We start from the raw sequence: 224,755 nt of genomic DNA, 5'->3' as shown, positions 1-224,755 counted from the left end.
TCTAAGTCCCCTTTTCCAACACCCTTGGCTTGGCTTCTGGAAATGATAAATCAGCTTTGTCTGTGGGAATCAAAATAGCTTTTGAGCTGTCCAACACCCAGAGAAAGGTCTTGTCCACAGGAGGGCTGAATGAAAGCTAGAGCCCCAGCCCTTGGATACAGCTACTTTTGCATGCACGGTCTCTGGAAATTATGCTAATATGACAAGCCCCTCCAGGTCTTGCTTACTCAGCTTGAAAATGGGCCAAACCTCATACAAAATATACTATGAGTCTGTTCACTTTGCAGGAGAGAGTATGTGGGTATTTTGTTTTGTTTTTTGTCTTTTTCCACCCATTTGGAGACCCTGTCTGTAGTACTCTCAAGGCATGAATTTCACTCACTCATTCTACACCAGCTTGCTGATACTGGCCAGGTGGCTTCTCTGAATCCAGTCCCTGCCCTCCTTACCCATGCTGACTGAGAGGAAAGATAAGACAATCTTAGGTCCTTAGAAGAAGGGAGATCTGGAGCAGAAATCGCACACTTTAGGAGAAAGGGTCAACGAATAGGAGGGAACAATTGGACTTGCATTTTAGATGTTTGGAGCTTGAAGACCCTCAGAAAAGAAAGGAAGGGCTGGTGCTGCATTTGAAAACGCTAATGGCAAGGCAGCTCTCAGGGCTGGTGCAAGAAGCTCTCAAAGGAAAAATTCTGTGAAGATAAAGTGAGATCAGCGAAAGGACCGGCCACAAAGTCAGGTGGATAGTACACAGTACCATCCATCAACTACTGCCCACCCTACCCTGCCAGATTCTGCCAATGGGCACCCACCAAGTCTCCTATCCTTCAGCCCACGAATCCTAATCTCGCCCGAATCCTGGGTGCCCGGCACGGTCCTGCTTCTTTCTGGGGGGCTCCTCAGGGTCTATGTGCTCCTGACTGTTGCCTGGGGGTCTCCGAACCCTCAAGCTCACTCGTGCATCCCTCTCCTCCCGCTTACTCAGGCCCTAACTGGCACGAGGTCCGGTTAGCCCAGGCTGGCTCTGCCCTTGCTCTCGGCCACCGACATCCTACTAAGGGAAGCTGGAGAGCCCGCTGCTGCTCACACCCGCCCGCTGCCCGCTCTCACAGCCGGCAACCCCAGGAGGGCCCCGGAGCCGGGAGGAAGATCCGCGCCGCTGGGTGTCTTCCGACCCCCGAGGCGCGAGGGGCGGAGTTTGCGGACCCGGGAGGGGGCGTGCCGAAGGGGCCGGGGCGGGGCGCGGGACTTGGTCCTGCAGGCGCGCTGCGGCTTACCCGGGCATGAGGCTGGGGGGCACGAAGGCGGCATTGAACTCGGTCAGTAAGGTGCCGGCGCTGCGGGAAGCCATGGTCGGTGCGGCGAGCGCGCGGCTAGCCCCGGCGCTTCGGCTCGTGCCCGGCGGTAAACAGCCCGCGGGTCACCCGGCAACTGAGCGCCTGGCAACGCGAGTCTGGCCCCAGCGACCCTCGCATTCCGGGACACTGAGCAGCCCCCACGGGGCGCTCCCCAAAGGTGCCGCCCCGGAGCGCCCCGTCTCTATCGTGCTTTGCTCTGACCACCCCCCACCGCCCCCAAAACCGAGCTTGCCCTCAAGCCTCAGTTTTCACACCCACGAATGGGCTCAGCTGCCAAATGGAGGTGGAAACGCAGTGGAGATGTCCCAAGTGCCCTGTCACGGCGGGTCTAGCGGTGACCGGCTTGGAACGCTATGGTGGGAAAGGACAGGCGGCTCACCTGGCTTTAAAGGAGGATCAGGCCCAGGAGTCATCCCTCCCACAGTGCCCCAGTTCTGTGGGGGTTCCAGGAAGAGGCTCTGCAGTAGGCCCCGCTTGGTGTGTTTGCCTAGGACTCTAAGAGTGTGGAGGGGGCGTGTGCATGCCCTTTGGGCAGGGGGGCATTTTTCTCATTAATCTCTCCTTTCTCCCTGGAAACTTCCTCTCCCCCTCCTTTTGTTCCTCCAGCTGCTCCACAAAAGTGGTTTTATAAGTAAGGGTCAAAAATCAAATTACAAAAATGTCTGGGTCGGTGATTTCCATTAGTCTCCAATCCACAGTTCACTGGGGCACAGGAGTCTGAAGTGTTGGTGTTTGCCCCACAGAGCAAATCATCTGAGGATCCCTGTGAGCTTTGCTTTATCTTAAGCCTCCCTGGACCTCCACATCTGGACTTCTCCAGGCCACCTTCTTATCAGCCCTAGGCAGTGTGCTGGGCAGGGCCAGGATCTTATGTATTGCATGAGGGTTAAGCGTATGGAGACAGCTTCCAAAGTGCCATGCTGTCTGTGATTTAGACCCAGACCCTCCCTCCCTGGCAGCAATTCTGGAAATCAATTAAGAATGCCTGCAGTTTGCCTTCATTGCTCACAGTCCATCTCTTCCCCTCAGAGGTCAGATGAGAAGCATCACCTGCAGAGTTGGACTCTGTAAATGGCAGCTGGTGAAGACCACAGACACTAATGAGCTCACAGGATGCCATTGCAACCAGAATTCTCCAGAGATGCTCTCTGACAGGTGACAAGGAAACTGGAAGAAGCCACAGGCTTGCAAGAGGCACAGAAAGCAGAACTGAGGCCTGGTGGGAGAAGGAGCCACAGGGATATGAGTGGAAGGAATGGCCACCCGTCCTTCAGAATCCAATCATATCTATTTTTTCCTGAAATCTCCTTGGGGAACATGCACCACAATAAGAAAAATGTTAGGAAAGAAATGTTGAAAGAGCAATCCCGGACTCAGAAGACATACCACTACTTCAGGAAGGCTTTCCAATGACCCCGATGGGGCTGCTCACAGCTCCCTTACCCTGTGCCCACTTGTGAATATTTTAGTCCATTCAGCTCTTCCACTTGAGGTTCAGCCCAGGATCTGGCTTGTCTCAGAAGGATCAGCTAACTAAGCTGAGATGCTATGTGCCATTTTACAGATGCAGAAAGTGAAGTTCAGCAAGGCTCAATCAATGCCTTGCCCAGGGCAGGTTTGTGCGCTTTTCCTAAAGAAGCACAGGGCTAAACGAAGTCTTCTGAAATTCACCCCTTTCAGGAGAAACCTCCAAGGACCTCAGGAAGAGATGGATTCTTTTTCTATCAAGTACTGCTAAGCCTTATAAACACAGATCACCTGGCCTCATGGGTGGGAAATGCTAAAGAGAAATTGGTTTTCTTTAAAAAAAGACACTGAACTTACCAGGATGTTAAAATTTTAGACATTCATTTCTATTCAATAAATGCAATTTTCCAAAACAATTCCTAATTCCATATGGTTAAAAATGCGTGGAAAAGATGAATATATGGGAGGAGCAGGAATTGAAGGAAAAAAGAAGAATTAGGAAAAAGAACAAATAGAAAGAAATAAGGAATAAGAATAGTATTAAGGAAACATCCAGAAGGAGGAGAGAAGGCTCTTGGGACAGGGCACAGAGGGCCTTAGGTATTGAATGGGGATTAAGAGTATCGAGGAAACATCCTGCAAGTTACTCAGGCTACAGAATCCAAGGGAGTACACTGTGAAAGTTTAATATTTCTCTTTTTAAACATTTAGACTTTGTTAGTAGGTCATCAAACTCACCCTTTTATCCTATCGATATTTATTGGGTATCCTACTATGTACAGAATACCCTGTGAAGCTCTCGGGTGCAAAGATGCTAGGCACCAGGGCCTCCCCCAGGTTAGCCGGGGGGGGGGGGGGGGGGGGCGGTGTTGGAGGGGGAAGAGGCACATGGAGCAGCCTCATATGCTGTGAGACGAGACAGGCAGGAGCCACACAGAGGAGGACCATAAGTTTGCCTGGGTGCACATGCAGAGGCACCCCCAGGAATGGGCACCTGAGGAACTGAGGCCAGGAGATTGGGTGGGGTGGGGTGGGGTGGAAGACATACCACCAAGACAGAATGACAAGAGTGCCAGGCTTGGTGGCGCACACCTGTAATCCCAGCAGCTTGGGAGGCTGAGGCAGGAGGATCATGAGTTCAAACCCAGCCTCAGCAAAAGCAAGGTGCTAAGCAACTCAGTGAGACCCTGTCTCTAATTAAAATACAAAATAGGGCTGGGGATGTGGCTTAGTGGTCCAGTGCCCCTGAGTTCAATTCCCAATAACCCCCGAAAAAAAAGAGAGAGAAAATGGCAAAGCCAGGATGCAGAGACCCTGCACAGTTTCCAGGAACTGGAATCGCGGCCTCCAGGGTCCCTTTCCCTACAAGCCCCTCCTGAAGGAAAGGAGGGACCATTCTCCTTTGTTCCTTTTAAATTCTGCCACAGACCTCCCTTCTCTGGCATCTAGCAGCTGATTAGAGCAGGAAGCAGGACAGTCCTCCTCCTGTGACACCTGTCAGCTGTCTGCCCTGCCCTAGCCTTCTTCATCCCCAGCCCTGGGTTGGATGCCTGGTCTTTAAGCACCACCCTTGCAGAACAGAAGCCTCTACAGCTGTTACTGCAAGCATCTCCAGTCCCTCGCCGCCAGTCTGGTCTGCAGCCCCAGCCTCTCTGCCTCCCAGGATTCAGCTCCCATGATAAGAAATCAGAACCCAGCTTCTCAGGGACATGATCTTAGGGCAGGGGACAGGTGGTCTCTTCTTCTCATAAAGCTTGTATTTCTGAGGGACCCCACTAGGTATTGCCCTAATGCTATCTGATTAATGATAGTTTTCTATCCAGGAGGCTTTGGACTAGGATTTCTACGGCACAGTGCCATCCATCTACAGCAGTCAAGCCTGGCTTGTCCAGGTTCCCTGAGCCTTGCAGGCATGAGTGACACAGGTGGTCAACTTGGTGCAGGAGGCAGAGTGGACCAACCCCCAAACTTCAGTGCTACAGTCCAGCTTCTGTGCACACAAATCACGAAGTTCCTGATCCCCATGGAAGAGGGTGCTCCCACTCCACTGCCATCTACCTGCTCTTGATAGAGCTTGCTCAGCCCTGCCAAGGAGCTAGTAGGAGCCTCCACTCCAGTTGCTGGGAGGAGACACCTGAAGCCGGACAGGGCTTTATCTGGGAGCCAGCCACTGCTGAATAATGAATTCCAACTCTGTGTGCACTCCCTGGCTGCTCACTGGGGGCACAACAGACACACACACACACACACACACACACACACACAGTAACACATGCTGGGCTGACAGCTCAGAGGGGCGGGGGCTGGCGAGGCTGGGAGGCTCTGGGAGTCGCTGGAAGGAGCAGCTCAGCTCGGTTGCCTTGGTCTCTGTGGGCAGCATCAGCAGGAGGAGGCAGCGGCAGCAGCAGTGGGGAGAAGAGGGAGGTGTGCAAGCCACGCTCCGCCAGCTACTCCCTCCACGCTGCTTTGCCTGCCAGTGCCCAGGCTGTCCTCGCCAGCATGGCCCTGCTCGTCCACCTCAAGACCGTCTCGGAGCTGCGGGGCAGGGGCGACCGGATTGCCAAAGTGACTTTCCGAGGTAGGGAAGCCCCTATCCCAGCTCTGCAAGCTGGCCCAGCCTGTACTCTGGTGGCTGATTGGGTAGGGCAGGGCTGGAAGGATGGATGGCAAAGTTTTCGCAGGGACTGGCACCATGAGGCTTTTCCTTGGTAGCCATCTGTCCCTGGCCTGACCGGCCCTTGAGATTGCCTGAAAATCAGGGTGCCCTGTATTTCCACATGTGTCTTTTTTTGTACCTGCCAACATGCCAGCACCCTGAGAGGGTGCAGAACCCTCTGCTCAGGGAAGCAGAAGCAAGGAACCTCCCACTGGGCTCAGGGACCCAGAACTGAAAGGCCCAGCCCTGCAGAGCCTTCCTGGTCCCTTCACCCCGTGTCTCAGGTTGATTTCTTTGGGTTCAATAAAGAGGTGTGGACTTGGAAGAGCAGGGTAGCTGGTAGAAACTGAGGCAGCTAGGGACTCTCCAGGCCCCAGGACAATGGAGATGGCAGGGATACTGTGGCTTCTCTCAGATCTACTGTTTTCCTGGGATCCTGCAACCCCTCGGCCCCTCCTCTGTCAATTCTCTTCATATCCTCTTTCAACTAATGTGTTAGGTGACCACTTATTACAATCTACCAAGGGTCGGGGCTGGAAACAGCTGAGCATGACCCAGGCCCTGGCCTCAAGGAGCTCGATCTGGTGGGGCAGGAGCACCAGTGGAAAGACAATCAGGACAGCTGCGTGATAGAGAGGTTGGGGACAAGAGCAGCATATGAACTGCAGAAGCAACACACTAATCCCAGTGGGGTGGCAGTCAGGAAAGGCTTCCAGGAGGAGTCAGCACTCGGCTGGCCAGAGCCTAAGGGATCAGCAGGAGGCAGCAAGGATAGGAGATGATGATGGGAGGCAGAGGGAACAGCATGCTCAAGGCTGGGGAAGAGCTGGAATGCAGGAACAGACAGAGGCTTCACAAGGCTGGAGAAGCTGTAGAAGCTGAGACCCCAGAGCCAGGCAGAGCCACGGAAGCAGGATGGAACTTCTGCAGTACACAGAGGGCCCCAGGATGTCAAGTAGGGACAGGCAGGCCAGGCTGCCCTCTGCCTTTTGCCACCCACCTTGGCTTCTCTGCCTGGCCACAGCCCAACTCTCTGGTCCAGGGGATCTCAAAGTACTCCTCACCAGATCCGGTCCCTCCTACCCAGAGAGGGTTCTGACAGTGGGGCAGAGATGGGGGAGGCTAAGAGCGCCACCACATTGAAGACCAAGTGAGCCTTGGGTCCAGGCTGCACGCAGTATCTGCAACTGTACCAGGAGGGACGGGGAGATGTGGCAGCCCCCACATAATGCTCCAACAGAAGTCCTGGCCACCCCCAGCACCCCCTCACAGGCCTTGGGTTGCCCGGCTGCAGCCTGCTGTGCATAGAGTAGGGTGGGGGTGGAGGTGACAGCAGCAACTCTGTTGGCGGGAGGAGGGACAGGCAAGGCTGGCAGCCTGTTGCTTCCCAGACCAACCCATGCCCACCTTCTCTGCAGCACCCTGCATCTCCAGGGCCACCTGCCAGCTCACACTGGCTTTAGGAGAAGCAAGTCTGCTGTTTGATCCGTGAAACATGGCCCTGTGTTCCACACACGGCCCGGTGCCTGGCTGCTCAGCCCACACGTTGCTGTCATAAGACAGTCCAGGCTGAGCAGGGTTAGTCCCATTTCAGGCAGAGAAACAAAGTATAGAGAGACCTGCTTGGGTGGGGAGGCTGAAGTGTAGGACCTCACCCAGGTTGCTCAATCCTATAAGCTCTGTTTTTTCCCCCAGGGTCAACTGGGGTAAGCACCTGTCCATCTGAGACCCAAATTTTCCTTTGAGCAGTGAGGCTGACCACCCAGGAATTAGCCTATCTGCAGCCTTGTCCCTGTAGGCGGAGTGGAGAAATCCATTTCTAGGCTCTACGTTTGCAGATAGCTATAGGCAGAGCTTCTGGGGAAGGGGGCTGGGCAAGTAGCAATATAGGCAGAAGACAAGCAGATTTTCAGAAATAATCCTTTGTTACAGAAAGGCCTCAGCCATTCACCCTCTGCATCCAGCAGCTGACAATGATAAGCTCCCCAAAAGGCCAACCCCAACAACAGTTCAGAGGGAGCAAACCGCTTTGAATGAGGCACAGTGCTTCATGATACGCACAACCACTGTGGTGATTTAGCAGGAAGAATCCAGAAATTTGTGATCAGTCAGAGGAGATACTGGTTCCAAATTCCCCAGACCCCCTGAGGGAGAGGGGAAGTGTTCACTTCAGTCTTATCCTTTCTCAGCTATAAATTAATTTGCTGCATCAATCAGAGGGCCATGGGAGGCAGGGTGGGCAGGGCCTCTGAGTTCTAGCCCACCCTTGTGCTCAGTGCTCAGCCACTTGAGCCCCCGGACATGGGGACTTGGGCTGCTGGAGAACAAGAATGAGTGACAGACTGTCTGGGGCCAGCCAGCCCTGTCATCTCCTGTCACCCTCCGTTCCTTGAGCACAAGAAACATAACATCCTCAAAACATAAGAGTGAGGATGTTTTGGGTGAGACGGTGACAACTGAAGGCTGAACCTTAGTGCCACACAATACACATGGACTGACCACTGTCATAGATGACTGCCTGGGCAAGGCTTCTCTGGGGGTTCATCCCTGCTCCTTCTCTCCCATCCCCATCCCAAACCCCACCCCACTGCATTCCCACTACACGGCCAGTCCCCAGAGAGGCCGACCTTTTAATATTGCCACACCTTAAGACCATTTCTTCTGCCCAGAATGATCCCCACCCTCCACTTTGAGAATTTCCATTAACTCTGGGCATGCTTCAAGGCCTGGCTCACATGCCACCTCCTCCAGGAAGGCTTCTGTCCCCTTGCAGCACTCTGTGCAGCCTCCTACAGCTGTATTTTAGGGACAGGCCACGCTTCTGTGTGCACTACTTCTGTGCACCTTTGAGACAGATCAGATATCTACTGAGTTCTGTGCTAAGCACCAGCTGCTCCTCAAGATGAGTAAGAAATGGCTTCTGTCCCTGAGGCCTTCTCTGTTGAATGGGTTTAAATTCTTCTACTGTGGCACAGCCACTCTCTGGCTCAGCTCCACAACTGTAAACTCCAGCTAGAACTTTCTATCCAAGGGAGATCAAGGAACTAAAAGAGATCCCAGGAGCTAGAAACCACAAATTTTGTCTCATCCTCCCTCTGTTGACCTCACCAGCTCAGAGAATCTTCCAGGGCCCCAGAGGGAGGCTGACCTCATCCTCTGGCAAATTTTGGGGGATCCAGTTCTGGATCACAGGTGGGAAGCAAGAGGGGATGTTGTGGCCCTCCCTCTGAGCATGCTCTTCCTGAAGCTTGCTGTGTTGGCACGGGGAACAGGGTGGGGACTGCACAGTCCCGCCACAGGAAACCATGCAGGGCACACAGGCTGAGGGGGACCCAGGGGAGGGGTAAGGTGCAAGATGGGCTGGAACAAGGAGCTCTTGAACTGGGTCTTGGAAGACATGCCTGCCTGTCCATGTGGAGATGCAGAAAGAGAGGCAAGGAGGGGTTGACAGGAAGGCCAAGCCATCTGGGTGGGGACACCAGGACCTGCCAAGGGGGGATCCCAGCTGAGAACAATGGCTGGGAAGCCACAGCAAAACTACTGGAAGGGGCAGCATAGGGCCAGTGGTGACTGCTGGGAAGAGACTGGGCCCTGCCCTGTACTGCTGTTGCAGGGAACATCTCAGACTCCAAATTAGATTTATTTCCCCCTGTGAAATGGGGGAGTTGTCCCTCTTGATGATAAATACAACTTCTATCTGGAAATTTCTCTGCCATCCCTGGTAATGGAGGCAGAGTATCCCAGTGCCCCACCCCTGAGATGATCCTGGCTATCTGGGCCTGCATGTGGAGTGGACTCCACTCCAGCCTGGTACCACCACCCTTGGAGAACAGGGTGAGCATTGCCCCCGCTGAGGGCAGGAGATAGGGGGTCCCCCAGGACAGCCTCTGCAGGTGGTGTACACAGCTCTGTGCTTTTGCCATTAACACATAGGACCCAGCCCTGGGCCCTCCACACTTCCCAGAGCACACAGGGCCCTTTCCCACCCCCAGAGAAGCCTTCTCTGCCTCAAGCCCCAGGTGGTGATGTTCCCTCCTCCTCCTACCCAGAGCAAGCCCAAGCCAATGCAGACTCAGCTAAGACTAGGCAGTGCACCCAGAAAATTCCCCAGGCTCTTCCTGCTTTGATAAGAGGAATATATTTTCATGCTATAAAAATGATTGTAAAAAATCGTCTTCTGCTGTACAGCAAGAAAGCTGCTGGAAACATCCAGAGAGAGCAGACTCGCAGATGATCTCCAGAACAGCTGAGGCTGGGTTCTCCCGTATGCCTTTACTACTAATAGGAAAGCTTCCTCTCTCCCACCTGCACCCATCCTTGAGTTTGAAACTTCTTTCCTTTTGATTTTTTTTTTAATAATAAAAAGCCTTGAATATACACAAGAGTAGGGGGAATAACCCCATCCATTTTCAAAGACTATCAACTATGCCAAGCTTGTTTCCTTTATCTCCCTTTCCATTCTCCACCCCAAATTATTTCAAAGAAAAAAATACCATATTTACATCTGTAAATACTCAGAGCATAGCTATGAATGATAAGGATTTTAAAAACCTACCTACTTTATCATTCAAAAAAAAAATACCAATTCCCTAATACTGTCAAATAACCAGTGATAATTTTCCTAATTATCTCATCAATGTCATGGATTGCCAGTTTATTAAAAGTTTTGTTTTAATGTGTTTTGTAAATCAGGGCTCTGATCATTTATTCACCTGGACTTTCATTCATCTCCAGTAACAAATATTTACTGAAGTCCACTATTTGCCAGGCATCCTTCTTGACCCTGGGAGGACTGTGAGAAGTGAGCCAGACTCGGTTCTTGCCCTCAAGGGCAAGGCAACTGTTGCACAGGCGTTGTGAGTGGATGCCAGGAACTATGGAGAGAGAGGCAGGGGCCAAGTCGGAACACGGCAAGGGAACCCTGCTGAGATGGGGAGACCAGAAGGTGGCCTGCAGAGTGATCCAGAAGGAGTTCAGGAAAGGTGGGGAGGCCCTGGTGTATCTCAGCCACCCTGGACCAACAAGCAGCCAGTAGTAGGCAGGCCCAGGAGGGAGTCCTCCCTGAGCACAGGGTGGTTGCTATTTAAGCTGGCCCTGGAGGGACCATAGCATTTTGGCAATTCAAAGCCAAGGAAAGGCCCCATTCCAGGCAGAGGGGAACACAGAGGGTCTTCAATGCTTCAGTGTCACACTAAGGCCTTTGAACCTGGCTTTGTAAGGAGACAGGAGACACCAAACCTCTTAGAAGGAGAGTGGATGCTAAGATCTGGATTTGGAAAGAACTCTTGGGGGTCAGGACTGCAGGCAGGGAGTGCAGCCAGGGCTGTGGGGATGGAGGAAAGGGATGACCTGGTATTGAGAGGAAGGGCAGCGCTGGGACTGGGGAGTGGGCAAGAGGGCAGGACAGGTGACTCTGTGCAGGAGCAGAGCAGATTGTGGTCCTGGGGACCAATGTAGATGCAGGGATTTAGGAGATGACCTTAGCTTGTTCTCTTCCTGACTCCTACCCATTAATAAACCCTGAACTCTGGTAGACATGGAGATGCCGGGCTGAAAGCACCTGGAGCCATGACCATCCAGGTGGGCACCGTCAGGGCTGGCACCTTGGCTGCTTCTCCAGGGCCAGCACTTTGCCTGGCACCAAGCAGACCTGAATCAGAAGTGTGAGAAGGTGCGCTGCCTGCAGACGGGGCTCCTCTGCAGCCTGAGGCTCAAGGAGCACCAGGCAGTGATCCATTTCTCTCAGTGACAGTTCCAGAAAGGTCTCCTGAGACAGAGAATACCACGTGATACCCTGACTGCTTCCTTCAGGGACAGACCCACTCCCTACATACTGGTTTAAAAGTCTTTGTTCCTATTTTCTTTTTCTCAACTGCAAAAATGGAGGTTGGTTTTCACTCATTGATTTTTTTTAATGAAGTTGAAATTTAGGATAAAATCAGCATTGCAGCTTTGACAATATTTGTATCCCATTTGAGGGTGTAAAAACAGTTATCCTCCCATCATACTTCATATGTTCCCAGCGCCTGGCAGAAAATGGGTACTCTGCACAGTTTGTGGATCATTAGGACCACAAGTTCCTCCATCTGTCACACTATTGGGAGAACCTAGAACCCAGCAGTTGCTAAATGTGTGCTGGTACTGTCCTAGGCTCCAAGAGAAACTCCAGATTCCCTCTCTTTCTCAATGCTAAGATCTAAAATATGGGCGCCAGTGACTCTGGTTACTTGGCAAAGTTAGAGTAAGCACCAGGAGGAAGTAAGGGTCTAAGTCAAGCCAGAGAGGGTTGAGGCTTAGGAGCTCCGTCCTGTCCCTGCCTCTCCGGAGAGCCCATGACCTGAGCTTGAGTCTATGCTGTGCACACCTGGTATTAGCAGGATAGGAGAAGGGAGGCAAGTGGAGGTTGAAATGATATTTGAATAAGATTTATGTAAAACAAAGGGTTAGAGAGAAGGGGCCTCCATTTGGCTGAGAGATGGGGCAATGGAAAAGCAGCCTTCCCCTGTAGGAGGCCCAGGGAGTCTAGTCTCCAAGTATGGCTCCGTGAGCTGCTGATGATTTTCAGAGAATACACTACTCAAGGAACTTACACATAGCTACTTTTTTGGACAATTCATTTTGAATTAAATTCCTTCATTCAACTGTTATTAAGAAACGGAACTCCTCATAGGGAAGAAAAGTTTGTTACAAGAGATAATCACAACCAGGCAAAAAAATCAGGGAGATGGAAGATTTGCCAACCCTGTCAACCAGCTTCACCTAATTGATATTTCTAGGACATTACTCCTCAAAACTAAAGAATACGCATTTTTCTTAATCGCACATGGTATACTCACCTTGACAGACCACAGGCTGGGTAACTACCACTCTATCTCAAAAGATTGACATCCTACAGAGTTGTCCTCTGACCACAGCGGAATTCAATTAGAAATCAATAGCGATAAGATATCTTAAAAAGCCCTAAATATTTAAAAATTTTAAAATGATCTATTAATAACCTATGATCAATGAAGAAAACAAAAGAGAAATTATTGAATGTTTCTAACTTAATGATAACAAAAATACAACATATCCACATTTATAATTTTAAAACATATACCAGAAAAAGAAAAGGGTAAAATCCATGATCTAGGCTTTGGCTTTAAGAAGCTACCAAGGGAAAAGCAAATTAAACCTAAGTCTTGAAACCATTATGCTAAGTGAAAGAAGTCAGACCACATATCATATGATTCCATTAATATGAAATGTTCAGAAGAGGCAAGTCTATAGGGACAGAAAGGTTAGTGGATCAGCGGCTGCCAGGGGCTGCGGTAGGGAGGGTGGGGATGACTGCCTCTGGAATGGAGCTTCCTCCTGTGGTGATGAAAATATTCTGTGTTGATGAAATTACACAGTGACCATGGTTGCACACCCCTGTGAATATACTTTAAAAACCACTGAATTGTACAGTTTAGAAGAGAGAGTTTAATTTCAATAAATAAATATGCCCCCAATTTCCCCAAATTAGACTCAAATATAGTAAAAGGAAGGAAATAGTGACAGGCAACAGAGAAAATTGACAAAGTCAAAAGATATATAAACCCTAGCAAGAGTGGTCAAGAAAAAAGCAAGAAAACACAATTACCAATGTCAAGAATGGAAGAGGGACTAACATTACATTAAAAAGAAAATAAGAGAATATTATAAATAACTTTATCTCAATAAATTCCACATCTCAGATGAAATGGACAAATTCTTTGAAAAACAACTTACCAAAGCTGACACAAAAAGAAATGGAAACTATAAAGAGCCCAATATCTATTAAAGAAATTGAATTTGTAATAATAAGGATAAAGAATGACAATAAACTTCCTTCCAAAAAAAAATCAGATAATAGCAATCAGATAATACCAATCTTACACAAAAACTCTTTTAGAAAATAAAGTTGGAAGAAACTTCCCAAATCACTTTATGATATTCAAACCTGACAAAGATCTTCCACACATGAAAAAATCAGAGCTAAACATCTCTTATAAACACAGATGTAAAAATCTTTAACAGAATATTAGTCAACTGAATAGCAATTTATGAAAAAGACAACACATCATGACAAGTGAATTTTATCTTACAAATGCAAGGTCAGTTTAAAAATTAGAAAATTAATCAAAGTGTGTCACTATAGTAACACAATAAAGGAGAAAACCCACATGGTTATATCTATAGATACAGAGAAAGCATTTGAAAAATCCAACACCCATTCTTGAAAAGAAATCTTAGCAAACTAGAAATAGAAGGGACTTCTTTGATTGGATGAAGGATGAATTAAAAAAAAAAAAAAGAATCCAACATCATACTAACTCCTGAAATTAAGATCACAGGCAAGGCAAAGTTTCCTCTCTCACCACTTCTGTTCATCAGATTGTGCTGGAATTCTTGCAATAAGACAAAAAATACAGGGGAAAAAAGAAGTAAAACTTTCTTTTTTCACACACACACAAAAACCTGATCAGTTATATTAAAAAATATATCCAAAAACTACTACAACTAACGAGTAAATGTAGTAAGCTTTTAAGAGACATGATTAACAATACAAAAGTTAATTTTTATGAAAAAATCATCAGTTGGAATATAGAATTTAGAAAAACTAAAAAAATTACATTTATAACAGCATAAAAATTATAAAATAGGGCTGAGAGCGTAGCTCAGTGGCAGAGCACTTGCCTTGCACGTGGGAAGCACTGGGTTCGATCCTCAGCACCACATAAAAAAATACACAAATAAAATAAAGGCATGCTATCCATCTATAACTACAAAAAATATTTTTTTTAAAATTATAAAGTATCCAGAAATAAGTTTTGTCAAAGACATGAAAGACCGCCACACTAGAAACAAAATACTGAGAAAAATATAAGAAAATACATTCTTCTTGTTGATTGATAGATTCAGGATTGTAAAGATGGAAATTCTCCATAAACTGCTATACATATTGAATACAATCCCAGGAAAAATCACAACAGGTGCCGAGTACAATGGTGCCTGCCTGTAATTACAACGACTTAGAAGACTGAAGCAGAAGGATTGCAAGTTCAATGCCAGCTTCATAAAAAAAGAAAAAAGGGCTGGGGATATATCTCAGTGGTAAGGCACCCCCTTAGTACCAAAAAAAAATTATAACAGGCTACTTCATAGAAATTGAAAACTATTTTAAAACTTTATATGGACATGTAAAGGATATAGGATAGCCAAAGCAACCTTGAAAATGGAAGAAAGAGTTGGAGATTCAAAGCACATAATGATAAGGATCAGTGTGGCATTAGCCTAAGAATAGATACTTAGACCAATGGAACAGAATAGAATGTCCAGAAATTGATCTCATATATATCCAATAATTGATTTTCATGTAAGGTGTTAAATATCTAGAAGAACTCTGTGTGTGTGTATGTGTGTGTGTGTGTGTGTGGTGTGTGTGTATACATATACACACACATATATATACACGTATATATGAGTTAGGAGTTTAAAATTCATATACTACCTCATATTACTATTAATAATAATTCAGAATAAATTATAGAACTAAGCATAAAAAACTATAAGCTTCTAGAAGAAAACATACAATACCTTTGTTATATTCTTGAGTTAGACAAAGAATTCTTAAAGAAAATATAAAAAATATCAAACACAAGAAATAAACTTCACCAAAAATTGATAAATTGGATGTCATAATAATTAAAACCTCCTATCCATCAAAAATCCATCACCGATATAATGAATTGCAAAATCATTACCTGGACCACAAGAGCTAGACATGGGAAGGTAAGCCACACACAGTATGAAAATATTCACATTTATGTGACAAAGAACTTGTAGCCAGAATATATAAAGAACCCCCATAAATTGATAAAGACAAATGAACAAATTTTTTAAATAGGCAAAAGATTTGGATAGATACTTCATAGAATAAGATATACAAATGACAAAAAAAAAAGCCACATTAAGATGTGGTCAAATATCATTTATCAGTAGAGATATGAAAATAAAAATTACATTGAGATACTATTCTACACGTATTAAGATGGCTAAAAATTTAAAAACATAACAATAACCAAATGTTGATGAGACCATTGAACAGTTGAAACTTGTTTTGCATTGCTGATAGGATTGTAAAATTGTATAAGCACTTAAAAATGCAATTTCTTGTAAAATCGTGTAAGCACTTAAAAATGCAATTTCTTGTAAAATTCAACAGATACCTGCCCTATGATCCAGTCATTTGCTCTTAGGTATTTCTTTATGAGAAAGAAAATCACAAGTCCACAAAAAGATGTTTACAAGAATATTCACAGCATCTCCACTCCTATTAGCCTGACATGGAAAGTAATCCAAAAGTCTATCAACAAAAGAATGGATCAACAAGTTGTGGAATATCACTCAACAATAAAAAACAACGATTTCCAGTTGTCCCTCCATATCCATGTATTCCACACCCACTAATTGAACTGAGAATTAAAAATGTTTGGGGGGAAAATTGCCTCTGTATGAAACACATACAATTTTTTTGTCATTATTCTAAACAATGCAGTACAACTATTTACACAGCATTTACATTGCATTGGGTATCACAAGTCATCTGGAGATGACATAATAAAATGCATGGGAGGATGTGCATAAGTTAAATGCAGATACTAGGAGATTTTGCATAAGGTACTACAGTATCCCTAGATTTGAGTATCCATGGGGAATTGGTTTAAGGAACAATCATCAGATATTGAGGGACAACTCAATATGTATGCACTGATATAATGAATTGCAAAATCATTACCTGGACCACAAGAGCTAGACATAAAAATGTACATTCTGTAGGGTATCATTTGTATGAAGTTTAAGATGGGTGAAACTAATCCTTGGTGACAGAAATCAGATCAGTGGTCACCTGTGGAGAGTGTCAGAAATTAAATGCAAAGGGGCCCAAGGGCATATCTGAGGGAAATGGAAATGTTCTATATCTTGATGGTGTGGTAATTACATAATATATGATTTATTGAAACTCGTTAAAATATACACTTAAGATCTGTGAATTTAAATTTTACCCCCTAAGAAGAGATAACTATACCTAAAATACCTTAAAACTTGAACTGTTACAGAACATGAAGAAAACATTGTTTCTGGTTATATGATACTAAAAATGCATTACAGATGTGATTCATACTAGGGGAGACCATTTTTATATTTAGCACATAACTTAAAGGTCTAAGGGAAAGACAGGAGTCTTTAGGAGAATAACAGCTATTTCCTGAGTAATCAACTCTGCTCAGGCACTATTTTAAGCTCTATCATTTTCTCCAATTTATGGATGAGGAGACGAAGGTAAAGAAAGTTAAATAACTTCTCCAAGGGCTAGCAGGTGGTGGGGCTGGGATTTGAAACCAGGCCCTGCGGCCTGCAAGCCACACCCTCTGTCCTGTGCCCCCTCTGCTCATAAGGGACTTGAAGTTTCACTCAGACTTTCTCAAAAACAGTCTCTTGCTGATCATCACAATGGTCCCAGACCAGAAAGCTGGTCTAAGATGGTTACCCCCAATTTTAAATGATGACTCTGAGATCCCAAGGGTTGGACAGTCAGCTCCAGGACTCCCAGCCCATGAACCACAGCACCAGGCACTTGGCCTGGCTCTTCTCCCTGAACCTGCACCCTGCTTCCTGGCGCTCCGTGGGAGTGACTGGCCTTCAAAAGAAACAGGTTCCCAGCATCTCAGGAGGCTGAGGCAGGAGGATTGGGAGTTCAAAGCTAGCACTGAGTAACTCAGAGAGACCCTGTCTCTGGAGAAAATATTTTAAAAGGGCTGGAAATGTGGATCAGTGATTAAGCGTCCCTGGGTTCAATCCCCAGAACCAAAAAAAGAAAAAGGGAAGGGGAAGGGAGGAGAGGGGAGGGAGAAAGAGAAACAGACTGATCAGTGGGCCCTTTCTCAGAGAACTGCTGTGCCTGAACACAGGGAGGGGAGGCGCTGGGGGGTGCACAGCCTCACAAGAGGGAAGCATCCCCTTGTGCAGTTCACACTGAGGCTTTGCTATTTTAAATAAGGCAGGGAAGTACCAGTGACAGGTCTGAGTTTCAAGGAGTGTCATATGCTATTTCTCAGCTCACACAGGGTAACAGCAATAACAGGCGATGCTGGGAAGATGGCCAGATGGCTGGGTGCTGGGATTTGTCCTCAGACCTTCTCCTTCCTTCCACGGGCCACTCCCTGCGGACAGACCCTTCCATTGCTCCCTTCCCAGCAGGACTCACTGTCCAGGGCCCACTGTGTCAGGCTCCGTCCCCTGCCCCACACTTAAACACTGACACACACTCTTCTCTCCACCCAGAGTCCCTCCTGCTGTCTGCTCCCCAGTCCCTCTGCACGTTGACAGCCTGTCTACTCTTCAGTGCCCACGTCCAGTGTCTCAACAATGCCTTCCTTGGCCCACCAGATGGAAAGTCATTTCTTCTTTTCACACGTCTCTCTTCATACTTCTTACATGTCAACCACCAAACTCTGCCCTGTATATAAGCCTCTTCTATGTCTGGCATACCACTCCCCACTTTCTGGATTGTAATAAGCTCTTAAAGACAGCAGTTGATCCCCTGTACTGGGGCAATTGGCAGGGCTGATATAGACTCAGAAAAGACCCACGGCTAGCTGTGGAAAGGCACAGGGGCCAGCGTCCCTCCATGCCTGTCTTTACTCAAAGGTCTGGCCCCAGCAGGGCAGGCTGCCTGGAAGAAGGAGCTCTTTTTGGGCAGGTGGGACATTTTGTACATAGCATCTAAGAAGCTAGCATGCTATTCAGCCCATGAAACCAATATTGGGCTCGCCTGCACTTAGGGGCCCAGCTACAGTGGACATTTTTAAACAATGAATGACACAAAAGTTACTTCTATTAAACTTTGGAGTCCTAAGCCTCTCCAATAGGGAATGGGTATAATCCATATCATGGCACTTATTACACTAGGAGCACAGATCTGCAATGTATACCCCATTTATTGGCTCAGGGAAGAGTTTGTTCCAAACCAAGCAGCTCATCTACCCTGGGAGCAGCGGCCTCTCAGGGAAGGATGCTGTTCAATTTCCCATCTAACTTTCTCCCTGGATCCACAAGAGCCTCTCCATGCAAGGAAGAGACTATTTTCTTCAAGCTTTATTCTCAATCTTCCTGTAGCAAGAAAGCTGATTGGATATTGGGATTTTTAATGGTTTTGTCTGAAAGCCATTCAAAATGAAACTGAAATGCCAATAAGACTGGTGTCAAATGGAGTAGATGTTAAGGGGAAATGAACTTGAAACAAGATGGGGTTACTGATAACTGAAAGGCGATGATGAGGTCCCTTGGCTCTGTGCCAGTGAAGACAAAAGGGCCACCCAAGTGATGCTGCCACTGTGTGTCCATACCCTCCTACACAGTGGCTCTTCAAAAAGGTTTAACAATGTTTTGCTTTTTTAAGTTGATCTTTCCACTCTTTCTGTATAATTGATTTGTTTCAGCAAATCTTTACATGTATGTATGTATGTATATGTGTGTTTGTGTATGTGTGTGTGTGTAGAGAGAGACAGACAGAGAGACAGAGACAGAGAGATTTCAGCTCATCCCGTTTGCTGAATACTCACATCTGTATCCCTAGTGCCTAAGCCAGTGAGGGTAGCGCATTTTCAAACAGAGTCCACATGTGAATTCTGCAATGGCTAATTTCACAGTGTTTGACTTCCTTTCTAATAGGCTATGCAAATACTCAAGCAGTGGAGGGTTTGAGCCTCATGCTTAGATTGGAGCCCATTAGAACCAGTCTCCTCCTTGGAGGTCCCCACCATATCTCCCCCTGGCTGTTTTTTGCATCCTTGAGCACAGCCATATCAGAGCCTCATTAAGACCTTTCTAGGATGCACAGCTCTTTGATTATTCAGAGCGGCAGGTTCTTGGGGAAGCCTGATGCACCACTAGGTTCACCTGATTCTCGATTTGTATCGTGTATATCACCTGCGGGGAAAATTAGCAGTTGAAGCTCAGGCTCCATCTCTCCTGTTTCCTTCTCCTCTGACCGCTGCCTTGCAGGGGACTTGTTAAGATTTTTCTATTTGATTTTTTTTCTTTGTTTTGTCCCTGGCTAGTACTAAAGATTATTTCTTTTCCATCTTTTCTACTTCGTATCTATTTTCTGTATAAATGACTCTGCTTTATAGCTTCTAATTATCTCAGATGCAATCCTTCCCCACCTGCCCCCACCCCAGGCCCCCCCCCACACACACACACACACTCAGATTCGCCACATCGCTATTTCAGTGAATCCAACATCAACCCTGCCTTCCTCATGAGACTGGGGAGCAAAGTCAGTTCCTAGAGGGAACAGCCTAGCTGAGTCTCCTTCCACACCCAGCCAAGGCGCCATCTCAGGGGAGGGTCAGAGGGGCTCCTTAGTTAAATGAGGTCTCCCAGGTCTTCTGTGGAGAGGGAGCATGCATACCAAGAACCGTCCTATATTCCCAGCCCTGCCCGTCAATGGCAACCCATCCTAACCCCCATCTGGAGACAGCTCTTTCACAAAACAGACCATTTATTGGTCTAGATTAGTGGGAACTTAAAAGTGTTTTTCTTTCAATTTTAAGAGTAAAGCATGATCTTTTTTTAAAAATCCATGTATAATATCCAGTAAATAAAAAACAAAAGGTCAAAGTACGCTGCTTACAATATCTGTTCACTCCCCCTCTCCAGGGAGGACCAACTTTAATAGTTGGAAATTTTTTTCTAAGCACATACAAAATAGATACATAGAATCGGTTGTTTTTTAAAAAATAGGATTAAAAAAACATCTAGGATCCAACCATACATGCTATTATTTATTTATTCATTTGTGGGTCATTTCAAAGAATAATAGATTAATTTTAAGTAATAACTTTTTAACCTATCCCACCTCTGGTTTTCTCCTTATAAAAAATTATAGCCCCTTCTCATGTTATTCCAAATCACCCCCCAAAAAGGTATTAATCCTCCCTCTCTGCACCATTTCTGCATTTTGTGAAAATTTTTTATCTTGGGATATATATTGTATAGTATTGAACTAGGGACTCTTCGAGGTCCCTGGCTTCCCCTTCTTGGCCCCCTGAGGAAAGGGTCCCATGCATTTGTCCATCCCTCTATCCTGAGTCCCAGGATGTGGCCCGGTACATCAGGGACTCCTCGGGTGAATGCTTTGCAAAGTGAACTGGAGGAGATGGTCTCCACACATGGCTGCCTCGTGCCCCTTAGTTCACACTCGACTATCCCCTGATTTAGTTTTCCCAGCAGCTTGGGTCAGTTCAGATTGGATGGGCCAAAAAGACGACAGCCTCTAACACCCAACATGCCCTATTTGGTGGCATATGGATGTGGGGGCAGCCAGGGGTCTGGGACAGTATATCCATCCTGCACTATTACTTGTGCCAGCAGGGAAAGAAGGGACCAGGTACCGAACACAGAAAAGAGAGAGGTCACATGAGACTCTCCTCTCGTAAAGGCTCACAGAAAAGGAAGGGAGATGAGGCTCTGGAAGGGGTGGAGGAGGCCCTTGGAACAGGGGTCTGGGACTTGACTAGTTGTCCCAGACTTTGTTTGGGTGGGAATTCCTGCCTGTGGACCAGGTCACAGAAGGTGGCTGGGCTCCACAGACCCCCATCAGCAGGAAGGGAGCTTGCCACTCCCTGGAACAGGCTTCTGCTAGGGCAGCAGGGCCTGGGGACCAGTAGAGCTGGGGGGCGTGGCTGCAGAAGAAGGTCAAGAGAATCCCTGGGGAAGTGGCCAGGGGAGAAGAGAGCCCTGGGGTCCACTCCCATGTCTATTCTGACCAGCTTGGCCTTCCTGGATTTTAGTATCCCATTTGTAAAATGGAGCGAATGGCCTTTGACCTGCCTGCCTTAAGGACTGCTGAGGGTCAGAGAAGAGGTGACATGGGGACTCACCTCATCCTGGAGAGCTGCATAGCCCTGAGATCCAGCAGTTCATGACCATGGTTTTTTTTCATCAAATGCTGTTACAATGACTCTGGGGCTGAGGTCTGACCCAGCTCGTTGTTAGACAGTCCTGACTAGAGTCCCCTCTCTCCCCCACGCAGGGCAGTCCTTCTACTCCCGGGTCCTGGAGAACTGCGAGGATGTGGCTGACTTCGATGAGGTAGGCACCGTGTGGGACCTCTCCTCGGGCTTCTCCAGAAGCACTGAGCCCAGAGGGGAGCAGTTGCCCTCTCTGTCCTCAGGGGACACATCTGGCCCCAATCCTGGGTGGGTGGCTTGCACAGAGCTCCTCAGCTCTCCTCACTGCTACCTGGCAGGAAATGGTGTGGGAGGGTGTGGAGGAGCCTCTTGTCCTCAGTGAGAATCCTCCCCTGTGTGTGAATGATTCTGCAGAGAATGGCAGACCAGGCCCAGATCAATGGTCCACTGTGTGACTGGGGCGTTTTTTCTACATTCCACAGGGATGTCGGCCTGAACCTGAGCTGAGGGCTTAACGGGGTAGAGCAAAGGGTCCCTCGTCAGTGTATCCCTGTTTCCCTGGAGCCCTTGGAGGACCCAGGCTAACCCCACCAGGGCTTCCACAAGGCCAGTCTCATGCAGACTATACCCCTTTCTAAGAGCCTAGATGCTGTTCCCACCTAGGTCACCACAAGCTTCCTGTGATGGAGACACGGGGGGACACACCAACACAGTGTTTTCCCCCAGAGAGCTTGCTTTTCTTTTGAACTGCAGGATTCAGGGTTGAACATAAAAACCTTTGCCTCAGTTTATGGGACACTGTCTCGTTGGTCCCACAAGGCCCCACTTCTGCGTGTACATATGTATGTCTTCTCTTTTAGCCCCATCTTTCCCTCCATATGCAACTGCTCAAATGTATGAATGCATATCTTTGGGTTTCTTATGATTTTTGCAAGATCTGTACTGTTGTCTTATAGAGCATGTGTTTGTTTACTTAAATGGCGATGTGTTCAATATTTAATTTTCTTTCCTGCCTTTTCCACCGTGTACTATTTTTAAGTTCCATCTGTGTAGTAGAGCGTTCCATGGAACACAGCCAACACAGGATGGTGACAAACCATCCTGGTTTGCCTGAGACTGAGAGGGTTCCTGAGACACAGACTTTTACTGCTAAAACTGGGAAAGTTTTGGGAAAACCAGAATGAGTTGGCCACCCTACACATATCTCACCTGCCCACTTCATCAGGGAGGGACCCCAGTTGGCCTCCAACTCTCCCCCACCAAAAATGAATTTTCTCACGTACATGTCTTTTGCACCTTGGTGAGCATCTCTCTGGGATGTACACCAGGATCTGCAATCGCTGGCTCTTAGAGTTTGCATGCACTTAATTTGACCCAGCACATCCACTGCCTGTGCTTCTACCAATGGAGCATACAGAGTCCTGGGTCTGGCTTCCTGATTTTCACCAGGCCAACAGTGATATCTCATTGTTCTCTGCCCTTTTCCTGATTGGGGTGGTTGTCTTTTTCTTGTTGGATAGCAAGTCTGCTTTGTATATTCCAGACAGCAACCCCTGTTGGTTTAAATACTGAAAATACTTTCTCCCAGTCTGTCATCTGTCTATGGACTAGGTCTATGGGGCTCTTCATTGACCAAAAGTCTTTAACCCTTAATGTTTTCCAGTTTTTATGAAGTCTTTCCCCCTCCTACACGTCTTAATGTTTAACCCTTAATGTTTTCCAGTTTTTATGAAGTCTTTCCCCCTCCTACTAATTCTACAACGTTTTCTGATTGTATACTTACATCTCTTCCATTACATTTGGTGTTAGATAGAGGTCCAGTTTTATTTTTCTCCATTTAAGAAATTGCTTTTCCTAACATCAGCTTACTAAACCATCACCTTCTCTCCACTTACTGTCTCTGGAGGCCTGGGTCTGAGCCTCCTGTCCTATCCCATTAGTCTACAATCTACTCTGGATCTTTGCCACAATGCCCGCATGAATATGGCTCTTCTGTGTGTAGGTTAATATCTAGTGAAGCAAGTTGTGTTTTCTTACTTTTCTATTTTTTTTAAAGTAGTCCTATATGTGAACCTTTATTCTTCTGGATAAATTTTAAAGTAAGTTTATCAAGTTCTTCCAAAAGTCAGCTGGGATTTTGATTGAGATTGCATTGAACTGAAAAATTAACTTAGGATGCTGTTGGGTGTTTGTAATATTAAATCTTCTATTCAAATGACCTATCAGGCTTTATTATTATTTTGAGTTTTCTATATAGAAATCTTAGATCATCTTGATTATTTCCTAGATACTTTATGTTTTTGATGATATTGTGAATGGTCATCTTTACTTTTATTACTTTTTTTTTTAAAGTTGATTATTGCTGGCATAGAGAAATGCTTTCAACTTTTTTCTAAATCCTGCTCTTTTTTTTCTGGCAACCTTGATGAAATCCTACTGATTCTAATAATTTGTTTATTGATTCTGCTTTTCTTAAGCACATGATGTATCATATGATCTACAAAAGAAGTGTTTTGTTTCCTCCCGTCTGATCTTTACCATCCCCGCCCGGAGCTTTCTTATCTTTCTGTAGAACCTTGGACATGATCTCTAGTGCTATATTAAACAGCAATGTGTTCTTGAAATAAAAGAATATAAATGCATCTAAAGTTTGATCATTAAATGCAATTATTGTAGTAGAGTTTTAATATCTAACCTTGTCTTACTAGTTATCTAAGAGTTTTCATCATAAAACATCATTAAACCTTATCAAAGTATTTTCTTAAACGATTGAGACGATCACAATTTCACTCCTTTAGTACATTTTGTAATGTATTCGTTTCTAACACACTGTTAAATCCAGTTAACAAATATTTTTACTTAGAATTTTTGTAGAAAAGTTTCACAGTGTTCCAGAATTTCTGGAACAACTCATAAGAGGAATTCTTCTTCTTGACATTTTGGAAGATTCAAATGTAAAAACATCTAAGGCTGGAGTTTTTTGAGAGAAAAGCTCTTTGTCTCCTTTTTCGATGTATCTATTTCTTCTTGCATCAACTTGTCATTTTTATATTTTTCTGGGCATTTTAAATTTCATTTGGGTTTTCAAATTAATTAATATGTATAAGATCATAATATTTTGAAATTATTTTTAAAATCTTTATTGTTTCTATTAGTTATTGGCCATTTTCTTCCATAGTTCATTCATTTCCTTGATTTCCCCACTTCAGGCCACCTCTCATGCTGATATTGTCTAGGTTAGAATTTTGATTCTAAGTTCTTATGATGTGTGGCCTCCTTTTCTTTTATTCATCCCAGTTTTCTTTTTTCTTCCTTAAGACAACAGTCTTCACCAAGATCTGATCCCTTTACTGCTCTGATCTCTGGAAGCTTCTCTTGGATTTGATTCTCATTTGAGTATTTCTCCCAGAAGTGTTTGTGATTTGGGTCATTTTGTAGCATGCCTTCTAAAGTGCTCATACCCACTCTTCTCTTCAACCCAAAGGACTCACAGAGACCCATGCCCAAAAGATCTGTAAATTTTTTCTTATTTTCTCAAGCTTTAGAGTTTCACAAGATGTAAAATTCTAGGTTCAAAGTTTTGTTCTTCACAATTTCCAAAGTATGATTCCATGTGGCTGAGAAGTCTGATGGCTTCCTGATGCTTATAACTTTGTTATGATATAATTATACATAAAATTTATTTAATATAATAAATAAGTATATAATTTTTTAATCTTTGGTATCATTAAACTGTTCTATATCTTCAGGTTTTCCTCATTGTTCCTGTCTTGCCTTATTAGTGAGCCCTTCCAAATGTCTGGCCTTTTATCTTTCATTTATTATAGAAAATTCTATCTCCATTTTTTTTCAATATTCTTTTCATTCTTTTATTCAATTTTTTCCTCTCCTCTGCCACCTGCATTGTCAGATGTCAGTTCTTCTAACTTCCAGCGGCCACATCTCTGAGCTCCTCTATTATTGTTTCTTAATTCTTTCCTGATGTCTTCTGAGGAAGCCCTTCAAGTTGATCTTCCAGTTTACAAACTTGCTCTTTCACATAAGCACGTTAATATTATATTCCTGGTCCTCATTTTATATCGCCAACGTATTTCTTGGTGGCCCGCTTCCTCCCGCAGGCTGCTGTTGGTAAGGACTCTGTGCCGTCTTTCTTCTATAGGAGAAGAGCTCACCAAGTCTCTCTACTTTGCTCTAACAGTTCACCATGTCAGGTCTGGTGACAAGTTTTGGACACAGGTCTCTGTGAGTCCTTTGGGTTGAAGAGAAAGAGGGTGTGAACACCAGGATGGGAGCCCCAGTCACCCCAGAACCATGAGTCCCTCTACCAAAGTCGGAGTCTCCTCTCTGAACTTTCTAAGGGAGTCTTGGTTGGCAGAAGACAGTCTAGATTGTTAACCACCTGCCCTGGGAGTTCCATAAGAGCAGGTGAGAGCTGCTGGTCAGTCAGTACCTATCTTTGTTCTCACCCCAGCAAGGCTGTTGCCACCATTTTATCAATGAAGGGAGGGGCAGCAGTGATCCAAGGGAATGCCAGGGAGCAGGGAGAGGGAACTCTCCTCCTACAGAGCTTTCCTCCACCTAGTCCCACCCTGACCTTCCCTGCACCTCTGCCCCTCACCAGATAGCCCCCAGTCAACCTCAGATACAGCTTAGCCTGGGTCTTCTGGGTTTCCACACTCTCTCATCTGTTTATTACTTCCTAGAATCCATATCTCCTTCTGCTACAGTGATTTCTGCAGAGTAACTATGGGGCAAAAGCCAACAAACAGTCCTAAGTCACCATGTTGTAGTAATCCAGAAGCTTCACACGACCCCCAAATAACTGACCCCTTCTTCCTGGCATTGCCTCACACACCTGGCTCTGTTAGGGCAGAGAAGGACCTCATGGCAGACTTGAGGCTCCAGGCTGAGGGGCCATGCAGAACTAGCTGTCTCTCCTGCCCCTGGGCCTAAGCCACACGTTGTGCCCACAGGCCCAGAGCTGGTTGAAGGGAAAGCAAGGCCTGACCTTCTCACTTGGGCTCAGGAGCAGCCAGGGGCACAGATACCACTGTTTTCCAGGTGGGTACAGCCCCAGGGACAGTTGGATTCCTTGTTGAAAGTGAATCACCAGAGCTAAGGGAGGCTTCTGTCCTTGCCTCTCCCCATCCTGACTTTCATCATGGCTTTTAGCCTCAGGTACATTGTCAAAAGCTGCTAAGGATGGGTCTGAAGTCTCTCTGAGATGACAAACGGAAGGAGGGATCTTGTGATGAAGGACCCATCACTGCCTACTAAGCCAGCCTGCAGGAGGCCTCAGGCTTGCCCCATTACACAACTTGCCCACTCCCTTCCCCTCCTGTTTTCCTCAGCGAGGGCCCCAGAGAGGGGAACAGTGTGTTGGTGAAGATGCACCAGCTTGGCCCAGCTCCCCATGGGCCTGCCTCTCCCGGCCTCATCAGCCAGGTGTAGCATCCAACTTCCTCCTTCTGAGACTCCCAGGGGACAGGTCAGCCCCAGCTCCAGCCAGCAAGCAACCTGATGCCCCTTCCAAGGGCACCGCCACCCCTTTCCATGCACTGCACCCGGGATACCTGAGCCACAGATAAACATGACATTCAGAGTTAATCACCGTGTCCTTCTTGCCCAGCCCAGATCAGGTGGAGACTGTCTCTGCTGTCCCTGAGTCTCTGCATGGGACCATGTCTGAGCAACTAAGGGCTGCCAGCCCCAGGGTAGAGACACTCTGGATTCAGAAGTGGGTTCTCTATAGGAGCTTAGGAATGGGGCCGCCTCCAGGGCAGTGTGTAGAGACCACCAGGAGGAGCAGGGGCCAGGGAGCTGGGACAGATGCACTGAGGAAGCCTTCCCACCCTTCCCTCCTGGGGGGTCCCCACAGGAAGACTGAGACAGCCCCACCTGCAGCAGCCCCCTGCTGCTTCCTGAGCCATTCTTCTATCCAGTACCCACAAGAATTCACAGGTGATGACATTCAGGCTCAGAGAGAAGGTCCTTTACAAGGTGACAGAGTGGAAATGGCCAAGCTGGGATTCTAAGTCCACACTGAGATTAGATTCAAAGCCTTCTCAGGATACCGCAGGTGGGCAAGTCCTATCCTCCCTGGCTGCCCCCTGAATTGGCCTGTCAGGGGTTCCAGAAAAAGTCTGGAAAAGGTCCCCTCCTCTGTTCAGACGAGGGTGAGAGTTGTTATGGGGCTAAGCAACCTGAGTGGGCAGGAGGTGGCTGGAAGAAAGACAATGCTCCTGCAATAGTGGGTGGAAAGAGAGCCTGGGTGGTGTCCCCTTTCCCAGAGGCTGGAAACCTGAGATCCTCCATTTAACCTACAACTCTGGAGAAACCAAGAGGGAGGGAGGCCCAGCCTTTGTAGCCCAGGAGAGCAGGTGCAGCCATGCTGAGTTCACCTCAAGCTGCTCTGGTTTGGCACTAACACAGACCGTGTGTGGACCAGACCCCACAGGAGAGGCCAAATTAACAATAGTACTTGAGCAAGGATAATAAGAACCCCTGCTGTTTACTGAGCATCTAGTATGTGCCAAGTAGGGCTGAGAGTTTTGCCAGAGCATTACACTCACTATAATTCACCAAGTGGCCATCATCCAGGTCATAAGGAACCACACCAGATTTCAGTTTATCTGATTTATCTGATTCCAGAGCCTAGGGACATTTGCAAAATGGACAAGACTCAGTCCTACCCCAAGGAGCACATCCTAGTGGGAAGATGGGCCTAGCACAGATAGAGATGAACCATGGGCCTTCTGAGTCCAGGAGAAGGAGATAACCTCAGCCTTGGGGTGGCAGAGGAGAGGACCTGGCCCCATCCGCCCACTTCTGCTCATGGAAATTGTGGGCTGTAAGCTCTCTAGGAGCAGCAATATGCCAGCCTTTTCATCATTAGCTGGCATCCAGCGTGGGTCTGGGAGAATATTGCCAAATAAAAGCATGAAGGAAAGCCTGGCCGTCCACTAGACTGGCACCTGTCACCCCAGGCCTCTGCTCAGGTCTGCAGGGCTCAGCAGAGCTGGTAGAATGTAGAAGCTCTTAGCTTTGGCCTGGGTGAGATAAGACATAGGCAAGGCACAGACATGATGGCTTAAAAGGGCCTTAGAGGCCACCTAGTTTAACCCCCTTGTCTCACAGTGGAAGAAACAGGTCTAGAGGGACGAAATAAGCTGCCCATGACAGCTGAATGACAAGCAGACTGGAACTTGAACCCAGGCCTTTCAGCTCCCAGGGCTGTCTGTTTCTATCACACCCTGTGTCTTTGCAGCACATATTCATACCACCCGCAAACAGAAGACAATCCCTTAAGGATGCTATCTTGCTGGCTGAGGACAACTCCAGGACTAGTCAGTGATCGAGCTGGGCACAAGCCAGGTCATTCTCCACGCACATCAGGGACATCTCTCTGCAAAGCCTCAGATCCCTGGGGCTGATAGGAAGTGGAACCCTGCACCCTGGCCAGCACCAGTCAGGTCAGGGCTAAGCCTGGAGCTGGTGAACTGGGTCATGACTGGACACTTGAAGGGCTCCTGAGACCTCTCCTGGCAGAGATCCTCTTTCCCTCCCACTACCCTAATACCCACCTCCCTACTCCTGTCAAAGGTACTATTGCAGGCTACTATTTCAGGTTAGTGTCTGTCTCCAGAACTATCCAGAAGCATTCCCAAGACTAAGAAACACCCCTGCATCCCTACATCCCACAAGGTATCATGCTCAGGACCTGGTATGCAAAAGGTGCTCAGTAAACATGTGGCCCAGTAAACCTGTGGCTCACCGGCTTGCAACATCTTGAGCCCCAGTGTTTAGCTTAGCTGCTACCTGGTCCTCTGGCAATACCAGGCACATGTCCTGGGTCTGAGATGGAGAGGGGTCTTAGATGACATGCTGGGTTTCTTTGGCCCAGTCTCAAGGCCATCCGTTTTCAGGGAATCCTCCAAAATAGAATATACCATCCTCAGCTCTGGCCACAGAATCACGCTGGTGCTGCCCAGGCTGGAGAAGTGGCCCCTGGACCCACAAACCTGCAACCGGGCCATGTCTGTCACCAAGAAGCCAGGCCTAGCTCCAGTTTCTGGAATGACCATCATGATCACAGCCATTATAATAAGCTACTCTGTTAACTGGGAACTCACCATGTGCCAGGTCTGTGCTGAGCGCCTGGCGAGCCTCATGGTTACCCCAAGAAGTGCATTCTGTTGCCATCACACTTTAGAGAGGAGCACTAATCTGCCGAAGTGCACTCCACAAGTAAGGAGCAGCACTGCAGTTGGGTCTGTCATTTGAGACCTGTTTGCAGAGCACCTACTGTGGGCTGGATCCTGCAATGAGTGTGGGGAGTCCCCAGTGAACCCGACTAAAACCTGGGTTTTAGCTCTGCTTCTGCTCTGACTGCCCTGAGAGTGACAGTCAAGGCTGTCCCTGGAGTTCTCAAAGCCAGTGGAAAGAGAGGAGCAAGAGAACTGGTGCATGGGGAAGCCAGGCCTGGAGCATGGAGCCAAGCTCTGCCTCTGGTGACAAGTGTCCTTGACATAGTCTGATACTTAGAGCCACAAGAGAGCATAGGGGGGTGTCATCATTACCTAGTGCTGTGAATGAACCACCCTAAACCATGACTGACACAATCTGTGTGTGAGTGTTGCTTATGGTCCTGTGTTGATTGGTTTGAACTGGATGGTTGTTCAGCTGGAGTTCCATGGGTGCTGCTGTCATCTAGGGATGACACTTTGGGTCTCCACCTCATGGCCTCATCCTCTAGGGACTCTATCTCCACATGGCCTCCCTCCAACAGGACAGCCTAGACTTCTTTACATGCCACTGTCTTCTAAGAGGGTGAAAATGGAAATTCTAAGAGCCACACAATATCACCTCTGCCATGTTCTGTTGGCGAAAGTCAGCCATGGGGCCAACCTAGGATGCAGGGAGACACCCTAGAGTACCACAGACATGGGTCCTTCAGGGTTTCCCCTGTGCCCAGGGTTAGGTGACACTCTCACCTGTTTTACAAATGAGGACACTGGGTGGCAAGGAAAGCTGCTCAAGATCACGGAGCTGCTAAGTGGCAGAGCTAGGACTTGAACCCGGGTAGCCTGGATCTTGTCTTAACAACTAAGCTGTATGGCCTCTTACTTTAGGCAAATCCTCACTGGACCCTGGTTTCCTTATCTGTAAAGTGGGGGTTTGATTATATAACATGTGTAAAGTGCATAGCCAGTGCCTGGTCAGCACTCAATAAGCAAATGTTGTGTTACGGCTGACAACCTAGAAGGATGGCCAGAACCGCAGGCCTCTGAGTCAGCCTCAGGAGAAGGCCCAGCAGAGTGGAATAAGCCGGGGCCAAGCTCTAGAGACTTGGGTTCCAGTCCCACCCTCTGCACCAACCAGCATTGCGCCTTTGGGCTCCTCCCTTTCCTGCATCTTCGCTGTGTGGCTATGAGCCGTGTCACCAGTGCATGGTGTTCTGGGTAGACCTTCTGGAGACCTTCCTTCAGAAGCCCTTTCCCTTCAATCAAGTGGTTCAGGGGTTAAATAGCATTGTCAGAGGAGGGGTGCAGTGAACCAGGCTCCCCCCTGAGGTCCCAAAGCCCCAAACTTCCCACCTCATCCTGTTCATTCTCTGCCATGTATGGACACACCACCCCAGTGGGTAGCAAAACAAGACAATGAGAAATGAAATCAGGATGAGAAGAGCAAAAAAAGAGAGAGACAGGAAAAACTGACAGGCCATGGCAGATGAAGAGTCAGAGAGTGAGGGAGAGGAAGGACCAGGGAGATGGGCTGGACATGTATAGAGGTCCCACGGGAAAAAAACAAAACCAAACAAATAATGCCTCCATCTCCACAGTGCCATGTTATTTACCAAGTCCTGTCACCTGTGGTTGCATTTGGTTCTTTCAACAGAGGTGAGGTAGATATTTATCTTAGTCCAAAAATACAGTTAGGAGTGGGAACCACCAAGAGGGAGAGAAAGAGAGAAGCGGATGTAAGGCAAAATGGATGTACTAAGTAGAAAAAGCAGAAGAAGAAAAAAGAGAGAAAGGGAAAATAGAGAAATGAGCAGAAAGAACAGTGTAGGTAAGAAAATAGGGAGATGGCTACTGACCCCATGTCCACTTGGCCAGCTGGCCTATGGTTGGGCCCTTGGGTCCCCACCAGCTGACCTGCGCCCAGCAGTGGGCCAGCAGAGACCCCAGGAGCTCCCTTTACCAACCCCTTGGCCCAGTCCATCGAGTTTCCTGGGAATGACTCTCCTGCCGCCCTGGCATTAACCTAGTTAAGCCGCTCTCCCTCCATGGTGCCATTTCCTCCCACATCTCGGCTCCCTCCTGTTCCTTCCTTCCTTCAACACCGAATCCCACCAGCAGCCCCTGGGGTGGATCAATAGGCCTGCCCGCTTCGTTCCAAGAGCCCAATCTCGGTGGCTCCCCAGCACTCTCCCCTCACCTAGAGCTAATGAGCTGGGCTTTCCAGAGCCGCCTTATTTCCCAGCAGCCCCATCCAAGCCGCCTCATTACGCCAACCCGCCTGCCAGAGGCACCAGACAGCGGGAGCCCGAGCTTCTTAATGAGGCCCCGGAGGCCTCCCAGCTCTCCCGCTCCCCTCCACCACCTCCCACCACACCCCAGGACCCTCCCTCCTCTGCCTCTTCCTCCCTCTCATGCCCACACCAGCACCCCCAGGACTAGACCAGTCCTGAAGGGAGGTGACAGGAAGACCATCTTCCTGAGACAGGCCTGCACACACCTGCCAGACCAGCCCAGTGTGCCCCCAACCCTCCAAGTCCCCTCCAGTCTGCAAGAGGAAAGCCCAACTTTGGAAATGGCGAGCCTGCAGCCTGGGCCTGAAGAAGCCAGCTCCCCAGCGCCCTCAGCCATTAGCCATCTCCACATCATACCATTTCCCTGAGCCCCAGCTTGCCTGTCCATAAAACAGAGAAGGCACTATTGGCCTCTTGGGCTGTTGTAAACGAATTAGTGCACGCAGACTTCAGACCCCCACACAATGAAAAGCTCTCTATAAATGGCAACAATTACTACTATCACTGTTATTATGTACTACTGGCTTATGGAGCAGTCTGAATTGGAAAGGGTATAAAAAGGAAACTTAAACAGTCATTGCCTCCCACCTGTCAAATCCCCCTGATGCCATCCTCCAACAGCATTGAGCAGCTCTCCAAGCCCTGGGGCCATTTTGGTTATCCAAAGTCCAGCTAGGAAGAGTGTATACCCTCACCCAGCACCTGTTTCTACCTGGCCTTCTCCCCATCTCTTGTGAGTGGGGTTCCAGATGTGGAATGGATGGGGACCCCTGCTCAGACCCTCCGAATCTCCCATTCCAGCAGAGGGAGGGAGTGAGATCATTCTGGATCCAGAGCTTCTGGCTCTGTGGCTATAGCCCCACAGCCTCCTCTGAGCTGAGGACCCCTGTGTATTAGGAAGCCCTTGAGAGAGGGTTTCTGGGCACTTCCTGCCTGCAGAGCCTAAACCACACACTTGCCACACCCAACGAAGTGCCCTGGGCTCCTGCCCTCTGTGCTCTGTGGGTCGCCTAAGAGGCAATGGGAAAGGCCCGCTGGGTCACTGCCCGGGCAGATGCTACTAGGAACCTGCATGTCAGGCTGTCTTGCAGGTGCCCGATCTCTATGAACTGCTTCTCCAGGGGATACCACAAGAACACTAGCCCTCAGGATGTGATTCTTTCTTCTTTTCCCTTCCCGGTCTTCTTTGCTGTCCCGTGCAGGAGGAGGACTGGGTGAGGCTGGGGTAGCAGGTCCTTTGAGGAAGCCTTGCTGACCACTGGTTTCTAGCCTCTATGTTGGGCCCTTGCTGCCTCTTCTAGGGTAGTGAGAAAAATCCCAGCCAAGTTCCGATTTATCATTATTATTGATTTAGGGAGGACTCCAAAGGACAAGGGTGACTCTAGAAATAGCACATTGGGGACAGGCTGTGAGTCTGACCCTCCTAACACTCAATAGCTAAAGCTTGTCCCCAATGTTAACACTGCCACACGGGGGGTGGTTTGACCTGCCAGGGCAGGGTCTATGCTGGTCAGAGTGAGTCCACTGGGAGAGATCTGGAGGCCCACGACCAGTCAGCACACACCAGCGCCAGGTCACACCCACAGTCATTGCTGTTGCCCTGGAGACCGAGTCACAAGTCCTGGTAAGGTCTAGGTTCTTCCACTGCCCACGTGACCTCTGAGCACCATCTGTGGAAGGGAGTGGTCAGCCACCCCCGTGATGTGACTGTGGGGATTAGAGTCCAGCTGAGTATTTGTCCCTAGGGAGCCCTGGACCCTTGTGAGGGGCAGGCTGGCTATGGCAGCCCCTCCCACCCTCCACACCCCACCCACTATTTCTACCCAAGGCCACAGCTTTCCCTCTCTCCCCAGACATTCCGGTGGCCAGTGGCCAGCAACATTGACAGAACCGAGATGCTCGAGATTCAGATTTTCAACTACAGCAAAGTCTTCAGCAACAAGTAAGTGTGGGGTGGGGTTGGGGGCCTGCCCTGCTCCTCCGATGACCCTCTCTTTGGGCTCAAATTGGGACCTGCACCCCTGGCCTGCCCTGGACAGATCTTCAAAGACCAGAGAGGTCTTGGGCTGGTCTCTGCCTGCCATTCTGCTCCTTCATGATGTCCTCAGAGGACCCCGTTTCAGAGTAACCATTGTCAGCCAAGAGCACCTCACTTCCTGTCCACCCTTCCGTCCCCAGCCCTGCCCAGGCTTCCTGTCCTTTTCTTTAAGCTCCCTCTCTACCCTATGCTGGGGGGACAGCAACCCATGAGAGAAGCTAGAGACAGAATGGCTGATACTGTCCTACTGGCCATCTGTGGCCTTGGGAATGAACTTGTCTCACAGAAGCTGGGAAGCAGTTGGCTGATGGTTTAGAAGACAAGCTTGATCTCAGATCCCAGGTCAGTCATCTACTGTGTGCCCTGGGCGGCTTCCATAACCCCCCTGAGTTCAGTGTCTTCGTGTGTCATTTACCACAAAAGGCAGCTGTGAGATGAATGAGAGAGAGTCGTTCATTCATTCAACAAGTGTTTACTGAGCACCTCTGTGTGTCAGCACAAAACTGGGCACTGGCCTCAGGGAGCTTTCATTCTGGAAAGTAAGTACGCCCTCCACATAAGCATTGTCACTATGAGGTGTCCCATAAGGGTGTCCCCTTTTTTTCCATGTGGCCTAGAGAATTCAGAAGACCTTGAACAATTTAGAATTGTGGTTAAATGTAAGAAATATAAAGTTTGGATTCAAAGCTTAAGTAATCTTGGCTTCAAAAATTAGTTGCTCCTATGTAAGCTGGAGGAGGTCATGTCTTAACTGCAGTGTGCCCAAAAAGGTGTGGAGATATTCACTCAGTGATGGCTCACTGTGACTCAACAGTGGGAGGAAAGTACAAATCAAAAATAGCTAACTGAATCCTAGATCATATCAGTAGAAGTAGTTCAGTCTGAGCCAGGGAGGATGAGGGGTCCACTCTTCTTATATCGGTTGCAGAAAACTTCAATAGGCAACACCTGGGGTTGCCTGGGAGAAAGGACTTTAAACCTTGCTTTATGACAAGAGAATGCAAGCCTAAAGGAGAAGGTCATAGAGGACATATTCATCTGTTCACCTGTCCATCTACTCATCCATCCATCCATCCATTCACCTATCCATCCATCCACCCAGCCAGTCATCACCAAACATCTACTGAAGGAACACCCTGTATCAGACAGACACCAAGCCAGTCATTAGAGGGGCTAAAATGAAGGATCAAGGCACAGGCCATTCGTGTGAGGTTTGTTGCCATGGGAAGAGGAAAAGAAAACATGTGCTCAAGCAAAACGAGGACCAGGCTGCCTTGCTGGAGGAAGCAGATGGCAGAGAGTCAGGGCGCTCCAACCAACGCACCGCCATGGGAGCCCCCAGCACGGGGAGAGAGTGAACCCAGAATAGACCACGTGGGGATGTCTGAGTCAGGAAGGGCTGGGCTTCATGGGCTGCAAGGAGTATTTGAGTCAGTGGGATTTATTAGGAGCCCTTGAGACCTCTGAGTGTGGAGCACAGGCACTTCTGGGCTTCTGGCAGAGCTGCAGGGAAGATACTTAGGGCCTGGAGGCCTCCTCTTTGCCTTGAAGGGGGTCACAGCATTCAGGCAGCTGCCTCTGGTAGCTACAAGAGAGGCTGGTAAGAGACACCTACCTCTCCAGGGATCCCCAAGATGAAGCATGGCCTTCTTCCCTGGGGTGAGATACCCAAGTGACCTATGAAGACAGGAGTCACAGGAACAAGAGAAGGGTCCAATGCAGACCACGTGGATGTGGGGGAGGAGGCAGAATCAGAAGCTGAGTGCCAGGAAGGGTACCCAGGAACCCCAACAGGGACCAGTCCACAGATGTCAGATCATCCATGAGCCTTAGAGCTCAGAGAGCAAGCCCCGTGCCACACAGGGATATGCTGGGAGTTAAGGCTGCACACAGGTGTCCTTAGTGCCGAGAGAGGGAAGCCCCAAGGGGCTCTGCTTCCTATCCTTCCCTCCCTACCCTTCCTGTTCCCATCCAAGAGAAGACAGGGAAACCCTCAAGAGGGGGCCAGGCCTGATGAGAGAGGGTCTTCAATTTCTCAGAAACCCAGAGAATGTCCAGGACACTGTGGGCTGAGAGATGGGATGGGGGTAAGGAAAGACGGCTCGTGGAGACACAGGCCTGTCCTGACCTGGGCCAGCTTGTGGGGAGGGGTGCTTGGAGTCAGGTGGGGCTCAGGGGTCCCCATCCTGGAGTCGGGGCTTTATTTCCCAGAGCCAAAGAAAAGGCCCACCTGCCCCCCACCTGGTGGTCTAGGGGTTTCTGGGAGATGGAGACAAGGTGGGAAAGAGGGAAGCATCCTAGTCCAGAGCAAAGAGTCTTCCATGTCTGCTTGGCGCTGCCTGGAACAAGGGCCTCCTTCCAGGAAACTTGAGCTTCCCAGGAGGACGAGATGCTGGATTCAGAGTTCTTGGGCATCCTGCTCTGCCTGTCCAGGATCTTGAGGGGCAATGGCCTGGCCCAATTGTCAGGCTCCTGGCTGCTGAGGATGCCAGGGTCCCTGAATAATTCAGAAGCCAGGAGCGCAGTGGAGGCCTGAGGCATTTGACACCGGCTCCCAGGGGGACACAATGAATTATTGATAGGATTCTGGTGCCCAGTTGCCACTCTATTGTGGTCAGTCTATAGACCCATCTACACTGGGGCCTCCTTCCCTACTGGCTAATTACCTGGGACCCCTGGCCCTGTCCTGCAAACCAGGCCCATCCACAGGTTCTTCCAGTAGGGTTCTTCCTGATGATGGGTGGTGTAGCTAAATGGCCCACATAAGGGAAGTTGCAGAGGGTGTGGGGTTAACTCCCAGATCCTTCACCCAACAGCCTGGAGGGAACATTCCCAGAGAAGGCCCTTGCCCATGATCACACGGCAAGTTCAGGGCAGAGCTGGGTCTTCAACCCCGACCTCCTGAGCCCTAGGCCAGTGCTCCTTCTCACAGACCACATGGCCTCTTACCTCCATTTGCCAGAAATCAACCCTGCTATCCAAGGGGTAGATAAGCCCACCCTTCCTCCATCACCTTGGGTGCTGCTGTCCTGAGCTGAACCACCCAGAGGAGAGAGACCTGCTGTATTTAAGGCCAGGCTGCACAAAAGGCAGCTGGGTGGGCAGGGTGGCTCTGAGGTTGCCACAAGGGCAAGAGCCAAGGGCTTCCCTGCCCCATCTTTCCTGGCTCCTTCCCCAGGGAATGCCTGCGAGAAGGGCTGATGGCGGCATTCCCATTGTTTTGAAGCTGTTTCCACGGCAAGCACCCTGTTTTTTGCTTATAGACCTGTAAAGGGTGCAAGGTTTTGTAAACTTCTTTTCTTAATATTTTATGTAAGACTTAGATACAATCAATTGTCCATTTCAAAGAATATTATTTTTATTTGGAAGGGGCTCTTAGGAGTCACTCCCTGGAGGTGTGGCAAGTTGATCCCTTTGAGGATGCCCAGCTTCCAGGCTGGAGCCAGGCTATTCAGGCTCATGAGGCTGCAGCAGAGGTGGGAGGGTCAGTGGCAGCCTGGATCTGCTTCCAGAGTCCAGCCTGCGAAGGAACAGCCTTGCCTGGGCCCTCCACCCTGCCCCAACTCAAAGGAGTGTCTCTGTACATCCTCAAGGGAAGCAGGTGGCATGGCCTGAGAGAGGCTGGAGCACAAACCAGAAAGCATACAACTGCCAGGTGGTGGAATCTCCCTTAGACTCTGCTGGCTGAACTCATATCTGTCTGACTCCAGACTCTGGCTCATTCCACTGTCCACACTGGCCATTTAGGGTGTAGGCAGGGTTGGGATTCTCCGGAGATTAAACTCAGTCCTCCTGAGGTGCGATGAAGGCCATGGAGAGGGGCCTAACAGTGGGAGCCTCATGGAGTAGTGGGGTCCTGGTGCCCATCACTGGTGTGTCCAGCAGAGGTTCCAAAGCCTGGTCAGGGAGGTTGCTTCAGACATCAGCGCTGGACAAGCTGTCCTCTCAGGACCCTCCCAAGTCTAAGGTCTGAGACTCAGGCAAGGGAAGCCCCAAAGGCACCAGAGGCTTCTCTGAGCACTTGCAGGTGAACAGCTCCTTCCTGCCCCCTGGGGGTGTCTTGTCACACTGCAGTACCTCTGCTGATCCTGGGGAACTTTCTTGGCTGTTCCTGGGCCTATAAAGATGGGGACAGATGTGCCTGAGTTCTAGCTTGCAGCATGTCCTGGTGGAGTGACAGTGTCCTAAAGAGCCAGTCAGCAAAGTGTGAGAGTAGGCAGGTTCTCAAGTGTGCACTGCAAGCGGCAGCATCAGCGTCACCTGGATACTCCTCAGAAATACACACACGGCGTTTCTCCAGCTGAGGAGACACCAGGATGGGATTGGGCCTTCCCTGGGGCTGGTCTAAGAAGAGGCTAGAAGCCCAGTTAGGTTTTAAACTGGAGGGGTGACGGACAATTTCACCTTCAGGGAGATGGGGTCAGCTGGCAGATGGGGCTCTAAGCTCTGGAGGGAAACATTTCCTATGTCTCCAACATGGCTGCTCCCAGCACTTCTTCTTCACACAGATGGATTTCCCACCCACTCTTTTTTAAATCAGTGTTCATCCTCCATAGCCCTCAGGATGGTATAGACATCGAACACGTCTCAGAGTTCATATGATAGCTCACCTCACACCTCACCTCACATCTTTAGGGCCACGTACCCTCATAGACATGCTGCCCTGGCCAGATGTGACATTAATTATGTTCCTGTCTCCTTTCTCAGCCCCGCCCTCCTCCTCTATAAACCAAGGGCAGCACAGTTGACCCCCAGGAGCCTTCCAGCTCTCACACATGGTACATATCCCCAGGGTCTTTGTTTCTTCTACAGAAATGGGGTATGTGTTCTAACGGACCCGGATGGAAGCACCATGTGAGTTCACCTCTCTGAGGACCCTGCTCTGCCCCAGAGCAACAGGGCAAAGGGGACACCCACTGTTGCTCACTAATTCAGCCAACAGATATTGAGGTCTCTGAGCATGCAGGAAATATCAAATACAGGCAGGACATAGAAACCACCACCAGTGTGGGCGTGAGGACCTCATGGTCAGTAGAGTAGAGGAAAGGGACCAGGGTGAGGAGGAGGGGAGGGAATTGCTGGGGAATTATATTGGCCAAATTATATTGTTATATTTTGTGTATGTACAAATGTGTACCAACAAATCCCACCATTTTGTAGGACTGTAATGTAGCAATTAAAAAATATGTGGAAAAGAGAAAATACCACTCACCCTGGTTCACAGCCTAGAGGCACTGCACAAACAAGGACTAGTGCTTTGGGAGCGGTGACCCTGTGCTAGGGACCTGATGAGAACTTCAACAGAGCATCTCACCCACTTGGTGAGGTAGGGGTTGTTAGCTTAGAAGCAAACAGACTCAGAGAGTGTAGGGGAGTTCCAGGGACAGAAGCCTCGCTGATGTGAGAGCTGGGTCTCAAACCCCAGTCTCTCTGACCACCAGACTGTGCTTCTAACCCCAATGCTGCATGCCTGTCCCCTGCTGTGTGGTTGGAACATGGGATTCTGCAAGGCGTGGTATTGGTGATATGCAGCCTTACCCATGGTTTCAGAGGTAGAAGGGAGGAGCTTTGTGTATCCAGCAGCCTCAGTCCTTCCCAGAAGCCTCCACACGGACCCCTGGAAGCTGCTCTGGAGGGCCTCAGTGGAAACCCACTCCCACGGGCCCTGGCCCCAGGCCGTGAACTTTATCCCAGGGTTCTGCTCCCCAGACTCTCCTGAGAAAACAGGCCTCACACATACAACCACACATACCACTCCGGGGCCATTATCTCTAGCACCAGCCAAGGAGTCCTGTCTCTTTCCCAGCTTTTCATGGCCCTTGGGATGCCAGCCTTGCTCCTCACTGTGGCTTCTTGTGTGAAGCCACCATGCCTCCTTGCCATTCACAGGCTGATCGGGACTTTCCGCATGGTGCTGCAGAAGGTGGTGGAGGAGAACCACGTGGAGGTGACCGATACTCTGATCGATGACAACAATGCTATCATCAAGGTGGGTGTGACCAGAGTCCCTGGACTTTCCCATCATAGGGGGCGGGGATCTGCTTCACTCCCTCTCCCCGATACACAGGGTGGTCTGGAGAGGGCCTGCATGGCAAGGCACGGTGGGCAGAAGAGACTGAGGACACTGGTAGAGACACTCAGTCTGGTGACCGGTGCTGAATCCTCTGTGGCATGGACACCCCAGACCTTCCTACAATGACAGTGATGGGGAAGGGCGATGGCAGGTGCCATTCCTTCTCCTCCATTGAGACCTTCCACTTGGGAATCACTAAGGAGGCTTCTCTCGTCATCATCTGAAGCCAGACTGAGCCCTGCTGGGCCCGGTACCTGCACTCTGTGCATCTGACTTGGTTCCTCTCAAAGGCCAGTCATTTTGGGAGGGCAGGGGCCTCATTTTTCACTCCACTTGTCATACTCCAGCCCTTCATCCTGAGCATAAGCACCCTAGTGACCCCATCTAGCACTTAACACATGTCCTAAGAAAGGAGGGGTAAAGCCCTGGCCACCCAGCTCCCAGGCTCTGTTCTCACCTGTCCCTTCCAGCTCTTCCCTGGACGCTCATGGGCAGTTGGTATGGTGGTGAGGAGCCCAGCCCCGGGTATGAATCTTGGTTAGGCCACCTGCTAATGGTGACTTAGGCAGGGAACGTGTCATCTGCAAAGTGAACAGAAGTATGGTATCTACCTCTCAGGATTGTTCTGAGGATTAAATGAGAACACACAGGAAGTGTTTAGAATGGGAGAGCACATAGTAAGGGCTCAATAAATAAATAAAGTAATACTGTTAACTGTCATTTCCTGACCTCATGTGTGCAATAGAGGCTGTACCATGGTCCCCACACCACCACCTCCAAGGGTCTGCATAAAGTATGTAAATATTAGAAAGAGCCTCAGAAGGCAGCCTCTGAACCCAGAAGGGAAGGAGCCCCCTCTGAGGAGTGCTCAGAGTGGGGCAGAAATTCCCACTGTGGCTTGGCATCTCAGAACATGGCGTCGTGAGAACAAGGAGAACATCTGGGACTTCTGAGCCAGGCCTACTCTCCCTCAGGCCAGGGTGGGCTTTTTGAAGTTAGAGGGTGGAGTCTCAGCCACCACAGCAAGGGGAGAGGGGATGCAGAACAAGCTGTGGACACCAATGGGAATGGAAGGCTTGGAGAAAATGGCAGCCTGCGTGAAGAGAATATAGTGTGGGAGGGAAGATGGGAAAGAACCAGGAAATGGGCAGGAGCACAGCCACACCTGGATTTCTAGAACACCATCTAGGATTTCAGCTGAGATTCTCTAGCAGATTCTCTAGCCCATACATCATTCACCTTTTCTGCCATTTTATGGATGGGAAAGCCGAAGTTCAGGACGGGGATGGATTCCAAAGTTAGAGAGCTGATCTACATCAGTGGCAGCTCTGAGACCCAGGGCTTCCAAATCCAGGTACCATTTCCCACTGCAACATCCTCAATCACACCAGAGAGGTCCCATTGGCTCAGGGAAAAGGACATGGGGCTTATAATCAGGAGCCTGAACTCAAATCCCAGCTCCAGCATTTCTGAACTGGCCATAAGCATGTTGCTTACCTCCTGATTTGTTAGGCAGGGTAGGTTGAAGTGTTAGGATCGAATGAGTTCACATGGAAGCCTCTTAGCAAGACACCTAGCACCAGGAGGGATCAGAAAACATGTGCACCTTTCCCTTCCCTTGGGAAATGCAGGCTTGGCCATTAGGGGATCCAAGTGCTGAGGGAAGGCTGCCTGTCATGATGCATGAGCAGGTCACCCCCAGAACTGTGTGGAAGGGCAACCATGTCCGGGAGGCCTCTGTTCACCCATGTAGGTTGAGGAGGGAACTTGCAGGAGTCTTCCCTATGCAGTGGGGGCAGCTGGAGCTAGTGCCCAGGTAAGTGGCCAAAGGACACAGAGTAAGAATCCCATCAGGATTCTCAACTGTTAAGTCTGGGCCCAAGTTTGGTGCTCTATTTTCTCCAGAGGAAAAGCCCAGGATGACCCCAAGATCCCTTCCTCTCCAGGTAGGATGGTGGGTGTCAGAAGAGTAATAAGAAAGACATGCTGATTCCATGTAAGGTGTCCAGGGCCTGGGTCCTCACCTGGAGGGCAAACTTAGCTCATTCTGTCACATTGCCAGGCAGACCCCTCTCAAGCCTACAGGCAGCCACAGTCCTGGGGATGAGGAAGTGACCTCATCTTTGGGGACACTGAATGACACTTTTGATTATGTACACCATGGACTCAGAGCCCACTGCCAGGCTCACCTGTCCAGGGTGGGGCCCTGATCTTGGGCACCAGAGAGGAGCAGAGTCAATGCAGTGGAATTGGGGGCCAGTTCCCATAGAGCTGGCCAAGTCTGCAGTGTCAATCTTCCTGAGCCTCCTTTTTCTCATCTGCAAAATAGTCAGGGGGATACTTCCCCCTCACCTTCCTCCAGTAAGTCGGGGTGAAGGCATTTCATGAACACCACAAAGGAGCAGAGTTCCCCGGGGCCCGCGATGGTTGGCAGCCCAGCTGCTCACACCCCTCTCTCCCGCCAGACCAGCCTGTGTGTGGAGATTCGATATCAGGCGACAGACGGCAAGGTGGGCTCCTGGGATGACGGAGACTTCCTGGGGGATGAGTCTCTTCAAGAGGAAGAGAAGGACAGCCAGGAGACGGATGGGCTGCTCCCTGGATCCCGCCCCAGCTCCCGGCCACCAGGCGAGAAGAGCTTCCGGAGGTAACAGGTTGGGCCCCTCCAGCTCCCCACTGTTCCCCAAAGACAGGGGGAGGAAGCCTGATCCCACTGGAAGGCCCCCCCAGGCCTGTCCGGGCTCAGAGTGCAGGGCTGAGTTGCTGCAGAAACATACGAAGCAGGCAGAGGTGTTGGCAAGGTGCCTCACCCACACCCCCAAGAGCCCATGGAGGAGGCAGTGGGGACTCAGATAGGGATCCCACACGGATCAGAGGCCTCTCTCAGGGTTAAGCTCTAACATGAGGGGAAGGGGCTGGACCTCCTACTCCTCGGGGAATGTGAGAAGGAACAAGGAGGCCTTGGCCTTTCTAGTCCAAGACCCAGCAGGGCCAACCAAGCCCAGACAGCCTGGCCTGCACCCTGGCCCAGTGAAGACATCCTAAAAAGGGAGGCCTCTTCCTGCCAACAGTCCTGCTTGGGACCCAGCCTCTCTGCTAAGAATGTGTCTAAGTGGGCTGGGACTGTAGCTCAGTGGTAGAGCACTTGTCTCTCATGTGTGAGGCCCTCGGTTCCATCCTCATCACCACATAAAAATAAATTAATAAAAATGAAGATATTGTGTCCATAAACAACTAAAAAAAAAAAAAAAAAGAAAGAAAGAATGAGTCCAAGCAGGCGTGGTAGCACACATCTGTAATCCCAGCAGCTCTAGAGGCTGAGGGAGTAGGATCAGAAGTTTGAGGCCAGCCTGGGCAACTTAGCAAGACCCTGTCTCAAAAAAAAAATAATAATAATAAAGGGCTGAAGATGGAACTCTGTGGAAAAGCCCCCATAGGTCCAGCACTCCCCCAACCCAAGAAAAAGAGTCCTGGCACTTCTGTGGCCAGAATACATCCCTGTAAATGTCCTGCCGCCCACAGACAACAGGGAGCTGTGTCATTCCACAGGCGTCCCATGAGCCTGCTCACATGCACTATTTTTTTCGATAAAGGAAATGCAATTGCATTACTCCCCGAGCCCAGAGAGGCCAGATCGAGGCTAGGGTAGCAAGATGGCCACGGGTTCCCGGATGGCTGGAAACGGTGTGAGAAATGCCCATAAGCCTAAAGGATCAGGCTGTGTGAGAGCAGAGATCCTCCAGATCCCTGGAAGCATCTCCTTCTCATCTCCTTCTACCCTTTCCTTCCCAAATAAAGTTCACTCAGTCCCTGTGCTGGAAACACACATACACACACACACACACACACACACACGTCCCCAACTAGTGCAATGGAATTGATTCGCTTCTACCTTCTTCACACTTGAACTTTTTCATGCTTCTTTACCCCTCCATCCCCATCACACACACAAGCTTAAGAAACCTTGAGTCTGTCTTCATTGGGCCAGCCATGGTCCCCCTCAGACTCTAAGCCTAAGTGCCAATTCTGCCTCTTACTAGCTATGTGGCCCTGGGCCAGTCACATAACCTTTTTGACCCTGTCCTTTCAACTTTAAAATAGGAAGAGCCATGAAAACCCCAGCCCTGTTGTCAGGAGAGCCAAGGGGACCCTCAAGAATGAGTTGTAATCAAGGAGCCAAGTACTGCCAGGGAGGGATTGGTGACAATTGGTTCTTTGTCCTGGACCATGCAAAGGATCAGGAATGGAGTTAGAATGCTGAGGGGAGGAGCAGAGACCCAGTAGGGCCGAGGAGCTGCTGACACTTGACTACCACTTGGTCCCCATCCACCGACTGACTCCACTCAAGAAAGAGCTGAGCAGGGCTGGTTCAGAGACTGCAGGAGGCCTCTAAGAAAGGGCTTTATCAGGACATGATTAGAAGCATAGGAGGGCCATCAGTTGTAGGGACAGGAGTGCTGACCTGAATCACGAGAGCTACATTCCATCATGACTCTGCCACCCCCCAGCTAAGTGACTCTGGGTATGTCACCAACCCCTCAGGACAGTAGTAAGCATGAGTTCAGCAGATTGGCATGCTGGGCCCTCAACTCTGACATCCTGAGGGACCCAGGATGCTCTGGATCCTGTAGGTAGCATCCATAGGAAGCAGCTCTCCTGGGAGCTCCTGGTAGCCAAGGGCTGGCTCTGTAGGGTGTCTATAGCACAGGTAATGCCCAGCCAGTCCTACAGAAGGGGGCCTAGAAAAAACAAGATGTAACTTAGTTCTGAGACCTCCAGAGAGTTCTGGGCACCAAGGACATAGAGCTAGAGGCTCCTCCCACCCTTCCCCTCAGCACAGCCCGCCATTCCCTCCCCGCCCCCACCTTCACATGGCTACTCCCAGGAAGCAGCAGCAGGATGAGGGGTTTCATCCAAGCCACTGGGAACTGAGCAAGGGTGACAGCATCTGCCAGAGCTTCTTGTCTTCCAGGTGCCACCACCCTGATTGGAGGGCAGGTGAGAGCACACACTTCCCCGGCCTGCCATGGGGGCTGCCAGTCCAGGCCTAAGAGCACCGTGGGGTTGGCTATTGTCACCACACCCTGTCTCCAGGCCTTGCAGTCAACCCCCAACCCAGCCACTGCCTGTGAACCCTCTGCTCCCACAGTTCCACCTCTCCTAGGCCCAGCTCAGTGGCATGACCTCTGATCTATTCTGCCTACATCTCTAGTCCCTGCCTCCAATCAGGGGCCTCTAATTCCTGTCGGCTCTCATAAAACTCTCCCAGGAGGCAGAATCCTGCCAGGATACAGTGCAGTACAACGAGAGCCTCCCAGCTCTGCTGTTGGAGCCCACCTTCCCATATGTAAGATGGGCTCCCCGACGCCCACAGGAGTGTTGGGAGAAGTAGAGGTAATCGTGTGGTAACCATAGTGCCTGGCAGGTGACAGGTGATCAGGCAGCACTCATTTTCTTCCTCTTCAGGCTCCACATTACCCTGACCCCAAATGAGCAAGCAGCACCTTTTGGTCCAAGTCCCTTCTCAGTGCTGACACACTATAGCAAGGGCTCTTTGAATGTTGTCCACACAGGAGATTCGGCCCCCTGGGCAGAGACAGGAGTCTCATTTACCCCACTTCCACAGCTCTCAGTGTTGCAGGGAAGGAACAAAGTACTAACCTCACAAGCCCTCTGCTTTCAGGAGCACAAAATCAGGGTTCAGACCCTGTATGTTGGCACACATTGCCTCAGTCTCTGGAAAGACAGGCGACTTTGGCCCCAAAGACACAAAAATGCCCATGTGTTTACACACATTCACATGCATACACTTTACGTGACACCAGGGAGTGGCACACGGCGCTGGATGCTGACCTCTGTTGTGACTCTGCTCTTAGAACAAAGAAAGGAGCCTCAGCTTTAATCTTGCCTGGACATTTTCTCCAGATTCCCTGTACTCTGAAACATTTGCCCCTTCTCGTATTCTACCTGCTCTAGTCCTCCAACCCTCCATTACCTGGGACCTCCTTCTAGGCTGCTCTCTGCCGAGTCTCATTTGGGAGGAGGAATGACAGGAGGTGTTCTTTTTATCCACCTATGGACATTCTTCCACTCCAGTGGAGATCTGCAGAAGCCAAGGACCTACCCATCATGTCTGGGACAGAATGACACGTCATTCTTTAAAATACAAAAATGAGACAGGCACTGGCAGCCAGGCATGTGTAGAAGGCCAGGGTCTGTGAGAGAGGTACACAGCTGTGTGCTAGGGTTGAGTATGGCAGGTGTGTAGAGGTGCAGTACACCCTGCCTCGCCCTCAGTGTTCCTTTATCAGTGCCCTCCACTCCCAGAGAGCTAGAAGAGCCTTCCCTGCATCCCTTCACCAGGCTGGCTCCAGACCTACAGCAGCTTCAGAGGAGCCAGGATCAGCCAGTCATGCCCGGATCACAGGTGAATGGGGCTCAGGAGATTCCTCTCCAACCCCATTGCTCCACCTGATGTTTGGGCCACCCCCAGCCCAAGACCTAGTGAGGCCTAGCACTGTGAAGTACCTGGGCCCTAGTAAGCACTAGAATCCCCACAGGGTCTCCATGTTGATCCTGCTGTTCTGTGGCTGCTTTTAACAATGAAAAGAGGGATGGGGCTTAAAGAAGAGGTAGAGCTGAGCTAAGGCTGAGTGCCAGACTCACACAGAGAATGCTAGAATGCTGGCTGAGGAACAAAACTTACCCAATCAGGAAGGGACACCAAAACCACCATGTAGACTCTAGGAGGGAGTTCAAGTTCACCCAGGGCTTCCCGGCACAAATGGAACATGAAGTCATGGTTTGCTGGCAGACTGAATAATGGAGCCTGAGCCTCTGCAAGCTCACTTGGAAACAGACAAGAAGAATGTCCACTTCACAAGGCAGATTAACTATGGCAGAGCCTGCTGCTAATGTTGACAGCAGCAGTAACAGTGGTTGTAGTAAAATCACAAAAGTATTCTTTCTTCAAAGAAAGACATAGCCCTTTCCCTTCTCCATTTCCTCACTCAGGGAGTATGGGCCTGTGTGTGTTCCCTTTGTTGGGTCTGAGGCCTGGAATAGGTAAGGAGGAGAGAGGAACAGAAATCCCCCACTGAGTGAACCTAACATCTCTGTAGTTTTAGAGCAAAGACCAAAATAAAAGAGAAAAGCCTCAGTGCCTGTTGTTCAGCACACTGAGTCCACCCTCCTCTTGCCCACTCCCCAGTGTTGGACCTCCCCTCCTGGTTCCCCTGTTGCAAGGGGTTGACAGATTCTCCAGGGTCACAGCATTCTTTAAAATACAAAAATGAGACAGGCACAATGGCATACTACTATGATCCCAGCTACTGGGGGGGATGAGGCAAGAGAATCCCAAGTTTGATGCCAGCCTGTACAACTCATTTTGAGGCCCTGTCTCAAAATAAAATAAGGACTGGGGTGTAACTCGGTGTTAGAGGGCCCCAGGGTTCAATCACCAGTCTGGGGTGGGGGTGGGGGAATGCACCTCTTCCTCAGAAGCTCAAATGGCAACTCAGAGAAAAGCTACTCTCCTTGGATTAATGTGAAGATGGAGATCAGCAAATTTCCCATTGAGCAATGGCTCACTGGAGCCCCTGCTCCCTTGAGCAAGCCCTAGCAGCCTTCAGAGGCCCTTGTGGGTGCCCATAATAACCAGACCCCAGACCAGTCAGGCTGGGCCAGCACAGGGCTTCTGAGACAGTGTCCCCACTCCCAGTGAGCTCTTCTGTACTCAGTAGTCTCAGCTGACTGTGGCAGCCAGAGACCTGGATAATATTGACCTCTCTGAATTACAAACTGATCTGCTTGCGTGGTTAGCCAGCTAGTGCAGGACATTGACCGAGTGTCTGGAGGTCTCCTGAGACTGAGGTGTCAGGGTGTGTGATCAGGTCTACCAGGGCAAGGTCTGTGTCAGGACAGTATGTGAGAAGGGGGAAAATCTGCTAATGGTTATTTGCTTTCTTTCCTTCATCCTCACTGAGGAAGCATTGAGAGGAATATTCCAGAAGCATTGCTAGAAGCCTCCCTAAAGGAACACCATTCTTCCACTGCTCTGAGCCCTGGAGTAGTAGCCTACCAATTGCCCCCATCCCACCTTTCTTCTCAAAGGCCAGATGTCCTCCTAACACACCCCAGTACCCTTAACCCTCCTGAAGAAAGTTCAGCCCACTATTTCCCTGAAGGACCCCATCGCCTGGGAGCTCAGGATGAAGGAAGGAGGTGGGAAAAGAAAAGGCCCTGGAGAACCTGCAACCCACTTTCCATAATCACCAGCCTGTAGCCTGGGGTAGAAGGGATCGGCTGGTACCCAGGCCCTTCCCCTCTCTGCAAGGCAAAGCTGAGGGCCATGTGATCCCTGCCCAGCACACTTTGGTTTGTTATAGCAAAAGCTGTGGGTGAGGGTCTGTGGGACAAGGAGGACCCTAGGAAGTATGAAGGTCCACAGGGCCAGGGGCTAAAACTGCAAGTGTCTCTGGTCCACATCCTCTCACTTGCATCCCCTTGTCTCCTTATTTCTTCTCCCTACTCAGCAAAGGCAGAGAGAAGACCAAGGGAGGCAGAGATGGCGAGCACAAGTAGGTGTCCCAGGCCAGGGCAGAGCTGGTGGGTGCCAGCTCCTAACCACAGGGCTGCCGAGGGCGGGATGGGCCCATCTGAGGGTGCTTAGGCGTGGGCTGTCCTGGTGCAGCCAGCATGGGAGCATGCAGGGTGAGGGAGGTCAGTCCATGGACCATGGAGGGGGGTGAGGAGAAGGGAGGGGGAGGGGGGGCGGGCAGGTGGCCAGGCTTTCCAGTTTCCACTCTTGGTTCTTGGGAGTGACCCCATCACCTTTCAAAAGTGTCCTGTTCTTTGCCCATATCTCGCTCACTTGCCACTTCTGTGAGTCAGGCCTTTAAGCTTCCCTGCGAGGGAGGGTAAGGCTCGAGGCAAAGGATGGGATGCAAAAGAAGCCACTAGACATCCCCACACACACTGCCACCAGTCTAGCCAGGCTGGACAGTTGGACATACAGCAGTGGAGGCCCAAGGAGGACAGGCTCTGGACACTAGGTGGCTGTAGGGTGTGCCAGAGCATGATACCCAGAAAGCTAAGGAGAAATGGCCACTCTCTGGTGGCCTCACAATCTCCACTCCCCAAAGGGGAAGGAGACATGAGGACTGTCTGGGAGATGACAGGAGAAGGGCAGGGCCAGCCATCCGGGTCTGTCAAGGCAGGAGGCCTCATGGGCTCCCCCAGAGACACACTGTCACTTGGAGACAAGTATCACAAGGCAAATTCACTAGGGCAGTAATAGTCAGGCACTGGAGGGGACCTCTGGCCAACTCCCTTTTTTACAGATAACAAATCTGAGTTTCAGGAGATAGGGACAGAGATGGAACTCACATACAAGGAGTCCCACCCCCTCCCCCACCCCCAGAGCTCACCATGGACCCAAGAAGTTTAGAGCACTTGACTATAGTTAATTAAATCTCCAGATATACCAATGAGGTTGAAAAGCCAGGACCATGATCATTATCTTCTAGATAGGGAAACTGAGCCCCAGAAATTTTCCCAGAACTGTCATTCCAATAAGTTAAAAATTAGTTCATGTGAGGATACCATAGAAATGCCACCATTGTGTGTCTACAGTTCTGCACTGATGGGCACTGTGCCTGGGGCGCCTATTGACATTGAGATCCCAAGGAACTCATAGCCTCTCCCATGCTTTACCATAAGTACCCTGAGTTCCCATCACACCTGTAACCCACAAGCAACAGCTATGATAACACAGCATTAAGGCTACAGTGATGGAGGCAACCACACCACGCGGGGATGGCTCCACTGGCTCCACCCAGGGACGTGAGGGTTGTAAGAGTTTGCTGAAGCCTCAGGCAGAGCGCATGGCAAGGCTTGGAGAGGAAACCAGGGAGCTGAACTCCAAGGCAAATGGGAGATGACAGGGATGCTGAAGGGGGAGTTCCTCCTAGAGAAAGGCCTCAGAGATTCTTAGATTTCAAAGGTTTATATATGGGACACAAATCACCCATCTACCCAGGGCTTGTGTGAGATCGCAATGCCCTTCTTGATGTCCAGTTCCCCAGTCTGTCCTGGTAGTAGGCCCATAATATGCTCTGGTTCCCTAGCCAGCTCTTTGCCATCTCCCATTATCATATGAGATAAAGCAAACCAGCATGTATTATTATTTTAATGTGGAGCATAATAAGACTAAGGAAGAGTAGGGAAATGGGATTTCTAAGAGAGTAAACAAATCAAGGCTCTGGCCTGGGAAGAGAAGAGCCTGCAGTCTCTGAAAGGAGATGGTGCAGCAAAGCTGGTTAGCTTTTATCTACGCTGAGGGGAAATAAATGGTAATAGATGTAAGCTGCAGTAGGGGAAATTCAAGATTCAATCCACAAAAGAAGGTCTGCTCACTGGGATAAGTCACTTTGGGAAGATGGAAAATGTATTTCCATGATGCTGTTTGCTTAAGTTTTGTATAATAGTAGACACATGAGAAGCACTGAGGACCCCTAGCACTCCTGGGGTCAGGATAAGTTCCTGTGGATCTCTCAAGAACTGGTGCAACTGGTGCAACAGGCCAGTTTAGAGACGAGTGGTTCTTGGTGAAGGATCCTCCTATCCTCCTGCATAGGAAGCTATTTGCAAAACTAACTGAAATTCAACACACTTTCAAAGACATCTTCAATGATTGCAGAACCCAATTTCATGAAATGTAGAATTATGAAATTTACTGTACTTGGGGCATGGAAAATTATGGAAATAAAGCCATCAAGGGCACTTAGAAACATGTCTCCAAGTTTTAAGATCTGGTTGCTTACACAGTGCAAAGAAGCATCACAGACCCTGCTTCTCTTACATAGGAGTTTGTTTTTATCCCAGTTACCTAAGGCCTGGCAATTTCCTAGCAATTCCAGTTGAAGCCAATCATGGGGCATAAGCCCTGGGCCATGAGAAATCACCAGATCCATAAATGAAGAGTTTACAGTGAGTGCACTAATTTTAAAATATTTCCTCTAGAGAGAATTCTAGATATATCATTCTAACTTTGGCGAACCCAGCCCTGGGGAACAAATGTGAGTAGAAATCTTCAGAGCATCCTAAGATGCATCTCTCCCTCTGCTCCTATTTCTCAAGTTTAATGTGCCCATGAATAAGGAGCCACTTGATTACAAAGTAGTTTTTCACTGAGTTGATTATTGGCTTCTTTGTCTGTTTCTTACCACATTCTATCTTCAAAGATTGCAGAACCCAAATAGATGTAATGTAGAATTTTAATTTTAAAATTTTTTATAAGTTTCAGGACAACAGAAACAAAAAATACATATTTTAAAAGAGTCTTTAAGAAGGTGGACTCTTCAAAAAATCCCTGATTAAGTTAACATTTATTTTTTAAAAAATCTCCTTTACCTTTGCCAAGAGAGCCCAGCACACTGCTTGCTAGGAACTGGTGCTGGTATAAGGCAGGAAGGGCTTTTCCTGTAGTGACCTTCTGATATGTCAGCATTCAGAAAACTACAAAGGCAGTGGCAATGACATCATACTCTATTGCCCATGGTGCAGGTTACTGGTGACCAAGTCTAGAAGAAACCAGCAGAGGCACAGATCCTCTGGAAATTACATCTATCGTCACACATTTCCACATTTTTCATCAAGAGACAAGCATGTCATTTTGAGACATTCCCAGAATACTATCAGTGAACTTCAGATGGTTAAATAATATAGAACTGGGAAGGAGGGGTTTCTCTCTTGAATTGCTTCAGGGTGTGGTAGAGATTTTTGGATAACTATAGTTTTTAAAAAGTCTCAATCTTACTTCCAATGATGTTTGTTTTAAAGAATAAAGTGACTTTCTAATTCAAAGGCCTATTGGGGTGGGGGACAGTGGGTGGGCACATGGGATCAGCATCAGAAAGCTACCATGGTGGCTGCAGTAGTAGTGAGCCTGGCCATTCCTCTGGGCCTCAGGCAGAAGAGCCAGATCTGTCCCAGGATGCTTCTCCAGGTGGGGCTTCTTCTGACCCAACTTGGATCACTTGGATCTGCTATCCCAGAACACTTGCCCCTGGGAGTGGAGGGCCCCTTGACTGGAGCAGACTATGATGATGATGATGATGACACTGTGCAGCTCACACATGGAGTGAGGATTCTAAGAATGGCCCAGTCTAGGAATGGCTAAGACAAGATTGTACAAGGGCAAAGACTGAACCTCCAGGAGACTCCTGGGTGATACAAGAGAGAAGTTGATGAATAGTGAAACTGGGCAGAAAGGAGTCCCAAACACAGAGACAGGAAGGGACAGGTGGGGAGACATGGAGTAGAGTGAGGGTCCACACTACAAGATTCCTATAGCCAGGCCTGTTGCAGAGGTCAGCATACAGCTGGCACCCTGCCCCCAAAGGGGTGAGATACCACAGGATGCTTGTGGGTAGGTCAAACGCATGGCCCCTTTGCCTGCTACCATGCCATTGTTTCTGATGGGTTTATTGATCTGCCCAATGCTATGTTACCAGCAACTTAACAAATGCAGCTTTCTCTTTCCAAATGTGTTGATACTTGGGTTGTTTTTGAATGATCCCCTTCTATGTGGGACTCTTCACAGATGACAACCCAATCTGCAAATTGTGCTGGCACAATTGCCATGGCAACAGGCCCTAGAATCTTTTTGCCAAAGTCCCCATGGTCAGGATGGGATTCACACTCAGAATAGCCCCAAGCATTGAAGCCAGCACAAAGTGAATATACTGCCACTAGGAGACAGGAGCTTTGTGTTTCAATCCCAAGTCTGCCACTTACGTGGGACAGTGAAGTCATTTTCATCTCTCTGAGCCTCAGCTTTTCCTTGGATAAATGAGAAGTATATGTCTTTCACAGGATTCTTAGGAATATGAAATGAGCAAACATCTGGAAGAGCCTTTGGCCCACAGTACTTGCTCAAGAAAAGTTTTATACTTTTGTTTATAAGTTATATACTATGGTTTGGCCACTTTGTATGTTTTACAGGTATGCGTGTGTAACTTACTCTCTTAATGTTACAGTTAAGATAATTCCAAAGATATCAGCTTCCTTTCATAGAGCCCCTTTCTTCACATTGTTATTGCCTAAACAATAGGACACTGTCAAGGGGAGACATACCACTGTCACTTCAGCCTTCTTCTATCCTTCTTTATGAACATGTTAGTAAGCTGATGTCATGTGAAAGGGGTGGTTTTGATTGCCTCTCAGGGGATACATACATGCCTTGCCTAGTATCTGAATAGTAAAGAAAATCCTGGGTTTAAGATAGAGCCAGGTTTGGGAAATAAGATTGGCTTATCTGGGGTTGAGGAACTTGAGATTTCTAGGACATTTCCAAAAGAACAGAAAAGTTCTCTCCAACCTCACATTATACAGCATAAAGAGCAGGGATCTGGGGGCTTAAAAACTGTCAAGCCTCCACAGGGAGATGCAGACACAAAGATGGTGGGCTCTGTAATAAGCCAGTCCAGGGGTGTGCCTGCTCCTTTCCCCAGTGAGACCTAAAGGATGACAGCCACACCCAGGAGGAGGAGAAGGGGAAGTACAGGGAGTCAGATGTCCCGCTCATGTAATATGGATGGGGTAATGGAATACTACACCTTACCCCCTGCCGATCCTACTGCTGGTCCCTCCTGGCTCCAAGGACCTCAGGCTCAGCTACAGGGACATCACTGAAGGGCAGTGAGGACTCCTGTCCTCTTCCCTCAGCCACCCCCCCTGACTACAAAGCCTTTCACCTCTGGGGCACAAGGCCACACCAAGCCAGAAAAAAGAGGTAGGAACCATGGATGCCATAAGTTCCTGGGGGTGGGGAAAGGGTTTCTGAAAGAGAAGAGACAGGCAGAAGAGGCAAAAGCCCTAAAGAGAGATGGGAAAGGGCAGTCTCCTCTTCGCTGGGACCAGGGAGAATCCCAGGCCACAGAGAGGCAGGGGGAATGCAAAGCAGGCATGGGGCACCTGGGCCATCTGAGAACTGAACAGCTGGTTTCTCCCAGCCCCCTGAGCCCTGCCATTCTGTTCTGATACTTTGTCTCTGATCATCTGGCTTGCTTTCCAACCAGCTAGGGTGGGATGCAGGGGCAGGGAGGATGAGCTTGGGGACCTTGTAGAGCTCGGGAGCTCTGAGAAGACTGGATTGAGGGAGCTGAAGAGGCGCTCTAGGTAACACCTCCTTCCAGCTCCAGGCCACCTTAGCTGGGCCCGCCCCCCTCCCTGGCCCCAAGGACAGGCGGTGGGGTCTCCCTCTGCCCCACTTCCCCTGTGGCTCCCTATATATTTTGGGGCCAGTAGCCGAGGGGCCGGGGTACCCATCACCCTTTCTCTCCGTGTCCCGACCCCGGCTGGCTCTTGGGTGTTGGTGTATTTTCCTCTGTGCATCCATCTCCCTCCACCTCATTCTGGCGGCCCCCTCACAGAGCCGGGAGGAGCGTGTTCTCCGCCATGAAGCTCGGCAAGAACCGGCCCCACAAGGAGGACCCCCAAACACAAGGTAGGACACCTGGCCCCGACGGTGGCTCGTCCTGACCTCTCGCAACCACTTTTTCCGCACGTGATCACATCAAACCCCGCCCCCTGGGCAGGTCCCAAACAGGACTTTCTGGGATTGGTTCAACCAGAGCCCCTGGGCGGGATCTGGCCTCCCATTGGCTGTCTGGATCCAGGCCCCGCCCTGAGAGCCCAGGTCCTCTAGGGATGGTGCTCCAGGGGGCGGGGTGGGCACTGCCCTTTGGCACCACCACTAGTCTGGAATTGGGCAGATAGCCCTCTTCTGGATGGAGGTTTCCTGTCCTCCCTTCTCCCTATCCTTTGTTCTTTACACCACCCAGGGATTTTTAATCGGAGGGAATAAATAGCAGGAAACAGTTTTTAGCCAATTCTTTTGTGGGGTGAGCGGAATCAGAGTCCCAGGAGTGCTTATTCAATGGAAGAAGTCACCGTCCTCTCACCAGGCTGCAGCCTGGCCTCAGCCAACTGGCAGGTCCTGGCAGGCCGGAGTGACCTGTGGCACTAGTCCCTCAGGGAGAATGCTGCTGGGGAAGGGGAGGACAGATGTCCAACACGAGGAAAGGAGGACAGACAGAAGAGGAGAAATGTAGTGAACAGGGGAGCTGGGTGGGAGCCACCTGCCCTTCACGTGCCCACTCTCAGTCTCCTGGCCACCATCTCCAGCATTTTCTCTGTGGCCCACTGGTCCCCCAAATCTCTGTCCTTACCTCTTGCTACATGCCAGTTACTGCTGTGCCTTCTCCTTAGTCTGAGAGTGCTACTGCTGGCTGAGGCCCACACTCACCACCTTTGGGTAGCTTTTCGGGGTTGTCATTTCTTCAAGTCAGTGGATTAATACACACCAGTACAGGGCTAGGTCCTGAATTTCATCAAATATTTTGCATGAATAAGATATCTCGCAAACCTCAGTTTTCCCATCTATGACATGAATATAATGACTACCTTGACAGATGTTCCCTATAAAGATTAGAGATCCATGTGTAAAGTGCCTGGCATGTGCCTGGCATTTAGTAACCACTCAATTAAAGGTAGCAGTTGTTATCCATGGATTCTTTATTCCCTAACTTCTTCCATTTAGTAAATAGTGTTTAATGGAAGAGTTACGTTCAACTAAAATAAAAAGAAAATAAGACCAAATATAGTTTCAAAAATAAAAGACCAATATTGGGTAGAAAATACTGCAAGTATACACTGTCCCATTCAAAGCAGATGCTACCAAGTAAACCTTAAATTTGATTCTTAGCTTTGCCACCCACCTAACCAGCCCTTCTTCTTCCCCAGATGAACCAGCAGTGCTGGAGATGGAGGACCTTGACCACTTGGCCATTCGACTGGGGGATGGGCTGGATCCTGACTCGGTGTCTCTAGCCTCAGTCACTGCTCTCACCACCAATGTCTCCAACAAGCGGTGAGTTGGCATGAGCCCAGCATCTCCAACTGCCTCCACTGTACCAGGAAGGATCTCAGTTGCCAGGTTAGAACTTTGGTGGAGAAGAATCAGGTCCCATGGACTGTTCTTTCCTGGCCCCTCCCCTTCTTCTTTTCCCTAGGTGTCCCTCTCACCCCTTCCCTGCATAGGCAGAATGCAGCTGCTGCATCCTGTTCCCAAGCCATTGAACACCTCCAGGCCAGGGAAGGCACGGAGCTGCCAGCCCTCATTTCAGCCTGGTGGCCTCATGTCTGGCCCCCTGTTACTTCTGTCTTTGGTTAGTCCTCTCCTATGGGGACCTCTGAGGACAACTAATCCCCATTCTATTTGACATTCCTCTTAGAGGTTTACAGACCATGATTCTGTCCCTCCACCCTACTGCAAGCTCTAACCCTGCCACACCCTCCTCCCCACAAGCACACCCCTTCCACCAGGCCTGATGATACCTTATCCTCCTCAGATCTAAGCCAGACATCAAAATGGAGCCAAGTGCCGGGAAGCCCATGGATTACCAGGTAGGTGGCAGCTGAGGCCTCCTGCCTTATAGATTCTGCGGTGGTGGGCAGTTCTAGCCAGATGTGCCTTATAGACTCTGTCTCATGAATCTGGGAGTCATAGCAAACCACAAATCGCATATAAATTCTCAAAGTCGACTTGTTTCTGGGAGGCATTCCTAGAAAGGATAGAAGTATTGAGGTACAAACCCAGAGAGGAGCTGGAGAGCTCTGCTTGTGCTGGTCAAAACCCTTCCAGGCTTTTGTGTTCAGCACAGGACATCATAAAGTAAGAGGGGCCTGGAAAAACCATAGAGACCAAGGAGAAATGCATGCAGGCAAAGGTACACATGCACACCCACACAAAGTATTCAAATAGTTGAATCCTAGCTTTTGGAGAAGGATTTTTGGGGTGATTTTTTAAATTGTTGTTCTGTATTATTTTATTGCTGGAAGTGATGTCAGTCTTGTTATATAGTGGGAATGTGGATTTTTTTTTTTTTTTTTTTTTTTTTTGCTTCTCTGCATTTTCTGATATTAAAACAACTTCTTTGTATGTTTTTAAAACTGGAGACAAACAGGCTGAGACAGGGAGGGGTGTGCAGCTGTGAGGTTATGAATGTGGCTCAATGCCGGCAGGACAGGTGATGAGCATGGCTGCTGGGACAGGCCACACTGGCCCTAGCTCTGCAGGGGCCAGGCCTTCAATCTTGGCTGTTCTCCCAGAGTTGACCAGAGCCTGAGAGGCGGAGTTACACTCACAATAGGCTGGTGGACAAGCCAGAAGCACCTTCTACTTGCATATAAATTGGAAGCAGGGGAGAAGGAGGAGGAATCTCTGAGGCAGGTGCCAGGACCCTGCCTTGCTCCAGACCCTCCCCCCGAAGGTAGTGAGACCCAACTATAGGTTCTTAGCATTGAGTGGGTATGCTGAGTGGTCAAGGGGGACAGAGCTTTAAGGACACCCCGCTTGGCTGGCACTGCATTCCCTATTTGTGGATGGTCTGTCTGGGTATCAGCACCAGGCCCCAGAATCAGACTGAGCCCCTCTCCCAGGGTAGAGCTTTATTTTGATGCTCATGCACAACCCCCACTCTCCTCACCTCCCTCAGGAGATGACATGAGTGACGAGAGCCACCTTTCTGTGGGAAAGGCACATCTCAACATGTTTCCCCAGGGATTTGCCTCCTTTCCCTTAATCCATGCTTCAGTTTATCTTCTCTTCTCAGCAACTGTCTTCCCAAGGGCTTGAAAAATGGCCTCAGGCAGTGGCCAACAGACTCACACTGGTGGTTTTAAGTAATGTTGCCAAAACCCAAACACAAAGAGTCCTGAGGATTCTGAGGGCTTTCTAAGGACCCAAGGGTTTGCTTCCGTATGCTTAGAACCAGAGAATTCCAAAGAACAAAAACTCCAAAGATCCAACTCAGACACCATGCCACAGGCCTGTCTCATAAAGAAACATTGAAATGGAGTTGTTGTTGTTGTTATTGTAACTTATTTTTTGAAGATTTATTATATACCAGGCACGGTGCTAGGAGCAATATATGTGTCTCCATTTAAATTAATTCTTAACAACTACTCAAATATATGTATTACTACATTTTACAGGAAACTGAGGCCAAGAAAGTTAAGGCACTTGCCCCAGGTCACACAGAGAGTCAAGGCCAGAGCCCAGGTTCAGACCCAGGGGCGTCGGACCACAGCACTCAGGGTCAAACCTGGACAGTTGCTCCCTTCTGGTCCCTGGTTTAGTTCACTCACTGCTTACTGCTTGTTTTCAAAGGTTTTTCAAACTGTTTTCTGCCAGAGATTTTTGTTAACTAGATATTTTCCCTCCAAAGACTTCTTAAACAACATCCATCTACTTTCCAGTCTTGAGTTACAGAAAGCCCTTTTTGAAGGGGGAATGGGTTACAATGGGACTTTTTTAAGCCTTTGGCATAAAAAGGTTATTGGAAGTTAAGACTCTATAAACTACCATGCAAAGAATATTCTAGAAGGACTTCTAGTGTCTGTTTATGCTCATCAAAGTAAACTTCCAGAGCTAAGTTAATTGGCCCTACTTCCTTTTGGTTCCCTGAAGAAATGGTGATTGTTGAACTTCTTTGAAGCTTGGATTCTAAGCTGTCACTCAGTCCTTCTGGACTTCAAGCTCCAAATAGAAATGTTTGCTTTCATGGTTTAAGTGTTGCTTCGATGAGTAAATATTCAGTTTCCCATTTCTATTCTTTCCTGGCAACATTCATACTGCAATTAGGTTTCTGATTTCTTAACACCGTGACTTATGATGTCTGGATTTTTCTTGATATTCAGGCTATTTATCACACTTGATGCATACAGTGAATGATAATTTTAGAAATGATTCTTGTTATATAAAAAAGGAAAATAGGGCTGGGGATGTAGCACAGTGATAAGAGTGTTTGCCTAGCACGCACAAGGTGCTGAAGTTTGATCTCCGGCACTGGAAAAAAAAAGTAAAAGTAAAATCATATTTAGAAGTTGCATGAAAGCACAGCAACTACATTACCACATCTTCGAGATGAGAAGCACCAAGAGCCATCTTTCCTGTTCCATTATAGGTAAATGTTCATACTAGATGAAATAAGGCATTTTGGTTAATTGGTCTTGTGAAACCATCCCAAGGCATCCCCGACCCTGCCAGCTTGAGACAGACCACTGCCTGAAGGCAGATTCTAAGAAGCCACTTAGAGCAGATGCCGGCACTGCCCAGAGTTTCCCTCTGTTGAGGATGCCTTTATCCTTTCATCCCACTCACTCCACCCTCACCCAACCTCGTGGGTAGCTGGTGTCTTAGCTGGTAGCTGAGAGACTTGTAGCGTGGTGAGTCCTCCTCACTCACACCTGGTAGCATATTGATGCCAAGTTCAGCAGCCCCAAGTCTATTTACCATGACCACTCCAAGGGGACAGAAACTTCCAAATCCAAAGTGATTTAAAATGAAGGTTTGGGAAAAGTAGTGGTCACATCAGAAATTCCACAAACCAACCTCTGTGTGTGAGGTGGTTTTTTGTTTGTTTGTTTGTTTGTTTGTTTGTTTTAATCTACAAGCCAATAATCACTTACACTAAGTTCTATGAGGCGAAGGAGTTGACTTCACTCCCTCCTGTGCCTGGCCCCAACAGGTGTCCCCTAAATATTTGTTGAATGAATGGACAACTGGAAAAAGCCTTCCCAGGGCAAAAGTAAGATTCCAGGGAGCTGGAGGCTACTTGAAGGACCCAAAACACAAGCAACATACAATGGTCAGGTTGAAAAAGTGGCTCGGTGGCACCAAAGCCTCCCCGCCATTCAGAGAAATTAAAGGCAAGGAGAGAGGCAGGAATGCAGGAAGGGAGCCAGGTTCCAGAAACACAAGGAAGTAGCAGAGGCCTGCAGGCTCACATGAGAAACCCTGGAACAGGAAATTAAATGTAAGCTAACAAAGACTCTAAAAGCTTAATTCCTACCTGGGCACAGTGTTGTGGGCCTGTGGTCCCAGCTACTCTGGAGGCTGAGGCAGCAAGGTGGCAAATTTGAGGCCACGCTGGACAACTTAGACCCTGCCTCAAAATGAGAAATAAAAAGGGCTGGGGACATAGCTCAGCCATAAAGCACCCCTGGATTCGATCCCCGGTACAATCTCCTGTGCGACTCCCAGCAGCACCTATGTGCAAAACACAGATAAAGCTTAGTTCCTGAGGGCATGAAATATGTGAGGTGGTTTTGGCACCCCACCCTTCACCCCTGGGCAGAGCCATCCCATCCATCTGGGGAAGAACTCAGGGCTCTAGAATCACCTAGGAGCTTTAAAAAACTGACACCTGGGCCCAGCCCAGCCCTGACACTGGTTGGATTGGCCAGGAGTATGTCCTGAGCACCAGAGTGGGGGGATGCCCCCTGCCCCAGATAATTCTAGTGAACTTGGCTTAAAGGTCACCCATCCCGTGTCCTGCTGCAAACCAGGGCACTGAGGCTTGGAAAGGAAAGAGCCCAGGATCTCCCAGCAAACCAGACAGTGGTCAGTGCAGATCCGAGGACGTGACTCAGTCAGTGCAGCTCCCTGAGCCCTCCTGCCCTACTCCTGGGCTCCAGCTGGACCAGGCTTCAAGGCCCACTCAGCTGTCTCCCCGGCTCTTCCTTCTCCTGCCTGCAGGTCAGCATCACAGTGATCGAGGCTCGGCAGCTGGTGGGCTTGAACATGGACCCTGTGGTGTGCGTGGAGGTGGGCGACGACAAGAAGTACACATCCATGAAGGAGTCCACCAACTGCCCCTACTACAATGAGGTCAGTGGCCCCATGCCTAGGTGGGGAAAGGGGCCTCCTGAGATGTGGGAGGCGGCTGGGCCCCAACCCCACCTAGGCCCAAAAGGAGCAGCTGAGTGTCAAGGGATGTACGGTGCTCCCAGCAGAGGTGACTTTGACCCACTGTGTTATAACACACTGACACGCAGTGCCAAACCCTCTGGACCCCTAGTCTAGAACCCAGTCTGGCCCTGTTCTAGCCAGGGCTACCCATTGAAATGAGTGTGGCCTGGGTGCTCCTGTGCGACTCCCAACAGCTCCTATGAACAAACCCCACAGCCCCACGAGACCTGGTCCGAGCTATTTTCCAAGCCAGAGCCCTGGGCAGTGCAGCTTTCTCCAGCCCAGCCATCCATGTGGCACAATGCTGTTAATGAACATTTCCCATGTGCCCAGGACTCTCCTGATGCATGAGTTGCATCAGCCATCAGAGGTTGCCACTGTTACCCCACTGCTCACACAGGAACACTGAGACTCCTGTAGGAGGTTCTTACAGCCCCCTCTGGGGGCTTCCCTTCTGACCACTGGCCTTGACTTGGGTGCAAGAGATAAAATACCTGGTGCCCTCTCTTGCTTTTTTTAGCCCTTTGAGGTCACATGAAAGATGAGGGGCCTAGTTCAATGCCCCACCTTACAGAGGAGGAAGCTGAGACCTCAATACCGGAAGAGACTTCCCCACTGTCCAAGGGTATACACAATTCAAAGCAGGGGCCAGGCTGTTCAGCCTCTAGCCCAGGGCCCTGGCTGTCACCAGGGCACAGTATCTTGACCCCTGGGCTCCAGATGGAACCCCATCATGACCAGCTCTGGTGAGGGAGGTCCAGGCCTCTCTCAGATGCCTGGACCCTGAGCCTCTCTTTTCTCAAGAGGTACAAAGTGGCTCCAGGAAATGAGATGTGCCAGGCTGGCTCAAGTGAGACACCCATCCTTCTTCCTAAGGTTAGGGAGGGCTGAGGGGAGCCATGAACCGCTGTGGGAATCCTCCAACTGCACCTGCAGGAAGATAAACCTGTGCACACTAGGTTTGCCCTTCAGCCAAAGCCTGGCCAAGGTGTCATGTGTAGCCACAAATGGACCACATCTCCCAGCCAGTTTCTCTTGGGGCCCCAGGGCAAGACACTGCTCAAGACTCCTTCAGCCTTGCATGAAGTCAGGACATCTCTGACCTCATGTCACGACACATCCATGACTAAAAAAGCATCTTACCTAAATAAGGTCTACTTTCCCATTATAGATACAGAGACAGGTTCCTGTGACCCAGTGTGTTATTGATAGTGGTAAAGCCATGTTTGGTGGGCTCAAGGGCTCACTTTGTACCAGGCCCATGCACCTCATGTTCTTTTCAAACTGCTCCCTTCTTCCAAAGTGCAGAGAGCAGCTCTGCCGCTCCTAGCAACACTCCTGCTACCGTGCAGGGTCCGCTCAGATGTCTTGCCACTGAGCAGTCTTCCTTGCCCTCTCTGGGTCAGAGGTCAGTTCCAAGCCTTTATTTCCTTTTTCTTCTCTTAATCTTCAATTAAAGATACCCCAGGGACACAGATAGATACTGCTGCTGGCAAATTCTCAAGCTAGCAGGAACTTTCCTTTGGTTCCACTAAAACAACAGGAGGAGGTACAAACAACCAACACGACTTAGCAGATTTCTAAGCAATTCCAAAAGGGAATTGTGCTCAAGAAATACCAGGAATGTGACCAGAGACAGTTCAGAGGGTGTAGGATTCTGGCCCTAACCCAGCTAGCGCGTTGCATGGGGCTGACCCATCTCCGAGGCTCCAGGCCTGATGACCCATCCTGCCTGGCTCTGAGCCTGCCCTCATGAAGGGAGGCTGTGAAGGGAGTTCTGCCCTCCAAGCACAACCTGCCGTTCATGGCCCAGGACAAGCCCTCTTCCCCATGCACCTGGTCCTGCCTGGACATCTGGGGAGCACCATCTTCCTCCTGCCTAAAATCGACCTCTCCCCTTTGCCATGAACCCTTCTCTTCCTACATCCCGAAGAGTCTGGCACTACACCGTCCCCCAACACAACTTTGTCTTTGCCTTTCTTCTGGCTCCTTCGCCTTTACCTGTGCGGTTTGACTGCAGCACATTTTGTCTAAACACCACTATGAAAACTATCCCTCTCAAGGACAGGAACTAGACGCTTGTCATCCATGAATCAAGGGCTTTGCCCACTCCCATGGACCTCTCCAGCGCCACCTTTTTCTCTCCTCTGTTCCCAGTAGGCATGTGAGTTGTCCCACTTTCTCTTTCCCAGTCACACCTCAATCTCTGCCCCACAGCATACCACAAGTTCAACGAGGACCTTACTCCTGAGGACAATGTCCCCTGATGTCCTCTCTCTGTTGACTGCCCAGTCCCTCCATCCGGTTGTCTGCTCACCCCTCCTTTTGCGCTCACATTTCTCCAGCTCCTTCTCCCAACCTCCTGCTTCCTCTTCCCACTGCAGAAGTCTGCTTCTTGGATCCCTGTCTTGAGCCCTCTGACACTCTCTCCCCAGGTGTTTCCTCCATTCAAAAGCTGCAGTCACCATCCAGGTTCCCAAATCTAGATTCCCATCTGCCTCTCCAGAGTTGCAGGCTCCCCACCTCCAGCCAGTGCCACCCGGACCTGTTACTGCCACGCTGAGCAACTAAGGTTAAATTGTACATGTACTGCATCCACACCCGGGTTGAGAGCTCCACCAGGGTCCTCTCATTTCAGGACTTCACACCACACCTCACAGATGTCCCTGTGCCCCTGGAGAGGTTCAACTTGCCACCTGAGACTATTATCCCCACATCACAGGGGTAAACTGAGACTCAGGAAAGAACGTGATGAACCCCCAAATCGCAGCTAGATGTGGCCAGTTCTAAATCTAGTGCTTTTACCCACAGTGCTCAAGGGCGAGGCTCCTGCAGTCAGGAACCTGTACTCTTGTGACTTTTATCTCTAAGCGCTTCCTTTCTCACCCGTGAGCTCACCAAAGCAGTGATACCTTTGCTCACTACCCATACCCTTTTCCCAGCCCTTGCACCCAGGCCAGGGCAAGGGTGGGGACCACAAGTGGCAGCCTCCAGCACAAGAAGACAGCTCACACCGCATTTTAGGTTTACAGTCAAGGAAGTGCTTTCACACACCTCAGGGCCCCAGCACTAAGAGTCATCTTATTCTCCCTCTTAACCTCCCGGAAGTTGCATGTTCCAGGCAGAGTTGTGGTTTAATGGCGATATCTGTGTGGCCCTCAAACCACAGTGTATCACACAGTCAAGAGCATTTTCAATTCAGTGACCTATGATATAGTATCTCATCAGAGCTTCATGAGGTGGGGGTCCATATCCCCGTTTTACAGCTTGGGAAACTGAGGTTCAGAGAATGTGCTGTTCAAGTCCACACTGCTAGAAAGAGGCAGAACTGGGCCTGGAGCCCACAGTCTTTCTGAGCACGTCAGTGTCAACCAGTGGGTTCTACTGACTGGCAGCAGGTGGCCCAGCCTAGGGGATGGGGCCCTGCCTCCCTCACCCCCTCCTGGGTCACTCAGAACCAGATGGGTTACACTACTGCTCATCCGAACCTTGGGGCTCAGGGGAAATGGCCAGGGTACAGACAGGCACTGGGCTCTAACTGCAGCCCCCCAGTGACAGCAGCCTGGTCCTTCCCCCTGCAGTACTTCGTCTTTGACTTCCATATCTCTCCTGACATCATGTTCGACAAGATCATCAAGATCTCGGTGAGTGGGGAGCAGCCCCCGGCAAACAGGGCCACTGGCTTCAGCTGCACCTGTGTGCAGTCTTGCTAGGTGACTCCTCTGGCTGGACCAATCATATAAAGGTAGCCTGGTGCCTGGACACATGGCTGGGCACAGGGGGCTCAGGATGGATTTGGGCCCCTCCTGTCCCTTTAGCCAAGTGCCTCTGTGTCATGTACCACCTACTCACCAAAAAAAAAAAAAACAAAAAACAAAAAAAAACAGGTGTGGGCAGGAGAGGCGGATGCTGAGCCTGAGTGAGCCACCTCAGCCCTGCCAAACGCCCTCCCCCTTCACCACTAAGCTTGGGTCCCCAGAAAGATTGAGGTGGTACCACCATCAGGGGGCCCCACCCTGGCCTTACTGGTGGCTGGTGGTTCTGCCCGGAAGGTGATTCACTCCAAGAACCTGCTGCGCAGTGGCACCCTGGTGGGCTCCTTCAAAATGGACGTGGGGACTGTATACGCCCAGCCTGGTGAGTAGCTGTGCATGGGCTGGCCAGCCAGGTGCATGTGGCTCCGGGAGTGGGGCAGCCATGGTCCTCCCCACCATGGCAGTTCCTGGGCTCAGCCTGGTGGGGACCACAGTCTGGAGACTGTGAGCACACACCACGTGGCCTACAGGGAAATGGTGCGCACAATGTGTACACAAATGTGGGCAACAGCTACCCTGTCTGACGGTTCTCCCTCATTATCAGGGCAGTAACACCATGCAGAGCCTTGGAGGAATTCTGGACAGGACGTAGCACGCGCTGCGTGGCCGCCCTTGTCTAGGGTGCAGAGAGAGGTGCCTATCCTCACAGCCTGGGAGGGTCTGTGGCCAGCCTCCTGCCCCCTGAGCTGGCACCTGCCAAGCAGAAAGGACCCCTTCCATCCTCACAGGAATCCACCATCCTCCTTTGACAGTTGAGGGACCTGAAGCTCAGAGATGCTCCAGGTCTTGCCCCAGGCACCCAGCTGATGGGGTGTGGGGGGATGTCAGGCCATGTTCTCTAGAGCCCTCCCTAAGTCACACTGTCCAATCCAAATGTGGTGGTGATAGCCATTGCTGAATGCAGTATGACAGCCTCTGAGGGACTCCTGGGCTCTAAAATAGTTTTTTATAAGAAACCCCGGGTCACCTGAGGAGTAGCCATGTGGGGCAGAGGTTGATGGGCAGCTCTGTAAGTACCTATAGGCCAACAAGGAGATGGTGAGGCAACCCCATGGGCTGGCCCAAAGCACTTGTCACCACATGGCCAGCTTGGGGCCCTTTGGGGTTCCAATTTCACCCACAATGTCACATTTTACCTTCACAAAACAGTGAAGTAGGCAGCCGCACCTCTTCCCATTTTACAGATGACATAAATGAGGCTAAGAGCCCTGAGGGGCTTAGAGGTGTCACTTAACTAGAAGGATGAACACCTGGCACTTGTGGTTCAGCCTAATAGACAGTCAGCTGACACATCTTCAAACTGGGACTCAGATCAGGGAATTTGAGTTCAGTGCCCAGGAATATACACATTAAAATTATAAAATCATAGAACATTCAAGCTACAGCAGACCTTAAAAATATCTGGTCCAATCTTTATTACAGTGGAGCTGCCCAGGGTCATGAAGGACTTGCCCAAAATCTGGGAGTAGAGCCTAGGTCTCAGGCATCCAGGGCAGTGCCTTCTCCACTGCCCCACACAAGTCATGGGCCTCAGGGGAGGCCAGCTGTACTGACCTCCAGCTCTCTAAGGAACAGGGAAGAGTCAGTCTGCTTTCCAGGAAACACACACAGCTTTGGGCCATGGTTCTGAATGTCACTAGCATCCTGAGGATGACCTCCTCCCAGGGCTGAGCAGCGGGTGTCCCCTGTTGCCATTGGCAGACCTGAGGCTTAGAGTCAAGATGAAGTTGGAAAGCAGAGTAGGGGAGCTCTGGTTGGTCAAGCTCTGGTTGGTTGGGCTTCTGGTTGGTCAAGTCCTGGTCAGGAAAGCATAGCCCGCATGGAGCCTCAGCAGGTCCAGCACTGAGCCAAGCATGCCATCCAGAGATGGACCCTCCCTACCCCATTAGAAGCACATAAGCACCATTCCCATTTCACAGTATGGAAACTGAGACTCACCAAGCTCAAATAGCTGGCCCAGGGCCACACTGGGAGTTAAGTGGGCAGAACTAGGCTGTGGGCCTCAACCTGGGCTCTCCACTAGGGTAACCCATCCCTGGACTTGCTGCTTCTGCTGTCTCTGCCCCTGAGCCTGGTGTGCTTCTCAGAGACCAAACCTGGGTAGCGTTGGGAAGATGTTTGCAGGGACCCAGAATTACTGGATGCTCATACAGGTGGTGTCAGCACCTGGTGGAACGGGAAGAGCTTCAGGGGGGCCCAGAGCCTATTCTCACCCTGGCAGGACCCTCGTTACCCAGTCATAGGAGGACACTTCAAAGCTGCTCTCTGTTGGAGAAGGGCGGGGTTGTAGGTCATGAGGAGGCCTGAGACGCTAGCAGCTTCCCAACCAGCCAGTCAGACCCGGCAGGTACCAGAACCAGACTGGACACAGGTGAAATGATGTTTCAGGCCACTATACACAGAGCTGGGCTCTCGGGCTGTTCTTGCATCTCTGACCTGGGATCACACAATGTCAGGACTGGAAGGGCCTCAGAGGTCATCAGACCACTGTGTACCTGGCACAGAGACCCCTGCATCAATATTGCTGATGGTCACCTAGCCTCTGCTTAGACCTCCCAGCACCCCCTATTTTTGACTGTGTTTATGTCAGATAAAAAAAAAAAAATCTATCACCTGCAAACTTCACCCATGTCTATAGGTCCACCTTTCAGGACAGGAAAAAATATTCCCTCTTCAAATAGCTTTAAGTTTAAAGGTAAAATTCATGTCACTCCTGAGAGTGTATTATTCTCTTTCCTTGCCAAATTTCCCTAATTTATCTAACCATGTCCAAATCTGCCCACCTGTCCACCCATCTATCCATCCACCCCTTCCGTCCACATGTTAATGGACCCTGCTATTCATTTATCCATCCACCATCCACCCATCCATCCACTCCAACAGCCAGTCAGCCCACCCAGTCTTCTGTCCATCTCCCATTAGCCATCTACTGTCTGTTCATCTGTCCCCCTACAAACATCTGCAAGGCCCTGAAGCTCTGGGATGCCCAGGACACAGCCCTCTCCTCTTGAGGCATGCCAGCCCAGCAGAGGTCTCCAGCAACTCCCCACACCTGTGACTTCCTACCCTCTGCCCTCCTTGACCCTCTTTTTAGGCTTCTGTGGCATTAGCTCTACTGAGACACAGCTGGGCTGGCCGAGCCCTGGACAGGCTAGTTTCTGTACCCAGCCCCTAACTCACCCCAAGGAGCCCCTGGGATCACAGCCTTGGAGGACACAGGCCTGGGCTGCAGTAGAAAGGGGACGAGGAGGAGAAAGGAAGGGAGTTCTGAGCCTGGGGATCAGTGCCTCACAAAACACAGGGAAAAGCTCCACAAAGCAAGGCTTCCCCTCTGCCTCCTTTCACCTCTGTCCTGGGTTCAATGCCAGTGAAGGAGCAGGTCTTCCTAAAGTGCCTGTCCTTCGCTCCACACTGTCCTAGGTCCTGGGGACCCTGGGGTAGGACCATAGGCCCCTGTCTTTAGGAGGCTCTCAGTTTAAAATCGAAACCAAACAGCACACAATCACAGTGAGGTGGGAGACAGACGTGGGGGGCACCAAGCGTTCCAAAGAGGCCAGAGAAACACCTGTGAGGAAGTCAGGGCAGGGTGCATGGACGAGAAGACCCTGGGGCAACTGACAGGGAGGGAGGAGGAGGGATGGGACTCATTGGCCATGAACACAGTGGCCTGGAGGTGGCATCAGCAGGAGCTCAGAAAGGAAGGAGGGCTTTGCCTGGGGAGTAGTGCAGAGCGAGGCAGGGAGAGCCGCAGCAGGAGCCCCACACCAAGCCCTGGGGCTTCACCCCAAGGCACTGGGGAGCCCCAGAAGGTTTGGAAAGCAAGGAGGTAATTAGGTAGGAGCCACCACTTCAGAATACCCTGTCTGGTGGCTGTGTGTGTCCGGCTACAATGGCAATGGCGACGGTAGGAGAAGCCGCAGGCCAAGAAACCCAGTTAGGAGGCTCATCACCAGGAAGCCACAGCACACATCCCGCGGATGACCTGGGCGGGGCTTATCCAGCTCACAGCTCCTGAGACCAATTTCCCTCTGTCTCTTCCTGGCCCAGATACAGGCAGAACTGGGGACCCTGGTCTCTGGGACCTGCAGCCTGGGGTCTCTAGAGGCCAAAAAAAGTGCTAAGCTCTGCAGGGCCCTTGGTCTGCCCTAATGGCAGGGAGCTGCAGGGGTGGGGACATTGGGTACAGCACCCCTCATCACCACTGCAGAGCACCAGTTCTATCACAAGTGGGCCATCCTGTCAGACCCCGATGACATCTCCGCCGGGCTGAAGGGTTATGTGAAGTGTGACGTCGCTGTGGTGGGCAAGGGGGACAACATCAAGACACCTCACAAAGCCAATGAGACAGAAGAAGATGACATTGAGGGGTGAGCCCCATCTCACCCCAGCCCTTCCTTTCCCCAGAAGAGCTCCCGGCGTGGACTCCCCCCAGAGTTCTTACGTCCACCTCCCTTACCCTTGTTCCCACCAGGTACCCCACTCAGGAGGGCCTGGGCGGGGCAGGAGCAGGGTTGAGGGAGGAGTGCTTTGACGGTGCTTTCACTACAGACTTCCAACTCTGAGGAATTCTGTAGGAAGAGTAGACGCTGGCAGACCAGCTTCCAGAAGCTGCCAGGTCGGGGGGGCGCTAGCACCCTCCTGGGAGAGTCCATGTGGTGTGCCAACTGCCAGCAGCAGATAGAGGCTTTTGAGAAACATTCTGGGACCTCAGCTGCCTCAGTGGGAAAGAGGGCAGGGATCCAGTGAGTCGTGTCTTCCTGGGCTGCGGAAGGAAGAGCAGCTACTTGTGAGGTTTCCGTCTGGGGGACAAAGACTATGGCTTGAGCTGTGCAAATTGATAATAGTACTCAGATTGGCGCCCCACTCTGTGATTTACAAAATTTACTCCGGTATTGTAACCTGTTTGAGCCTATTATATTGTTTTCGGGGAGGTGGATTTTATTGCCCCAACCCTACTGGTGAGGAAACTGAGGCTCCGTGTGATGGGAGATTTGCCCTGCTTCCCACAGTCAGGGGGTGCCATGAACTCCCGTGTCTTCAGTCTGCATCTGGGCCCTCTCAGCTGTCCTTCATGGATTGGGCCAGACCCCAGGGTAGGCAGATGCTAGGGTAGGAGGTGGGGGCCCTGGACCTGGCCACCACGGCCCTGGCTGGATGTGCCGGCAGGAACTTGCTGCTCCCTGAGGGGGTGCCCGCAGAACGCCAGTGGGCGCGGTTCTACGTAAAAATTTACCGTGCGGAGGGGCTGCCCCGAATGAACACGAGCCTCATGGCCAACGTGAAGAAGGCTTTCATTGGTGAAAACAAGGACCTCGTCGACCCCTACGTGCAAGTCTTCTTTGCTGGCCAGAAGGTACGAGGGTATGCAGCTGGGAGTGCCAGGTGTCAGAAGGGCAGGTGATGGGCGTGGTGGCCTGGGAAAGACACGAGATGAAATCTAGAGCCTCCAGCTCAGGCTGGAAGGTGAGGTCAGTCTGGGAATGGTCTTGGCCATGGATGGTGCTCAGAGAATCCTCCCTGCCTCACAGGGTCCTCAGGCCAAGAGCATGGGGGAGGCGAGTCTGAGAGGCTGGGGACACACACACACCCTAACCCTCACTCCTTCCCACCAGGGCAAGACTTCGGTGCAGAAAAGCAGCTATGAGCCCCTGTGGAACGAGCAGGTCATCTTCACAGACCTGTTCCCCCCACTCTGCAAACGCATGAAGGTGCAGATCCGAGACTCCGACAAGGTCAACGACGTGGCCATCGGCACCCACTTCATCGACCTGCGCAAGATTTCCAATGATGGAGACAGAGGTTGGCAACGGAGCCCAGTTGGGTTAGGGGTGGGGGCACAAAAGGAAAGAGTAAGCGAGACCCTCTCCTCACCACCCCTGTCATCCCAGACCCCAGCCTGACAGGTCCTTGTGTGTAGCCCCTGCCTCAAGGAAAAGGGTGACCCGGTCCCTCCTCCTTGTCCTTGCTGCCGCAGGCTTCCTGCCCACGCTGGGCCCAGCCTGGGTGAACATGTACGGCTCCACACGCAACTACACGCTGCTGGACGAGCACCAGAACCTGAACGAGGGCCTGGGGGAGGGCGTGTCCTTCCGTGCCCGCCTCATGCTGGCCTTGGCTGTGGAAATCCTGGACACCTCCAACCCCGAGCTCACCAGCTCCACAGAGGTGCAGGTGGAGCAGGCCACGCCTGTCTCAGAGGTGAGACCCCTGGGGCTGTGCTGCCCTGAGCGCCCCCAGTTCAGCTCCCATCCCATCCTGGAAGCCTGAGTCCTCAAGGGCCCGACCCCAGAATGAGGCCTCTGTCTCTTTCAGCTAGGCAGGCCTCTGTCTCTAGGGAGGAGAGGCCTTCATGTGGCCCCTCAGCAGGACCTCTGTCCTCTCTTCCACTTGCCTATACTCTTCTCGGAGGTGCCCCATGGCCACCATCTCCCAAGATGGTCCCTTAGTGTCTGCCCCTCTTTCCAGTCAGGGCAGCTCTTCTCCAGGGCCATCGAGGCTGAGGGCTTTAAGGTCGGGCTGCTAACCCCAAAACTAGGTAGGATGCCCTCCATCAGCCCAAAGGGCCAGTCTAGGTCCTGTTGGAAGGAGGCCAGCCCAGGCCATTGCCCCACTGAGGTTCAGCGGTGGTTTGAACTACCTCCCGCACAGAGCTGCACAGGGAAAATGGAAGAATTCTTTCTATTTGGAGCCTTCCTGGAGGCCTCAATGATCGACAGGAAAAACGGAGACAAGCCAATCACCTTTGAGGTGACCATAGGTGAGTGCTGTGCTTACAGAGGAAGGGTCTTCAGGCCAAGGGGCTGCTGGTGGTAACTGTTGAAACCTGCACCCTGACCCTTGGACGCAGGCAACATCAACCTCTCTCCCCTGAATTTCCGCAGGCGCCTACACAGCACCTCTGTGGGAGTGTACTTGTTCCCCGGAGGGGCCAACCTTCACTCCACCTTGAGGGCTGGCCTGAATCTGGGATAAGGGAAAGAAAGACAGGACAGGCTACTGGGGGCTAGAGAGGAAGAGTGGGGACCCAGGCCATGTCCTAGGCTGGACCTCATGCTCAGCCAACATCAGGGCTGTCAGCAAGATCCGGGGGACATGGGGATCTTTCTCTGGCTAATGCTCTATCCTGTCTGAGCCCCACTCTCTGACTTTGCCTCTTCCTAAAGAAACACCTAGACTGGACAACTGTTGGGGCCTGGTAGGGAAAGCATTCTCCTCTGATGCCCCATTCTGTGTCCAGGCAACTATGGGAACGAAGTCGATGGCCTATCACGACCCCAGCGGCCTCGGCCCCGAAAGGAACCCGGGGACGAGGAGGAAGTAGACCTGATCCAGAACTCCAGTGACGACGAGGGTGATGATGGAGGGGACCTGGCCTCAGTGTCCTCCACCCCGCCCATGCGGCCCCAGATCACAGATAGGTGGGCTCACCCTCCTGTGGCCTGGTCCTCTCACTTCCTGTGGCCCTGGGCCTCAACCTTCCCACACCTCCCACTCCAGGAACTACTTCCATCTGCCCTATCTGGAGCGCAAGCCCTGCATCTACATCAAGAGCTGGTGGCCAGACCAGCGCCGCCGCCTCTACAATGCCAACATCATGGACCACATCGCCGACAAGCTGGTCAGGGCCAGGCCGGGGCTGGGAGTCCTAGGGAATGGGTGTGTCTGAAGGGCTCTCCCAGAGGTCTGCCCAGAGGCTTGCCATGTGGCAGAGAGAGGGGCTGCAGTAATGGCCCCAGTAAGACCTCTGACCACATCCTGTCCTAAGTCCCAGAACTCTGGAATAGAGTCTAAGAAGCCTAGCTCCCCCAGGCCTGGGATTCCCTGGAGGCAGCTAGGCAGGCCTCTGTCTCTAGCGAAGTAGGCATCTCTCCAGCCTTGAGTCCTGTACAGCCAGAGGTGACTTCTTCCTTCAGGAACTGAGGTCACCAGGTTCTACAGAAGAACCTGGGGAGTTGGCTGCTTCCTCTTGATGAATAAGGAATGGCCCTAGTGAGAGGTCCCAGGTCACTAGGCCCTTCTTCCTCCCTGATGAACATGGAGGAGACGTTTGGGAGGCCAAGGGGGTGGGCTATGGCCCAGCATGAACTCACACCCCTGGTTCCCAGGAAGAAGGACTGAATGACGTGCAGGAGATGATCAAAACGGAGAAGCCCTATCCTGAGCGCCGCCTGCGGGGAGTCCTGGAGGAGCTCAGCTGTGGCTGCCAGTGAGCGGGCAAAGGGGCGGCAGAAGGGGTGGGCACAGGGTTACTGGACAGAGGGGACCCAGGACAGAGGGGCCTGGGCAGAGGAGGAGGTGCCTATGGGCTAAGCCCTGGCTCCCTCCCTTCCCAGCCGCTTCCTCTCCCTCGCTGACAAGGACCAGGGCCACTCGTCATGCACCAGGCTCGATCGGGAGCGCCTCAAGTCCTGCATGAGGGAGCTGGTAAGGACGTGCTGGACCCCAGGGTTGGAGGAAGGCTCTTGCAGTAAAAAGGGGACATCTGCCTCTGAGGTCACAGCCCCCTGGGTCATGGCCCCAGCAGTGCCCCAACAGCGATCTCCCCCTGCACCCCTTCCCCACAGGAGAGCATGGGGCAGCAGGCCAGGAGCCTGCGCGCTCAGGTGAAGCGGCACACGGTGCGTGACAAGCTGAGACTGTGCCAGAACTTCCTACAGAAGCTGCGCTTCCTGGCAGACGAGGTGCATGGCCTGCAGGGAGGACAGGGGATGCAAGGAAGGGGTGGGCCAGACTCCCTGTGCAGCCCCTCCAGCTCAGGCTTGGGGTCCCTCCCTCCAAGGCCCCTTCTTCGTCCAGGTCCAGCCCCCAGGCCAGGCAGGCTCAGGGGCCAGAGTGGAGAAGGGCCTTCCCCCTGACCCCCCTGCCCTTCCCCCGCCATAGCCCCAGCACAGCATCCCTGACGTCTTCATCTGGATGATGAGCAGCAACAAGCGGGTCGCCTATGCCCGGGTGCCCTCCAAGGACCTGCTCTTCTCCATTGTGGAGGAGGAGCTGGGCAAGGACTGTGCCAAGGTCAAGACGCTCTTCCTCAAGGTGCCACAGGGATGGGACTTGGGTGGGGAGAGGTTGGATCCCACTAAGGGTCCCACCCACATCCATCAGGCCTGAACTGATGGCGAAGAGCCCTCAACTAACTCGTGTTCAGAAAAGGGCTGGAAAGAGAGCGAGGGGGCAGAGGGAGCTGTGCTGGGGTCCCCACCGGGCCCATACCCTCTGTCCCCACCCCATCCCAGCCAGTGGGATGGCTGCGAAGGGCAGGCACAGCTCTGACCGAGGCCTCCATCAGCCCTCCTTCCCTGCTCCTACCCCTCCTGGTGACTCCTGCTGACCCCAGTCCTGCCCCCAGCTGCCAGGGAAGCGGGGCTTCGGCTCAGCAGGCTGGACAGTGCAGGCCAAGCTGGAGCTCTACCTGTGGCTGGGCCTCAGCAAGCAGCGGAAGGACTTCCTGTGTGGCCTGCCCTGCGGCTTCGAAGAGGTCAAGGCGGCCCAGGGCCTGGGACTTCACTCCTTCCCGCCCATCAGCCTGGTCTACACCAGTGAGTGAGGACACCTCGCCTGGTGGGCCCCTCTCAGCCAGGAGGGGCTATGCCAGGCCTCAGCCTCCTCTTCCCCACAGAGAAGCAGGCCTTCCAGCTCCGAGCTCACATGTACCAGGCCCGCAGCCTCTTTGCCGCGGACAGCAGTGGTCTTTCTGATCCCTTCGCCCGCGTCTTCTTCATCAACCAGAGCCAGTGCACGGAGGTGAGGGCCTGCGGGGGACATGCCCATAGGTGTGTGGTTGTCCCTGATACTTGACCTTCCCCATCTGGAAAGAGCACTGGAGGCCTCTGAGCTTGTGGGCCCAGAGAGCAGGTCTACCAGTACCCCAGCTCCTTAGACCTGCCGCCCAGGTCACACAGGCTAGGACTACAGCTTTGAGGTTGCATCCACAAGGCAGAGAAGGCAGGAAGACTTTGTCAGGGCTCTGGAGGCAGACCTCATATTCGCCTTGATTTTAAGATTTCTGACATTCCTGCTCCTGGCTTCCCCGGAATCCCTGACTAGGAATGGTGTCAGCCACTCACTATCACCTGTTCCCTGGCTCCCACCCCATGCCGCAGGTGCTGAATGAGACACTGTGTCCCACCTGGGATCAGATGCTGGTGTTTGACAACCTGGAGCTGTATGGAGAAGCCCAGGAGTTGCGGGATGATCCCCCCATCATTGTCATTGAAATCTATGACCAGGACAGCATGGTATGAGTGGGTGTTGGCACCAGGGTCCCCAGCAGCACCACACCTCCCCCTGGTCCCCTGCACTCAACTTGCAGGCCTCCTCCCCACTCCCTCCTGGGCTGGTGCTGGCTGGGAAGCTGGCATCTGGGCTGCTGACCAGTCCCTCCAGGTGCCTCCTGCCCACCCATTGCAGCCTAACCTTTCCCAACACTGAGCCTCTGGGATCTCAGGAGTCAGGCCAGGGCATCCTCACCTCCCGGCACAGACATAAAGAGCCCAACATCCTCAGGAGATGAGCCGGAAAGTTCTGCTGTCACCGCAGGGCCCTTGACCCCCTGCCCACACCTATCAGTCTATAACAGCCTTTAGCTTTCCATGGTGTGGGGTGCTGGGGGGACCTGGGGTTGGGAGTAAAGGATTGGGATGACCCCCTAAGAGTTGGGAAGCCACCAACTCTTCGTACAAACCACCTCACCCATTGAGGTGCCCCCAGAGAGCTCTGGACTAGAATAGAAGGACCTTATTTCTGGTCCTGAGTCCTGCATCTGCCATTCACTGCCTGGCCCTGAATAAGCCTTTGGTTGTCCCTGACATTGACCTTCCCCATCTGGAAAGTGGGTGATCACACCTGCTCCTTACACCAACGCATGGCCAGTGATAAGGGCCAATGAGATGACAGATGTGAACACAAGTGCAAGAGGCCACCTGGGTTGTTTGTGTTGTCAGGGCAAAGCCGACTTCATGGGCCGGACCTTCGCCAAGCCCCTGGTGAAGATGGCAGATGAGGCGTACTGCCCACCCCGCTTCCCGCCCCAGCTCGAGTACTACCAGATCTACCGCGGCAACGCCACGGCCGGAGACCTACTGGCTGCCTTCGAGCTGCTGCAGGTGGGTCACAGGGCATAGGGCACGGTCTGGGGCTTCCCTCCTCCCCATGCTGCTGTGAGCCAGTGGGACCAAAGCAGGGGGTGTGGTTCTCAGGAGCGTGGGGCCATTTGGCCATCCTTATCTCCCCTGATCTCAACTCATGGGGGAAAAGACCCCTCTCCTGGACTCCCCAGCATGTGACCTGTGACCCCCATTCCTCAGATTGGACCAGCAGGAAAGGCTGACCTGCCCCCGATCAATGGCCCGGTGGACGTGGACCGAGGGCCCATCATGCCTGTGCCTGTGGGCATCCGGCCCGTGCTCAGCAAGTACCGGGTGGAGGTGCGCAGGGCCTCTATGGTCCCCCCCTGTCCCTCCCTGTGTCTTCCACCTGGCTTCTTGTTCCCTCTCATTCTCTCCACTGAGAGAAAGTGCACGTTCCTCTGCAGACAGCAAACCCTGGTGCCTGAGAGGGGAAGTGACTTGCCCAAGGTCACCCCAGGAGCCAGCATCAGACCCAGGCTCCCACCCCAGGCCAGTGCCTGCCTCCATCTGACTGAGTCACACTGGGGCTCAGGGCCTTTCCCAGTACCCCTGTTGGCTCCACCCTCGATCCTCCATGCCTTCACTGTGAAGCCCCACCTCACCTCATCAGTTCTCCTGGCACTGTCCCTGCCCACTGAAATCTGTCCTCTGCTGCCTACTGCCAGGTTCCTTCTCAGGAGACCCCGCCACCCACTGCTGTGGCCTGGACTGAGCAGTGCTCCTCTCCAACCCTCTCCCAGGTGCTGTTCTGGGGCCTTCGGGACCTGAAACGGGTGAACCTGGCCCAGGTGGACCGACCGCGCGTGGACATCGAGTGTGCAGGGAAGGGGGTGCAGTCATCCCTGATCCACAATTACAAGAAGAACCCCAACTTCAACACCCTGGTCAAGTGGTTTGAAGTGGTAAGCACAGGCCCAGACAACGGAGGGCAGAGCTGGCGATGGAGCTGGTGTGGCTCCACCTGGTGGGGTTCCTCTGCCCCCTTCTCTGAGGTTCAGGCTCTGTGTCACCAACACCCCCAGGACCTGCCAGAGAATGAGCTACTGCACCCGCCCCTGAACATCCGCGTGGTGGACTGTCGCGCCTTCGGCCGCTACACACTGGTGGGCTCCCACGCCGTCAGCTCCCTGCGGCGCTTCATCTACCGGCCCCCGGACCGCTCGGCCCCCGGCTGGAACAGCACGGGTATGGCCACATCTGGGCCCGAAGCCTGGCGCGGCCCCCAGAAGGGCTGCTGCTCTCAGCCCCGTGCACGCAGCCACCAGTGTTTCCTCAGGGACATCCCATGGCCCTGTGGGAGGGCAGGAAGGCAGGCCCTGTCCTGGATGCCAAGAAAGCCTGCCCAGGGCTGCCCCTCACTCTGGAACCAGAGCAGGCCAGCCCTGGAAAGGCCCCAGAGGGCCTGAGATCTGATGTCCTCCTCCACTGGGTGGAGGAGACCCAGGCCCTCCCTCCTGGTCCAGCCTCCACTCTGCTGCTGGGCCTCCAGAAGCTCGCCCTTCTTTCTGGCTCACTTTCTCCCTCCTTATTCCCATCTTTGTCCCTTCAACTACCCTGTCCCTCCTCTCCCCACAGAAAGTTCCAGACTCAGTCTCAGGCACTTGCTCTTCCGCCTCTCTGACTCTCACTGTTCTTCCTGCGCCTCCTCTGTCTGTCTGTCTCCCTGTCCAGTGAGGCATCTCCAGGGCTGCCGTGGGCTATGCAATGGGGGACCCTTCTCTTGCCCCACAGGGGAGGTTGTGGTGAGCATGGAACCAGAGGTGCCCATCAAGAAACTGGAGACCATGGTGAAGCTGGATGCGGTAAGGCAGCCCCAGACTGTCCTTCAACTTGTGACACACTCAGGAGCCAGGCTGCTTCACCCTGAGAGAACAGCATTAGGTCACTCCTCTTCAGTGAGGAGTGTGGTTATCAAGGGCCAACCCAACTGTACAGGCAACTCCACTCTAGCCCTGTCCTGGCATCTATGTGTCCAAGCCTGGGCGGGGAGGGTGCAGGGGGGTGGGTGCAAGTTCAAGAACAGAGAGAGCATTAGTAGTTTGAGGTGACAACCTGCAGGCATCTGTACTCCAGCACCTGACACCCAAGGCAATGGATTCCTTGTGAAAGCACCCGTGTCCTTCCTTCCAGGAGCCTGGTTTTCCCTCCAAGCCATTTCTAAAACACCCTACAGGCCTGGGCTGAGAAGGATTTCAAGTGGAAGCTCCTTATTCCTCTTGGCTTTAGGATGCAGCCAGTTTTAAACTACTGGTGCCTCTTGCCACTGTGCAGACTTGGTGGTGCCCACATTAGTCATTTGTGAAAGCCCCCGGGCTGATCCCAGCGTGCAGCCAGGGCTAGAGCCAGCGTCCCAGAGGGCCTGAGGAAATCCTCCAAGCAAGCCCCGGCAGACTCACCAGGCAGTGTGCTCTCAGGGACGAGGGGCTCACAGCACACCGCGAGCTTCCATTCCTGCATGCACCCTCTGGGCTCCCATCTGTCCCTGTCCTCCACACTTCCTGGGGTGAGCTGCTGCCTGCCCCTTCAGGCCGCAGTGGCTAATCCTGTCCTGTCTCCTTGGTTCCCCTCTGCAGACTTCTGATGCCATCATCAAGGTGGATGTGGTGAGTGTGGGGGCCATGCAGGTGCCCTGGGGCCAAAGGACCTATGCTAGTGTCAGCTGTCAGGCCAGAGGGCAGGGCCATCCCCCCCAACCTGAGCGCCAACTACTGCCTCACCCTCATGGTCCTCACAGGGTCGTGGCCTCCTCCCCTACAAAACGCAGCCCTGTCTCTTTGACATGGGTGGCCCCATAGAGCCACATGGGGGCCAGGGCTTTTCAAGAGCAGATGGCTGGAGTGGGAGGGGACCCTCTGGGTCATCCAAGGTTCTGGGAAAGAGCAGGGAGCAGGGGAGCCCACAGGCCTGTAGACCTAGGCAACCCTCAGGCTGAAGAGGAGAAGGAGAAGAAGAAGAAGAAGAAGAAGAAAGGCACCACGGAGGAGCCAGAGGAAGAGGAGCCAGATGAGAGCATGCTGGACTGGTGGTCCAAGTACTTTGCCTCCATCGACACCATGAAGGAGGTGAGGCTCTGGCATGGCTGGGGGTGAGGAGGAACGGGCGGCCTGCTCACACCCCGTCCAGATCCCCTCCCGCTTCCCCCAGAGCTGGCTCCCCCGCCCTCCGGCTTGGAGTCCCCTGAGAACTCACCTTTTCCGAGCTGGTGGTCCAGTCTGCCCCGCCCCTGCCGGCTTGGTTTCCTCTTGTCCAGACACTGTGGGAGCCCAAAGATAAGATGCTCCATGTGCCCTGAGGAACCTCAGTCATTGGGCAGAAGGGACGTGTACCTTAGAGTACTGTGTGGTAGCCAAGGCAAATGGAGTCCCGGGGAGGCAGGGGTGTCACTCTGTCTTTTGGCAGCAACTTCGACAACATGAGGTCTCAGGGATTGACGTGGAGGACAAGGAGGAGATGGACAGCTCAGAGGGTGAGCCCTGAACCCTGGACTGCTGCCTCCGGTCCCCAGCTAGGCCAGCTCCCCTGCCTGCCCCACCAGCGGCTTCGCCTTCCCCCTCCCACAGGCCCTCACAGTCTCCTAGCCTGGGCAGATCACTGGGAGTCCCTAGGTGCCAGGCAGCAGGCAAAGCCCCTTATCTGGAGTAGTTTTTACTCTGACCAGTTCAGCAACAATAGTGGTGGGCAGCCATTTAAAGCCACAGAGTATCAGAGCGAGCAGGAACTTCACAGCCACCTCACCCAGCATTTTCCAGACAATATGGATGAGGATTCTGAAGGGAAGAGAGGGTTCTGTGGTCAAATTGGTTCAGGAACGGCTGGTTTAAACATGTTCCTTGGGTTTCAACAGAGCCTTTAAAATGCAAACACTCTAATTCTCTAAAAGGAAGATATTGTATAAAATCTTCTCCCACTGAGTCCACCACAACACCCTTTCTTCCAAAGCCGCCAACTGCACCTGGGCTTGATGTTCCACTGGATGCAGTTTGGCGCCTTGTTGGTACCATGGGCAGGTTAATGCAGCTGGAGGGGAATGAGGGGGCCCAGAGCCACCCAGCAGCAGGCCTCTGACTCCAGACCCGGCCTCCTTCCTGGCCCCACTCTGCCAAATGGCACAACCGTAGTCTGTGTTCCCCGGGCCTGGCCTAATGTCGAGGGCAATGAGACAGGAAATTAACTAACAAAGAGAAGGAGCGGCGAAGCTGGTTCTCCAGAGCAGGCCTTCTTGTCTGGTCACTGCGGCCCTGTGGCCCCTAAGCTGACTGAGCTCTCCTCTCTGCTTCTGGCCAGGCCTAAAGGGGCCAATGAAGGGCAAGGAGAAGGCAAGGGCTGCAAAGGAGGAGAAGAAGAAGAGAACCCAGGGCCCCGGCCCCGGCCCCGGCCAAGGGTCTGAGGCACCGGAGAAAAAGAAACCCAAGATTGATGAGCTGAAGGTGAGGCTCTGGGGCCCACCCTGCCAGGGAGCGGGGGAAGCAGCGGACAGGCATGGGGCCCTGACGGCCTGGTCCCGGCCCAGGTGTACCCCAAGGAGCTGGAGTCGGAGTTTGATAACTTCGAGGACTGGCTGCACACCTTCAACCTGCTGCGGGGCAAGACGGGGGACGATGAGGATGGATCCACGGAGGAAGAGCGCACTGTGGGCCGGTTCAAGGTCAGGCGAGGAGCACGGCCAGCCCTGGAGCCTCCCTCCACCTCAAGTTCTCTCTGGTCACCTCACCACTGCCCTAGCCACTCCTTCCAGAACCCCGGCCATCCCCTCGGTCCAGCAGCTTAAGACCCTCCCACAGTAACTGGCCGCTGGTTGTTTGGATCCACCCCTGCCAACGTCCAGGTCGACCCTGACCTGGGCCCCCTTGCCTCTCCCCAGGGCTCCCTCTGTGTGTACAAAGTGCCACTCCCAGAGGATGTTTCCAGGGAAGCGGGTTACGATCCCACCTACGGCATGTTCCAGGGCATCCCGAGCAATGACCCCATCAACGTGCTGGTCCGAGTCTATGTGGTCCGGGTGAGGCTCCCTTTGCACCCCTAGCCCTGCAAGTCCTCCTGGAGGAACCGGAGCCACTGTAGACTGACAGTCCTGAGTGGGAGGCACCTGGGGATCATCTGGCCTAGAAGAGGAAGTCAAGGCCCAGGGAAAGACAGCAGCTTGCCTAGGGCCACACAGCGAGTCCCCTGACTGGTCCAGTGCTCCTGCCCCGCCTTCAACATCATGGGACCCTCAGGGAGCAGGGCAGAGGCACCCAGGACCCTCCTCAAGCAGCACCCTCCCCACCCCAGGCCACAGACCTGCACCCTGCTGACATCAACGGCAAGGCTGACCCCTACATTGCCATCCGGCTGGGCAAGACTGACATCCGTGACAAAGAGAACTACATCTCCAAGCAGCTCAACCCGGTCTTTGGGAAGTAAGGCGCCCCGTGCCCCGGCTTGGCCTCACTCCCAGCCCAGCCCCTGCCACAGCCCAGCCTTCAACGCTTCTCCTAACCCCCTCCTGCCAGGTCCTTCGACATCGAGGCCTCCTTCCCCATGGAATCCATGCTGACAGTGGCTGTGTACGACTGGGATCTTGTGGGCACCGACGACCTCATTGGGGAAACCAAGATCGACCTGGAGAACCGCTTCTACAGCAAGCACCGCGCCACCTGCGGGATCGCCCACACCTACTCCATGTGCGAGGGGCGGGGCGGGGGGCGGGCAGGCCTGCTGCACCTGACCCTGAAACAAGGCTCAGAGGTGGAGATTTGGGAATGTAGACATACTATGGTTTCCGTCCCAGGCCAGCGCTTCTCCCCTAAAGGATCTGAGTATAGCCTCAGGGGCCAGGTCTGCAGATTCCAAGGCAAGAAGTGGGCCAGGGGATTCCAGGACAGAGAAGTCAGAGCAAGGAGAAAAGAGTGGCCTAGGGAAGGGGGTGAGATAGCAAAGGAGGAGAGAAAGAGTCCTCTGGGGATCTGAATCAGCCTTTGACCTTTAAAGGCTGTGTGACCCTAATCAAGCCCCTTAACCTCTCTGGTTACCAGTTTCCTCATGGGAGTCTTTGAGGTTCCAGGAGAGTAGGCACAATGGGGCAATGCTTGGGGAACACTTGGGGAACGCGTGGGCCAGTCTGAGGTAGGAGAGGCCAGGCTTCAGGAGCCATGGTATCTTGGGACACCTGGAACCCCAGGCAGGCCCACCTGTTGACACGAGGCAATGATCCATTTTAGAGAACCGCCACCAGGGGACGGCCTAGTCCCAGTCAGAGCTCCTCAAGCCTGTGTGTCCCCTCCCACAGACATGGCTACAATATCTGGAGGGACCCTATGAAGCCAAGCCAGATCCTGACACGCCTCTGTAAAGAGGGCAAAGTGGACGGCCCCCACTTTGGGCCCCCTGGGCGAGTGAAGGTGGCCAACCACGTGTTCACCGGTCCCTCTGAGATCGAGGATGAGAACGGTAAGCGGCCCTGCACCACACCTCCTGGCCCCTTTCAAGGTGGCTCCAAAGGCCATGAGGAGCCCATGCTGTCCTGTAAGGGGCTCTCAATGATGTCCTTATCCAAGTCTGGGCCTAGTGACCCTCCGCTCCCACCCCAGAGCCCCCTCCTGTCTGCCCAGCCTCTGCCGTCCACCCTTGCACCCCACTTTCCCATGAACTGCCTCCTCTAGCCCTGCTTGCACTCCTATAGGTTAAGAGAGGTTGTCCCCATTCTGTAGATGAGCAAACTGAGACCCCACAGAAGGTGTGACTTGCCCAAGGTCACATGGCACTTTAGAGGCCTGAGGACGCGGGCACAAATGCCTCTGGCTCCAAGCCCTGGGCTGTTCTCACTCCTCTCCCATGAGGCACCTCCCAGAGAATCGGGAGGTAACTGTGCTGGGGACTTATGCCTGGGCCTCAGGTGCTGGGACAGGAGCGGCTTCTCCCCGCTCTGCTCCCTCTCACACCCAGCAGGATTGTTTGCTTAACCTCCCCAAACAGGGAACATCAAGGACACGGACCTTTCTGGGTCCTATGGAGTAGCTGAGATCTTGGGCAAGGCACCTCTGTGCCTCAGTTTCCCCAACAGTAAAATGGAGCTGGGTGACAGGGCTCACGGGCCCAGAGCCCCTAAGACCCTGACCCCTGCACCGGTGCCTTGGTTCTGGGGAGGCCGGGAGTGCAGTTGACCCCCTGGTACCCACAGGTCAGAGGAAGCCCACGGATGAGCACGTGGCCCTGTCTGCCCTGAGGCACTGGGAGGACATCCCCCGCGTGGGCTGCCGCCTGGTGCCAGAACATGTGGAAACCAGGCCACTGCTGAACCCCGACAAGCCGGGAATTGAGCAGGTGATGCCCTCCTGGCCAGGATCAGGGCTTCCTGGGTATTTGGGATCAGTGAAGATCAAAAGGGGCGCGTGAAAGTAGAAGAGGGACCTCCTGCCACTCACTGCACTCCCACAAATCTGGCAGGCCCCCACCCACCAGGGCCAACTTGAATGGCCAGTGTCTTTGCTCAGAATGTCTCCCTCAGAAGCTGTGATTGGTTATTGGTGACATCATGGGAATTCCTGGCACCCAAAGATGGAAACTGATGACAGAACATGGGCTGGGAGGGGGAGGAAACTGTCCTTCCCAGAGGCAGAAGTCCCTGAGACATCACCACAGCTTTCTCTTCCTCAGGGTCGCCTGGAGCTGTGGGTGGACATGTTCCCCATGGACATGCCAGCCCCTGGGACACCTCTGGACATCTCCCCCAGGAAGCCCAAGAAGTGAGCTTCCTGGAGCCTGAACTACTCCCTTTCCTCCTTCCCACTGTGACCAGTACTTTCGGTTGGAGACACAGGCCCAGATGGCCTTGGTCAGTCCCCATTCCCTGGGTCTCAGGTGTGGCCAGACCTCCTGAGAGAGAAAAAGACTGACCCATGGGTTGTGGGGCCTGCTCTGGGTAGGTCCCCATTTGTTGGGACAGGGGAACACTCTCTGCCATGAGCCGGGGAGATGAGCCACACCCCAATACCCCAGCACCCCAGCGCACGCCCATCCTTGCAAAAATGAGTCCACTGGTAGACACACCCACTCACCCACTTCAGCACACACGCAGCCCTCCCGTGGCACCCGCATGCGAGCCCACACGTGCACACGCATGTACAGGGAACAGAACCGCCCGCCGGGGGCCTGCTCTGCACAGAACCCCCGAGGGCCTGCTCTGCACCCTTGCAGTCAGCTGCTGTCACGTCTTCTTTCAAGTCCAAAGAAGCAGGAGGAAGTGACACAATTCTGAGTCAGAAGCCAAGCACCTGCCTCTGCTAGTAGACCCTGGCCAGGTCACTTTGCCACGCTGGTCCTCAGTGTTCCCCTTTATAAGGTAGCAGGGTGGAGCCTTGCCTGCTTCTGACCTCCACAGTGGCCTGGGATTCAGGTCAGCTTCCTGGTTACATGAAGCTGTATAGAGACCCACACTCAGGAGCTCCCGTTTTTCTTTACGTGTCCAGTGTTGCCATCTTGATTTCTTGATGATTTATTTGGCAAAGGGCCCTGCATTTCCATTCTGCACCAGCCCCAGCAAATTATGCAACCTGTTCTACCAGAAATATCCTCCAAGCCTGAGCCACAGGCATGCTATTCCAGGTCCTACCACAAGAGGGCCACCCAACCATTTCCCATCCATTTTTAGTGGATGACTCAACCTCACTCTTGAAATATAAATGCCTCATTTATAATTACAATTAAACCTCAAGGGGAAATGCTTCTTTGGAGACAGGACATAAAAATAACTAGAGTCTGTGGGTTTCCATCACAGGCTTTTGAGCTTAAACTTCTCTTAAAACTGAAGCAGCTCTGATCTCTGGAGTCACATAGAGGTTGCTCCTGACTCTCCAGCCTCACTTCAGTCCCCCCACTCTCCTCTTTGCCCCTCTCTGACCTCAGCCACCCTGTCCAGGAAGGAGTGTGTTCCAGCCTGACTGGAACCTCCCCGGAGGCAGATGAGCATGTGCCTGGCTGATGTCCAGCTCACCTGGGCCCCACAAGACAGAGGCCTCCCTCTGGCCTCTGTTGGCTCTCCTGTCCACATGCCAGCCCAAGTCCCCAGGGTTTCTCTCACTGTCTCGCCTCCAGCATGCACCCCGCCCCCAAAACCCCCACCCAGGCTGCTAACCGTCCCTCCCCCTGTGTAGGTACGAGCTGCGGGTCATCGTGTGGAACACGGACGAGGTGGTCCTGGAGGACGATGACTTCTTCACTGGCGAGAAGTCCAGTGACATTTTTGTCCGGGGGTGGGTGAGAGGGAACCCTGTGCCGGGGGGGCTGAGCTGGGCAAGCCTACCTTCCAGAGAGAGAAGAAAAGGGGGCTGTGGGGGGTGAGGCCCCCCAGGGTATGGCCGCAGGTCTGGAGCATGTGGCTCCTGGCAGGTGGCTCAAGGGCCAGCAGGAGGACAAGCAGGACACGGACGTCCACTATCACTCCCTCACTGGTGAGGGCAACTTCAACTGGCGCTACCTGTTCCCCTTCGACTACCTGGCAGCTGAGGAGAAGATTGTCATCTCCAAGAAGGAATCCATGTTCTCTTGGGATGAGACTGAGTACAAGATCCCCGCGCGGCTCACCCTGCAGATCTGGGACGCTGACCACTTCTCAGCAGACGACTTCCTGGGTGCAGAGCAGGGCGGGGCCTAGCACCCAGAGCAGAGGGGCAGGGGTGGGAGAGGTTGGGATAGGTGAGCCGGGCCGCCCTTGTGTGACCCATGAGAGCAGAGAGATCAGACGGGGTTCCTGTTCCCCAAGAATCCACCTAACCACACATGGGACAGATGTCCCCAGGGTCATTACCAAGGCAAACAAGGTGCTTTGGACACATCAAACAGTGGGCAGTAAATGCTGAGGGAGGGATCAGCAAGGCTCCCTACGTACGGGGTCAGGAGACTTCTCTGGGCTTCTGTAAAACAAGAACTGTGACAGAGGGGAGGCCCAGGGGGTGGTGGGTGGCAGACACCAGGAGATGCCCACCAGGCTGAAGGAGGGCCTGAGTAAAATGTGGGGACAAACCCCCTGCCCCTGTCATGCTTGCCCAGAGCTGACTCTAAGATTGCCATAGGGGCCATCGAGCTGGACCTGAACCGGTTCCCGCGGGGCGCAAAGACAGCCAAGCAGTGCACCATGGAGATGGCCACGGGGGAGGTGGACGTGCCCCTGGTTTCCATCTTCAAGCAGAAGCGGGTCAAAGGCTGGTGGCCACTCCTGGCCCGCAATGAGAATGACGAGTTCGAGCTCACGGTGGGCACCGCCTCCTGCTGGGGAGCGGGCCAGGCTGGGCCAGGGTGGAGTGGCCAGGCCCTGGGACCTTTCTGTTCTTCTCTTTAGGGCAAAGTGGAGGCGGAGCTGCATTTGCTGACAGCAGAGGAGGCTGAGAAGAATCCAGTGGGCCTGGCCCGCAATGAACCTGACCCCTTAGAGAAACCCAAGTGAGTGCCCTGCCTGCCCGGACCCCCAGCCATGCTGGTCTTAGGGGCAGAACAGGAAGGAGGGACCAGAACCTTCTGGTTTTCTTGCCCCCACTCCTCAGGCAACCTGTGTTCCTTCCTGGGTCACAGCCACATTGTGGGGGAGCCCCCTCCTCCACTCCTGAACCCCACCACCTTCCTCTGAGCCAAAGGATGGGTTCAAGGAAGCAGCTCCTCTCCCCAGCCACAGAGGTAGAGGTTATTCCCAGAATTTGCCAGCAAGCAGACCAGTGGTGGTGGTGGGCCTCAGCTGGCCTTGAGGTCCCAGAGCTCATATGCTCTGCCCAGGCGGACTTCCCCTCAGCAGGGGCCCTTCACCAACCCAGCCCCAGCTCCCCGTCCTTTCTTCCTGATGCAACAGCCGGCCCGATACAAGCTTCATCTGGTTCTTGAACCCTCTCAAGTCTGCCCGCTACTTCCTGTGGCACACCTACCGCTGGCTGCTCCTCAAACTGCTGCTGCTCCTGCTGCTGCTCCTCCTGCTCGCCCTGTTTCTCTACTCTGTGCCTGGCTACCTGGCCAAGAAGATCCTTGGGGCCTGAGCCCCACAGCCTCCCGGGTCTGGTACTTCTCCCCTCTGCCTCTGGACCAAGGGCTGCTGTCACATGGACACACACACACACACACACTTAACACAAATGCTCATACACAAGCCCGCACAAACATTCAAACTTTCAAAACAGAATAATATTCTAGGATTTAGAAGTGGCTACTTTACATTTTTATGTGTTAAATCAGAGAGGTGAAGTAACCCAACCCAGTAAATTAGGGCAGAGCTGAGTGGGACTCCAGCCAAGGTGTCCAAACTGCCAATCCAGCGTTTACCAAAGACAGCACCTCCCATCCCAGCTACATTCCTTGCAGACTGTACTCCAATTTATTGACAGAAAAAATTGATAGTGACAAGGAAAGGGGAAAGGTTGAGCTAGGATTCCCCGGCAAGAACCTGAAATGACTTCCCCCATTGAGACGTCCCTGTGCGGTGCTGAGTCTGCCCTGTGGAATCCCAGTCCCATCCAGATTCAGACCCTCAACAGCCAACACTGAGCACCACCTCACGGGCTGAGAGCTTCACACGCACCCTGCTTCACCATTTCACAGCCCCAGGAATCAGCTATGACTACCGTCCATAGGAATGGAGGCTCCAACAGGTGCCAGCCATAGCTGGAGTCCAAACTAGATGCCCTGTGCCAAAGTCCCTGCTTCGTTGTCCCATGTGTACTGAGCTCACTCTGGAGCGTAGCCCATGTACTCTGGGAGGTGCTGGGTAGCTTGACAAAGCATATTCAGTACTTTCACTTTATATCTGGATCTCTTATGAAAACTGCTGTTTTTGTAACAAACCTTAGTGGTAAAGCTCTCTTAGGTAGAGCATTTCTTTTCCGCAGAAGGCAGAGCAAAGAAGGTGGAGCAGGTCGGCGAGGGCAGCGTGCCCTGCTTGGCCAGACCTGGTGGGACATAAGTTTGTGCTCATTATGAAGGAAGAGGTAGTGCCAAACTGGTCCCGAGAACAGGGGACAACACTACCCTATATGATGAGCAGCTGAGTACAGGTCCACAGTTCCAAGGCCATTGCCCTTGCTTCAAGTGTCAAGGCCAAGGCCAGGTGGCTGCCCCATGCCCAGGAGCTCCATCTAGGCTTTGGGAGGAGCACGAGGCTCTGCAAGCAGCAAAGCTGGTGCTTCTACATTGGCAACCTCCGGGCTCCAGCACCCACGGCTGAGTCTGCAGGGCTCAGTTTGCTTCAGGGCCTCTGGGTCTGGAAGGGGAGAGGGTGGGTGCCCTGTGGGGTGCACGGTAGGGGCTACCTGTGCCACTGCCTGACCAGCCCCTCACGCTCTCCCCCAGCCGGCCCGACACGGCCTTCGTCTGGTTCCTCAACCCGCTCAAGTCCATCAAGTACCTCATCTGCACCCGGTACAAGTGGCTCATCATCAAGATCGTGCTGGCGCTGCTGGGGCTGCTCATGCTTGCCCTCTTCCTCTACAGCCTCCCCGGCTACATGGTCAAGAAGCTCCTAGGGGCGTGAGGCTCTGCCACTTCCCTCCAGCACCTCTCCAGCCCCTGCTGCTGTTCCCTTCCTGCAGCCTGGACTCTCTCCTGCCCTCCCTGGGGAGCCTGAGGAGCCCACGTCCACCCTCCAAGCCTTGGGCCGGGCCCTGCCTCCTTCCTGCCAGGCTGCCATCCGCACTGCCCAGACTGCTGCCTGCCCAGCCTTGCCCCTCACATCCTGCCTGGGGGCTGGGGAGCGCGGGAAGAGGTGGGGACCTGGAGCAGGTCCCTCTTGCCCCACTGCTGGGGTCCCACCCTCCTTCAAGCCCTGCTCCAAACCCTCCCCTGGGGTTTCTGAGCCCAGAATTAAAACTTTAATGAGATTAACCAAGGAACACAGCCCAGTCCCAGGGAACAAGAGGGCACCACCACCCTGTCCTGTGAGCGCAGCCCACGCCACCAGTCCTGCCCCAAAGCCCCAGGGCAGCCGCCGCGTCCACCCATATTCCGCTTGGCTCCTGCCCCTTCCCAGGCAGCCGCCTGTCTACAGGTGCCCAACCCAGGCCCCTCTGCCCAGGCGGTGCTCGCAAGCCCAGACAGGAGCACTGCACTGAGCCCATGTCACCACGGCCCCACCCTGGAGGCCGTCCTGCCCTGCCCAGCAGCTGCTGCCAGGAGTTTGCACTTAAAGTGCTGCCCCTGCCTGCGACTGGGTTTCTCTTGGCTGTTTGTCCTTTCCTGAGTGTGATTTTTCTCTTAATAAAATAAACCGAACACTGAGCTGACAAGTCTGTGTTGATACAGTGAGGGGAAAGCCACCTCTGTGGGGCACAGGTCAGCGGACACGCTGGGTTGGTCAACTCTTCCCTTGTGGTGGCCTCTAGTGGCCCAGGGATCAAGATGAGCCTCAGGAACAGGGCTGCCTGCTCAGGCAGCTCACAGGGGGAGCCTCCGCCAGCCCAGAAGGCACACCAGGATGCACGGAGGGCCCCAAGTGCACAGAAAATGTTCCTCAGGCCTGGAGACAATCTGAAGGCTCGTGACCCTATAAGAACTCCAGCCTCCATCCATAGAAACCAGCTGCCCTTGCTCTTCCTTAAATACTGCAACCATAACCCCCCACCTCTTTCTTTCCCTTTTGTCCCTGCAAAAATAAAGGAAATGATAAATTCCTTGGAGTACATTTATAAAGTAGTACATTTCTAATATATTTATTCAGGTTCTAACCTCCTGCTGTACATGAGTAGACAGAAATGCATCTGTTACAAAAAATGAGGAAATGTTAATGGAGCATGCTTTTAAAATCCTTGAAAAACACCATTTACCCCTGGATTTGGGCTTGCCAGTGTTCTTTCTTTGTTCATGTATGTTCTCAAAAATCTCATGTGTGCTGTGCTAACTCAAGAAGAACAGTTTCTTCTTGGATTCCTGATTTGATTGACTTAATTATACATGACCTAACTATCCTCGAATATTATGAATATAAATGGGTAAAAGTAAATTACTCTTCTGAAAATGTGTCCTGTGCTTTTGACTTTTTAAGTTTCATAAATACAACAGTCTTCATTTTCTTAGAGACTCAGTTTCATTTCTAAAACACAAATATTCTTTTTTTTTCTGCTAATGATGCTATAAAGAAGGAAAAGAAAATTTTCTGCTTAAAAATATATAGTTATTGGATATTTATAGCTATGTTAAAAATAAAATACGGTTTCAAACTGGAAAAAGAAAAAGAAAAGAAACCAGCTGCCCCTAGAAGCAAGAAGGTGCCCCATGCCACTGGCCTCAGTCTGGTCACACACCAGGACCTGAGCCCAGGAACAAAGTCCCCTCATGACACACACACACACCTGATCTGGCCTCTTTACAGAGATTCAGCCACAGTTTTCAAAAAACTTTAATCAGAACTATAGGAAACAGGTGACTCGCTTATTGACTTATTTTGACAGCCTATAAGACAGCTCTAGAAAATCTAGAGTGGGCTCAGATCACTAGATGACGGGGCCAGCTCTGACACCAGCCCCAGTGCCAGCGAGGGCACCTCAGCCCTCTAAGGTCCACCTCTATTTTGTGGGTACCCGGAACACATGAGTCGGAGGAATCTGCAGTTCAGAGTTTATCTGGAAAAGAAAGTGGAGGTCATTCCTTTCCCCCCAGGCCCTCCTTCTTCTTGTCCCCTGGGGATCCAGTGCATATGCTGGCTCTCCCTGAGTCCCCAGACCCCTGCAAGAGTTCCTCTCAAAGCTAACGCACACGCAGAGCTCAAGGCTGCCGGGCTTCGGGCTTCCTGTTTCTGTGGGCTCTGGCCAGCAACCTCTCCTAGTGTTCCCCCTGCCCCCACCCCACCATTGAACCCCCCTCCCCTCTTCACTTGCCAGTGCACCCCCTCCTCTCCTTCTCCCAATGCTCTTGTATACAGCATCCATGGAAGCAAGAGCCATATGGTCCCCAAATGTCTGAGGCCTGTCACAGGCCAAGAGGCCATCATGATGCCAAGGCTCACACTGTCTGCCTTTCAGGTGTAGCCTGGGACCTGAACTAGGCTGGGGACATGCGTCCCATGCTCGGACTCGGGGCTAGCCTCAGCTGCCTCACATGTGTGTAGCTGATGACTAATGACCCTCCGGGCCACAGGACAGCACTGTGCTAAGGACAGGAGAGGAGAGCACATGACTTTACAGCAGTATGGTTCCGTTCTCCTCAGCCGGGCCAAGGGAGACACCGCTACTCCTGCAGGAGGAGGCACAAAGCTGGGCAGAGCCCATGTGCCCAGCATAGACACCTCTCCCCATGAGGGCACCCTGAGTCAAATCACAGGCCAAAGAAGCTGATCTGGCCCTGGTCTCTGAGGGTCTCCCTAAGTCTCCAGGTTTTGCTGCCTTTTGTGAAGTGGGAGGACAGTTCTACCTCACACAGGTTGTTAGAGTGAAGAAAAACTGGGGCCTGTGTAAGCTGGGAAGCTGGCTCTGACACTACTTGAAAAACAGTCCCAACCGGCTGGTGCCAAAACCACAAGCATCAAAGAGACGTGGTTACAACCTGGTTGCCGATACCCACTACCCTGTCATTGTCTCCACTTGAGGTGCTACTGTTGCTTTGCATCCCACTAAACCACCTGGCCCCTACGGAGGGGCTCCTCCTTGCTCCCAGCTGTGGCTCGCCCTGCTGCCCACCCACCTTGGAGTGGAGATACTGCTGCAGCAACATCTGCAGCTCCGAGTTCTGCTGCTCCAGAGAATTGTTTTCTATCAGCAACTTGGCTCTCTGGGTCAGGACGAGGCTTTGGGTGGGAAAACAGGTTAGAGACCCACTGAATCCTCCATCCTCTGCCAAGTGAGGACCAGGACCTCTATGTTTGTTCTGGCTAGACACAGAGGAGGGCCACAGATGCTTCATCTTCCACCCAGGCTAGTGACAGAACAGGGCCGGACCAACCAAGGCTCCCCCTACCCCCTCCACCACACCCAGCTTTTCTCCTCAAGACTTGAGTGTGACCTGGAGTGTGGCTGTTCAGGGCAGAGTCTTCCCCCACAGACCTGCCCTGCTCCCTCCTCCTCCTGGCTCATGACACACACTTACTGGTACTTCTCCAAGGCTGTATAGAGAGCATCCCAGAGGTTCTGCTTGGAGGGAGGGATAACTGTAGTCAGGGCCTTCCAATAATCAGAGTCCTTTGAGTTATCTCGCGAAGAATTTGCCATTCTCATTGTTGCCCGGATGTTCCTGCAGGTCAAGAGCACTAATGCCATGATCTCCACATGACACCCAAGGCCCCCAAGCAGCGCTAATCTCAGTGCCTGAAGTCAGTCACAGACATCCTGCCTTTCCACCTGCCACCTTCCCTCCCAGCTGTCCAAGTCTCTTAGATTATGGCAGATTCTCAGAAAGTACACCTGCTTCCATGTTCCTGACTGGGGCTATTGTTCCCTCCGTGAAGGCACTGTTGGAATTTCACCCACCTCTCTTTCTCCCAATTTGTTCACCTCACTAGCTTTACAGCTTATTACTATGCCTCCCCCTTTTTCCATGAATGCATCCTGATATCAGCTCTTGAACTCTGGCACTTTCTTCCATGCCCTCTATGATGTCTTTAACCCAGAACAGCATTCCCTCCCACCCAGACAAACCTCTCCATTTCTCCCTGTTTCCAACATCACCTCCATCTGCTATCAAAAGGATCTTTCTAAAGTGCAAGTCAAATCATGGCTCCCCAACTGCTTCATATCCTCTCCCAGCTCCAGTCACCAGGGCAAAGGCAAAGATCGTGGGCACACAGACAAGGCTCTCCAAGAGCTGACCTAGCTCCCTACTCACTAGTCCCACTCCCAGACCCAGGGCACTCTCGCCATCCCTGCCATCATGACTCCTGAATGTAGCGGGCTATGCGCTATGATGTCCTGAAAAGCCCTGACCCCTACTTTGCCCACCCAGTTCCAGTGCCATCTCCACCCCAAATTCTCTCTGATATGCCAAATGGGGATGGCCATCTCCCCCTCTGAACAATGCCACACCTCACATAGGCTTTAATGTCATTCTAACCACAAGGAGTTACCCTCGTTTTGCTGAAGCATGGCAGACATGTTTGGTGAACCAGTGACAAATAGGGAAAGCATCAGTCAGCCCTGCACCCCACTTCTTTCCTCTCTGCCCAGCAGCCTCTTCACTCACTAGCCTCTGCTTGGCTCCCAGCACCCACGCCTCCCAGGTCTCAGGCAAGCCCTCTGGTGCCCTGCACACCTGGGTTTCTTCAGACCCATGACAAAGGCTTCCAGAACCTTGAGGACCTCGTTGGGGTGGATAAGCTTGGGGGAAGGCGCGGCCTCCTTCTCTTCCAGCTCTCTGCCCACAAAGCTCTCCTCCTCTTCCCCCTCCATGGACTCTGCCTCCTCCATCTCCTGCTCTGACTCCTGCTCCAGCTCCCACATCATATTCTTCTCGAGCCCTGTCGCTGATATCAAGCTCATTCTCTCCAGAGCTGACATGAAGCTTGATTGCTCCAAGTTTGCTTGAGTCCAGGAGCCCATCTGGAGAAGGGTGCACAGGAGAGAGTGGGTTGGGGACACACCAGCACCAGTGTGTGAAGAGAGACAGGAAGAGAAGAAAACAGAGCAGAGTTTATAGAAAGTTACAAAGACAATCACACAAGGACAGTAATAGGAGAAAGACCGGAAGAGATGGGGGATGGACAGGAAGAGGCACATGGGACAGGGGAGGGCTTCAAAACAATGACAAGGTTTTGCTTCTAAATCTGGGTCCACGGGTGTTCATTGACTTGATATCCGTAAGTGGACATGTTATAAATGTCATTTTGAATCATAATACACAATTTTTTAAATTTAAGAGTTCTTCTGTCTCCCAGGTTATTCAGTTTATATCTTATAGGCAAATTAATGTAATGAAGAAACAGTATGTATATATAAGCAAGTAGATATGTAAACACATAAAATACTTTTCCTTCCTATTTTTATGTAAATGATACTACTCTATACATGTTGTTTTATAAATTGCTCTCTCTCTCTCTCTCTCTCTCTCTCTCTCTCTCTCATTTGTTCTTTTGGCTTATAGACGTTTTTGTATAAATATATAAATAATTTCCTGTTCTTTGTTTCTGTCTAGTTTTTTTAAAGTTGTACAGTATCCCACTATGTAGGTGTTCCATATATTATCAAATAAATTCCTCGATGACAGACATGAAGGTTGTTTCCGATCTTCTGTTACTTCAAAAATTTCATTGAAATAAATAAGCCACAATAAACACATAATTTCAACTGTATTAAGACATATCTATAGAATAAAATTCTATAAGAATAATTGAAAAGTGTATAGAGTTTCGTAATTAATACTGTCAAATCGTCCTCACTTGGAGGTGACAATGTGCACTCCTACCAGCCACTTAGAATGTGCCCATTTCCAACACACCAGTCATCACTGTTGTCAAATGTTTAGGTTTTTTGTCCACTTCACCAACTCTTTTTGGAGACCTGACAGGACACTCACACTCACATTTTTTTTAATTCTTTTTTTTTTTTGTTTTGTTTTTCTTTTTTGTGGTGCTGGGGATCAAACCCAGGGCCTCATACCTGCTAGGCAAGTACTCTACCACTGAGCTACATTTTCAGCCCTTAATTCCAATTTTTAATTTTTGAATTAAAATCTTATATCTTTTTAAACATGATGACCTCTTCAGAAGAGTTGATATTTGGTTCTCTCACTGAAATCAGTTACAACAAAGGTATGTATAGCATTACAAACAATCCTTGCTTTTCAGGAACGTGTTAATGGTCAAAAATGATGGAATGTGGTGGCCCAGATCTTATAGTGGCTGAGGCCAAGCTTTGAGGGAAGGCCCAGGGAAAGATCCCTTGGATCTCAATATGACAAGAGCATCTCTCCCCTAGTCACTCTTCCCTTTGCAAATATAGAAAATAATAATAAGGAAAATGCTGTTAGCCATTCCTGGTGTAAACTCCCAAGATTGCCCAGAAGTATTACTTATAGGCAGCAATGCCCTCTGGGGGCTTCCAGGAGAACTGAGATGCCCTTTCAGTGGCACCTCACCTTACCTGGCTGGAAGATAAATGATGGGTTCGGTATTCAAGGAAGAACTTCACCAGTTTATACAAGTCATCCTCGCTCTCGATTCCAAGAGCCTGGGGGAGGGGATAGGTCACTGTTCAGACAGCATCAAAGAGATCCCAGGCCTGGGATGCTGATCTCAGCTCCTCAGAGGAGAAGACGCGGCCGCTCCACTGAGCATCTCTGGAGCCTGTTGTGGCCCAGAGTAGAGGACATTGATCCAACACTGAGAAGCTACAGTGAACTGAGGGACATCAGAATAGAGAAAAGAAGCTCAGAGGGAAGCTGCACGTCTGGTAGGTAGGAGAGAGCTAAGAGGGCACCAACACACACCTGAGTTTGGGTTGAAGGGAAGAACCTACAACCTGAGAGCCTAGCCACAGAGTGAAGCCAGTAGGAGGTCAGGGACGGGAGACATCTAAATGGGGCTGAGGCCAGTTTGCTGTGCAGAGGGTAAGTGAAGGGAAGGCTGTGACAGTGAGCCCAGGGAAGCCCCCACGAGACCTGCACCTAGTCTCAGGGCTGAGGCAAACCAGAAAGTCAGAGGGGCTCTACTAGAATGAGGCAGGCTTTACCCGCTGGCACCCCACGTCCTCACAGCCCAGCGGGACTCACTGAGAAGATGGCGTCCAACTTCATCAGACAGCATTCGTTCTTCTCCAGGGGAAGGAGAAGGCTCAACAGCTTGCTCTCTATGAGGAAACCCTGAGGAGGAGGAGGAAGGCATCACCAGTTGGAATCAGGGCTCAGGGTCTGCAGCCACCTTCTGTGTAACTCTTGAAGGACAACTCCACAGGCGGAACCCCCTGGGCTGAGACTCTGGGCAGCAAGGCCCCCAGAGGAAGGCCATCGAGGGATGCCTCTGAGCCATTCCCAGGGAGCAAGGCCAGGAACATCATGGTGTAGACTGCCCCCCACTTCAGAAAGGTGCTCATTCACCTTGCCCACAAGCCACTGGGCAGTCCAAACCCAACCCAGTCACAGGGGCCCGCCTCACCCATGTTCCCCAAAGAGCTACACAACCCAGCAGTAGGCCCTGCATGGAGGAGAGGAAGGCATGGAGGAGGGTGGATCAGAACTCAGAGCCTGTGAAGTGATCAGGGAGAGGATGATTCCAATCACCCAGAGTAACCTCAAAATGAGCCCCTAGATAAAGGTCACAGCCAGTGTGGCCTCAACACCTGGTAGGTGGGTTCATGGAGGTGAGACAAGCAATGGTTTCAGTTATCAGGAGCTCCCAGCTCCCCTGGACTACACCTTGCTGGGCCAGCTCAGAGGCACAGGCTCTCTGTGAACTGGCCCCCAAGTCCAGTGCCGACCCCAGCTTCACTCTTGAGACCCACTCTCTGGGAATAGCCAGGGGAGGGCAGCCACTCCTGACCCCAGGTGCACAGAGCCCAGCAGGACTCAGAAGCAGTCCTCGTGGCCTCACCGACTCATCACATAGGAGCATCAGGATCTTTCTGGTAGTTTTTGCTGAAACTTGCTTGGGCAGGTCCAGGTAAGAGGACTCTGAGGCATTCTCTTCTAAGCCATCCTCATCTGCAGATGGGTCACAGAGAGGAGACGGGGGAAAAAGTAAGATAAGTTTTTGGCCTTTGAAAAACAACTGAACCTCTTAAATGTACCTCTTAAAGCCCCTAAAGGAAGCCTATGATGTTGGGGACAAGGGCTTGGGGAACCGAATCAGAGACCACCTGGAGAACTCCATCTCACTTCCCCAAACTGCATCTACCCTGAGCCTTCTGTTCAAAGTCCAGCCCTAAGCCAAGAAGTGGGAAGGAGAGACAAACCTATTGATTCTCATTTTGGAAACAAACTAAAGCATGATACTTGGTTCCTAAACCTGCAAAGATTAGAAGCAACCAACTACAAGATGGGGGGAAATATTACCAACAAGAACTGATGGCTGCCAGGCATGGTGGTGCACACCTGTAATCCCAGTGATTAGGAAGCTGAGGCAGGAGGATCATGAGTTCAAAGTCAGCCTCTCAGCAACTTATTGAGGCTCTAAGCAACTCAGTGAGACCCTGTCTCAAAATAAAATACAAAAAAGGACTGGGGATGTGCCTCAGTGGTTAAGCACCCCTGGGTTCAATTCCCAGTACAGAAAGAAAGAAAGAAAGAAAGAAAGAAAGAAAGAAAGAAAGACTCATAGCTGAGAGCAAGAGTCAAAATTTTAATTAAATTTTAAAATATTTTATTCTATACATTCCTTATCAGAAAATGGGAATGAATGTCATTTTATTACCCAGGTTTTCCTGGTCATTCAAAAGGGAAGGTAATATCTATGTCTTTGAAGAGCCCAAGATATCAAATTGCTGGTGGAAAAGCAAATGTATGGTGTCACCTCTGTGCAGCAATTCAAAAAAATTACTCAGGCATTTTCCCTTTGATTCAGTAATCCTACTTCTAGGGAGCCATCCCAGCAATCCACTAGCAAAAACATGAAAAGATTAATCTATTTGTTGTAGCAATGTCTGTAATCACAAAAGCAAACAAAAGTAGCCCAATGATGATCAACCAAGGGCTATTTGAATAAATCATGTCACAGACACAAATCGAGAGCCATGTGAGGAAGAAGCAGCAAACACTTCTTTTACTACAATAGGTGAAAAGAGCAAAGTAGAAACAAGTACAGCTTTCACTTTCTTAAAAAAAAATTAGTTGCCATGAATAAATATGCACAGATATTTATTTATATTTGTTTATAAAGTAAAGCAAAGCAAGAAACCTAACTATGTATCCAGTGGGTGAAATAAACCAAGCAGAAACTATTACAAGTGACTTTAAAATGCAATAATCTATCTGTATATCCCTAGTGAGATATATTTTAAGAACCAAAAGAGCTAAAGTTTAAACTCTTTTTAATAACCATTGTTGGGGATGGAGCTGTGGCTCAGTGGAAGAGCACTTGCCTTGTATGGTTGAGACACTGGGTTTGATTCTCAGCACCACATAAAATAAGTAAAATACAGGTCCAACAGCTAAAATATATTTTTTAAAAATAACCATTTGTTCTTTGTAGGGTAATGTTTTCTTCTGAAAAAGTTGTGGTGTTATGGGGAAAGCAGATGAGAAATTATTTTGAAGTCAGTATCAACTTTTTCAAATTGGGAGAAAGAAAATACATTTGATAAGGTTATGTAAAACTCCTGGCATCTTCTTAATTGGGGAGTATTAAGGTGAATTTGATTTATTTGATCATTAAAAAAGAATCCTATGGGGCTGGGGCTGTAGCTTCGTGTAAGCACTTGCCTAGCATGCATAAGGCACTGGGTTTGATCCTCAGCACCACATAAAAATAAACAAATAAAATAAAGGCATTCTGTCCATTTATAACTACAAAAAAAAATTTAAAAGAATTCTATGTACCCTCAGACCATTTCCTATTTGAAAGGACCAGGCATCCATGGAGAAATGGCCAATTCCAGACTTGAGGTAGGAAAAGTAAAATGCTCCTGGAATATCTGGTCATTCTGAACAGCCAGGAAGCTACTACTACTGGGGCTGTGTCAAAAGAAGCCAGATGCCAGCATGAAAAGATTCCCACAGTAGTACAATTTGAGCATCAGTATGGATATTAATTATAGCAAATTCAGATACCTCAAATCTGTTTCAACCCATGCATTTATAATGATACTTTAAATAAAATCCTCATTGACATTTAGGAGGTGCTAGAAACCCAATCCATGATTCTAAAAACAGGCAAATAAAGAAAAACACATGCCTAGCATGTGAGGCCCTGGGTTCAATCCCCAGTACTAAAAAAAATGGGCATCTATTCTGCTTTTCCTACACAAACTGCATCTCAGCAAATAGCTGATGAGAGAAAGGTTCTCTTCAGAAATGTTCTAGCTAATAAATAAAGATATAATGATATAATTTAAAATATCACTATTTTGCAATCCCAATGCCATTAATGGCTTTCAGACAAAGATTCTTGGTGGCCATTGACATTACAAGGAGACAAACACATTAGTTGGTTCTGATAGAGGCACACAAGAGTACACTTGGCAAAAATAAATTGAACCTGCATCTGATCAAACTTTCTAGGTCTTACCACCAGTGTAGACTCAATGAAATGAGAGGTGACTTCAAAGCTGTGTCAACCAATCATACTCTACACCTCTGAGAGGTTGGTTTTCTTATCCGTAAAATGGATGGACTGACCAGTGTCCTCAGAGGGCCCCTCCACACTAAAGCTCTGTGCCTGGCTCTGCTCTAGTCACCTGCTTGCTTCAGCACCTCTTCTACTATTTGTTTGGCGGTCTTCTGTGGCTGCTGGGAAATAGGCCCCACATTCTTCAGGAACCAGAAATCAGGTGCTGTCCAGGGGAGACCCAGATGCTGCATATGGATGATCCTGTCCACATCAAAGGCTCTGCCTATTAGCCCCTTCGCCTCCTCTTCATTCATCAGCCAAATCTCTCGAAACTTCTCAGCATCAATAATAGCAAACTGTCTGTAAAGGAGAATCACCAAGCTTGGCCAGATGACCTCACAGCCTGGCCAGGGTCCCTCAGTTGGCAGAAGGGCAAGAACATGAGCAAGAACCATGGTAAATCCTGGGCCTGTCCCAATCCCTAAGCAGCTAATCCCACCTGTGAAATGGAAGCCATCCCAACAAGAAACAAGAAAAGGCAGGTGACACATTATTAAAGGGCCAGAAGAACAAAGCACACAAGATTCTTCAATGCCCTGAGCACCAAAAAAGCTGGTCATATCAAGTCTAATGAAATCACTGTCACCATGCCACTACCAACTCTCCCTCCTCCCCCAGCTCCGACCTCTATCCTAGTACAGATGCCTTAGGGTCCAAGGCCTTAAAATACCTCATGGCTCTCTGTAGCTCCTTGAACTGTATCACAAGACGCTTGTATTCTGAGGTCAGAGAATGGTTCTCCTCCTGGAAATGCTTTACCTGTTTGGCATATTTTGATCTCAGGTTGTTGAGTACATCCTGCAGGCTGGTTGGAGAAACAAAAGTTAATCCACAGCTACCAGAAGGTTAAAGTTGTTCCTCTCATCCACACAAAGCAGCTCCACAGTAAATCTAGGGTCAGAATGGTGGAAGGGCAGAAAGGCCTCCCACAGATTCCAAACCCAGCTTCTGCTATGGTCAAGGAGAAGAAGGCAACAGGAGCCAATGGGAATTTAAAACAATCGAGAAGCGCAGGCCCACCAAGAGGCAGCCTGCTGCTCCCGAGTGGGGATGAGCCCTCCTCAACACACCCCTCCTCGGGGGTCCTACCCCAGGCCCACCCTCACACGTTCACCTCATCCAGCTCAGCGACATGGAGGTTGGAAAACACTAACACTGCGTGCCACAAGCCTGTGACGATGGCTCCTCCTTCCTCAGAGCTGATGCTGTTCTCAACCCACTCACTCACTCATTCGTTCATCCGACATGAAGTGCCTCTCTCGAGTCAAGGATATGTTTGAAAACAAGACGCTGTCAGCCAGTCAAAGACAGGCATTACTCACAGTAAGGAGTGAAAAGTGCCAGGGGTCACCTTGCCAGGGGAGAGGAGGGGTCCAAAGGCGCAGACCAGCGAGAGGCGGTTAGGACCTGGCCAGCCAGCGGCACCCTGATCCACTGCTTCTCGTAACTTCTATTGCCTGCCCGTGTCCTGCCCGCTTCACTATTTCACCTCTTTGAGAAGCTTCCCCAGACAGCTCCTTCTCCCTGTACTGATTTGTGTCTCGCCCTGCTGTTCCCCTAGCTAGGACTGGGATTTTCCACAAATATTGCTCCCTAACTGCTCTTGTCTCTCAGATAACCAGATTAAGATGCCAGCTCATTTTTTTCAGTATCATTTTCTGTTACAAGTAACTATCAAAAGGTCCACTGTTGTTTCTCTATGTACCCAACATTCGTCCAAAATGTAAAAACAACTTACTAGAAGAATTTTAAATAATACTAAGTCATCTGGCATTGGGGTAAATCCTCAATACTGTTTCCTTCCTTAAACAAAATGTATTATGTTATCTGATCCTTAAAGCCCAGTACAATGCTCTGGAACTTAGGAGACAATTCTTAAAGGAAGAAAGGCAGGAGAGATGGAAAGAAGGAGACAGAGGGGCTGAGGTTGTGGCTCAGTGGCAGAGCCCTTGCTTTGCAAGTATGAGGCACTGGGTTCCATCCTCAGCACCATATCAAAATAAATAAATTAAATAAAGATATGTATATGTATACAAACAGTTTTTTAAAAAGGAGACAGAGAAGAAGGGTGGGAATGGGGAGGATGAGTAAGAAATTGCAAGCTATCAGTACCTTTCAGCGAACCACAGTATCTATACAAAAGTAGCTGATGCAATGACATTTACATTCATTTTGTAGTTACAATAGCAAAAGATTAGAAGCAAACTGTATCTATCAGTGGAGTGTGGTTAAATAAATTACAGTTCATCTACACTGTGGAGCCCTGAGCAGCTTAAGAAATCACGTGAAAGCTCTCTATGAACATGAAGGGAAAGGCCTTCAAGATACAGAGTTTTGCTTCTAGAATGCCATCCCTTGTGTAAAGACACAGAAGGAATGAGAATATTTGTGGGGTATACCACATAAAGAAAATCTGGAATAAAAAAATGAATAAGTGCTTCAGAGGGGAGAGAAGAGCAAGACAAATGCTCTGCTTGGGAAGAAAGTAGAACCACTTGAGTATAATCTTTTCCAAAAAAAAATTTAGAAAAAGTTAGTTATATTTTTAGTAGGTTTCTATCCCTTCAGGAGACAAAAGTTCACACCCATCCCTAATCTCAGCATGGAAGGACCCAGAAGAAAGATGTTCTGTGTGCCAACTTACCGATTGATCTTCCTCTTTTGCTGGGATTTAATAACTGTACTTTCCTCATCTCTCTTCTTCAGCACCTGGAAGTTGTACTCCAACTTCTCTTGGTTTAGCTGATAAGTTGCTTTCATTTGCTGAAGCTGTTGCTCAAGAATCTAAAGTTTAAAAAGATTTAAAAAAAAAAAAAACTAATAGGCTCTGATATAATTTTTTGTGCTGAGAACCTCAAGTCACACCAGAGGAAATTTAGAGACAAAGCACCTCAACCTGGACTCTTAGAATTTCTATTAAAGAGTCAAATTAAAAGCAATTAGATAAAATACAAATCACTCATCTCTAAGCCAAAACCTGCATACCCAAAGCCAAAGAAAGAGCATTTTAGGGCTTTCGAGTCCAACTAATCCTGCTACTTTGCATCAGATCTTTTAGAGATATGAGCAACCTCATTGAAAACATTATAAAAAAGAATGTTGTTGCAAAAATTTGAAACTTTCCTGCTCTGATCATCCAGAATGGTAGTATTAGTGTTAAGCAATTTAATTGCACTTAATAGGAGGTCAGACCTCCTACTTTGGATTTCTATTATCTGGACTCATTCATTCAGCAAATATTTACTGAGTGCCTTATATATGCCAGACATTATCCTAGGGGCTGCTGGGAAAATACTGGTGATAAGTAAGCACCAGTGATAAGAACACAGAGGTAAGCACTGGGTGTTATGGGACCAGGAAAAGGGCACTTTCCTTGGACGTGAGGAATTAAGAAGGCATCCCTGAGGCCTCAGCATGCCAGCCTAGGACCTTGAGAATGGGTAGAAGTACTCAGGTGACACTGAGGGGAGGAGTTCTGGAGGGAGGAAATGGCATATACAAAGAAACAGAGACAAGGGACAAAGAGGCGCCGCAGGTTAACCATAAGCATTTAGGATGTGAAGCACAAGGCAAGCAACAGTCAGAGATGAGGCTGAAAGAGCAACAGCACCTACCACGCTGGGAATGTAAAGTATTATCCAAAAGCGAATGGAGCACCACTGAAGGTATTTAGTGGGTTGGGGGCGGTGACCAGTCCTGGCCTGGCCCCATGGAAAGAGCACTCTGACAGTTTGGTAGGGGGAGTAAGAGGCAAGGTTGGAGGGAAGGCAAACATAGACAGGCTGACCTGCTCCTGCAGCCTGAGAGGAAGGCAGGGCTGGAGAGGACAATGAGGCACAATCAGATCTTGATGAAACAGCCACAGGCCACACTCTTGCCTCCCTCCTTCCTGTGTCCCTCTGTGACACAGAGAGGCATAAAAGCAGTGGCACTTCTTCAGCTCAGGAGGTGCACCATTTCCACACCCCAGGTGGGATCCGCAATCCCCTTTTAACCAGGGGAATTAATCAAGCATATTCTTCTTAACCACTGCAGAGATATTTCGATTTCTATGATATATTTGAACATCTTCAAAACAGAAGCCTAGAATCTCTATTCTTTAGCAGGTAAAGAGCCATATTGGTCCCTGAGACAATAACTAATTGCATCTCTCAACTTCTCTGCTTGTTTAGTCCACTTTTTACTTACTTTTTCTGATTATATGCTTTTCTTTGTAAAAACTTTTCTGGATTGCAATAGCAAAATTTGCTCATTGTTGAAAATTTGAAATGTACAGCAATGAAAAAGGAGAAGCCGGAGTAAAAGGGAGAAGAAAAACTACCTGTAACTCCACCACCCAAAGGTAACTCTGTTAACATACTTCATGTTTCCCTCCCGTGTACTTTACATGGTTGCAATTAAACTATGCCGGTTTGATTGTAATTCCCTACTTTTCTTCCTTAACATTGTTACATAAGGATGTTCTGTATTAGTAAAGTTTTATTATTATCATTTCAATGGTGCATAATACTTTTAGATATTATCTTATTATATATGAAATGTTTATGTTTATCATATATCATAATATTTTACCATTTCCTCACAGATGTACGCTTTATTGTTTCAATACTTTTCACTACTATATAATAATGCTAGTATAAATTATACATAAAACTTTAGAGTTGTTTCGCTTATCATTAAGGTAGTTTCTTAGAAGTGAAATGACTAGGTCAAAGATTCTCAACAAATTGTTTTTGAAGAGCAAGAAATGGTTTATGCTCCCACTGGCCAAGGGTGCAAGCCCCCACCTCACCACTCCATTGAACTGAGCACTGCAGGCTGTAGAGTGCGAAGTGCAGAATGGCCTAGGTAAGGTGCTCAGGGTGGGGCAGGGAGCTGCCAGGAGCCTCACCTGACCCTCCCTGAGTATGACAATATTTAATGTTGACATTGCTGGCATATTCTAGAGCCTAAAGGCCTATAGGAGATGCCAACAGCACAAACTCACCTCAAGTACAATGATCTGGGTCCTGCCCTCTTTTAGGGATGGTCCTGAGTATCTCTTAGGAAAAGGGACTCAGTAGTTCTTCCTGGAAAGCTACAATGATTTATGTCCCCAATCTTCTATAGGAACCAGCCATGCTGCTTCAAATATGACTAACCCAGCTCCTAACCCAGTGCATCAGGAATCAGCACAAACCAAACACACATGGGATAGACGTCAGGGAGGCCAGTGGTCTGTGAGGTGGCACAGCATGAAAGTCCAGGAGAAAAGCTCCATGTTGGATGGTGGCAATCTGAGAGAGCACAAACACTCACAGAAAGGAGGTCTCCAGAGCTGCTCTGGATTGGGGATGGCAGCCAGCAGCTGATGCAGTCTTCCCTGGGGCTCAGAGTGCCCGAGTGCTCTGGAAGCTTCCAGAGGCCTTCCTGCTTCTTGTAGTTTCACAGTTGGTCCCTGTCACTAGGACAGAATTTCCCAAAAGTCTATTTGGCCATAGAACTACTCTTATATTTGTAACACAACAAGCGCATGAGGACTTTAAATATAAGCTCCATCACATGAACTCTCATGAGTGTCATTCTTAAAGGCAGATCATGACACCATATGTAAATAGACTATGCATTTTTCCTATATATTTTATTTTTAAATAGCTTTTATTTTTTAAAAGTTAATGGATGCATTACCAGAAAAATAAAAACACAAGCAAAGAACAAAGTCATCCAGTCATAAGCAACTTAGTTGGACGTGTCCCTCCAGGCCATGCACATACATACACACCATCTCATTTTGTGTGATTGAGATCATAGTGAGTATCATGCTTTTCCACACATCATGAATATTCACCAATTCAAAATCCCCAAGCTACATGAGTATTTTTGATAACCAAGAATACACTACACCAACTCAATCTGTTACAAAAAAATGTAATCCTTTCTTGGGGACAAAAATTTCACTGAAGACGGAAATGGCAACAGGCCTCCAGATGGACATGTTGGCAGAGTTACAACTAAGATAATGCATTCCCTTGATGCTCAATTTAAAATGAGACAAGGCAACAGAATACACCAAGCATAGTGTTTCTATGAGGGTTTGGTTTCAGACTTCTACTACTAAAATATTAGCAAGAAAGCATGTTCCCAGTGAATTAAAGTATTCCTATAGTATAGCCAGAAGATGCACATGCCTCAAGACTCACATCAAATGTAAATCCTTGAGCACTTGCTCCCATCTCTCCCTGCATCCTTCCTTCTGCCCTCCGCAGCAGCCTAATGAACAAGTCCTGATAGGCCTACCCAGAGATAAACAATTCCATGTCCAAGATGCATCTTTTCTATCAATTATAACAAAAAGATATTGGCTAATGCATTAGCTTTACTTTTTATGATACACTGTCACCTCAGGACATCCAGAAAGCTTATACATTGTGAGATAAAGCATAAACTTTGTGCAAAATAAACACAAATACTTTACCAAAAATGCATACAGCGATCTTTGGTTATATTCTAAAACTGTCTTCCAGATACGAGATACTAGCAAGGAGCACTTCCCCTCACCCTTCCTCTTCTCCCTCTTCATCATTCCAGTGACTAAATTCAGGACTGCATCTAGCACCAAGAGATAGATTAACAAAGGTCATTCCCAGAAGACAGTTCTTCCTAAAACCAACAAAAAGATATTGATGTATGGGTTATTTTGCTACTTCTAACAAACGTTGTGCATTCTCCTTTAATACCCCACAATATTAACTAAAATGTACATATAACAATAGCTAGGCCATCTGAACTAATCTAAGGGGCATAGAGTACTTCTCTATGCATGCTTTCTCCTTCCCCCACCCACCACCCAGCAAACCTTCAAGACATCAAGTTCAGAGCTGGGGTTGTGGTTCAGTGGTAGAGCACTTGCCTAATGTGTGAGGCACTAGGTTCAACTCTTAGAACCACATAAAAAATGAATAAATAAAATAATGGCATTGAATCCATAAACAACCAAAAAAAGACATTAAGTTCAGCAGTTCCCTTCCCCTAAATCACAACCATTCCTATGTAGTCATGAAAAATACTTTAAAGGGCATTACATCAACCCTCTACTTTTACCATGTGTTGTGCACTTTTAAATATCTAGAAAGATGAGGTGTTTCCAACAAGGACTTACGTTTCCAACTATATGTACTGGAGCACTGAATAAACTGCACACACTTACTTAACAAAGGCTAGACTTTGAACCAAAAAAGAAAAAAAAAAAAAAAAAAAAAAACCTTTTCAAAGGCTAGAATTTGAAAGTGTCTTCCAAACAGGAACATTCTGGCCTAGAAACCTTCCCCTTCTGATCTCTTATCAACCCAGGGTTCAGATATATGCATCTGTAAAGCTTAGAAATGACTTTAACAATTTCACTTCCTAAGTGTTTTAAGAACAGTGTTTCCTATGAATTTTAACACACAGTGTACTCAACGCGTTAGCTCACTAACTCAACTTTTGTCATACACTGGCAACCTCCCTAACATCTAGGTAGACTAATGTCAATTAAGACTCACTTGTCTTTATATACACTATTTACACAGCCTAGTAAACAAAACTCACGGATCTAAGGGGCAATGATCAATCTTGCTTCACAGAAAATACATTGGTATAAAGCCCTTTGTATTTTCTTTTCTTTCTTCCTCCCTGAACCAGCACAAATATAATATGTACTGCTCAGAGAAGTGTTTTGACCATTCCTTTTCTAAAAGACAGTTATTTCATTATGAATTTTAACAAAAAGATGTTAATTTTAACAAAAAGATTTCACAAAATGTTGTATTTACTACCTTTACTTTTAACATACTTTGTGCACTTCTAAACATCTAGAAAAACTAGATGTTTCAAATTAGGACTTAAGTTTGTCCACTATGTCCATAATAGTGTTGAATAAACTACACACATGTGATAATGGTTATCAGAAAGTGATTAGGATCATTCTGGCCTGGAGTCATTTCTTCTATTTGTTTATCCTACATCACATGTGATATAGGCATGTGTGTCACTCATAGGTGATGCTACAATTTCACTTCCAAAAGTCCCTTTCAGACATATTGGCAGAGTTACAAAGTGTACACAAAGTATACAAACAAAGGGTACAAAATGTGTTACTTTACTAACTCTACTTTTCTCATACACTGGCAACCTTTTTAATGCCTAGAGACTAGATATTTTGAAAGAAAATAAATCACAGGTATTGCTTTTTGTCAGCTTTATGAAAACTCTGAGCTAGAAGAATTTGGTCATGTATTTTCCTTGTGTTCTAAAACAGCGTAACTCTGTGCTAACTTTTTAAGCAAAAAAGGTGGGGAGGGGAAACTGTCACCTACTTGTTTTAATTTACATTTCTTTGCTTGCATGTGTATTTAAATATTTATTAGCCATTTCTACTCCCTCTCATGGCACACATTTGCTCCTGTTCTTTGCTAGAGAGCATTCTGAGGGGACATGCACAGGCTCACCCTCTCACCAAACCTCTATCAGCAAATCTGTGCTGGCTCCACATCGCTAATGTCACTTAGGAGTTAATAACATGTGGTCAAGCTAGTAACAGCCCATGTCCCTCAGGACACAGTCTATATAGTTTACATCTTAAGCTCATGATAATTTCAATACTAGTGACTCTACTGTTAATTATTTCAGGCAAATAGTCTTAGCATAGAGTCATCCTTGATCATTATATATTGAATATCCAATTATCCAAAGATATTTTGCAAAGTTGCACTTTAAATTCCCAAGATTAATAGTCAAACATGACTTTAGGTTTTTCTGTGAATTCTTGATAGAGATGGCAAATTAACCTACCACAGATCTGCCTCCCTAGGAAAGGGAACACAGATGCTGGTCACACCTTCTCTGCTTCTCCTGGGGCAGTGGCTCTGGGGCAGTGCCATCTCCTGCCCACAGCTCAGTAAAGGGCTGCCATCACCACCCCACAGTTCCAACAGAACATGTGAAACAGGCTTTCTCTCTGCCTTCTCAGCTGAATCCAAAGATCCCTCTGGACCCTATGAAGGGGACCCCAGGATCCCAACCTGTAACCACACAACTGGCAATTTCATCTCCAGCCCACATTCTTGCTTTCTCTTTTCTGCACCATTTATGCAGCTTGCTTTCTTACTCAGTGGATGACAATTCCCTGAGGGCAGGGAACTTCATCTTGTTTATCTCTGAGCTTTACATAATGTAAGTTAACAATATTTATTCAATATATAATATTTAATTTTGTGGTTAATATTCTGGTATTAAAGAGCAAAGTTCCTAGATGTGAACTAGGTCATTCCATAATTTTAAATAAGTATGAAAGAGCTAAAAATAAAAGCATTTGTTTTCTGCATCAAGAATTAAACTAATTGTTTCTAGCAGGATTCTCTGGGACTGGCAGGAAGGAGTGGTAGGATCCTTCTCTGGGGCAAGTGCACACACTTCCCTTTGCTTTAGTCTTAATAACATGGCCTTTACTTTCACTTGAAAGTATAGATAGATAGATAGATAGGATAGATAGATATAGATATAGATATGGATAGATATAGATATGATAGATAGATTTTTTTTTTTATTTTTTTTTTATTTTTTTTTTGGTGAGGAGGGTACCAGGATTAAACTCAGGGGCACTCCACCACTGAGCCACATTCCCAGCCCTATTTTGTATTTTATTTAGGGACAGGGTCTCACTGAGTTGCTTAGCACAAGGTTGGCTTTGAACTCATGATCCTCCTGCCTCAGCCTCCCAAGCTGCTGAGATTACAGGCATGTGCCCAGCTTTTTTTTTTTTTTTTTTTTTTTTTTACTTTTTATACTTTACCCATCAAACCAAATAAATCTATGTATTAGATTTTCCTGTTTTGTGGCTTATAAAAGTTTTATTTCCACATCTTAGAGTGCTATGAGTTAGTTGAGAAGAGCAAATTTGACATTGAGCTATAGTCAAATCTTCTTACCAAAAATCAATGTCATTTAAATTGAATTTCTAGTCCAACTCTCTAGTATAGCTGAGAGTTTCTATGATGAATGTATGTACATCCTGTTAGTTCTATTCCTCTAGAGAACCCTAAGACAAATATTAAGATTCAATTATATAACATCTAAATATAATCAGAGAAGCATTTTTTAAATTGATTTTGAAATGTAGAATCCAAGGCTTAGAAAGTGCTCTGGAAACTAAAAAGTCTAATCTCCTTCAGCAGGAATTCTTCTTCAGCACTGAAGACAGATATGGTCATTTGGCCTGGGGATACATTATGAGAAAAAGGACCCTGTCTTGTAGAATACCCTTTTCCATATTGGATAGTTCTGTTAGAAGCTTCTTTCTGAAGAGTCAGAATTTGCTTTACTGTCATTTTTAATATCAGTCACAGGCTCTATGACATGATGGGAAGGAAATAAATGGGTATGAATTACCATGTACTAGCTATGAACACTTGTCTCTGAGCTCAGTTTCCACATGTATAAAATGCTATTAGTGGTTTCTCCTTTTGCATTATCATGCGGTGGTTTTCAGAAGCCCCAAAGCCCCAAGGCTCTTAGATGCAGGATTATAATACTTTATGAGATTCTAACTCCATAAATTCCAAGAGGAATGCTCCACTAAGAAATCAATACTATGCATTAAGGGCCTTGAGTGTGGGAGACACCATTAGACAGTTTTGGTGCCAGAAGCAATAGGCTTTGGCCTTCTACACAGCTGACTTCCCCCAGGGACTCCTTCCCTTTTCCAGGCTCAAATGCACAATTCTCAGTGCTTCCTCACATGCCATGTTTCCAGACCCTGGTAGCATCTTGGCAGTTCTCCCCTGGTTTCTTCTAAAAAAATGTTCCTCTGGGCTGGGGGGTTATAACTTGGTGGTAGAGCACTGCCTAGCAAGAACAAGGCCCTGGATCAAATAAGTTTGATCCCCAGCCTGGAAGGAAGGAAGGAAGGAAGGAAGGAAGGAAGGAAGGAAGGAAGGAAGGAAGGGAGGGAAAGGAAAGGAGAGGAGGGAGGGAGGGAAAGAAGGAAGGAAGAAAAGAAAGAAGGGAGAAGGCAATGTTCTTCCACATATAGCCTGGCCATGAGCAACTTTGGACATGATCATTTAAAATAAAGCAGATAATTAATAAATATTTGGTGCCTGGGCTGCCTCTGGAACACTGCGGAAGTTGCTGAAGATGGGACACTCACAGGACAAAAACACCTATACCACCGAGCCTGCTAGCAAGGCGAGCTGCCGTACCTGCACATCCTGCTCCAGCTTGATCTTGATCATGTTGTACTCTTCACAGTCCCAGATCCGCTGCTTGTTCAGCTGCTTCTCGTAGTCCTCCACTTTCTTAATACGGTTGATGAGATACTCCAGCTAAAGGCACAGGATATGAGGAGAAAGTTAGGAGCCCTCCTTGCCCCAACTCAAGCCTGCACAGCGGACGGTTTGGAAGTTCCACGGCTAGGGAAGTCTGCTGGTTCAGAAACCCTAAGGCCCCAAGGCTTTAACTCTTAGATCCAGGGTTGTCATGCTTTATGAGACCCTTCTCCAGAAGCTCCAAGAGGAATACTCCACCAAGAGATTAAATAACAATCATTGTCAGATGTTTACATCTCTAAAACACCCCCTAGGTCTTGGTCAAGACACTTCTTCGTTCTTTACATCTCTGAAATAAAGTGATAATCCCATGCCCTTTAAAAATGTGTCTTAAAACACCTTTTTGGGTCACACATATCCATGGCTGGGGTAGATACCCAAGGAGGAAGTGACAGGGCTGTGGAAACCACAGCAAGCTGTAAGGTGGTACTCGCCCACACAAGAGACAGCCCCACCTACAAAGCCAGGCTGCTTAACCATGAAGTGCAGAAATGAATGTACACCATGGCAATCCTACCAAGATACTAAAGGCTAGTAATTCTGTCATAGTCGAAATCACACCAGACTCCATGGGTTGCCCTTGACATTCTCCCACCCACCTGCCACCCCTTTACCTCTTTGGAGTTGTGGGTCTGCAGTGCCCGCTCCCACTTCTTCCTATTACTGGTCAGCAGCTCTTGTCGTTCCAACTCAAAGGCTTTCTACAACCAGGAGGGGAAGGAGAGGGTTCTTGTATCTGCTTCAGTGAGACAGGTCACACCAGAATAAGCTTTTAGATGATTGCACAAGTGCCATGTCACCAACCACATAAATGAAGTCATATCCAAATACAGATTTGCCACATTTCACATGGCCAAATGGCAACAGAAAGAGGTGCATGGAAATTGGGCATTAATTATTCTACATTTCACATGAATTTAGAGAAGAGATGCACCAACATTGTCACAGCTTAGTCATTTATCAGGAGCAGGGCACTGGAGGATAGCCAGTGCTCTGGTTGTCCATCCTGGGTAAACTCTGACTATAATTCAACCTTGACCAGGACTGGCACATTGCCACAGCTGGGCTCCGTGAAGCAAAGGCAGCACGCAGCCCACAAAGGCCTGGGAATGCAGAAGCAGGTCTGCAAAACCCACAAGCCCCACCCTCTTGACTCTCTTCCATCTTGGCAACACCTAAGTCTCCATCTCAGTCTTCAATGTTCCATTCAAATTCAAGGTGTCACTTCCTGAATCCTATTTGGCACTCCCTTTCCCCATCCCCCATCCAACTGTCATAAATAAATAAATGGCTCATGTAGGTCGATGGTTATGGAGTACTAACCTTCCCCCTCATTCCTCATCCCTGTCATATTTTATTTTGTGTCACATTTATAACCATCTATCAAGTTATAAATGTAGTAATTTGTGGACTTCAGGCTATACCCTACTAGAATGCAGGCCCCACCAGGGACTTGTTTTGTTGTGGCTGATCCCCTGCCCCTGGAAGAGTACCTGACATACAGTAGATATGTGATGATTACATGAATGAGTGAATGAAAGAGCAAATAAACTAAGGAAATCCAGAAATCAGAGGACAGACACACCCAGGGCCCTCCTTAGACCATTAGGACAGAGCCAGCCCTACCCAGGGGCCTCCCAAGTGCAGAAAGCAGCCCCTCTCACACCCCTCACCTCAATGACAGAGAGCTCCTGACGAAAGGACTTCATTACGTCCTTCACCTGTTCTTCCATCCTCTCCAGGAGCAGACTGATGTCATCTGACTGTTTCTTCAAGTCCTTCACATATTGGTCATCCTTTACTTTTAATTCCTTGAAGACAGTTTGTAGAAGGTGGGTCATAAACTGAGACAGAGCAAGAGGTGCCAAGCACATGCCTGTTGATCCCCTCTCATCCTAATCTGTAAACATCATAATTAAAACTATAAGAAAAATAGCTTCAGAAGAAACTTTGAAGGCCTAGGAAACAGTACAGCTCAGCTCGGGGCAATGCCATTGGAGCCCAAGATCAAACCCCTTGATTATCACTTGCTGCAAATCTGCTTGCAAGTTCCCTGAAAGCCTAGTGTCCCAGCTAAGTAATTAATGTCCCAGTTCCAACACAGGAATATATCTACTGCAGAGTAAGTTCCATTCTTAATGAAGAACATAAAACTTGAAACAGCAGTTGCTACAGAAGTACATCTTTCTACCAGCCAAAAAAATCTAAAATCACTACAAACTTTTTCCTCTGGTTAAAAGTTTATCACTTGAGGGCTGGGGTTGTAGCTCAGTGGTGGAGCGCTTGCCTTTCGTGAATGAGGCACTAGGTCCAATCCTTAACACCACACGAAAATAAATAAGTAAAATAAAGGTATTGTGTATATCTACAACTAAAAATATATTTTTTAAAAAAATTAATCACTTGGGCTGGGGTTGTAGCTCAGTGGTAGAGCACTCGCCTAGCACGTGTGAGGTACTGGCTTTGATCCTCAGCACCACATAAACATAAATAAAATAAAGGTATTGAGTCCATCTACAATTAAAAATATTAAAAAACAAAAAAGGTTAATCACTTGAAAAGGCACCCAAATTGGAAAAAAAGAATTAAAATGATATCTATTCACAGTTGACAACATGATCTGATATGTAGACAACCTAAAGATTTTTAAAAACCTGTTGGTACTAATAAATTTAGCAAAGTTGCAGGACAAAATCAACCCTCAAAAATCAGACACATTTTTATGTATTACAATACCTAAGGGTATACAAATGCCTATGTGGATGTGCCTGTGTAAAAATATAAAGTAAAAATCAGCCACATTCCTATACATTAATAATAAATAATCCAAAAAGAAGAAATAAAGCCCACTTAATGCATAACAAAAATAATGCAATGCTTAGGAATAAGCTTAATTATGGGGGTGAAAGACTTAAACTCTGATAAAATAATCTTTAAAAAGTACAAAATTGGAGATCACATATTCTCTGATTTTAAAATGTTCTATAGAGCAATAGTAAAATAGTGTGGTACTGACATAAAGAAAGACATACAGACCAATGGAACAGAATAGAGAGCATAGAAATAAACCCTGCATATGTGGCAAAATTGTTTTCAAGAAATCTACACAATTGGAAGAAAAAATAGCCCCTTTAACAAATGTGATGATACTGGCTATTCACTGCAAAAAAATAAAAGAAAGAAAGAAATTGAACTCTTATCTTATACCATATATAAAAATTAACTCAAAATGGATTTAAAATCCAAATATAAGGGGCTGGGGATGTGGCTCAAGCGGTAGCGCGCTTGTCTGGCATGCGTGCGGCCCGGGTTCGATCCTCAGCACCACATACAAACAAAGATGTTGTGTCCGCCGAGAACTAAAAAAATAAATAAATATTAAAATTCTCTCTCTCCCTCTCTTCTCTCCTCACTCTCTCTTTAAAAAAAAAAAAGAATCCATGCATCTAGTATATCATTCATCAGTATCTTTTAAAAAAAAAAACAAATATAAGACCTAAGACTATTAAACTCATAAAAGAAAACAGAGGAAAAGCTTCAGAACATTGGATTTGCAATGATTTCCTGAATATGACATCAAAAGTACAGGGAACAAAATAAAAATTAGACAAATGGGACTATTCCAAACCAAAAACCTTCTGTGTTTCAAAAGAAGCAATCAATAGAGTAAAAAGGAAACTTACAGAATTGGAGAACATAATGGAAAATCATGGAACTTCAATTCAGTAAAAGAAAAAAACAATTAAAAATTGGGCAAAGGATTTAAATAGACATTTCTCCAAAGAAGATATGGAAATGGCCAAAAATTGAAAAAGATGCTCAATATCTCTAATCACTGGTGAAATGCTAACCATCATGAGCCATCACCACTCACCCATCAATACAGCCACTATCTAAGCAACATGATATAATAAGTATTGGCAAGGATGCAGAGAAGCGGGAACCCCATGTGCTGTTGGCGGGAATGTCAATTGTGCAGTCATCATGGAAAACTGTAAAAAGACATCTTTAAATATTAAAAATACAGCCAGGCACAGGGGCCCACACCTGTAATCCCAGGGGCTTGGGAGGTAGGAGGAACACAAGTTCAAAGCCAGCTTCAGCAATTTAGCGAGGCTCTAAGTAACTTAGCAAGACCCTGTCTCAAAATAAAATACAAAAAGGGCTGGGAATGTGCTTCAATGGTTAAGTGCCTCTGGGTTCAATCCCTGATACCTAAATAAATAAATAAATAAATATTAAGAATAGAACTACCATATGATCCAGCAATCCCACTTCTAGGTATAAATCCAAAGAAATTTAAAGCAGAATATCAAAGAGATATGTGTACACCCAGGTTAATAGCAATATTATTCACAATGGCCAAAAGGTATTCACAAATACCAAAATATAGATAGATAGATAGATAGATAGATAGATAGATAGATAGATATGAATATACTGAAAAAGGGTTAAGGTGGTCAAATTTAATGGTATTTGGGTTTTACCATTAAGGTTTTTATTTCATCTTCAATTCTGAAGCTTAATTTGGCTGGGTATAATATATCTTGGTTGGCATCCCTTTTCTTTCAGAGCTTTTATATATTATTCCAATCATTTTTGGCTATTAGGTTATGTGTTGAGAAATCACATAAAATCCAGTTTGGTTTTCCTCTAAATGTGACCAATCATTTTTCTCTTGCAGCTTTTAAAATTCTATTCTTATTCTATGTATTAGGTAATGCCATTATATTATGTCTGGGAGAAGATCTATTGTGATTTTGTATCTTTTGAGTCCTAGATGCCTTTTTTTTTTTTTAATTTCCATCGCATTCATAAGGTTTGAAAATTTTTCTGATACTATTTCATTGAAAAATTGTGTATCCCCTTAGCTTGTATTTTAGAGCCTTCATCTGGCCCAATGATTCCTAAATTTATATATGTAATGCAGACTTAAAAAATAAAAAGAAATTCTGTCACATGGTTCAGCATAGAGGAACCCCAAGATTATTATGCTAAGCAAAATAAGCCAGTCACAAAAAGATATATACCACTGATTCCATTTGATTCCATTCATATGAAACTACCACTTGAAGTAGCCAAAATCACAGAAACATAAACTAGAAAGGGAACTACCAAGGACTGGGAAGGAGAGGGAGGGAATTAAAATCTAATGGGTACAGAGTTTCAGCATTATAAGACGAAAACAGTCTGGAGATTGTCAATGGTATGGACATATGAACACTACCAAACCAGACACTGAAAAAGAGTTAAGGAGGTGAAATTTAATGGTATTTGGTTAATATCATTAAAAAATAAAGAAAATATGGTGGAAACTTTCACTTGATTTGTGCAGCATTCAAAGTAGTAAAATAAGGCCTTTGCTTTTATCCATTGAGGAACAGCAGAACAATGACCTATGCCAATCCCCCAGCCAGATCCCCCTGAGCCAGGAGGTGGCCGCTACTTGCCTGCTGCAATTCACTGATAAGCTTGTTCTTGTCCTCTATCAGCTCTGCACAGTGCAGCTGCTGAGTGTTGAGTATCTCCCACAGGTCCTGGGGAATGCGCTTCCGCTTGCCCTCCTCCCACTTGGTGGTGATTTCATCAAATTTGTCCTGGCTGTTCTTAACTTCATTCTCCAGTTTCTCAAGTCTACAAATACAAACATGCCACCAGCCTCAGGTGCTGCCTTCCAATAGTGCACACAGGTTCTCTGGAGTCTATAATACAGGGCCCAGGCACAAGGCACAGCCCTCAGACTTGCCCACCAGAACCAAACCAAACCCAGGAAGTATTTAAATTTAATGCTCGATGGTAAGTAACTTAGATCAAGTAAATGATCTAATGACATATAACAAAAACAGATCCACCCAAGACTACACACACACACACACACCACAAACACAACACAAATATATGGGAAGAGTCAACTGGTCACATACATCTTAGTAAGATATGACACAGAATAGTTCTGACACACAGTTTGTGTTCAAGTCCTGACCTCCCTACTAACTGACTCAACCTTACACAAACAAATTGCCTCACTTTCCTCATTTGTAAAATGGAAGTGATGAAAATATCCACCTCAATGTGGCTGTTGTTGAGATTAAATAAAAAATGACACATAGCACAGGTGATCGCTAAACAAATGGAAATTAAGTTATCATTTTTCATTATGACCTAAGTGTCTGGCCACTCCTTTCCCAGTAAATGACTAGTGAAATGTACAAGAAAATTATGCCACTACTAATGGAAAATAGGAAAATCTTTCCAGAAATTCCAAAGAGACCCTGTGATGGAGCACACTAAGGACAGGATGAGAAGGAAGGTGGACACATTAGAGGATACTGTCCTGCAACTCACTCCTAATCTAAACAGACTAAAGGTGTATGAGTGTCTCTAAACAAGAACACAAACCACTCTGGACAGGAGTCACAACTTGAAACATCCTGTGATCCCCTCTCTCTCTGTTTTGCATCTCAGCCCGCTTCCAAGCTAGGGCACATAGTATATGTCATAATTTTATTGCTTTCATTATCTCAAGAAATGGGCAACATCTGTCAGTCATCTTTCCAAAACACACTGATCTTGTAACTCAGCTTATAAGCCTTCCATTTTTCCCTTAGCATAACACACAAGGTATTTTATAAGTTGACCCTGCTAGTGACAAGCCAACTCGGTTTCTGTTACTGCCCATACAGGCAGTGGGATGTTTCAAGAATAAAGTCACCAATATATGGTAGAGCTGTAAATGTTGCTAATGTGGGGACTACCTATGATGAGCAAATAAAAATGGTGTATGTATATGTTGAGATGAGCTAAAATGGTCAAGTGGTTGCTCTTGTAATGGAACTGTATCTAGGAAGCTAATTAAAGAACAATCCAAAGTAGGAGGTTAAATGAGGAACTCTGTTCCAACTGTCAGTCCACTTCTGTGTTCAAACTAAGGAAGTACAACCATTCTAAGTAGCTTCACCTCCTCTTGGGCAACCTGAGATTTAAAGATAGGTGTGCAAAGCAACCTGACTATCAATAACCCTTGAGGCTGAAGGGTGGACATGGGTGCCTTTTGTCCCTCTGTTCCTAGGCGTAGAGCCAAGATGTCTATGGATCTGGCCATTCTGATCAACTGAAACCCAGCACTGACCAGTCAATATGTTCAGCCTCATCTCTTTTTCTCTATTACCCTCATCCAGTCTTGGCTATCATGACATTCCCAAGCACATTGTGTGACCTTATGCCTCTGCTCAAGTGTTCCCTCTGCCTAAACGCCTATACCTCAACTCCTCAAACTCCTATTCATCCCTTACAGCCCAACCCAAAAGTCGCCCTACCTGGGAAATTCCTCTATCTCTACAGAGACATCCAAAGCCCTCCTCATGTGTCTTTGCATAACTCTTTGCACATACCTTTAATTTAGAACAAATTCTAGTTGGGTGTTCCCATGTCAATCATAAGCAGGGGCCATATTTCGGTCCTCTTGTAACCACACAGCTTGGCACACATCAGTAATGTAATGCTTAAGAAAGGAAGTGAGGGAGCTGGGACTGTGGCTCAGCAGTAGAGCACTTGCCTAGCACATGTGAAGCCCTGGGTTCCATCCTCAGACCACATAAAAATAAATAAATAAAGGTATTGTGTCCAACAAAAAAATAAATATTTAAAAATAAATAAAATAAAGAAAGATGAGCTGGGGCCATCTGGTATAACGCTCACTTAGCATGCGTGAGGCACTGGGTTCCATCTTCAGCACCACATAATAATAAAATAAATATTGTGCCCACCTATAACTAAAATTATAACTAAAAATAAATATTAAAAGAAAGAAAGAAAGGGAGGGAGAAGGCAGAGAGGAAGGGAGAGACAGGGAGGGAGGAAAAGAAAAAGGAAGGAGGACTCATAAGAGGCAAGAAGGGGATTCTATTAAGCTGAACAACCAACCCCTCTTTCCAATGATTCAGAGGAAAATAGGGAACCACAAAGAGACCATCGTCATGTCCATCAGGCTGCAGAGCAGTGGGCTCCCTACCTCTGGCGCTTTATCTCCTCTTCTTCAACTCTCCTGTGGATCTCTCTGATATCTGCAGCCACCTGGATATTTGTCACCAATTCAGTGCCACAGAGCAGCAGTTTAGATAATTTCTGGAAACAGACATAGGAATTTATAAAGTTAGAACATTTTGTAAAGAATTTAGAAGGTTAGGACCATGGATGTAGCTTAGTGGTACAGCATTTGACTAACAGGAGTGAAGCCCTGGGTTCCATCCCTGGCACTGCAAAAAATATATATATAATTATTATTATTATTATTTAGAAAATTAGAAACATTTTGCACAAATATCTATAGTTCTTCCATCCATTCCAGCAGGAACCACAGCTACCTCAAGAGTTTGAAAGGTACCATCTATTTAGCAACCCTTTTCCATCAGGACATTTGTGACCTAACATTATAGCTTACAACCTACTGATGCTATAGTTCTCAATGTACTTCATTCTCTTCATAGTATGGATCAGCCAACCAATGCTCTGGACATGTACTATAGGTACATCTCAGCACTTTTCCCAACAGATCTCCAAGCCACTGACCCTGCCAGGGTCCTTTCTAAGAATCTCAGATGAGGAGGCGAGGCAGATAATGGTAGTTGTCCTCTAAACTGCATTTCCCCCTCTTCTTTGAGTAAGAGAATGCTCAAATTTTAACTGGGCATGTGACCTCCCAAAATATACATCTCCCAGACGCACTTGCAGCTAGAACATGGTCTGATCAATGATAATATGTGCAAAAGTTGTATGTGCCACTTCTGAATTGTGCCTTAAGGGAAAAGGTGTACCTTCTGCTGCTGTTCTTTTTCCCTCTTTGAGCTGGAATATGGGGCTAAAGTATGATGTCATGAGCAAATGGAGGCAACCTAAGGAATGGCAGAAGGAGCTGAGGTTCTCAACATCAAGAGAGCTCCCAAATGGGAATGACTCCGATGCAGCTCTGCCTAGAGACAGCAACACGGAACATGTGATTCCCCCCTGGCTAAACACGGAAACACACTGTCACCACAGCCCTCTACTCTTCTGGCACTAACAGGACCCATTTGCCATCAGTTCATACCAATCTGCTTTCTTCTTTCTGTTTGTAACTCTTGCTTTGATCTTCCTCACTCTCCTTCTTCCCATCTATATACTCTCCAAGCGCCTCTCTGTGACCGAAAAAAGCAGAGAAACTGAAGTTATTTCTACTACTTAAATTCTATATTTAAAAGTTCCATAGTACTTCACACCACATGCAAAAAATACCTTCTGTTTGGATAAAAATTTAAATAGTAAAAAAAATGCAATCATAAAAACACTAGAAGTAAATATAGGAGACTGTTTGTATATTATTAGCAAGAAGAGCCCATCTTTGAATGAAACCAAAATCAGGGAGAAAAAAAGATTAAATAATTTTTTACTTTCTAAAATTTAAAAATCATATTCTAAAGGGATAATTCGGTAAAAGATATTTGACAAAATTTTACCATCTATAAAATAGAAAGGCCCTGAGTTCAATCTCCAGCATCATCTTAAAAAAGAAGGAGGAGGAGGAGAGGAAAGGAGGGAGGGAGGGAAGAAGGAAGGAAAGGATAGAGAGTAAATTTAATTTGGGGCAGGTGTTATAAATCAGTGGTAGAGCTCCTAGGTAGCATGCACAAGGCCCTATGTTTGATTCCCAGCACAGGAAGGAAGGAAGGAAGGAAGGAAGGAAGGAAGGAAGGAAGGCCCTTCAAATCAATCAAAAAAGACAAAATACCAAAAAAGAAAAATTAGCAGAGGATATGAGCAGGCAATTTACAGGTGAAATACAAATGGCAAACAGACATTTGAAAATATCAGTTTCACATATAATCAGAGAACCTGAAGCCCTTTGAGGAATCACTACTTCTCTATCAGACTAGAAACTATTTTAAAGACAGATGATATCAGGTATGGACTAAGAATGTGGTTGCCCAACGTTAATGAACCCAGGTCCATCTGCTCACCACTCAAAAGCCAATACTTGGGAGGTGAGAAGGAAATCAGGGTAGTACCATGATCCTCCTCAAGGAAAAAAGAAAGGACCATCTTAAGGAACTCAGGTATGTAAAAGGGTTCTTATAAGGAGGAAAAGGAGGTACAAGGGCAATAGACTTCATGTCAGGAGGGGTCTTTATCATGCAGGGTGTGTGTCTCCTGTATCTCCTCTTCTCCCTGCACCACCACCCCACCCACCCCACCACCACCCCATTTGTTTTTTGTTGTGGTTGTTTTTGGTTCCCACTTTGGCCGGAACATAGAAATTGACCTTGACCTTCTGGGGATAGTTCCTATAATTCTTTAGACAAACTTATGACTTTTCTGCAAGTTAAATATCACAGCTATTTTTACATGCTTTGTGTTAGTTGATATACAGAATTTTAAAATAAGAGGTGTTATACATTCTGATGTTCTGGGTTCACCAGATGTTCTGGGTTCACCAGATGTTCTGGGTTCTGGAAATCTAAAGAAAGATTATCAGTTTACATCTTAATCATTCAGGTTCTGCTTTTCTTTAGAATTTAGAACACTGGGCAAAGGGAGAGGAAGTCAAAGAACAACTTGCAAAGGGGCAGCCAGTGTTACACAATTATTTACACACCATTTAAACATGGAACTATCTGTCCAAAAGGCAACTTGGCAAGACATATTAAAAAATGTGTGTCTTCCCTCTGGCTAAAAAATGTGTGTCTTCCCTCTGGCCCAACAACTCCACCTGAAGAATTTTCTCAGAAATCTCTCACACAAGTACATAAAGAAATATACACAAGAATTATTACTAATTATGCCAGTAAGATCATGAAAATATGAGGGCTCCTCGTACTGCCTCAGGAAAAATGAAACCATCATTTTATGACTCCAATATTCATTGTGAAACAAGTGTGTCCCTTTATCTCATTCTTCCTTGACCTTTTCTAACACTGACATCCATTTCCACCCACATTGTTCAAAGTCCAGCATGGCCCACACAGTGTTATACCAGAGTTACCATCCCCCACTCCCAATCTAACTGAAACCCTTTTCCCTGTTATTTCAGTCACTTTCCCCATCCTCTTGAACCTTCTCTTTGTTCTTACAACACTATTTGCTCCATCCTACTAATGCCTTTAGACCAACAGTGTTCTCATCTCCCCGACCCCAAAATGCGCTTGTCTTTCTACTTTGGCCACTAATTAAAATTAATTACCAACTCTATCTAAATAATCCCTTTTAGCTACTTCCTGGAGCAAAGAGCAGTGCTTCAAAAAGAAAAAGAACTATACAGTCCAGAGCAGCTACAAATTCTTATCTAGTTTTAACATAAATCCCATCGCTGCCTTTTATTCATCATTTATCTGCTTAGCATTATGCAACCCAGTAGAGTGGCCATTAATCACATGTGACTAGCAAGCACTTTAAGTGGGCGGGCCATGAGTATAAAATACACACTAGATGGATTTGAGGACTTTGAATTAAAAAATGCAATATATCTCACTAATATGGTTTATACTGATTGCATGCTGAAATTATAATATTTTTATGTATTAGGTGAAATAAAACAAATTAGGAAACTTAAATTCACCTGTTGTTTTTTACTTTTTTTTAAATGTAGCTACTAGAAAAGTTAAAATCACACATGTGGCTAATATTGCCTTTCCACTGTTCAGCACTGACCTAGCCTATTCCCTAAAGTGGCTGTGGCAGACTTTGCTCTCAGACTTGGGCTCCCTCCTGAGGACTTACTTAATCCTCTCTGGGGAAGCTGATTCCTCACCACAGCCACGTGTGCAGGAACTTCCATCTTGAATATCCCACTTCCTCATCAAAGTCCCTTCTCAAAATTCTAAAAATTGGAATTTGATTGATTATTCGTCTGGATTGAGAGTCCTAGGTGGGAAATCATTTTCCTTCCGTGTTTGTTGTTGTTTTCCCCCAGTGTAGCTGAAGGATATGGAAAATACCTCCTCCAAGAAAAGGGAAATGACAGCCCCCAGGGAGAAAAGGATGACAGTGTGATCCCAGAGGGGCTCTGGGCTTCCATCCCAGTAACAACGAGTTTCAAGCTTTTGCAACTGTTTTCCTGCGTAATATTTTTTAAAATCTGCACAACTAGCTTCCTAACTGTCCTCAGTCTCTAATGATTAAATCACACTGCACATTCTGCTATGATGAAGTCTCAGCAAGACCTATAACACGCAGACCCCTCTTGTAACCAGTTGCCATTTTCTCCCCTGAAAATGTGCCATTCCACCACTGCTTAGTAAAGACAGTTGCTGGTCCGTCGACCTCTGCTCCTGTTTACAGTTATATTTGCTTCCAGCAGTTATTCAAGAAACTGAAGTTATTCAAAAAACTTCAGTTTTGTTTTTTGTTATGGTTGTTTTGGTTCCCACTTTGGAAGTCAGTAGACCCTTCTCTCTGTTCTCAGTGTTCTGAGCTTTTTCAATGGTGTATCCCTCAGGTAGGTCTATTTTCTTGTCAGTTATATTTGTTTGTGTGAGTTTTGGGATATCTTTGGTTTTGGGTTCTGGGAAATTGAAGCCAGGACCTCATGCACACTAAGCCTATGCTCTGCCACCAGCTGCATCCCCAGCCCCAGGGCGGGTCTGTTTTCACCCCCTGTGCTGGACATTGTCACTCAGTCCCTCTATCAGGAAACTCTGATCTACAGCTCTGAAAAATGTCTTGAATTCTTTCTGTCACAATGTCCTTCCCTCTGTTTACTGTTCTTTCCTTCTCAAAACAGACACTAGATCTCCTGGACTATCCTCTACTTTAAAAAAAAGAAAATCTTTTTCTTTACTAGTTTTTATCTTTTTCTTTCTTTTTGCTCTATCCTTTAGGCAATTTCATCAGCTTTGTTTCCCAACTTCTATTTTTCATTTTTTAATTTCCAAGAAGTGTTCTCTGAACACTCCTTTTTAGTAGCAACCTAGTCTTGTTTCATGATTGCTATAGAATCTCCTTTTTCTATGGGAATTTTAATGATAGTCTTTTTGTGGCACTATTTTTTTTTCCTCCCTAAAATAGTCCTAAGTTCTTCTCAGGGGCTTTTGTTTATTTGTCTTGCATTTTGATATCTACCTTTTATGTTGAAGATTTTCTTCAGTTATCTTGGTTACCTCCTCATGATAAGACTCTTAATGAAAAAATTAAAATAAATTAAAACACTGTAAAGGGGGCTGGGAATGTAGCTAAATGGTAGAGCACTTGCCTAGCATGGCTGAGGACTCGAGTTCAATCCCTGATGCTGCAAACAACACACCATACACACACACACACACACACACACACACACACACACAGTAAAAATAAATATGTTTTATATGGAAAAATTAAAAAGAATAAGCTACAAAGGCAAAATAATGCTTATAAGCTATTTTTAAATAAAGCTGTTTTTGCTTACATGATGTAATTTTAAAACTTGAGTCTTATTAACCTACCTATTGCTGAATGTATTTGTTGCTATTATTTTCCAAAATGTTCTCCATTTTCTTGCATATCTTGAGATATACCAAATACCTAAAGCTACAATTATATTAGTAACTTTCATTTATGAAAAGGACATTAATACCACCAGTTTAATATGTCACTCTCTTCACAGTAATTGCCTTATTATTGCCAAAAAAGACGGGTTTTTTTCTTTAAAAAAAAAAAAAAAAACTGCCTAAGGATGGTTTTGTGTTATATGTACATAATTACCTCATTTATACAGAACCCTAAAGTTTAGAGAAAACAAAGACAATTTAGTACAATTTCAACCTAAATCCTCCATCATTTGGACCCATGTAATATGAAGGCTGAATAAAGCAGAAAAAAAGAATTTTAGTACTGTGAAAAAATACCAATTTGAACATGGGGGAGGGGGAGGGGGAGGAGGAGGGGCGGGGCGGGGGGCGGGGGAGGAGGAGGGGCCAGGCCTATAGGCACTCTGAGGGAAAGGGGCACCCTAACAGGTTCAGCGCCAGATGATCTACTTGAGCTTTGCCTGTGCAGAGCTGGGGCCAGGGTACTCAAGTCCTTCTTTCAGGCGGGTCGGATTTTGCAGAGACTTCTCCAGCGTCCTCAGGGTGGAACCCCCAGCAGGCAAGGAGCAGCAGGTCTGCCCGCTCTCAGCATGCAGTGCGCATGTGCTCCTCCTTGTCCAGCATCCCCAACCGCCGTGGGAGAAAGGTTCTTGGCATCTGAGTATTAATTTTCCAATCAGTTCCCTTTGTGCTCTCACCCCCACTTCCAGATGAATTTGATGCCACCAATTTCTTAGTCTTTGGAAGATTCACTACAGAGTAAACCAAGGGGGTTCTTAGCTTTCTTCATGACCAGTTTATAGTTCCATATTCTTGAATCTTCAAGGCCACTTTCCACCTATTCTTACGCTTCCTAGCTTCCAAAATTTTGTTACTGTTGAGTCTTCTGTTCTTGACTTTGTGGGTTTATGTCTTTTTTACCTAATTCCATTAAGTGTCATTTTAATGGAGCATTTGTTGGGGTGGTGGTAGTACTGAGGATTGAACTCAGGGGTGCTCTACCACTGAGCTACATCCCCAGCCCTTTTTATTATATTTTGAGATAGGGTCTTGCTAAGTTGCAGAGGCTGGCCTCAGGCTTGGGATCCTCCTGCCTCAGCCTCCCAAGTCACTGGGATTACAGGCCTGCCCCACTGTACCCAGCTTAATGGAGGTTTGATCTCTCTTCACTATGGATGTATATACTATCTGCCATATTTACACAGGAAATGACATCTCCCAGGAATTCTAAGCTTCAGCTGAGGCCCAGAGATTGGAAGTTTCAAGGACTTTAGTATATTATTCCTGTTCTTTATCTGCATATGACATTTGATTATTTTAACAGTTTTCTTCTTAAAACTATACCTCCGTGACCTAACAGAGTCCAGGCAGCTACAGAAGAGGACACCACAGTCAATCAAGGAATCACTAGCTATGGATAATTCTGAAATAATACAACTGATCAAAATTATCACCATGCATTAGCAATTCAAAACAATGCCAGTGATAAAATAGTCCTTTCTGAAAATCTTCTGTTACGCTAAGTTTGAAATATTGCTGTAGATAATGTTGGGTTTGATATTATATGTGTAGGCCACGCTGTAGCACATTTTAATTTCTTAATAAGGACCTTAATTCAGAGAATTAAGGCACATGCACACTCAGAGCACATTTGAAGTGGTTCAGAAGTGCCTGTCCCCAACCACTTGGTCACCATTGTCTGTGCAGAATAGGCTTTGACAGCCAGAAAGAGCACAATCATTGCAAAGGCAAAAAACCAAAATCAGAATCACTTCAGTTCTGTCATTCTGTGTGCAACTTGTTTTCTACAGCTTAAAAATCCATTCTTTTGGAAACATTCCTTCATATGATTATATCCTTCCCCACCCTTAAGCACATCAATATAATTAAAAAGTATTAATCCATTACTTCTTTCTCATTCTGTACTGTAAATTTCATTTTCATTTTTTAAATTTTTACGGTTTGGTTTTATATATATATATAAGAAGTTCAAGATAGAGCCTCCCTGGGTCCATAAGTGCTACAAAAAAAAAAAAAAACTTCAGTAAGAGAAAATGTTCACTGTGGGCCTCTCCTTTCAGACTATTGTCATTATCTGTGTGTGTGTGTGTGTGTGTGTGTGTGTGTGTGTGTTTTAATCACCTACTCCACGTTTTAGGTTTGTTAGGTACGTGTTACACCTCACTTGTCTTTCCACCAGCCTCAATGGGACCTCCCACCCCAGTCTCCTTTGTCCCTCTTCTGTCAACTCCTAAGTGCTGTTCAGATCTTTTGTTTGTTTATTTGTTTGCTTGTTTTTTGGTACCAGGGATTGAACCCAGGGGTTCTATGTGGCTAAGCCACATCCCAGCCCTCTTTTTTTTTTAACTTTTTGAGACCAGGTCTCGCTAAATTGCTTAGGGCCTCGATAAGTGGCTATGGCTGACTTTGAACTTGCGATCTACCTGCCACAGCCTTCCGAGTTGCTGGAATTACAGGTGTGCACCACCACACCCAGCAATGCCGGACTTTCTTAGGGCTTTATAGCTCTCCTCTCCTTCCTTTAATCCCCATTCCCACTGTAGCTGAATTAATTCCTGTGGTTTTAAATACAATCACGATGCTGCTGACACCTCTAATCCAGAGCCACATCCAACGGCCTAACCAACTTCTCAATTTTAATGTCTTAATAAAATACAACTTTCTTAATATGTTCAAAACCCACCCCTGAATTTCCAGGTCCTGCCTCATTATCCCCACCACTGTCTACTATTACCATCTGTTATGGTTTAGATATGATGAAGTATCCCAAAAAATCTCATGTGTGAGTCAATGCAAGAAAGTGGAGAGGCGCAAAGATTAGGTTATGAGAGCTTTAATCTGATCAGTGAATTAATCCCCTGATAGGGATTAACTGGGTGGTAACTATAGGCATCCCCCACCCCACCTTCCTGGTGGGATGCCTTGAGCCACTTTCTTCCACCACACTCTTTTACCATGATGTTCTGCCTCATTTTGGGCTCTGGGGAATGGAGTTGGTAGCTATCTATGGACTGAGACCTCTGAAACTGTGAGCCCCAAAATAAATTTTCCTCCTCTAAAATTATTTGTCAGGTCTTTTGGTCATAGCAGTGAAAATGTTGACTAAAACACCATCAAACAGGCACCATCATCTACCCAGCTGTTCAAACCATTCTTCCTTTCTCCCTTTTACCTGAATAGCCAATAAACCTATAACCCACTCCATTCCAGCTCCAAGATGTGTCTTGGGTACATCTGCTTCACTTCAATCCCATTGCCACTAAAAGTCAAAAACAACCTTGTCTCTCACCAGAACCAAAGCAACTACCCCTCACTTTTACTCCTGACTCCCCAAAAACAATCCCCAAAGAGCAATCAGAGTGATCTGAAGATGAAAGTCACACCGAGTCACTCCCTCCCCAGGCTAGAACCTTCCATATGTTCTTACTGTACTTAAAGTTCACTCTGAACACCTTCTGCATGATCTGACCCCTGGCCATCTCCCCAGCCATGCTCTTGACCACTCTATGTGAGTGGGAGGGGCTTTGAGTCTGCTGTGCCAGTCCTAAAATGGCCTTTCTCCATTTTTGTTGTTTTGTTTTTAATATTTAATTTGGATGAGTGAGATTAATGTATAATCTTCCATCCTCCAGCTTTCACAACCCTCAATACGTGGTCAATTTATTTCCTCTATCCTTCTTCCCACTGCGGGGAATGTGGAGAGGAGTTAGAATATGTTAAAACTGATGAAAGACACCCTGCGTCTCACCATAGAACTTCACACGCATCTCTGAAAGATAGGGCCTTTACCCCAAACCACACACCATTGTCACAGCCAACAATCCCTTACAGAGCATATGGCCCAGTCCAACTCTTTACATAGTTCTTTCTCACTCTTCAAGGCCACCTTCTCTAGCTACCTACCTTTAGGTCTCACATCTATTATTTCCCACTTTGTTCTTTCATATTTTCTTTAGGGTCCTTGTTAAACTTTGTAGCTATAGTGTTGCTTTCTTGTTTCATTGAGCTTTCTATTTCCTGTCTCCCTCATTAGAATATAAGTTTCCTGAGGGGAGATATTGTATTTGTCTTTTTTATCATTGAATCCTCATCACAACTGCCAAGTTCACCCTGGTAACCAAGGACTTGATCCACAGAGAGTATGGAGATGGTTAAGTATATCATCATGGGGGCAAAAGAGAAGGACAGCCAACAAGAGTACAGCTTACATATGTTAACAAAGAAAACAACAATGCATGAAGAGGCTAAAATATTAAAAAGTCATGATCCCTTGCCCAATTCCTGAACCTATGCCCATTTTCAGACCCAGAATCTAGTAACTAAAGAGGTGGCAGAATCCTCAGGACGAAGGACCTGAAACACAATGGTAAATATATATTATAATGATATACCCTGTCCTTTCCCAATGGGGCCTATGGTCATCTACTCCAGGGACTATTAATGAGGAAGGGGGGATACCCAGACATTTATGGGACTATTAGAACAAAATATGTGTTACAACTGACACCTAAAGATCCCACTAGAGTGAGGGCACACAGGACCCAGTGTCTTGCTTATTGAAGATCTCCTAGGTCTGTGGACTCAGCCAGGGGTCATTTCTCTGGTCACAAAAGAATAATGGCATTGACTACTTAGCAGTTTGAGAACATCCACATGAAGTCCTTGGCCTGTGGACAATGCAAGAAAGTGTAGAACTATCATACTGGGGAAGGCCAAATTGATGCTTCTAGAACTGCACCTAAGTAAATATAACATCAAAGCCCTGGGGAGGGGGATGGTGGGGATGCAGGAGTGGTGGTCCCTATCCAATCTCCATTTAATTCACAGGTCTGGCACCTGCAGAACCTGGATGGGTTCTAGAAAATTACTTGGTTGACTTGGAACTCAACCAAGTAGCAATCAAGCTGCCATGCGACTGTGGTATCTTTTCTAGAACAGCCTCAGGATCAGGGAATGTGGCGGCCACTGGTTGAGTGTTTTCTTTTCTACCTCAATCAGGAAAAAAGATGAGGACATTCATATATACATAGAATAGAAAAATAATATACTCAACGGTAATTCTCTTGATCACTGTCATAATACATTCAGAACAGATCAAGGACATCTGGATCTCCCACAGAACATCACAATGATCTACTGCCTCAGGTCAGCAAACTATGACCTTGGGCCAAATATGGCTGTGTGAATTCAAGGGATGTATGTGAACTCTGTCCTTTCTGCTCAATTTTGCTACAATCCTAAAACTGCTCTAAAAATAAAGTTTATTTTTTTTAAATCAAAAGAAGACTATTTTGGGGGGCTGAGGTTGTGGCTCAGTGGTACAGCACTTGCCTCGCATGTGTGAGGTACTGTGTTCGGTCATCAGCACCACATAAAAAGAAAGAAAGAAGACTATTTTGTAATATATGAACATTATATGGAGTTCAAATTGTAATGTCCATAAATAACATTTTGTTGAAAAACAGCCATGCCTGAGTTAAGCAGCCGGGACAGAGACCATATGACCCCAGAAGCCTAAAATACTGACTATCTAGCCCTTTACATAAAAAGTGTACCAGCTGGCACCCTAGTGACCAAGAGATGGCAATACACCATAGGTGTGGTAAGAAGGTAGGTGATGCCGAGCGTGGTGGTGCATGCCTGTAATCCTGGTGGCTAGGGAGGCTGAGACAGGAGGATCACATGTTCAAAGCCAGCTCAGAAAAAGTGAGATGCCAAACAACTCAGTGAGACCTTGTCTCTAAATAAAATACAAAATAGAGCTGGGGATGTGGCTCAGTGGTCCAGTGCCCCTGAGTTCAACCCCCCCAAAAAAAAGAAAAAAAAAAGAAAGAGGTAGGTGAAAAGTCCCATGAAGATTCAGAGATTTGAATCAACATTAAAGTTTTTAAGAATCCAGTGGTCAGTGGCATGTTGGAATATCCTACCAGATTTAAATATATATATATATATTGCATCTTTTATCTTCTACTACAAAGAAGGAAACTCGATTCCTATTAGGTCCCTTGGGTTCCTAGTGGCAATACAATTCACACTCAGGTATACTTTTTAGTCTGACACAAAAAGCTACCAGCTTTAAATGGTGCCAGGAACAGGAAAAGGCTTTGCAGCAGGTCCAGACCACAGTGTAAGCAGCCAGGCCACCTGGGCCAGAGGATCCAGCAGCCCCTATGTTTGGAGGTATCAGTGGTAGAAAAGATGCCATATAGAATTTATGGCAAGTCCCAAGTGGCACAGTCCCGAGAATTCTATAGTAAAGCCATGCCTTCTGTAGTGTGTGTGTGTGTGTGTGTGTGTGTGTGTTAAAAACAGCTCCTGGAAGCTCCTGAGCACTGATAGAGAGTGAACAATTGAACGAGGGATGCCAAGTGAGCAGGCATCCGTAACTATCAATCATGAGCTCAGTGACAGATCCTACACATGAAGACTGGAAGACCCAAGAGCAGGCTATTTTAAGATGGAAATAGTAGATCTGAAACAGACCCTGAGCAGGACCAAAGGACACACGGTGGCTCCATGCACAGGTCTTCCAGACCTCCACATCATCTACCATGGCTGCACCAGTTCCCCTCCCTCTGCTCAGAAAGACTTGTGTATATCAGTTGAAGAAAAGTGGAAATAGCCCGAGTTCAGTTTATAGATTTTTTGGTTTGATTTGTGGGTTCAGGCTGAAAACAGACAGCAACTGCATTACAGCCTCACTCCAGGATGGTCTTGGAATACAGCAATGATAAGTCTTCCTAAGGGACAGAACTTTAAGAGCTGCAATTAGTCATGGATTTTGTATGAACAAAAAGTCACCTTAGCCAGCACTGCTATCCAGAGGCTTAAGCAGGGCTTGATCCTCAGGCATGGATTTTTACACAATAAATAATTAGGCCAGGTGGTTCAATTCATGTGAAAAAGAGGAGCAGAAATGGGCCCATGACTGGCTGCCAGATCATATACCCTACCATCCCAGATCAGCCAGCCTGCCCATAAGGGGATGGCACCAACTGAAAGATAAGGCACACTCCAGAATGGAGTCCCAGCCTCCAAATGCAGTGACCACTGGGAGTCAGAGAGTTCCATGTGACTCTATCCTCATGGGTCTGGCAACCAACTGACCCCGCTTATCATTCTTAATGACTCAGTAGGGACTTTGAGCTTCCTGTCTTCACAACTCTGGCGTCTAGCAGATCCAAAGTCCAGGTCCCCAAAGAAGCATACTCTTGCCAGGGTACAGAGCAAGCATCCAACTGAATTACAGGTTTTGGCCGCCACTTTGGACTCCTTAGGTCCAAGGACCAGCAGATAAGAGAAGTCATCATCTCCTCAAAGCAATTGAGACCAGCAGAAGTGATGGCAGAGTGATCGCTGAGGTCTACTCAGTAAACACTTGTGGAAGGAAAGCTGGGCGGAAAGGAAGACCCCTGAATCCTCCGTGCAACTGCCTTAAACAACAGGCTCCCAGTTTCTAGCTGCGACTTGACAACAGTGTGTTGTGTGTTTTAATGCCCCATCACACCTGAACCTTCTGGGAGTATGTTTTCTAACTCATCAAGGAACGAGGTCCCCTGACACTCAGAGCACACTCCCACCCCTGCTTCTGCCCTGGGTCTGGTCCGCGCACCAGCACCCTGCGCTCTCGGCGGCAAGACCAGCCCAGACCCAGCTCACCGTCTCCGGGCTTCCAGGCGCGCCGCGATGCGGAGGCGCCGGGCCTGGATCCGCTCCTGCGGGTTATCAGAATTAACCGAGGGCTCGAGATTTTGGGTGGATAAGCGTTCTTCCACAGTCTGATCCAGGACCCCTATGGACTCTGACGGACTCGGATTCATGGCAGGAGCCTTCCCTTGGCAGCTCCGCCCGGACGCCTCCCGGTTGCTAGAAACAAGCCGTTGCCAGGGAAAAGCAGTCACCTGACCTGCAGTCGGAGTGGTTGCGCGCGCAGCTCTTCAGTCCCCGCCCACCTTTGCTCTTTCTAGCGTAGCTTTAGGCTTTATTCCTCCGACCTGAAGTTAGAATGCGAGTACTGTCCTGACCTCCGCAAGGTCCCAGTCATACTAACAGAGATTGTGGGGTCTCACCATGAGACTGAAAGACTTAAAGAGCTGGACTAAGTTGTGGTTCATCACTTCCTGACTCATTCATTCATCAAATGAATATTCCTAAAAATCATATTCATCAAATACAATCGAATGCCTACTATGAGCCAAGCACTGTACTACAGCTAAGGACACTGGCATTGTCCTTTCCTTACGGAGAGTACAGAATAACAGGTTCACTCTGAGCCTACTGCCTCGGACGTATAAACTAAACTATATTGCACCCATACAGTCGTCGGCCATTCATTTTTGAGCTCCGGTTGATGCACTGGCCCCTAGAATGTGAAACCACCCTGCTATCAATAAATTTATATCCAGCAAGGGATTGTCTTCTGTAGCTGTTTTCAGTAGGGAGGAAACCTAAAGCAATCTCACCATCACCATTTACAATCACAGATTGTAAAAGAAAAAGGAAAAGGGGTATAGAGGGATATATTTGGCGTAGGAATACAAAAGCACTATTAAAATCTCACAGAAACTAGGCATGGTGATGGTGCATACCTGTAAGCCCAGCAACTTGGGGGGCTGGCTGAGTCAGGAGGATCCCAAGTTAAAGGTCAGCCTCAGAAACTTAGCGAGATCCTGTCTCAAAAATAAAGAATGAAAAGGACTGGGGATGGAGCTTAGTGGTAAAGCATTCCTGGGTTCAATTTCAGGTAACAAAATAAATAAATGGCATTGTTTCCGGAAAGACTCTTATTTCCTAGGCATTTTAATGTCTCGTTGTCAACAAAAAGTATTCTCATTAAGAATTAAAACCCTTAATATAAAATCAAACTGAATACCATTTGATAGGATCTGTCCCATCAGTAGGAAACTAATGAAAGGACAGTAGCATAATGATAAAATGGGGATACTAGTCCTGGCCTTTGCACTGCCACCTTGGGCAAGTCACAACTTTTTTGAGGTCTATTTTCTACTTAGCTGTATTTACTGTTTTTCTATTGAGCTCAGTCAGGCCAAGAAGCCCTTTGTGAATAAGACCTGCCACGAGGCAAATACAGTGTTTTTAAAATCAATTTTTTCCAAGTCTGCAAGTGGTAGAGAACATGGAACAGCCCAAAGAGTCCAGCTATGCATAGGTCCTTGTCCCTGGCCAGGTGTTGGTAGCAGTGGTGATGAGTTTTGCGGCAAGACTTTAGGCCCCTCTGCCAAATCTCTCCTTTGTTAAACCTTCCTGGGAGTCATGGAATACAGATAAGGTAGATATACGTGTTCTTTACCATCAGAGCAAGGTACAGCTCTGACCACATACTGCCAGTTTCTGGTTCACGTCTCCACCATTCCTAAGAAGAAAAGCAAGTTAATGTGTGCATGTCTGCAGCTAGGAGCAGGATACCGTGAGAAAGTGGGAATCAGCTGTTACACAAGAAAGAGGTCCAAGAGCAAAGGTTTCATCAAAGTCCATGAAGAGTACCCAGTGACATCAAAGATGACCCAGATACCACTCCAGACATCTTCTGCAATAAGGAATCTGGCTCTACTTTTTCTATTCAACTACAGGCAGTTTGGGGGCCTCACCCACTTTCTTCTCTTGGGACAACTTGTGGAGGGGAGACATAAAGGGTTGCTGGGGATGTTGCTTAAGGTAGAACATTTGTCTGGCATGTGCAAGGACCCAGCATCCGCCCAAAACTTCTTTGCTGGCAAGAGATTCCCATGTGTGTTGGACACTCATCTAGCTCACATCATCACAATAAAAGCCACAGCTAGTCTCCTTTCCTGGCCAGCTGGGAGAACTTCTTTGCTCCTATGGACAGCCTCAATTATGTAATGAAATGAAGCTTTTTAATAGTTGTGGAAAACAGACAGTGTTGTTCACCACTAAAAGGGCACCTTTCTGGAGAACATTCAGCCACCTATTAAATGTTAGATTCTATGTGCATTGACTAGGCATTTCTACTTAACAGAATCATTCTTATACAACTCTTGGAGTTGTAAGTGTGTTTTATTCAATGCTGTATACATATCACCTAACACATGGTAAGTGCTCAACAAATATTTGCTGAGTGAAAAAAATGCTCACAGGACATCTTGGAGAGTATGTTGAAAGTTCCCTGGGTGGTGGCTGGGAGGAGAAAATATGCAGAGAGAAGCACTCTGTGCCCCTTAAATTTGTTGTCTCACCCTTGTTATATGTGCATTTTAGTTAATATTGTGAGGTACTAAAAGTTTTTAGAAGTAACAAAATAACCCATGCATTAAAATCCTTTTGTTGGTTTTTAGAACTGTCTTCTGGGAATGACCTTTGTTAATCCACCTCTAGAGTTCTGAACTGAGTCACTGGAATGGTGGAAAAAGAAAAGGAAGGTGAAGGGAAGTATTCTTTGCTACTATCTCAGTATCTGAAAGAAAGCTTTAGATTATGACCAGAGGTCTACGTGTGCATTTTTAGTAAAATACTTTAGTACTTTAATAAGCTTTCTCGATGTCCAGAAGTGTATAATAAAAAGTAGAGCTAGTGAATTAGCCAACCGGTAAATCTTTTTGTTATAACTGATAGATGCATCTTGGAAATGGAATTGTTTATCTCTGGGCAGGTGTATCAGACTTGTTCATTAGCTGCTGCAGAGGGCAGAAGGAAGACACAGGGAGAGATTTATCTTTGATGTGAGTCTTGAGGCATGTGCATCTTCTGGCTATACTACAGGAATACTTAATTCACTGGGAACATGCTTTCTTGCTAATATTTTAGTAGTAGAACTCAGAAAATGAACCCTCTTAGAAACACTATGCTTGGTGTAATCATTTTAAATTGAGCATCAAGGGAACACATTATCTTAGTTGTAACTCTGCCAACATGTCGTCTGGAGTTCTGTTGCCATTTGTCTTCAGAGAAATAAGAGAAACAGGATTACAATTGTTTTCTAAGATTGAGGTGGTATAGTATACTATTAGTTATTATAAATACTTATGTACCTTTGGGATTTTGAATTGGTGAATATTCATGACGTGTGGAAAAGCATGATACACACTATGACCTCAATCACACAAAACATGATGTTGCATGTGTACACACATGACCTAAGGAACATGTCCAAGTAATGTTTGTAATTGGATGACTTTATTCTTTGCTTGTGTTTCTTGTTTCCTGGAATGCACCTATTAAATTAAAACTGTTTTTAAAAGTTGGGGGTAAAATGCATATAGATAGCTGGGCATGGTGGCACATGCTTGTAATCCTAGAAACTCAGGAGGCAGGATTCAAGTTCAAGGCCAGCCTCAGCAACTTAGCAAAAACCTGTCTCAAAATAAGAACTTTTTTTTTTCTTTAAAAGGGGTTATGGATGTGCCTTAGCGGTTAAGTGCCCCTGGATTCAATCCCTGGTACCCCCTTCCCCAATCTATAGTTATTCTATTTACAGTATAAAAAAAACTGAATGTGATTCAAGGAATCAATTGGTAACTATTGATTCATGGTTTAAGAATAAAAATGACCCAAAACATATATTAAATGAGAAAGATGCAGAACATATAAATTGTGACCCCAATTTTAGCTGAAATACAAACAGAATGTAAAAAAGAAAAATAGGGGGAAGTCCATAAGACGGCTGATATTTCTGGGGCCTGTGTTTATGGATAACTTTTGCAATTTTTATTCTACAAAACGTCTTTTTATGTTGTTGTTGTTTATGTTTTTACCATAAACACATCACTTAAAAATTATTTAATAGTTTGCTTTTATTTTCCACTTTTTTGGGGGGGTTGGGGGGTAGGTACTAGGGTTTGAATCCAGGAACGCTTAATCTCTGAGCCACCTTCCCAGCCCTTTTTTTGAGACAGACTATCACTTAAGTTACTCAGAGCCTAAATTGCTGAGGCTGACTTTCAACTTGTGATCCTCCTGCCTCAGCCTCCAGAGTCACAGGGATTACAGGCATGTGCCACCATGCCCAGCTTATTCATTTTTTTCAAATGAGAAGTGACAGGAGATCATGAAGAGACTAAGGCAGGCAAGAGTATGGTTGTCATAGCTGAATGATTTAAGGAAGGGACATTCATCTTGATGAATGACCAGTACCCAATCTGTTCCTCAAACGATAGGCTGCAATCCAAAAGTGGACCTGCTTTGAGAAATGACTTATAGATGGGACAAGTCCTTAGAATATGACATCCTCATTCCTAGGTAGGTAGGTTTTAAGCAATAATTGAAAAACCATCTGGCTATTTGTGCTTCCTTTGCTGGGCTGACTTGGCCATCTACCTTTAGCTATATAGTCTTTACTATATAAAAAGGGGAAAAATGACGTTGATCATTTTACAAGTCAAATCACACAGTTCTACATCCATGTTTATACTAAACCACCTTAACCGGACTTTGAGGATATTGGAAAATATTTGGGTAACTTCTTGGTTTATTGTTATGTCCCAGTTTGTCACTTTTACTATACTTCAAAAGCAATCTGTTTTATTCAATTTTGGTTATTTATAGAACTATGCCACCATTATCTTCAAAGAAACAAGAATGGAACAGAGAAAGCAGGGACTCAGGAGTGTTAGTCATGTTATATGGCCTAGAAAAAAGTTGTAAGGTAAAAAAGAACAGAAGTAGGAATTAGTTAAACTTCCATACCCACTTCTGGGAGAGTCCAGAGCAGTATACTATGAATAACTGCTACTGCCACCTGTCTCCTGTCTTCTTTGGTCACAACACCAAAAAGAGGGAAAAAAGGAAGTTTTGTTTTGTTTTTAATGTTTTGCTTTAGAACAATCAATGATTCTAAGACAGCGGCTGGACATTATTTTTCCATCATGGCTCCCTCCCCTTTTAAACCCTCCATGGAACAATAAAAAAGACAACCCAAAAACAATTAAAAGGATTTAAAAATTATTTACTCTTTTATTACAATAAATATTTACCAATAAAAGAATCAAACAATTTAAACTAAAACCTACTGCATTACTTTGGAGTTCACAGCAGCAGAAATAAAACATAAATCCAGTTGAAAGGTCAAGGCTTCTAGAATACAGGGACAAGAAACAGTCAGATCTTAATTATCTGGGTTAGCAGCAGAGAACAGTAATACATATAATGCAAAAATAACATTGAAATGCACTGAAATTGTACATCAAGTTATCTGAGACTTCACAACATTCTGGTGAAGTAATTTAAGCAAGTTGCAAAGCTCCACTTCTGCAAGAGCTTTCCCCAGGGAGCCCAGGAAAACAACTCTCCCACAGCCATCTTCTAGCCAGAAATAGGCTCACTATGGTGCAGATCCAAAAGCCTCAACCCTGGTGGTGGGAGCAGCCAAGTGTCTTATAGCTCACACAATCCCTGGTTAAAGGGGCATAGAAAGTGACATATTTTAAAGGGCTTTCTCAAACACTGAGATGAACTGAAAGGAAGAAAGGCTATGGCTCCAAACCAGGAAGAGGCTTCAGAGTTACAGGCCACACATACACCAAGTCCACATGAAGAAATTATCTAATGAGGGCTTATCATCTGGCTGATAATCAAGAGTACACCCCATGTATACATGATATCATACATACATATGCAGAGAATATGTGTACATATTAAACATGTCTATATACAGAGAGCACACATAACCAGATAAAATAAATTTTACAATATTTACTATGAACACAGCAATTCCTAGAAAGACCAGTTACTAATGTGTTCAATTAAACTACATTAAAGGGAAAAGATTTTATGCTCCTCTTCATCTTTCTAATATATTCTCTATTTGTAGCAAATATATTCCACCCGCTCCAGCAGTGCTATTTCTAGGTACCTGAGAAGGAATGAATTATCCTTTTTTCAGAATACTTCAAAAGGCCAACTGTAACAGGACTGAGCTACACAACTCAATAATTGACTTGGCCATGATTCTTACCACCTATTCCTAGTCACAGGGCATGAAACTCTACTCAGCAAAGTATCAATTTCTTTTTCTACAACTTGTCACAAATTGAATCTATTATGTCAGATGGGAAGGGAAAAGGCAAAGGCTAGGCAGCAGGGAGTTTATACCTTGGCAATTAATCATTTCCTTCCCCTTGACCTACAGGTTATCTGATATTAAAACATTGGAATCTGGAGTCCAATACTGAATTCAGCTCTCTTGAGATATCCTGAAGTGAGCAAATCATTATAGGTAGCTGGGTCTTTATCTCCTAAACGGCTGCTCTGATGAGGTAAAGTTATCTAACAAAAAACCTACCAAAAAAATTTAGTATTGTAAACAGTCTCAATTAGTAGTTATTAAACTTAGATAAAGTCTGATACTGAATGATAACAGTAATTCAATTGATGATACAGGAGTCACAGATCTTGCCAAATCAAATCAGGCTTCTTTTATAACCTGATTAGTAATATCAAGTACTAACAAACATGTTCCAGGTCAAGAACTTACTCTTCAGGTATTAGAAACTGCTCATCAGGAAGAATATCACAATCTAGAATTCATGGCCAATTGTATATGGTTTAATAAAAACTCGAAATCAGCTATCATTTTAACTCTTACTCACAGAAACTGATTAAGGGAAGACCTTACATAATCAAAGAGACCGAAGATACCCGTGACACTTAGCCACTCCCTGTGTCTTCAATACTGTCTCTGATTTCAATTTTTAGTGTATGTGTTGCCAAAGTGAGTGTTCCCTCACTATTACAATGTCGAATTTAGGTTCCCAATGGCCATGATCCAATCTGCATGCTTTAAAAAGAGCACTATTCAGCTCAGCTTTCTAAGAATGATTCTCTGAAGAGGAAGACAATGTAAATGGTCTGTGGAAGAAGAGAACCACCCTTACATTGTATCCAAATGGATTTTCCTAGAAAGACAAGCCCTTGCTAAAGTATTCACAAATCAATCCATGCAGCACTTTTAGTTCTGGGAACCTGGTTTTCCTGACCAAATGCAACATAACCCCTTTGATCAGGCTACCCATGAGGGTGCTCTGAATGGCAAACCTTTTTTGCTACCCTAAATATGAACTCATTTAAGATCTGTCTGTATAAAGAAGAGATCTCTGCTTAAAAACAAACAAAAACCAGTTAGATTACTATCTCTTGCATATTTGTTTATTAAAGAGCAAAGCATATTACTAGCATGCAGGTTAAAAAGTAAGGTTATCTTTATTTTGTACTGTAGAAATGAATCGGCCAACAAATCCAATTTCTATGGTTCCATGCAAGGAAGAAGCAAACATATCACCAATTTCTCTGAAAAAAAGTTAAACAACCATGATTTACCATATATCCTAAAGTAATTGCCTGCCATGTCAGTCATTTGTACCATTGTCAAAGATAAAGACCAAAATATACAAATCACTTGGGTTACATAATAAAGGAAAGTCAGAAATTTATGTAAGCTTCCTAAACTGCCCAGAGCACCACACTTTCAAGTTTCACAGTGATTAACTTAACACCACTTTACAGTTAAGACTGTCTCTTTAAATATACGTGTCAAAGTGCTTCAAATGCAGCATACTAGTTAAAATTCCTCCTGGAAGGTTATAGTACTGGCAGCTAACTTAGTAAGGTTATTCACCCACAGGGTGTTCATGAAAGGGCAGCTGCCTTACAAAGAGACCTCATGGGATAAAGAAAATTCTGGTCTGACTTCACGAATTTTCTATAGAGCAATCGATCAAGTCCAGAACTGAGGTCAAGATAAGGCCACTCTGAACACAGGCATCAATACAACCAAAGATTTCTGAATCAGTTTTTGGCTTATTTTGGGACCCAAAGTCAAAAGTCCCAGTCCATCAGACTTACTTTTTCCCTCTGACACGTTCTCAGTCTTTGACTAATTACGAGATCTAAGGCAATCAAGAAAATCTGAATGTAGCAAGATCTAGAAGCAACAAAGCAAGGCCTGAGTGGGCTGTCTCTGTCATAAGTGGTGGCTAGTCGGGAGGAAACCCAGGTGAAGAATGAAAAAGATGAATTAATTCCAGTTAAAATATAAAAGGAAAAGTAGTCTTTGATTTAAACACCTACAGATTACCTTTTTATTCTCTATGGGTCACAGAGTCAAAGATATATTCCAATTGACTTTTGACTCACTACAAAATAAACCAGTCCTTTGAATACCAAATACAGGAAACTTCCAAATTCATGAAGCATTAAGGTGGTCCCTTTTTCCCTTTAAAACATATACTACAGGGCTGGGGTTGTAACTCAGTGGTAGAGTACTTGTCGCGCACGTGTGAGGCCCTGGGTTCAATCCTCAGCACCACATAAAAATAAATAAATAAAAATAAAGATATTGTGTTCATCTACAACTAAATTCTTTTTTAAAGAAAACATATACTGTGGGTTGGGGATGTAGCTCAGTGGTACAGTGCTTGTCTCAGCACACACAAGGATCTTGGGGCTAGGGATGTGGCTCAAGCGGTAGCGTGCCTGTCTGGCATGCGCGCGGCCCGGGTTCGATCCTCAGCACCACATACAAACAAAGATGTTGTGTCTGCCGAAAACTAAGAAATAAAATATTAAAATTCTCTCTCTCTCTCTCTCCCCTCACTCTCTTAAAAAAAAAAAAAAAAAAGGATCTAAATTCAATCCTCAGCATCATTTAAAAAAAAAAAAAAAAAAAGACACTACACTCTTTTCCTGTATATTCCCTGAATACCCAGGCTCTGGGTGATCATTAACACTCTTTTGGTATCAACTTAGAATTTAGGTAACTCCATACACACACTCCTCTTCCCAATACTTCTAAATGAGAATAAATGACATATTCATGGTAGTACAACATTCTAGACCACAATTAACATTTAACCTTCCCAAAATTAGAATTTAAAGTATTTTAGTCATAATATGAAAATGCCAAAGAAGAACATTTACCTTGTTATTTTGAAAGTTACACACTCTATTGCCTGAAACTGAAACCCATAAGCTACCTCTATTACTATTTGTGAAAAGACACTTTGTAATTTGTACAATGCAGTGAGATCATGAATGTTAAAGAACCAAAAAAAGTAGCAGTAGCATATTCTTCCAGGTATTTTTAAACTTTTCTATCCCATATACCATCTCAAATACAGGGGAATTATTTTCTTACAAGACTGAAGGGACATTTTTCATGCCATAAGCTGAAAAGAAACCTTGTACAAGTATATGTGACTTTGGTCAGCAAAAACACAATGCAAACCTCTGGCCTGGCTAAGGCACTCTATTCTGCAAGTACAGAAAACACGCATGTATGCTCCTGACCATGGTGGCACTGCTCCCCACAATGCAGCCAGTGTGTGCTGGGGAGAAAGGCTGGGGTGTGAATTCACCCAAAATTTCATGCAAAAGCTTGAAACATCTTTTATACTTTGGAAAGGTTTGAGTAATCAGTATGATAGAAATGCACAGAGCTACTGGTAATTAAGTCCTATATCAGCTGCTATATCACTATACAAAAAATGGGGGCTTTCAAGATGCACCATCAAGATGGCAGACTAAAACAAGAGAAGGTCAGCAGTATAGGAAGGATTAACACAAGTCCACAGTATTCTGGAACAGTCAATTGTTCAGCTTCCCTTATTGACAGCCTCCTTTCTTTCACCCACGGCATAATTCCTTACCACCCCAGGAAAATATGTCATAAAATATAGGCACAAAACACCTTACAAATAATCTTAATGCAACAAAATGTGGGCAGAAACATATTCAGAAGTAAAAGAGTCTCAAAATTACAAGCCATAACCCAAAGGACCCTAATGACAGAATTAAAGGGTTTTTTTGTTTGTTTGTTTGTTTTAAATACACTGTACAAGGTGGAAAAAAAATCTGTGGTCCAAATTTGTCACTTTATAAACATTTATCAGTTCTTTTTAAACAAATTAATCTCATCCTTGAGTACAAGGTCAACAAAACAGTAAAAATGATTAGGTAAGAAATCTTAAAACAAAGTTTTTTCCCCCACTTCAAATGAATACTTAATCCAATTCAATTTTACAGATGATACAACAAGGTGAACACAAAACGGTTACCTTCACTTAACTGGTTCATTTCTTTGACCTGCATGATGGCGATTTATTAACAAACATGGATTCACTATACATATTTCTAAATTACATCAATTCTCATCTATTTTCAGTATTCACTTTTTTCTCAGAGAAAGTCACCAAAACTAAACCTTTACAAATTATTTTCTTAAATGAGTAGGAAGCTCCTTGACTCACTTCTAATAACCTGGATGACAATGATTAGAATTTAAAATTTTAAAAACAAAATATCAATTACAGTTATTTTTTTTTACAAAGCAGCAGACTGAAACTCAACAAAGAAATATGCTATAATTTTAACTACAGTCATATTCATAAATAATGGTTAAGAATATAATTACATATCAACACAGTGGTGCCTATTTTATCCAAGTGCAACCTGTCCAAAAAGAAATAAGGGTTTAAGATACACTCTTCATTCAAGCACAAACTTCATTCAGTGGAAAATAAAAAGAAAATCAGCAAGTAAATTTCACCACCACCAAACTAAATGAAGACAAAGTCAAAGAAACAGAGAATAAAATATCCACATTTATGAAAAGATATGATTTATAAAATGACCACAATAAAGGTAAAGTTTTGTTATCAATAAACCTTAAAAATTACTCCAAGTCATATTAAGGAAATAGGTACTGGGTATGGCATATATATCAAAAGTTTTCTTCAAGTGGAGAAGCGGACAAGTTTGGAAAGAGAGTATTTCTCTCTGTTTTATCCCATATGAAATAAAAAACACAGCATTTCACCCCCAAAAGGAGAATGAGAGAAAGCAAGGAAGGACAGACAGACAAACTGAATCAGAAAACTAATTTCGTTCATAGCGAGGTTCCTAACTCTAATTTAAATCTCCTCTTAGAAGGTGCTTTATCTGCGTTTCTCACAAGTAATTATCAAAGACTGGGGACTGTCACACATATTCTTACAATCATAGCTCACAGGCACCAAATCCTAGCAACCTTCAGCTGAGAGAGAAAATGCCACACTTAAACCATGAACCATGCCAATGGATGAGCTATAATTACAACCCCATTCTCTACTAAGTATAAACAGAATATTTCTCTTTAAAAGAAATTTAAACCATTTATCAAAATCTATTCTGTAATAAAGACAGCCAGAATACTAGAGAATCTCTTTGCCTCTGAGGACAAAAATCATTTCCATGGGAAAGAGAAACCAAGATTTGGCAACTGCATACTGTTCTGTAATAGTTGGCATCTCTGGCTAAAGGAAACTTGCCCCCCACCCCCCGCCACCTTCCCTGCATATTATACTTGAGCTATTGATAATTTCCACAGCTAATGCCTACTGTGAAATACCACGTGTGAAAACATGCTGTGGTTTTCTGAATATTATCAGTGTTCCTAACCAATCTGGGGTTTTAAAAATAAAAATAAAACATCTTTAACTCTGTATGAGCCAAAATATTATGGACTCATGAAGCTAAAATCACTAGAAGAGTTTTGCTGGTCTAATGAACATTATGCTTAACCAAAATATCACATGGTTTTATAAAAATAACGTAAGTTAGGAGTTAGAAGTTCCAAAATTCCACAAATTCAGATCATGTTTCATTCCTGCTGTCCAAGTACCACACATACTGAGATTCCATGTCTGTCAAGCAGATCAGTTTAGTTCACTGGTGATGAATGAAATATTTACAAGCATCTATTTACAGTATTTCTTTCTGAAGATTACAGGCCAATGTTCTTTTCTTCCATTCCTAGTCAATCTGAGTTGGGTTTCTTCAATGAGAAGGGATAAATTTGAAAATGGCTGCTAAGCTGCTTAACCTATAAAAAAATCAGAACACAAAACAGTGACAACTACATACTATACTATTTTATAAAAACAAATGAAATTCACCTCTGGAAAGAATTACTGACACAGTAAGTCATCAGAAATAACAAAGAGGTTCTGCTAGATTAGAATAGCTTAAGAACTAGTTAGGTAGCTAAATGGGAGTACTAGAACTACCCTGGGATATTTAGAACTTGAACCTGGGTCTGCCTCACTCCAAAATCTAGTCTTTCCAGAGCCCTCTAAGCCAGACAAATTCATATCCAAATCTACTGAAAACTGCAAGATTACCTGAATTATAATATCTAGTAAATCAAATAATTATATCTATAATTAGATACAATATTCAGTTTGTACATTTCTAGGTAATCATTCCTAATTCCTGATGAACTAGTATAAAACTGGATCTGTTAATTTAGAAAGTCCATATTGGTTAGAATATTCCTAGTAGGTAGGTAAAAACATTGTTATATGCCAGCTAACAGATGTCATTTATTTGATATTTATCATAGTATGTATGTTTCAGCAGCTCAAATGTTTTATGTGGCCTAGCAAGTTTTACCTTGTGGCCAGAAGTTATAGACATGATAAACAAGCAAAAAAGACAAGACAAGACAAGAAAGATGCTCCCAGAATTTCTCTCAGTAGCTTGATTATTCCCCAGATTTTTAAAAAATATTTATTCTTAAGTTTTAGGTGGGCACAATATCTTTATTTTACATTTATGTGGTGCTGAGGATCGAACCCAGTGCCTCATGCATGCTAGGCGAGCACTCTACCAGGCCAAAACCCCAGTCCCTATTTCCCAGATTTTTAACCATATGTACTACCTTTATAATTTAAAGAAAAAAATGTGTTTTAATTTGTTATATATATGGTTTTCTAAAAATATGCTTCTGAAGGGCTTAAGAAATTAAAACAATTTCAAAAGACATTAGCAATTATTTTATCACATTGATAAAATATCAAAATAAGGGTCCCAGAGTGTTGACAGAAAACATGTTAAGCCAGATGTGGTGGTGCACACTTGTAATCCCAGTGGCCCAGGAGGCTGAGGCAGGATTGCAAGTTCAAAGCTGGTCTCAGCAACTTAATAGGCCCTAAGCAACTAAGCAAGACCATTTCCAAATAAAATATTAAAAAAGGGCTGAAGATGTGGCTCAGTGGCTAAGTGCCCCTGGGCTCAATTCCTGGTACCCCCTTCAAAAAAACAGAAGAAAGAAAACATGAAAACATGTTAAACCTACACAAATATAAACATAAATGATTTTGCCTCATCAGATTTATCACATTCTCTTTTTCCATAACAATTTCATCTATTTTGTTCTAACCAATGAGGGTTAATTTGGGGACAAGCACTAAGGGAAGAAAGCCCAAGTTTAACAATATGTGCAAGGTATAAAGTTTTTCACAAAGCATGACACTGTCCCCCTATTTTAAAAACGTGTATGAGAATATAGAAGTAAAGACATTTTGTTTCTCAAACCAATTCACAGGAGAGTTCTCTTAGAAACAAGAACAAACAGAAGCACTTTAAGAGCCATAAAACATGAATATCCTTTATATAATGCCATTCCTATGAAATTATTCTCTGAATATAAAACAAATGGAAGAAAAAAATATTATTCCAAATTGTTCACACCAGCATTATTAATAATGATGATAATTTGAAAATAACCTAAATTATTAAAATAACTGGGTTATGATTAACAAATTATGTAATGATTAAGTAATCTTCCTTGATGAAATATTGTGCAACAATTAAAATTCAACCATGAAACTGTGCTAAAATATGTATTAAGGTTTGCAAACACTTCTTAAATCCATTTCCTTTGATTTTCCCCCTTACTTATGATTCTGCTGATAAAGTGAAGCCTCATATGATGTAAAAGCTTTCCTCTACTCTGAAATTTTAATTCCCTTAGTACATTGTTCAAATTGAGCAGGGGAGAAAAGAAGTGCTACAAAACCAAATTATGTTAATGAACAATAAAAAAGCCCCTAACGCTAAAGAAGCAAGTGAAAAAACAGATAACAATGGGATTATCTGGTCCCACATAATTAAAAGCACAAAATAGTTTATAATTCTACTCAACAAGATTATGGCTAGATATATACTCATTTAAAATAAGAACTAATACATAATAATTATCCAGCTTTAAAAGCATTTACAGTTATTATAACTTAATCATTAGAAAAACAATACCTGATATTGCATTATCTGGACATTATTTCAAATTTAGGGAATATCCCCAAATCCTTTCAGCTACTACAGTAATTTCTTTTAAATTTTTCCACTGCCTCTTTTTCACTATTTATAAGAAACAAATAAAACCAGCTTTACTTGATTACTCACCACTCGTACTCCATAATGGATGTGGGCCAGAGTAAAGCCAGTTGTTAATAAATACAGGAGAAGACTCTCCAGGTAAGAGGCTACTCCCAGGTTCACTGCTATGACAACCAAGAAGAGAGGAACCAGCAACCAATTCAAAGTTGGGCACCGTGTGCTGCTCATTTGACAAACAATCAGCTGACACTTGAAGTTGGTTTGAAAAAAGAAAGTTTAATTAGCAAAGCACTTCCAAAACTAGTCAGTGCAACATTTAAAAACTATTCAAGAACTTAAGCCAACACATTTACATTATCTTAGTAGTTCTCAACTATTCAGGGGCCCAGCTGGACTCCAGACCCAACCCCCCCCACACAGAGCGTCAGAACATGTCAGAAGAGACTGGAAAAAGCCTGATGCGATGGCACATGCCTGCAATCAGGAGGCTACTAGGGAGGTTGAGGCAGGAGGACTGCAAATTCCTAGGCCAGGTAAGGCAACTTAGCAAGATCCTGTCTCAAAATAAAAATTAAAAAAGGGCTGGAGATGTAGCTCAGGGTGAAACACCCCTGGGTTCAATCCTCAGTACCAGACATGTACACACACGCACTCCAACTCACACCCAAAAGAACCTGCAAATACTACTGAAGTCACTAAATCCTATTGGTTTCAAAGAGCACAATAAAATAATTATCAACATGTTCTGTCCTGAAGTTATTACTACGTTTCTGATTTAAAATATTTTAAAAATCTGCTTATTATAATACTATGTGAGTTCTCAAATTATCCACTTGTCAATATTTCTAAAATAAAAATTGTGTGTGTGTGTGTGTGTGTTTATTTTTTCTAACTGGTTATACATGACAGAAGAATGCATTTTGACACATCATACATAGATGGAGTAATACTCCATTCTGGTTGTACATGTGATCACTATGCACATAAGGTAACAATGTCCGTTTCATTCTACTATCATCCCTACCTCCATACTGTCTGTGTGTTTTGTGCTGGAGATTGAACCCAGGGGCACTTTACCACTAAGCCATATCCCTAGTCCTTTGTAGTTTTATTTTGAAACAGTCTTGCTAAATTGCCGAAGCTAGCCTTAACTTGCCATCTTTCCTGCCTCAACCTCTGGGATTATGGGTACACCTCACTGCATGGGTTATAGATTATGATTTTCAAAAATTTTTCATTTGTGGGTTTTTTCTTTTTGGTACTAGGGATTGAACCCAGGGGAGCTTTACCACTAATCCATATCCTCAGCCCTTCTAATTTTTATTTTGAGACAGGGCCTCATTAAAGTTGCTTTAAGCCTCACAAGTTGCTGAGGATGGTCTCAAACTTGGAATTCTCCTGCCTCAGCCTCCCAAGCTGCTGGGATTACAGGCATGCACCACTGTGCCTGGCTATATGATGATTTTTAAAAGAAATAAATATCTTACTGTGATGTTGGCAAAAGCTGTTCCAACCATAAAGTAGAATACTCTAGGATGTAGCTCTAAAATATCTGAAGGTGACCAGAGGATCCAGGCTGTAGACAAAATGAAGAGCAAACATGGAGAAAAGAAGGGAACCATAGCTTCATAGACTGAATTGTGTTTCAAGGTGTTATTTTTATAGCTTCTGGAAAAAAAAAAAAATCAAGTAATACAAAGAACATTATTACATATAAAACTTATATAGTACTTTGCCATTTCCAAAGTACTTTCACATTTCTTCTCTTATTTTACAATCATAATTATCCTATGGCATAGACAGAGCCACATTATTATGGCCATAACTTCACAGCCAGGGTGAAAATAAGAGAACTAAACTTATATAACCTGATTCAAGAGGCATGGCCAGTATTTTGGCACCTGGTCCCCGACCCCCGCTCCCCCGTCTCCTTTTTTTAAAATACTTTTTTAATTGTAGATGGACACAATATCTTTATTTATTTATTTTTATGTGGTGCTGAGTTTCGAACCCAGTGCCTCACACATGCAAGGCAAGGGCTCTACCACTGAGCTAAAACCCCAGTCTTGCCTGGTCCCCTTTTTAATTCTTTAAACCAAATTATCAATTGCTGTGTCAAGAATGTAAAGATGAATACAATTTGGTCTTTGTTCTGTGAAATATTCTAGTAGGCGAAACGAAGTGAACATGAAATAGCAGTATTACTTTAATACATTAAAGTAAGATGTAATGCACACAAAGACCCTGAAATAAGACTACCAATACCACATCCTGGTATCTGTAAACACACAGCAAGTAATCCAATATGTTTGCTCATCTAGACACAAGCCCAAATTCCAGTCCTGGTTTTTGCTATGGGTCACATGACCCTGGGCATTGTGTTGTCCAATTAGAATGTAATCATTATATTCTGAGGGGGAAATGACTCAAATAATCTCTACAGACTTAGAACTCCAAATTTTATGGCTTCTATAAATGATTACCAGTCACAATAAATAGGGAAGATTCAAGAGCTTAGCTTGACATGGATGTAATTCTGTGAGACTCAGAACTAAAAGATGAAGGAGAAAGTTTCAACTAGAGGAAACAGTAACAGAGGAAACAGCAGGAAAAAAAATTACTGAGAAGGGAAAGATCCCACCTCCCAACTCTTTCCCCTGAAGGCAGGAATTTCTATGCAACTGCTATTTGAGAAAAGCCAGCCTAAGTCCAATTTTAACCTACACACATTCAAAAATTGTTATTTTATACTTTTGTTAACTATACTTACAGATAATCAACTTACAAAATTGAATGTAAACACATCAATATTTAAGAGGAAGATACTCTCTCACTGTCAAACTAAAAGACTGGTGAGCACAAAACCATAAAAAAAGAACTAGTAATTCTGTGATGTGGTTGAATTAACTACATCAGCCAAAGATACCCTAATCTCATTCTAGATTCAAAATTCATATTTCATAACCATTTAAAAATGTCCAGACTCAGAAAAGAAAAACAGATCCTAACAATTGCTGAAATTTTTCACATTTTTTTGCCCAATTAAAAAATAAAATACTGGGGCTGGGGTTGTGGCTCAGTGGTAGAGTGCTCAACTAGCAAGTTCGAGGCCCTGGGTTCGATCCTCAGCACCACATAAAAATAAATAAAGGTACTGTATCCAATTACAACTAAAAAATAAATATTTTAAAAATAATTTAAAAAAATAAAATACTGGGCTGGAGATATAGCTCAGTTGGTAGACTGCTTGCCTCACATGCACAAGGACCTGAGTTCAATCCCCAGCACCACAACAAATAAATTAATTAAATTAAATACTTACCTGAAAAAGTTTAATAAACTCATTGGAAGAGTCACAAATATTGCACAACCTAAAGGAAAGAATACTTAAATTATCATGAATTATTAAAGAGTTAGTATATTATAATAACTGAATTCTTTCAAGATACACAATGTTTGTAGATCCAACAATTTTCAGGCTCAAGTTTATTTCTGTAATAAAAATTAAGTACATTCCTAACAGCATTTACAACTGGGAGAGTGCCAGTACACTTGGGTGAGTCAGAGCACAGACTCTAAGAGCTAGTCTAGGTCTTGATACCAGTGGTATCATCAATCACTTATGTGACTTGAGGCAGTCGGACTTTTAGTGCCTCAGTTTCCTCATTTACAAAATAGAGAGCAAAGTAGTGCCAACCCCATAGGGTTTTGAGAATGTAATAAATTATTAAAGATACCTGGAACAGTGCCTGGTATATAGTAAATGGCAAAGTAAATGTGAGTTACTAGAAGGGGAGGATAATAAATGGATCTTGCTATTTCTTATTTACATATGCTTTTAACCTCCCCAGAATTTCCCATTTCGTTCCTCCCTATCCCACCCACACCACAGTTCTTCCCCCTCGAACCTAAAAATAATGATGGCCTTCCCAAGACATTCTATCAATGATTTCTACTGCCCTGTTTACTCTTATTCTGTCATTTCTTTCCAATTGCCACACTTTTTTGTTGTTTTCAATTTCTTAGCACTCTTTTATTCAGTCTGCCCTCTACTGTGCAGAAATACATTCTTGAAAAAGTTTTCCTAATGATCAAATTTAGTATGTTTTTTCACTCTTGACTTATGGTTTCATTGACTATATACTAACTGCAATTCTTTCCTCATTCTGCCTTTGTGATTCTGTTCTCCCAGTGTTCCTATTAACCACCTAACCATTTCATTTTGTCATTTCTTGGAAACTCAACTTCCTGCATATTCCTAACATATTCCTAAAGGGGTGCTCCACTCTCCCTCAGAGTATTTTATTTTAAAGCTTAATTACATGCTTCCAGCCACTGAGCAGTTATGTACTTTTGGGTAAATCAATCAATCCAAGTTTCAGAGTCCAGCAGTATAAGGATGGGTTAAATGATTTTCTAGTGTCTCTTACGTCTTTAAAAAATCTGAATCTATGGTCTATACAGTTGTAAATCCCTGATCCTTCCCTCTTTCAAACTTCAAATTAATACACACATCTCAAAACTTTCTGAACATTTCACTTCAATGTTTCATTATTGGTCCTAGTTGTCTACTCCAGATTTCCAGGGACTATATTGGTGGTTTGAGGGTCAATACAGCTATCACTTTTAGGATCAACAGTAGAAAACATTCTTATTCCTAAGGTACTTGGCTAAAACACAGATGAAAAAACTAGAACCAGCAGAAATCTCCCCAAAGGTGAATTACTCTGCTACTTCCAAACTTAACTGGAATAAAGTTTGCCAAATCAGATTATATTAAAGGGAAAAGAAAAAAACAAACTGATAACCTTCATGCCCTCAAAAATGTTTAGTAGCTTACTCTATGTCAAGCTGGGAAGCACTGAGGGGAACCAAGGTTAAGTGAATTAACCCAGGATTTCTTGTAGCTCCAAGTAACTGGAAAACAGGTGTTGAAAATAGGTTGATGGGCTGGGGTTGTGGCTCAGCAATAGATCACTTGCCTAGCATGTGCAAGGACCTGGGTTTGATCTTCAGCACCACATAAAAAAATAAATAAAATAAAGGTACTAAAAAAAGAAAATGGGTTGAGATAAACTAGCACAAGATTTGCCACAAAGAGTAATTCTAGTTTTAAAAGTCTTGAAATAGTTTTAAGTATAGCAAGCATGTAGAAAGCCTAAGGTTGCCAAAGAAAAGGACAGCATCTTCTATTCCTTCTCTCAACAGTACTTAACATACAATCTATAAAGAGTATTTAAATGTTTAGCTGGGCACAGTGGCGCATGCCTGTAATTCCAGGGACTTGCAAGGCTGAAGCAGGAGGATCGCAGGTTCAAAGCCAGCCTCAGCAACTGGGTGAGGCCCTGAGCAACTTAGTAAGATCCTGTCTCTAAATGAAAAATAAAAAGGGCTGGGGACGTGGTTCAGTGGTTAAGTGCCCCTGGATTCAACCCACACACAAGGGCTAGATACTTAAAATACATAGAAAAGGAAATATAAATGGCTCTTAAACACTAGAAAAGTTCATTCACAATGTAAGAAATGGAAATTTTACAGACATATCTATCTGCACGCATTTATCCTTTACTAACAATTCTACTAGTAGGGCTTTCTTCCACAATACCCTAGCAAAAACATGAAAAGACAGATACAAGACTATTCACTTCAGCAATTTGTATAAGAGTGAAAGACTGGAAGCAATCCAAATGTCTATCAATAGGAAGCTGATTAAACAAACTATTAGGTACATCCATGCAATGAAGTACTGGCCAGCTGTAAGAAGGAATGAGGAAGATCCTTACATATAGTATGATCTTTCAGATATACTATTAAGTGGGGGGAAGAAACGAAAAAAAAAAAAAAAAGAGTACATATAGAATGCCATGGAAAGGGATAATAAAATGAAACATACACATATACACATGCAATAAAAACATGAAAAAATAAGCCATAAAAACTAAACATTAAGAATGGTTACCTATGAAGGTAGAAATAGGGTAGGGATAGACACTATATTTTAATACACTTATAAATTTGTCTTTGTACTCATGAATAGTTCACAGAATTATAAAGGAAAAATAAATTTCAAAAGAAAAAAGTAATTCTTGAAGTCAAAAGTGAAACAAACAAGCCAGGTGCAGTGGCACACCTGTAATTTCAGCAATTCAGAAGGCTGAAGCAGAAGGATCACAAGTTTGAGACCAGCCTCAGCATCTTAGTGAGACCCTCAGCAACTCACAAGACCTTACCTTAAAAAAATATATATTTAAAAGGACTGGGGATGAAACTCAGTAAAAGCATCCCTGGGTTCAATTCTCAGTACCAAAGGGAAAAAAAAGACAAAACAAACAAATACAAATAAATGTCCATGTCCAAAACTGGTATCAAAACCAGAGTGGGAATTCTAAAATAAGTAACCTGATTGGACACTTATAGTGGAAGAAATGAAAGAACAAATGAAACTGCAAAAAAGCTGAAGATTCAGGATGGTGAACCCCAGAAGCAAGAAAATCATCGAGAGATCAGCACCAAAATCTCAGTAACAACTATACCCAAATCTATGGCTGACTACTAAACTATATCGACATAAGGGGGACACATGGACACAGGGAGACACACACACCCACCCACACACACACACACACACAACATGCTTAAAAAGGAGCAGCTGAAAGCTGAAAATGTCAGCTATTATATACCCTGAGGACACAGATTTCTCAGGCTGAGTTCAATGTCTACTAGAAAAAAAAAATTAAAACAGATTCTAAAATCTCTATAAAAATTATCCACAATGTCTGACTAACAGACTATCTTTCTTTCTTTCAATGATGTTGGGGATCAAACACAAGGACCCAAACATGCTATGCAAGCACTATATCACTGAGCTATGTCCCCAGCATACAATGTCTAGTTTCCAACAACAACAACAAAAAAAACCCTGCTAGATATGCAAAGAAATAGAAAAAAAAAGGGAACCAACAGAAGCTGACTTTAAGTAGGCCCAGATGTTAGACTTGACAGACAGATAATAAAGGAGCTATTTTAAATATGTCCAAAGTGAGGTAGGAGAAAAGGTCAGATAGGAGAATCTCAACACAGACATAGAAAGTATAAAAAGAACCAAACAGAAATTCTAGTGCTGAAAAAGTTCAATAACTTAGGGGCTGGGGATGTGGCTCAAGCAGTAGCACGCTCGCCTGGCATGCATGCGGCCCGGGTTCAATCCTCAGCACCACATACAAACAAAGATGTTGTGTCCGCCAAAAACTAAAAAATAAATATTGAAATTCTCTCTCTCTCTCCAATCTCTCTTAAAAAAAAAAAAAAGGTTAATAACTTAATTTCAAGATTCACTAGACAGGATCAACAGCAGATTGGAGATGGCAGGAGGGAAAAACTGAACTTAAAGATGGACAGAAATCAACCACTACAAAAAATGGATTAAAAAAAAGTTAAAGATAACTTAATAAAGCCTCAGAAAATCACCTGTATGACAAAATCAAACAAATCTGTGTAACATATGTGTAAGTGCAGTTTTACAAGAAGATAAAGAATTAAGCAGAAAAAAAAATCTGAAGAAAGAAACTGTGGCTGAAAATATCACACAGTTAGTCAGAAATATTTATATTCAACACATAAAAAAAACTCAACAAATAAGACAATGTGAAGAAAACTATACCTGGGTACACAGTAGTCAAATTGTGAAAGACAAAAATAAAAAGTGACTCTTGAATCAACAAAAGAAAAATAACACTTTACACACCGGGTGACAATAACATGTGAGCTGATTCAGATGCTAGAGGGCATTAGAATAATACATTTTGAATAATACATTCAAAATGCTAAAAGAAAAAAATTAAGGAAACATTTTCACATAAACAAAAACAAAGAATATACTGCTACCAGACCTGCACTACAAGAAATCCTGAAAGAATTCTTCAGATTTCTGAGAAAGAACACCAGAACCTAAGTCAGATATACAGAAAGGAATGAAGTACAGCAGAAATGGCAAACCCATGGGTGAGTACAAAAGACTGTATTTTATAAAACAGCCTATGGGTTAGATAGGAGCAGTGGTGCAGTTGAAACAATATTGCAACTGGTACTGAAAGCAGTTGAAGAAAAGTGATGATAACATAGGAACTAGTATATAAAAGTAGAAGGAACTACCATCAGTAATAGATGTTCAATTCTTTTTCATAATAAATGGCAGTGGGGAGGCTGAATCCTCTACTTTGGTAGTCTGTCTGCTGTACCCAAAGAAGACAACCTTCCACAATGGCACAGAAAAGCCACTCTACCTACTACCAACCTTTCATTAGCACTCCTCTCAACACTATGGCTCCAGGCTACCCCAACCACTTTAGCACTACCAATTTTATCAGCAGAAACTATCTAGTATGTGGAAACCCTATGGTTCTTCTAAACAATCTATCTGCTGGGAAAGCTGTTTCACTTATTTGTGTAGAAACAAGTGGGGTTTTATTTTTATTTCAGAGGGAAGAATTCAGAAGAATGTAAAGCTTTAAAGAAAATTATGTACCTATTAAAGTAAATAATATTTTTAAATGTCTCAGATCAGACATATTTTTGCCTTATCCTTAAATTGAATATTTAAATGTAAAATGCAGCAAAACTGCCATAAGACAAGCTGCTTAAATCACAAGAGTCATTAAATAATAAAAGAAAAAAAGCAACATTTTCATGCTATTACAGTTCATAATGACACCAGAAAATGAACATTTGGCTTGTAATCCCAGTGACTCAGGAGGCTGAGGCACAAGGGTAACAAGTTCAAGACCAGCCTCAGCAACTTAGCAAGTTCCTAAGTAACTTAGGGAGACCCTGTTTCAAAATAAAAAATAAGAAGAGCTGGGGGATGTGGCTCAGTGGTTAAGTGCCCCTGGGTTCAATCCTCAGTACAGGGGTTGGGGGAAATGAACATTTAATAGATCATAGGGTAATTTCAAAAACATATACCATCCAGAACCACAGGAAAAATGCCCAAAACCATTCCTTTTCTGAAAGTCAGTGACGAATACGATTTTTCAGTTTCCAAGCCTGACCTAATTTCCATTCCATTATCAAAGTTAATCAACAGAACAAGGCAGGGTTGTTTTTTCGATAAGGGAACAGAGCAATAGCCTACATATATGTTTTCTACTTCTACAAAGGTCCTTAGTGCTATTCCTGGTGTCTCAAAACAACTTAGATTCCTCTTCCTCTAACCATACCATTAATACTCTCTTGTACTCAGTCAATTATCCTACAGATATCCCCTTTGGCTAAAATCAAAAGGGAAATATTACCACTATCAAAAACTCTAAACATTCATTGGAATAAAGAGGACATCTAAGAGGAAAAGAGGCTTACTTTCTCAAGTAGACAGATTAAACATCTACCTACATGTGAATTCTCTAATATAGTCTATATTAATTTGAATATTTCCTTTAAAAGACTTGTGTGATCTATTCTGGCATTTCCTATTTATTAGAAAAAGCTTCTTACTGAGCAAAAACATAAAGAAATATTATTTTCCTTGATGTCTAAATTGAAATCCTACAGGTTTGTAGGACTGTTCTGCTTATTAGAGGACAGGAAGAGAGGTGTAACTTCTATTTATAGTCAATCACTGGCTTTTGAAAACAAAGTGATGGTTAAAACAGGCTTCGACATGGAGCTTCTTACCAATAATCATTGTTGTGAATAGGTCTCTATATAAGAAATTAAACAGGAAAGGTTCATACCAGGCCTCAACTCCCACAATTGCCGTCACTATGTAGACAAAAGAAATAGTCTGGAAAGAAAACACAGACAAAAGCATATAGAGGCATTAACAGTTGAAAAGCTCAGAAGCCAATATTGCTTTATGCAGCATTAAGTCTAGTCAAACAGTTTTAGTAAAAGCAAGAAGTATGCTTAAATTTGGTATGCGGCAAGTTTTCTTGCCTTCAAAAAAGAATCTTCCCCAAAAAAACACCATAAAATAAGTGACTTCTAGACAATGCAAGCAAATGGTCATCATCTGAAGCACTTTAAAGGCACCTCATAAACTGTGTAAGTCATAAGATGATCCAGTTTGACCCCCAACTGCCTTCTTCAAACACACTCCAACTTTTGATTTCTTTACTGGAGGTTTAGGTGCAAATGGGCAAAATGGCAACACACAAAGCTGGGATTCAGAAGCAAAAGAGTTAACAACAAGCCTATTAAAGGAGGAGAAATCTCTCTACTCACTGAAAAATTGGCAATAAAGACAAAAAGTCAACAATTACACATGTACATCTTGCTTTACAAAATCAAAAGTTCAAGTGAATGAAAGAAAGCATTAAATTTGGGGCATAATAGTGGTATTATGGTTATGTTTTCTAAGGAGTCTATCATTTAAAGATATATAGCAAAATATTTACCACATTTTCTTTAAAAGAACTAGGAAGGGGGCCTGGGTTTGTGGCTCAGTGGTAGAGCACTTGCCTAGCACGTGCAAGGTGCTGGGTTTAATATTCAGCACCACATAAAAATAAAAATATAAAATAAATATACTGTGTCCAACTACAACTAAAAAATATATATATTTGGGGCGGGGGGGGAAGAACTGGGAAGGGAGCTAAGAGAGAGTATATATGAAACTATACTGCCCATATCCTGCTAGTTCCTGAAGCTAAGTTAACAGGTGCAATAAGAGTTCATTATAAAATTCTCTCTACTTTTGTATGTTTGAAATTTTCCATAAATAAGTAAAATTTTAAAAATCTTTTTAATGTTTTTAAAAAGCAAGATCTGTTCTAACCAAAACAACAATAAGGAAGGAATGACAAAAAATTTTCCAAAAATATAGTGGTAATGTTAAAAACTTAAAGCAGAACACATACTTACCACCTGGCTAACATCATAGCCCCATGGCAGAAAAAGAATTCCTGTGTTATATTTTTCCCAGTGAGACAGGATGAAAGAAAACAAAACAACCCATAATAGGAGATAAAGAACAAAAACACTGACACCAGTTGGTCCTCGTCCAAAGATGGAATACACAGTTACAACAAAGTAAACACATGACCAACTATCCAGGCCATGGTCAAAAAGCTCCCCTAAGGGGGTGCTGGAATTGGTTCTGCGGGCTTGCTTTCCATCCACGCCATCTGCAACAAAACACACATCACAAGAAAAAGGTCAACATCTGTACCAGTGGGAAAAAGTAATCCCCCCCACACACCGCCCAGTACCAGGGATTGAACCCAGTGGCCCTACTGAGCCATGTGCCAAGACTTTTTTTTTTTTTTTTTCCTTTTTGAGACAGGGTCTCGTTATGTTGCTTAGGGCCTCCCTAAGTTGCTGAGGCTGATTTTGAACTTGTGATCCTCCTGCCTCAGCCTCCTAAATTGCTGGGATTACAGGAATGCACCACCACACTTAGATGGAAAAACTCATCGTTATTTATTTTTAAAATTTATTTGTTCTTTTTGGATATGCATGACAGTAGAGTGTATTTTGACATATTATACTTACATGGAATATAACTTATTCTAATTAGGATCCCATTCTTGCGGTCGAACATGACCGTGGAGTTTCATTGGTCGTGTATTCATATATGAACATAGGAAAGTTATGTCCGATTCATTCTGTCTTCCCTATTCCCATCCCCCCTCCCTTCCATTCTTCCCTTTTCAAAGTCATTTTTAAGAAACTGTGGGTGGGGGGGAGATCAGTACATTATAGAAACCTTAAGTGTGGCTGCCAGTCAGTACTTATAAGAATCTAATCTTTGATTACTACAATTAAAGATTTCAGAAATAAAATATAATTTCTCAAAATTTAATCTAAAAATCAAAATGTTCTATTACACTGAATGGTGTTTAACTTTAGATCTAAAAAAGAAGCATTCTACCTGGCCTCTGAATTATTCCAAATCTGCTTACAAATTAAATTGTTCTGTTAGTCACAATGTCTCAAGCTTCCATAGAACAGTCAATAGCTGTTCATTACAATTTATCTAAGCACTCCTTGCTTTAGGATCCAAAAGTGCTTCAGTCATAACACCTATTTCATCATGTGTGAAATTAAGAGTCATTTCTTTACAGATGTACTGCTTCCATGATTTTAAGGGCTTTCAAACAATGTTCTGCAAATATAAGAAATAAGTTTGTTGAACCTGCACTATTCTTTTTATTTTTTATTTATTTTTTTTTAAATATTTATTTTTAGTGTAGATGGACGCAACACCATGCATTTTATTTTTATGTGGTGCTGAGGATCGAACCCGGATCCCACCCGTGCTAAGAATCTTAGATTAGATGGGCATAGTGGTACATGCCTGTAATCCCAGAAACTCAGAAGGCTGAGGTAGGAGGATCACAAGTTTAAGGCTATCCATGCTCAGCGACTTAGTGAGACTCTGTCTCCAAATAAAAAATAAAAAGTGTAGGTGCACATACTTGTAATCCCAGTGGCTCGGGAGGCTGAGGCAGGAAAAAGCAAATTCAAAGCTACCCTCAGCAAAAGCAGTGCACTAAGCAACTCAGTGAGACACTGTCTCTAAATAAAAATACAAAACAGGGCTAGGAGGGGCTGGGGATGTGGCTCAAGCAGTAGTGCGCTCGCCTGGGGCCGGGGTTCAATCCTCAGCACCACATACAAACAAAGATGTTGTGTCCGTTGAAAACTAAAAAAAAATAAATAAATATTAAAATTCTCTCTCTCTTCTTAAAAAAAAAAAAAAAAAAAAAAACAGGGCTGAAAATATGGCTCAGTAGTTGAATGTCCCTGAGTTCAATCCCTGGTACCCCCCCCAAAAAAATTTTTAAATAAAAATAAAAAGGACCAGAATTATGGCCAATGGTAAAGTGTCCCTGGGTTCAATCCCAAGTACCATTCACTCCCTGCCAAAACAAATTCTTAGAATAAATTAAGTTTGTGCCCTAAGAGTGTTTACATTTGAGAAAGAACAAAATATGATAATTAAAGGTACAGTATTGTCACAAAAAACAAAAGAGTCCAGAAAAGGAAAGGGTTCCCTTCAGGCTAAGATAATCTAGAATGGCTTTTAGGACAAGATGAAATCTGAGTGGGGACATAAAGAATGAGTTGGATTTCAGTAAATAAGAGATAAGAAGTGTGCCATTTCAAGAAGGGGGATGAAGCAACAAACAATGAGGGAAAACCACAATGCAGGTTCAGAAATACAGAGATGTAAAAAGCACAATGAGGTTTCAAACAATGCCCATAGTTTAGTTTGACTAAAAGCTAGTATGTGAAGAAGGCAGTATAAAAAGGGATATAGAGACAATTTAAAAGTTCAAGGGAGTAAAGTGAGCTACTAGAAGATATCTGAATAGGAAAATGACAAGAGTGAAAGCAAGGCTTTAGGAAGACTCATTGTCATCATGTGAATGACTAGAAAGAGAGGACAATCATTAGTAAGCCTATATTGAGATAAGTCTAATGGGAATGAAAAGCTGGGGGCAGATGAGACATTAAAAAGGTAAAAAACAAGGGCTGGGGTTGTGGCTCAGGGGTAGAGCGCTGGCCTAGCATGTGTGAGGCATTGGGTTTGATACTCAGAACCACATAAAAAAATAAATAAAGACATCATGTCCATCTACAACTAAACATATTAAAAAAAAAAAGTAAAAATAAGAGAATGCCATAGAAGACAAGACAGAAGATCTAAGGATAAGACAATCTTCAAAGTTCTAGTGTAGGAAACTAAGAAGGTGGTAGTAAAGAGAAAGAAGAAAGAAGCAACAGCAGTTAAGAGTGATAGAAAAGATGCAGAGGACAATTTTAGATACTGTTTTTAAAGAGCTGGCAGGATACTCACATGGTAATGACAAGCAGCTCAGCCCAAGACACTTGGAACTAGCAACTCAGAAGATAGATGAGGACTAGATATAAACATGGGAATCATCTGAATTAAGAATGTTCAGCAAGAATCAGGGACTAGGGTTGTGTCTCAGTGGCAAAGCACTTGCCTAGAATGTGTGAGACACTGGGTTCAATTCTCAGCACCACATATAAATAAATGAATAAAATAAAGATCCATCAATAACTGAAAATAACTTTAAAAAAAAAGTCAGTCCCATTATTCCTTTAAAAAAAAGAATCAGGATTATCATGGGAATGAGAAGAAAAAAAAAGCTAATGTTAAAGCACAGTGGAACACCTTCATTTAGGGCAGAAAACAGAGGAGACTACTACAGAGAGAAGTACAGCAAAACCAAGTTAAAATGAAAAGGGGCTGGGAAGATAGTTCAGTGGTGGAGCACTGCCTGGCATGCAGGAAACCCTGGGTTCAATCACCAGCACAGAAAAAAGGGGAAAAAAAGAAAAAATTCCAGCCAGGCATAGTGTCCTACCTCTATAATCCTAATTATTCAGAACAGCATGAAGAACACAGATCCAGATCCAGACTGCCTAGGGTTAAATTTCAGCTCCATATTTATTAGCTGTAGACTTTGAACAAATTACTTAAATTTTGTTTCTCATGCAGGAGAGTTCTAAGTTCAAGGGCAGCCTAGGCAATTGAGCAAGACCCTGACTCAAAAAAGATTTAAAAATGGCTGAAGAGGGCTGAGATGTAGCTCAGTGGCAAAGCATCTTTCTGCTTGGTATGTGCAAAGCCCTGGGTTTGACCCCCAGTTCCAAAACAAACCCCCAAAAAAGAACCCCACCAAAATAAATAAATAAATAAATGAAATGGTTGAGAATGCAGTTTGGTGACAGAGCACTTGCCTAGGATGCATGACTGCCCTGGGTTTGATCCCTATTACTGAAAAGAATGAAAGAAAGGAAGAAAGGGACGGACTCCTATTATTACTATGTTTATCTTGTTCACCATGGTATTATCGCCTAGATCAGTCTATGGTAAAGAGGGCATTTATAAATACTGTAGAAGGAATACATGCAAGGATGAATTCCAAATTCCTGCCTGAACCCTGCAGATCTCTATTATATAGGATTGCAAAATTTTCTGCCCTTATGTAGCTAAAATGTTTCCTAAAAGTCTCTCCATATTACTCATAGGCTTAACAATTTCCTATTTTCAGTGCAACTTCTGCGCAGCTAGACCATAGTGAATTCCTGAAATAGCTATTAAATCTGTTTACATTTTCTCACCCACTCCAGTTCCACAAATTCAGGTATGTTTCAGATTTATTTTTTTCTTAGAAGGGTAACTTAGGGACTATCCCACATATTATGAAAGATATCCCCCTTTCTGCAGCAAAATGGATGCATAGCACATGTAGCAGAATAAAGACTGTAAACGGCCTCACATTAGTTCAAAATAGGTCTTACAACGAATACTTCTTGTTAGGCCGGGTGTTTTGCCAGAAAACTGTGGACATGAGGCAACAGGTAAGACGGTACAGGACATTAAGATGATTTTTGTGAAATGCTGTTATGAAAGTAAGAGCCCAGAGGCCACCCTCATTTTCCCCTATTCCTTGCAGCAGTCCTGAGCAACCAAATCATTAGCAGCAATTAAAAACCTGTTCATTTTTAATAATAAATTCAAAAAATTATATAATAATAATAACATATTATTATTATTATTATTATTCCAAATCTTCTACCTGAATATATAACTTTTAACTAAGGTTTCCCCTAATTCTTCTAGGCTTCACCGATCTCTTCCTTCTCTAAACTCTACAGCTCTGGTCATCCACTATATCAGCATTAATATACCAGGTTATACTGGTTTTATGAGAACAAGTCATTTTTATTTAAAAAGACCTAAGCAACTTGAAGTCAGGGTCTATTATTTTATATCTATTTAAAAACTATATACAGAATACCCACCATGTGTTACACACTGCTCTAGGAATCCAGGATACAGCAATGAACAGAACAGTACTCATCCTCAAAGAACCTAACATTTTAGTTAGAACAGAGAGATGATAAATAAGCAAGTAAACAGAAAATGTGTTATATGGATTTAAGAGCTATGGAGAAAAACAAAGCAGGAAAGGAGGACTGAAGGATGCAAGACAAGCCATACAGATAATCCCACTGGAAAGCACTGCGGGCAGAATAGACAGTATGGGTCTCACACAGCAGACCTCCCTGACCACTAGACTACCTCTACTGAAAATGAATTGGTCACTTCATTATTTGTTCTCCCACTAGGCTGTTACAGCATCTCTCTCACTATTCTGCAATCACTTGCTATGTCAGTACTGCTTCCCAAACTGAAGGCAAATCTTTTGTATTGAGCACCAGATAATAAATATTTTAGGTTCTATGGGCCATACCCTTTGTGAGTCTCAGCTGCAAATACTCAAATGTCTCCTTAATGCCAGAACACAGCCACAGGCAACAAGTAAGGGAATGAGTATACCTGTGTCCAGTAAAACTTTGCTTATGAAAACAGACAATGGGATAGATTTGGCTTTCTAGGAGTAGTCTGTCAACTCCTATCTTATACTGTGAGTCCCCAGAAGTGATTGACAATAGGTCTCAGTGAAAATTCAAAAACATTTACCAATTTGAACTGGATATTAATAAACCCTAATTAAAATGAATTAAACATAGGAGAAAATGTTAATGCTAATTCACCAGCCACTGACTAAAAATAAGTATTTACCAATTTCTTTTTTTTTTTAATTTTTTTAAAATATTTATTTAATTTTAGTTTTCGGCGGACACAACGTCTTTGTTTGTATGTGGTGCTGAGGATCGAACCCGGGCCGCATGCATGCCAGGCGAGCGCGCTACCGCTTGAGCCACATCCCCAGCCCCAAGTATTTACCAATTTCTTACCAAGAGTGTAAGCCATAAAGTTGAGGATGCCCACAACAATCCAAACCCAATCAGGTACATGCTTGTGACCTGGTGCTGCAAAAGAAAGTTACTATTTTAATACAGTCTAACTACAATTAATTCTTACCATAGCATTTACTGCCAATGAGAAGTGTTTCTATTTATTACATTTTAAAGTACCTTACAATATATTCTGAATGCATAATTAAATATCAAATTTTATCAATAAACTCTGACAAAACCAAAGTAACTCCCTGGCCTCTCATTAACAGTAAGTAATTATATTGACCTTTTATTATAACTCAAGGCTGAGTGTTTATCTTTACATGAAAATTACTTATAAGCCTAGAATAAAAAATAATGCATTTTTAGAATTTAAAAAGTGCCTGCACTTGATCTAATTCCTTTTTTATAACTTTATTTTATGCATTTATTTATTTATTTAAGTGTGCTGTGGGTTGAACCCAGTACCTCACAAGGCAAGCACTTTACCATTGAACCACAACCCCTGCCCCTAATCTAATTCCCGTTACAATTAACTATAAATATTATTGAGTCTTCATCCTATACTTTCTCACTATATTATTAATTAGCAAACAAAAGATCTTTTGATTTGGGTAAAGGCAGATTACCTCAACCAGATGATTTGGGCATCAGAACCATCTGAAATGTCTGGACTTCACTTTTCCCCGCTATGATAAAACTGACAATCAGGTGGTCTGGGTTCTAGGCCTAGCTCTGTAATCAACCAGCATACTGCCTTAAAGATATCATTTAACCTCTCCTATCTTGCATTTCTCAAGTATATTGGGACTAGATGGTTTATTTAGTCCTTCAAGTTCTATGACTTGGGGAAATATACCTAACATTTATAGATTTTTAGTTCTTTTAATAACTATGTAATAATCTTTCCCAGTGATTGAACCCAGGGTGCTTTACCACTCACTGAGCTACACTCTTAGTCCTTTTTATGTTACTTTTTATATTGAGACGAGTCTCATGAAGATATAGAGGACCTCTCTGAGCTGTCCAGGCTGGCCTCAAACTTTCGATCCTCTTGCCTCAGCTTCTCAGGTTGCTGGGATTATAAGCACGTACCACTGTGCTGGCTGAGTAAATATTCTTATTTAGAATAGTCATAGAAAATAATATTTCTAGTTACAAAAATACATTTTAAGGGTGTCCTGAAAATACAAAACAAACAAAAAACCCTCAGAATATAAAAAACATGGTTAATGAAATTTAATCTGATTATTCATGTAGTATAGTACTTTAGGGGCTTCTCATGCTTTAGAGTTGGCATTCAAGACTTCAATTACCATTTTATTATATATACGGAAGCTATGGTTAAAACTCTAAATTATCCTACAAAAACAATACTGTGAGTGGTTGTTGATTTTTCCAGGTCAGTCCACACAGTCTACTCAAACCACCACACAACTGACTTATATTACTATGACTCCTGACTGTATCATTTATAAGTATTCTTAGAAATATATTCTAAGTTAAATGCAAAAATTATTCATTCACCTTCACCTTTCTATTCCTTTCCATTCAATCAACTGACTGAGCAAAAATAAATAAGTAAATAAACCTTGTCTCCCACTATCCACCCACCATCCCAAAACTCTAGGTTCTCTTCAGATATAGCCTGGGTTGAAGGCTGGGTGTGGGAAAAAGCAAAGGCAGAAATGTGTGTGAAAAACAATGCTGGAGCACAGAGGAGGAGCAGGCTGAACACTGGCTCCAAAACTGCTTCTGCTCTCTAAGGGTCAGACGAATGTCAAAAATATTTAAGGTCTTAAGAATCATTTTTAGCGGTATCTGGGTCATTAAATGCCAGTAAGAAATGAGTAGAGGGAAGGACAGATCACATCCCCTTTAGATGAAAGGGGATTTTTCTCCCTTAACTAAAAAAGGGAAAGTGACATCTCTGGATTGATAGATATACTGGGCTCTACCTGTATTCATTTTTAGACAGTTTAGCAATCCTAAATTTCTGTCTTCATGCAACTCTATTCTTTACTTGCCAAAACTTCATTACGTTTTCAGAGCATGTCTAAATTCAGTGGCAAATTGATATTATATTTCCAGAACTAAATGGAAATATACATAACATATAAACACTTGATTTTTAAAAAGAGTTCTGACATCTTACATAATATCCAAAACTTTTCAAAAAAACAAGCATCTTAATAGAACCAGAAAATAACCAACCACACCTAATTTTTCCCAACCTAGATGTTTAAAATTTTAGATTAAAGTAATATTCTTACCTGAAGCATAAAAGTCAGGATCAAAGTATGCCATAAGTAGAAAGTTAAATACAACCAGCAGAAAGCCAGAGAAGGTTATCAGATTGGGAGCCAACCAAGTAGGAAATGCCTATTTTTTCAAAATTAATTACAAAACAATTAAATCTCTGTTCAATAAACATACAAGTCATAATATAAGCTACAAATTTGAAAGCATATGCAAGAATCATATATATTAAAATGTAAACTATAATCTCTAGTTGATAGAAATAAACATTTCATTCTGTCCTCTACATTTTAAATAATTCTATAATCTTCAAACTTTTATAACATTAAATTCTTTTTAGAAAAACTGAAAAGGCATTTCACAAAAATGTTAAATGATGGTGTATAAACAGATTTCAACAATGATGAGATAAGTAAATCAAAAGGTATGTGACTATGGGAAGGGAAAAGGGTGGTTTCTCTACATATTTTCTTCTTATTTTTTAATAACTTTTTTTATTTTTTATGTGGTTCTGAGGATCGAACCCAATGCCTCACACATGGTAGGCAAGCATTCTACCACTTAGCTACAACCTCAACCTCTCTAAATATCATCTTAAACTAAGAGCTGCATCCATAAAACAGGCTAAAATACTTGAAATTTACTAAAATAAAAAGCCCGTGCCTATTAATTATCTTACCTTCACTAAAGTGTTCCAGAATGGATGCATGATGTACAAAGAGAGTGGGTTGGTATCCACAGCACTGTACTGTTAAGAAATGAAATATTCAGTTACTCCTTGCTCACTAACAAGGAGGAAAATATTTCTCAAATTAAAACCACAACACAAAAATAACCTGGAGAATACACCTATTTATATGATATCCTCAACTGAACAAAATAACTGGAATATCAATATAAATAGGGCAAAGACTGTAAGTATAGTCAGGTATTACTTTCACAGTGAGGGGGAAGGGTCACAGAGAAAGTCTAACATTCAATCCCAAATCATGGAGTTAATCACATAGTGGTTGTTCAATTCACACATACCTATTCAGAGCCCAAATTGTCAGGATAAAAACTCACTCATCCTTCCCTCTAAACCAATTTTATATTGCATACTTGTTCATGGTTATTACACAGGATCAGTAAAATGAACACTGTATGCATTCAAACACTGTTCACTACACACTTTCTCAAACTCCTTTATCCCTCTCAACTTACAGGAATCTAGTTGTTCCCCCGCTCCCCCGCCGCCTTTGATACCATTACTAAATACACTTAGAACCTATACAACCCTGGACAAGTTACTTCACCTCTGTGTCTTAATTTATTCACCTGTAAAATGAATTATGAGAGCCCTTACCTCAAAGGTTTGTCATAAGGATTAGATAAGTTAATAATATATGTGAAATACTCAGAACAGTACCTGGCCCACAGTAATTACAATATTAAGTATTAGCTATTATTATTATTAAGTGTATTCTGAGCACCAAAGAAATGACAGACCCCTTTAAAAGAGGAAAGAAGATTGCATAAATAAGCAAAGAAGACAAAAATAGGGTATAGCTGTATGGTGATGGAACTTATTCTCTAATTACTGGGCTACTCAGTAAGAATTCAAAGGGAATTTTAACAGATGTGTATATAAATTTGTAAACTTTAAGAGTCATGTTGAGGGGCTTAGGTTGTGGCTCAGTGGAAGAGTGCTCGCCTAGCAGGTGAGCACCACATAAAAACAAATTAATAAAAAATAGGTATTTTGTCCAACTACAACAAAAAAAATTTTTAAAAAGTCATGTTGATACTCTTTCTACATACACACACACACACACACACACACACACGAGAACTTGGCATGTAAGAAGTACTCCACATGGGCTGGGGCTGTAGCTCAGTGGCAGAGTACTTGCCTCGAATGTGTGCAGCACTGGGTTCGATCCTTAGCACCGCATAAAAAATAAACAAATAAAATAAAGGCATGCTGTCCATCTACAAATACAAAAAAATTAAAAATTAAAAAAAAAAGAAGCACTTCATTGATTCCTCAAAAGCTTAAGAATGCAACCAACACAGGACCCTGCTATACCACTCCTTGGTATTTATTCTGAAGAATTAAAGTCATCATACTATAGGGAGCAATACATGTATACCCCTGTCTACAGCAGCACAATTCACAATAGCCAACTATGAAACAGCCTAAGTGTTTATAAGTCAACGAATAGCAAATGTGATAGATACACAATGGAGTTTTATTCAGTCATAAAGAAGAATGAAAACTATCATTTGCAGGAAAATGGATGGAACTTTAGAACACTGTTAAGCAAAAAAACCAAACTTTTTCTCTCATATGTGGAAGCTAGAGAGAAAAAAGGAAAAGAATGCTGGGTGTGGGAAGAGGATCTCATGAAATCAAAGGGGGATCATCAGTAGAGGGTTGGGGGGAAAGAATACCGAGGAATTATACTAGCCAGATTACAGTGTTATATTTGTGTGCACGTACAAATATGTAACAAAGAACCCCACCATTATGTAAAACTCTAATGCACCAATACAATTTTTTTTAATATTTATTTTTTAGATGTAGATGGATATAACACAATGCCTTTATTTTTTTTTATATGGTGCTGAGGATCGAACCCGGGTCTCGCCCGCACTAGGCAAGCACTCTACCGCTGAGCCACAATCCCAGCCCCCCCAATACAATTTTTTTAAAGTAGCATTCCACTAGATAAAAGGAAGAAGACAAACAAAAGTTAATAAGAGATAATTCCCATCCTCAAGCAATTCACAGTATTATCCAAGGTTATATTACCTAATTCATTCATCTGACATTTAAATGATATTAGACTAGCTATTACTTTGAAAAAGTTACATTTTATGTTTATAAGAATTTGAGGATCAAATATTTTTTAAACTAGTTTTTTTTTAAGAGAGAGAGAGAGAGAGAGAGAATTTTTTAATATTTATTTTTTTAGTTTTTGGCGGACACAACATCTTTGTTTGTATGTGGTGCTGAGGATCGAACCCGGGCCGCACATATGCCAGGCGAGCGCACCGCTACCGCTTGAGCCACATCCCCAGCCCCAAGGATCAAATATTTTTAAAATCATAATTAAAGATCAAAATTTCTTCCTGAGTGTTTATGAATATGTGGGAAATACATTCAGTAAAAGTGTGATGAAACAAAAAGAAGAAAGGAAGTAAATAGAATATGATTAAAATACTGTTAGCAAAGTGCTGGCAAGGATGTGGGGAAAAGGGTACACTTGTAAATTGCTGGTGGGACTGCAAATTGGTGCGGCCAATTTGGAAAGCAGTATGGAGATTCCTGGGAAAGCTGGGAATGGAACCACCATTTGACCCAGCTATTGCCCTTCTGAGACTATTCCCTGAAGACCTTAAAAGAACGTACTATAGGGATACTGCTACATCGATGTTCATAGCAGCACAATTCACAATAGCTAGACTGTGGAACCAACCTAGATGCCCTTCAGTAGATGAATGGATTAAAAAAAATGTGGCATTTGTACACAATGGAGTATTACTCAGCACTAAAAAATGACAAAATCATGGCATTTGCAGGGAAATGGATGACATTAGAGCAGATTATGCTAAGTGAAGCTAGCCAATCCCTAAAAAACAAATGCCAAATGTCTTCTTTGATATAAGGAGAGTAACTAAGAACAGAGCAAGGAGGAAGAGCATGAGAAAAAGATTAACATTAAACAGGGACGAGGTGGGAGGGAAAGGGAAAGAGAAGGGAAATTACATGGAAATGGAAGGAGACCCTCATTGTTATACAAAATTACATATAAGAGGATGTGAGAGGAAAGGGATAAAAAAACAAGGGAGAGAAATGAATTACAGTAGATGGGGTAGAGGGAGAAGATGGGAGGGGAGGGGAGGGGGGATAGTAGAGGATAGGAAAGGTAGCAGAATACAACAGTCACTAGTATGGCAATATGTAAAAACGTGGATGTGTAACCAATGTGATTCTGCAATCTGTATACGGGGTAAAAATGGGAGTTCATAACCCACTGAATCAAATGTATGAAATATGATATGTCAAGAGCTTTGTAATGTTTTGAACAACCAATAAAAAAAAGAAAAAAAATACTGTTAGCAAAAAAAAGCAACCCATAATTCAAACGTTTATTAGACAGATTCCATATCTAAAGTCCCTCCATTTCTCTAACCCATTCTGACAAAAATAGAGTAACTAGTACAGTAGGTCTGACAGGTAGTAGGAAAAAAATGATGGAGAATATTGTTTGCTTCTACTGACCAGAATTACAGGCTATGGCATGAAAGCCAGACTCACAGGAGGAACCTACTTAAATTAAGCCTTAAATTCTTTTTGTTTTGTTTTGTTTTTTGGTACTGGGGAATGAACCCAGGAACACTTTACCACTGAGGTACATCCCCAGCCTTTTTTATTTTTTATTTTGAGAAAAGGTCTCATTAAATTGCTACGGCTGGCCACAAATTTGCAATCCTCTTGCCTCAGCCTCCAGAGTCTCTGGGCCACTAAGCCTGGCTTAGTCTTATATTCTTACTAAATTTTCACTGAACTTTTAACTCTTACTAAGCTTTCAACCTTCACTGGCATAGTACTCTACCATTTACAGGCCTTTACTACATAATATATATCATCATCACATCAGAACCTCTACAGAACGAAGGAATCCTAAACTGATAGGATCATCTGAACTTAGGAACCAATATGAACCCCTGATACTGCCTATGAAAAAGTGGGAGGGCGCTGGCTACTTTCACTTCACAAATCTGTACCTAGAACCACATGATATAGCCACTAGGCCAGATAAACTGGAAAATCATCCCTTTCAAGTTCTCCATCGATTGCAAAATACAAAGTTATAAGAAATTCAAATCACACACAAAAAAGATTAATGTATCACATGAACACTTAATACAGTACACAAAGTACAATGTTCTTAATTCAAATGTTCATTGAATGAGTCTCATTCAGTAGTTTTCCATAATTTTAATTTAGACCTAGAAGAAAGTCCTTTATGAGCCAGCTGTGGTAGTACACATCTATAATCCCACGAATGAGGCATAAGATAGGAGGATAGTAAGTTCAAGGCCAACTTGGGCAACTTGGCAAGACCCTGTCTCAAAATAAAAAAGGGCTGGAGATGTAGTTCAGTGGCAGAGCTCCCTTGGGTCTAATCCCTAATATGGGGCAGGGGAGGTCCTGAACTGACAGTATGTTGACATGAAAAACTCTTTTTAAATTCTGAAACTTTATTTCTAAATTTCTATTTCAGAGGACCAGTAAAAGTTAAGAATACAGAGTTAAATACAAGAAGGCCTGTTTGCCTACCTGGATTTCAATTATTTGACATTCAATAATAGCTGATGAGAGCTCAAGTATAGCAAGAAAGATTAATGAGATTATAAAAGGCACCAAACAATAAACCTAAACAACACTAAGTACTCTAGCCTTACACATCTGACTATTTCTTAAGGTCATATATCACTTGATATAAATAAAGAAACTCTACATGGTCTAGTGAATCAACAGGAGGAAGAATAACTTAAACCTTCCATATGTATCAGGAAAAAAAATACAATTTTTAAAGGTGCTAAGGTATTCATTAATAAATTAAGGGTATTTATTGAATTAAATTAAATTAATTTAATAAATTAAAAGTACTTATTAATGTTTGTTGAATATACTTCTATTGTGCATATACCAGAAACCTGAACCTGCTATCTAAACCAGTTAATACCTAGCGTGACTTCCTTGGCTCTACAATGCATTAGGCCCTGGGAAAATGATCAAGGATCATAGCCTGAGTTGGAGAGAATCATTTCAAAGCAAAAAAAATCTCTAATCATAAGCATGCTCAGAGGACGTCTAACCTAATACTCCATTGTGTGTCTTACCCTCTTCTAGGAGAACAGGTAAAACAGACATCTGGACTTCTAGTTACCAAAACAAATCAAAATTTGTACCTTCTAGAAGCAATCAATCCAGTGTTAAAAATTTTCTGTAAACTAACAAATCCTCTCCACCCTATATTTTCTATCCTGTGATTTCATTTTGCTCCACAAATGTAAGCAGACAAGGGTCTAATTTTTCTTATAAAAACAGTCCTTCAAATATTTGGAGATAGCTCTCCCTATCATACCTAAACTTCCCTTCGTCCATTTCTATATCCCTTTGGCTTCTCCTCTTTTGCCATGGTTCCAGCCTCTCTCATCAGCTATGTCTAGGGATTGGACAACCAAGGATTGGAGAGTTTTTTCTGTATAAGCCAAATAGTAAATATTTTAGGATATGGAAGCCAATAATCTCTATAACAAATATATAACACTGTCATTGAAACCAGAAAGCAGTAACAGAATATATAAGATAATAAGCATGGCCTATTTTAATAAAACTTTATTCATAAAAACTGATGGCTTGGGGGCTTTGTTTGACAACCCCAGCAACAGACAATCCAATTTGTTGTTAATCCAACACAAAAGTTGATCCAGGGCAAAAGGAATATTTCAAATGGTACCTGAGTGGAGATAACAGCATGACTATGAGTCTTTTTTCTTCCTCAACACCACATGCTGCTCAAAATACTCATTAATTTTCAGTGGCAACAAAATTACTCAGCAGACATATTATGTATGTATGCACAGCTTTGCAGTCATGTGGCCCCCTGGCCTTTCCAGTATGAACTGCTAAGCCATCCTGCTCTATGGGAATATGAAGTTGACTGTTGTAATTTAAGACTATTGTCCTGTATACAGGCCATTTTAACAGCTAAAGCTGATCTCAAATTTGTGATTCTCTTGTTTCAGCATTCCTAGTCACTGAATTACAGGCATGCACAACTAACCCCATCTGAAGTTTCGATTAATGAACTTTTTGGTTAGTTGAACTCTTGCAAATTGACTAAAATGCATTCTGAAAATATTGGTGGGGGGTGGCAACCTAGAACTCAGTTTCTCCTCTTATACTCTCAAAACAGGGTTCTGACACCATGTTCACAAACCCAGCAAGCAACAGATTCTGCAGAGGACACCAGCTGGGTGTCTACACAATTTTACTCTAATATGCACCTGGAGGATCCAGTCTCCAAGACTACCCTGCCCCCAACTTTAGAAGTCAATCACAAGCCCCAGGTTGTCTTACCTGTGCTTCTGACCTACTAGCTATACATTGGGTTCCCATACCTGCTCCTTGAGTTTGATTAACTTGTTGGAGAGTGTAACCAAAAGCTCAGTCCTCACCTACAATGCCAATACAGTAACGAAGACAAAATCTTGAAAAAAAGGAAAAAGATTTATTGCTATGCCAGCAAAGAAGAAACACAGTGGACTCCTGTTGCAAAGGCTGTGATTCTGAGATAAAGTTTCTACCCTCTCCAGATTTTTTCAGCTCCTGACTCAGTTACCCAAGGAAACAGTTATGTCCTCATAACTTTCAGCCTATAAATCTGATCATGCTAACAATGCCTTCCCTTAAGTCTATAAAAATGCTAATCAAGACAGAACTTTTAAGCCTTTTCTCAAGACTGTCATTACTACATTTAATAATTTTTATTTAGGTACAGAATTCCATGTCATCCAATGCAATTATGTCTATCTTACAAAGGAAATTTTCCATAGTATTAGTGCCAGGATTATCTTAAAATAACATTTTGCCAATATCAGAAAGTCTCAAAACTTTTTTTCTTTAACTTTAGTCCAAGTCAGGAAATAAAGCAGAACTCATTCTTTCAATGGGTCAACATATATTTATGACTGAGGCCCATGGATTTTGCCAAAGACTATGCTAAATGTGGGACAACACTGGTGAAAACCAAAATGTTTCCTGAATTAATCCAGTATACAAATTAGGGTGAGATAGATGGTAAGAAGAAAAACAACTAAATGATCACAAGTTGAGAAAAACACTATAAAGGAAATAAACAGGGTGTTGTGTAAGAAGACACAAAAGGAGAGAAGTCAATATTAGAGTCATACTGTCACTCACCAAGGAGTATCAGGAGCCACCAGAAGCTCAGAGGCAAGAAAATATTTTTCCCAGAGCTTTTGGAGGGAGTGTGGCTCTACCAATATCTTGATTTTCCAGATTTCAAGCCTCCAGAACTGTGAGAAAATAAATCAGTTCTTTGAAGTCTCCCATTTGAGATAATTTTTGTGGTGTCCCTAGGAAGGGGAGTGTGTTGAGTCAGAGTGGTCAGAAAAAGCTTCTCTTAGGAGGGGATGTTGAAGTTGAGCCCCAGAAGATAAGAAGACAGGTAAAGATGTATGAGACATAACAGTGAGTGAAAGCAGCAAAACACTAAACATAATGTGCTTTACAGGTTCCATTTGAATGAACATCAAAAACTGATAAAATTATAGCAAGAGAAATCAAAATAGTAGTTTGGTGAGAGGGACTGAATTGCAGGGCTTCTAAAGGTGCTAGAAATAATTCTGTATCATGATCTGGGTGGTGGTTACATGTGTACATACATTGGTAAAAATCCATTAATTTATATACTGAAGATCTGCATATCATTTGTACATTAAAAAAAAAAACAAAGAGAAAAAAGAGAAGGGCTGGGGCTCATGATACAGCACTTGCCTGGCATGTGCAAAGCTCTGGGTTCAATCTCAGCACCTTTACCATATGATGTGTCCTACCTAGTAAGGCAGCTTACATAATCTGCCCAGAATCACTCAGTTACACAGCTTGGAAATGGTCAACCTGACATTAAATAGGAGTCTCTCAATCTCCCTGGGACCCTGAAAAAGAGCAATTTTTTGAGATATCTTTTTATGTTCCTTACATTCATTCATTCAAAAATTAAATATTTACTGGGGACCCAGCACAATATTATTTCTGCCTGCGTCTTATCTCCCTTCCTAAAGCATAAGATTCTTAAGGGTAATAGATATAAAGCATCTATTATATCTATAATCAATAAGCCTTAGTGCTTTCTCACACTTACCCTCAAGAGGAACTGTATCTAAATTTCTTAAGAATCCATAGCCCAGTGGCTTGCAAATTAAACATGCTCAATATGTTTATTGAATATGAATGAACAAAGATCTATTTGACGTGTGTGTTTTGAAAAGGACATAGGAAATGAGTCTACAATTAAGAAGGAAATTGACAATATGTATACTCAGAAAAATGAGAAATTATATCCCATCTATGTATGATACATCAAAGTATATAAGTGCATTCTACTGTCATATATAACTAACTAAAACAAATTTTTAAAAATGGAAAAAAAAAATAAAAATAAAAATTCAAACTCAGGATTTGAAAAAAAAAAAAAAAGAAGGAAATTGACTCTAATAAAAAGGAAAAGGATGAAACTGCCTCCTAGGCCTAAAAGTATTTCCCTTATCTAAGTACTATATTTAAATCCCTTCTGTGTACTAATAAGAAAACTGAACTGACATGTTTCTATGTTCATGTGCTAAGTACAGAGCTTTGGGCAAATTATGAATCAGACTAAGGCTATCATCCCAAGTAATGCTCTACTGTCTATAATCTAATTTCCTCTGATATGTATTTCTTCTACTCAATAGATATATTAAAGAGAATAGAGCCCTTACTATCTTCCTATCAAAATAACCAATTTTATCTGCTTCCTCATTTTATTTTTATAAAATAGGTAAGGTAAATATCCCCTGTTTTACAGATAAAGAGATTATAAAATTCAGAGATTAATGTAACTAATAAACAAGAAGGTCTAAACTGCAAGTCCTTTCTGTGTCCAATAAAGATCAAGTCATCTCAGAGGACTTCTACAAAACTGATCCCTTTGTTTTAAACCAGACTACCCTATCCTGGCTGGAATATAATCATGATGTACCTAGGTCCAATCTTCTTCCAATACACATCTTTCTCTCTTCCAATTTGTGGTAGACACATCCTAAGGCAAACCTCAACAAGTCACACTATATATAATCAATCTTCTGGATGGTTCATTTCACCTCCTTGAGAGTGAAACCTGTGACTTGCTTCTAACCAATAGAGAATATAGAAAAGGTGAAGGATGTTATTATCTTGACTAGGACACATCACATGGCAAAGGAAGCAAAACATCACCTCCATGATTATATTCCACTACCCAATACTCTATCTTAGCAGTCTGGAGAGAAGGCCTCCCATTGACCTTTAACAAGCAAACATCAATGGCATGAACATACAGAAAAGGATCCTGAGCTCTGAATACAGCCTGGAGGGCATCTGAGCAGAACAGTCAGCTAATCAATGCCCCGACTCTTGACCCAGAAACTGAGGCAATAAATGTGTTACTTCATAACACCAAGTCTGTGGGAATTTGTTACTCAGCAATAGAAAACTAATAGGCCCAAAGTATGTAGAATCAAGTGAGCTGTGTTCAGAAAACCAACGAGGAAGAGTGCAAGAATGAATGAACAATCTATATGCTGTTGAGAGACATTTTTTTAAAAGAAAAGTAATAAACATTTCTGAAAGTACTACATCATCTTTTTTTTTAATTTTTAAAGTTTGTTCTAATTAGTTATACATGACAATAGAATGCATTTTGACACACTGTACACAAATGGTGCCCAACTTCTCATTCCTCTGGCTGTACATGTTGCAGTCACACCAGTAGTGTAATCATACATGTATACAGAATAATGTCTGCCTTATTCTACAGTCCTTCCCATCCCCACAGACCCTCCCTGCCCCTCACTCTGCACAACCCAAAGTTCCTTCATTCCTCCCTTCCTACCCACCACACTATGGATCAGCATCCACTTATCAGAGAAAACCTTCAGCCTTTGGTTTTTGGGGATTAGCTCATTTCACTCAGCATTCTACATCATCTTTTCTAACAAGATACCTTTCTTTAACATGATTATGCCTCTACCATTTTATTCATACAGACAAAGCTTTTTTTTTTTTTTTTTTTTTAATGGAACAGGTGGGAAGTGCTGGGGACAGAACCCAGGACTTCATGCATAAGAAGCACATACTCTAACTGAGCTACATCCCCATCTCCACTGTCTTGAGATATCTTGAGGCTCAAAATCAAGTCTATCTGATGTCTGAGAGCTAACATAGGAACAAACATCATAGAACGTAACTTCTTATTGTTTTACATTGATTTCTTGGTTTTTCTTAACTGCTCTTCAGAATGCAATACAATTGACCATTTCTTTGATGTGATGGTTTTCAAAATATAGTAGCCTAATCAGAGGCAAAGTGTGGCATATCCTGATATAGCTACAGAATAAGGGGGGGGGGGATGGGACCAAGCAATCGATCTTTTAACAAGCCCTTCTGGCAATTTTGATATAAGATAGCTATTCTAGTAAAAAGAAACAAAAAATTTACTCAACTCCTGGCCTGAAGGATAAGCCACCAGCAACAGTTTAGTGATCAACCTTTAAATCTCCTTTTGGGCTGGGGATGTGGCTCAAGCGGTAGCGCGCTCGCCTGGCATGCGTGCGGCCCGGGTTCGATCCTCAGCACCACATACAAACAAAGATGTTGTGTCTGCCAAAAACTAAAAAAAAAAAAAAATAAATATTAAAAAATTCTCTCTCTCTCTCTCTCTCTAAAAAAAAAAAAAAAAAAAAAAAAAAAAATCTCCTTTTGGTGATTTCAAATCTGCACTTTAAGCAAGAGGTATAGTATTAATAAAATTCAGCAAGAATTCATTAAATGCCTATTAAATGCAAGGTGGCATTGTGCTATAATCTACTAAGATATGAAAACCACAAATCTAAACTTAAAGTGCAAAGAGGGGGTACATTAATTCCAAAACAAATAAAAAGTTTCTTACAGTATTTTTTATCAATACAAATCTTTAGAAGCTACACCCACAGAGAACATGACTCAGTGAATTATGGAGTATTCACTCATTTCAGTGAATTCTGTCATTTATACCTACTAATAAGTCAGAGAGAAGAGGGTGATAAGATTAGTTAGAGCAAGGAGAAAATAAAAAAAAGTTATGGTGACAAATAGGTTCACTTGCTAGACTTAAGCTCTAGCAGGAGATGAGAAGGTAAGAAAAGGAGAGGAATTTAGTGAAGGAACTATTTGTTGAGGAATCTGGATATTAAACACATGGTAAACACTGCATATCTTTATGCAGTATTTGAGAAAAAAAAATATTTATTTTGCCTGTTGCACTACTCTACATCATGAAAAAGGAGAAGAAATCAGAAAGTAAAGATTGGTCATGGGACCCAAGCTAGACTTAATCTCTCATTATTCTTTTCATCTGCCCTTTAAGTTGCAATCCTTTACTTCCTTTCCTAAAACACACTTTCTCTTGGTATCATCTTCTGGAGGTGTGTGTATATGTGCATGTTATAAGCTACCTAATGTCAATAAGCAGGGAAGCACAAATATCAAATTTTGTTTTTATTTACTTAACACTAATTTGGCATTATGTACCAGGCACTTTGCAAAATACTCTTTCAGTTTTGTTTTTTTTTTTTTAGAGAGAGAGAGAGAACTTTTTTTTTAATATTTACTTTTTAGTTTTCGGTGGACACAACATCTTTATTTTATTTTATGTGGTGCTGAGGATGGAACCCAGCACCCTGCGCATGCCAGGCAAGCGCGATATCGCTTGAGCCACATCCCCAGTCCAACTCTTTCAGTTTTAAATAGGTACTATCCCTTTTCACGGAAAAGGAAACCAGTTAGAAAGATAGTTCATCTGCTAAAGATCACACAGCTACCATGTGGGTTCTTTTTAACTAAATATTAGTCCCAAAACTAACTGCTTAATAAAAAGCCTTTTATCTCAATTAGAGCTAATCGTAAATGAAATGTTAATATAGCAGTCTCCCCTTATTCACAGTTTCACCTTCCATGGTTTTGGTCAACTATGGTCAGTAAATGAAACGGAAATTTCCAGAAATAAACAATAATTTTATCCTTCCTAGGCAGGATGTTAATCATCCCTTTGTCTAGCATATTCTGTATATACTACCCATTAATCACTTACTAGCTGTTTTTGTTTTCAAATCAACTATTGCAACTCACATTGATTATATTAAAGTAACACTTACATAGTAGCCTAACACTACAGCACAATGTTATGACATTCACCTCACTTCATCTCATCAGACAGGCATTGTATCATCTCACATCATTACAAGACGAATGAGTATGGTATGAGATATTTTAAGAAAGAGACCACATTCACATAACTTTTATTATAGTATATTGTCATAATTCTTCCATTTTATTATTATTGTTGTGAAACTCTTGCTGTGCCTAATTTATAAATAAAACTTTATCATAGGTTTGTACACATGTATAGGAAAAAACATACTGTATTTAAGATTCAATACTATCTGAGGTTTCAGATGTTCACTGAAGGTCTTAGAATATATCTCCTATGGATAAGGGGGACCACTGTATTCAACTAATGCATGACTAGTAAATACAAGCCCACCTGTATCTACTAATTTTAAAACTGGGGAGAGACTAAATAAAATCAGAGTTTTTCCCCCCCCACTGTACATTTGTAAACATTAGACACATTCAATTAAGCATGTCACTGAAGGTCTTTATTTGCATATTTATATATCCTTTTTTTATAAATTTTCATTTATTCTGTGCAGTTTAAAGTGAAAATTAGAACATCATACAAACTACAGCAGCATGGTTATACATCTTCAACAAAAACAGTACCAACAGGGCAGAGTTTACATTTCATTCTTAGTTTAAGAGGCAGCACAGCATGAAGAACATGACTTCAGATCCTGACTGCCTGGGGTCAAATACCAGCTCCACTATTTATTAGTTGTGGGATCTTGAAAAAATTACTTAAATTCTGTGCCTCAGTGAAACAGGTAAAATAATAGTCCCATTGTGAATATTAAATGAAATATATGTAAGGCACTTACTTCAAGCAATGCAAGGCATATAGCATATGGTATATAAATGTCTTCTATCATTACGATTCTTTGGTATTTAGTGTGATGTTGCTCTCTAACTGCAATTTTTCTTTCCTCAGTCTGTCCCTCACATATCTGTCCCACCACTTCTTTTTGCTTTTAACATGCGATGGTCTTTGGGCCTCTGTGTTTCAGTTCCCATAGTTCTCTCTGACTGGAACACATTTCCCCAGTGGGAAAACTCTTATTCAGCAAAGTTTGTAAATTTTAATCATTACAGCAGTTAAAGAAACAAGCCATCATTGGTGAATTGATATTCCAGAAGGTAAGAAAGATCCACTTGAGATGTTTCCACTGTGAAGCACCTGAAGCTGTAGTAATCTTCTCCCTGCCACTGAATCTCTCTTTCACTCTGCAGAATTTTCCCACCTATCCTTCTTTTGCTCCTTCAGGAAGATTCCTCCATCTCTGCCAATTGCAGAAAACAATTCTTTGTATGAGACATTTGTAAATCTTTACCTAAGACCACTAGATTATTGTTCAAGCCTTATTATTGTACTTACAGAAAAGAAATAAAATAATCTAGGTATAACTAAAGACAAGTTATGCTTGAATTAACTGTTAACATCCAGGTAATGTCATAATTAACACTGTATTGTATCAGCTTACGTCATAATAAATGAAAATCAAAAGATCAAGAATTTCTCATACTATTTCTACTATGGCTCAAGAGGAAAAATGATTACAAAAAAAGATTACAAAATCTTTAAGAGTGTTACAAAAATTTTCTCTAATAGGGACAATTCATCCACAAATGATAGTTCTTTAGATCAAGACATTACTTCATTTGAATTCCAAATCCATAAACCACACCTTCCTGTGGTCCCATCTAACAGAAGTGCTCGGCCAAGATTACTACAAAAACATTTATTTATTTGTTTGTCTGTTGGTTGGTTGGTTGGTTGGTACTGTGGATTGAACCCAGGGAGGCTTTACCACAGAGCTACCCCATCCCTTTTTATTTTTTATTTTGAGACAAAACCTCAATAAATTGCTAAGGCTGGTCTTGACTTGCAATCCTTCTGCCTCCAAGTCACTAAGATTACAGGCCTGCACCACTACTCCTGGCTTGTAAAAATAATGTTCTAAAAAGCATTATAGCATAGTTCTTCACAAACCCTGCCTCAATGACTGCCACCTCTATCCACCCAATCATCACAAATCCTGAGTCATTCCAGACTCCTTACCTTTTGTGTGGCATACCCCCGCAAAAAAAAAAAAAACAACTCCAGCTTGTTAATCATCACATCTGTCAATCTTAAATCAAGGAGCAGAGGATCAAGCAGGTAAACTGAACAAAGCAGACCTGCGTGAAACACCTGGACTAGGAGAGAAATGGCAAACTAGGGGGAAATTCCCATTTTAAAAAAATTAAGAACAAGCACTATTCAGCTTCAGCTGATAGAGGAAGTTCAGGAACAATGTTTTCCAACATTCTGATATTTAAAGAGCATCCTGAAATCTGGACTTTTATGGGGAAGATCCTAGTTTTTGAAACAAAGTAAGGATCAAATTAAACAATCTGGTAGACAAATTCGGTATGCGAGTTTAACAGATTTTACTTCTACCTTTAGAATCCTCACTTTCTCTTTCCTATCCCCACTTCCTTGATGCAGGCCTTCAACAGTTTCAATATAGTTTCAATACAGGAGCATCCTAAAGGTCTTCAGATCACTCCTACCTCTTAAGCTCCTATCTCTCACCATGCACAAAACTCAACTCAAAGTGGAACAAGGACCTAGAAATTAGATCAGAGACTCTGCTCCTAATAGAAGAAAAGTAGGCCCAAATCTTCATCATGTCGGATTAGAATCCGACTTCCTTAATAAAACTCCTATAGCGAAAGAAATAAAATCCATCAAATAGGATAGATTCAAACTAAAAAGCTTCTTCTCAGCAAAAGAAACAACCAGTGAGGCGAAGAGAGAGCCTACAGAATGGGAGAAAATCTTTACCACACACACATCAGATAGAGCATTCATCTCTAGGATATATAAAGAATTCAAAATACTTAACACCAAAAAATAACAAATAACCCAATCAATAAACGGGCCAAGGAAATGAACAGATACTTCTCATAAGATGATATGCAATCAATCAACAAATATATGAAAAATGTTCAACATCTCTAGCAGTTAGAGAAATGCAAATCAAAACTACTCTAAGATCTTATCTCACTCCAGTGAGAATGGCAGCTATTAAGAATACAAACAACAGGGCTGGGGCTGGGGCTCAGCAGTGGCGCACTTGCCTGGCATATGTGAAGCACTGGGTTCAATTCTCAACACCACATATAAATAAATAAAGGTCTACCCACGACTTAAAAAAATATTTTAAAAAAGCATACAAACAACAATAAGTGCTGACAAGGATATGGGGGAAAAGGTACACTTATCCATTGCTGGTGGGACTGCAAATTGGTACAACCATTATGGAAAGCAGTATGGAGATTCCTCAGAAAACCTGGAACAGAACCACCATTTGACCCAGTTATCCCACTCCTAAGTTTATACCCAAAGGATTTACTATAGTGAGGCAGCCCCATCAATGTTTATAGCAGCAAAAAAACTATGGAACTAACTATGGAACCAACCTAGATGCCCTTCAATAGATGAATAGATAAAGAAACTGTGGTATATACACACAATGGAATATTATTCAGCATTAAAAGAGAATAAAATCATGGCATTTGCAGGTAAACGGATGGAGTTGGAGAATATCATGCTAAGGGAAGTAAGCCAATTCCCAAAAAAACAAAGGCCAAATGTTTTCTCTGATATGTGGATGCTGATCCATAATGGGGGGGGCAGGAGGGAACATGGGAGGGAGAAACTTTAGATAGGGCAAAGGGGAGGGAGGGGAAGTGAGGGGGCATGGGGATGAGAAAGATGGTGGCTAAGAATTGTAATGCAAAAATAAATAAATATTTTTTTAAAAGAAAGATGGTGGAATGAGATGGCCATCATTACCCTAAGTACATGTATAAAGACATGAATGATGTGACTCTACTTTGTATACAACCAGAGACATGAAAAATTGTGCTCTATATGTGTACTATGAATTGAAATGCATTCTGCTGTCATGTGCAACTAATTAGAACAAATTTAAAAAAAAAAAAAATTCATCCACCTCTGCCAGGACCCCTCTTCCCTCTTCAGTCTTATCTTCTGCCACTCCACCATTTTGCCTAAACACCTTTTCTAATTTCTTGTAGTTTCCAGAATATACTCTCTCAAGGCCTGCCATCTCTTTATACTCCACTGATCACCTGTGATGTCTTTTCTCCCTTTCCCATGGTAATACTTAGCCTTCAAATTTCTATACTAAGCTCTGCCACCTCCTTCCCCTCAGAAATCTCTCTCAGCACACACCCTCACTCTCATCCCTACTCCCTGGAAGCGGCATCCTCTCTTCTTCCATAGCACCCAGCACTTACTGACTGCACTTACTATTTATAACTATTTATTTACATGTCTATATACCACCAAATTAGGTTCTCTAAAGTTAGGAATTTCAGTTTAGCTTAACTTTGCAGCCCCAATGCCATGTCTCATACAGTGGTCCCTCCATAAATGCTTGCTGAATAAACAAAATAAAAAACAAGGAAGGCTGAAGGCCAGATTGGATTCTGGTTCTTCAGCATTGCCATTAAGATGCTGAGTCTCTTTACAACCTCTTAACTTAATACTAATAAATTCACAATTATCACAATTCCTGTAATTAGATGATTAGTGACAGCCAAAGTAATTACTGAAATAGCAGAAAACAATTCATTATTATATTCTTGAAACCAAACAAGGTTATTTCACCAAATACTTCCTCTGAAGCAAAATGATACAACTTGAAACTAGCTGCTACACTATCAAAATTATGCCTTCCCTAGATCAAATGTGCAAACCACAAGAGCAATTTCACCCTTAAAATAAGTGGGAAAAATCCCTCAACTACAAAGACCCATCCAAAAGAAAAGATGGGGGAGGGGAGGAATGGTAGGTCTCATGATGAGCATGATTATCTGAAGTTACGTTTTTAAGCAACAAAGAACACTGGTAGATGTGGCTGACATCTTCACTGTCAAAATGCAAGAGTATCCTTTTAATATCCAGCTGTACAGCTCCTTTTACACACTTCCAAAATGGTATTCTTTTCCATTTTCATTCCTTCAATATTTATTAAGTACCTCTTCTGTTCACATTACTGGGCTTAGACCTTGATTATTCTGAATAAGACAACTATCAGCCTGCCCTCCTAGAACTCATGTTCTAAAAGAGAAAGCAGACAATTAACTAATGATTCAGCCTGTTTAACAGAATTGTATTAAGTATCACAATGGAGAATACAAATGTTAAGAGGGATATAACATAGAATCCATGCCATGCTTTCTTCTGTACTAAAAATCAATTACCTTGCAGTTTCTTAGGAGGGAAACCTAATTACCCTCCTGTGTGTGCATTCCTTTCAGTAGCTATTCAATGTAACTGCCAGCTTTCCAACTGTAGCTCTCAGGTGTACCTCTAGGGAAGATAAGAAATTAAACTGGTTCAAAAGTAATTTTTCCACAGCTGCTTTTATAGTATTAATTTTTCTCTACATCTCTTTGCTTTATTATAAAGGGTCACACCAGGGAATTAAAATCTCTTTTGAGTGTTTTGACTCTTTACCATTTGTGGTGGGGAAAAGAATGTTTTGATTCAATGAGCTTATAAAGCACTTACTATCTGAAGACCACACAATGGAATGCAATGACAGAAAGAAAAGATCTCTGTGTGCAATTCACATTCCAGCAAAACTGACCACACATATTCTTCCTTTAGACACCCTTGGATTCATTTTTTTTAATATAAATATAGTACTGAGTACAAAACCCTTTACTAGAAGAATGTTTAGGTTATAAATTTGTGCTCTTCTTTTTCCAAGGAAGCCTCACTGTAACTAAAATAACATCAACAAATTGTATTTTAGTGAACATTGGACACTTGCTAAATTGACCTTTGTTTTCTGGGACATAGGAAATCTGCTGTCAGACACAGGAACTGAGTAAAATATGAGAACAGGGAAAGAGATAGGAACAAAAAACTTACACTGGTAAATTAGGGCATTTGTCTAGCTGAAAAAATATATCTAGAGAAGATTGCTTATAAGAAAGGAAAAGGGAAATTCCCTCTTAGTGTTCCAAATAAAACAGCTATCTTTTTATTCTGAAAGTCAGACCCTAGTAAGGAAAAAAATATTTTACATGTCAATATTTACAATGCAGAGCAGATAACAAAAAGGGGGGTAGAGCTTAAAGCAAAACAGAGTTATCTAGGTTAAATAGTCTTCTGAAATGAAAGTTGTAAAACCCTGCCCTGAGTTACCAAGGCAGCTCTGGAACCTCTTCCCACTTAAAATTTTAAGACAAGTCATCACCTCAATTCAAAATGGTGTAGCACAATATTGCTCAAAAGCAAAGAAACATTAACTGGATGGCTTTCTACAGCCTTTACAGTTTTTTCTATCCCAGTTAAACAAAATCCATTATGATTTTTCCAGTAATCCATCCATTCCACAGATGTTTATTTATTAGGTGCCTAGTACTGGAGTAGCACTGTGCTCAGGCCATGGTGGTCCACAAAATAAGTCTCATTACTCGGACATTACATTCTAATGAAGAGACACACTAAAAGAGTAATTCCAAAACAGAACATTCAAGGAGAAAAGGGGCGCTTCGGGAAGGCTTATCTGAGGAAGTAACATTTAAAGCTGTGACGATAAACGTGTAACAAGGATGAAAGGTTAAAACTCTTATTCCAGGTTTGGGCAAAAGGTTAGTAAAGTCATTCATTGATACAGAGGAACTAGATTTCGAAAAAAGCTTAACAGCCAGAATTTACTGGGCGCTCATTATGTGCCAGGCACTTCTCAAATCCTTATAATCACTTAGCAGAGTAGGAACTATTATTCCCTGTTTACTAGCAAAAAAAAGAGAGGGCTGAGTGGGGTTAAAATGACTTGTCCAGGACCAAATAAAGAAACTTTGACTTCAGATTTACATGTATTCGAAAGCAGCGTTCTTTCCACTATACAATCCTTCTTGTGCACATCTATTTCATCTGGCAGCCCCACCGCCACAAGCCACCACTGAGGAAGCCTCTTTCCTGGGAGCAAAAGTGGAATGCACCCACAGTAAGGCCTCGGTAAGTCACTCCCCCTCCCGGGGCCTCATCCGAGAGATGATCATCTCCATCTCTGAAGTTGTATGCAAGAAAGGCAGGTAGAAAGTTCATTCAAACGAAGACAATTCCAACACAGAAGGAAACAGAATCCTTTCTGGGAGCTTAAAACAATAATGTCATAATTATTATTATTAAAAAGAGATAAGATAACTATCGCTCCACTACAGTTGAGCGCCCTTCTAAGGAAAAGAAAATCTCTGGGGAGGGCGCCGTGTCAAGGCAGCGAGCTTAAGGTGCTCCCACGCTCCCCGATCCCGGCGCCAGGACTCGCAGGACCCGGCATTAACGCTCGCCAGCGCGCCCCGAGCCACGCGGCACAAGGTGACACGGACCTCGCCAGCCCCTCAGCTGCCTGGGCGCGGCCACAGCGAGGGAGAGGGGCGTCCGCCGGCCCACGCTACCTTGTATTTATCAAAGCCAGCCAGCTGCTCCGGGCTCACGTATTCGTAGCCAGCCATGGCGACCCGAAAACCCAGCGCAGCGACTCTCCGCGACGAGACGGCGAAACACGAGCACCAAAGCGGCTGGGCAGGACTGGGAAAGACTGGGCTGGGAAAGAAGGTAGAAGAGCCGCGCTCCGCCCACCGCGCACGCGTAGCCGCCTCGGCCACTTCCGCCGCCCTAACACGCAAGCGCGGCCCTTGCTTCTCCCCGCCCACCGGAGAAGGGGCGCTGCCCGCTCGCATGGCCCGCCCCATAATGCCGTCTCGGCCCAATCAGTGTCGATCAGGCAACACTAAGTCCCGCCTTCCAGCTCTCCTCGTCGTTTCATTTGCTAGCGTCAAAATTGGTGAGCTGAGGTAAATCAGGAGAGGAGGTGAAAGGTCAACTTCCCAGCGGACCTTGCTCTTGTCTCTTCGGGAGGCGAGCGTATTTTGGGTGCGCACCTTGGTGGATATCTGGAAACCCTCTTAATCCTAGGGGAAGGGGAAGTGCATGCGAGCCAGTGGAGGAAAGAGGATGTAGTTCGCTCGCTGCGTGGAAGTAAAAGAGCAAAGAAAGGTTGGTGCCAAAGCTTGCTTCCAGCACATCTCCTGTTATGATGCGCTGCGTGCAGTAGAAGCTCAATGAACAGGATTTGATGTAGGGAAGGCTGAATTACTATCTGTAAAAGGACTTGAAAAGCTGTTATATCAGAGTTGCTTCCACTTGATCTGTTAATTCAGATTGCTATTGTTTTCCACCCAGATAAAATCAGTGTTAACAGTCTCAACAGGCTTTGACATGCGTTTGCAAAAAGTGTTTTTAGAAAACTGGAGCCCAGTTAATTGTAGGAAGACCAGAGATCAATGGCTAGTGTGTCTCTAATAAAAGTAAATTTTTAAATAGCAAATAGTAGAGCAGGGAGGAAGAGCAGGAGGAAAAGATTAACATTAAACAGAGACATGAAGTGGGAGGGAAAGGGAGAGAAAAGGGAAATTGCATGGAAATGGAAGGAGACCCTCATTGTTATACAAAATTACATATAAGAGGTTGTGAGGGGAATGGGAAAAAAAAAAAAAAAACAAGGAGAGAAATGAATTACAGTAGATGGGTAGAGAGAGAAGATGGGAGGGGGGATAGTAGAGGATAGGAAAGGTAGCAGAATACAACAGTTACTAATATGGCATTATGTATAAATGTGGATGTGTAACAGATGTGATTCTGCAATCTGTATTTGGGGTAAAAATGGGAGTTCATAACCCACTTGAATCTAATGTCTGAAATATGATATGTCAAGAGCTTTGTAATGTTTTGAACAACCAATAAAAAAAATTAAATAGTAAATAGTAGTAATTGTTGCTACTTTTATTGAGTGCCTTATATGCGGAGGTTTTGACATATATAATCACTGATCCCTTAACAACACTGTGAAGTGGGAGGTATTTTTTCCTTTTTGTAAATTAGGAAATTAAAATTCAGATTACAGGAGTGTGAGGTGTTGCTGAATGCTGGAGTTGTTGACTAGCATGCCTGAGGCCCTGGATTGAATCCTAGCACCTCTACCATACATACATTGTGCCCTAGTCAAGGCAGCTCTTACATCACCTGCCCAGAATCACTTAGCTTGGAAGTCGACAGTCTGACAGGGTAGTCTTCCAATCTCACTGGGACTCTGAAACAGCAATTATTTGGGAATCTCTTTTTATGTTCCTTACATTCATTCCTTCAACAAATAAAAACTTATTGGGGACCCAAAATATAACCAACACAATATTATTTCTGCCTGTGCCTTATCTCCCCTCCTAAAGCATAAGATTTTGTAAGGGCCATGAGGGTCGTGGTGGCACAGTCTGTAACCCCAGCGACTTGGGAGGCTGAGGCAGAAAGATCACAAGTTCAAGGTCAGCCTTGGCCATTCAGCGAGACCCTGTCTCAAAAAATAAAGGACTGGGAATGTAACTCAGTGGTCAAGTGTCCTTCAGTTCAATCCCCATTACAAAAAAATAAAAATAAATAAAGATTCTTATGAGGTAATAGATATAAAGCATCTGTTATACCTAGTACAAGATAATCAATGAACCTTAATGTCGCTTCCCACTTACCCTCAAACAGATGAACTATATCTTCTATATCTAAATTTCCTTCAAGAAAATTATACAAGGTCAATACATTTCATTGAATATGAATGAATAAAAATCTCTTTGATGTGTGTGTAGTACCAGTTTTGAAAAGGATATCAGAAATGAGTCTACCATTAAGTTGAATTGGAAATTGGCTCTAATGAAAAGGAAAACCATGGAACTGCCTCCTTGGGACTAAAAGTATTTATTTCCCTTAGTTAAGTACTGTATTTAATCCCTTCTGGTACTAATAAGAAAACTGAACTGACATACCTCTTAAGTTCATGTGCTAAGTTCAGAGCTTTGTGCAAATTATGAATCAGACTGATGCCATTGTCCCAAGTAATACTCTACTGTCCATAATCACCAGCAGATTTCCTTTGTAATGTATTTCTACTAATTATAAATATGATAAAAATTCTTACTACCAAATGATTTTTTTTAAAAGATAGACACAATTTTTATTTTTATATGGTGCTGAGGATTGAACCCAGTGCTTTACATGTGTGAGGCAAGCACTCTACCACTGAGCTATAACCCCAGCCCCTCCAAATGATTTTTAATACACTCCTCTGCTTACCCATAGAAAACATACACTTCATTCTCTTTTTAATATTTATGTTTTAGTTGTAGTTGGACACAATACCTTTATTTTATTTATTTATTTTTATGTCGTGCTGAGGATCAAACCCAGGGCCTCGCACATGCTAGGTGAGTGCTCTGTCTCTGGGCCACAACCCAGACAAGATATAAAAAGATACTTTAGTTAACTATGGAATTATATAATTATGGAATTATATTATGAATATATTTATAATACATATTAGTATACAATATATTTTTAAATATTATATTTATCATGTTGTATATAAATAATATATGTATTAGTAGTGATAATGAAATTATTTATTATGTTGTATATTAATAATTTATTAATGGTTTATACACTCATTGATCAGACATAAATAAACTCAAAATGAGTTTTTTAATTTTAAGCCTTTTTTATTCAGAGTTGGGTGTGGTGGCATACACCTGGAGTCCCAGCTACTCAGGAGGCTAAGACAGCAGAATCACTTGGGCCCTGGAGTTCAGGGCCAATCTGGGAAGGAAGGAAGGAAGGAAGGAAGGGAGGGAGGGAGGGAGGGAGGGGAAGGGAAGGGAAGGAGAAATTTTACTTCTGTTTTTTTCAAAAGTAATTTTTTGAAAACTTTACGAAAACACTATGTCTCCTCTACAGAAGGATGTAACAAGCTTGAATCAATTTATAAATCCATCTGAAAATTTCTAAACTGACACATACCATAGAGCTTTGTTTATACATCTTACTGGCTGTGTGATCCCAATTCACTGTACTTAGACCCAGTTTTGTTTTTTGTTTTTTTTAAAGGAGAGCATTAGACTACATCTTTAAGTTCCTATTCATCTCTGAAATTCAGTGAAACTATATATTGTTTAACTTTTCTAAGATTAAGTCAGCTCATCTGGGAAAAGATGATTTTTTTCCTGCAAAATTAGGTATTGAATTCAGAGGCACTGTAATACAGGGATACATCCCCAGCCCTTTTTATTTTTTATTTTGAAACAGGATCTTTCTAAATTGCCCAGGCTCAGGGCTGGGGATGTGGCTCAAGCGGTAGCGCGCCCGCTTGGCATGCGTGCGGCCCGGGTTCGATCCTCAGCACCACATACAAAGATGTTGTGTCCACCAGTAAATAAATATTAAAATTAAAAAAAAATAAAAAATTAATTGCCCAGGCTATCCTCAAACTTAAAATCCTCCTGCCTCAGCCTCATGAGTTTCTACAATTATAGATGTGAGCCACTGCACCCAACCAAAAACTAATCATAATAATAAAATATTGCCTTATAAGTTCTAGAGTTCTCAGTGTAACATCACTAGAATATCTTAACATCTGCAAACCAGTGGAACAAATGGTTGTCAGTTACACAAAATGGAACAACAAAAAAGTTATATTTTGCTCAAAAGCCACCCAATTTGTTCAAAATACACCTCCAATTTTTAGTTGAATGTTTTTTTCACTGCACCTTGCTTCTACAAGTTACCATGATAAGATATCAAAAAAAAAAAAATCACATCATATACTAGGCATGGTGGCATATGCCTATAATCCCAGCAACTCAAAAGACTGAGGCAGGAGGATCAAAAGTTCAAGGTCAGCCTGGGCAGCTTAGTAAGGCCCTGTCTCAAAAGAAAACTAAAAAGGGCAAAAGGCCTGGGAGAGTATCTCAGTAATAGAGTGCCTTATGTCCCAACCCAGTACTGCAAATAATAATAATAATAATAATAGGTTTAAAAGAAAGTTTTTTAATTTAAAAAATCACATCTTTTTTTGTGATACTGGGGGGTTGAACTCAGATCTCATACATGCTAGGCAAGTGCTCTACCCCTGAGCTACATCCCTGGGTCTCCATAAGTCACTTTTTAATCAGAGTACTAGGAGAAGAGCACTAGGAAAGAGCTGGACAGTCATTAAGTTGTGTATTGTTTCTTTTTTTCTTTTTTTGTATTGTTTTTAAAAAATGGAATTTTCTGGCTATGATAGTAAACCTTCTCAAATGGGATTTTATCTATCTGCTTCTTGCTGTATTTTACATTTTTCAATAATAATCCTCTAAATAGAGTAGGTCATCAATCATACTCTTTATCATAGATAAAAGTCTGTGCAATATCCTGAGATTCAGCATAAACTAGTGTCTTCTATTTTCCATGTCATCGGAGAAGAATGATATCTCTTCTGTGACTTGTCATGCCCTCCAGCTTCCCAATGGTGTTAGGACCATTTTTTTGCTCTCAGCCTTTGAACACTAAGCCTAGTGTAAGTAGTCATTCACAAAAGAGGCAATGTAAAAAGAGGGAGCCAAGGTCCCAGTGTGATACAAAGGTAAGAGTGAAATTATATAATAATTTCTTTAGACAAACTACATACTTGCCATTCTTGATTCAAAGGTAAGTAATTTTTTCTTATAACCATTACTCATCAGAATGTTAAATAAAAGGAGCATTATCAGGCAAAGTTTTATATAGGCCAAAGTCTTATTTTCAGCATTCTTGAAGTTCTAGTAGTGATCCATCTTCTGCGTGTTATGAACAAAGAAAGAACTGATACCTCTCCCCCACACACATCCTTCTCCCCATTGTTACTTCAATTTGAACAAATGGCATACAACTATACAAGGGGCCTCATTTTTTAATGGGATTCATTTTTATCTTCATTAATAGTCATTTTGGTGGAAGATAAAGTCACTAGAAGAAAAATATCTCAAGTGGAGCAAGAGAGTAGGAAATGTTTCCATGATCCATTTTCCTGTAAGACTTTTGGAAAACCTAGAGCAGGAGAAACAAATCTTAGAAATATGAAACAATGCAAAAAAGTAACAACTTTATTATCACCTCATGTATCCTTGTTGAACACTAACCAACTACAAATATGTGATGGACCATGGAGATACAAAGTTGAATAAGACATGATCCCAGACAGTAACTTACTACTGAATTCAATAAATAACCAGTATCATCCAGTGCCCTGGCTCTTCATAGATTCTCCCTTCCATCCCCTAAATAAATTTTTAAATTTATTGTTAAAGTGGGAAATACTTTGTCTTGAAAAGAGAATTGATTTAAAGACAGAAACAACATATGATTGTGAAAAGAAATCCTTAAATAAAGACTTTGAGGTCACACCAGACATGATGGCACAACCTTGTAATCCCAGGGATTCCAGGAAGCTGAGACAGGAGGATGGCAAGTTTGAAATCAGCCTAAGCAATTTAGCAAGACCCTAAGCAACTTAATGACACTTTGTCTCAAAAAAAAAAAAAGAATTGATACCAGTTGTTGAAAGCCACAGCCAAAGGAGCTCCAGTAAACTTTCAGACTGCCAGCTGATGATTGGCTCACAGCGGCCCCAGCAACACCTAGCTGATTGGCTCCTCTGTGGAGATGCTCATTGAGCTGTTTCCCTGCCCTTTCAGACTACCAGCTGATGATTGGCTCACAGCGGCCCCAGCAACAATCAGCTGATTGGCTCCTCTGCGGTGATGCTCATTGGGCTGTTTCCCTGCCCTTTCAGACCACGGAGCTGCTCATTGGGGGACTTTTTTGGCTCCGCCCATGCGACCCAGCCAATCAGCCTCAAGAGCAGGAGGATTGTGGGAGGAAGAGGCTGGGTTGGGGTGTGTGGCTTGTGGGAAGCTGGTGGTGGCAGTTGGGCTCTGAGGGTTTTTTCCTGAGGAGCTGTTTTCTTTGGCTTGTGTGGTTCTAAAAATAAAGTTAGTTTCTTTTGACAAGTGGCTCCTGAATTGTGCCCAGCCAGACCACGGCACCAGTTCTGTTAGTCTTGTAAGAAGGACTGGGGATATAGTTCAGTGGTAAAGCATTCCCAGCACCATAAATAGATAGATAGATAGATAAATAGATAGATAAGATATCAAGGTCCAACAGGGATTCATTTTAATTCTTTTCCTCTTTTTTGGGGTGTGTGTGTGTGTGTGTGTGTGTGTGTGTGTGTTACTAGGGACTGAATCCAGTGGCACTGTACCACCAAGCCACATCCTCAGTCCTTTTTTTTTTTAATATTTTTTTTAATTGTAGATGGACACAATACCTTCATTTTATTTGTTTTTTTATCTTTATGTGGTGCCAGAGATTGAACCCAGTGCCTCATGCATGCTAGTGTCTTCTACCATGAGCCACAACCCTGGCCCTCCCACTCCTTTTTTTTTTTTAATTTTATTTTTTTAAATTTTGAAACAGGGTCTCACTTATTTGCTCAGGCTGTCCTTGAACTTGCTATCCTTCTGCCTCAACCTACTGAGTATGATTTTAATATTTTGATGAATAATCTAATAATTAAGTTTACCAATGATACTTAGCCCTTCATAATAAAATGTCATATCAAAAGGCACAAACTACCAAAAAATATACTTTAAAAAATAAGCTGTGACTGGGGATGTAACTCAGAGGTAGGGTTCTTACCTAGCATGTACAAGGCCCTGGGATCAATCCCAGTACCATTAAAAACAACAACAACAACAAAAAGGCAGATTTAGAGATATTTATTGCCACAGAACAAATTTCTCAAAATTTAATATCTAGAATATTAACCATTTTATTTGCTCATAAGCCTCTGATGGGTCAGCACTTTGAGTTGAGCTGAGCTAAACAGTTCTGTTGGTCTTGTTGGATATGTCAATTATCTTGAGTGTGGTAATCATTTCACAATGTATATATATCAAAACTTCATATGTACACCCTAAATGTATATAATTTTTATCTGTCAATCAGACCTTCATAAAACTGGGAGGGATAAAATAGAAGTTATGAAGCCTTTGAAAGTCTCAGTTCAGAAGTCATAATGTTGCTTCTGTCTCCTTCTACACACAACACAAGTCACAAAGCCAGCCCAGTGGACAAGAAATGAATAGATGACAATGTCACGTGGCAACAGACTTTGTGAACAATCTGCCACTTCAAATTAATTCTAAAGCTAAAAGATAAGACAGTAAATAGGCTTCATTAAGAAGAGATTTGGAAACTACCAAATTACATTTGAGTTGTATAAAGATTCAGAAAATTATTCAAAAAGTGAACTAAAACAGTAAAAACTCTTGTCCAAGGCTTTAGTCAACATAAGCCATCTCTTCTATCTTCCACTCACTCTTTAACCTTCTCCAGTCTGATTTCCAACCCTAGCAAATCCATTGAAATGGCTGCTTCTGGGCTCTTCCTCTTTGTCGCCAAGTGGACAATTTTTTAAAAAATATTTTTAGTTATAGATGGACACAATATTTTTATTTGTTTATTTTTATGTGGTGCTGGGGACCGAACCCAGGGGCTCACATATGTGAGGCAAGCACTCTACCACTGAGCTACAGCCCCAGCCCTCAAATGGACACTTCTAAACTTCTTTTTTGACTTTTCTTCAGTTTTCACTGCCTACTCTTATTTCCTTGAAACTTTCTCTTCCCTTGATTGCTGGGAATTACCATTGTACTTATTGTTCCCTCTGACCTCTACACACACACACTTGATCTCCCAGGAATATTGGATTATTCGTAAATCCCCAAGCTACTCTAACTAAATATGCAAACCTTCTATTCATTTGTTCATGCTCAATGAACTCCTCAACCTTCCAGATTTGTTGGGGGGTGGGGGCATAGGAAGTGAACCTCCCAACCTTTTTTTTTTTTTTTTTTTTTTTTTGAAGCTGAGTCTGGCTAACTTGCCATGGCTGACCTCAATCTGAGATCTGCCTGCCTCCAGAATAGCTGGGATTATAGGCATGTACCACCATGCCCAGCTCAGTTTCATTTCTTAAGAAATCTATGTCCTAGTTCCCAGTCCACTTCTACCTCTCCCCACTAGAGTCAATTTCATTATTCTGTATTTCCACAGCAGACTTATAAATTATAAAATTAGGGGCTGGGGATGTGGCTCAAGCAGTAGCGCGCTCACCTGGCATGCGTGCGGCCGGGGTTCAATCCTCAGCACCACATACAAAAAAAACAAAGATGTTGTGTCCGCCAAAAACTAAAAAAATAAATAAATAAATATTAAAATTCTCTCTCTCTCTCTCTCTCTCTTTCTTTAAAATAAAATAAAATAAATATAAAATTATATATTTTCTCATCTGGCTTACTGGAATGTAAGTACCTTAAGGGTGAAATCCACATGTGGGGCTGGGGTTGTGGCTTAATGGTAGAGTGCTCACCTAGCATGCACAAGGCAATCGGTTCGATCCTCACACCACATAAATTTAACATAAAGATATCGTGTCCATCTAAAAAATTAAAAAATAAAATTAAAGAAAAGAGTCTTAGGACTCTCAAAACAAACTCTTAAAAAGAAAAAAAAAAAAGAAAGAAAGAAAAGAAATCCATATGTGTACACTCCTGAATCTACTCAATAAGCCCTCAGTAAACTTTTGTTGAAGTCAGTTGAACTATGAGAGAGTAAAGCAACATACTGCTGGCACCTACAATTGCTATAAAATTATTCATGCTCATTGACCTAGTAATCCCACTCTGGAAGAATATACTTTCAGGAAAAAATCTGAAAGAAAAAAAAATCTTTGTTGCAAAAATTTATGAAGAGCCTGTGATATTGTGAAATGTGTGTCTTATTTGCTAATGAAAATATTAGTGGCTGGGGAGTGTTAGGTAGCTTCACAGTAGGAGCTGGTCACCAGAAAAAACAAGGCATAATTTAAGGAATTGGGACTTTCAGCCAGACATGGTGGCTCACACCTGCAATCCTGGAGACTCAGGAGATTAAGGTAGGATCCCAAGTTCAAGGCCAGACTGGACAACTAACTTAATGAAACTGTGTCTCAAAAAATAAAACTCTGGAAAAGCGCCCCTGGGTTCCATCCCTAGTGCCAAAAAAAAAGGGGGGAGAGGTTAAGTCTTTCTGCTCCGCGCTCGCCCGCCATGCGTGCGGCCCGGGTTCGATCCTCAGCACCGTATACAATCGAAGAGGTTGTGTCCGCTGGAAACTAAAAAATAACTATTCAAAGTCTTTCTGCTCCCCACAATCTTCAGGATGTGAGGAGCTGAAAGTTAAACTGATCACCAGTGGCCAATAGATGCAATCAATCATGCCTATGTAATAAAACTTCTATAGAATCCTGAAAGGACCGGGTTCAGGGAGCTTCTGGATAGCTGAACCTGTGGAGGTTCCTAAGGGTGGCATGTCCAAAGAGGGCACTGAATCTCTGTGTCCCTTCCCAGATACCTTGTCCTATGCACCTCTTCCATCTGTTCATTTATATTCTTCATTATATCCTTTACTAATAAACCAGTAAAAGTAAGGATTTCCCTAAGATGTGTGAGCTACTCTAGCAAATCAATTGAAGCTTCCAAGGAAGGGGCCCAAAGAATCCCGTTTTATAGGCAGTTGGTCATATGCACAGGTAAAACAACTTGGGGCTTGTGATTGACATTGGAAGTTAGAGACAGTCTTATAGGACTGGGTCCTAAATCTGGGATCTGACATTGTCCCCAGGTAGAAATGTTAGAATGGAATTAGAAGACACCCAGCATGTGTCTGCTGCAGAATCTGCTATAGAAATGATTGTTTGTTGTATGGGGGGAAAAAAACCCACATATCTGTGTCAAAGGTATTAATTGTTGAGTGAGAAACAGGAAAAACCAAAATGCTGGGTTTTTTTTTCCTATTTCACAACAGTGAGCCATATTTATAATTACAGAGGGAAAATGTAGGCAATCAATCAAATGTCCAATTAAATAAGAACTGAAACTAAAACTGCAGTGAATTTATGTGATTAAAATACACAGTCATCAAAAAGATAAACAAGTGTTGGCAAGAATGTGGAAAAAATGGAATCTTCTTGTGTTACAGGTGGGAATATAAAATGTTACAGACTCTATGGGAAAATGTTTGATAATTTCTGAAAAAGTTAAACAGAAGTACATTATGATTCATGCAAAGCCATGAATTTAATCCCCAGTTCCACAAAATAAATAAATAAATAAATCACCTTGTTATCCAACAATTTCCACTCCTAGGTACATATCCAAAAACCTGAATATGAATTGGGAACAATACCCTGAACACTAGTGCTTTGTCATGATGACAGTGTTGGAAACTATCTCAGAATCCTGGTCCCTTTGTCCTTCCCTTGGTTTTCCATGTCCCAGTGTGCATGGAGGCTTTCTGCAAAGGTCCCTTACCTGCCTAAAGTCCAGATCTTCCAAAGAAGAAACAATTACTTATATCTATCTCTTTTGAGTTTTCATTAACAAAACTCACATCACAGGAAAAAAGAATGACTTTTGTCACACAGCATTGTCCTTTATTTTAGTCCCGTGGACAATTAATTTTCCATTCTACAAACTAAACAGATTTTGTTCCAGGGCATTGTATGTTCTCTAAGCCCATTGAGTTCCCCTAAAAATCATTTACTGTCCCTCTAACATTCCTTATTCTCCCCCTTCCCTATGGAGAAAGGGGAGGGCTGGGGATGTAGCTCAGTTGATAGAGTGCTGGCCTCACATATACAGGGCTCTGGGTTCAATCCCTAGCACCACAGTGGGAGAAAAAAAAAAGGAAAAAGAGTATATAGGCTTCTTAGTAATTTTTGGCTAATGGGTAATCATAGTTTTGTGATTTTCCCCCATACAGTGATAACTTGCAAGTTATCAAACCTGAGGAAGAGTTTGTGGGATTTAGCAGGTTGGTCGGAAGCACAGGGAACCACCTATACTTGTAGTTGGTGTCTGAATTAGCAGGACAGTCTTTCAGGCTGAGCCCTTAACTGTAGGATATGACACTATTTTGAGTAGATAGCATCAGAATTGGATTAAAATGTAAGATACCCAGTGGTATCTGCTGAAAAGTGGAGAATTGCTTGTTGTGAGGGAAAAAAAATTTTTTGGTGACCACTTTGTGTGTGTTTGTGTGTGTGTGTGTGTGTGTGTGTGTGTGTGTGTGTGTGAATGATTAGGAAATGAGTTTTTCCCCACTCACTCCCTAAAGGTGACTCCAAAAGACTGAGGAGGTTCTGAAGGAGGACCACAGGCACTGGATTCTGTCTGGGAAAAACTATCTAAACCTAATGGAAAGACCTCTCCCTCCATTTTCTCCCAATTTCAGTTGGGCCCTTCAAGCTGTCTTGACATTCCTTCTGCCCTCATTCTGATTCCAGAGTGAGCAATGTGGACAGTTGTTCCCGCTCTAATCCCTCTACCCCTTTTACTGACTTGCTCCTAAGCAGGAGATCCTCATCACTGTCCCACTGTAGGGTGGGGCCTGATGCCAATGTGAGGAATGTACCCTGACTATTTATAACTGGGTTTCCCCCCCTAGAGTCCTATGTTGTAGAAAGATGTGCACTCATCAGCTCTGGTGAAAAACAGCCTATCTGAATTCCTGTGTGCTGGCCAGGAGGAGGAGGGGACCCCAGCACACTCCACCACAGGAAGGGGACTATGGTGCCCATCAGAAACTTACTTCCTCTGCGCATTTTGACTGTTGGACGTGTTTGTGTGTGTGTGTGTGTGTGTGTGTGTGTGTTAAAGTCAACTCTGTCATTTTGTCTTCAAGATTGAAATCTTTCCAATTGGAAAGGGGAAAAGGAGAAGACATCTAGCTATGTATCTACATAAAGAGGCATATATTGCATCCACAAATGTGTCTTTTAGAGGAACAAGCACAAGGATGAATCAAATACTCTCTTGTGAGTCAGACCAAGAATAGGTCTCCTTATCCCTCTTTAGTATTCGTTATCATCACCTTCTGTTTTAACTATAACTTATGGAAAGTTGTATATTTGATATACTTAACAACCAGCACCAAGAATTAACAGAAATTAATCATGGTTCAGAGCTTATAATATTTCAGCTGCTGTGACATTTCTTTACCACCTCTTTCCCTCTTGTCGACACCATTAACCACTATCTTAGAAGCTGTTGCTTATCCAACTTATTCATATTTTATACATTTATTATATGCAGTAGTATACAAATTCAATATAATATTATTTTGTGCTTGTATGTGTGTTTGTAAATGTTATTTACCGAAATAGGTATCCCACTGTTGTTCCCAACCTCTTACATTTCTTACACTTCACATATATTTGAGACTGACATAGTGGTGACTCAGGAGATAGAAGGTTTTGGGAAAGACTGGAAGGAAATATTTTCCCAGGGGAGGAGGTGATACCTATCTGAAGTTGGTGATATCAACTTCAAAGAGATTGGTATAGATTGGGATCAGGAGCGTGTTGCAAAGAGTCGAAGAATGAAACTGAGAATGTGGAGGCAAGCAATAGCAAGCAAGTTTTATTTAAGAAAGTGATAAGAGAACAGACTTCTCTGGAAAGAATGGGACCTGTTGGGGGGCTGCAACTTGCCTTTCTTATAGCCTTCAGAACTTCTTTCTTTCATTAATCATTGTCTTCCCTCCCTTCCCCACATAGGTGCCTAGGAGCAGGAGCTGAGGTTCTTTGATAACCATCAGCATTCCTTTGTTCTCTCTTTGATAAAGTCTGTGTCACCCTCATCATTTTTTTTTTTTTTTTTCAGTACCAGGGATTGAACTCAGGGGCATTCTACCACTGAGCCACATCCCAGCCCTATTTTGTATTTCATTTAGAGAAGACAGGGTCTGAGTTGCTTAGCACCTTGTTTTTGCTGGGGCTGGCTTTGAACTAGCAATCCTTGAGATCTGAGATTACAGTCGTAATGAGATATGCGCCTGGCACCCTCATCATCTTTACCTGCATTGACTGCCTGACCTTTTCCCCAACTTCAGCAGAAGTACTGAAAGATACTTGTGTTGTTCTTTAGCCATTCGGTTTTGAAGTGTGTGTGTGTGTGTGTGTGTGTGTGTGTGTGTGTACCAAACCCAGGGCCTCTCACACATGCCAGGCAAATGCTCTTCCACTGAGCCACATCCCCAAACACTCAGTTTTGAATTATTTTTAAGGTGATCTTGTTGGAAAAACAAAAACAAAGATATGATATGAAATTTAAGACTTAAAGTTTGAAAGTTTGGTTATAGTTCTATATTCTTTACCTTTGGTAATTTTTTATTTATTTTACAGATGGGGTCTCTTTATTTTTAAATTTTATTTAATTTTATTTTTTGATACTGGAGATGGAACCTGGGAGTGCTCTACTTCTGAACTACATTTCCAGTTCTTTTTATTTTTTTATTTTTGAGACAGGGTCTCGCTAAGTTGCTGAGTGTTTCGCTAAATTGTCAAGGCTGACCTTGAACTTGTTGTAAAACTCCTGCTTCAGCCTCCTGAATTGCCAGGATTACATTTATGCAAGCCATTGTACCCAGCACTTTTTTTTTTTTCCCAGCACCGGGGATTGAACTCAGGGCCTGGCACATGCTAGGCGGGTACTCTACCACTGAGCTACGTCCCTGGCCATTGGGATTGTGTGTATGTGTATTGTCTCACTCTGTTGCCCAAACTGGCTTTGAACTTCTGGTCTCAAGCAATTCTCCTGCATCAGCCTCCCAAGAAGCTTGGCCTACAGGTGAGCACTACCAAACCTTGCTTTCTTTTAACATAGTTTGTTGGTTTCCCATCCTGCTATCCAGCGTGCAGATGCCCCATTATGATCTAGTTCCACTTCCCTCTTCATCTCCATTTCTGGCAGCATCAGCATCTCAGCCATCCCATTTTGCAGTACTGAAAAGCTCCGACAACACAGCATTCTGTCTCATTCCTCTGTGGTTCCCAGGGACTAGAATGTCTGATATCTGCTGATTCATTGCAGCCTCATGCCCCAGAATAGGCAATTGCAGAGAAAGAACCTAGGAGAAGGCCCTCAAATCTTCCTTAAGAAGAGGAAAAGAGGCCTCTAACACTCAGAAAGAGTGAAGGAAAGTCCCCATTGTTTTCTTGCTTCTCTGTTCTTTTACATGCAATCCCATGGCAACAGGGGCAGTGGGGGTCCATCATAGGAGGCTAAAACTGAGGGAAGGAAAACCTCTCTGATCAGAAGAAATGTGATTCCAAGAGGATGAAGCAAACCTCCACTGCTTTTCTTCTCTCTGTCTTCCCACTGTGAGGGCCCAAATGTGAGCAGTCACAGGAAATACATGACAGAGCAAGTAAATTAAACCCTACATTTTTTACCAGAGGACAAAAAAGGAGAGTCCAAGAAAACCAGAAAGCACCAGAATTATCAGGGAGGAGGAATATAAAGATCCTATAAAGTCTTAGGGATTCCTGGGATCACCTCTCAGTTGTTGGTGCAATTTGAGAACTGCCAAGACAAGTCCCTTACTGGTCACTGGGTGGAACATGTCTATACTAGAGCTCAACAACATTGAAAATGCTTTGAAAAGAGAAAAAAAAACAACTTCAAAGAGATTGGGAAGAATTTGTGAGTTGAACCAAACCAGGTTGATTGACTGCTAAAACAAAAATATCAACATTTTTCATAGGGTTTAAACAAGATCTAGGGCTGGAGCTGTAGCTCAGTGGCAGAATGCTTGCCTAACACATATGAGGCACTGGGCTCGATCCTCAGCACCATATAAAATAAATAAAATAAAGGCATGTTGTTCATCTACAACTACAAAAAGAATTAAAAAAAAAAACAACAACAACAAAAAAAAAACAAGATCCAGAGTTTCACGACATAGAATTCAAAATATCCAGGATACATATGTCCAGGATTCAAACCAGATACGGTGGTGCACACATGTAATCTCAGTGACTTTGGAGGCTGAGGCAGGAGGATCACAAATTCAAGGCCAGGCCAGTAACTTAGTGAGGACACAAACAATTTTATGAGATCCTGTCTCAAAAGAAAAAATAAAAATGACTAGGGAGTTCAATTCCCAGTACCCCAAAAAAAAAAAAAAAATCTAAGTTACAACCCTAAATACAACTGAGCCACTGTGATCTATAAGAAAAATACTAAAAAGTCCTAATATTATTTGCTTCATTAGAATTCCAAAAGGAGAATAATAGTAGAATGGTCAAAGTTTGATGAAAGACATAAATCTACAGATGCAGAAAGCTCAGTGAATTAAAAAAAACAAGCTGAGTCCAAACCTACAGACATGATAACTACTAAAACCAAAGACAGAGACAAACCCTTGCCAGTAAGCACAGAAAATTATATATTATTTATAGAGGAATATGAGTCAAATGGCTGTGATTTTGCATCACAAACCAGGAGAGCCAAAAGGAAGTGGAACTACACTTTTTAAAATACTGAAAAGATCGTATAATTAAACTCCTTTACTTTGTTATAGAAAGGTAAAGTGGTTGTCTTGAATCACAAGGCTCATTAATTCAGTATTTTAAAACAATGACCACTTCTCTACCATTAGGAATACTTGGCTCTTTTTTTTTTTTTTTTTTTTTTTTTTGGTACAAGGGATTGAACCCAGAGGTGCTATCACATCCCCAGCACTTTTTTTTTTTTTTTTAATTTTTGAATCTCACTAATTTACTGAGGCTGGCTTTGAACTTGAAATCCTCCTGCTTCAGTCTCCCAAGCCACTGATATTACACACATGTACCACCACACCTGGCCTGACTATATTTTATTTTGAGACAGGGTCTCACTAAGTGGCTGAGGCTGGCCTCAACTTTTGATTCTCCTGTCTCAGTTTCCTGAGTTGTTGAGATTATAGGCATGTCCTATGTTCCCTGTGTCTCCTTGGCTTTTCTTAGCGCATGTTAAAATATATTTCTTTAGTTTCAAGTAACAGAAGCATATTCTAACTAGCTAAGTGAAAGGGAAATAATTAAAAGAAGTTGGAATCTGCTATGGTTTGAACATATCTCCCAAATTTCATGTCTTAGAAACTTAATCCTGAAAGCAATAGTGTTGAGAGATTGGACCTATATGAAGTAGTTAAGTCCTGAGGACTCTTCTCGCATTAATAGATTAGTGTTAATGCAGGAGTGAGTGAGTTACTATAGGAGTGGATTCCTTTAAAAGGATGATTGTGCCTCCCTTTCCCCTCTCTGAGTGCTATCTCATCATGTGATGCCTTCTGCTATGTTGTGACACAGCGAGAAGATTCCCACAAGATGTGACCCTCTCCATTCTGGACTTCTCAGCCTTCATAAAAATCAAATAAATTTCTTTCATTATAGCTTACCAGCCTGTGGTATTCTGTTACAGCAACATGAGGGGACTAACACAGGGTCTCTGATGGAACTCAAGATCAAGAGTTCATATGAGATCAGGGATAATTAAGGAATTCTCCTCCTGTTTGTCTTTTTCTGTCTATAGCTCTGCTTCAATTTCATGAGCTCAGACCGTATTCCCCATGTGCCAGAAAAACCATAGCTGCCAGGTTTTACATGTTACCGCTAGGGCCTAGTTCCAAAATTACCCCAGAAGAGAAAAATAGTCCCAATTTGATGTTAGATGTGGACCTGTGGACTGCAGTGTATCAGGGGTCTTTAACCACGTATAAGGTGACTACCTTCATGGTAAACCTATGGTGATGAGTAAGAAATGAGTCCAAAAATAAGAGGAATATGAACAGAAACAATAGAGTATAAGTATCTACTACTTTTCTTTAGGGCTTTTAACAAGCTGTTTGAAATATTTTCTTGGTTTATTGACTTTATAAAATTGATCTATTCTAGCCATAGTGGCTCAGGCCTTGTAATATCAGTGACTCATGCCTTGTAGTATCAGTAACTCAGGAGGCTGAGGCAGAAAGATCACAAGTTGGAGGTCAGCCTCAGCAAATTCATGAGACCCTGTCTCAAAATAAAAAATCCCTAGTACTACCCAGTGCAGTGGCACATGCCTATAATCCCAGTGGCTTCAGAGACTGAGGTGAGAGGATCGCAAGTTCAAAGCCAGCCTCGGCAACTTAGCAAGTCCCTAAGCAACATAGTAAGAATTAGTGAGACCCTGTCTCAAATTTAAAAAAAAAAAAAAAAAAAAGAGAGAGAGAGAGAAGAAGAAGAAGAAGAAGAAGAAGAAGAAGAAGAAGAAGAAGAAGCGGCTCAGTGGTTAAGTGTCCCTGAGTTCGATCCTTGGTTAAAAAAAAAAAAAAACTCTGATACTGAAAAAAAATACCTATTTATATACTTTTTCATTTATTAAATTTTTTTTTGTTTTCTCTCTCATTCTAATATTGAAATAAATTTTGTTATGGGCTGGGTTGTGGCTCAGTTATAGAGCCCTTGCCTAGAACAGGTGAGGCCCTGGGTTTGATCCTCAGCACCACATAAAATATAAATAAATAAATAATAAAATAAAGGTTAAATTCTTAATTTTTTTTTTTTTTTTTTTTTTGTGTGTGTGTGTGTTATAATCAGTACTGCATGGTGTTGGTGGGAAATGCTTATTCTCTTCTCATGTTTTCACAGAAGAGAGGAAGCTACCAGTCTCCAGACTGACTGTTCCCTGTCCCTCTTCCCTAAGGGAAAAGTGACTTATCAGGTGGTAAAACTTGGAGAATGAGGCCTGGGCCCTCCCTCTTTTGGAGTGGCTGGTCCTGCAAGTCCTGCCCTTCCCTTACCTTTCTTGCCACTGACAAGTAAATTAGTTTCAGGGGAGCTGCCACAGGGGAACCCAGCGCCCCTTAGCCTTGAGCGAGATGTGGAGATGTGGAGCCAGCCATGGGCTCTGTGTGTGTGAACTATGAGCACTGAGTGCAGGGGGACTGAACTCACGGTGCCCCTCTGTTTGGGTGGGCACCCGATGGGTCTTTTCCCTCGCTCTGCCTACGATCCCCATACTGCACAAGTGATGGGCATGGCCTTCCTAGATGTCAATCAACCTGCCCCAGCAAGACATCAGGAACCTAGATCCAACCCCCTGAAACCTAACCACCGTTGCCTCATTTGAATGGCTTCACCCCAATAAAAGGGTTCAGCATGTGCTCCTTGCTCTCTTTCTTGTCCGCCTTGCCCCACTTGTGGGAGCTGTGGCTGAGGTCACTGAACCCAAAGAAAAGGTACTTTCTGTGTCTGTATCTTTATTTATTCCACAAATTCACTTGGAATGACCCTGACAGTGATGTACTGCGAAATGCATCTGGCTCAGATCCAAACCATCTTCTCCCCCTCAGTTTTTCCAGTAATGAAACATTTTGATCTCCAGCTGCTTGATGCTGTGTCTGCTTTCCCATTAGTGACCCCTTCCCAAACCTGTTCACTCAAAAATGTGTTTCTTTCACAGAGTAATATTACCATCTTAATAGCCTTCTGTGATTTGTATAATACGTCTCATATTTTGCATACTCAAATCAGTCATTTTTTCCTACATGGTTTCAGGATTTCAATTCATTCATATGAAGGCTGTCTGTTCCTCCAAAATTATGAAATGATTTGTAGACGTGAGTTTAAATAGATGAAAGAATGGCACCTAGGTATATTTAAGTTTATAAGATTATAAACCTGAATTATATGCTGAAATCAAGCAGGCCCTCAATTAAAGGATTTGATCCCAATAGACTTCCAGGAGCTGAATCTGATGCAATCACACAAGAGTCTTTATTGCAAGTTCGAACCTGGACTCACAATCGTTTTTTCGATGCAACAAACTTGAGGAGTGAGTCCTGACCCTTAGTTCAGTGAGGATTTAGAGATTTGGGGGAATACTCTATGCATCACAGCATCACACAGCAAATCATTTCACACAGCAGGAAAATCAAACAACAGCTCTTAACATTGATTAGCACATTTGTTGGTGGGAACAAGTCAGGTAAGGGTGATTGGTTAGTTCAGGAGGTGGATACATTTGAACTGATTGGTTTAGGCCTCAGGGGTTGCAAGAGTGTATATGCTAAACTGCAGGGTTTCCTAATCATGTTATCAATCACCAAAATTACTGGGAGGGTCACCTGGCATTTCAGGTATTTTCCCTGTCTCACTCTGATTGGTGATTGCTAGGGGTTTGCTATGGTTCTTTAGGGTCAGGCATTAGGTCCCCAAACATTCTTTAGTCTTTCCAGGAACTAGCATAACTGAGTCAGGGACACCTGTAGCTGCAGATCTTTCCTGTTATTTATATACAAACAACTCAGCAGGGTGGCTATGTGCCTAGGGGCAATCTGTGGGTTTTTCCAAGGACAAGGGTCACACCCCCCACCCCACTTTGGACAGGCCCTACTTTGAGGTAGAGGCTGGTTTTCAAAAATGGAGTCACATCAGTTTCTCAGCTCAGATCCAAACCATCTTCTCCCCCTCAGTTTTTCCAGTAATGAAACATTTTGATCTCCAGCTGCTTGATGCTGTGTCTGCTTTCCCATTAGTGACCCCTTCCCAAACCTGTTCACTCAAAAATGTGTTTCTTTCACAGAGTAATAATACCATCTTAATAGCCTTCTGTGACTTGTATAATACATCTCATATTTTGCATACTCAAATCAGTCATTTTTTTCTATATGGTTTCAGGATTTCAATTCATTCTTATGAAGGCCGTCTGTTCCTCCAAAATTATGAAACGATTTGTAGACATGAGTTTAAATAGATGAAAGAATGGCACCTAGTTATATTTAAGTTTATAAGATTATAAACCTGAATTATATGCTGAAATCAAGCAAGCCCTCAATTAAAGGATTTGATCCCAATAGACTTCCAGAAGCTGAATCTGATGCAATCACACAAGAGTCTTTATTGCAAGTTCGAACCTGGACTCACAATCGTTTTGGATGCAGCAATCTTGAGGAGTGAGTCCTGACCCTTAGTTCAGTGAGGATTTAGAGGTTTGGGGGGATACTCTATGCATCACAGCATCACACAGCAGGAAAATCAACAACAACTCTTTTTTTTTTTTAAAGATAGAGAGAAAGAATTTTAATATTTATTTTTTAGTTTTTGGCAGACACAACATCTTTGTTTGTATGTATCTTTGTTTATATGTGGTGCTGAGGATCGAACCCGGGCCGCACGCATGCCAGGCAAGCATGCTACCGCTTGAGCCACATCCCCAGCCTCAAATAACAACTCTTAACATTGATTAGCACATGGCGACTAGTGATATTTAAATCGGAATTATATGTTGAAATCAAGTGGGCCCTCAGTTAAAGGATTTGAAATTATTTTACCTTTGGAAGAAACAATTCTGCTCTGCTCTAGAGTTCTGGTCTTACCTGGTTTATTCACATAGACAGTCTGCATAAAATTTTTGAGAAGTCCCCACATCTTGCAGGTATCAAAGAAAACATCAGAAACTTCAGGAATTTCCTCAGCCTCTCTAAGTTGTGTCTATGAGCAGTTACTTGATACAGTACTAGGACAGGGTTTTGTGTATCACCCCAGACAGCAAATATGGGATCTCATTCTAGGATTCAGAGTGAGAGGTTTAAATTAGGAAATCTAAAATTCTCACTGCTCTTTCTTTTTTTTTTTTTAATTTTTTTAGAGAAAGTTGGGTGGGGGGGAGAGAGAGGGAGAGAGACTGCTCTTTCTTTTTAAAATATCTTTTTAGTTGTAGATGGACAAAATACCTTTATTTACTTATTTATTTTTATGTGGTGCAGAGGATCAAACCCAGTGCCTCACATGTGCTAGGCAAACACTGTACCACTAAGCTACAACCCCAGCCCTCTCATTGCTCTTTCTGAATCACTTTATGCCACTTCTCACAAACTTTGATGTCAGAAATACCTTTTTTTCTATGGAGACATGAACATACACTAGCTTTTTGTTAAAATAGCTCTTATTGTGGGGCTGGGGTTGTGGCTCAGTGGTAGAGCACTTGCCTAGCACGTGTGAGGCTCTGGGTTCGATCCTCAGCACCATATAAAAATAAATAAAATAAAGATATTGTGTCCAATCACAACTAAAAAGTAAATAAATATTTTTTTTAAAAAAAGCTCTTATTGTGATATACTTCACAAGTTTTTAGCTTTATGGCATCAAACAGTTATGAATGAATACTTTGTGTATAGCTTTCTGCCCCAGTCAAGGATTAGCTGCTTAGCTATTAATGAGCTTGAGCTGCAGCAAAGCTTTCAGCAGGACCAACTGCCATGTATGTCCCTTGCTCTCCTTACCCTTCCCATGACACGTGCTGTCACTGGCCAAGGTTTGGTAGCAACCAGCAGAAATCCTGTATTCCACAACAGCTTTCATGACTCTGCCCAAATGTTATTTAGGCAAATACACAAAGATCCAATGTCTGGTTTATATGAGTGACAAATATTAGCAACACCTGACAAACACTGTAGGTACTAGAAGTCTGGCTTACTAACAGCCTTCACAGTACATGTGTAGATGTATCCAGTTGTACCAGTAGTTAGAGAAGCTACGAGCAGGTAAAAAATTATTAGTTTTTAAATATCATTATGTGTGTAGAGAGATAAAGGCCAATAGCCTTACAGTTGGCCTTGAACTTGGGTGCAGGTGGCAGCAATAAATGTCTATTGGTCTGAACCCCACCCAAGGCTTAAGACCTGATTCAGCCTGTGAACACTTCCTGACAGACCGAAATACTGGGACAAACCTGGAGGACTCTGAACTTGATTGGGCCATAAAAAGAAGATGACACTGTAAAATCTAATGTTTTTAATTAAGATTTTCCCATTATAGAATACAATATTGAAAAGTTCAGAAAAGTAGGAAAACATTACCAAATTCTACCATTTAGTTACAATCATTGTTAATGCGTTGGTGTAAGTATTTCATTTATTTATTGTTTCATTAATAAAAATATTAGGGCCTCAATTATATGATGCCAGGCTCTGGGTGATACTGAGATGAACCCAATAAATACTTTGTATAGCCATAGCATTTCCTTCCAGTCTTTTTTTTTTTTTTTTTTTTTGGTATATCTTTATACATTTAAAAATGGCCTGAACTTCTTTAAAATTACAGGAACAACCTAAAAATCATTGTGATAGAAACTTTGCTTTCTCATGGGGCTGGAGTGGTGGTTCTGAGGTAGAGTGCTTTCCTGGCACATGTGAGGCCCTGGGTTCAATTCTCAGCACCACATACAAATGAATAAATTAAATAAAGGTCCATCAATAACTAAAAAATATATAAAAAAAAAAAAAAAAGAAAAAGAAAAGAAAAAGAAAAAAAGAAACTTTGTTTTCTCATTTCTACCAGTAGTTTTAGGGCTGGGGATATAGCTCAGTGGCAGAATGTTTGTTTAGCATTGGTAAAGGCCTGGGTTCAATTCCCAGCACCACAAAAAAAGGAAATAATTTTATAACACTAAACACTTCAACTTTAACTGAAGCAGAAGTAAGTTACTCTCCTCCACTGCTGGTAAAGGACTGATCTGGTCAAGGTTAAGATGAGATGAGTAGGATATCAATTAGGAAAGGGTCTCTTGCTTCAGTTCCATCAACTTACTAGAGTTCTCCTAGAGTCCACTTGTCCTGTTAGTGTCAACTCTTCCAGATGACCAGGCTTCTCTCCACCAAGTTGGATATTGCCTCTCCTAAATGGGGGTTGGGATGGCTCAGTCCCCACTTGGCATGAAGCAGCCATTCTTCTGGGTCTCAACTCTACCTCTCCCTTCCTGAGAGGTTCCTGAGAGACCCTGATGAGCATTTTCCAAGGCCACTTTGCAAGCTAATAGACTTCATTTGGTGACTGTAGCAGATGCTCTTGATGTCCATGTCCCCTTGGCCTATCTTGCAAAAGACGATGGAAAAGCTCCTTAAACTCAACAAGCCAAAACAACCGGTTACCTGTCCGAGATTTTATTAGCAGGACTGTACTGGTCAGTCGCAGAAGAGAAGTGGGTAGGGGGAGGGGGGGAGGGAGAGAGAGAGGAGGGGGGGAGAGAGGGAGGAGGGGGGAGAGAGAGGAGGAGGGAGAGAGAGGAGGAGGGAGAGAGAGAGGAGGAGGGAGAGAGAGAGGAGGAGGGAGAGAGAGGAGGGGGGAGAGAGAGGAGGGGGGAGAGAGGGAGGAGGGGGGAGAGAGAAAAGAGGGGGGGAGAGAGGGAGGAGGGGGGAGAGGGAGAGAGAGAGGAGGAGGGAGAGAGCAAGAGTAAGAGAATGAACACGAACAGAGTATTGATATTTATAAGCTTAACACTGGATGAGGAGGAGCAAGGCGAGTGGGCTGTTACTTCTTCATTGGCTGAGAGTTCAGGCCACTTCAGGGATTGGAGGTGCGCCATTCACAGGGGAGGTGATGGTTCCCGCGCCTTCAGTGCGTCATGGACCTGAGCTCCAGGCGCCATCTTTACCAACATATCTGAGACGAGTTGTAGCTGCAGCAGGCAGTGCCCTTGGTGCTGATGACATCCCTCCTCCAATGCCTGTGTCTTCTCTTTCACTGTGTCTCTAGTTTGCAAGATTAATTCTTCACCATTTCCACGCTTTCTGAAATCAACTGTTGACAAGAGTCTTTGTTCCTATGGATGCGTTTGCTTTTTGTGCATACTTTCCCTTCAGCAGTAAATCCTAGCAAGGGGGATTGGAGGTGGTTGGTGGTGGACATGGAAATACACAGGGCTAAATTTCTACCATAGGTACTTTGAACTTAGTGTATGTTTAAATCAACTCCCTTTTTTTCTATGATTAAAAAACATGTTTATGGCTGGGCATTGTGGTGCACACTTGTAATCCCAGAAGCTCGGGAAGATGAGGCAGGATGATAGTGAGTTCAAACCCAGCCCCAGCAATTTAGCGAGACTCTAAGCAACTCAATGAGATCCTGTCTCTAAATAAAATATTTTAAAAAGGGCTGGGAATGTGGCTCAATGGCTAAGCACCCCTGGTAACAAAAACAGACAACCAAAAAAACATGTTTATGGTCAGAAGAAATACATATCAAACAGTACGCAGACACATCTAGACACTTAACCTTCTTCCCCCAAAGCAATGGGTTTTGACAACTTTCTGATGTGTTTTTCTGGAAATAGTCTATGTATGTACAAGGCAGAGCATCTAATTTAGAGTCCCATTTTTACCTAAATACAAGCATAATATACAAAATATATTTTCAACTTCATTACATATGTTGGAATAGAGCTGTTTCCTTTTCCCCCATAACTTTAATATTGTTATTTTGTTTGGAAATCCCAAGATTTTCTTAAACTCTACCCTTTATTATTATTTTTTTAATATTTATTTTTTAGTTTTCAGTGGACACAACATCTTTGTTTCATTGTGGTGCTGAGGATCTAACCTGGGCCGCACGCATGCCAGGCGAGCACGCTACCGCTTGAGCCACATCCCCAGCCCTACCCTTTATTTTTATTTATTTATTTATTTATTTTTTTGCGGTACTGAGGATAAACCCAAGGGCACACTATCACTGGGATATATCCCCAATCCTGTTTATTTTTTTGAGACAGAGTCTTGATTAGTTTCCAGGTTGACATCAAATTTGCAATCATCCTGCTTTTGATTTCTGAGTTTCTTGGATTACAGGCTGAACCATGGCAACTGGCAAAACTCTCTCTCTCTCTCTCTCTCTTTTTAATATTTATTTTTTAGTTTTAGATGGACACAATATCTTTATCTTTTATTTATGTGGTGCTGAGGATTGAACCCAGTGCCTCATGCATGCTAGGTGAGCACTCTGCCGCTCAGTCACAACCCCAGCCCCTAAACTCTTTTTAATGGGCATTTTGATTGTTTAACTCATTTGCTATCACAAACAATTCTGCCATGAATATCCTTTTACATACATTTTTGAACACATGTATAACACATGTATAACTGTATTTTCAATGATAAATATAATCGATATAGTAAGTAGTATCTTTTTATTTTTATTTTTTAAAATATTTTTAGTGGCCTGGGGATGTGGCTCAAGCGGTAGTGCGCTCACCTGGTATGTGTGCAGCCCGGGTTCGATCCTTAGCACCATGTACAAACAAAGATGTTGTGTCTGCCAAAAACTAAAAAATAAATATTAAAATAAATAAATAAATAAATAAATATTTGTAGTTGTAGATGGACACAATACCTTTATTTTATTTATTTATTTTTATGTGGTGCTAAGGATTGAACCCAGGAGGCACCGTACCACTTTTACAACCCCAGACCATCTTTTTATTTTTATTTGCATTTCTGTTGAATTAAGTTGGAGGTCTTTTATGTATTGATCAAACTATTTGTATTTCTTTTTCAATAAACACCTATTTCCATCTTTTGTTTATGTTCTATCTTATGTTAAAAATTATTCCTTTCATGCTAAATTTAAAATATTTTAGGCAAGCCAAATTTATTTTCTTTTTATCTCCTAAGTTTTTGGGTTTGTGTTTTGTGGTACAGAGAATTGAACCCAGAGGCTCTCTATCATTGAGCTAATACCCCAGCCCTTTTCATTTTGAAAGGAAAAATGTATTTTATTTTTATTTTTTACATAAAATAAAAGTGTATTGGTGCATTATAATCATGCATATTAGTGGAATTTATTGTTACATATTCATAAAAATACACACTCTATTATTTATTCATTTATCTATTTGCAGTACTGGGGATTAAACACACTTTATACCACTGAGCTACATCCCCAGCCCTTTTTATTTTTTACTTTGAGACAGGGTCTCCCTAAAGTTGCCCAGGATGGTCTTGAACTTATGAATCTTCTGCTTCAGCCTCCCAAATTTCTGGGATTACAGGCCTGTACCATTGTGCCAAAAAGTCACGCATGATGGCGTAGGCCTATAATCCCAGCAGTTTGGGAGGCTGAGGCAGGAAGAGGAGGACCACAAATTTAAGGTCCACCTGGGCAACTTAGTGAGACCCTATCTCAAAAGTAAAAATAAAAAGGGCCAGAGATGTAGCTCAGTAGTAAAGCATCTCTGGGTTCAATGGAGTGCAGTACTGAAAGGAAAAAAAATGAAAATCCAGAAAACAAAGAAATAAGACTCTAAACTATCTGGATGGTATCTTAGAATAACAATCAGCAGAAATTATTTTTGTTTTGTTTTGATTTGATTTCTTTTCTAACCTTGTCTCTTTGATCAATGATCCAGCTTCCTGGAGGGGTTCCAGAACAATCTAGATTTCCCAGATCCTTGGGAACATGACTCAATCTGGTTTACAGACCCATCACTGATTATGACCTAGGACCCCAGATCTTGTGCTCCCTAGGGGAATCATGGGCAGACCACTCTCAGAGGGGCACCTGGTCTCCCAGTGGCCTCAGTGCCCATTTAAGCAGGCATGGGCTGTGGCACTTCCTCTGTAAATTCAGCCCTGGCTCCCTTCCTCTCTTCCCTCCCATCCCATCTGTGCACTGCCTGTGAAGAAATTTGCATCATGCAGCAGCGGGAGGGCTCTTAGGGACTGCTCCACTGAGCCATGGCCTGTCCAGCTGCCCCCTGGCTGCTCCTGGTTATGCCTCTTGCCCTGCTGGGGTCACTGGTTGCCCCAGCATTCCAGCCTGTAAGTACATCTGGGGTGGGGACCCTGGGAAGGTCTGCAGAGGTCACAAAAGGGGCCTGAGTTGTGAGAGACAGCAAGGTAAGGGCTGAAAGGACAGGTGAAGGAAAGGGTTTGTTCTGGGATCTAGAAGTGTTTGTCCTAGTGTCCAAAGTATGGGGATAACTGTTGTTTCTTTACATGAGTCCCTGTGAGCTCCGACACCTGCTGCAATTGACTTTTCCAGTCATGCTGGCAATTTGAAAATGAAAAGGAAAGAGAAACTTTCCAGACTTGGGATCTGGATGGAGCAAATCCAAGGAAGCTCAGCAGAGCCTTTTCAATCTATTTTCTCCCTGCCAAATATTGATATTTATTATCATTATTTTTTGTTACCAGGGATTGAACCCAGGGGTGCTTAACCACTGAGCCACAACCTCAGCCCTTTTTTGTATTTTATTTAGAGACAGGGTCTCAGTTGTATAAGGCCTCGCTGAGTTGCCGAGGTTGGCTTTGAACTTGTGAGCCCCTTGCCTCAGCTTCCTGAATGGCTGGGATTATAGGCATCCACCACTACCCCAGCAAGATATTGACATATCCATATCTATCTTTCTAAAACTGTATCTCCAAACCTAAATCCATATCTGTATCTTTCACTATATAAATCTATAGTGATTTATATATTTCACTATATATAAATCTATGTCTTGATCAATTCTAAATCTAACTATAGCTTATCTATATCCATATCTGTGGATATGGATATAGATATGCACATGCAATTTTTTTTTAAAGAGAGAGAGAGAGAGAATTTTTTAATATTTATTTTTTAGTTTTCGGTGGACCCATCTTTATTTTATTTTTATGTGGTGCTGAGGGTCTAACCCAGCGCCCTGCACATGCCAGGCAAGCGCACTACCGCTTGAGTCACATCCCCAACCCCTGCACATGCAATTTTAAGAGAGGAAGGAATTGATGAATTAATTTGTGAGAAACTGGGGTTAAGGGAGGAGCTGCCTCTTCCTCATCCTTGGGTCAAATCCTGTGGAAAGAATAAGGTCTCTAAATCCCTGGGCCCCTGCCAGCTCTCCCAGCCTTCCTGCTGCAGCTCTAGTCCCAGACATTTTAATTAGCCTAGAGGCCCAGGTCAGTTCAGGAAGGAGCTAAGCAAAGCATGTTGACTCCCGGGCGTGCCTGGTTCCTGGCTTCAGGTGGGACGACAGGCTCTGGTGGGGTCCCTGGGGCTGGATTCCTGCATTCCTTACTGGAAGACTGCTTTCCCCTCCCCATGGGTACATTTGATTCCCACCAAAAAGAAGAGCTTTGGGGGTTGGGGGTTGGGGGCTGGGGTTGTGGCTCAGTGACAGAGCACTAGCCTAGCATGTGTGAGGCACCACACAAAATATACAAATAAAATAAAGGTATTGTGTCCATCTACAAAGAAGAAGAAGATGGGGAGGAGCTTCAGAGAGGACAGGCTAGCCAGACCCCCTCCTGAGGTGGCCTCAGGAGGAACCTGGGCTCAGACTTCCCTCAGAGGTCTCCCCTCTGTTCCAGGAACAGGGTCAGGCTGGAGGGGAATCTGGGCAGCAACTGGACCAAGAAACTGGAGCAGGGGGTGAGTAGAGGGACAACAAGAAGAGGAACGGAAGGAGAAAATGGGAGCAGGGAGGGAGGTAGAAATAAAAGACCAGGGAGGGGACACAGGAAGGGGCAGGGGAGAGAGGACACTCTGGGTGAGTCAGTCAGACCCCCCACATCAATGTGCTTAGGCCTAAGGTCCTTAGAAACTCATGCATCTTTGGGAGCCTTGTCTATGCAGTAGGGTTGCTGGGAGAATGGACATGAAACTATGTAGAATGGACTGTGGCTAGGGGCAGGGGTCATTGCCATCCTACAGGCCAAGGGGGTGGGAGGAATCAGCTCCATGTTCCACTTCTCTGGAAATGGCCAGATGGATATGGGAGGCAAAATGGGGCTTGGGGCCTTGCTGCCTCTGCTCTCCAACTGTTCCTCCTCTCCTGTAGAATCGGTCCTGGTCTCAGCCTATGTGCATCTGGAATTTTCAGACAAGACCTGGCCACCAATGTTCTCCAGAAACCTGACTCTCCTCCCTGCCTCAGCTTCCTCTTCCCTGAAAACTCTCATTGGCCTCAGCCTCACGACAGGTGGCAGTTGCTGGAAGGCAGCTCAGAATGAATGGAACTCGGACTTCCCAGGCCTCCCCTCCCACCACCAGCAGGCCTGAGATGCTTGAGCCCCTCCCTGTTTCCTGGGTGCTGCCTGACCTTTCTCCCCAGCCTAGCTCCTTCTTTACCGCCCCACCAGACAGACCCCTTCCTCCTGTTCACAATCCTGTCTTCTAACTTGGGCGGAGGGCCTAAGGGGCAGACAGGGTAGGCCCAGACTTCACCAACCTCACCCTGATGCCCCGATGCCCTGATGCCCTTGTCCAGCACAGCCTCTGAGGTGTCAGGGGGTTTCTGGGGCTGCTGCCTGGCTTTCTCCCTGCCCACCTCTTACTCCCCTTCTCTCTGTCACAGAGTGTAATGTCAACCACACGGGGTACAGCCACTGCTCTTGCCTCTCTGGGTACCAGTGGAATGCCAGTGTCTGCTCCCATAACCTTCTCTGCCACCCCCAGCACCAAAGCCACCAGCCTTGTGGCTGTCTTGTCTTCAGCCATCCTGTCCCCGGCTACTGCCAGTTGCTGCCACCTGGTAAGGAGGGTTGGGAACTTAGAAACTAATAGCCATAAATAAAAATGTGCTTTCTGTATATTTTTCTTCTCTGAACCTATATTTCTTTATTATAAAGATTAATGGAATTTACTGTGACATATGCATGTATCATGAATCAGTCAATTCCATCTACCTGTCTTCCACCTCCACCCTCCCCCTTTCCCTGTCCCTAGCAATCCCTCTTCTACTTTCTGAACCTATATTTTCTGCCAGCTTGCCCAGGTCCAGCTGCTTGTCTGAGTTGGCAAAAAAAAAAAAAAAAAAAAAAAAAAAGATAGCTACCATGAATATGAGACCAATGAACGGGGCCCCAGAGTCATATGGACAAAGGGCTAGATGACATTACGTTTTAGCCTAACAGGCCAAGAAATGACTCTAGCAGCTTCAGGAAGGTCTTTAATTGCAGCAGCCACACTCAGATGCCTATCCAGGGACAAGAGAAATGATAGGCAGGGAGGGATTGTGGAGGAATGGGCTTAGAATATGGATCAGGAATGATCCTGCAATTGCAAAAGGGTCATGAGTCACCCTCCAGGGCTCTCCTGTCTCCTGCCTCCCTACAGTGCCTGGGAACCTGAGACTGAACTCCCATCTGCAGATGCCTGGTGACACACTGAACCTGACTCTCCGCATAAGCCAGGAGGCCACCAACCTGACATGGTTCTTGAGGCGCCCAGGGAAGCCCACACCCATCCTCCTGCAGAAAGGAACACAGGTGTCCCTGACCTCCAGCCAGGGCCAGGTTGTCCTCAGCATCAGCCACATGTCCCAGTATTGGGCAGGTAGCCCTCATCTCTCTTTTTCTTTCCCTTTTCTTCTTCCTCCTCATTTTTTCTTTTCTTCCTTTCACCTAACTCTCCTATTCTTCAGTACCTTCTTTTCTTTTCACTTTTTCCTTATCCTTTTTGTCTTTCCATTCATTTATTCAGGGAAAACAAATGCTAAGGGACCCATTAGAACATGGAAAATTCTAAAAACTGGGCAGTTCTTTCCATGTGATCTTAGGATTTCTGGGAGCCTTTCAGGGGTTTATCAAGTCACAATGGTTGTCCTAGTGTAAGAAGATGTCGGTGCCTCTTTTTCACTCCCTCAGGAGTGGCATCTCCCAGGGGTGCAGTGATATCACAGAGCTCACATGCAGAAGCAGCTGGCTTCCCTTTAGCAAGACATTAATGTGATTTAGAAAAATATGAAATATTGTCACTCTTCTAATTATGTTTGTTTTGGAAAATATAGTGATTTTTCATAAAAACACTTTTATTAGCAAAAGAAATTTATAATGCAAAGAATGCTGAAAATATGGTTTCCTTCAGCTGAGAACACACCAGTGATTGTTTAGATGCTAAATGGCGGGGGGTGGCACAAGAAGGACATGTACTGTGGAAAAAGAGGCTCACCTTAGAGTTAATGGCCACTGGTAAGAAAAAAGTGTCAGGAGACTCTTCTACAAATCTCTTCTTCCTCCTACAAATCCTTCTTTGGGGGCAGGGAGTGCCTTCCAAAAGAATCATCCTAGGACCTTTCTGGCTAGGGCTAAGCTCTGAGAGGTGAGCAAAGGAGGGGAGCAATCAAGTGGGCCTGGACTGTGGCTTGGGGTAGCAAAAGAAATTCTGGGGCATAGGAGGGCCCAAGGGAACCCCAAGATGCAGAAGATGTGTCTGCAGGTGAGTACATGAGCTGCTTCGAGGCCCAGGGATTCAGGTGGGAGCTGCGCCACGTGGTGAGGGTGCCTTTGCAGCAGAAAGAAGTGGCTCGAATTCCAGAGAAGCTGTCCATCTCCTGTGCCACCTCCTCTGGCTTCCAGCTGAGCTGCTGCATCCCCAGGACACACCTGGCCTACACTGCTGCCTGGAGCCCTGAGGAGGGCAGTCAAGGTAGGGAAAGGGGATGGCTATTGGGATCAGGGGTGACAGCAGGCAGCTTCTCTCCTCCAGGCTGCAGCTCAGGCTGAAAGTTGGGGATCTAAATCCAACAATGTTTTCACCCCATCCCAGTTGCACTGATATAACACAACCACATGTATAGATAACTTTTTTGCAAAATGCTTCATCCACACCATCTCTTTTAATTCTTGAAATAGACCTATTATACCAATGAGAAAACTGTGAAGCTAGCCCTGGAGCTAGTTAGAGATCCCCAGGGTACCCTTCAGCAAAACCTGAGTTCTGCCCTCAGTAGTTCAATGCCCACATGCCACTCCACTCTCCTTCCCTATTTCACCTACTTCTGAAATTACTAAGAAAACTAAAAGAGTGTGTCTGGGCCTGCTGGGTTCTGGCCTGTTGCAGCCAGCAATGGCTCCCTTCTCTCATCTCCTCAGCCTCAGCCTCCTTACTCACCACCTCAGGCTCTCAGTGTCTTGTGCTGGCTATTCAGCGCTGCCCAGCCGCTGACACCACCTACACTTGTGTCCTGCAGAGCCAGGACCTGGATCCTCTCAGGTTTCCTGTCCCTGTCACCATCATCCAGGGTAAGCAAAATTTCTCTTCAGCTACTTCCTCTTCTTCTTCCTTGACACTTCTCAGCCCTGGCCGGCTGGGCCAGGCTTCAAAGCCTGCCCAAGTTTCTGTCCAAGAAAAAAAACTCAGGCTTGACTGATTGCCAAGGCCTCTGATCATCATTCTTTAGATGGAGATACTACCTGCCCCGAGAACTTCTCTGTTGTTGCCTGGAATGTAACCAAGGCTGGCCACGTGGCAGAGGCCCCATGTCCCATGAATAAGATGGGTGTCGTGAAGAGGCCCTGCAGGCCTGATGGCATCTGGGGGCCCGTTCAGACTGACTGCACAGACTTGGGGATCCTGGCCTTGTGTATTAAAGCCAAGGTAAAGCTGCTATGCACATGTCTCCAAACCACAACTCACCCCTCCCTCAGGACCTGGCTTTAGTATCCTTTTCCTGAGGTCACCCACAGGTTATTCAGCTTCTCTCACCTGGAGACCTAGCAGAGTCAGGAAGTAGGTAGCGGGGCTCAAGGGGCCAACTCTCTGCCCAGGGGTGGGATAATGTTCTTGAACCATGGTCCCATCAATTTTCTGTCCCCTAATATACGAATCATTGCTCACTTACTGCCCCATCAGCCTCCTACTCCCCTGGGATGGGGTGTGGAGATGGAGGGACAAGGAGCTGGGCAGGAGGAGGAGGTGGCCCCTGCCCTGTGAGGATTATCCCGCCACCCCCTTCCCACTGTCTGTCTGTCTCAGTTGCTGCAGGCAGGCCAGGGCAGGCCTGCTGAGGAGGTGCCACAGATCCTGGCACAGCTGCAAAGGCGGGTGGGGGTGGCAAGCTCACCCTCTGACTTAGTAGCATTGCTGAGCACCGTGAAATCACTGTCTGAGGTGGTGGCAGAGGACAGAATGCAACTTGATCGCAGTGCCCTGGAGGTGAGATCTCTGAGCCACAGTGGCAGGGTGGTGACTTTTCACCATAGGCAGAGACTAGAGTCCAACAGACACCTGGAGTCCAGGTGTCCACTCCCCTTCCTTTCCTCTGGGACATCATCTCCAAGGTCATGGAGTGTGAAGAAGGCCTGATGCTGGGAACATGTGGGAGGCTTGAAGGCAGGGAGGGGTGTGGAGACAGGAGTACGGAGGCGTACACACACACACACACAGACCCATGGATCTCTCACACAGAAGCACCCACACAATGCCTACTTGGAGACACTCAAACACACTTGGCTTTGCTGACCCCACCTACATCAGCTCTCAGTAGGGGCATCAGATGACAGTCCATAAGCTGCAACCAAAATAATAACGAGGGTAGTGACATCACACATCCTTCAAGCCTGGAAGCACTAGCATATGTGGGTGCACAGACATGCATGTGGCCCTTGATTTCAAAACATTGTGCCTTCTGCCACTGGCCACCACCCCTAGCTTTGCAGCATTAGAAGAGTCAAGGAATTATAAAGGGGCCCTCTTAGGATCTGGGTAGCCCCAAGCGATGGAGAAGAAAGGAGAGGTGTCAGGAGAACACATGCTTCAAAATGCCCAGGTAGCTGGCTGAACACCACCCACACATCCCACACAAGGCCTCCTTCACAGGCCTGCATTCTCGTCCCCTTCTGTCTCCATCCTAGATCTTGTCCTGGACTAGGAAGGGTAGGGGTGGGGTCCATATGTTCCAGTGCCACTGCCTCAGCAGTATGGGCTCTAGGAGATCAGGTTCACCTCTCTGTTGGATGCCACAGGATCTCCTGACCACCACAGACAACATCCTAGACATGAACATCAGCTCTCTGTGGACCCAGGCCCAGAAGCCCACGGAGGGTTCACACTTCTTGCTGGCTGTGGAGACTCTAGTTCGCAGCCTGTCCCCAGAGGATCAGCCCTTCTCCTTCAACTCATCCAATGTGCTGCTGCAGAGTCAATTATTCGAATCCACACTTCCTCAGTACCGAATCTCCTTCCCCACTCAGCCCCCGGTGTGGGCAGAGATTCCCAGTCACTCACTGGCTCCTCTGGTTCATAATGGAACCAACATCAGTATTACTAGTCTGGTACTACAGAAACTGGATCACCTTCTACCCTCAAACTATGGACAAGGGCTGGGGGACTCCTTCTATGCCACTGCTGGTCTGGTGCTCGTCATCTCCATCATGGCAGGTGGCCAGACTTTCACCCAGGCAGAGGTCATAATGGACTTTGGGGACACCGATGACTTTCTGCACTGTGTTTTCTGGGACCACAAACTCTTTGGGGGTGAAGGGGGCTGGTCAGGTGAAGGGTGCCGGGCAGATGCCGCCATTGCTAGACCTGCTACTTGGTGCATTTGCCAGCACCTCACTGCCTTCTCCATCCTCATGTCCCGACAAACTGTTTCAGAAAATCCTGTCCTGGACCTGCTGAGTCAGGTGGGCTTGGGGAGTTCTATACTGGCACTGCTTGTGTGCTTGGGTGTGTACCGACTGGTGTGGAGAGTTGTGGTACGGAACAAAGTCGCCTTCTTCCGCCATGCTGCCCTGCTCAACATGGTCATCTGCCTGCTGGCTGCGGACACCATCTTCCTGGGAGCCTCATTTCTTCCCCCTGGTTACCTCAGCCCACTCTGCCTGGCTACTACCTTCCTGACTCATTTTTTCTACCTGGCCACCTTTTTTTGGATGCTGGCACAGGCCCTGGTGTTGGCCCACCAGCTACTTTTTGTCTTCCACCAGTTGTCCAAGCACCGAGTTCTCTCCCTGATGGTGATCCTTGGCTACCTGTGCCCTCTGGTGTTTGCAAGTGTCACTCTAGGTCTTTACCTGCCTCAAGGGCAATACCTGAGGGAGGGGAAATGCTGGTTAGATGGAAAGGGAGGGGCATTCTACACTTTCGTGGGGCCAGTACTGGCCATCGTGGGTGTCAATGGGCTGGTACTAGCCACAGCTGTGCTGAAGTTGTTGAGACCTTCGCTGTCGGAGGGGCCCCCAGTAGAGAAGCGACAAGCTCTTCTGGGGGTGATCAAAGCCCTGCTCATTCTCACACCCATCTTTGGCCTCACTTGGGGGTTGGGCTTGGCCACTCTGCTAGAGGAAGTCTCCACAGTCCCTCATTACATCTTCACTGCTCTCAACAGTTTCCAGGTAGGTGGTTGAGGGTAGTTGCATTTTATTGTCCTTTTAGATGGTTTAAGTTACGGCCAATTGCTTCTCATAGAAGTAGCATGGTAAAGCAGAAGAAACAGGTTTTGGAATTTAAGAAGGCTATGTATAGAACACAGTTCCTCCATTGTGTAGCTGGACAACTTTGGACCAATAATATAACCTCTCTGAGTGATGGCTTTCTTATCTGTAAAATATCTGATTTTGCTAGAGAAGTCAGGCAATTGTTAGCACTCAATCTTTTCATATATCGTTTATAACCATAAGAAAAGCAGCTGAAATGGATCCCATGAACTAAGCAGTGCTAAGGTACAGGAAAATCAAGATGGGAATCTTCAGGATGTGGATTAGACAAGGGGACAGAGGCTGAAGGAAGATAGGAGTGAACTGACTTGGGTGGATTCCCGCTTCTTGACTAGCTTATCCCCGCATCCCTCCTCACAGGGTGTCTTCATCTTATTGTTTGGTTGTCTCACAGATAAGAAGGTGAGTGTGCCCAGCTAACGCCCCTCATGACTGGCTGTGAAGAGAAAGCTAGTACTTGGCTGGAATAATTGGGGTATTTACCTCTCCTGTAGGTACAAGAGGCTTTATGCAAACGCTTTCGCAGTAACCAACCTCCAAATCCCACTATCTCCCTGGTGAGTTGCTCAATTCAAAGCCATAGCCTTCCCAAAGGAGATGGGCACAGCTGGCAGCAGGGAGAAGATTGGGGATGGCTATTGGAACGAGCAAGTTTCAAGACAGGCACTCTGGCACGTGCCTGTAATCCCAGTGGCATGTGGGACGCTGAGGCATGAGGATTCCAAATTCGAGACTAGCTTCAGCAACTTAGTGAGGCCCTCACTGACTAGGTGAGACCCTTCTCAAAATAAAAACAATAAAAAGGGCTGGGGATGTGGCTCCATGTTTAAGCACCCCTGACTTCAATCCCCAGTACATTAAAAAAAAAAAAAATCGAATGAGCAGGTTTTAGGTTCCAGTTCTCCAGTCACCGAGGGAGCAGGCCAGTCAAGCAGTCAGAATCAGATTCCCAGTTTCCCCGAGTATGACGTGGATCCATGATGGAAAAGACAGAATCAGTACACGCGGGACCAAGGGAGCAGACAGTAAAGTTCCTGGGATCACACTGCAGCCCAGCCAGGGGGAGAATGTCAAAATGGAGACTTCAGAGCAGGGACTATCATAATGACTGCCCTGCAACTGGGCTTTTTCCATCTCTTCCTAGGCCACAAATGAAACCTACATCTTGGAACAAAGCAAAAGAAGTGAAATGCCAGGTAAGAATGAGTTTCATTCAGAGCAGTAAGAGCAGCGTGGAATGAGGACCGGTTTAGCAAAGGGCCTCCTGGCAAAGTTCTGGACAGCAGGCTCCTCTTCCTAGACCTACCCCAGCCTGAAGGGTGGAAAGCAGGCTCCTCCCCGCAGGGTGGCCATTCATAGATGGGCCTCAGAGAGAAGGCACAGCATCAACCAACCCCGACGCAGTTCTCTCTGAAAGTTCCTTTTCACACTGTCAAATTTTAAATTATCCTGAAACATACTTGTCTTAAAGGAAATGCCATTGTGGGCTTGATGTCCAGAGGGGAAAGCAGGCTGCAGAGATTGGGCAAGGTGTCCTGTCATCAGGCTCCAACTTTAGGATGAGCTCTTTGACAGGGCAGATGTTCTAGGGTGACTGCATGTAGACCCAAGTTCCTGTGAGAAAGTTCATGGTATTTGCCTGAATCCACCAAAGGGGCCCTGACCCAATACTCTGAACCCCTCCCCTTTAAGCTCAGACCTTGGGAAAAGCAGGCTTTGATTTCCCTTAGTCACACTCATTTCTCTTATAGCTCACCTTCTCACCCAAGGCATCCAAGCAAAAATAGCATGAAAAACTAGCTAAAGCCACCTAGTGACCTAATAAAAAAGCTTGCAAAAATAATCAAGATGTCAAAATTCAAAATAATTGCAAGTAAAACTGTCTCCACCAGCTTTTAACTAACCAACAGGACATGTTACAGATATAATGGATAAAAATGGATTTAACTTGCACTGATTTATTTTTTGATTATTTCTTTGATAGTCATGAAGAAAGAATGACTGATTGACAGGAACTGCTGATCTTCCAAACACTAGAGAAGAAGCACAGAATTTTGTTTGTTTTTTTAAAGTCTAGGAAAAGGTGAAGTTAAATGGCCCCTTTCTTTAACCTTTAAAAAACATCAATGTAAAATATAAATTTCAGGGACATATGCATGTAACAAGTAAGCTCTGATAGAAGCATATTTGAAAGATTTCATTTTTAAGAGGAGGGAAAAGTACCACCGACTGACAAGACTTAAGGAGAAAAGATTACAAATACTGACATTCAAGCTAAGACTAGATGTAGAGAACCAGATATAAGAGAAGCTCTCAGGACCCCAAGACATCTGACAGAATTAACTTATTAAAATCATAAGAAGATAACAGGCTTCTGGAAAAAAATCTAAATTAGATAAATGGAAAAAATTCTGATATCACTAGTCTGCTCTAATTTTACAGTGCATGAATATGGATATTTTTCAAAAATGTGGTAGGAATATTTCCTGTTAAAATAAAAAGATATACTATACATGCCATTGAAAATATTTTTCTTATAAATATTTTTCTTAATGATTTGTGTGCATATTTTAATTATGAATAAACTGGCCCAACTATTTCTATAAATAGGTATAATCATGCTTTTGAATAGAAGATACTAACTTACTAGGGCCCTTATGATGTTGCAAGCCTCTTACTTGCTCCCTTTGGGAGGCTGGAGCTACCGAGACAGGCAAGGCCCTGCCTTGCAATACAGACATGGCTGCTAGGCTTACAAGTATAAGCCACCATGCCTGGCTCCTCATTTTTAAAATTACAAAAGTATTTTTGGTTACAAATTCAAATACATTTGTTCCCTTTATTTATATTTTAGTACTAGGGATTGAACCCAGGGGGTGCTTTACCACTGAGCTACATCTCCACCCCTTTTTTATTTTATTTTTTTGAGATAGGGTCTCACTAAATTGCTTAGGACCTCTCTAAATTGCTGAAGTTGGCCTCGAACTTGCAATCCTCCTGCCTCAGCCTCCCAAGTCACGGGGATTACAGGTATGCACTACTGTGCCCAGCCACTTTTTCCCTTTAGAAGCAGCAGAGACCCCTTTCCTGAGTGCGCTTCTTTAGAAAGATGTGTTCTCATTTTTTCTTCCCAAAGTGATTGCACATACTCTGCTGGTAAAAATTTATGTTCAGAACTGGTAAATGAAATGACACTAAAAAACATAACAAAACAAAACAAAAAACAAAAAAGACCATAAAAGAAGGGTCTAGAGACAAATTTAAGAAAACAAAACACTTAGCAGCAATTCAATTTCTAAGATGGCTTAAAGAGATTAAAGAGATTAGTGAACAAGAGAATAGGTAACTGTGCAAAGGCTGTGCATTCCAGAGGGTTTGCCTCCTCAAAAAAGAGGCATTTGTAAAATAAATTAGGATAGACCCATATGCAGAAATGCTTTGTGGTCACTAGAAATGATGTAGAGCTACATCGGCTGATATGGAAAAAATGTTTAGGCTATATAGCTAAGTAAACAAAAGGGTTCCAGGGCAGCATTATACTATGCGATTACGATCCATATAAGCATGCATTGAAAAGGAGATATCAAAATATTAATAGTGGACCTCTCTACTTGATTTTTCATTTTCTTCCTACTCTCTATATTGTTTGAATTTTTTTATAGTTAACATCTGTTTATAGACTTAAGGTATAGAACATGCTTTAATATATATACACATCGTGAAATGACTGCTAAAGTTAAGCTAATTAACAGATCCATCATCTCATGTATTTACTTTTGTATGTGTGGTTATAGCACCTAAAATAGTAACAAATTTCCAGTATATAATACAGTATTATT

General features: G+C 44.6%; 4 protein-coding genes across 4 annotated transcripts; 2 read left to right on the top strand and 2 right to left on the bottom strand.

Annotated features, from left to right (window-relative positions):
* The first annotated feature begins 1,349 nt into the window (after positions 1 to 1,349).
* Positions 1,350 to 88,934, top strand: Otof (otoferlin). Its single transcript, XM_076833887.2, has 48 exons — positions 1,350 to 1,404; positions 5,203 to 5,403; positions 21,584 to 21,642; positions 33,849 to 33,937; positions 39,923 to 40,022; positions 42,572 to 42,753; positions 48,641 to 48,685; positions 54,542 to 54,615; positions 55,914 to 56,040; positions 56,522 to 56,576; positions 60,712 to 60,843; positions 64,506 to 64,568; positions 64,977 to 65,061; positions 68,947 to 69,106; positions 69,906 to 70,092; positions 70,352 to 70,538; positions 70,714 to 70,937; positions 71,388 to 71,496; positions 71,977 to 72,157; positions 72,237 to 72,357; positions 72,845 to 72,945; positions 73,073 to 73,163; positions 73,304 to 73,420; positions 73,620 to 73,772; positions 74,086 to 74,275; positions 74,356 to 74,480; positions 74,840 to 74,974; positions 75,680 to 75,841; positions 76,043 to 76,162; positions 76,606 to 76,767; positions 76,888 to 77,050; positions 77,597 to 77,667; positions 78,439 to 78,468; positions 78,793 to 78,927; positions 79,265 to 79,331; positions 80,150 to 80,292; positions 80,376 to 80,510; positions 80,727 to 80,864; positions 81,137 to 81,264; positions 81,358 to 81,528; positions 82,134 to 82,294; positions 83,025 to 83,167; positions 83,501 to 83,589; positions 84,997 to 85,095; positions 85,232 to 85,473; positions 85,915 to 86,093; positions 86,181 to 86,281; positions 88,169 to 88,934. The coding sequence occupies exons 1-48, from the start codon at positions 1,350 to 1,352 to the stop codon at positions 88,347 to 88,349; spliced, it is 6,168 nt and encodes a 2,055-aa protein (XP_076690002.2). The 3' UTR covers positions 88,350 to 88,934.
* A 1,441-nt stretch (positions 88,935 to 90,375) lies between these two features.
* Positions 90,376 to 131,768, bottom strand: Drc1 (dynein regulatory complex subunit 1). Its single transcript, XM_076833886.1, has 17 exons — positions 131,608 to 131,768; positions 119,481 to 119,568; positions 118,407 to 118,519; positions 115,846 to 116,029; positions 112,069 to 112,206; positions 111,010 to 111,096; positions 110,270 to 110,392; positions 101,698 to 101,837; positions 99,724 to 99,858; positions 99,121 to 99,353; positions 96,321 to 96,430; positions 95,504 to 95,593; positions 94,876 to 94,962; positions 93,050 to 93,336; positions 91,892 to 92,035; positions 91,490 to 91,592; positions 90,376 to 90,432 (listed from the first exon to the last, which is right to left on the bottom strand). Exons 1-17 carry the CDS (start codon positions 131,766 to 131,768, stop codon positions 90,376 to 90,378), a joined length of 2,280 nt encoding a protein of 759 aa, XP_076690001.1.
* An 8,757-nt stretch (positions 131,769 to 140,525) lies between these two features.
* Positions 140,526 to 185,726, bottom strand: Selenoi (selenoprotein I). The gene is made up of 10 exons (XM_076833032.2): positions 185,594 to 185,726; positions 165,752 to 165,820; positions 165,087 to 165,195; positions 162,811 to 162,885; positions 156,931 to 157,193; positions 155,743 to 155,851; positions 149,396 to 149,444; positions 147,561 to 147,741; positions 146,140 to 146,322; positions 140,526 to 143,776 (listed from the first exon to the last, which is right to left on the bottom strand). Exons 1-10 carry the CDS (start codon positions 185,648 to 185,650, stop codon positions 143,678 to 143,680), a joined length of 1,194 nt encoding a protein of 397 aa, XP_076689147.1. The 5' UTR covers positions 185,651 to 185,726; the 3' UTR covers positions 140,526 to 143,677.
* A 26,721-nt stretch (positions 185,727 to 212,447) lies between these two features.
* Adgrf3 (adhesion G protein-coupled receptor F3) lies at positions 212,448 to 222,479 on the top strand. Its single transcript, XM_076833885.2, has 14 exons — positions 212,448 to 212,531; positions 214,065 to 214,125; positions 214,535 to 214,675; positions 215,051 to 215,227; positions 215,773 to 216,030; positions 216,913 to 217,122; positions 217,575 to 217,718; positions 217,877 to 218,073; positions 218,452 to 218,631; positions 219,441 to 220,814; positions 221,277 to 221,318; positions 221,411 to 221,473; positions 222,061 to 222,112; positions 222,388 to 222,479. Exons 1-14 carry the CDS (start codon positions 212,448 to 212,450, stop codon positions 222,477 to 222,479), a joined length of 3,075 nt encoding a protein of 1,024 aa, XP_076690000.2.
* The last annotated feature ends 2,276 nt before the right edge of the window (positions 222,480 to 224,755 follow it).

This window comes from Callospermophilus lateralis, chromosome 14 (assembly GCF_048772815.1).
Source record: "Callospermophilus lateralis isolate mCalLat2 chromosome 14, mCalLat2.hap1, whole genome shotgun sequence".
NCBI lineage: Eukaryota > Metazoa > Chordata > Mammalia > Rodentia > Sciuridae > Callospermophilus > Callospermophilus lateralis.
Note: the sequence above shows the minus strand (reverse complement) of the source record. Positions and strands in the feature narration are given on the sequence as shown.

Bases quoted from the DNA above. Each gene is read 5' to 3' on its own strand.
- Otof (XM_076833887.2), top strand. From the start codon at position 1,350: ATGGTCGGTGCGGCGAGCGCGCGGCTAGCCCCGGCGCTTCGGCTCGTG. The intron at 65,062-68,946 runs GTGAGTAGCTGT...TCACCACTGCAG, and splicing joins GACTGTATACGCCCAGCCTG to AGCACCAGTTCTATCACAAG. The intron at 70,539-70,713 runs GTTGGCAACGGA...TTGCTGCCGCAG, and splicing joins TTCCAATGATGGAGACAGAG to GCTTCCTGCCCACGCTGGGC.
- Drc1 (XM_076833886.1), bottom strand. From the start codon at position 131,768: ATGAATCCGAGTCCGTCAGAGTCCATAGGGGTCCTGGATCAGACTGTG. The intron at 110,393-111,009 runs GTAAAGGGGTGG...CTGTGCCTTTAG, and splicing joins AGACCCACAACTCCAAAGAG to CTGGAGTATCTCATCAACCG. The intron at 94,963-95,503 runs GTGAGTCCCGCT...CCCCTCCCCCAG, and splicing joins AGTTGGACGCCATCTTCTCA to GCTCTTGGAATCGAGAGCGA.
- Adgrf3 (XM_076833885.2), top strand. From the start codon at position 212,448: ATGGCCTGTCCAGCTGCCCCCTGGCTGCTCCTGGTTATGCCTCTTGCC. The intron at 215,228-215,772 runs GTAAGGAGGGTT...AAGGGTCATGAG, and splicing joins CTGCCAGTTGCTGCCACCTG to TCACCCTCCAGGGCTCTCCT. The intron at 221,474-222,060 runs GTGAGTTGCTCA...ATCTCTTCCTAG, and splicing joins CAAATCCCACTATCTCCCTG to GCCACAAATGAAACCTACAT.